Here is a 288,358-nt window from a genome sequence, read left to right as displayed (position 1 = left end):
CAGAGCCAACATTCTTCTAGCATGCAGTTAGGCTGTATTGATGCTCTCTGTTATAAGAGGCAGACAATAAAAGTTGGTTTGACCAGAAGAGTGGATTTACTGGTTCAGGGTAACTAGAATATAAGAAGGCTCTAGAACATATATTTCAGGTCCAGCTGGGGGCACTGGGGCAATGGTCTGCCTCTCCAACCCCATCCTGTGACTTCACCCTTAATTCCTCTCCCATCTGTCAGCTCAGCTTTCCTCACATTAACTGTATTTTCCAAACAAGCTCAACTGGGAGCAAAGATAGATTCCAGCAGGTCCAGCCAATGTTGTCTTGAGAGGCCCTTGCCCACTTCACCTGCCTTGAACCAAGGATCACAGGGGTCAAGGAAATGGGTTCTCCTCGCAGATTCCTCTGTTGAAACCCTCTATGTAGTGGTATTATGAGGTAGGCGGTCATGAGGGTAGACCACTAAGGAATGAGGTCAGTGCCCTTATAAAAGAAGCCCCTGAGAGCTTTCTTACTTTATTTTGGCAGTGCGAGAACAGAAAGAACTGGCTGTGAACCAGAAAGCATCCCTCACCAGATGCTGAAACTCCCAAAACTGTTAGAACTAAATTTCTGTTGTTTATAAGCCATTTAGTCCGTGGTATTCCCTTATAGCAGTCCAAACAGACTATGACAACGCTCCTCACCCTACACTTAGAATCAGAAGAGAGATTAAGTGCAAGAACCAAAATCCAAATGTCAGACTTAGAGGGAAGAGCAGAAAAATTATAGCAGGGGTGTGATTTAGGCCCACCCTGGGAATACAGTGTGCCAGTTAAGCTCTCCACCCGATGCCATGCTCCCCCTGCTCAATAGTGCGCCTTGCCATAGTGAGCCTTCTCACTATAATGCACCTATCTACAGGCAGAGGGGCGATAATGGAGCTGAGCACCACGTGCCTTCTCCCAAACTCGCCTATCATGTGATTCACCTCTCCATCTACCTTACCACAGGTTCTTACTCCATCTCCTGGGGAATAGAGAGAAAGAAAAGAGATCCCAGGTACATACCTGTTAGAATAGCTAAAAGCAAAACCTGACAACCTCCATGCACTGGTAGCTCACACCTGCAATGTAGCTACTCAGAAGGCTGAGATCTGAGCACCATGGTTCAAAGCCAGCCTGGAAGGAAAGTCTGTGAGACTCTTCTCTCCAACTAACCACAAAAGCCAGAAATGGAATTGTGGTTCAAATGGTAGAGCACTAGCCTTGAGCACAAAAGCTCAAAGACAGCATCGAGGCCCCTGAGTTCAAGTTTCAGGACCAGTACTAAAAACAAAACAAAAACAAACAAAGGAAAAAAAGGCAGCCAAGTACTAAAGAGGACATGAAGAGAATGGAAGTTTCATCCGTTGCTGCTAGGAATGCAAAATACTACAGTAACACTAGAACACTGATTATTTTCTTTCTTTCTTTCTCTCTTTCTTTCTTTCTCTCTTTCTTTCTGTCTCTTTCTTTCTTTCTTTCTTTCCTTCTTTCTTTCTTCTTTTGTTCATTCTGTCTGTCCAGCAGTCTTTCTGTTTCTTTTTCTTTCTTTCTTTCTTTCTTTTTTTTTTGGCAGTTCTCAGATTTGAACTCTGGCACTTGTTAGGTGGCAGGCACCTTATACCAGTAAGCCACACTTCTAACCCTCTCCCACTTAAAAAAAGAAAATAAGATTTTTGTCCAGACCAGTATCTGAACTATGAGATACCTGCTTTAGGCTTTCTGACAACTAGGCTAACAGGTATGTACCACACAGCTTCTTCTGTTCAGATGGAATCTTGATTTTTCTGTGCTTTCCCTTACCCTCCATCCTGGAACCATGGTACTGTTGACCTTAGCTTCCCATGAAACTGGTATGACACTGGCCTCAAAATACAGTCTTCCCACTGGGTGGTGATGGCTCACACCTGTAATCCTAGCTACTAAAGAGGCTGAGATTTGAGGCTTGCAGTTCAAAGCCAGCTCAAAGCCAGCCTCAGGAGGAAAGTCTGTGAGACCCTCTTTTTTTTTTTATTATCAGTAGTGGGGTTTGAACTCTGGGCCTGGGCGCTGTCCCTCAGCTTTTCAGCTCTAGGCTAGCACTCTACCACTTGAGCCACCGTGCCACTTCTGGTTTTCTGGTGGCTTACTGGAGATGAGTCTCATGGACTTTCCTGCTTGATCTGGCTTTTGACTGCGATTCTCAGAATTCAGCCACCTCAGTAGCTAGGATTACAGACATGAGCCACTGGCGCCTACCTTCTGTGAGACTCTGATCTCCAATTAACCACCTAAAAACAGAAAGCGGAGCTGTGGCTCAAAGTGCTACAGTGCTTGCCTTAAGAGAAAAAAAAAAAAAAAAAGCTCAGGGAGAATGCCTAGGCTCTGAGTTCAAGCCCTAGGGCTGACCAAAAAAAAAAAAATCTTCCCAATCTCATTCTCCCAAGTAGATAGGATTATAGGCATGAGGCAAGAGGCACTGGCTGCCTTCAGAAGTTGTTTCTTATGAAGTTATATGAAGTTAAAAACACGTTCACTATCTGACCCAGGAATCTCCTAAATATTTGCCTAAGAGAATGAAAACCTATGTCCACATGAAGAATTGTATGTAAATATTCCTGTAAATTTTGTTCATATATTCATAGTCCCAAACTGGGAAACATCCAAATATTGCATAAACTGGTGGACGTTCTATTTGTTTTTTGTCCCAGAACTGGGGTTTGAACTTAAGAGCTTTCACTAGCTTAGTTTTTTGTTTTTTGTTTCTTTTTTTATTAATAAGTTTTTTATAGTGAAAAATACCATACAGCGGGGTTACAATTACATGAGCAAGGTAATGAGTACATTTCTTACCAAGCATTGTTGCCTCCTCCTTTGTTTTTCCCTTTTTATCCCTGCCCTCCCATCTCCACGACTAAACTCCCCCCCACCCCTCGAGTATGTTGTAAAGTTCATTTTTCGACATAGCATCTTGTACATTTCCTTGTGACAATGGTTCCACCTGTATCCCTATTTAAACAATTTGTTTTCTTCCCCTCCCCAAATTATACCAACATCAAATACAGTGAAAACAGGGGTTATACTGTGGGGGAGGGACATAAAAAGCAACAAAAAAAAAAAATCACCTTATAAATATGTCAAAAATAATAACAAGAAAGAAAAAAACATTTGAATCCTTATCTTGGGTTCATTTCGCCTAACATCAACTTATCTGACTTTTTCTGCTTGTCTCAGACACATACTAGTTATTACAGATAAGGAAAACCATGAGACCTATGTTTCTTTCGGCCTGGCTTACTTCACTTAATATAATTTTTCCAAGTCTTTCCATTTCCTAACAAATGGGGCAATGTCATTCTTTCTGATGGAGGCATAGAATTCCATTGTGTATATAGACCACATTTTCTTGATCCATTCATCTACTGAGGGGCATCTGGGTTGGTTCCATATCTTAGCTATGGTAAATAATGCTGCAATAAACATAGTTGTGCTGATAGCTTCAGTATGGTCTTGTTTGTGATCATTTGGGTAAATGCCCAAAAGTGGGATTGCTAGGTCATAGGGGAGCTCTATGTGGAATCTTTTGAGGAACCTCCATACTACTTTCCAAGTGGTTGAACAAGTTTACAGTCCCACCAACAATGCAGTAGGGTTCCCTTCTGTCTACATCCCCTCCAGTATCTGTTGTTTAATTAGAGTTCTTGATTATAGCCATTCTAACTGGGGTGAGGTGGTATCTTGGTGTTGTTTTGATTTGCATTTCTTTTATGGCTAGAGAGGTTGAGCATTTTATTCATGTGTCTATTGGCCAACTTTCTTTCCTCTTCAGAGAAGTTTCTCTGTAAGTCTTTAGCCCACTTATTTATTAGGCAGTTGTTTCTTTGAGGATTTGTTGTTGTGGGATTTAATTTTTTGAGTTCCAGGTATATTTTAGATATGAGACCCTTGTCTGTTGTATGGCTAGTGAATATCTTCTCCCAATCCGTGAGCTTTCTATTGATCTTGCTAGTTATGTCCTTTGTCATGCAGAAGCTCTGCAACTTCATGCAATCCCATTTGTCAAACTTTTCTTTGATTTGTTGTGTTTCTGGGTCTCTATTAAGAAAATTTTTACCAGTGCCAAGGAGACCTAAGGTTTCTCCTATTCTGTCCTGTAATGTTTTAAGGGTACCTGTTTTGACTCTGAGGTTTTTGATCCATTTGGAGTTGATTCTGGTGCAGAGTGATATATAAGGACCTCATTCTTCAGGGAAATACAACAGGCAATCCAAAAATTCATATGGAACAATAAAAGACCCTAAATAGCAAAAACCATCCTTAACAGAAAGAACAGTGCTGGAAGAATATCAATACCAAATTTCAAATTCTACTACAAAGCCATAGTAATCAAAACAGCTTGGTTCTGGCACAAGAACAGACCTCAGGACCAATGGAATAAAATTGAAAACCCAGAAATGAACCCACAGATGCTAGCCATCTAATCTTCAATAAGGGAGCTAAAAAAATAGAATGGAAGAAAGACAGCCTCTTCAGTAAATGGTACTGGCAAAATTGGTTAATCACTTGTTTGTTTGTTTCTTATCAAAACTGCAACCCTGCCACTTAAGCCACACCTCCTCTGGATTTTTATTATCTAATTGAAGATAAGATAAACTTTGAGCCTCAGTCCACAGGTCTCAGCCTCCTGAGTAGCTATGGTTATAGATGTGAGCCACCAGCACCTGGCTTTGGTAGATTTCAAATCGTTTTCAGATTCCACATGATGAAATATTTCTAGCAATTGAAAGGAACATTACTAATATAATAGTGTGGATGAATAATAAAATTATTGTTCCACATGATAGAAGCTATTCTCAAGTTTACATACAAATAATGCTGTTCATATTCTGGAAATTACAGAATTATAGAAACAAAAATCAGATCAGCGACTATAAGAGCTGGAAATGGGAGGGAGTTTAAATTCAAAAAGAAAGAAGCAACTTTCTCTTTTTTTTTATTGTGAAAATACCTTACAGAGGGGTTACAATTACATTGGCAAGCTAATGAGTACATTTCTTTTTTTTTTTTGGTCCAGTCGTGGGGCTTGAACTCTGGGCCTGGGCACTGTCCCTCAGCTCTTCAGCTCAAGGCTAGCGCTCTACCACTTGAGCCACAGCGCCACTTCCGGCTTTTTTCTTTTTGCTTATGTGGTGCTGAGGAATCGAACCCAGGGCCTCGAGCATGCAAGGCAAGCGCTCTACCACTGAGCCACCTTCCCAGCCCCAATGAGTACATTTCTTATCAAGCATTTTTGCCTCCTCCTTTGTTTTCCCTTCCCATCCCCCCACCTCCCCCTTGACAAACTTGTAAAGTTCGTTTTTCGACATAACGACTTGCACATCTCATTGTTGCAATGGGTCCACCTGTATCCCTATTTAAACAATTTGTTCTTTCCCTTCCCCTCCACAAATTATACCAATATCAGATACAGTGAAAACAGGGGTTATACCATGGTGGGGAGGGACATACAAAGCAACAAAGAAATCATCTTATAAATATGTTAGAAACAATCGCGAAAAAGAAAAAAAAAACATTTGAATCCTTATCTTGGGGTACATTTTGCCTAACATCAATTTATCTGACCATTTCTGCTTGTCTCAGACATATACTAGTAATTGCAAATAAAGGATATCATGGGACCTATGTTTCTTTCGGCCTGGCTTACTTCACTTAATATAATTTTTTCCAAGTCTTTCCATTTCCTAACAAATGGGACAATGTCATTCTTTCTGATGGAGGCATAGAATTCCATTGTGTATATAGACCACATTTTCTTTTATTTCTTTTTTTTTTTAATTTTTTTTTATTTTATTTGTGAACATACTGTACAGAGGGGTTACAATTACATAGGCAGGATAATGCGTACATTTCTTACCAAGCATTGCAGCCTCCTCCTTTGTTTACCCTTCTCATCCCTTCCCAGCCTCCCCCCTCCCCCCCCAATCCCAATCCTTCTCCTCCCCCCCCTTGCCCCCCCCTCCCCCCGCACTGACCTTGTAAAGCTCGTTTTGGACATGACAACTTGTACTTCTCATTGTTGCAACAGGTCCACCTGTATCCTTATACGACTTGTTTTTCCCCATCTCCTCCACAAGTTATACTGACATCAAATATAGTGAAATCAGGGGTTATACTGTTGGGGAGGGACATACAAAGCAACAAAGAAATAATCTTATAAATGCGTTAGAAACAAATGCATGAAAGAAAAAAACATTAAAATACATATCTAAGGGTTCATTTTCCTAACATCACATTATCTGACCTTTTCCGTTTGACTCATACATATACTAGATATTGCAAATAAGGGAAACCATGGGGCCTATGTTTCTTTGGGCCTGGCTTACTACACTTAATATAATTTTTTCCAAGTTTTTCCATTTCCTAACAAATGGGGCAATGTCATTTTTTCTGATGGAGGCATAGAATTCCATTGTGTATATATATACCACATTTTCTTGATCCATTCATCTACTGAGGGGCATCTGGGTTGGTTCCATATCTTAGCTATGGTAAATAATGCTGCAATAAACATAGTTGTGCTGATAGCTTCAGTATGGTCTTGTTTGTGATCATTTGGGTAAATGCCCAAAAGTGGGATTGCTAGGTCATAGGGGAGCTCTATGTGGAGTCTTTTGAGGAACTTCCATACTACTTTCCAAAGTGGTTGAACACGTTTACACTCCCACCAACAATGCAGGAGGGTTCCCTTCTGTCCACATCCCCTCCAGCATCTGTTGTTATTAGAGTTCTTGATTATAGCCATTCTAACTAGAGTGAGGTCTGAAACCAACAATTTAATGAGACATCTGGACCACCTTGAAAAAGAGCAGCAAGATAAACCCCAATCCAGTAGACAGAAAGAAATCATTAAAATTAAATCAGAATTAAATGAATTAGAATCCAAAAAAAAATGGAAAGAATCAACAAAACAAAGAGTTGGTTCTTCGAAAAAATTAACAAAATTGACAGACCCTTAGCAAATTTTATCAGAAAAAGAAGAGAACACATCCAAATAAATAAACTCAGAGATGAGAATGGAAACATCACCACGGAAACAACCAAGATTCAGAACATTATAAGGGAATACTTCTCAAAACTTTATTCTAATAAGTTTGAGAACTTGGCAGAAATGAACCTTTTCCTAGCAAATATCGACATGCCGAAACTAAACCAAGATGAGTTAAACTATCTTAATAGGCTCATATCAAGCATTGAAATAGAAACAGCAATAAAAGACCTTCCATCCAAGAAAAGCCCCAGGACCAGATGGATTTATAGCGGAATTCTACAAGGCCTTCAAAGCAGAACTCACACCAATACTCCTCCAACTCTTCAATGAAATTGAAAGAGAAAGTTCACTACCGAACTCATTCTATGACGCCATCATAACCCTCATCCAAAAACCAGGCAGGAACTCATCAAAGAATGAGAACTATAGACCCATTTTTTTGATGAACATTGATGCAAAACTTCTCAACAAAAGTTTGGCCAATCGACTTCAACAATTCATCCAAAAAATCATACACCACAATCAAACAGGATTCATTTCAGGGATACAAAGCTGATTCAATATACGCAAATCAATTAATATAACTCATCACATCAACAAGAGCAAGGATAAGAACCACATGGTTATCTCAATAGATGCAGAAAAGGCATTTGATCCAACACCCCTTTATGATAAAGGTTCTGGAAAAATTAGAAATCCAAGGAACATTTCTCAATACAATAAAGGCTGTCCATGACAAACCTACAGCCAGCATTATACTTAATGGTGAAAAACAGAAGCAACTTTCTTGTGACACAGTATTCACTAGTTTATTAATAATAGTGTTTATCTGACTATGTACATTGGTTAAAATCCATAGGATTGTATATCTGAAAAGACCATTGGTTTTGATAAATTAAATTTCAACCCATGTATCAGATGTTTATGCATGTGATTCTAACTACTCAGGAAGCTGACACATAGAGATTCACAGTTCTATTTTTTGTTTGTTTGCTTTGTTTTGTTTTGTTTTTTGGTCGGTTGTGGGGCTTGAACTCTGGGCTTGGGCACTGTCCCTGCACTCTTCAGCTCAAGGTGAGCGCTCTACCACTTGAGCCACAGTGCCACTTCCAGTTTTCTAGTGTTTTTTATTGGAGATAAGAGTCTCATGGACTTTCCTGCCCAGGTTGGCTTTGAACTGTGATCCTCAGATCTCAGCCTTCTGAGTAGCTAGGATTACAGGCTTGAGCCACCGGCGCCCAGCAGGCTCACAGCTCTAAGCCAGCCTAGACAGAAAAATCCATGAGATTCCTCTCCATTAACTACCAAAAAGCCATACTAGAGGTGTGGCTCAAGTGATAGAGCATCAGCCAAGCAAGCAAGCAGAGCAAGTCAAGCAGAGCAAACCCACAAAGCTTGAGACCCTGAATTCAAATCCCAGTAGCATCCAGAAAAAAAGGAAGAAAGAAGGGAACAAAAGAAGGAAGGAAGGAAGGAAGGAAGGAAGGAAGGAAGGAAGGAAGGAAGGAAGGAAGGAAAGCCTCCAACAAATCCAAACTAAAACAACAACACCACAAGCAAGCATCTTATGAGAGTGCAATAATTCTCCACCTCTATGAGCATTCTGGAGGGCAGATGCAACAAAGTGCTAAGCCTACTCCAGAGCTGATCCAGTAAGTCTGGGTGAAGCAGGAGAACCTGCATTTCTGGTACTTTCCCAAGGGCTATCAATACCTTCCACATTCTGAGAAACACTTCCCTATTGGGATAAAAAAAAAAATTCTTCACAAAGAAATAAGAACCAGTGAGAAGGAACAACAGATGAGTATTACTCTGACTAGACATGTGAGCCTGCCCCAAAGTAAGTGGTGGATTGTTGAGCGAGGCCAGACTTCTTGAGAAATCCCAAACGTAGGGGAGGTTTCCAAAAAGAAAAAATGGTCCTTTTTCCAAAGTGTGAAGGTCAGAAGATATGTAGCTATATTACATGAGCTTTTCCAGAGAAACAAATAATAGGATGGATATATGTGTATGCATGTGTGTATATGTGTCTGTGTGCACACATGCACATGTGTGGAGAGAGAGAAAGTTACTATATGGAACTTATGTGATTATTGAAGCTGAGAAATACAAAACCTGTGATTGTCAAGCTGGAGATCGAGGAAAGCCAGTGATACAGTTTCAGTCTGAGTCCAAAGACCTGAGACCCCAGAAAGCCAATGGAACAAGTTCTACTCCAGGTCCCAATTGGAAGGCAAGAGAAGACCAGTATCTCACTATACCCCCAGCAGAGAAAGAAGATTCTCCATTACTCAGTCTTTTCTTCTATTAAGGTCACTAATAGATTAGAATATGCCTACACATATTAGGGAGGACACACTATTAACCCAACCTATTCTTTCAAATGTTTTTTCTATCTAGAAGCATCCTCACAGAGACACTCAGAAATAATTTTTGACCAAAGATCTGGGCACCTTGTGGCCCAGTGAACTTAACATGTAAAACATCATTAACTGAATCTAAAAACCGTAACTGTGGAGGAGAACCAGAAAAGCCAAAGAAAGTGTCCCACCCAAAATACAGGTGGGGTGGGGGGTCATAGACTGAAACCCAGATACACCAAGATTTAGCAGCTTGGAGAGCATAATAAGCTTGGAAAGACCAGATTTCAAAGGGTGTTCATTGATGGTAGAACCAGATTGCAAAGGGATAGTCACATAAAATAAGAGAGGTAAGTGCAAGATTTCCATAACTCACTCAGTAAAGAGCAGAAGACACATGTGGCGGAATTGGTCTCAAAGGATGGAGTCACAGGGTTGCATTTCTTTTTAATATGGGAAGTACCTAGCTGAAGATAGCTATAGGTAGATCACAAGAGAATAAAAATATGGGAGAAAGAGTAGTTTCAGAACAAGGTCCTTAAGAAGGTAGACAAGGCAGGTAAGGATGGAGACCCCAAGAATAGAAGTAGTGAAGCAGCTGCAAAGAAGGGCAAGTTAGGTATGTGTAGAAATGAAAATGGGGTATAGACATAGACACATTTGTGAGTTTAGTGGGGGAGAATTAGAATGTGCTCCCATCTGACAGCTTCTATTTGTTCTGGGAGAAGGTGACAGGTCAATTAAGGAAGCACCAAGACATTGGCCCTGTGAAGTCAATCTCTGGAATCAGAGTTCAAACTTGCTGCTGAGCAATAGACAAGATTTTCCAGTGCTTAATTAATATCTATGAAAGGAGGATGCTTATTAGTATATTTTTCAAAATGCCATAGTGCCTAAAGTCACCTGAGAAACACGTAAGTGGTCAGTGAGTGTTTACTCACTGAGAGAAGAATATAGGGGTGAGGAGAAGATCTGAAATGGAGACTGTTAATCAGAGAACCGTTAATGGCTCACAGCTATTAAAGTTTCACTCTGCCACAGGAAATTGAACCTTTGTCAATCCAGCTGGCTGTGAGTCTAAACAATCTGGAAGATGTCACCAACAATCCTCTTCAAACCCTAACAAGAAAATTCACCCTGTGTGCAAAATTATGGGAGACCCTTCACACTTGAGAGGGATTCACAAGTCCTAGGTTCTATGAGCTAGCATCAGCTTTGGGATTCTGAGCAATTTACAGGCAAGATGATTAGTAAGGTCACCTTCAAAGTTAGGTCAAGACTCAACAAGTTGGCATCTTAGAGTCTCAGAAGTGAGTCACTTGCCTAAAGTTGGCACCTTCAAATAGATCAATTATGTAAGATGCTCTGGATAAGGATATAGATTTAGGTAACTTTGAAAAACAAAAGATGACACTCCCTTGGATTACCAGCTCCTGGCCAGGACTATGGGTAAGACAATACTTCCTTCCCATATGTTAGGGAAAAAGAGCTTTTTGTTTGTTTGTTTGTTTCCCTCCAAAGCAGCATATCTTTCATTCTGTATACCAGGGCTGTGATTGGGTTTCCAAAGAAATGTTTTTCTCCTTGAATTCTTTGGACATGAGTAGTTGTGTGCCCAATTTGATCACAGGAGAAGCAGAATAACTCCAGTTTCTTTGTTCCTTCCTTAATAGAAGACACAGTGTCTGTCTTTTCCTCTATGACAAGGCAGTGGTCCTACCTACTTTATCAGTTTTAGAGTGAATATGCTCCTTACATGTTAACATCTCAGAAATGGAGACGTGGGTTAATATCCAGTATACACAGGGAACTCAAGAAACTAATCCCTCCCAAACCCAACAAACCAATTACTAAAGAGAGATTTCTCAGAAGAAGAGATCAAAATGGCAAAAAAACATGTGAGGAAATGTTCGCCATCCCTGGTTGTAAAGGAAATGCAAATAAAGACAACCCTGAGATACCACCTTACCCCAGTCAGAATGGCCCACATCCTCAAGTCAGACAATGACAAATACTGGAGGGGATGCAGGGAAAGAGGAACCCTATTACACTGCTGGTGGGAATGTGCACTTATACAACCACTTTGGAAAACAGTCTAGAGGGTCCTCAGAAAGCTAAATATTGACTTCCCCTATGACACAGCCATACCGCTTCTGGGCATCGACCCTGAACAACAGGAACCAGGATATCACATATATGGCATATATGTGCACATCAGAAGGAAACTAGGAGGAGGACACAGAACTAGAGGGAATCAGGGAAAAACATACAACAGTGGGACCCATCAGCTGCACTAGACATTGATCAAAACGAACTAAGCAACTCAATGGCAGTGATGGGAGGGAGGGAATGAGTGGGAAAGAGGGAACAGCTGATGCTATGCAAAAGGAAAGGAATGTACATATCACCGATGTGGAAGAAATAACTGTATTGTCAAAGCTCATAGACTCATTAACTTTATAGACCACAATAGACAATTTGCCCCATGAAAGTTAGAATGTGTTTGTGACTTTAACTAAGCATCACTATCCCACAATATTGTGAAATTTGTGAAACTACGTAATCACTTAATCACAATAAATAATTTGCAAAAAGAAAAAGAAATGGAGTTGCACTTTAGAACATTGTATAACAAACAGTTCAACTGGCCTGTCCATCTTATAATCAATGTCTTTGTTTTGATGATCTGCAGAAACTGTTGTTCAGTGACTATTTTGGTACAAGTACTTTACTTGTAAAGTGTTTTCTATCGTTTTGACCACAATCTTATATATTTGATATGACATCTCTTAGTAAAGCTGAACATAAAGTTTGAATTAATGAAATGAGCTGTTGAAGTCCACATAGTAAGTAGTAGAATGAAATGGTGCAAAGCCATGCTGAAATGTTCCCACTGAATCAAAATCACCAACAAAATATATCCATGGGCAATACTGCTCTGGTTGGAAAATGTTCCCCCAAAAGTATGTATTGGACTAGGCCAGGCAGGAAAGTCCTGTGAGACTCTTATCTCCAATTAACCACCCAGAAGTAGAGCTATAGCTCAAGTGGTAGAGTTTTAACCTTGAGCAAAACAGTTCATGGACAATGCCTAGGCCCTGAGTTCAAGCCCCAGGATCAGCATCCCCTAAAATAAAAAGGTTATGTGTTGGAAATGTGGTGCCCAATGTAGCAGGGGTTTTGAATGAACCTATGGAAAGTAACTGAATGTTCACCCATTCGTGGATTAACTGGTTGATAAATTATCACATGATTGCCTTTGTGATCAAAGGGAGCTCTCTCTAGCATATCTCTGTCCAGCCATATGGTGCCCTTGCCATGCTATGTTCATCAAGAAGGCCTTCAAAGGGTGCCAGTGCCATGTTCCGATACTTTCCAGCCTCCAGAATCATGAGCTTAATAAACCTTCATTTTTAATATATTTCTGAGTGTATATTACTCAGTTCTAGCAACAGAAAATAGAGGGGGGAATTAACAAAAGAGGAATGAACAGGTACACAGGAGAATCATCACTTGAACTCTCTTACTATGCTGTGTAGACATATAAAGACAGGTCTACGCAGAGGAATTTCAAAAACAGTTCTATGGTTGCTATGAAGCCTTGGCCTGTAAATACATCCTCAATAGCAACAGTGGCTCTGCTGATTGAGGATTCACCCAGAACAGAAACTGTGCCAAACGTTTCACCACACTGTCTCATTTGTTGTCTCCATAACACAAAAAGAGTAGATATCATTTTCCTCCTTAGAAACTGTTGCTTAGAGTGCTTAGATTCTTAGAGTACTTAACACAACACATCTAGCAAGCATGGGAACTGGGATCTAGAGCTGTCCAATCTTTTCCCCATGTGGCTCAACTAACAAGGGAGATGATAGGTCTTCTTCCAATGCCCTCTTTCTAGGAGGTCATGGTACTGTTTCCACAAATAACACAGCAGTGATCTGTATACTGTGCTTTGTGGTCATGACCTATGATGAGGTGTTTCAAAGTGATCTGGATGTGTCAACTAAAATAAAAAATAAATATCAAAAAATAAGCAAATGAAGCCATGTCTGTCAAAAAAAAACTTTGAAATGATTGGCCATTTGACAGGAAAATTAATCTCTCCCAATAAACACATTGTTATTTTTATATCTGTTCTCTTATTTTATGACTATTGCTAACTTAACTGTTTGACAGGGAAATATACCTATTTGTATTTTGGGTTTTATGATGAACATTTTTTAAAGAAAGCGATTTGGTTCTTTTTAAGATCCTCAAAAATTAAACATAGGGCAAGTGATTCATGTCTGTAATCCTCACTACTCCAGAGGCTGGGATCTGAGGATTAGGATTTGTAGCCAGGCCAGGTAGAAAAGTCTGTGAGACTCTTATTTCAAATTAACCACCAAAAAAGCTATCAAGCTATAGCTCAAGTAGTAGAGTGCCAGCCCCAACCAAAACAAAGGGACATCACCCAAGTCCTGAGTTCAAGCCAGTAAACATAGGAGTAAACATAGGATCTAGAGGTGTAGTTCATCAATAGAACTCCTGCCTTCTAAGCACTGGTCCTGAGTTCAAATCTTAGCACCTCAAAAAAAAACTAGTAAAGATGGAATGATCACATGAACCAGCATCTCCACACACTCAAAAGAACTAAAAGCGAAGAATCAGAGACTCACATGCTAACATTCACAACAACGTTACATACAACAGCCAAAAGACAGACACCATACAGATGTCCATCAAGAGATAAACAGATTAACAAAATGTGGCACATACATATACCAGAATGTTGCTAAGCCCGTGAAAGGAATGAGAGTCTCCAACATGATACAACATAGCAAAACCTAAAGGCATTATGTCAAGTGAAACAAGCCAGTCAAAAAAGGCACTGATCATTCCATTTGTATAAGGCACCTAGTTGAGGTATGCAGAGTAGAGGTCTTTACAAGTTTGAGGAAGATAGAATGAAGAGTTCCTGCTTAATGGCTATAAAGTTTCTATTTGAACTGATGAAAAAGTTCTGGATGTGGATGGAGATCAATACTGTGAGTGTAGTTAATGCCATTGAGCTGTACACAACTTTGCGCGCGCGTGTGTGTGTGTGTGTGTGTGTGTGTGTGTGTGTGTGTGTGTGTGTGTGTGTGTGTGTGTTGGCACTGGGGCTTGAACTCAGGACTTGGGAACTGTCCCTTAGCTTTTTTGCTCAAAGCTGTTGTTCTATCACTTGAGCCATAGTTCCACTTATGATTTTTTTTTTTTAGTGATTAATTGGATATGAGTTTCACACATTGGGCTGAATTCAAACCATGATCCTCAGATCTCAGCTTTCTGAGTAGCTAGGATAATAGATGGCACCCAGAAGACTCATAGAAACTTTTATGGCATGGATATTTCACCAAAATTTTTAAAAAATTTTCAGAGAGAAACTGTACTACTAAAAAGGAACACTGTTGAAACCCACCTTAATGTAGAAGTGAGGAATTGGGTTCTAGAAGTACATGCTGGGGAAAACAGGAGAGGACAAGAGGGGAAAACTGTATATTCGAAGAAGGAAAGCTGTGGAAAAAAGCAGAGGACAAGAGTTCTGTAGACAATCCTGGGCACACACCCAGTGCATCTCAAAGCAGATGGCAAGTTTGGTCTTGACAGCAAGATATGGCCAAGGGATTCCATGTCATTGAGAAATACGCCATCCATCTCAGGACTCTGGGGAATTACTTTAAAAAAAAAAAAAAGAAAGGAAAGAAAACCCCCACACTAACTCTATCAAATAATACCTCATCCTTCCTTAAACCTAAATAAACATCTGTGCATCCTCCTTTTAATTGCAGTAAGGAAATCGTTGACTAATGAAGTCATTCATTGGCCTTCAGGTGACATTGGTGTGACCTAAAATGTTTATTCACATCAGAATCTAGTCCAGTGTTGTGCTGCTCATGATAAATGCATGCTGACGGGCAGTTCGTGAATGGCAGGTGGCATTCTCCAGGTGGGCTTTTTCTCCTCCCGGCAACCCCCACCCCCAAGGTGGGACAGCAAGCCACCAGAAGAGCCAGCTCACAAGTGTCATGCTTGCCTGGTGTTGAAGCCAGCAGCACTCTGATCAGAGGCTTTCCTACTGTTTTTTGAAGAAGAAAAAGGAATAAAATACTACGTGTAGAAGAATCATCCTGTCTCTTGTGGTGTGGGTGTTGTGGGCAGATACCAAGGGAGATCAGATGTGCATGTGTCATCTTGGTATTGTCGTGGAGACTGCAGAAAAGTCTGCATGGTTTCAAGATGCATCAGAAAAGCAAACAAAGGAAAGTATTCTCTGAAAAAGTAGCAAAAGCCCCAACTCAGAATCAGAGGTAGATCTCATTTAATAACTCCAAGCTATTTCCGTCAGCCAGTCAACCAGTGCAATTCTAAGATCCAGCCAACCACCTCAGGCAATCAGGGACTTTTACATACTCTGTGCAGGCAGGTGGCGGCTAAGGGCTAGGCAGGCCATGGCTGTGGAAGTTCACTTGCCATCTGCATGTTCTGCGTGTGTGTGTGCGCGCACACGTGTGCCAGTCCTGAGGCTTGAATTCAGGGTCTGGACACTGAATCTTCGTTTTTTCACTCAAGGCTAGCACTGTACCCTTTGAGCCACAGCTCCACTTATGACTTTTCCTGGGTGGGGGTTGAGTTTAATTGGAGATAAATGAGTCTCATGGACTTTTCCATTTAGGCTGGCTTCCCACCTCGTATCTCAGATCTCGACCTCATGAGTCTCTAGGTTACAGGTAAGTGCCACCAATACCTCCGTGGTAGCTGCTTCTTAATCCAAAATTTAAAAAGTGGAATAAGTGGTTCCTAAGGGTGTATCCATGCAATGTCTTCATTTTGTTCCTGTCACTTAATTGTAAGGATAATAGAGCGTGTAACAATAAAATTCATGAAATAGAAACTTCTGGGTTTTTTCAGTGCTAGGGATCAAACCTACGGTCTTACTATGCTAAGCAACTGTTCTATCACTGAACTACAAACCCAGCCCTACAAATAAATTTAATGACCCTAATTTCACTACAACAGAAATGGTTTAGCTATTTAAATGTTTCTAATCTTGCAGAATAAATGAGAGTTTACTAGGTCTAAAAGGTATAGCAATACTTTAGCTGATTTTTCTTTTCAGAGAATATATTAATGAATTTGGGTCTTTTCAAGTTTAGATTCTTTTTTTCTTTTTTGTAGGTCATGGAGCTTGAACTTGGGGCCTAGGCACTGTCCTTGAGCTTTTGTGCTCAAGACTAAAACTCTATCACTTTGAACCACAGCTCTACTTCTGGTTTTTTGGTGGTTGGAGATAAGAGTTTCACAGACTTTTCTGCCCTGTCTGGCTTTGAACTGCAGTCCTCAGATCTCAACCGCTTGAATAGTTTAGGATTACAGACTTGAGTCACCAGCATCTGGCTAAATTTAGGTGTTTTTGTTTGTTTGTTTGTTTGTTTGTCAGTTGTGGAGCTTGAACTCTGGGCTGGGTGCTGTCCCTCAGCTCTTCAGCTCAAGGTGAGCACTCTACCACTTGAGCCACAGCACCACTTCTGGTTTTCTAGTGATTTATTGGAGATAAGAGTCTCAGGGACTTTCCTGCCCAGGCTGGCTTTGAACCGTGATCCTCAGATCTCAGCCTCCTGAGTAGCTAGGATTACAGACGCGAGCCACCGGCGACCAGCTTAAATTTAGGTTATTATACTTCAATAATTGATCATCTTTGAGGACCTCTTTATGTAATGATGATTCTTGGTCTGTATTAAAGGTATATTTGTGCTGTGGATCTGTTAAACTCCAACACCAGTACCTCAGATTCTGAATCTGGAGCTAGGATCTTTAAAAAGGAGAAGGAGGAGGAGGAGGAGGATTCTGAATCTGGAGCTAGGATCTTTAAAAATGAGAAGGAGGAGGAGGAGGAGGAGGAGGAGGAGGAAGAAGAGGAGGAAGAAGAGGAAGAAGAAGAGGAGGAAGGAGGAAGAAGAGGAGGAAGAAGAGGAGGAAGAAGAAGAGGAAGAGGAGGAAGAGGAAGAGGAAGAGGAAGAGGAAGAGGAAGAAGAAGAAGAAGAAGAAGAAGAAGAAGAAGAAGAAGAAGAAGAAGAAGAAGAAGAAGAAGAAGAAGAAGAAGAAGAAGAAGAAGAAGAAGAAGAAGAAGAAGAAGAAGAAGAAGAAGAAGAAGAAGAAGAAAGAAGAAGAAGAAGAAGAAAGAAGAAGAAGAAGAAGAAGTGATTAAGCCAAGCGCTGATTACAGGTTCAAGCCTGTAACCCTAGAAACTCAGGAGACTGAGATCTGAGGACAGTTTGAGGACAGCATCAGCAGGAAAGTCTGTGAGATTTTTATCTCCTATTAACCACCAAAAAACTGGAAGCAGAGTTGTGGCTCAAGTGGTAGAGTGCTATCCTTAAGCACAAAAGCTCAGGGACAGTGCCCAGGCCCTGAGTTCAAGCTCCGGTCTGGCACAAAAAATAAAAAATATATAGTTAATGATTAAATTAAGGTATAAATGAAATCCTTATGGTGGCTTCAATCCAGTATGGCTGATAAACTCCCAAGAAGAGAAACCTGAAACATAGACCCAGAAACTAAACCATGTGAAAACACAGAAGATGATGGTCTTCTGCACGACAAAGGGAGGCCTTAGAAAATTCAACCCTACTGACACCTTGATCTTGAACTTCCAGCCTTCAGAACTAGAAGAAAAGTAATTTCTGTCATTTAAGCCATCCAGTATGTGGGACTTCTTTATGGTAGGTAAGTCTAGCAAACTAATGCAGTAAAATAGGATCATCTTTCTTGGTAAACTGCACTAACCACACTAGTCAATCATTGACCACCACAACATGTTGTGACCAAGGCTTTCCATACCATAATACCCAGTAAAACCCACACACTCAACTCACAAGCTGTTTCAATGGGTACAGACCTATTAAATTGAATGTGTTTTGCAGCCATTTTTGCCTTTTGATCCTGTACCAGAACTAGGGTCTCATAAAGTAACCACATCCTCTACCTTCAGCTACTGCTCCCTTCCTGTCCCCAGCCACACTCACCTAGCTGCTGTGAGAAAGAGCATGGAACACTGGCTGCCTCTGGCCTGACCTGCCCCTTGAGAGCTTCTGAAAAGATCTAGCTAACCATCTATTTGCTCTTCTAAAACAGAGATAAGAACCACCCCCTCCCACTCAGCTCCACACACCACAGTTTCTCATAGATTTTGTGAGGAAGCCATTGCCAGGGATCAGACCCAGCTCATTTCTACACCTCTACCCATTACTGCCTAGTAGTGCTATTGTTCTACTGTTTGCTTTTTATTTTGTTTTGTTTCTGTGCCAGTCTTAGGTCTTGAATTCAGGGCCTGGATACTGTCCCTGTGCTTTTTGTGTTCTATCACTGAGTCACAGCTTCATTTCTGGCTTTTTAGTAGTTAATTGGAGGTAAGAGTCTTACAGCCATTTCTTCCCAGGCTTTTCTTCAAACAGTGATCCTCAGATCTCAGCCTCCTGAGTAGCTGGGATTACAGGCATGAGCCACTGGCACCTTGCTACTGTTTGCTTTTGGATAGAGAGCACCAACTTCCCTGTAAGCCAGAGATGCAAAGTGGCAGGTCCTCAGAAGCTCCAGTATGTCGTGGCCAGTGTGACAAAGAATCAATCAGGTTACAAGACACTCTGTTGTGAGTTGGCATAACCAAGAACCACTAAGAGTGGAAAAGGTAAATAATGTACCTTCATCTGTACTTTTTTTTTAGTTTTTGCTCAATGTCTGGGAAGCTAGCCCTGATTATACTGTTTAGAAATATCAACATGAACATGTTAGATTGAAACCCCTTTGTACAACTACTTAAAATAATAAAATACATAAATAAAATAAACATATCAATACTAGGCATTTTGAAGAATGCAGATGAAGGAACATTAATCAACCACAAGAGCAAGCTGCACTAAGGAACTCGTGCAAACTGTGCAGCCCAGTACCAGGGATAACCTCTAAGGAGTGGAAAGTAACAGTAAACATTAGACCAAGGATGCACTGACAAACATCTGCACATGCACAACACAAGGACTTCTGGTCTACCCACAGCATCAGGCACCTAGCACACTGCCAAAAGGCCCAGCACCTCTAATGGGCATCAGCAACTGACTGCAGTGTTTACAACCTACTTTCTTCTTTTGCCTCAGCCACATTGTTCTTCCCTGTTCTCCTGGGAACCCCCCATGACCATGGTCACCTCTTTTCACTCTCTATGTTAGCACTTACTTTGCATTGTCTCCACCAGGGAGAGTTCTGCCCAGCTGGTTTTGCCCATTGGCACTACCTCTACCTTCCTAGAGAGTGCAATACAGACTTCCCACAGCTCTCACTTCCAGGCCAGAACTGACCCAAGGAAGTGAGAACAGGAAAAATTGCCAGTCTAAGTCGCCAGACTTAGGACTTAGGAGAATGTTCATTATATTAATTTAGAGATATGCCTCTGAGTGTGTGTGTGTGTGCATACACACACATGCACACTAGTACTAAGTCTTACAGCTGGTGCTCTACCAATTGAGCCACACCATTGCTTCCTTACTCAGAGACTTCATTAACAAGACCAAGGGCCTTTTCAGCTTATTCCTGATGATACTGTAAAATCCTAATGACCTCATTGGACAGATGATTTCTTTGCCTTAAGATTCTTGCTCATTATCATCTCTTCTGGGAAGCCTCCCCTGATTGCACTGTCTAAAAATAGCAACACTAACATGTTGAATTAAAACCCCTTTTTATAACTACTTAAAAATAATATATATAGCCGGGCGCTAGTGGCTCACGCCTGTAATCCTAGCTACTCAGGAGGCTGAGATCTGAGGATCGCGGTTCAAAGCCAGCCCGGGCAGGAGAGACCGTGAGACTCTTATCTCAAATAAACCACCAGAAAACCGGAAGTGGCGCTGTAGCTCAAGTGGTAGAGCGTTCACCTTGAGCTGAAGAGCTGAGGGACAGCACCCAGGCCCAGAGTTCAAGCACCACGACTGACAAAAAAAAAAAAAAAAAATATATATATATATATATATATATAAATAAAATATCAATATCAACACTTACTGCTGCTTGGATATATCCCACCCACCATTCTGTTTTGATTTGTTTTAATCTCAGTATTTAACTAGTCTTCTGCTTACCATTTTACTCACTCATCTTACCGTCTGTCTCCCAGAATAAAATATAGATAAACATAATTATACAGTCATCTCTCAGTGTCCTCAGTGGTTGGCTACAGGACCCCCTAGGGATAACAAAATTTGAGGATACTTAAGTCTGTTATTTAAGGTGGTAGAGTATTTCCATATAATCTACACATGACACAACCTCTTAAATACTTTAAATTGTCTCTATACTACATGTACATTTCTAGTGCAATGTAAATACTTTGTAGATAGTCATTATACAATAGTGCTTTGTTTGAACTCAGGGCTTCACACTTGCTAGGAAGGCACTCTACCCCTAGAATCATAACTCCAACCCTATTTGCTGTAGATGATTTTTAGATAGGGTCTGACATTTTGCCCTGGCTGATCTGGCCCTTGACCTTCCTATGTTTCTCAGGTAACTGGAATTATAGGCATAGAAGCTCTCATAGCCGCGTGCCTGTGGCTCACGTCTGTAATCCTAGCTACTCAGGAGGCTGAGATCTGAGGATCGAGGTTCAAAGGCAGCCCGGGCAGGAAAGTCTGTGAAACTCTTATCTCCGATAAAACCTCAGAAAACCGAAAGTGGTGGCGCTGTAGCTCAAGTGGTAGAGCGCTAGCCTTGAGCTGAAGAGCTGAGGGACAGCGCTCAGGCCCAGAGTTCAAGCCCCAAGAACGACAAAAAGAAAAGAAAAGAAGCTCTCATAACATATTGCATTGTTTAGGGAATAATGACAAAAAATCTGTGTGTATTCAATATAAATACAGCATTTTTTCCATCCACAATTAGTTGAATCCACATAAAATAAATAAACCGAGGGCCAGGATCACATCTGCTTTGCTTAAGGCTGCATGCCTTAGAACAGTGCCTAGCAGGTAGTAGAGGCTTACACAGATTTGTTAAATGAATGCATGAATACAAAGCTGAATCTCAAGGATGAACTTAGTAGAACAAGCTAATAAAAGCAGAACCAAGCTAAGTACAGGTTCACACCTGTAATTGCAGGCTCACACCTGTAATTCTAGCAATTCAGGAGGCTGAAATTTGAGATTCAAAGCCACGCCAGTCAAGAAAGTCTATGAGACTCTTATCTCCAATTAGCCAGCAAAAAAAAAAAAAGCCAGAAGTAGAGCTGTAGATCAAGTGGTAGAGTGCTAGCCTTGAACAAAAGGTCACAGAGAAAGCACCCAGACTCTAAGTTCAAGGCCCAGGACCACCACAGAAAACATACAGAACAACTACTGAACTCACATTTTACAATACACAGTCTTCCCCCAGCACCACCAGCCTTCCCCTCTTGGCAGGAAAGAAAAAACTGCTATATCAGCTGGCATCCTAGACAGACCACCAAATACAATTAGGTGCACAAGGACCCAAAGGAGAACAAACACAAGCTGTTTGCGTCTTCCTTGAGAAAGGCTAGGAAAGCAAAGGCAAGTGGAAGGACCCAGGAGAAAACAGAAATGACAGCTGATTCCAGGCTGGTGAATGAAGAAAAACATAAGAACATGAGGCTATATGAAAATAGGAACAGAGCACTGGGGCACAGGCGTCTACTCCATCCCCAGGGGCTTTCTTTAGCAGCAGATGGAGGAAGGGGAAGATTTGTATAGCTTCCTGCCAAGTCAGGAAGGGAGAGAGAACCTCCACCATCTAAGAGAGTAAACTTCCTAACAGCCTGGGAGACCTTCAACAGTTGTGTAGGGTAGGGTTAGGAAGGGTTTCAATGAGGAGAGAAGGGATGTGAGGGAGAAGGGATCCTACCCCAGGATGGAGAAGTGAGAGCAAGAGCCCCGACTGGTCAGGCAGAATGTCAGAAGTAACTCAGCAGCTCTCTGGAACAAAAGCCACCACATGTGGCGCCAGGACCCTCCAACAAGGAGAGGTTACACTGTGTTTCAGTGATACTCATTCCCAGAAACTGTTGTTGATATCTCCTTTTCCAATACTAGTAATTATAGGAAGGGAGGGAATATTGTCCCAAATAGCTTCTCTCAGGGTATAAACCCAAGAGCCTTAGAGAAGATGTGACTGGCTCACTACAACACTGTGTGTAGAGCACATGGGCAGCCAAGATGGCGCTGGGAGAGAGTAGAGTGGGCTGAGCCCAATTGACCTTCCAATCAGTGCCTAACCAGCCCGTGAAGGCTCAGGTGCATGATAGGGTGTGACCTTGACAGTGATTGGTTCCTCTTCCTCCCTTGCCATGCCACCAGCCCTTTTTGGCTTTAAAAAGGGCTGCTCTCTGTTAATAAACAAGTTTTCTACCTGCTGGATCTGGCTCCCCGCTGTGTCTGATTGTCTCCCTGGCTGAGGGAGGCTAGGGAATGGGCGAGCACAGCACTTACCTTTCCTCAGACCCCGTCCGTCTTTCGTGGGACCGACCAAGACCCAACAACTGTGCACTGTACTCATAAACTAGCATGTTGAAGTGGAACCCCTTTGTACAACTACTTAAATAAAAGATAAAGTGATAAAATAAACACCACTGTGAGTTTGCACTGTTGTGGGCATGGCCCCCTCCTACACCCAAAACCCTGCCACTGCCAGGTGCCTATAATCCTACCTACTCAGGAGGCTGAGATCTGAGGATCCATTGTTCAAACCCAACCCCAGCAGGAAAGTCCATGAGACTCTCCTCTCCAATTAACCACCAAAAGCCAGAAGTGGAGCTGTGTTGTAAATGGTAGAGTATCTACTACCTTAAAAGCTAAGGATCATTATCCAGGCCCAGAGTTCAAGCCCTAATAGCAGTGTGCTACACACACACACACACACACACACACACACTCAAAACCTGACACTGAGGCTCACAGCTCCTTCCTTGTCAGAAAGTGCCTTGTTAGGTAAATACTCCTGTGGAGTTACTGGAGTACCTGACAATAAACTGAAAATAATAACCTGAAGTTCAGAGATGGTGACCAGGTGATACCCCAAACCACCTAGATCCAGAAGCTGCCAGGCACCTGACTGGGTTCCCCCTGAGAGAGGTAAGCACTCTACCACTGAGCTACAGCCCCAGCTCCAGGCATAGCTTTTACTGAGAGAGACACTGGACTCCTCTCTAGCTGATATGATCAGAAGGGAGGCTGGACTTCCTGGAAGCATCTAGTCCTCTTGGCCTAACCACTGAATTAAAGGTCATCAATATAAGTGAAATGACAGGATGACTGCTTTAGACTCTCCAGCAAACCAGTCAAGTTGGGGGGTGGAGGGGAGGATGAAGAAAACATAAGGAAGGAAATGTTATACAAATGGAGGCTGGGACAGGGTTGCACAGGGATTTATTACACCAGCGGGCCTCAAAGTGTCCCTGCCAGACTAGCAGCAGCACGTGGGAATTCTAACACGTTGCAAGTTCTCAAGTTAGGGCCTACCCCAAATAAAATAAATACAACTAAAAAAAAAAAATCAAAATAAACCATAGGCTGGGGCAATTCCAGAGTCCCAGGCACCCCGAAGTTTGAGGCCTACTGAAAAAAAAAATCACTTTCAATTCTTCTGTGTATCTGCTGGTGGAGTTCCATAATAAAAGGTTAAAAAAATCCATCCTGGTAGGCATTCCTGTTGTTGAGTTGTTTATTTCTTACATCATTTGTCTTCAATTGCTCTTTAACTATTGTTTTGATCTTTTCCTGGAACTAGAACAAAAAGCCAGGAAGCAGAAGCCACCAACACTCTCCATGCAGTTTATAAATGTAAACTTCCTGTCAGAGTCACCCTGACCCCGGCTCCTTACCCCTCATACCTGAAAACTGTGCCTGCCAGCCCTCTCTTCCCCCCCTCCCCACCCCTCGGGAGCCGCTCCGGGTGTCCCCGGCTAGGCGGGTCACAACGCTGCCCTCCCTCCAGGCCTCCTCGGGGTGCGCTCAGCGCACGCCGCTCCCCAGGTCTCCCCCAAAGCCAGTGAGAAACATCCTTCCACTCCCACCGACTTTCCAAAACTGCAGCCAACGAAATGTGGGTCCCCTGATCGTCTCCTCCTGTCCAGAAGTTCTTGAGAAAGAATACGAGAAAGGCAAGGAGGAGAGTCGGTGGTCAAGTCACCGGCCGTCCCCTCCAGATGCCATCATCTCTTTAGGGTAAAAGTCGTGGGTGCAAATACGAGACTTGGGGAGAACTAGGCGGCCGTGGGAGGGGAAGGGTTAAGAGGCTGGGAGGCTGGGGCACCTCCCCTGTATCCAGTGCCCCGTCGTCGTCCTCCCCCCCCCCCCCACCTCCCGTGCGTCAGTCCCACTTGTGTGCTGTAAAACAATCCCTTTGTTTCCTCTTTAAGACATTAGCCTCGGGGGCCATTATAGGAAAGAAAGGTAGCCAGGCTCTTTTATCTGCAAGAATCCATTAAGCGTGGCCTCGGTGCAGCAGGCCGCTCGTTTATGGGCAGCATCTCCAGGGGGCCCCAGGGAGGGAGGGGCTCCTCCCAAGAGAGGACCCCGACGCACCTGTATCCCGTCTCCCCACTTCCCCCTCGGCAACTGGAATGGGGGATGGGGTGTAGAGAATAAGAGCCCCAACCCAAACAAGAGCTTAAAATAGCTCTGCTGCTGTGGTGTGGAGGGTCTTCCCAAAGCCACCCCTCTCCTCCGTTTCACGTCTTCCTGCCCTAGCAGCCACCTCTTCCTGCACACCCAAGAAGGAGGGGCAGACTTAGGGTAGAGAAAGGGGAAATGACCCTCCTCCCCTTCGGTTTCCTCCGTTTTACACTCCACTCTGCACGTCCCCCACCCCCACACACCCCGCGGGCTCCGCGTGGTATCCGGGCAGAAGAGGGATGCGCGATTGCGCCGGGTCGACACTAGACGATGCGCACACGTGTGGCGCTGGGTCCGAGGGCGCACGATCACAACGTTCCTTCCCACGCACTGTGGTGCTGCGGGACAGCCGGGAGTCTTGCGCCCGCCCCAGGGGACCCGAAGAGAGCTTTTTACCTTTCTTGGAAAGCTGTGATGCAAAATGCTGTCAGAAAAAGCACTAAGGCACTGGAGGTTTCGTGTGTCTCATCAGAGAGTAATCTAACACCTATTAATTATTCATATCTTCCCCAAGAACCAGACGCCCCAAATGCCCACTCGGCCTTTGCGCTCCGCCTTCTCCAGCCGCCCATTCCAAACAACAAACGCCACCGACAGGCCCAAGGCACAGGCACCAGAAACAGCGGCTTTGAGTTCTGTTCTTTGAGGGCAGAGGCTGGGGGAGGGGAAAGCGAATGGCGCCTGGACCGGGCCTGGGGAGGGCCAGTGTCAGACACGCACGAAGCTTAGGAAGACTGAGTCCCTTTTCCCAACTGCCAACGCTTCCAATTGTTAAGAGGTGTCAGCGAGAACAAGGAAACAAAACAAAACTCGTTAAATTGTGTTGAATCCTGGCCAAACATCGAATATTGGATCTGTGTCTCCCGCTTGAAATCTCTGTGGAATGACCTTCTTTGGATCTTCTCTCGCTCTTTCACCATGAATATAAATATTTTCTCCACTTACCATATGTTACCCAAGCACTGCCACAGACCCCACCGCCACTGCCCTGCTGAGCTCCTTGCAAAAGGAGAGCCGCCCCCCTCTCAGCCGGGAGGGCAGGGGGAGGAGGGAGCAATGTTGTTTAAGGGACAATGTCACTTTCCTCTTCATCAAGATTCTTTGTCAATTGCTGGGGAAATAATTGACCTCAAGCTACTTCAGTCACAACCAATAGAAAAATGGAACGATGATGTGTCCAGCTGTTAAGGGGAGGCAGGCTAGCAGACTGGGGAACAAAGGTGGTAGGGATCAGAGCTGACATGAAAAATATGTAAAGCTTCATGTGAGAATTCTTGGGGAAAGGAAGAATCCCCCCCCCCCAAAAAATAAAATAAAACCAACACTCGAATTGTATTAATTTGTCCTATCTCCAAGCTTCGGTTCCTGAATGTATTCCTTTGGATAGTTTAAAAGAGAAATCCCAAACCAGGAACTACATAGCTGCCATGTTTTGGGGTTTCTGACCCTTTCCTTAACTTAAACAATGGTACTTTCTGCCAACATTTTCTGTTCAATTCACAGCCAGAATCCTTCAGTCCTTGCCTGATTCAGGGTCCCTGGGAATGATTAGAGTTTAATGATTATTGGGGGAGGGGGAGCAGTGGGAGTAAAAAGAAGAGAGAAATGGGGGGGGCACTAGGTGCAAAAGGGGTCACCAGAACAAAGCCAGGATGACATCCAGCCATTCCCTTTCCTGGTTCCCTCGGAGAGATGATGGTTAAGAGTGATTTGTTAAAACAAATCTCATATTTCAGACCGCAAGATGTCTCATTTATGAGGCTGATCCTGTTCAAGGTTGGACCAATCAGGCAAAAATCAATAAGGACATTTGATGCCACCAATGTGGTAACAAGCAAGAACACTATCAAACAGCAGCTCCACCAGGCCGGAGAAGCAAGCTCTTAGCCTTAACTATGTAGTCTGGGGAACAGAAAAGAAGATTGGGGCATGGGAAGGGGGTGGAATCTAGGATCTAGGGGCTTCAATGTCACACATATTCTCCTTTAGTGTATGTACAACAAGGCAGGCACAGTGGATGTAAGTGCTGATGAACAGCAAGGTCCCTGACTTCTTTGGGCTTCTCATTGAAGGACAATAGGCAAAGAGTAGTATCAACATGGCATTAACTTCTGTCTCCTGGGAGAATAGCTCTTGGGATTCACAAATGTTATTTTTCAACAGCCTCTATCTTCTCTATAGAGTCTGATCCTAGAAAGAAAGCTCATTGGTACACAGAAAAGCAATGATACAGATAACAGTAGAAATTTCTCCAACTGCATAATGTATTTTTCTTTGAATATTTTAGAATTTGTGGGCACTCTTACAAGGACCTCAGATAAATGAGATTGTATCCTTTAGAAATGCATATGTTGAAATCTTATCCCTCAAGGTGATGGCATTAGGAGGTTTGGACTTGGGAAGTATTTATGCCAGAAGAGACTCATTAGGATTAGGATATCGGTCATGAAGCCTGGAAGCGATCTCCCATCCCTTCTATATGTGATGATGCCACTAGAAGGCTACATCTATGAATTCTTATGCAGGGCCTCCACAAACACCAAGGCTACAGTATTCTGTTCTGGTTGTTTGAATGCATGAAAGACATTGAGAATACTTCCAAATTTCTCAAACTCTCAGCTCTCTCCTGTCCAAGGTTCAGTCAAGCCAGGTCACAATCAGGTAGCCACTTGGCTTCATTCAGAATGGCTTAACTCTAGCTGGTGGAGTGGCTTTTATTTAAAGAAAGAAATTCTCTTTTTTTTTTTTTTTTTTTTCGTAAGAAAGCAATTCTTGCTGAAGGAATTCTCTAATTTCAATCATGATTTGGAGCCCTTCATCCCTGTTTAATTTGAAGCTAGAGACATTTTTACTCCTTGAAAAAGAAGCTCTGGACTAGTTTCCTTCTAGCTGGACCTAGAACTTTTCTTCTAAATTTCAAAGATCACTGTGCTTATTAAACTTTCTCTACTACCTCATCACCCCAAGTTAGTCCAAGGGATCTAGTAAATGGATTTGCACTGAATATTCCATTTCTCCATGTTCTATGTCTCTGCCTGTCTGTCTGTCTCTCTTTCTCTCTCTGTGCCAGTACTGGGGTATGAATTCCATCTCTTGCTTGGCTCTCTGCCACTTGAGCCATAGCTCTACTTCTGGCTTTTTGTTAAGTTCATTGGAGACGACTGTCTCATAGACTTTCTTTCCCAGGCTGGCTTTGAATCAAGACCTTCAGATCTCAGCTTTCTGATTAGTTAGGATTACAGGTATGAGCCAACAATGCCTAGCTCCATGTTGTCTTTCTTTCTTGCTTGCTTGCTTGCTTCTTTCTTTCTTTTTATTCTTCTTTTTTTTTTCTCCCCCCAGTCATGGAGCTTGAATTCATGGTCTGGCCACTGTCCCTGAGCTTTTTCACTCAAGGCTAGTGCTCTACCACTTTAAGCCACAGCACCATTTCCAATATTCTGGTGGTTAATTGGAAATAAGAGTCTCACAGACTTTTCTCCCTGGGCTGGCTTCACACCATGTGATGGTCAGATCTCAGCCTCCCGAGCAGCTAAGATTACAGGCATGAGCCACTGGCGCCCTCCATATTCTCTTTAGTCTTCTTTGTGAACCCCCTGACACTTGCAAGGTGAGTACACTTACCTCCAAAGTATGGTGAAATCTGGGGCTGTGGTAATTAGTAAGGCAACTTGGGCTCACGAGGATGGACTCCATGGCTTACCTTCATGAGCTGATATTAAGCCTATCTGAGCACTGCATGCCATTGTTCTTGCCTGTAACACATCTATAATTTGGTAGATATCAATTTTTTTAAATACATGAACACTGTCATGGCCTCCACAAGTTCTAGACACAAGGCAGGAAATTAGGGTAACACATCAATCTATATGAAAACCAAATATTTTGGGGGTTTTTTGTTTTTGTTTTGTCGGTCGTAGGTCTTGAACTCTGGGCCTGAAAGTTGCCTCTAAGCTCTTCAGCTCAAGGCTAGCTCTACCATTTCAGGCACAGTGCCACTTCTGGTTTTCTGGTGGTTAATTGCTGATGAGAGTCTCATGGAGTTTGCTGCCCTGGTGGCTTTGAACCACAATCCTCAAATCTTAGTCTCCTGAGAAGCTAGGATTACAGGCATGAGTCACCAGTGCTCAGCTGAAAAACCAAATGTTTTTAAAGCACGTATCATTCATTCTGAAAATAATTTAGATTTGAATATCTTCTAATGCTACATGTTTGCTGTGCATAAGTGATTATTCTATTTTGGTGTAATAATACAAATGCTTAGGTAAACAAGCTAAAAAATAAAAACTAAAATGGATTATGTGTCTATCTGTAGACAGAAGTATTATTAGTGTATGGTTTTTCCTTTATCTCAACTTTCCAAAATGCTATTGAGTGGTTACAACTGCTTTTTAATGGAATAACACATGATCATCCCATACACATGTGTTAATGTTCATCTGTATGAATCACTACCGAAAGAAGTGACTTATGTATATTTCCTGCTCCTTGAGAAAACAGTGACTTGAGCAAGCAGAAAGGAGAAGTAACAAGAGAAAAGGAGCAGTCACTGCGTGCTTCCTACCATCTGTCAGGCATTTCACAGAGTTATCTCATCTAATTCTCTCTCCTGCTAAAGCAGATATTGCCACTGATTTTTACAGAGCAAGAAACTGAAGCTCTGAGAGCACAGTTATATTTAAATAACCCAAGATTTCACTGCTGAAGGGGCATTCACACTCAGTTTAGAGTGCCCAGTCACTTTCCTCCAGCTCTACAAAAGCCAGGGTAAGAGTAGCACCAAGGGCTTAATAGACTAGACAAGTAAATATCAGCATGCTGTCCTAGCAACTGTGTTGTACTGAACAACTTCCCTATCACATTTGCCTCACATGCACACACACACACACACACACACACACACACACACACACACCTGTCACAGATCCATGGATTAGCAGAGAATGTACTACAAAATGGGGAGAACAAGTTTTTCCATGTAGTCCAGAAGAGTTGCTCCACTCCTTGGAGCTTCCTTGTGAGCAACACTCTCATAAAATCCTCTGTATTCAAACAGAGTTCACTTGGGTGAATTTCTTTTTTTACCAACAAAGATTGCAGACTGCAAGAAAAATAGGTAAAACTCATGGGAATCACCTTTCTTAAATCTGTACCTTGCTTTGCCATGATGATCAAGGTTTCAAACTCATGTCCACATGGATTTTCTCAGGAAACTCAAACTCAACATGTGGAAAAGAAACTCTTAGATGCAGCCACGGTACCCACTGAACACTATGTTAAAAATGAACTACACAACTTGTGGGCAGAGATAGGAGGGAAAAACTAGGAGACAGTAGGGGAAGGGGTGACATTGTCCAAAAAGAAATGTACTCTTATTAGTGAAGTAAGCCAGGCCCAAAGGAACATAGGTCCCATGGTTTCCCTTATTTGCAATACCTAGTATATGTCTGAGTCAAGCAGAAACGGTCAGATAAGTTGATGTTAGGCAAAATGAACCCCAAGATAAAGAACTCAAATATTTTTCTTTCTTGCTATTGTTTCTAACACATTTATAAGATGATTTCTTTGTTGCTTTGTATGTCCCTCCCCCACGGTATAACCCCTGTTTTCACTGTATTTGATGTTGGTATAATTTGTGGAGGGGAAGGGAAAAAACAAATTGTTTAAATAGGGATACAGGTGGACCCATTGCAACAATGAGATGTACAAGACATTATGTCAAAAACGAACTTTATAACTTTGGCATGGCAGGGCGGTGCTGGAGGCGCTGGGGGCCGGGGGAGATGGGAAGGGATGGGAAGGAGAAACAAAGGAGCAAAGGAGGAGGCAATGATGCTTGATAAGAAATGTACTCATTACCTTGCTCATGTAATTGTAACGCCTCTGTATGGTATTTTCACAATTAAAAAAAAAGTGTACTCTTTACTTACGTACCGGTAACTCTTCTACACACTACCCTTATAATAACAATTTATCTTTTTTTAAATATAACCAACATGAAAAAGGATAGGGGTCTGGCACTAGTGGGAGAGTACCTGCCTAGCAAGAAAATGGCCCTAAATTCAAACCCAAACAGTACCCTCAAAAAAGTAATTTGATTTGAAATATTTTTTCCTTGAAAATGTTTTGAATAAAGTATTCTTATTCTTTGTGGCAAAAACAGGAGGAAAAAATATCCCTAATTAAATACTCTGGAAAAGTCTTAACCATAAATTATTTTCTCAGAAGTGGCGCTATGGCTCAGTGGTAGAGTGCTCGCCTTGAGCTGAAGAGCTGAGGGACAGCGCCCAGGCCCAGAGTTCAAGGCCCACGACTAACAAAAAACAAACAAACAAAAAACTCAGAGCTATACATAAATTATTTTCTCAGATGCACAACAGTTAGTTTCAGAGATGGGAGTGACGGCATGGTGTTTATTCACAGAGAAAGACAGACAAAAAAAGCCAATAAATAAACAGACTCATTATCTCTTTGAAACTCCTGAGCATAAATGGTGTTTAGTGAATTGTTTGTTGAAGTAATTTCCTGCTGTGTCTTACAATAAAAATATTTTACTCATTTTCAAAAGAAAGAAAGAAAGAAAGGAAGGAAGGAAGGAAGAAAGAAAGAAAGAAATCCTTCCCTTCCATGCTTTACCACCCCATGCTTTCAGACTCACCAAGTATCACTAATTCCCTCCCAGTTGCTTAGATCAGAAATACAGAGAGTGTCTTCTTTCCTCTCTTCATCACCTCTACATCCAACTTATCACAAGTCCTGTCAAATACTCCACCAGCCCATCTACTTCTCTGCCTCTCCCTTGGCCTCCTGTAGCTGGGCCCATCACCTCCCTTCTTGTCTCACCTCCTCACTGACTTTCCTGCCTCAATTTTGCTCCTCTTCAATAGCCAAATGGAGCCTCTCATACTCAAATCTGATTGGTACACATGTACAAGTGTGCACACACACACACACACACACACACAAGCAACAGCAGCATTTAAAATCTTCTCATGGCTTTCCTTTGCCTTTTAGGGTAAAATCAAAACCCATGTACCTGGTCCACAGGCTGCACTCACTGTACTCTCCAGCTCTGTCTCTCTCAGCGTCCTGCTAGTATTCTAACAAAGCTGAACTCTTTCAGTTCTGCAAAAATGTCATGCTTCTGCGCCAAACGACATCTGTGCCCTCAGCAGGTCCTCTTCCTCCACCTGGCTGACTCTTCCTCTTTTCCCTTGTGTTAGCTTAGATTTTTTTTTTTTTTTGTCGGTCGTGGGGCTTGAACTCTGGGCCTGGGCACTGTCCCTCAGCTCTTAGTGCTCTACCGCTTGAGCTACAGCGCCACTTCCGGTTTTCTGGTGGTTTATTGGAGATAGGAGTCTCACAGTCTCTCCTGCCCGGGCTGGCTTTGAACCGCGATCCTCAGATCTCAGCCTCCTGAGTAGCTAGGATTACAGGCATGAGCCACCAGCACCCGGCTTTAGCTTAGATTTTTGACCCGCCTTAAAGCCTTATCTGATCTCCCAAACTTCAGGTTAAGTGTCCCTAATATGCAGCTCTGAACTTCTGTTCAGACCTGCCACAGCACCTGCACATTTTCACTGTAATTAGTTGTTCTATTAACTATCTCCCTTAGTTGACAACAAACTCCAGGCAGGCAGGTTATTGCTCAATTACATCCCTAGAGCTGAGCTCACGATGCATGCTTAGGACACACTGAAGGAATGAGTCGATTCCGAAACCACACTGGTGCTCTTGTGTTCATCACAGCACAGACATGTTAGTGAAGCAGTTCTTCTACTCATTTCCATTATAGCTTACACACATCAAAGATCTGGAACAACTCTGAAAGAAAATGAGAGATACAGCTAAACAACAACAATAATTTACATTCTTACTATTATTATCTGTGCAGTTGAAGTTTCCCCTTCCTTAACACATCCCATTCAGTAGTTTCTACTCTTACTACTATTGACTCGTCTCATATTTAGGATCAGGCCTTGCCAAGATCCTCCTAAGTAGGCCTTTGTCAAACTCCCTTGTCTTAACATTAAGCATATGGTGGAGCAGGGTTCCGGTGGCTCACACCTATAATCCTGGCTACTCAGAAGGCTGAGATCTGAGGATTGTGGTTCAAAGCCAGCCTGGGCAGAAAAGTCTGTGAGACTTTTTTTTTTTGGTCAGTCATGGGGTTTGAACTCTAGCCTGAGCACTGTCCCTCAGCTCTTCAGCTCAAGACTGGCGCTTTACCACTTGAGCCACAGCACCACTTCTGGCTTTTTCTGCTTATGTAGTACTGAGGAATTGAACCCAGGGCCTCATGCGTGTGAAGCAAGTACTCTACCACTGAGCCACCTTCCCAGTCCCAAGTAGAATTTTTATGTCAGTTATAGTGCTTAAACTCTGGGCCTGGGCTCTGTCCCTCAGCTCTTCAGCTCAAGGCAAGTGCTCTACCACTTGAGCCACAGTGCTTCTTCCATCCATGAGACTCTTATCTTCAATTAACCACCAAAAAATCCAAAGTGGAGCTGTGGCTCAAGTGGTAGCTCAATAGCCTGGAGCAAAATAAAACTCGGGGACAGTACCCCTGAGTTCAAGCCCTCCAAGACAGCGCAATAAAAATAAATAAATAAAAGGAGAAAGACTACAGTGTGAGTCAACAATTGGGCAGACAGGAACTCTCCTGGGGAGATCAAGAAGAGCAAAAAAAGATGGAAGTAAAACTTCAAGAAGAAATTGGAGAAGACAGAGGGGCCACCCAGAATATGAATGCAGATGGAGAGGAGAAGTCAGGAAGGTTAGGAAAGCCAAGGAAGGAGTTCAGAAAGAAGCTGGTGTGTGAGAGCCAGTGCTGATTCCCATGCTGGACAACATATGTTTGGGCCCTTACCTAGCACAATGAACATCTCCAGGAACTCCTCAGTGATCTCACCTAATTCTCATAGTGGCTCTAGGGCACAGGTGCCATTGTATCCTCATTGTACAGACAAGCTGTGGAGGCCCAGAGAAACCAGGTAAATTGTCAGGATTCTACAGCCAGTCCACAGCAGAGCTAGGCTCCATTCCACTGTCTCAGAACCCAGACTTGGATTTGGGGGAACCAAGGACAGGTAGACTGGGTAGAGTTGTGCAGGAAATTAGTTTTCCGTGACTCTAGACAACTTGATTTTTTTTTTTTAAAGAATCACTAGTTTCTATTGTGGAAGAAAGAAAGGTAAAGTTTTAAAAGATGGGAGACATTGATGCTCTTCTGGGAAGGTAAGGTGAGAAAAGGGAGTTAGAGGTTGTGGGAAAGGTCCTGGCCTTAAGACCTAGGCCTCTGCCCCTGCTCAGCTGCTGTCTTGGCCTGGGCAGAATGAGTAGTGAAGGCTTCTCTGAATCATTTTCTCCTCTCCCTATCAGGAAATGCAGCCTTAAGATTTGTATTCTAGGTGCTTTTCAACAGGACAAGGAGCCATGAAAGCCATCAGTGTCAGATGGAGATCATGACCAACTGCCCAGGGCCACTGTGGAAAAACGTCCCTGGCAACCAGAAAGAAGGCAGAGACCCCAAAAGGAGTAGGATGAGGGCAATCCAGATTCCCCACTGTATTACTCTCTGAGGCAAACAGCTCAGGAGTGTTCACTGCATCCTGTAAAAAGGAAACTATAAGCTGGGCACCAGTGGCTCATACCTGTAATCATAGCTGCTCAGGAGGATGAGGTCTGAGGATCCTAGTTCAAAGCCAGACTAGGCAGTAAAGTCCATGAGACTCCTATCTTCAATTAACCACCCAAAAGCCAGATGTGGAGCTATGACTCAAGTGGTAGAAGGCTAGCCTTGAATATGAAAGCTCAGAGACAGTGCCAGGCCCTAAGTTCAAGCCCTAGCACTGGTACAGAAAGTGAGTAAAAAAGGAAGGGAGGGAGAGAAGGAGAGAGAGAGAGAGACATTAAGCAAATCATAAGAGCACACAAATCTCATTCCCAAACTTGGAAACCTGGGAATAAAGACAGAGGTGTCCTCTCAAAACCCCTCCCAGTCCCTAATTCCTTTTCTTCCTTCTGTCTCAGTATCATTCATCCCTCCACCTCATATTCTACTCAAAGACTAGAAAACCCTTACCCATGAAAAGCCTAGGTTTAAACCCAGGGGTAGTAGCACATATCTATTAATCCCAGTGCTTGGGAGGTAGAGGCAAAAGGATCCAGAGCTTGAGGCCAGTCTGGGCTACATTGTAAGAACTTGTTTTAAAATAAAATGAAGCAAAGCATAAAAACTAGACGAGAAAACTAGAAAAGGGAAAAGAGAATGGCTTTCCTCAGGGACTCACTCAGGCAACATACTGCTTCATGAGAGAGAACAGCAAATCTGCCAACTCACTTCCAAGGTTCTGGGATGGAGGGCAACAAGGATGTTGCGGGAGGGATGTCCAGGCCTCTTGGAAGAAGTATGGAGCAGAACTGGAGGGCTGGGAGTCAGGCCTCTCAACTGTATACATGAAGAGCAGCAAGAAAGGAGGGCACATCAATGAGGAGAGGATTGCTTTTAATGGTCACAAACCTCAACTGAGGACCATTTCGAATAGTAGACAGCCTGTCCCCATCATTCTGCCGCTCCATAGGACAGGCACCTCTACACTTCCCCTCCCCCATTTCCAATTTTTTTTTTCTGGTCCTGGGGCTTGACTCTGAGCCTGAGTATACTGTCCCTGAGCTTTACCACTTGAACTATAGCTCCACTTCCAGCGTTTTGTGGTTAGAAATAAAGGCCTCATCGACTTTCCTGTCCAGGCTAGCTTTGGACCAGAATCCTCAGTCTCAGCCTCTTAAGTAGCTAGGATCACAGGTGTGAGCCATTGGTGCTAGCTCCAACATCGTATTTTGGCCCCTCTAGCCCATAAATACAGCTGGGTTTAAAGTACAAACAAAGGAGATTTGCAAGTGTTGGCATGGGTTCTGGACTATCAGTAATTTTGTTAGCTTCAAGTAGAAGATCCAAGGTGGATACTGGCTGCAGGAAGGGCACAGGAATGTAAATTACAACCCAGGAAAGCACTGAAGAATGAGAAAGTAAAGGAACACTGAGCTTCCCTTGGGTGCCCTCTTCCTCTCAACCCTGACAAAGGACTCATTTCTCTACAAATTGAGCAGCTTCTCCCAGGCTTTGGCCTCCTTAAGTCTCTGCCTGGACTATTCCTTCCACGTGAAAAAACTTCACTGCCTCGTTTGTGTTTGTAAGTCTCAGCCTAAATATCAACTCCTTGGAGAGGCCTTTTCACTGTCTTGTTTTCTTTTCAAAGCAAATATCCCTAATCAACAGTTGTTTATTATATGATTTATTGGATTTGGCACTTCGCTTAATAGTAGAAAATTTGCCTAGCTTGTATGATAAGATCTACAGTTCTATCCCCATCAAGTGTAAATAGACAGACAGACAGACAGACAGACAGACAGACAGATAGATAGATAGATAGATCGATAGATAGATGACTTCTTGCTGGGCACTGGTGGCTGTAATTGTAGCTATTCAGGAATTTGACATGGAGGATCATTGTTGGAAACCAGCCTGGGCAGGAAAGTCTTTGCAACTCTTACCTTCAATTAACCACCAAAAAAGCCAGAAGTGGAGTTATGGCTTAAGTGGTAGAGTGCTAGCTTTGAGCAGAAAAACTCAGGGACATTGCCCAGGCCCTTAGTTCAAGGCACAGGACTGGCACACGCATGCATGCACACATACACGCACACAGGCACACACACACACACACACTTTTTTTTTTAGCTCAGTCCCACTAAAGTCTGAACCCAACAAGAGCGTGGCCATGAGGTATCTCCCTCTCTCCCCTAACCTGGCATGGAGGAAACCACCTAGCTCTTACTGAGGCTGCACAAAGTGTGTCAAATTGAATACACTGAAATGGGAGTGTAAAGGTAGCCAAATGTTTAAAATGCATTGTTGATCAGCCATTAAAATTTAATTACAAATCATTATTTTTGCCCAGCTCTCAAAACAGTCCTTATTGCCCTTCTAATCGGTGCCTTTTTCTTTTCATTTCACAGGATACTACTTTTGGAGTGAGAGCCTGGTGGTTAAAGGAAACGGATGCTTGAAAAAGACAGAATACCACTAAAAACTGTATTAAACACACAGAACAAGGAAAAACTGCAAAGGAGATAAAGGGCATCTGGAGTGGGTGCCTCTTTTGCTGTGAACCTCTCAGAGGTAGAACCCATTCAGCTGCCCCACCCAGTAGGGAAACCTGCCCTAGCCTCCTTTAACCCCTTCCTGGTCCTCACCTCAGGAAATGCTTCCAAAGATCAGAGGAATTCAAGCACTACTTGCTGACTAGAAGAAAACAGCAAAAGGAAGGCGGAAAGAAAAGATTGATTCCATTGCTGCTCCCCCGCCCCCATCCTTTCTTCTCCCAAAGAGCCCTCTGTTCAGAGAATTAAAGGACTCTGATAGCAGATCACAAATTCAGGACAGAAAAGCTCCAGTATGCAGCAGAGGCCGCATTGTGGGTACCCAGACGTTTGGCACTTTTTTACGTATGAACTTTTGGAGACCATTCATATGAAAGACTATTTGTTCCTGGGCAAACACCAGTAAAGAAGCCTTTAGGGTGGGGGGGGGGGAGGAAGGGGGTGGAAGAGTTTTTGTTTTGCATTTTTGCTTTGTAAAAAGGGGGGTGGGTGGGCACAGAGGGACAGAGAGACACTTGCTCAGCTTTTCAGATACAGTTGACTAATTTGTTTACTGTCGCTGGCAATTCGTGTTTATAAGTTCCTGTGTCGCTGTGGTAAAAGCAGTGCTATTTTTAAAAAGCTAAAAAACCCACACAAGCTTCCATATTGAGGGTTCTTGTTCCCCTTCCTGCCTTCCTTGCTCCCCACTTTCATTTTACCCATGCCCACAAATACATAGTGTAAGTAACCAGGAGGCTCTTTTCTTTTGTCTCCCAGAATCTCTTTCAGATTCCCCTCGGAAAGGGCCATCCCTGAACTTGGAAAGCAAACTGGTCAAAGTTCAGTTGAAACTCCGAGGTGTCACACCCTGATTTACTGCCTTTTAGCAAACCCAAACTCCTGGTTTACTCAAATCCACACCCCAGATTTTTGCTTTTCCTTGTTATGCTGGGGCCATTTCTGAAACCAAGCTAGCAAGATGTTGAATAATGTTCTTTTAAAAGAGGGTGTGTCATAACTAGGTCACTAACTGTGTGACTAATCAGGGTTGCCTGTGACCACAGCGACTGTAGCTTCAACTTGACTTGGTCATTTGTAAACCACAAAATGACCTGGCCATCTGCAGAGGCGGTGGGCTCTGGAGCTGGCAGCTCTTCCCAGGCCTGTCCCCGGTTCCCTGGCAGGAGGAAGGGGAACAGCTTTGCTTGGGGGCCTCAGGGCATCTGCAGCTACCTGAATGGAGCTGATCACATCGAAGCTCTTGGTATTCAAGTCTTCTCTGACTTCTGCTGTAGAGACTTATAGCAAACACTTGCAACAGTTGCTAGCAGTGTTAGCAACACTGAGTCCAAAAGAGTAAGTCTAGATTGAATCTCTTTCTAAGAAAAAATAAATAAAAAGAAAGAAAAGTAATAAGAAAGAAAACTTCCTTCAACTGGGTTTGGGCCCTTTGTCCTAACACCAAAACTTAATAAAATTCATAAACATTTTGCTGATCACAACTAAAGCAACAGAAGAAACTTTCAGGACCTTTGTCCAAGAGTCTCTGAAATGGTGAGGTGCTGATAGCTCACTTGTAATCCTATCTACTCAGGAGGCAGGGACCTGAGGATCACAGTTCCAAGTCACTGCTGCCCCCTCCCCCAACCCCAAAACCCTCTCCCCCAGGAAAGTCCAGGAGCCTCTAATCCCCAATTAACCAAGTTGGTAGAGCACTAGCCTTGAGCACAAAACCTCAGGCTGTGAGTTCAAGCCCCAGGACTCCCATGCCCTCCACCCCCACAAAACAAACAAGAAAGTCCTTGTAATGTCCTAAATTAGCACCTAATATAGGCCCCCCCCTCCACCACCAGGGGCCATCTGGTGCAAACAGCTGCCTTTAACCTCTTCCTTTCCAGCCTTCCTTTCAGGCCTAGACAATCAGGCTAAACAATCACTTGGGGACTAAGAGTGTTATTTATAAATAAGGGAAATGAATGGTGACAGTGGGTGGCGGGAAGATCTGCTCTTTTCACCCCTTCAACTGCTCTAAGTTAGCTGGGGGTACCGCTATGGCATAAGCGACCTCTCTCAGTCCAGCCCAGTATACTCGTCTCCCCTCATCAATGCCTCCGGGAACGTCGGCTCCCCGCCCCCCTCCTTACATTGACTCAGCACGGTTAACTGCTGGTGTCTTGGGGACAGAAGGTGTTTTCCCTAAAAGGACAGACTGAAGCAATACAAGGCAGCAGCAGTGTTTGTGAAATACCAAACCGTATTGGTAAAAACAACATCGTCAATTATGGATCCCTCGAGCCGCCTCCGGCCTGTCACTGCTAAGTCTGTCTCCATGGACATCTATGCCCCAAATGGGCAACACAGTTGTCCAGGTCCGGGGTAGGGGGGGGGCTTTGATGTCCCCACCCAGCCAGGCCCCTGATCCCTGCGGGCAGCAGCCCAGCCAGAGCCGTGCGTGTGCTCAGCCCAGAGGGACGTCGTGCCTCAGCCGGCAGAGCAAGCTCGCCATTGTCTCCTGGGACTTCCATGGGAAACACTCCAAGCTGACCGGGGAGCTCAGGTCCCAGCAAGGCCAGACCCAGACAGGGGGACGCGGAAGAGCACTCAGGGAAGGTGCGCTATCCCCGGGCGCGCACCCCGCGGCCTTCTCGCAGCGTGGCGGCCCCGGAGGCAGCAGGCGACATCTGTGCAGGAGCGCGGGGGGGGGGGGGGGGGGCGGGCGGGGCTGTCACACGCAGGACTCCCATCTGGACCCGCTTTCCTCCCGTGCCAGAAGCCAGGAGGGAGAAGTCAAGGTTAAACGCTGCGGCGGGCTGCGGGCCCCTCCGCCCGCGGCCCTCTCGGAGCACCACGCCACGCGCGCCCCACCTTGGCTCTTTGTCTTTCCTCCTGAGCTGATGTGCCGTGACCCCGGGAAGAAGCCCCACCCGGCTTAGAAACTGCAACCCTGGTTTGGGCTCCCTCCTCTACCATCAACCCCACCTCTTGCTTTTTGTTTTGTGTTTGTTGGCACCAAGTCAGCCACCCATAAGGTGGGCAAACCCCTCGGTTCATATTTAAATTTGTTTGTGTGCCAGACTGACTGCTGTTACACCCTTTTAGCTGCTGTAACCAGCACCGTAGAAACAATGAATTGCTAAACCAAAGTTACCAAAAAAAAAAAAAGACTCATCTTGCAGATGTTGTCTGCTGAAGGCGACTCCATTGACAACCAAGTAAAGGATCTTTGTGTGTGTGTGTGTGTGTGTGTGTGTGTGTGTGTGTGTGTGTGTGTGTGTGCGCGCGCGCGCGCGCACGCGCGCGCACGGCGGCGCACGCGCGCATGTGTGCGTGCTTGTGCGCGTGTATGTGTGTGTGTGTGTGTCTGTGTGTGTAGCCAACAGCTTCTCATTTGTTCTTTGCTCATTTGTCTTCAACATGCCTTTTTTTTTTAATGACATAAGTTCAAAGACCATATTAAAAAAAAAAAAATCAGCAAGCTCATCTTGCAAACCCCAGTCCCAGAAATAAATGGAAGAGATGGGGCTTCTCCTCGGGAGTAAGGGAAAGGGAACTCCAGATCTAGCTCAATTGTATGTGACTCAGGCCCGGGAGAAAATTGTGGGTAAAGGAAATGTGGTGGTTGGGGCTGGAGGGGGGGTGAGTGGGAGGGGGCGCTTCCTGGATTTCTGCAGCAGGAAGAAACCACCGGTGGAGGCAGGGCAGTTAGGGGAAGGGCGAGGGAGGGCGGGGGTGGGGGGGAGGGGCCCTGGAAGGGAGGGAGCCGGGCCTCCTTGAGGCGAGGGGAGGGGCGGGCTGTGGATGGTGGGAAGCGGGGCTTTCTTTGTTTTGTTGGTGTGGGCTGGGCTGGGCCTGAGTGTGCGGTCAGCTGCCCATGAGGTAACAGCTGGCACCTGTGTGCGGAAGGCAGCGAGCATTAGCAGCATCATTATTTAGCATTAGAGCATTGCAAAGATAATTAGAAAAGCAGAGGACAGAGGGAATTGAAACCCCAGACCCCTTGGCTTATCAAACTCCCAGGTTACAAGTGTAATTTCAGACAGGATTTGGAGGGCCACTCTCACAGAGCTGCCAGTCTGTGACTTTAAAGAGAACTCCAGGGAGACCTGACAGCTGGAGCCTGGGTTGGAAGGGGGAAGGGGGGGGGTCTCTATTCCAGGTCTCATCCTGGCCCAGGGGTCAAATTAAGGTCATAGATAAGAGGTCAAAGGTCACAGCTCTCACATTTTCTAATATCTAAAGCAGTTTTTTTTTTAACCTGGAATACCAACACCATATTTTTAAAATCTGGAATTAAATGTGTGAAATAACAGGGAGCAGGTAGTTTGACCTTCAACTAACAGCAACAACCCCAGCAGATGATAATTGCTGAGTTCTTTGTGTGTGCCTAACCCTCTAGAGGGATTCTCTCCCTCAATCTTCCTTGTGGTTTTAGGAGGGCAGGGTTATTAGGACCAATTGATGGGAAAAGTGAGGCTTAGAGAGATCTGGGAAAGCAGACACACTCTCCCCCTCACACACTCCTTTTTTTCTTTTTCTTTTTTTCAGTGCTGGGGCTAAAACTTGCCCCCTACCCTCTGCCTGTGCTATTTGCTGTCTTGCTATCTGTGGACCACATCCTCAAGCTTTTTATTGATCTAAAGAAGACTGGGACCTACTGTGCCTCCAATTTCTCACTGGTGACACAGGAATGTGATTCTGCCCTTTGGCCTGATAGTTGAGGAGACTTCCATAAAAGTGTTAAAACCCAAAGCAGTTATCGGCACCTATACTGAGAATGTGTGGTTTTGGCTTTTCTCTACCCTGAAAGACCTTTTCCTAATGTCTGAGAATTAGAGTAAACACACCAGGCTTCCAAACATACATGTCCTCTATATATCCTTCAATTGTTCTCTCTCCTCATTTGGGCCAGAAGTAAATCTCACCAAAGTAAATATAATGGTTTCTGGAAAACCAGTTGTTATCAAGAAGTATCTTCTTTTATAGATGAGTATACTAGTTTAATTAGTGAAAAATCCTAAACAAATTTGAGCCATTAAAATGTTTTCATGTAGCCCGTGCAACTAATTATGTGGACAATAATTTAAAAGAGCTCATATTAGCTTTATGTTTGAGTCCTTCCAAACCCAATAAATTCAATCCCAATCTGATTTTTTTTTTTCTATCATTGCTCTGGCTGAAATGAAAGAGGTATTGCATTTCAGAAGTACCTGTTGAATTGACACTATCAGACCATAATGTTGAACTTAAGTATTATTGTTATTGTAATTACTTTTTTATGTGATAGTACTGGGGTTTGACCTTGGGGCCTGGGTGCTGTCCCTTAGTTTTTTCACTCAAGGCTTGTGCTCTACCACTTGAGCCAGAGCTCCTCTTTCAGCTTTTAGCTGGTTAATCAGAAATAAGTCTCACAGATTTTCCTGGCCTGGATGGCTATGAACCTGGGCAGCCTCCTGAGTAATTAGGATTACAGGTTTGAGCTACCAGAGCCTGACAATATTACTTTTTTATGACTAAAAAAAAAGCACTGATGTAACTTAGCATGTATTAGGAGTTAGGGTTATTTTACACAATGCTAACTATTTATTATTTAATATAAGTTTCTTCTCTAATTCACACAATATCCAGGAAGGTCTTTTTTTTTTTTTGGTCATAGGATTTGAACTTTGGGCCTAGGCGCTGTCCCTCAGCTCTTCAGCTTAAGGCTAGCACTCTACCACTTGAGCCACAGTGCCACTTCTGGTTTTCTGGTGATTAATTGGAGATAAGAGTTTCAGGGACTTTTCTGCTCAGGCTGGCTTTGAACTGAGATCCTCAGATCTCAGCCTCCAGATCCAGAGTAGCTAGGATTACAGGTGTGAGCCACTGGTGCCTGGCTAGGGAAGTTCTTTTAAAAGACTAAATGAGGTCAGGTGTTAGCCATGGATAAAGTCTTCTAATGGCTTTCCATGGTACTCAGGAAAATTTCATCTGCTTCCCTTGGGCTACAAGCCAGCACCTATATCTACAGCACCTATCTGTACCTGTATCTCATCCATTAACTCCACCAGCTCACATCACTGTTACTCTTAATATTTTGGATGGTGTGTATCATCACCTGCTTGAGCTGGTTCACCTTTAAATATTTATTTATTTATTTATTTTTGTTAGTTGTGGGGCTTGAGCTCAGTGCCTGAGTGCTGTCTCTGAGCTCTTTTGCTCAAGGCTAGTGCTCTATCTCCTGGAGCCACTGCTCTACTTTGAGCTTTTGAGTGGTTAATTGGAGATAAGAGTCTCACAGGGACCTTTCTGCCTGGGCTGGCTTTGAACTGTGATCCTCAGATCTCAGCCTCCTGAATAGCTAGGAGTATGGGTGTGAGCCACCAGAGCCTGGTTTGGTTCACCTTTAAACATATTTGTACCTCAGAGCCTTCACACGTGTTTTCCCCACCCTCCAACAGCTTTCCTTCCATCCTTCAATTCAATATCTTTTTCTCAAGAAGACCTCCCTTTTCACCCTAGTCTTTTCCTTAGCACTGAAAATCATGTAAAATTGCCTGATTTTTTTAAAACATTGCTTAGTTGTTCATTTTCCTCCCTGTGCTGTAACAGGGATGAGGCCGCGACATGCCTTCACTGTGGATTCCTGCTGTAACTTCAATACCTGACACTTCAGGGCCATGCCATAATATTTGTTAAATTATGAAATAAGAAGACACCCTTGGAGTTAGATGACATTTTATCCTACTCTCATATCTGAGGAAACTGAGGCATAGGTTATACAACTATATATATAACAACAACGGGCTTGTGACTATCTCCGCCACTACCATTGATTGGGACTAAAAACAAAAAAAACGAAAACTGAAAACTAAAAGCAAACACATAAGATCACTAAGAAATAATCAAATCAAATCAAATGCTAAAGATGGCTGAAGAAGTGGCTCGGTGGTTTAGTACTTGCCTAGCATGTGTGAAATGGCTTTAATCCCTAGCAATACCACACACACACACACACACACACACACACACACACACACACACACACACACACACACACACACACACACTGCAGACAATGAGCTTATCTTATAAATGATTTCAAATTATATCAAGTATTATGTCAAAGCCAGGCGCTGGCGGCTCGTGCCTATACTCCTAGCTACTTAGGAGGCTGAGATCTGAGGATCACAGTTCAAAGCCAGTCCAGGCAATTAATCATCAGAAAACTGGAAGTGGTGTAGTGGCTCAAGTGGTAGAGTACTTGCCTTGAGCTGAAGAGTTCAGGGACAGTGCCTAGGCCCAGAGGTCAAGCCCCAGGACCAGCAAAAAAAAATTATTATGTCAAATACATCATCAGAGACTGACATATCAACTCACACACCTAGTCCAGTTATACCTGTTAATATCTGCTATCACTTCAGATTGTGATTCGGTGCTGTGACTTCAGTTCTGATTTATTTATTTATTTATTTTAGTTTCAAAGAACTTGAGCATCGAAACTATTATTTTCAACTAGCCTAGGCAGGAGCATTCTATCCATCCAATCATGTCTGCTGTCATCTACGAAATGGACAGAACATGTTTTCATGGTACAAGAGTAGGAGACAGACCTAGTTATGACCCGAGTGACTTGCTAGCTACTTTCTAAATCTTTGTATAACTTACAAGCAGCCCTTGCCCAAGGGGAAGGCAAAATTTAAATGTAAAAGGAGGGGTTGTTTATATGCTTAAGCTGCTATAGTGCCTTAAAAAAAATCCGTTTCACCAGACAGTGTGCCAATGACTTTTTCATCATGGGATACACGTCATGGGTCTTATTTTTGTGCAGCTTGCATGGTTAATAAGGACCTGTAGGTCCTTATAGGGGAAACAGTCAGAGTTTTTAGTAAGCCTCAAGACTAGCTTCCTCCAGAGAATTAAATTCATTTCCTTCCGGCAGGAGCCAGAGATGCTCTGTAGAAAAATACAGGAATTGATTCACAAGCACAAAAACCAACAACCCCAGAGTATGGGGGTGGGAGAAGGATTTTCCTGAAATATATGAGTGGCCCTGGTTTCACATGACACTATGTATGGTTTATACCTCACATACCACAGGATGCTGAAAATTGTCATTTCCTGGCCCTCCAATGGTGGTTTTCCAATGAGGAGAGCATTCTGACTAGCCAACATACAAATGTTGCTTTTATTTTTACTTTGAGTCTTCTTGCTACTGAAAGAAAGCAGACTTTCATTGGTGGAGGGAAGATGAGAAGGTGCACTGCAGAGAACAACTTTAAACTAGCTGGTCTTGGTATCTCTGTGTATTATGAGAATTTTGATGAACAAAACCTTCCCACACAGCTTGGCCTTGACATGAGTTTACAGCGCATGGCTTAGAATGGAAGCGAGACAGCCCCTCCCTCTTATATATATACTTAAAGGTCTTTTAAGTATATAAAGGTCTTTTAAGTATAAATATTCAGAGAACATTGATATTTTTTTGGAACTTTACAATGTACAAACTTCATTGTGACAATCCATAAGAATTATACATATGTTTCTGTCCCTTTTTTATTTTTGGTACACAATTATATTTTCAGTAGTTTGCTTAGTTTTTGGTGATTTGAAGCATACGCACATGCGCACAGATGGTTGTTGGGGGGAGACCTCAATGTGATGTTTATTTGCCACTATACAAGGTGGGTGTTCGGTCAGCACAGAAGGCAAAGCTGTCCTTCACTTTGCTTTGGTATCATGGCTATAACAATCATTTATTTTCTTTCATAGGGTTGTTAAAATTGTCCATTCTTGGATACCAGCAAGGGCCACTCAGACCTTTAAGAAACTGTAGGAGATGCTCCCTGTGACATGAAGGCCCACAGTGCCTGAGATGGAATCAACCGTCTGCAGGAATGATAGACTCTAAATCTCATCAGTGAATATATGACTTAAAAGAACTTGAGAACCCCAGACCCACAGGGTAATGAGCATACTTTACCTGGAAAACAAGATACCTGTCACCCCTTGACACCTGGCTGATCACAGTGAGTGAATAAAGTAAAACAATATTAAGAAAGGGTAGCTCCTTCCAGAACTGAAATAGTATGAGGACTTTAGAAAACTTAGACTCAGAGATTATCATACACACACATTCTCTCTCTCTCTCTCTCCCTCCCTCTCTTCCTCCCCCCACCTCTCTCTCTCTCTCTCTCCCTCCCTCTCTTCCTCCCCCCACCTCTCTCTCTTTCTCTCTCTCTCTCTCTCTCCCCCCCACTCCTGTTTCCTCCCCCCTCTCTACTATGGTTAGGGCAAGTGGACAAAGGGATAAAATTATTCTGTACTTTGGCTGTGCCTTCTGAGACTGGAGATGGAATTTGGCTGCTGTTATTTTGTGCTATATGAATGGGCTGGGCTCATGATTCTCAAGTCCATGTCTTGTGGTTTTGGTTAAGCAAGAGGCAGTCAGTCCTAAGCCAGACACCTCCAGGCACCTTAACAACTCATTTCTTGCCTGAGAAGCCCAGAAGGAGACTCAGGTCTCACTTCCTTTGGGAGACCAGCTTGACCAGCCAAGCAACCCCTGGGACATGTCCAGATTCTCTCTAACTGAAATCAGCTGACCAACAAGCAAACTGAAACAAAACCCCAGCACATAGAAGCCCATAATTCCATTATTTCTGCATAACACCCCATTCCCGAGTCTAACATCAGCACTGGATTTTTAAAATATGACTCATAACTTCCAAAAAGTCAGTCATTTTTCAATACTACTTGGAAACAGACACATCTAAGTCAAACTTTCAGAGAAATTCTCCTCACAGAATAAATGTTTGGGGAAGAGTCTTCCTGAATGGACACAAGTATTTCTAGTAGAGCAAGAATCTGGAATATATTCTAACACAATGAAAGGCAACATCATGCTTATAGTTAAGAAGGATATCTAACTGGGAAAAAGATAGCCCCTTGGAGTGAGGATGAAGCAATGCATGATTGAATAGGTGCTGCTCAGAAAGTCCCCCCTGCTTTCTAGTGGTGATACTTGTTTTTCAGTGCTAGGCGGAAAGCCACACATGATATGGCCAAATGACCCGGGGACTCAGATTTGCAGGGAACATCTGGTATGCCTAGCCTGGTCCTTGCCTCAATGTCTTCTTCATCAGCATTGAGTTACTCAGGTGATCCTTCAATTTACCTGAAGCCATTAGACGAATAATGTATAAACCTAGAAGAATTGAGCTCATAACGTGATAAGTAACCAAACTCTGCGAGCCTATTAGAGTAGAAAATTGGAAAGGTTGCAGCCAATTATTAATAACACACATGAACATGAGATGTATAGAGATCGCTTGGACTAGAGGGGACAAATCACCCCTGGAGAAATACTCAGAGCAGAGGATGATAGCCTGGCAGCACAGAGGACAAATCGTGTCAGGAAAGTTGTTAGCTGTGGTACAAGTATCTCAAAGGAGTGAGTTAACACAAAACCAAGTTTGTTTTGTTTTGACATTTAGAAAAACAACTCTCTCATATACAAAGGAAACTTTTCATTTTGAGTTTGAGTTCATCAGTTCAGAAAGGAAAGAAAAAAATAAAATGGTTATCTCATCTAAACTACCTACAAGTTTTGATTTTATGAAAATGAAATCTTTGTACTTCCATTGACAAGGGTCTAGGCTGACAGAGGCAGTGTCACACACCTGTAGTCAAAGCAGCAGAGAGGCTGAGGCAAGAGGATCTCAACCTGGGTTGCATAACAAGACCCTGTCTCAAAGGAAGAGTGCCAAAACTTAGGCAAGACAGCCCAGGGCACAAGGTGGAGAATTTAAGGAGGTCTTCATTCTCAGTCCTCTGCTGGGGGACAATTGACACCTGGCTGTAATGGCTTCATTAATCCCATGCTAGACTTAGTAATGAAGATGGGGAGGGAAGAAGGCAGAATATAGATAAAATGGAGAATCTTATTAATTAAAAACAGTTAAAGAACAATCAGGCAGAAGTTTATGTTATGTCTTAGAATTTAAATGGCAAAGCTCCTAAATCTTATTCCAATTACACTAAGGTAGTCAGGCTCTATTGCATGGCCCTTGTAAGGATGGGCTCTTAGAAACCTTTAGAAGCCTCTCTCCATCCACACTTCCATCTGTGGTTAATGAGGCTGTTTCTTGCTACTATTGAAATCCTTCTGCCACACTCTGCACTCCCTGGACGTGTGGAAGAGTTTAGAAATGTCTTTTTCTTCTTTTAACCTTGAACATGCTAGGCAAATACTTAAGCTATTCCTTCAGCCTGAACAATACCTTCTTTAACTTTTATTTTCCCAAAATATCTGTGGTCACCTTTTAATGTTGTGTGTGTGTGTGTGTGTGTGTGTGTGTGTGTGTGTGTGTGTGAACTTTTATGCTCAAGGCTAACACTCTACCACTTACACCACTGCTCCACTTTTAGCTTTTTTGGCAGTTAACTGAAGAGTCCCACGAACTTTCCTGCCGGAGCTGGCTTTGAACCTTGATCTTCAGATCTCAACCCCATGAGTACCCAGTGCCCGGCTAATCTTTAACAATACTTACTAAGAGAAATAAGCTTGAGCCAGGCACCGGTGGCTCACAACTGTAATGCTAGCTACTCAGGAGGCTGAGATCTGAGGATCACTGTTCACAGCCAGCCCGGGCAGGAAAGTCCGTGAGACTCTTATCTGCAATAAACCACTAGAAAACCGGAAGTGGTACTGTGGCTCAAGCAGTAGAGCACTTGCCTTGAACACAAGAGCGCAGGGATAGCGCCCAAGCCCAGAGTTCAAGCCCCACGACCGACCAAAAAAAAAAAAAGAAAGAAAGAAAGAAGAAAGAAGCTTGCAATTTGGTCATCTCTTTGCAAGTAATAGCTATCATTGTAAGTATATGATGCACTCCATTATCATCATGTAGTCACAGCTCAGACTCTCAAGCAATATCACAAGTTTTCAAAATCACCGTTAAACTTGCCTTAGGAAGCTGTTGCATGGCAAGACGTTCTCCAAAGCCCATCACCTCCAAGTTCTCCACACTGCTGGGCAGATCATGGCTTCAGCGGCAAAACACCAGCCAGGGTGGCTTGTTACACAGGGATCGTGCAAAACCACCTCTTTAGATGCCAAGGGCACTTGTGTGTCAGAGATCTGAGACTTCCTGAGGGAGTGCTAGACTTCTGCTTTCCATATTTACCTTCTTAGGGTATGATATTTTTGTGAGTAGCATCCAAATACCAACTAAGTATAATCAGCCAAAAAGCAGGTAAATCCATCTGGAAAGTAATGTCTGTGTGGAAAACTAAAGCAAGCATTTGCCAACAGCAATTGTTACAGCAATCCCCTCCCCCCAAAAAATGGTTCTTTACTACTTCCAGTGTGAGAGTTAAGTAATTGAAAGGTTTGGTTTTTCAAGAAAAACTGTGTGCTAGTCAATGATAAAGCCACTTCCGGTCTGACCACAACAAACCTTATAAAGCGAGCATTTGTGGGAGCTCTGCCCTGGGAAAAGATGCAGCTAAAATCCCCACCATCACAACACAAAGGAAGTGAGGTATTGAGTCCTGAATGTGCTGCAGAAGCACCTTAAGAAAGCAATTCAGTTAGAACCTACTCTGCATTGACTTCAAATGAGATGAAAACTTGCTATGACGGAAACTATAAGAACAACTTAGAAAACTAGACACCACAGATGGGTGGGCAGTGTGAGGGGTGAAGAGGAATGTGGAAGAAAGAGTGGAAGTTGCTGAAGGCAACTGAATCCACATCTGGCATCTGGGAGACTGAAGGAGGAGGGGCAGGGATTGGAGCCAGGACACATTCAGGACAGATCCAAAATACACTACCAAAGGCATACGACCCTATTATCTACTAGTTCTAGATCTCCTGCTGCCTCAAAATGACAGCAGACTATTATAATGCTTCAAGATCTGTGTGAGGCTGGGCACCGATGGCTCATGCCTTGTAATCCTAGCTACTTAGAAAACTGAGATTTGAGGATGGTGGTTTAAAGCCAGCTAGCGCAGAAGAGTCCATGAGACTCTTATCTCTAACCACCAGAAAGCTGGAAGTGGCACTGTGGGTCAAAGTGGTAGAGCACTAGTCTTGAGCAAAAAATCTCACAGACAGTGACTAGTTCCTGAGTTCAAGCCCCACGTCTTTTCTTTCTCTCTTTCACACACACACACACACACACACACACACACACACACACACACACACACACACAAGATCTGTGTTAGATAAATGTGGATTCAAATTCTGACCTTGTCAGCTGGTAGTTATATGTTCCAGAGGGAATTGTTTTGTTCTTTTTGACTCAACTTTTCAAGTGAAGGTGATACTAATGCTACCTATCTCAGAGACTAGACATGGGGCTTTTGAGAATGGTTGGTTGTGTCTGGCCAATGGAAGGCATTCAGGAATATGACCTGCAACTGGAATACTCCTCCCATCTTTCCTAAACATACAGTGCCCAGGAGAACTTCTGTGTGCATAGAGTATTGATAGGGCCATCCGCCTTGGGCATCCATCCCAAAACTGCATAAAATGCACAGGTGTCACATTGATCTTGTAGCTGTTTATAGTCAGCAGAAATTAATTCACTACTAGATTTGCTGGTTAACGTAGGCCTCAGGAAGACCTTGAGCAAAAGATGAAAGACGCATTCAGTGTCAGTAAGTGAATTTGAATTTTCACCAAAGTAGAATCTGATTCAAATGAAGTAGCCTGAGATGTAGCATTTCTTGCAATGGCCTGCCTTAGTTATCAGGCAGAGGTTGGGAGTCTTCATTTTCTCCTGGAAAGGTAGTAAGAAATAAGCTTTTCTAAGGACCCTAAATTTATACTAGAAAGAAAACATTGGGGTTATCTCTGTATCAGGCTTCATTATACACAAACATATAAATATAGTTGCTTGTCTTTGTGATTTCACATTTCTATTAAAGGATGGGTTTTCCCCATGGTGGCCCCATTTATTCTTGTTCTAAAAGAATAAAGAGATATGCTTTGATGATAAGAATATCACACATTACTTTGCTACTGAATACTTGATTAACTGTGGTTTGCCATACTGTGGCTTTGCACCAGCAATTTAGATTCATGAAGTCATCTACTCATCTTTTGGAAAGTAAACTAGTTAAGGGAGTAGGTGCTGGTAATATTCATTGCCTTTTTTAAACAACTCATATTTTTTCATTCTATTATAGTCATAATTAATTTTGTGGCTCAGGTACACAGAGAGATTTAAAGCAGTGTTTATAAAGTGAATTAGCCTCTCCTTCATCTTATTTAGACTTCTCATTGTGAATATACTGGGACTGTAATGGAGAGGCAATTTATGAGAAAGCTCTCCTGTGTCCTTGATTCTAGATCCTCTAGAGGATTTATTATTTCAGTTCTGCTCTTCCTTTGGGGACAAAAGACAGACTGAGTGGCTCTAAGACAACAAATTTGACACTTTATTATCTATACTTGCATCTATATTATCTATATTATTATATAATATACATGCATATATGTTAATCACATATGTAATATATATATATATATATATATATATATATATATATATATATATATATATTTGAAGCTAGAGATGTAGCTGGAGGGTCAAGCACCTGCACAAATTCTGGGTTTAATCCCTAGCAAGCAAATAAGAATTGTTCTTGTTCTTGCAGGCTCATGTTTTGGATGTTGTAGTGAGTCTCCATGGTGGGGTGTGGCCAGAGGTATACAGGTTCAGTGTGAATGGGGTTAAAAACAACATCATCCTGGTTCAACATGTGTGAGGTCACTGGGGGTAGTATAGTCTGGAGTGGGGCCAGGGAAAACTGTGTCCAGTTCTGTTTCTGCCTCTATCTTTTCCTCAGTCCTGGAAAAGAAATCACATATTCTCCATGCTTTCAGACTTTCTCAGCAGTTAAGTTTGAAGGGGTTTGGGAGAGACAAGCTCTAAGGACTAAGGTCTTCCAGCTATAAAATCCCATGCTTCTAGATACTAATTATAAAATATTCACTTGGCCCTTTCTTATATCAACTTGTCTTTGGGGTTTAAATAGTAAGAATCATATTTATTCATGTTTAAAATTATGCCCTTTTGTCTACAGGGAGCTGCTACAGCTCAAGTCTTGAATGCTCTCCTAGGGTCTGGTATTTCAAGGCTTGGTCACTATGATAGAGTTATTGGAAGAACAGTTAAACTTTGGAAAGTGGGGCCTACTGGGATGTCTTTAAGTCATTGGGGTCATGCCCTTCAAAGACATTATGGATTCTAGCCTCTTCTCTGTCCCTTGCTTCCTGGTCGTGTGGTGAGCAGTTTTGCTCTACTACATGCTCCCACCATAATATGCTGCCTGCCTCACCTCAGATTTAAAACAATGGAATCAACCAATCGTGGACTGGAGCCTCTGAAGTTATGAGCCAAAATATACCTTTTCTCTTGCTAAGTTTATTGTCTCAGGTATTTTGTTATAATAACAAAAAGCTGACTAACAAAGAAGTCATACCACAATCAACAGATAGTTACTTGAGCTGTACTGTCCAATATGGTAGCCAACAGTCCCATATGGCTTTATCTACTTAAACTTGTTCTGCCATTATCCTAGCCACATTCCAAGTGACACAGGCCAAGTGGAGCTAGTAGCAACTATACAGGACAGCATGGATATAAAATATTTCTATCATTCCAGAAGTATTAAGACATACCAAGGAGAACATTTCTGACTGATTAAAATACAGCCAGTAAAACATAAGAGCATTCAGTTTGTTATAACATGCCTAATTTATTGCCAGTATTAATTGGTGGTCCTTCCCAAGAGTATTTGGGATTCTCAAATCAATCCTGTCCACCATTAGAGCCATGTTTTACTTCTCATCCTCAAAAGTTCTTACCACTGACATAAACTGAGTTAGCAGGACTCTGTCTGGAGACTTTCCACATATAACGCCATCTCTTTCTGAAGTTTCATATCTTTTCTTTCTTGCATATAAGCCTCTACTGGTTTTCCTTGAGGATGAACAGCTAACCTAGCTTTCAGACCTCACAATCGGTTTCCACCCTCCCTTTCTCAGTTTGGTTTACCCTACTAACTTTGCAAGTTTTTTTGTGTGTTGTTTTTTGTTTTTTTTTGGCCGGTCATGGGGCCTAAACTCTGGGCTTGGGTGCTGTCCCTCACCTCTTCACCTCAAGGCTAGTGCTCTACCACTCAAGCCATAGCACCACTTCTGGCTGAAGAATCGAACCCAGGGCCTCATGCATGGAAGGCAAGCACTCTAACCACTGAGCCACCTTCCCAGCCCTTACCCTACTAACTTTGAGCTACTTGAAATTTTCCAATATGCCATCCAGTTTAAGTCATTTTACACTCTGGAATTCTCTCCCTCCCTTCCTCCCCTCAGTCAAATGCCTCACTTTTCCTAAATGAGTGCCTACTTAGCCTTCAAGATCCAGTGCAAGTCTCATTTTTTCTATAATTCTTCTATAACAATCCCAGTTAGAATAAATGATTCCCTCCTCTGTGCTGTCATAGCCTTTGTTAATACTGCTGTTAAGCATATTTTGCATTAGCCCCTAGTTATTTAGATGATGCTTTGCGAAACTTTGTTGTACTGTGTATTTATAAAACGTTTGGACTACCTGTGCTATGGTTTGAATATGGGTTTCTCGAGTCCTTGTGTTGAAAGCTTGGTTTCAGCGTATTGCTTTTAAGAGGTAGTGGGACCTTTAAGAGGAAGGGCTCAATGGAAAGTGATTAGGTCACTGAAGACACTGCTCTGGAGAAAATTAATGGACTTCTCAGGGGACTGTTGGTATTTCTCCAGAGAAAGTTGCTATAAAAACCAAGCCTGGTCACTCGCTAGGATTTGGGTTCCCATCACACAAGGGGGGGGGGAACCACAGGAAACTCTCTCTGGGATAATGACAGTAGGATTGACTCACCAGTGCCTGTTCTTGTGCCTCATGACTTAGGCTATGACGTATCATGTGGGGATCTTCACTGGACAAATTCTGCGGTGTAATTTGGGGGTGTTATTCCTTGGGTTTTCTTTTTTCACCATCCTAGAAATTCTCTGAAATTTGTGGTATCTTTTTCAAAGCATTTCTTTTCTGCCTAAAAATCAAACACGGTAAGTTTCTGATGCTAGTAAGTAAGAATGCTTACAGATGGAGAAATTGGAACCAGCAGTAGTTATAAGAAACAGACTTCATGGTAATGAGGGAAATATGGGATTGGTTATCAGGCCTAGATGGGAGGAATAAAATGCAGGTCTTACAGCAAAGTGGCAAAATTGTTCATCATGAGCCATTGTCCTGAGTGCTCCTTCACGCTTTCTGAGCACCAGAGAGCCCCTGCCAAAACCAGGAGGAAGGTCTAAATGTGAGGCGGAGGTTTTTTAGAAGTAGATCACTTAAAGAAAACTCTAATACATGAATTCTTGTCTTAAAGCTTGTCATTAAACTTGGGACCCGTAAGAACCCTTATTGATTGCTGCCATAGGCCCAAGGCAATCAAAATCCAAACTCCAAATTAGATCCTACAAGCCAATGAATTCACAGTCTTACTGGATCTCGTATGTAAATGCAGGGCATTGATTAGGAAATAAGAAAAGCCTACAAGTTGGAATAGGAATTTAGAAAAATCTCATGGAATCTGAGTAGTAGGATCTTCTGACTCCCTGAAGTCTTCTCTACAAGCCATGGAAGTTTACCTTCCATTCTCTACAAGGCCACTGCTGTCTTGAGAATTCTTTCTCTCATTTGCTTCATCTAAGGAAAGCTCATCTGGCACACCCCACACTCACAACATTCTTAGGCCTCTAATTAGCTATAACTAGAGTTAGGTTCCAGAATGTAGAAAAGGCTTGCACACCAAATAAATACTTTGTTTTAGCACAAGTCTGACCAATACATATGGAGAGATAAGTGGCTTTCTGAAGAGATACCACCAGTTCAGGAACTAAACTCCACTGTAAATTGAGGTAAATTTATCTGATACAGACAAAATTTCTAGAAATTTTGAATTTGGCCATCTGGGAACAGTATTAGTTGTTTATTTATTTTGTTGACTAAAATCTGTCTTCATTGATAGTTCCTGCTGAATGAGTTTGAAATGCCAGACATTAGTTGATAAATTGTAATTGAACAAAGACTTGGGAGTTGGAGGGAGAGGAATGCTGGGAGCAGATTTGTCATGGGTGAGTAAATGACACACATTCCTTTTTTTTTTTTTTAATTTTTTTTTTTTGGTCCGGTTGTGGGGCCTGAACTCTGGGCCTGAGCGCTGTCCCTCAGCTCTTCAGCTCAAGGCTAGCGCTCTACCACTTGAGTCACAGCGCCACTTCCGGCTTTTTTCTTTTTTGCTTAAGTGGTGCTGAGGAATCGAACCCAGGGCCTCATGCATGCAAGGCAAGTGCTCTACCAGTGAGCTACCGTCCCAGCCCCATGACACACATTCTTTAAAACCTTATCTTGTCTTTAGGTGAGCTCCAGGAAAACATTCCCTTTACCTAAGCATTGGGAAATGCATAGATTAGCTGAGGGCCGATTTTCCTTAAATATTATTTAATTATTTTTAAAAACTGAATAACAGTTGCCCTTTTCTGAAGGGTAGATTGCTTGGTACTTTCAGCAATCTCTAAATCTTGGCTACAAGAATACCAGCACAGTCCTCTTGTCAGAGGGGGACTTTGGAGAGTGAGGAAAGAAGTCAACTTTTGTTAGTCTTGTCCTAATAGATTCAGTGGAATCCCAGCCCCTCCTTGAGTGTCAACTCAACAGAGTTGAATCCCCACTCTGTCTTCCCCTTAAAACTGTAGTAAAAACTGCTATGCTAGAAGAGTTAAGTGGAAATCCCTGAAGCACACTCTTTCTGGAAAAATAGTTAATTAAAAAAAAAACAACATCTATTTTATATGTTCTCTGGGGGAATTGTAGAGATAAGTTCTTTTTCTGAAGGGTTCAAAGATGTGTTAGCTAACAAGACTTAGCCAAAACTGACTAAGGATGCTCATTGATCAAGGAATTGGGACCCGAAATGGCCATAGGCATGTATTCAGTTATCAATTTTCCCAGCACTGGCTGTCATGATATTTCCCCTAAGTATTTCAGTCAGATAGATCAGACCTTTCAAATGAATTATAACATGGCAAATACTTAGAGTCACTTTGGGACATCTGTATGATAAACTCAATAACACACACTTCTTAGATGAGTACAGCTCCAAAATGTCCCTAGTTACATTTTTCTCTTGTTCAAAAAGGATGTGAAAGTGGCTTGGGAAAAAATTGTCTAAATTATATAGAAGGACCTAGATTTGAGGGCTGGGAAGGTGGCTCAGTGGTAGAGTGCTTGTCTTGCATGCTTGAGGCCCTGGGTTCGATTCCTCAGCACCACATAAGCAAAAAAGAAAAAAAGCCGGAAGTGGCGCTGTGACTCAAGTGGTAGAGTGCTAGCCTTGAGCTGAAGAGCTGAGAGACAGCACCCAGGCCCAGAGTTCAGGCCCCATGACCAGACCCCCCCCCCCAAAAAAAAGAGCCTAGATTTGAGTAATTCACTGACAATATTAAGCAAATAATGTGCAGATAAGGGAGAGAGCTTTAGTAATCCTCAGAATGTTGAAAGAGAAAGAACTGCTTTGTATATACTACTGTGACTTTAGATATTTTATCATTGATTCAGATTAAAGCTTTCCAATTTTTATTCCTTTAAATTTTAAAGTGTTGAACTAAATAAAGTATTCTAAAGAGAAAGGTCCAGCAAGAGGATACATTTAATCATGTTTAATAATTACATCCTTGGGCTGGGAAGGTGGCTCAGTGGTAGAGTGCTTGCCTTGCATGCCTGAGGCGCTGGGTTTTATTCCTCAGCACCACATAGCAAAAAGAAAAAAGCCGGAAGTGGCGCTGTGGCTCAAGTGGTAGAGCGCTAGCCTTGAGCTGAAGAGCTGAGGGACAGCGCTCAGGCCCAGAGTTCAGGCCCCATGACTGGACCCCCCCACCAAAAAAAAAAGAAAAGAAAAAAAAAAGAAATTACATCCTTATAAATTACAATCTTCTCTTTTCACCTTTATTATAGGTGTACTGAAGTGACATATTTGTTAGTAACCATTACAGACATTTCAAGTGTTATATTTAACAAGAAAAGTAGGAATATTTTGAATGAAGGACTCTCCAACTAGGTAATAAAGTTTTTGTATGATTCTGGGAAATATATTTACTATATTACTATGTATTTACTATAAAGCTGGCATAAGATAAAAATATTAAATATTATTTTAAAACTAAATGAAATATTCTGTAATAAGTCATAATAAACATGTAACGAATAAACAATAAAAGTACTAAAATATTACTATTGAAAATAAAAATAGCCGGGTGCTGGTGGCTCACGCCTGTAATCCTAGCTACTCAGGAGGCTGAGATCTGAGGATCGCAGTTCAAAGCCAGCCCGGGCAGGAGAGACCGTGAGACTCCTATCTCCAATATACCACCAGAAAACCGGAAGTGGCGCTGTAGCTCAAGTGGTAGAGTGCTCGCCTTGAGCTGAAGAGCTGAGGGACAGCACCCAGGCCCAGAGTTCAAGCCCCACGACCAACAAAAAAAAAAAAAAAAAGAAAATAAAAATAGTTCCAGGCTGGGAAGTTGACTCAGTGGTAGAGTGCTTGCCTCGAATACATGAGGCCCTGGGTTTGATTCCTCAGCACCACATAAACAGAAAAAGCCGGACGTGGGTGCTGTGGCTCAAGTGGTAGAGCGCTAGCCTAGTGCTGAAGAGCTGAGGGACAGTGCCTAAGCCCAGAGTTCAAACCCGAAGACTGACAAAAAAACAAACAAACAAAAACATAGTTCCAATAAAATTGGCATGACCTGTAGGAAATTTGATTATGTACCTAGAAATAAAATAGAATCAACAACAAACAATTAGAAGTAATCAAATTTATCAAGTGGTGGCACTTGCAGGCATGAGGTCCCAAGTACTAATTGCCAGCTACAAAAGAGTTTAGCAACTTTGTCAGTGTGATCAGATCAGTCTACTAAAATAACAGTCATGTCAGAGAATACCAACAAGAAATTAAAAAGAAGAACCTTAATTCACAGTGGCAACAAAATCAATGAGCTGACCTAGAATCCTACAGTCTTCTGTGGAGAAACCAAAAGGAGATCAATATAGATGTTCGGAAAAATAGGAGATATTTCATGCTCTTAGATGGACATGTACTTAATAGTTTAAGTATGTCGTGTTTGTAAATGAATCCATAGTTCTATTGCAATCATAATCATGATAAGAAATCAAATTTTTGAGTAACACAAACATATTGCCAAGCATCTAGAAGAATACAACACCTAAATCCATCTTGCAGTTAATAAACAGGATTTCCCACTTATAAACTGTAGTACCACAAGCTATAGTAACAGTGGCTATGATGATGATGGAATATTGGTTCAAGAATGGAAAGCTAGTGGAGGATTACCACACCCAGAGGAACTTAACAGACCCTACAAACCCACATGGAAAGGACAGACATTTTAGTAGCTAGTTATGGGAAACCCTATTATTCTACTGGAGAAAATAACATTGTATCTTTATGTACAGTAATAGAACTTACATGGTTGGCATCAAACAGATAAAAACCCATATGTGAAAGATAGAACTATCAAGTAAAATAAAAACAAAACACCTAAGATCAAACCTTTCTTTCTGTGGTGCTCAGGTTTGAACTTGGGCCTCACACATGCTTATAAATTCTCCACCAATTGTGCTATATCCAGCCAAGATCTTTCTTTTCTTTCTCCCTTTCTTCCTTCCTTTGTTCTTTCCTTCCTTCCTTCTTGCCTTCCTCCCTTCCTTCCTTCCTTTCCTTCCTTCCTTTTCTTTTTTCTTTCTTCTTTTTGTTAATTTTTATTTTTGTTAGTACTAGAGCTTGAAGTCAGGGCCTAGATAGCTTTTCTGTTAAAGGTTGGCACTCTACCACTACAGCCACAGCTTTAGTTTTGGCTTTTTGGTGGTTAATTGATGCTAAGAGTCTCATGGATGTCCCTGTCTAGGCTGGATTCAAACTGAGATCCTGGGTAATATTGTTGATACAGAAATGTACTCTTTATCTGACTTATATAACTGTAACACCTCTGTACATCACCTTTATAATAACAATTTAATTTTTTTAAAAACCTGATCTTCAGAGCATAGCCTTCTGAGTAATTTAGGATTACAGGTATGAGAGAGCCACTGGTACCTGGCAATAATTTCTTCACTATAAAATTTTTTTCCAACTAGGAAAATAAACCTATTGATGACACTGATGGTGATAATTTTGTCCTCAAGGGTGACAAGTTACATCTTATCACTTTTGGAAGTTGACTTGGGGCTTACATCTGTGCCGCACCTCTGAAAATCTTGTTAAGACATTTGGCTAGCAGCAAAAATTCTGCACTTCAGTATGAACATGGTTAACTCAGTGCTCAGAAAGACTCCATCACCTCATCCTTGTAGGCCCATTGCACAGATGACTGAGTTCTTTAAGCTTCATTTTCATATATACAGCTTATAATTATTCGCTGTTATTTCCCTTTAAATAAAGCCAACAGTAACCAGAAAAGTATGCTTAGCAGAGAGGATTCCCAGCATAAGGCATCATTTATTTTTACTTTATTGTAGATGTGGGCTTGGGGAGGGGGAGAAAATAATTAAATGTGTGCACTTCCTTATAACATGCTATCTCCACTAACTGAACTTATAACCTGACATAAATACATTGCATACTGTAACCTGTTTCTCCTGATTATTAACCTTGAGTGTGGCAACCTATAAATCATCTCCGAAACAGCTGGCGCTCAGCATTGGCCCAAAGGTACATGATTACGATCGTTTTATGTATATCTTGGTATGCAGACATGAAAAATTCATTGAAGAGGTTGGTATTGTAAGACTTATTGTAATGAATTTTCTCAAAAACATAGATCATGCTTAAAATAGGTGTCTGCTTATTATAATGCAGCCATTTATATCTTCCGAAATTACCTTGCCTATAGCTCAGCCATTTTCTTAAAGTCAAACATGATGGTACCTGAACAGATTTACTGCATCATTTTGAACTGCTTGGAAGTAGAAATTTGAAGGATTTTTTTTTTTTGGTAGTTTATTGGAGAACAAGAGTCTCTTGGACTCTTCTATCCAAGTTGGTTTTGAACTACAATCCTCAGATCTCAGCCTCCTGAGTAGCTAGGATTAATAGGGATAAGCCACCAGTGCCTGGTATTTTTATTTTTGTTTTTGCTTTTGTTTTCACTCTGCAAGGGAATCATTTGGAAAGACACTGCTACACTCCTTAAAGACATATTTTCCAATTATGAACACATAGGGAGATACCCCCAAATATATGCTTCTTAGAACTCATCAAGTTGGGTCACCACTCCCTACAAAATTTAGTTTGTTCTATTTATTAAAAAAATAAAATTATAGAGGAGAAGGATCCATAAATGTCACTACAATCTCCACTGGACAAATGAAGCAGCTAGGGGAAGTTGGTGGCTTTCTTTCTCAAAAATCACACATCTAAAAAGGAGATAGTCCTAGATTTGGACCCATGTCTTAGGTTGGTAACCAGAAAATGACTTTGGTGTGCTTCTTAGGTACAGGTCAGTGTGAACTCCCTGATGGGTGTGGCCTGGTAAAATCCACAATGGCTCATAAAATAGTCTTACAGACATGACAGTCATGATTCATGAAAGTCTTATAAAATCATTATCCCCAACCCATCAGCATCTGACTGTGTGTGTATGTGTAAGGACACACACTGAAAGGAAAGCAGGGCTTGCAATTGGATGAATAGGATTCAACCCAACTCCATGGAGTCCTTGCTCCCCACAGCATCATGTTGCTTTTTAGTTCACTTGTGGTTTCTTACTTTTTCCCCTTCCGATGTGGTTGGCCAGACTTGTACACTGTAATAGAGATATGAATTCATCAAAGACACCGTTTATTAGTCTGCCATAACAAAGTACCCCAGATTGTGTGGCTGAAACAGTAAGAATGTCTCCCTCACAGTTCTCAGACTGAGATGATATGGAGCTCTTCTGAGGTTACTGCAGTCAGTTTTTGTCCTCTCCTTGCTTCCTTACACTGTCTTCCCTCACCTCAGAGTCCTAATCCCTTCTTGTAAGTTCGAGGAGATTGGATTAAGGTCCACCTTCAAGACCTTATTTTACCTAATCGCCTTTTTGTGTGTGGGGGTGCTAGGGCTTGAAGTCAGGGCCTGAGTGCTGTCCCTTAGCTAGCTCAAGGCTGGCATTCTACCACTTGACCCACCGGTCTATTTCTATCATATTTTTTTTGAGTTTCATCAAAATTTATTAAATCATTGCATAGAATTATCAAATAAAATCCTTTTGTACAATTAATATTCATTATAAAATCCATAACTATTTACCATGGGAAAGCTTTCCTTTTTCTATTCTATTCTTTTCTTTTCTCTTCTCTTCTTTCTCCCTTCCTTCCTCCCTCCCTCCCTTCTACATTCCTCTAAAACCAAGGGTCTTAAATGTAGATATTGAAACAAAGGAGTATACTTGGGTAAAATTATCAAAAGCCTTATTATTTAATAGCTGTTCATAATGGAAATAAGATAGTAAATGGAATTGCTAGAAATAATGACCAAATCCTTCTGATTACAGACCTTTTCTAAAAGAAAAGTATTATCAAATATCATAAAAAAGACTAACCTCATATGTAAATAAGAGATCCTAACTTCCACCTTTTTGGTGATTAATTGGACATAATTGGACATTAATTGGACTTTCCTTCCCAGGCTGGCTTGGAACCTCCATCCTCAGTTCTCAGCTTCCCAAGTAGCTAGGCTTACAAGCTTGAGCCACTGGTGCCCAACCCTAATTGTCTTTTTAGAGACCTTCATTTCAAATATAGTCACTTTCTGATCACTAGGAGGTAGGACTTAGCACATGAACCAGGTTAGGCCAGGCAGCTTTTTGCTCACAAAGCACAGTGTACCTTTTTCTGGTGGAAAACCAAAACACCTGATCAGCAACAACTAGGCTTTATCTCTATAGGTGTTTACACTTTTCCTTCTTTACCAGGTGGGAGCTGTTAAAACTAGCAAGTTTTTTCACTGAGCTCCTTCAACTAAGCTTTGGGAAGGAGAGGCGGTGACCAACAGGAAACCTCTGGGCCCAGCCTGTCCTCTGTGGTCCAGAGCCTCACCCATAGCCCACCAATGCTCAGCACAACCTCAGCCTGTGCTGTGTTCCTAGAGTTGCTGCTGCAACCTGGTGTCCTGGCATTTAGGAACCAACAGCCTGGCAACAAATAAGAGGTTGGGATTTGGATGTAAAAAGGCAGGAATTCTGATTTCCCAACCGGTAGGCAGTTTCACAGAAAGCACAGCCCCTTGTTTTCCTCCTGCAGAGAGAACATAGAGGATGACACTCTTGGCCCATTTTTAGTTTGCTTTGGTTGTCATATTGAAGGGCGAGTCAGAACAAGTGCACAGCCCTGAGCATGCCAGGGGTGGGACCTGGGCGCTGCTGCCACCTGGCAGGGACAGGCACACCCTGGGCTATCAGGAACTGGTATTAGCTTAGGTTGCAGGGATATTGTGGGTTTCGTGACCGGTTTCCAGAAGCCAGCTTGGGTGGAAAGAACTCCTGTTTTCCAGCTTTGTGTGAGAAGGGAGGGTATTAGCCCAAATGAGAGAAATAATTCATTCCACCAAAAACAAATGCACACTCACACAAGCCCTGTGCAGATACAATGGGCCAGCCTTCCCAGTGGTACCGATGCCACCACCAAGCAGGATGGCGAGCACAATAGTGCACATTGTGTGGATGCTGCATCAGTCTGCTAAGGAACTCCAAGCATGACCTCACTCAGTCTTCAGACAAGGGCTGCAAGCTGCTGCAGCTGGCCCCACATTGGGCAGGGGGTGTGGTAACCGACCATTGTCACACAAGGGAGGGAAAGACCCCTGCACAGGATGTGCTAGGGGCCACAGAGCCAGGCATGTCTTCCTCTTCAGAGACTGGCCTACCACCATTTTCCATTCCTGCAGCTAGGCGTTGAAGGCAGTTCTTAATCACTTCCATACCTGACTTCCTTACGACCCTCTCAGAGAGGTCTTGCAGACCCTTTGAGGATCAGATAAAATATAAACAATCCCCCTCCCTCCCCAGCTAGAAAAATACAGACATAATATGTGTCCAAGTCCAAGGGATTTGGGTGACTCTCACCCACCTCCTACAAGGCCCTCTGTGAACGTGGGGTAAGGAGCCAGCTTTGAAAGAGGGATTCTCAATGTGCAGACAACTGAGTTCTATAGGGTGATTATGCATCAGCTTATTTATTTTAGTCAAGGCTGATGCTCTACCACTTGAGCTATGTCTCCAAGTCTAATACTGATTTTGATGTAGTACAAAGAAGAGAAAATATCAGAGTATTTTAGAGGGAATGAGAATATAATCTGTCAAGGGTTTATCATGTTCAACGGTCCGATGTCAATTGTATCACCCACTAGGGTTTGAGGACCTACCTTGTAGAAACCTCAGGCCCAGCCCTGCTTCTCTGCTTCAGGCTCAAGTCGGTGCTGCTTTTTCAGCTGAGAGCTGCCTGTTTCAGGTCCAGCCTCAGCCCCATTCTTTGGGGGCATTTCTTACTGGCCAGAATATTTCTGTCCTGCTTTCTGAATGGTTTTCGTTTTTGCATTAAAACAACTTTGGAACTCATCAAATGATGATGGTTTTGAAATTGTCATTTGTTGAATGCTAAATGTGAAGAATTTTGTATTCTCATTATTTCTAAGCCTAATACAATACTGCATCGACAGCATGATTTTTTTTAATGTACACATGAAAAAGATGGGGCTCAGAAATGAACCAAAGCACCTGCTCTCTCTGTGTGTGGTAGGAGTTACAGGATTGGTGTCACAATTTGGTAGGAAGACCATATGTGGTTTAGAGTTCAAAGACTTGCCTGCAAGATTCCACTAAGTCAATGGTTCACCTTGATTACTGGACCTAAATTCCTTCAATCTCTAAAGTTACAACTAACTCACTAATTTCAAAGTTGCAAGCATCAATGCAGACAATTCATGCCCGGTGCTGTGAAATTCATAGTGTAGGCAAGTATGTTTGATTTGACTTAATCACCTCAGCCATGTGCTAAATTCCTGCAGAGTAAGGACCTGACTACATTCTTCTTCCAGTTACACATTACAATCAGTTTGCCAACTGATTGCCAAAAAAGGACAAAAATGATGTCTGTGGTTTCATTTTTGTCTAGCACAGCTTTGAAGAAAAGTTTTCTTAGTACACAAAAATACCCAAGCTAGTCATTCTTCAGAGGCTTATTGTAGGAAGGGCCAAAGCAAAAAACTAAAAGTAACAAGTTAATCCATCATACCAGGAAACTAGAACATGTGTCACAGTGGGATGAGGTGGTGAAAATAAAGGGTGAGGGTCAGACCAATGGAGAGAGAAAGGCTGGGCAAATGCAGTCATACCATTACATATAGATAGATAGACAGATCGATGGATTGATAGATAGATTTAGCTCAGTGGAAGAGTACTTGAGTACTTACTTGGCAAGTGCAAGGTCCAGAGTTCAGTCCTCAGCTCTGCCTGCCCCCCCCTGCAAAAAAAAAAATTAAGAAAATGGGTGGGGTTGGGAGAAATAGAGGAAAACAATGGAAAGGGTAACATTGATCAAGATGCAATATACTCATAAACTCCTTGTACAACTAAAGATAACTTAAAAAAACCAAAGAATAAAAGAAGTTAATCCATCAAGCCATCAAGCAAGAGAGTCCAAGTCTAGAAAGAAACCATCATTTGGCAGAGTACTTGCTCTCAGGCCATTACTGTCATCAGGTTTTGGTTTTTATTTCTGGTCCTGGGTCTTGAATTCAAGGCCCTGGAGCTTTTTTGTTCGAGGCTAGTGCTCTACCACTTGAGGCACACTTCCATTCCTGGCTATTTTTGGTGGTTAATTGGAGATAAAAGTCTCACAGACTTTCCTGCCTGGGCTGGCTTTGAAGTGTGATCCTCAGATCGCAGCTTCCTGAGTTGCTAGGATTATAGGCATGAGCCACCGGTGCCCGGCATGGTCATCAATTTTTGATCTCTTTCAGAGATGTGCTTAACACATGAGATGTTGATGTGTGGGTCATTTCTAAATTTTGTGGAGTCATCCCAGTAATGCAGAAGCCTAGATTACCTTTCCTTAAAGCAATTTGAATGAGATCAGGTGCACAGAGCTAAAATGACAAACAGCCAAGGACAACTGATCAAACTACAGGCCCTCTCTTCAGGTCTCTGGGCACACAGTACCTTCTAAATTATTCAACACATTTAGCACAACTGACAATCAGCTGGCTAAGATCAACAGCTATTGAAACAGTACATTTGCCTACATCTTCAAGTTCTGGTGGATTTCAATGCCTTCTTGAGGGCAGGGCCAGGCATCATGAGCTGTATCATCTATGAAGATAAATGTGCCCCTTCCCCCACACTAATTTTAAATCTGTAGGGATGTGTCTACCCTCACCAGGCATTGCAATTAACCCTGCTCCATAAGTACTTTCCATCTTCACATCTTAACACAGTTTCATGCCTTTTCGGTAAGATTGTAAACCACTTTGGATAGGCCTTATAAGTATTTTGGTCCTTCAATCATCTGAGCTCCAAGTGACCCTTAAGGCTTCTTTTCTTACACCATCATAACAAGTACTCAGGTTCTGTAGAAATGATCCCCAGCAATAGACATACGTACAATTGATATCTGGGTGCTCCTTATGGATAGACACTTTTTGTTTGGAATGGAAAGGGATATCCTTGAGCTTTAGCTCTAGTCCCCCTGTCAATACCCTGTATTCTCATGACCCATGGAATTCTTCTCCCAAAGTGTTCTGAGGATAGAGGGGTGAGCCAAGAGCCTTGCATGATCCTATTACTATTTGATGTTACAAACACACAGGTTCTGTACGAGACAGTTGTTTTCATCTTTACATTTTCACATTGAGAGTGAGAAGGAAGGAAAGATATTTCAATGATTTTATGTAACCCTTCAGGCTGAGTCAGTCCAGCGGCTCCTCAAAAGCTAGCCATGGCTGAGAGAGCAGAAACGGGGAACCAAGAAACAGGCAGCTTCATCTGGGAGAAACAATGCATCCACAGCCAGACACAATGGCTGCTCTCATTTTCCAGGAGCTCACAGTAATGTGCAAAGAACCGAGGATATGCCTTACAGGGCCCCTGAGCCAGCGGAGAGTATTAGCACAGCAGCTACAGATATGCAAATCTATTGTGAGAGCAGAAATGGACCAGAAAAGTCCTGTGATTGGGGAGCAAGGAAGGCACTGTGTACCATTCAGGGGGCTAGATTCCATCCTTGCTGGAGCCAGAGGTTCATGCCCTCCAGTATTTTGTCATCTCAACTTCTTCCAGGTTTTGTCACCTCAACTTCAAGTGGGGGCTGCCTTTAAGGGCATTCAGGTAAGAGATAGCCATGGAGTTCTTCACTACCTCAAAATCCATGGGAATGTGTTTCAATAACGTGAAAGAATATTGAAAAGATTGCAGATGTTTATTATTAAAAAGAATGGATGTTAAGCATACCTGTGGTAATGGTTAAAACCATGTGTGTAATCTTGAATATCTTTCAGTCATCATTAGTCACTCCTGTCTTGTAGCACAAAATTCTGAAACTTCTGGTGTATTCTTTAGATTTTACCATCAGTGGTAACTAAAAGGACATTGTAGCTTGATCTGTGTAGTGGTTTTGGTATTTTAAGAGTTAACGCCAGTGATAACCAATAGCCCATAGCTACCCACTGTTCCCATTAGGAAAATCTAAATTTCAGTTCTGGCCACCATGTGTGTGTTACTGCTTGGCTTTGGGCAAGGAGCCCTGACCCTAGGTAAAGGGGCAGTGGCAACACATGTCTAATTCATTGGGGTGTGGTTGGATTAGCTCACAGGTGCCTATTAACCATCAAAAATGATGAATTCTACAATGATGTTTCCAGAGAAACATGGTGAAACATATTGCACAGGTGAAGTTTTCCATTCTCAAATGCCATGCGCATTCACCTATTAAATGTACAGCATGCTTAGGTTTCAGTCACCCAGCCCACATGGAAGTAGAAGTTTCTAGAACCGAGGCTGACAGTTATGGATGGTTTCAGGTCGCAAAGTGTAGGAACAGGCATTGCAGTATCTGGCTCCTGTCACCGTATAGAAATGCTCTCTTTCATAGTTTTGCAATTGAACTTTGAGATCAAAAGGTAGAGGCAGGGAAGATGATGGAGGAAGCAAAGGAAGCCACTGAGAGTGATTTCTAATCCTGCCTTGGCACTTCTAGGTGTTGTACATTAGAAATCTATTTTGTTGTCCTTTAGCCATAAGTCAAAGTTTGTCAGGACAAAAGAAGACCTGGTGAGAGAGGAAGGGATGCTATTATGGAAACACTCTGGACACATGGATACCGAACTCTGCTATCTTTTGCTCAAGTGATGAAAATCTCAATTTTTTTTTTTTTTTTGTAGCAAGGCTCACTGCAAGAATAAATCATATTAAAGGAAAATATGTTAGGTATAAAAATATTTAACTTGTTCTTCCATTTCATTTAAATTATATAGTAAACATTTGATTACAGATATCAAAACTTAAATCCAACTCTACATTGGAAGATCCCAAATGATCCAATTGATCCAGAAGAGCTGGGTCTTCATGGTGCTAGATAAAAAAGACTTAGTCTAAAACATCTGAAAAATAACAATCTTCACTTTTAGCAGAAAGTTCTCAGTCTGGGTGACCTCTACCAAAAAAAAAAAAAAAAAAAAGAAAAAGAAATTACAGTGACAAAATACTTTACACCAAAGGAGTCTTACATAAGATGAAATTCTAGTAGGTAATATATATATGTATATATATATATGCCAGATAGTTTAAGATGTATATAAAATTGTAAATTTTACCTGTGCTAATACATAAAAAGGCTTATTAGTCATGTTAAGATCTATTCTTTTACATGCTTGTCAGTAGAAATCACTGTTTTGCCTCTTAAATTTTTTAGATGGCTCTAAAGAAAGACATTTGTTATAAGCATTTTTGTACAATAGACTTCTATTTTAACCACATCTATCAGAAATAATTTCTAAAATCTCATTCTAAAGGCAATACCAAAGTAACTTTCATTTAATTGAAAAATCTTATTTCTACTATCTTTGTAACATTAATCAAAGCATCAAAGTAAATAAAAGCGTGCTAGACATTTTTATCTGTTGGTTTTACTGCTGAGTATACTTTAGTAGTAGTCATCTTAAATAACTAATTTGAATTATTCACTGAATAAAGTGAAGACCCTCCCTCTAAAATATTCCCCAATCCATCTGTTGGCTCTGCATTTTCAATACCACCTACTACCTACTACCTAGATCCAAGGAGGCATTCTCCCAGCTGGAATTCTTCCCTTTTATAGGCACTGATTTTGTACTGTTGCCATATTGGTCTTAAAAACATAAGCATGATATCCAGCATACAACCTTCCAATGACTTTCTCTAGTGTCGAGGATAAAAGCAAACCTCCCCCCAGGGTATCCAGGCCCTACATGTCCTGGTGTCTGCTTCCCAACTTCGATGTACTTCTATTCACATTGCCTAGAAAAACATTCTCCAGCAGATCTCCATCTGCCCACTGCTCATCACTCCGGTGTAAATGCAATTGTCCCTCCTCAGAGACTACCTTTCTTCATCTCCATATCACATTTGTCTTCTTCATTTTGTCAAAATGTATTTGCAATCTATCAAACATCTTTTCCTAATATTCATTAACACAGTAGTTAAGAGCCTGGGCTTTGGGTTTGTTAGTTATGTGACTTAGGTGGATTAAGCTTATCTTTATAAAGACTTCATGTTCACACAAGAAAAATACATGTGAAGCAAAATAAATGTAAACTGGAATGAACTGAGAGTTAAGTTTATCTTAACAAGAGTCCACATCATTCCCACCTCTAATGCAATTGGCTTTCTCTTAATTCCCAGCCTCAAACTTAGATCTAGTTAGGAAAGGGTATTGGGGAAAATGTAAAAATACAGAAACATTAACCATTTCAGATCATGCCTACACCATGATTTTCTTCCAGAGATCCAAGAATGCCCTATTTCAGGAGGACAAGGGCAGGCTCTGAAGTCAGGCTGCTTGGGTTCAGACCTTGCTCCTACAGTGATGTTCACTAGTTCCTTGTAATCCCCACACCTCAGAACAGCACTTAGATCACCACACTGGTAGCAATGGCAGCCCTGGCACCTGGGTGCTTCTTTTACACTGCACACACATTCAACACAGGTTAAGACCAGACTGAACTGAAAAATATGTCATACTTGGGTAAACATAATCTAGACTCAGTAAGTCATTCATTGAAAGAAGAGAATATCACCTTTTTCAAAGTGGAAATCTGAATGGCTTGAAAGCCATGTCAACACATGAATAGCACAGAATGCAGTGGGTGTGAAATCAGTTCCTACTGGCTAGCAATGGGTGCCTTTGCTGTGCAGTTCACCATGGCTCTTCATATTTGATACTAACAGGGGCAGAGTCATTTTGCATTCTCTACTCACAGAGCTTACAGGAAAATTTCCAATAAATAAAGAATTTTAGGAAAAGACCCTTTAATAATGCATTTTATTAAACAGATTCTTCCTACGAAAGTCTTTCAGTTACTTAAATATTTAAATTTCCCAAGTTTTGTGCAGTTCTAGTTTCATTTTCCATGTTCAAAGAATTGCATTTCAGGACATTCTAAGGCACTTCCTTCCAATGCACACTTCAGCAAACTTTCAAAAGATAACAAGATCTACATGAGGTGGAGGCTCAAAGTGGTTCCTTTCACAATCATAATGGGCATATTTCATCCTGGGATATAAATTAGTCGAACCTCATTGTCTGAAAGTTTTACATTATAACATGTCCGATAGCATGTTGGGAGAGGGGATGGCCTGTGTGTGCTGGGGGAGAATGGAGAGGGAAGCCAAGGCCACAAAACTTTATCTACATCTCCTTTTATTTTTTATTTTTTTTAAAGCTGGACTGAAATGTGGCTTTGTGTTTTGTTCAGGTGACACAGAAAGGTGAAGTAGATGGCTTGGCACTCTCACTTGGTTTATTTTGCAGACTGGCACTCTAAAACTTGAGCCATGTCTGCACTTCTGGCTTTTTGCTACAAATCAGTCTGCCCTGACTGGCTTTGAACTGCAATCCTCAGATCTCAGCCTCTTGAATATCTAGGATTATAGGCATGGGCCACCAAGCACTTACCTAGATCCTAATTCATGTTTTATTCCAAATGCCAAAGATGACTAAGAGATCTACAGTCAGGAGCTTTAGACTGTATGCATTGGGTGAGGGAGTGTATATGTGTGCATGTGCGTGTGCATATGTGTGTGGTGTGTGCTTAAGTGGGTCCATTTGAGTTCCACATAGGTTTTTCCACACACTGGTTTTGGGCATCAAACTCTGGTCTTCATGACATCAGAGCACCTTTCTGTCCCTTTTTGACATTATAGCATTGTGTTTTCTACCCATTATTCAAGGATAAATGACCTAGATATCGTGCCTATTAGAGTCTCATTTTTCTTTTGCCCTTTTGTTCTTCAGTGTACTACATTATCACATGCCGCACACATTTTAAGTATTCCTAGTCTCAGATGCCCTTTTGGAGAGTAATAGCTTTTTGTGTGCTTTTCTGTTGCGACATCCAGCATAGAAATATGCCAAGGTAGTTCAAGGTTTCTTTTCCTGACTAGTCTTGAAGACAGTTTAGTGTATTACTAAGAGCTAATCTAGTATGAGTATATATCAAGAAACTGTTCAAAAGCCAAAATGCTGTATCTGCATCTATTGCGAATACAAAAAAATAGAGTGAACACCAGTTCCCCTACACACTACATTCTATAATTACATGTCTGCATATCATGGGTCACTTTTATTAAAAGCATCATTACTACAGTTGGCAGCAATTTACATTTTATCTTACATGATAGCAGTTTTCAAAGAAAAAAAATAAAAGGACATCACAACAAAGAGAAACAATACATTTACAAAGTCATGTCTGTAAACTTCAAGGCTAGTTTAGAGCTGAGGTAATGCTGTTTTAGCTTTGTGGCTAAAGTAACAAAGTCCTTTAATTTAAAAAAGGTACCTGATTCTTACTTCTTTCTCTTTATTTCTTCTTCTATTTATTTTGTTTATACCAGTGCATTACAAGACCACGAGACAATGGAACTGCAGTTCTGTCTGGCAAGAACCCTCCCAGTAGGTTAATTTTTCCAAAGGGACCCTTCACATTCAACAGCTGCCTTCTTATTGCTGCGTCTCTGGACAGAGACGTTCACACTAACGTGGAGATTGTCAGAGTGTATGGATGTGTGTATATGCACAAGTGTGGGAACCCCCATACAGTGAAAAAGGGGAACGAATGAGCAAGTATGATATGTATGGTAAAATTCATCTTGACCTTCACAGCAAAAAAAATTAAACGTTAAAATTAAAAAATTAAATATATAACTTCATACTTCCTTTGAGTAGCGCTTCCTTCCATTAGTGCCACTCAGTTACAAATTGCTCTTTATTATAATACCAATGGTACCAAAAGAAAATAAAAAAAGCAGAGCATTATGTAAGTTCCTTAAAAAGACATGATCACCTCTCAAATTTCATCTCTCCTAGGGATAATAAATAATGCACTGCACAATACTTAATGACCAAGATACCTTTTGACACACCTGTATAACATGACTTGGACTTTTTTTTTTCCTTTTTCTTTTTGCTACACTATGTTACAGAACAGCTTATAAAACTAGGTATGAACATTAACTGTGAGTGTAAACAGTAGGACTACCACTTGTCAAAAGTCTTGAACACTTTAACTGGAACTGGAACTGGTTATTCATCATGTTCATTGTTTTCTATGTCATCCCCCCCATCCAGTGAGTCTAGCTCTTCGCCCTGCACGGTCTCATCTTCTAAGATGGAGGACTCTGCAGTCTTGTCCAGGCTCTCCTCGGCATCACTGCTGTCGAGGTTCCCTCCATCTTTACAGGGGCCACCCTCGGCCTTGTCAGCAGCCTTTTCTTCAGTGGAGCCCACGGCATTCTGGAGTCCGGCCAATGCTGGGAACCCAGGCAGCGTCAATCCCCCAAGTCCTGGAGGTAGAAACATGGATGGGTAGAAGAGGCCTGGGGCCATGGTGGACAGGAGGAAAGGGTTGAAGGCTAGTGGGTTGGAGGGCAATCCAGCCGGGGCAGTAGCAGCACCAACAGATCCATTCACAGAGTCAGTAGCTGAAACAGCATCTGTGCTTTTCTCAGAGTCTTTGTTCTCGTCCTCATTCTCGTTTCCTTTCTCTTCCACTTTTGAAGTGCCGTCTTCTGGTTCTCCTTGACTAGAAGCAGTAGTGGTGTTTCCAGTAGCAGCTGAGAGGGGGTTGTTCAGCAGCCCGCCCAGTCCAAACACGTTGGGCAGGCCTGCCATTCCTGGCAGCATCAGGGGCAGCACGGCAGCAGGGTTCTTAGCGTCGCCTCCGGCAGTGGCAGCTGTTGCCAGTCCTGGAGGGAAGCCCATGAGGCCTGCCAGCTGGAGAGATTGGAGGTTCTGGAGATTCTGAAGGCTTGTCAGGTCCATTCCAGCAAATAGGCTGTTCACCAACAGAGGGTTGATCCCTGAAGTGGAGGCCACCGCCGCAGCCGCCGCGGCTGCTCGAGCAATTTCACTCTTGGGCCTTCTTCCTCTCCTGCTTGCTCCTTCTCCCCGCACCACAGGTCCAGTGAGAAGACGGTCAAACATTGACTCAGGAACAAATCCCTAGAGTACAGGAAGAGGCAGATAATGGATATACAGGCTGTAGAAGAAGACATTTTAACATAGCCTTTGTGATAACCTGGAAATTAACATTCTCAATAGAAATACACCACTAATTACTGCCATTCTAAAAGCTTAGTGTTGAAACTTAGGAAACCAAAAGTTCTGTTTTTTTAAATCATTATATTAACCTTGCTGAATGGCAGAAAAAAAAGTTCAAGGTTACTCCATGATTGAGGTAAATGTCAAAACAGCTGCATCCATGACTAACTTAAGAAGTAATATATCAAAAAGCAGCTGTGACTGGTAATCAGCACGTAATATATACATATACTAAACCACCACACTACACATATTAAGTGCATCTAATTTTCATTTATCAATTAAATAGCTTTCAATTTAAAAAAGATTTATATGGTAGAAAAATGACAAAACAGTATAATGAAAGAGCTATATAATAAACATAGAATAGTTTACATAGTTTGTATTTTTTGGATAGTTCAAATGTAAGCAAAATAGAAAAAGGTAACTGGAAAATATAAAAAATTCAATTAAAATTACATTTCAGTATGTATTATAAAGAAATATAAAGTTACGCTTACGCCAACACCTGTACACAAATGTTGAGAGCAGCTCTACTCATCATCTCAAACATATGTAAACAACGCAAGAGGGCCTTCACAGGTAAAGACCCATAGGTGATGGCATATGGAAGCACTGAGCCCTGGGCAGCCAGGGAAAGGAACTAGCTGTGGAGCTGCATTTCCTGTGGAAGAATTCTGACATGATGAGTAAAAGGAGTTGTCTTAGAAGGTTACATATTTCATAACCTTCTTGAAAAGACAAAAATCTAGGATGTCTCTAATTGGGATAGGGATGGTAAGAAAGGCCAACAAAGAAAATGGAGGAGGGGGAGGAGGGAGTCTGAGCTGGAGAAGGGTTATGGAACTCTATTCTGATGACAGTGTCAGTTCATAAAACTATGTGTTGGCTGGGCATTGGTGGCTCATGCCTGTAGTCCTAGCTACACAGGAGGCTGAGATCTGAGGATCACAGTTCAAAGCCAGCCCGGGCAGGAAAGTCCCTGAGACTCTTATATCCAATAAACCACCAGAAAACTGAAAGAGGCACTGTGGCTCAAGTGGTAGAGCACTTGCCTTGAGCTGAAGCGCTGAGGGACAGCACCCAGGCCCAGAGTGTCCAAGCCCCCGCAACCACCACCACCACCACCACCACCACCACCACCACCACCAAACCCTATGTGTTATGACTGATAGAAGTATACACTGAAAGGACTCAACTTTATTGTACAACTGCAAGAAAAACAATCAGCATTTCAATAAAAACAATAAGCATTAATAAATTTGTCAATTTAAAAAGAAATTAACATTGGGAAAAAATGTGGGTAGAATTGCTATTATTTTCATTTTAAAATAACAGTTAATAACATTAATGATCTCAAGCAGAAGAGATTCCATCCCACAGATGAGCTGTGAAACAAGCTTACCTGGAGTAAGTGCACATCAAGACTGTATTTTTGTACAATCCTTTTAAATTAGAGCTGACAAATTAATTCACTTCAAATTAATGATGTATTGATGTAAGAAATGATGTATTAATGATGTATGAAATGATGTATTATGTCAATTCTTTTAAGCTAAGAATAATTCACAACTGAATAATTCATGGCCAACAGAAAATAAAAACTCAGGCAAACAGTTGTGCATGGATACCTCTCTTGACAAAAACTGTACTTACAGACTGCTTAACTATATCAGTCCAGTCTGGGGCAACTGCAAATTCAGGATTTTCTTCCAGCCACCTGGGTAGATCCTTCATAGGAGGTGCCATAGCTCCACCCATCTGGGAAGAAGCATTAAATGAATGAGTAAAAATAAAACAAAAACAAAGAAATGCCTCGTCTTGGACAGGGACCAGTGGTTCACATCATAATTACAGAATGAGTCAAAATAAAGCAAACACCCCCGGCCCCCCAATCTTGGACAGGTACCAGTGGTTCAATCTGTCATTACAGCTACTTAGAGAAAGAAAGCAGGAGAATTGAGGTTTAAGGACCACCAAGGCAAAAAGGAAGAGGGAAAAGAAAAAGCAAGACCCCATCTCAATCACGTTTGTTAGCCTAGTTACACAGAAGGTATAAATATGAGAATCACTGTCTAGGCTGATCCAGGTAAAAACTTTAGTCCCTACTAAAACAAACAGGTTGAGGCATGGTTCAAGTGCACCTGTCTAGCAAGTCTATAGGCTATGATTTAAAACTCTCAGTACCATCAAAACAACAAAAACCTCAATGCAAAATAAAAACCAGTCTTCCAGTTTTTGCTTCCTACTCCCTTATTTTGCTTTCCTTTCCCATCTTTATATACACACATACATATATTCTCTTAAGACACAGGATTCTTTTTTCTTTTGGCAATGGTAGAATAAAACACTTTTTCCTGGTTACGGTAAGAAATCCCACAGTATCAAGTCCCTTTTCCAACAACTACTTACCTTCTTCCCATTTCGCTTATTAACAACAGGCACTCTTTCTTCTCCTGTCAAAGTGTTTATATCCAATTTATTAGGATTTCGACATCTATGTCGTTTCTGTTTCGGTTTCTGAAACGAGGAAAACAGCACATCTGCATTCTTCTGCAGAAGAAAAAACAAAATGGTCAAGTTACTTTCAATTATTAAAAGGCTTCAAGAATCATTTTGAAATAATGGAAACCCCATTCTTCTTTGAAAGATTCCCAACTCTAGTCCACCAAAGGAAACAACAAATATAGTAGTCGATAATTTGCACATATTCAAGAACCACATTTTGCCAGGTGCCACCAGCTCATACCTAGCCACACAAGAGGATGAGGATAACAACTCAAGGCCAGCCCAGGGCAGAAAAGTCTGAGAAAGTCCATTTCACAAATAATGAACAAAAAGCCAGGCTTTTTTGATTAAGTGGTAGAGCACCAGCTGAACTACCAAGTGCAAAGCCTAGAGTTCAAACCCTAGTACTGGCACAAAACAAAATAAAACAAAGACAACTACAACAACCCCAAAACAACATAAAAACAAACAAACAAACAAAAAAACCTCTACTCAGTAGGCAGAGGCAGGAAAAAAGTGAGGTTTGAGGCCAGCCTGGAACACATAGCTTGGAAAACAAAATTTTATTTATATATATTTACACACACACACACACACACACACACACAATTTCTTCAAATGTTTAGCCTAGCCATGGTATTTTTTTTTGGGGGGGGTCACTGGTTATGGGGCCTGAACTCTGGGCCTGGGCGCTGTCCCTCAGCTCTTCAGCTCAAGGCTAGCACTCTACCACTTGAGCCACAGTGCCACTTCTGGCTTTTTCTGCTTATATGGTGCTGAGGAATTGAACCCAGTGCCTCATGCATGCAAGGCAAGCATTCTACCACTGAGCCACCTTCCCAGTCCCATGGTATGTTTTTAAAAGAACATTTTCTTTTCTTTTCTTTTTTATCATGAGGCTTGAACTCAGGGCCTGGGTACTGTACCTTAAGCTTTTTGCTCAAGGCTAGCACTCTACCACTTTTGAGCCACAGCACTATTTCTGGTTTTCTGGTGGTTAATTGGAGATAAGATATCACCCCATTTGTTAGGAAATGGAAAGACTTGGAAAGAATTATATTAAGTGAAGTAAGCCAGGCCTAAAGAAATATAGGTCCTATGGTTTCTGTTATTTGCAATAACTAATATATGTCTAGGACAAGCAGAAAAGCTGAAAAGCTATGTACATATGACCATATAAGATGATGTGAAGCGAAATGAACCCCAAGATAGGGGTTACTGTTGTTTTTAATGTATTTATAATGTATGATGTGATTTTTTTTCCATTTGGTATGTTCTTCCCCCAAGGTAACCCCTGTTTTTACTGTATTTGATTTTGGTGCCCTGTATCTTGTATATACATTTTTCTAATTTGGGGAGGGGAAGGGAAAAAACAAAATGCTTAAATAGGAATACAGGCTGACCCATTGTAACAATGAGATGTACAAGACACTATGTTGAAAACGAACTTTACAACTTTAGGTGTGGGAGGGGGGTTGGGGAGGAAAGGGAGGGTAGGGGATAAACAAAGGAGGGGGTAACAATGCTCAATAAGAAATGTACTCATTACCTTACTCATGTAACTGTAACTCCTCTGTATAGTACCTTTACAATTAAAAAAAAAATATATATATATATATATACATATGTAAAAGTGTTTCATGGACCTTCCTGCCTTGGATGGTTTCAAACCACAACCTTCAGATCTCAGCTTCTTGAGTAGCTAGGATTACAGGTGTGAGCCAGTGGCACCCAGCTTAAAAGAACATTTTCTAATAGTAATTTTACTCCTAAATATTACTTCTATGTTCACTAAAGTTAGTATCTATGAAATAAAATTGTGCCCATGAGGAGAGGTAACCAAATAATGTTCATTAAAGTTTAAAAATATCAGTCACATAAATATAGAAAACTGATTTGTTTTGCTAGTTAGCAAGTAATATGTGAACAATTATCTGGAGACACTGTCTAATATTTAATATAAGGATTAAGGGTTAGTAGCTTCAAAAAAAAAAGTAGTTAATCAGAACTCTGCACAGCAGTTCACATCTGTTATCCTACCCACATAAGAGGTGTAAATAATAGGACAGCAGTCTGACGCTGGCCTGGACACAGAATTATGGCTATATTGAAGTATTACTAAAGGAAATTGGTTGAGTTCAAAGCCCAGAAATGCAAAAACAAAAAACACAAAAAAACCCCACTAAAAAACAAAACAAAACAAAAAAACATTCAGCCAAATTAACTGATTCAATCTCTAGCGGAAATAGCTTTATAGGATTCTGTACTGGTAGGGCTTTGTCTGGCTAGTCCAGTAATACTGAGATCACCTAGAAAACCAAATTCTTTTAAAGTAGAAATCTTCAAGTAACTGTAAGGCTGACCTTCAGGAGAGTAGACTGACAGCTAGCTACTTTTATGTAGAAGATACAACAGAAACCAGGAAAATGTTAGGGATCAGGAAACATTGAAAGAACAGCTGTCAGGGAGTTTCCTGGTCAGACAGGAATAAAATACATGAGCCCAGAGAGGGTTCTGCCAATTCTAAACTCAGTAATACTTACTGGTACATAACTTGGCATATCAACAGTGTAAGTAGGATGCAGCTTCAGCCATTCAACCAAGTCCTTGTTTTTAGGTGCATCTTCTCCCACCAGCCTTGTTCCATCTTCAAGATTTACAACAGGAATCCGAGTGTCTGGGTCCAGTTGTCCAGGAGAAGGAATGTTTCTTATTGGTGGGGTTTCTATTTCTTCTTCAAATGCTTTGGTCACCTCAGCATCCTCCTGCAGGAAGTTGACAATGGTTTGAATTCTCAGTCCAAGAATATCTGGACAATCAATGTCCTATCTCAAGAAAATTCTGTCACATCCTAATAAATCTTTTATACAAAAGAGGGGGGAAAACCCTCAAAAATAGCTGGTTTTGGAGTAGCTATTAAATTAGATTGTTCTTTTACACCATTTTTTTTTTTTTTTACAACGCAGAATTAGTAATTAGACAAAAAATTCAAAGTCAAGGTTACTAGGCCTACACCAAGGGGGTTATGTGGTCTAAGCTTGATGTACATACAAGGCAACTCAATCCCTCTTGGGGGATCATTTATAATGTTCCAAAAGCTAGTTTATAAGTAACTTATTGGTACAATTTTGAGGGCATAACAATGCTTATATTAAAGTCTATGTGGCAATAGCAGAAAAGTCTCTGAGACTCTTTATTTCCAGTGAGAAGGTGTGGCTCAAGGTCTCAAGAAGAGGGGGCAGGGTTGAGGAAAAAGCCAAGCAAAGAGTACAAGGCCCTGAGTTCAAGCCCTGATACCAGTGCACACACAGACAAACAGACACACAGACACACAGACACAGACACAGACACACACAGACACATCCTAAAGCCAATATTCCACCACGATTCAGTCATTAAACTCTTTAAACTCCAGTCTTTAAAATCTATTCTTTAAGTTTCCAGACACTTCCACTGTGTCCTTGCATCTTTCCAGATTTAGTCCCAGTCCTCAACACAGCCTCCAAACTGTTTATAGGGGGCTGAATTTTCTAAAATGCAGTTCTTTTTGCCTAGTTCAACATGTCAGTCCTCTGCTTAATTCATAACTAGATTTCTATTGCAAGCAGAATGAGTTATGCAGCATCTCTACAATTTGCATCGTGCCTTATTTCTGAATACTTATCAGATGAGGCTGCCTCCCTACTACATTCTGCAGAAAACTATCACCAGATGTGATAGCTTCTCTTTTGTCTCTCTGTTCCAACATCATCTTCAAAAACAACCAAAGGTGTGACTATTTCCAGGAAGTTTCTTCAATTCTCTTACCCCCGCCTCCCACTGCCCCCATATTCTCCATTTTTCCCTTCCTTTGGGCTCACATTGTACTGTAGCCAGGCCTTATTCATAGTACACATATACAATAATGACATGTCATTAAAATTTATTATTCCTTACACAAAAATACTTGGAACCAGAAGTCTCTCAGATTTTACATTTTTCTGAATTTTGAATTATTTGAGTATCTTACATAGTAAGATAGGATGGGAATTGGATTCAATTCTAAACGTGAAATTCATTTATACCTCTACAATTTTTTGATGCATATATTTGGTCAGATGTGGTTTTTCTAATTGCAGTGTCATGTTGGCACTTAAAAATTTCAGTGGCTCACATCTATAATTCTAGCTACCCAGAAGACTGAGATTTGAGAATTGAGGTTTGAAGCCAGCCCAGGCAGGAAAGTCAGTGAGACTCTTATCATCAATTAACCACCCAAAAACTAGAAGTGGAGCTGTTGCTCAAGTTGTAGAGTACTAGCTTTGAATGCAAAAGCTCAGGGACAGTACCTAGGCCCTGAGTCTAAGCCCCAGAATTGGCACTGAAAAGAAGAAAGAAGGACAGAGGGAAAGAAAGAAAGAAGGAAAGAAGAAGGAAGGAAAGAAAAAGAAAAATGAAAGAAAAGGAAAAAGAAGGAGAGAAGAGGAAAGAAAATGAATAAAAGAAAGTTTCAGATTCTAGACTACCTTGGACTTTTGAGTTAAGGACAATCAACCTGTGCTTTTCGGTCATCTCATCCCGAATACTGAGCTCTCTAGTGAGAGTGCTGTTGTTCCAGGCCTTGTCTTTGAATTCCAGTGCCTGGCACTGAAAACAAGGCCAGCTTCCATGATGGTGCTGGAGGCCACCTTAACTCTTTGTTAAGCACTCTTTCCATCAGTTAAGAGAGAGGACTTAAGACTTCAGGATGCGCCCTGTTCCACACGGATGGTATTTACACCATCTCACAGTTCACTTTATCTGGACATCAGAATTTTCCTTTTTATTTACTTAGATACACATCAACTTCTACAACACAAATCAGAAATCCTTAAAATTCCAATGTTTTCAGAGTTATCTTTTATAAAGCCTGAAACACACACCTTCTGGGTTGAGGAACTGGCTCAAGAGAGTGTTTGTATACTAAGCATGAAGCTCTGGGTTTTATTCCAGTACCAGCACCACCAAAAAAAAAATCTTTAATGTGGGTTTCCTAAAGCTTGAGTCTTGGCCTGGGCTTGTTAAATGTAACTTTAGAAAGATACCAGGAAACTCTTGGTGATGGCATAGATAAGTGAAATGAAAGAATCAGCCTCAAATTGAATTGAGGGTGCGTTCTTGCAACAGGAAAATAGCACCGAGGTGGTGTTATTTATTGCTAACACTTGATCCACCTACAAATGTGTTTCATGACACAAATACTAAACAATTTGCTGATGTTTACAGAGAAAAAAAATTAGCTAACAAAAACCTAGGAGATTGATAATCTCAGTGCTGCAGACAGCAAAGCTTAACACTCATTATACAGCTCTGCTTGGTGGCCAGGCCTTTGGAAGTACATTCTAAGTTAAGGAAAACATGTTTAGGTCATAGCTGACACATTACAAAGGGTATCAGATTCTAAAAATAACCCTACAACCAACAACTATAACTATTTTTATGACTTGTGCATTACTAATCAGCTTTGAAAGGTTAACTTTTAATCAGCTGGATGCTTATGTTTTACACACTACCAAGGCGGGAAGATACTGCACTGAATGCTATGCTGTCATTTCTTATTCATGCCCTTTCCTGCCTTCTTTAAGTGCCACGCTTTCTCTGGGCTAAGAAATAAGGAACACACAACAATAGGGATAGAATAAGGAGAAATGTGTTGAACTATCTCCCTTAAATTCCAAATTGAAGTGTGTTCCTATCTGTCCTCTGCCCACGGAAAGTTTCATGATGTTCCAGCTCATGCAGCTCCATCCACGCAGGTGTCAAAGGAGAGGTGTGAGCTCTAGAATAACCGTAAGGACACACTACGTGTCCTAGAATTCTTTGGGGGTAAAACACTGTCATCAGTGCCCGAGAAGCCACATTTTCTGGACAGCCAAGGTTATGGCAAACTGGGAAAAAGAATTATCTAATAATATTGAACTCATTCCTTTGAACAATCATAGGGAAAAACCCATTGGCCTACATTTCATTCAAGCCTAAACTAGTAATGATGCAGGTTCGGTTTTTAAGACAACCAATTATTAAGGTTTTTCACATGTGAGCACAAACCTTCAGTCTGAAAATAAACATCTGTACTAATCTAATCAATGTCAAGCCCAAAACATCAATATTTTTAAGAGGAGAAGCTTTTCCACTTCAAGAATTCAGAGATAACAATTCCAGGCTCAGAAAGACTTGTTTTTTGTTTCAGGCTATCGTTCCCAAAACAATCAATACATCAGAACTTGGGAAGAATAAATCCTCAAGCTATACTTGGGTTCAGGCTGAGTAATCTGTATTAGGATCAAGACAATTTTCCAGCTCAGAACCATGACACAGTGTTCATTTAATTCTGTTTCTCTGGTGAAAGAAGCTAGTTTTGTATTACGTTGCTGAGAGGAACACGGCCCCATGTCCTCACTGGTGAGGGGACCTTGACTTCTGGCAAGGGCATATGCAGGAAAAGTGAGTTTTCTAACTTACTGCACTCAACGATGTCCGTTTGTGGCTCATGAAAAGCAGATCAAGGCCCTCCACGTTTTTCCTCCTGCCCCGCCGCCTCTTCATGGGAGGCTCTCCATCTACCAGGGAGCCATTAAGCAGATGCCTTGTGGGTGTGCGGGAAAGGCCTGCTTGGAGCAGTTCCATTTGAGTCTTAAAGGCATCTGATACTGGTGTCGAGACATTAGGCAAGATAAACTTTGAAGTAAGAGATGAAAAATTTGAGGTAGAACTTGTTGCCTCTCGTGAGGCCTTTGATAAATCTACAACTTTTTCTTGTCCATTTTCTGAGACCACCTGAGACTCTCGCAGCTGGGCAACCATCTCCATGAGATTTCGCCTCTTGGCAGCTCTTTCGGCCTCGATTTCAATTTTTCTCCTCCTTCGCCGCCGCTGGCGAGGGATGGAGAGGTTGAGGGCATCTTCCTATTAAAAAAGTCCAACAAAATAGTTGCAATGAGACAAAGTGTATCTGCTACAGGGGCTGGAATTAGAAACAAGGAATAAGAAGCTTAAGGAAATACACATTTACAAACGGTGACTACAGCTGGGGAAATAGCGACCATCTTACTTATACATAGAATAGCACTGTGAGGCAGGAGGACGGCTTGAGTCTAAGAGTTTGAGATCTACTTGGCAACACAGTGAGACCTCATCTCAAAACAAACAAAGCAAGTTGGACTCGTGAAACACAAACTTCCAAACTGAGATAAGACATAGAAGGCTTTCCTTTAAGTTGGAAAACAAACTGCTCTGACTCACCTTTGACAGCTGAGGAGAAGTGGTAATGTCCTCACCCCCACTAATGCTGGGCTGGCCAACCACAGAGAGCTCAGCGAAGCTCCTCCTCTGCAGAGAACTGTCCACAGCAGTGGGTGTGTGGCCAGGGATGAGGCCCTGAAAATCAAACATCTGGCGCCTATTTACTGGCCATTTGCCTTTCAGCACTGCTTCACAGATGTTGTCTAATCGGTTTATCATTACTCTATCCTGAGGGGAGAAGAAAAGTCACATGAAATTGTAACAAAGACCTGGTTAAAATTATTACACAAATATACCCATCAAGATGCTAAAGAGCACAAAAAGGCTTAAAAAGTCAGTTGGTGGGTAGTGTGGAGAAAAAGAGTGGTCGGGAAAGGAAAACAAAGTAAACAATAAATAAATAAAACTCATCGAAATTACGTTCCAACTATGAACAATGAACATGTGAAAAGTAACTCTCATTCAGGCTCTACTGGTTCAGAAGCATTGGCGAATGTCAGCAGACAACAATGGAGAGAGAGCCTGCGCTTAGCATCTCCACGCTTGGGCCCTCAGATCCACAGGCTGCAGTGCAACATGTCCCAGGAAGGGGGACATCATTAGCGTCACTATTAATAAAGTTCAGCATTATGAAGTGGGCACCGGCCTAGGAACACCTAATGAATGTCAATTTGCATTCCCTACCTATTATCGCTCCAAATTTCATTGAAGCGTGCACATTAAAAATTTCTAATTACAGCTCTTAGACCAAGTTTCCATAGATTAGAAGTGTCTGCTACTATAAACCTTTGGCTGATTTGTGAAACTCCTTCTATTCTCAATAAAGATTAGCATAACAGGGAAATTGAAGGGTGGTGGTGATGGGGGTCCTCTCTTTAGTAAAAAAATGTAACTTTCTTTCTTAAGCAACACTAACACAGTTAAGACTGGCCTAGAATGAGTAGACTGAAGACTGATTTTGTGTTGCTTGTTTTAAACCAGTCAGCCTTGTTATGGTGATTGTGATGATGATTACTTCCCCATCCTGAAAAATAGATTCAAATGACACAGGGTCTTATTAAAAAGAGATTTTCATTTGCTTTGGTTCTAGATAACTACTTTTGGAATGAGATCACGATGCACTGAAGTAAACAGGTCAAGAGCCCACCCTCTGTCATGTTGAAAAGGTAGCAGATTTTCAAATATGTGAACTTCTCTTAAATCCAAAAATCTTGCTTTAGATTTAAAAAAAAGAATAAAATTTAAACACACACTGTAAAAGTCCCCACATTTTGTTTTGTAAAGGATGAGTCCACTGAAATAATCCACAGATTCTACTGGACAACTTGTAACTGACCTAAAAAGCCCAAGGAGTCCAATATAAATAGTATTATTTATTAGTTTTTCTGATTTCTTATCCTATTACAAAAATATTCCTGCTTTTTTTTCTTTTCTTTTTTTCCTGGCTACTCTTTTAGAACATAAAAACAACTCTATAGCCTTCATACATTGTGCCAATGTATACTTTAAGACTATTTGAAATATCAGTCATACATGGTGGCTCAAGCACATAATCCTTGCTACTTGATATGTAGAAACTGGGGAACCAAGGCTGGAGGCCAGCCCAGGCTTAAGAGCTCACCAGACTCAACCCATGTCTGGGCTCAATGGTTTTCTAGTTATTCCCAGCAACTAAGAGAAGTACAAATAGAGATGGGAGCTCAGGTTGGCCCAAGCATAAAGGGAAACTACCTTGAAAATCACTGAGGAAAAAGGGGAAGGAGGCATGGTTCAGGTGTGCTGACACTTTACCAGCTAGTGCAGAACCCTAAGTTCTACTCTCAGTTCCACAAAACACCATCTCCCTCAACGTGAAAAAAATCAAGCTAGAAAAATTCTCTCCCACACACATACTTGTTCAAAACAAAAAGTACAAACCCCACTAACCTTAGGCCAAAATGAGAAGGCAAATGTTCTTTCGTGAAGGAGCTGTGCTACTGAGGGGTCTCCATCCTCCATGTAGAATCCATCTCGAGTTTCATCCCTAGCAGTGCTCATAGAAGCATTGCTTTCTTCATCGAAATTCTTTCCTCTAGAGACAGCTCCTGCTGAGAAGTAAGTTAATGTGCATTATTCACAACCCGAATATCACTGAAATTGAAGTTCAGAAAGGACACCACTAACAAGATGAATACCAATCAGCTCCATTGTATCAAGCACCTACTATGTAGCTAGAATGGTGTTTTTTTTTTTTCTTTTTTTAAACAAATGTTTGTTGTCTAAAACTTGGAGTGGCCCTTTAGTGTAGAGGGCATGGTTTCTACCTTACACATGAAGAAATAGAGGCTGACAGAGGTTCCATCTGGCATCGTGCAAGTAAATCTTAGAGGAGGCTGAGGACCAATCATGTCTCTGACACAAGAGCCTCTGTTCTCTGACACAGGACAAAGGCTAAGGTTTCAGCTGATATCGAAGCTTCTACTATAGCAGGGCAGTACAATGTGGAGCCTTATTTCTACTATGTGCCAATTACAGCCATCTGTGACTTAGAAAGAGAATGGGTTATTTTCAGATTCTACTCTTACCCTTTACTTCTAAAATAAAGTAAATTAAGCACCACTTGCTTTAAAATAATTAATAGTATCTACTCAGGGAACAACTTCTCTCATATCCATTTTTATACATTTCTGTCACATGGTTCCTCCCTCCCCCAGTTTTATTTAGGGTTTGAACTTGGGCCCTTGACCTTGCCAGGCTGACATCCTAATGCTTGACTCCTAACACAGGACTCCAATCCTGCTTGTCTCACTTTATGCGCAGGCTGGCTAGCCTTTAACTGAGATCCTCCAAATTTCAGACTCTTGAGTAGCTAGAATTACAGGCAGGTGCCAATAGCACATAGAATTTTTAATATACCTGACTAGGAAGCTAACCTCTGTCCTTAAACCAGAAGTTATTAATGTGTATGTATAGTACTTCTTAAGAGTTAGAAATACCATGTTTGGGGGCTGGGAAGGTGGCTCAGTGGTAGAGTGCTTGTCTTGCATGCATGAGGCCCTGGGTTTGATTCCTCAGCACCACATAAGCAGATAAAGCCGGAAGTGGTGCTGTGGCTCAAGTGGTAGAGTGCTCGCCTTGAGCTGAAGAGCTGAGGGACAGTGCCTAGGCCCGGAGTTCAGGTCCCATGACCAAAAAAAAAAAAAAAAGAAATACCATGTTTGCATGTGATAAAGGACAAAAGCACATATAATCATAACTAGAATGTCCCTTTACAGAATAAAATGGACACTAATTTAAAAAAAAAAGATCTAGAGTTCAAGGTCAGCCCAAGGAAAAATAAACTATTTCACAAACAAGGGCTGGGAGGTGTATGAAGCTCAGGTGGGAGACCGGTTGCCTAGTAAGTGTGAAGTCCTGGGTTCAATCCCAAGAACTGCAAAGAAAAGGACACAAGAGTAGCAGGCGCTTATGGCTCAGCACAACAGTACATCCCTTAGTGAGTCACTGGGAATCAGGAGAGTCCGAGTCCAGGTGGCCGGGTCTTACCTTCAGGCTGGGATGACTCCTCGGACTTATCATCATCCTCTAACTTCTCTTCCTCATCTTCTTCTGAGCCTTTCTCTGAGACGGATTTAGACCCTGGCTCTGCACTGCCATCTGTCCCTTTCAGCTCACTCTTCACAGAGCTGGCCTCAGCCTCACATTCCTGCTTGCTGTCCTTGGCCCCAGCATCGGCTTCTTCTTCCTCTTCTTTCCCCTCGGACCGCTCTTTGGCCATTGAGTTTTCAGACTCCTCTGCTTTGCCTTCACCTTGTTCTGGTACCTTCTCATCGTGACTGTGAGCGGATGAGATGACTGGAGGAATCTGCCCAAAGCCTACAGCCAATGGGTTCAAGGAGGAGAGACTACTTGCCCCTCGGTTTTGAGCAAAGTTCTTATGTGCATCCAAGAAGGACAGCTCGGGGTCATTGAGGATGTGGTAGTCTGTCCGGCTGACCCCATGCTTCGCAGCACCCACCAGCAGGTCCCGGTCATGCCGTCCACACTCCCACCACTCAGGAAGATCCAGGCTGGGCTGGCAGAGCTTCAGCCTCTCTCCTAGCTGTGGGTGATGCAGAACCTGCTCGCGGATCTTCCGCAGCAGCTCAATTCGGTACAGAGTTCTAGAGGCCCGTTCCTCTGTGATAGGCTCAATCATGGAGGCGAGGTCAGGTGGATCTGTAAATGGAAGCACTTGCATTAACTTGAGAAACTTTCCTATGCTTTCTCACTTCTCACCAACTTGGCCAACTAATACAAAATGTTGTTAGTTAATGTACCTACCATCATCTGGCTTGGCAGGCATTCGACAGACTCGCCTGCACATGGCCACAAAGCAGCTGAAGTACTTCTCCAAACTCTCATCAGACTTTTTGTCAAGCCTGGCAAAGGCTCGGAACTGGTTCCAGTCAAATTGCTGTTTCACAGGGTCAAAAATAACCCCAAAGGTGGATACCACTCGGTAAAAATCAGCCTCTTCTCTTCTCGTCCACCTATGAGAAAGAAGAGCTGGGCTTACATCACACTCGAGGATAAAGGCATATATGGTTCATTCTTTCATTTCCTCTTCCCCTCAGAAAAACACTTATTTGAGTTGGGAAGACAAGGTCACTGTGATCCAGCGAGCCTTTCTCTGCTGGCCACTATCTTTGTCATGACTGCTGTTTCTGTGGGCAGAGAAACGCAGACAGGAGTGAACTGTAAGGGGTGCCGAGTGACTCTTGAGGAAACTCACTTTTGCCGCTTCTCAGATATAATAGCTTCCCTTTCCGCCTCCAGCGCTCTCACTTCCTCCCGGGGCCGCCGTCTCCGCCGGTCAGTCTTCATTAGGGCCTCTTGCCTCATTTGTTGCCTTTTATAGCTGCGCTGATAGGCAGTAATGAGCCGGCGCAGACGCGTAGTCAGGGTTGAAGTGGTAGGCCAGTAAAGTTGGCCTAACTCAGCACTACTCTCACTGTGCTTGCCTGGGGAAGTGGGAGAAATATTTTTGAAATGTGTCGCTGCAATTTTGCAATACACAGGATTTTCCAACAAAACAAGATGACTCATTAGCATCCAAATGACAGTGTGGGAAAGGGCATAGCAGTGCCCTAGTTTTAAAAATATACGTAAGGAATAAAAATATTTGTATGAAACTCAAAGACTTTTTAAAAAATTCTTTAGGGGAAAGAAAATTCATTTATCAGTTGTACATAAACATATTTTATGCATGAACTCTAAGGGTCTCTCCTATAAGGTACTTATAATAAGAATAATCTTGAACATAACAAGTAATCACATAATCTAATGATGTTACATTAGGTAGAGGGTCAATATGCTAAACAAATTGGCAATATTTCAAACAACAAATGCCTGTAAGGGAGGTGGGTATAACAGAACATCTTAAAGATGTTTAAAATTTTCATTAGTGTGAGTATAAAAAGACCTCGAAAGAGTTCTATCAAAGAAATTCAATGTAATAAAAACTCAACGCTAAGAATTAAGGTTATTCACAAGAGATGGATGAGTGAGACAGGAACCTTTTAAGACAACACTATCACATATGGAGGTACAAGGCCCCACCACAGGGTCCAGGTCTGTGGGCACACAATCTCTCTGCTCTAAGAGCTCCTCTGGCGCCTCACCTGGGGCATGAATCTCCATGGGCTCTTCCTTATCCTCTGGAGGAGAATTGGCAAATTCCTTGAGCAAAACCATAAACACATATTAATTTGAATTTCAATTTTCTGTATCTTTTTTCTTTTAAAGAAAAAAGCCATTATCTATAAAGGTTAACAAATCTTATAAAGACGCACTATATTTTAGTGTTGCTATAAAAGCCAACATACACAAGTTCTTACATCTATTTCATCCTTGAACGGTGTTCTGGTTGGTTTATATTCTGGGTCTTCATCTTCTCTATCAAATTCTCCACTGTGTTAAAAACAAAACAGAGTTTATATCACACTGGTAAGTGGAGTGGGTGGGAAAGAGTAAAAATTTGCCTAATACTACTTTTAATTCAGGGTTTGACATCAAAAGCAATGCTTATCAGTATTTACTACATACAGCCCTGGTGGATTGGGGATGGGATGACACTTGGAAAAGACAAACAAGTTTTAGACTTTTTTAGATAGTGTACTTTGTTCAAACAATCATTATGCTATACAAATAGAACATCCTGGTAAACACTGATTAAGTTCAAATGAAGCACAATATAGAGAGTAGTGCACTGTAAGAACTGAACCCTGCCAATAGATGTGATACTGACATGAAGTTTATTAAAATTTTAAAATGTCCTTCTTACCCATCACCGCCATCTGCTAGCATGTCTGTTCCTCTTTGCTCGGCAGCTATGGCCTTGGCATCGGGCATACCAACTCGTTCCAGAAAGCACAGTGCAGGGTCAGCTCTCATGGAATTGTACTTCTCATAGCCTGTGCCATGCCCAGCCGCCCACGGAGCACACACAAAGAAACAAAGAAAGGTCCATCACTGTAAAAGTCACAGCACTGCCACAAACACACAAGTTTGTTTTTCAGAAAAGATGATTGCCTTTGTAGAGCTAAACACACCTTATTTTAGTAGGATGTTGTCTAGAATTCTAGGAAAGTTTTTTGGGGGTCAAGGTACACTTCAGGGACAATACCAGAGTTACCAAAAATACAAATAGAACAATTGTAGGATGCCTGGGAGAATTTTCTGACCCTATTTTTCCCAAGATCTAATTTTGCTTGACATTTAAAAGGCTTCATAATGTTCCTTTATGACCTCTGCAGTGGCACTCCAAGTCTACCCTCATCCTTCCCGAACAGCTTCAGTCCTACTGGAACTCGCATGGCTGACTGAAAAATCCCCGTATACGTAAGGCCAGCGAACCTGTCTTATTAGGTTTAGGATGATGCATGTCAGTAAGATGACACTGTTCCCTCTATGGTTTTCAAACTGCAATTTGCTTTTTGACTGCCCAAGTTGACTAGATGGAAAATGGCAGATCCCAACAGTGCACTGCGGGAAAATGATTCTGAGGCAGCTCACAAAACACGGCTGCAAGTACATAGGCAGAACAGCACAATTCAATTAGGATGTGTACTACAACACACTGCTCCTAACTGCTGTAGAGCCGCAAGCCAAACTGTAATCATGAAAGGTTTTATAAGCCATCATTCTCCCCCTTAGTCAGGCTGGGCTGCTGAGAATACCTCCACGACCTCCAGAGGATTGGGATTATAATCAGGAATCGCTCACTGTATATATCATGCCAGTTCTGCATCCCCAGCCTTTCAAAGTTAACAAGGCTGCATCCCACTCGGGGGAGCGGCAAGTCCTCAGCACTGACATTTGTGAAATATTGCTTGGAACAAAGCCCAGGAGGCACTTGTACAGATTAATAGCAGAGGTTAAGCCCACCGTCCACTCTGACACCGGCTGGCAGAGTTAGTGAGGAAAGCCGGCTGGAAGCAAAGTTTAGGGAGAGCTATAGCACAACTTGACTATTACTGAAACAAATATGTTTTGGGTTCTATTTACAGCCAAGAAAGAAATGTTTTCTTCTCAAATACTCAACAAACATTCAAAAACAGCATCTGATATTTACAGTTCATATTAGATTTTTAGTACAGAAAAACGGTAGATGCCAAGAGTCCTTTGGAACTATTCTCATTAATATTATGACTTTGGAAAAGAGTATGCAAGGAGTTCTAAATAAAGACAAAGCCATACAGTTGAGATGCATTCAAACAGAAACATCACTTACCATGTTTGAACACTCCAATTAAGAGGGATTTATCTGCTTCCTTATCCCACCAATCTGTAGGAACTTCAGCATGGAAAGGTTCAGGGATCCAAACATCTGCTTCACTAGAAAGACAGTTGTTGAAACAATATGTAAAAGAAATACTAGTATTAAAAAGGTATTCTAATTCCCAGTAGTGAACACTGTAAATGAATTCCCATTCCCCCTTCCCCATAATAAATATCTAAGCATGGTGGGGAGGAGCCAGAAAGGTGAGAGAGAGGGCCCAGTTGGGCCACCTTCCACCATGGCTAGAAATGAACTTTATCATGTAGCATCCCATTTAAAGGCCACCTCAAAACACCAACGATCTAGATAATGCTTTTTTATATACGTGAACACAAACAGCCTTTTACTGATTCTCATCACATCCCCAAGCTTCGAGGACAAACATATGCATTCAAGATGCAAAGGAGGAGGTGGGCTACTAATAGGTTATGAGGTTTCTGAAACATAGCCATGATGTTTTCTGACTACCTAGATTACCTCAGGGAGGTACAGAACAAATGTGCATTCGCACCAACCTTGAGTCAGCACCCTCTAGGATCTTATCTGCTTGGTCTCCTATCACTTCTTGTCTTAGGTAGTACAGCATGCGGACACGCAGCAGGACCCTGGAGAGGAAGACAGAGGGGGGAAAAGTTCTTAACTTCAGGACTGTTTGCCAACAGTGGCTTTTGGCAGCTGCTGCTGTTCATCCATCATCCTGCCAAGGCTGATTAGCCATGCTGTATGGTAGGCTTGAAGCGTGACAGATGGTGGCACATAATCACCTCTGTGTGGTGCTTTCTGCTGGCTTCCAACAGGCCTGCCTGGCAACGGCTCACGCTGCAGAGAGAGGGCCTGAGCTCAGCCCAGCCCAGGCGCACTTCATTTAGTTCTACCTAGTGCAGCTTGTGAAGTTTAGACACGTACCCTACCACTGCCTCTGAAGTATTGAAGCAAGTTTGTAAACAACTGAGCAGATGGCTTTCAGTAACTGTTCTGCTTCATTATCTCATAAAATTTCCTCAGCTGCTGCCTTAATACCATTTTTGGAAGCACATCAGAAGTTGTAGGAATAAACGAGATATAAAATCTGGTTTTACTACCTTACAATAAACCCTCAATATGGAATGTCAGGTTTTTCAGATTATACAACTTTGCTTCCGATAAAGGAAGATGGTGGTGGGGTGGGTGAAGTGGGAGGTGGGCCCCTCACTCATCTCAGGGAATATTAAGCATTTCTACCCCCTTTCGTTTCTATTACCTAGGAATCTATGTTGTCACTTGGAAAATAGTAATAAAACATTACAAGGTTAAAATGTGTCCACCTCATTAACAGTCATTTCCAAGAAATCCAGCTTTTAAACCTATCTAGGAACCAGATTATCTAGGAATCAGATTTTCAATCCTGCTTGGATTTCCTCAATGACTAAACTATCATTCTTTCAATGGAATCCACCCAATCTATTCCCAAGGTCTCTATCTACTTTGAATCCAGCAGCCCCTGCTAAACAGCCACTGATGTGCACTCAGGGTTATAGCTGATGACTACCATTTTGGCGTGGGTCAATTATACCAGCACTATTTTCCTAGCCAAATAATCCCATCACTTTGTTGACACTTCACAACCAACGTTATTATGTTTATAACACGTACTCATCCCATCTTCACACAACTGTATTATAAAGTAGGACAAGTTATGATTCCCCTTTTACAAAAGTGGACACTATCCATAATGGAAGTTATAAATCTGAGGTCACAGGGTCTCACCTTGGAGTGTTAACCTGGTCTTTTAATTCCGTCTCATAATGTCTTTAGGACACAACTATAACAGAATGTCCTTAGAGGCTGTCCTGACCAGACATAAATAGAACAGATATTCTTCCACATGCTTTCTTTCCTCCCTATCCAAGTCTACTCATGGCCAACACAATCTCTAGATGGGTTCGATGTGAAAATGAAAATAATCATTTCAGAGAATACCTTTTTATTTTTTAAGTTTTTTTTCCTTTTGTTAACTCATGGGATTTAAATGTGACTGTGCCAAACTGAACCAACAAAGGAAAAGCAACACTTTGTTTTTCCTCTGGCTAGAGAAGAATTTGTAAGCCAACTCTAACGTCTAGAAGAAGCCCAGTGAGGGTAGTTCATCTACCCTCCACCTACGATGGATTCCTTCCTATTCTCAGAGAACTAGATACACAGGCAGGCAGCCAAATAATTCCTCTTCCTTTTGGCAGAAGACAACAGATTTCGGCTTTGGGAGCAGTTTCAGTTATATGGAGACTTTCATGAACTAACTGTGAATGTTGCATTTCTTCTCTAGGGAAAAATTCAAATCAATGCCACTGGCAAATAGAATGTCCCTTGGGGAATATACTATGTCAGCTAGCCACAGAGAGGAGAAAGGATGGCTAGGAGGCAGCCGCTGATCACAAGGTACTCTCTGTGAGGCAGGCAGATGTGACTGCTAAGGAACCCTCAGGCCTTATCCATATTCCTTCCACTATCCCATTAGTGACTGTTTTCTGGATCACCTCCCAGCCCAGTACCATGCAGGCACTCAATTGCTTTGTTTCTCACCACCTTAAGAGTTTCAGAGAAGTGGCTGTTCATTTTCTAGGATGTTCCTCAATTGTCTCATGTTCTACCTTAACATCAACACCTTCTAGCTTTAGATCTGATGTAATCTCAAGGCATGGTCATCTGAGAAAGGACAATGGGACCAACCATTCCATCTAAGAAATAAGCTGGAAGGCAAAAACTGTCTCCTAAAACTGAATGGAAAGGTAGCAGAACTCTAGTGGCTTCTCATACACTACCTAACTAGGAAAGACAGCGAATGGAAGTCTGTAACTCATAGTGCAACTTGAATGGAAAACTACCACCACCACCACACTAATATCCAAGAAAAGGACCTGTTGTTCCCACACTAAACCAGTTGACTTTTGTTTGAATCTGGAATTTAGAAAGCTACGGACCAAAGTTGACATAAACCACAATGACACAGAAGTTTCCTAACAGCTACAAGTGGGGTAGCATTTTAGGAAGAAGAATTATGCCACAACAATAATGAGTTTCTAAAACAACAAAGCGTTTGAAGGCATAGTTATAAAAACCCTTGAGAGCTTTATAAGAGCTCCTAGGAGGAGGTGTGATGAACAGAAAACCATGGTGACCAACAAGAGAGCTTCCCACATCTGTTCTATCCTATACTGGATGAAAGACCTTAGGTAAGTTACTCAGCTTGAGACTTGAGCTTTCCTTGTCCGTTATGAGGGGATAAAAAGAGTACTTCTGTGGACACAGTGATACTACTTGGGAGGCTGAGATAGGATGATCATTTGAGCCCAAGAATTTAAAGCCATCCTGGGCAATAGAGCAAAACATTGTTGGAAAGAAGAAGGGAAGGAAGGGAGGGAAGAAGGAAGGGTCTAGCTCACTAGCAGAATACTTATCTACCAACATACAACCCTGAGTTTCATCTCTAGCATTGACAAATAGATAAAATTTAAAATGAAATAAATAGCGCTTTTTATCTCAAACAGCTCAAATTGATAATCTATATAAAGCACTTGGCATGCTGCCCATATTGTGTGCTTAGGTTGTTGTCATAATGTTTTAAAAGCTAAACACATATTTATTTTTATCCTGCTTCATCCAACTGAGATCTTACTGCCAACCTCTATTTTACTCACAAGGAGAGTAAATCTGGGAGAAGCTGAGTAACTTTTGCAAGGTCACATCAAGCGGAGGCACGGTTGAGCTGTTCAGTAACATGGCTGTTTGTACTACTAATAACGAAAATGCATTTTGAAACTAAGAAAACAAATCAATGCATGTAGATGTTAGCTTAATATGTACATAGTTAATAAATTTAGCTTCAATCCTCAACTCTTTATGATTTCTGGAAATAAAGGTAAAAACATGATCCAGGCTCATGGGACCCAGAAATGTGCTATGATTAGAGTAAAAATACTATTTCCCCAACCCCTACCCTCTTCCACTGGAAGCAGGTGGTTAAAGGCAGAATCTTATAAAACTAACCATAATTCCCTGTCACATACTGGCTAAACATCAGTCATGTGCAATTTCCACAGCAGCATTATTCAGGATAGATGAAGAGGGATTAAAAAGTTTGACACAATGGAATAGTACTTAACTGTCAAAAGGAATCAAATTCGACAATATGTATGTACTTTAAAAACACTACGCTTAATGAAATAAGCTGGACACAGGAAGCTAAATACTGGGTGGTCCCACTTACAAGTTCCTTACAATGGACAAGTTAAGTAGGCTGGTGGTTGCCAGGGTCAGGGCCAGGGCACAGACAGGGAAGGACAAATTAATGATAACAGAGTCCTATGGGGAATGAATGATAAAGGTTTGGGAATAGATATTGGTGATGAATATTCAGTGTATGTGATTAATATCAAATGTGATTAATGCCATCAAATTGCTCACTTACAAATGGTTAAAAGTGTGCATATTACACAGTCTCACCACTTAAAAGATAATCACAGAAGTATGTACTCCTGTGACTTGGCAGTATCTATCTAGTTACATTCAGGGCTTCCAACTTGCTAGGGAGGCATTTTAACCACTTGAACCATGACTCCAGCCCTTTGTTGTTTAGTAATTTTTCAGGTAAGTCTTAGGTTTTTCCCAGGGCCAGCCTTGGACCTGGGCCTCTTGAGTGGCTGGGATGACAGGCACATACCACCACTCCTATATTGTTTCCCCTGGACTGGCGTGGAACCACAATCATCTTGAGCAGCTTGGATTACAAGTGTGAGCCATCATGTACAGCCTAATACTAGTCCTGGCCAAGGTTACACTTATATTGACCCCTACAGACATACTTGTTGCAATGGTGCTTCAGGTGCTTCTTGTAGCTGTCCTCTTGGAACAGGGTATCTGGGTTGCAGCTGGTCAGCCAGTCAGCATCTTGCACCACTGGCTGTGTACTCTGGGCTTTCACCTTTTTCCCCTTCCTTCCCCTTGGCACTGGGGCTGACAGACCTAGAAGAACCACTGTCATTATCACTGGAGCCTTTTATACTTTACATCACAGAGTCGAGGGGCAGATAACAAGAGGGATGGTAAGGGACAGGATAGGGACTTATAGGGTTCATTGTAGCGTCTCTTCATCAGAGCATACTGTCAGACTTTCCAGCAACTGTCTGAGACTCAAGTAACAAAGAGCCAGAAGTAGACCTACCAGAATGATTGACCAAGGCTCGAGTTTGTCCATCAGCCGTGGGTGTGATCAGATCCCAGATGAAGCTTTTGATGTTCTCATCTCCTTTGTAATGATTCAGACAGTACACAAGAATGGTTCTGCAGATAGTCTCTACATCTTGCTCAGTGAGTTGACGTTTGTAGCGTCCATGTGATAGGATGTCTGTCCACCGACCCCAGCTGGAAAGTAAATAGCCAGTATGGAGCCTCTAATTGTAGATATAGAGTTTACCTTAACAATCAGGTATCAATGATGAAACATTTGACTCAAAACTAGCAAGGTTTTATATCAGGTGACAAAAAAGCAATCCAGAGTGCAAGAGTTACATATATCTCACAGAGTGGGCCATAAGTTTCCTTCTAAGTGTAAGAGTTGGACGGATATTGCCCACATGACTAGGATGGCTTTCCTGGGCAGATGAAGTCTGGAAACTATATTCTGCTTCCTTCTGCTGAGGTTTACATGTTTTAGTGCTGACCAGCCACCTGACATAGAAGATGATGCAAAATATTTGTGATTACTCCAAATCAAAGATGCAATACCAAGAGTTCTGGCTCTGTCATCCTCCTTGAAGGGATTGCCCAAACTTGGTGGAGAACTGAAAAGCTTTGAAGAGTTTTCTTTTGCACTGGGAGTGACAGACATGAACAAGAACTCACAGGAAAGATGTTCAGTCAGTTCTTGGGTCCTCACATAGAAAGGGTGGGAGAAAGGACTATGAATAAAGGCAAAGACATAAATGCAGCTGACCCTGACCAGCCATTTCATGTCACAAGCTCAGGCTGTAGTGCTGTGCCATTTCAGCTTGGGCATGTCGAGTACAACCACACAATGAAGATAAGGGGAGGGGGACAGAGGAGCAGGAATGGAGCCACAAGGCCTCAAAAGGGCAGTGCTCATGGTGCACATAGTCCCTCACTGGTGACAATTGAGAGCTTAGCTTGGCAGGTCTTGGCCTCTCCTGAAGCAAGAAGCCAACCCTGCCTTTAACACCTTAGCCTGGTCTCTTCCTAATCCCAGGTGCTCTTATCTCCTGAGAGTTTCTTTCAATTCCTCAACCAAGGCTGGCCCTTACCTCTGAGTCTATGGACATCCTCCTCTCTCCTCTCCACAAAAGCTCCCTTATACACTGGCAGATTCTTTGCCTATCCAGCCATATACTACACATAATACTTCCTGTGGAATTTATTCTTTTACTTCTCCTAGACCCAGAAGTCAGAGGCTGACATAAAAGCTGTGTCTTGTAGGTGACATGAAAGATTCTATGATGTCCCACTAGCCGAGTACTTCTCTGTCCTTACTATCCTCACATCTGGCTATTTCTGCTTGCAGACCTGCCTGCCTTTCTGGTGTTAAGGGTATCTTAGCCCAGTGCTCAGCACATAGTACTTGTTCAATTCACAATGATGATTGTGGGAAAAAGGGAGGACTTGCCTGCAAGATGGTATGTTTTGAGCATCTTTCTTAGATTACAAATTACAATGCGTTCCCGTCTTAAGGTTTTCAACCTAAGGTTACCAGTCACTGGCTGAAGCAATGAAACAGGTGCAAAGAGCAAAAGGGATTCTGCCCACAGAGAGCAGGCAGGGGAGAATGTCCAGCTTGCACAAACAATAAGCAGTGTTGTCAGACGTTCTGAGACATAGGATGGACTTCGGCTGATTTTCGTGTATTCCACAAGTGTTACTCAGCACTCACTGTGTCCACTGGCACAGCTCCATGCACAGATGATACAAGAAAGAGCCCCATCCTCAAGAAACTGCTAAGTGGGAGTTCAGCAAGAGAAGCAGATGATTTAAAAATCATGAAACAAGGGGCTGGGAAGGTGGCTCAGTGGTGGAGTGCTTGCCTTGCATGCATGAGGCCCTGGGTTCGATTCCTCAGCACCACATAAGCAAAAAGAAAAAAGCTGGAAGTGGTGCTGTGGCTCAAGTGGTAGAGCGCTAGCCTTGAGCTGAAGAGCTGAGGGACAGCGCCCAGGACCAGAGTTCAGGCCCCACGGCCGGACCCCAAAAAAAAAAAAAAAATCATGAAACAACACTGTGTGTGCCACAGGAAGCACAGGCCAGGGGGTGAAGGTGAAGCCTGTGTAGGGCGAGCCCAGAGAGCAGATGTGAAGCTGATTGGTTCTGCGTGTTGGGAACTGTGTGTGTGTTAGGGAGGAGATGACATAGGCTTGGAAGTCAATAGAGACAAAGCATTCTCTCCAAACAGGCCTTAGACTGCCCATGAGAAAGAACAAAAAAGACAGACAAGGAAGGGCCAGCTAGAGAAGTCTGCGTGTCACACAAACACATTTGTCTCTGTTCGGCATTGATGGGGATCCTCTGGAAGAAAGTGTCACAGGCAGGACACCATCACATCAGCAGAAAGACTGCTTTGGTGGCAGTTGCTATTATTTTAATGGAATTTGCCTATGGTCCCACAATCTGTGAGAGAACTCTCATCTACTGATTCAGATATTTTCTAAACACTCTGCCATTCAAAGTACTGTGTGGAAAGCCACAGCAATTTAGAGATGAATTAGACACAGAGTCATCCTCTTGGAAGCCTGTAGACCAGCAGGAGAAATAATATCACAAAGTTCAAAGGACACTCGTGTTTCAGATGAGTTGAAAGAGTTTACTAAGAGATTATCTTTGGTAATATTTTTATTGCAGAAAAAGATCAGCTATATAAAAATAGCTGCAAAGTTTATGTCAAGGTAAAGTAGGGAAAATTTTTTGTTTGGAATTTGTTCCCAGTTAGTGATAATCTACAAGTAAACTTAGATCCACCACAGCTCCTTAGCATACCCAGTATGTCCACATGGTGACTTCTCCACATCCGGGAGAATTTGAATTTGCCTTCCTCTAACCAAAGGACCCCCAGGGTGCAGAGCTACCAGAAAATTATTTGCGTGGTAGTCACACAGATCCAAACAAACACACGATAAAATTCCACTTCACACGGTTAATTCCACCTTACCCATAGACCAGCAGATTCTTCTCTACTCGGAAACACTCGCTCCGGGCATAGCCCTGTGACTTATCCTGGGGACGCCGTGGCTTGACGCAAGGCTTTTCCTCAGAATCACTTTCCAAGTCTGAAAACTCCATTAGCTCGTCCTCTTTCACTGCACTGTATAGCCTGGTCTGCTTTCTTACTCGTGGAGTGTCAATAACCAGATTGTTCTAACAAAAGAACACATGCATGTGAAACTTCGGGAGGATGGCCTGAGTGTGTGAGACAGGTGACTGTCTAACAGAATTTGTCACTTACCCTCCCATTTAAGGCATCAATGTCCAATTCAGCCTTCTTTGCCCACTTTTGCCAGAAATTTGGATCATCCAAAGAAATATCTGTCCTATTTCCAGATGCAACAAAACTGGCCTAGAGGAGAAAAATTATGCATTATTTTAACACGTTTTTCTCAGAGTAAGAATGCAAAGTGACCCCTGTTTATATATCCACTCAGATCTGTGTACTTCTCCACTGGGCCATATGGAAGGGTGGACAAGAGTGAGATAAAAGATTGTTTCTCAGAAAGGTAACTGTTCAGAGATTAAAACAGACCAAGACACAGAGGTGAACACGGCAATATGATGATAGGTAACAGGTACATATAGATGCAAACAGTATACAGAGAAGGGGCCCCTAACTAAGTCAGGTAGGCCGCTGCTGGAAGCTGAGAAGGCTCCTCCGGAATATAATGCTTGCAGCATATTTTATAACACTCATAAAATAGAAAAGCACAGGGAAACACTCACTGCAGAGTATGTGCAAAGGCACAAGAGAAGAAAGGGGATTGCATTTTCAGGAAGAGCAGCCAAAGGGCAAGCTGGTAAAGGCAAAAGACAGGGCAAGCCGGGCCTTGCATGTGTGGTTAGTAGAGTCTGAACTCATCCTGAGGGAGTCATGAGCTATTTCAAAATAGAAGTCATCTCAAGGTGGACATGATCGGGTCCACAGTCACCTTAAGAGAGGTCATATGAAATGTCTTGGAGCAAAGAGACAGGCCACTGAAGTACTTTTTTTTTTTTTTTTTTGAAGTACTTCAGATTGAAAATAAGAGAATGTAAACATGAAGAAAAGGAAACAGCCTAGAATGACATTATTTAAAAGGAAAAATTCATGGAGATGAAACTTGGATAAGGTGTGAAAGGGGAGGAAGCCAGAAAAGCCTCAGGATCCAACTCTGGCACTTAATGTTGATAGTCAGGTCAACTGACAGGTCCAACTGAGGGTGTGTGTGCGTGCGTGCGTGCGTGCGTGTGTGTGCGTGTGTGTGTGTGTGTGTGTATACAGTGGAGAATGTGATGAGGAGCTTAGCCTTGTGAATAATGAATTTATAGTACTTATAGAGCAAGCAAAAAACCTGAAGAGAGGCTGAAAGATAGGAGGAAGGCAGCTTTGGGTACCAGAACCCAGGAAAGAGCTCTTGCAGACTGGAGCAGCCAGGACAACAAGATATTCACAGCACATACCATGAACAAAACTTACAAGCGCATAAACATCGGAAAAAAAAAAAAGCAAAAACTACAAAACTCATAAAAGAATATAAAGGAGTAAGTCCTTGTGTTCTTGGGCTAGAGAAAAAAAAAAAAAAAAACACTGAAAGCCCAAGGGATAAAACAAAAATGGTAGGGCAAATATCATTAAAGGTATATACTTTTTCTGTCTGATGGCACTGAGGCTTAACTATGACCTCGTGCTTGCCAGGCAAGTATTCTGCTACTTGAGCCATTCCCCAGTTCTTTTGTGATCACACACTGAAATCCTGGTACCTCCACTTCTACTTTCCTCATGGCTAGAATTAAAGATGTGCAGCACCATGCCCAGCTTATCTGTTGAAATGGAGATCTTGGAAACTTTTGCCTGGGTTGGCCCCAAACTGTGATCCTTCCCATCTCTATCTCCACAGCAGCAGAAACTATAAGTATGAGCCACCATTCCTGACCCTGTAATCATATTATCTAATAGAGGAAAAAAATCCCCAAGTTTCATAAAGAACCCTTAAACTCAATTAAAAAAAGACTAATAACTAAACAGGGATTTGAATAGGTATTTCTCCAGAGATGATATACATCTGGCCAACAAGTACATGAAAAGATGCTCAAATGCCATCAGTGAAATGCAAATAAAGCCAAGTGGTACTACTACACACTCACTGGATGGCTTGACTCAAAAGTCAGATAATAAAAAGTATGGTGAAGATATGGACAAAACCAAGCCCTAAATTACATGGCCAGTGGAGAGGGAATATAGTAGAATCACTTTAGAAAAGTCTGATAGCTTCTTAAAAAATTAAACATGAAAAAAGTTGCAAACTTAGCCTTCACCTAAGAAAAGAAAAAACATGTGCACACAAAACCCAGTATATATGAGTTCATAATAATCTTAGTCATAATAACCCAACAGGAGCCCAGATTTCATTACCAAGCAATGAATAGATAAATAATGCTCATTATCAACTGGTAAGGGTCTTATAGTATAGCCTTACAATGGAACATTGTTCAGCAATGAAAGGAAACAAATTAATGATACAATCTGTAAAGAACAAATGACTTATAAATCTATATTTCTCTATAGAAAGTACATCACTGGTTTCCAGGGACTGAAGTGAGGGAAGTACTGGAAGAAATATAAAGACTAATGGCTAATGAAACATGAAGGTCTATCTGGGTACATCCAGGTCTATCTAGGAACATTCTAAACTTAAAATTGTGCTGATGGTTGAAGAAGCCTATATGTAATATGAAAAGGTATTAAATTACATAAACAAGTGAGTAAGTTGTTGGTCCTGGGGCCTGAACATGGGCCTGGGCGCTGTCCCTCAGCTCTTAAGCTCAAGGGAAGCACTCTACCACTTCCAACTTTTTCCCCTTATGTGGTGCTGAGGAATCGAACCCAGGGCCTCATGCATGTAAGGCAAGTGCTCTACCACTGAGCCACCTTTCTAACCCCTGGTAAGTAAATTTTAATAAAGCGTTGAACATAAACATGTAGAATGGGCCTCAGTGTAGACAGCTGGAACAAAATGTAGAGCCTCTGAGAAGAGGCTCTCAGATGGAAGGTCAGGGATTCAGAGAGTGGTTCAGATTGGGGTGGGGGAAGTGGGAGCTGAAACAGGCAGTGGATACATCTGGAGTAGAATATGCTAGTGTGGATTAGTCATGAAAAAAAGAGTTATGGGGTTGTAGTAGAGGGGAAGACTTGAAAGATCAAAGACTTGAAGACAGGATAGGACTGACTTAATGATTCTTATAGGCTGTTTTAGGAATCAGGGTCTGAGGACAGAAGAGGATGATGACAGAAAACTATTTCAGAAGTAGAATAGATGGGGTGATCACAGGTGAAGGGTGGATGGATCACAGGTGAACCAGAGGTGCCTGACACACCTAAGAGAACCCAGTGTATAAACAATATATGGCCAAGGGCTCTCCTAGGAGTTAATAATTCAAAGCAAATGCTAGGCATGCATTTTGTGAGCAGCTTTCCAAGGTGATCTTCATGAACTCTACAATGGCTCTTCGAGAACTCTACCAAACTGTGTAGAAAACCCTAGTGTCAGGTGGGAGATGGGAGGGAGAAGTTGGAGATGAAAGGGATGGTAGGGGAAAAATAAAGGTGGGTGTAACAATGCTCGATAGTAAATGGACTCATTACTTTGCTCAAGGAACTGTAACCCCTCTGTACAGTATCTTTACAATAAAAAATGTATATTAAAAAAAAAAGAAAACCCTAGTGTCTTCAATGGACTCTCACCTTAGCAAATGTGGATCCCTTTCCTTCAGACTCAATGGTAATAGTATGAGTCCTCCGTAGGAGAATCTGGTCAATATCTTCTTCACAGAACTTAGATCCTTCATCCTCCTCATCCATGAGTGCACCATAAGCCCCCTTTCGTAGAAGATCCTCTATTTCTTTCTTGGAAAGCTGTTGTACCTGTTTTAGAGAAACCTTTTAAACATTCAACATAATTTAGAATTGAGAGACTACATTTTTCATTTTTTTTAGAGGACTGACATAAAACAAAGGAAAATACGACCAATATTCATAAACAGCTACAATGTCAGATGCTGCTTCATTTCCTATTAGCTATATAGAGGAAGAGCCATAATAAATGAATGGTTTGGACAAGCATCGTTTTACCCCATTAGTAGCATTTTCTCTTCCACTCATAGATTGCAGCACAGCTTTATCCAGACCAAGCTTCAAACTAGCCTTGTCAAACATTTCCCTTTCATAGGAATTTCTTGTAATCAGCCTGTAGATTTTCACAGATTTACTTTGTCCTATCCTATGACATCTAGCCTGAGCCTAAAAAAGAAAGAAAGAGAGAAAATTAATGGCTACTGCACGGAATTAATGATTGTGTCCCTTTTAAATCCCTATGTTCAAAGGCTGATCCCAGTGTGATGGGTGTAGAATTGGGGACTCTGGCAGTCTGTTACAGAGCTCAATCTGACAATTGCTCCCAAAGAAAGACAAGGCTTACCTGTCATTTATAAAACCTTAGGCTCAAATAATTACAGGCATTGTTTATAAAGGAACGAACAAACTAAGAGATTTCATCTTGTATTATTTACCCATGTTATTAATAAACTGATTGCTAGGTTATTTGCTCCAATTTACTGGTTTGATTGGGATTCTCTGTCATAGAATAAAAAAGGCATGAGGAAGATTTCCTTGTATGTTTTACCTGGAGATCATTTTGGGGGTTCCAGTCTGAATCAAAGATGATGCAGGTATCAGCAGCAGTAAGATTAATGCCTAAACCTCCTGCCCTTGTACATAGGAGGAAGACAAACCTATCAGAATCAGGTTTGGAGAATCTGTCAATAGCTGCCTGGCGGAGGTTCCCTCTTACTCGGCCATCAATCCTTTCATATGGGTACCTAAAAAAAGAGACACTAAGCAAGGAGGCCTGACAAACAGCTATAAGATGTTTGTTCCCTTTTTATTTTAAAGTTAACACTTCCCTTGGAAGGTATTAATAGAACAATATGATTAACAGAAATAATTTCAGATCAGTTTTTTTCTAAGTACTTCACACATTTGGCTGAATGCTCAAAGATTAAATTTTATTTTACTTCCTCTTCAGTAAAATAGTGAAACTGTAAAAAAATAGCTGACCCTTCCAATAAGATAACAAACAATTTAATTTAAAGTAAGAAGTCTTTTCCTCCATGAAATGATTGCAATGTGGAAAACTGCCCACAAAGGCATGTGCTGGCCTCACATATGTGGTCCTCACATAAAATAACTACATACAACTAAAAAAGGAGATGTGACATTTTTTTTTCTATTCCATGTCTGTTATTATAAATGTAACTTGTAGGTGAACCACTCAGAGCCTAAGCAGGGCCTTTTGCCCCCCCCCCCCCCCCCCCCGCCTCCCCGCTTCTTGTTTTGCTACTGTGCTATGGTGGCCTCACCGTCTCTGAATGAGGTAGTCTTCCAGAATGTCCAAGCAGCGCACCATCTGGGAAAAGATAAGCACCCTGTGGCCACCAGCCTTCAGTTTTGGCAACAGCTTGTCAATCAGCACTAGCTTGCCAGCAGCCTGGATCATTGCCTGGAGCTGAAAATCTGGAGACTCTGCATTGTGTGTTTCTTTAAACTCTTCCAAAATTTTCTCTTCAGCACCTGCAGAGATTGGACAGCATAATGTGAATACTGTAAAAGGTTTTTTTATTACTAAAAACAATGAATCTGCTTTCAAAACCCACTGCAAATTGTAGGAACCAAATGCTGCACTCTTGTTTATGGACAAGAATCTATCCACTAACTCAAAGTTGGGTCTACACAAAATCATGGCTGTATAAAATGGATCAAAGTTTTAAGCACCACACATTGAGCCAGTTAGGGAGAAAACTACATTTTCAACAAACAAATGTTTGTCGCCTCTAAAACTAAATTTCAACAACAGACTGTCAAGCCAGAAGTAGCAGAAACAAGCCAAGGGCCAGATACCTACGGAAAAATTGGAACCCAGCTTGCTAAAGAAATGAACTGTTTACTTGCTGAATATAAATACAAACAACAAAATCTGTCCTCAAACTCAGAATCAAGAGGAGTCAAGTCCTAACAATTAAAGTGCAAGGGAGGTAATTTGTGTATCAATATCATCAGAAGGGAGGTTCATTTTCTTTACAGTTTCTTTTTTTTTTGGGGGGGGGGTGGAACTCAAATACATATCTTTTCTTACAATCTTTAAATCTTCCATATGTACCCTTACCTAATAATTTTCTAAACTTCCATCTTGAATTATCCAACCGTTAAAAGCAAAAAATGAAAACAGTCTATTCCTCCTTTCCTCACAATTCCATGCGGATTTGTACTTGTTCAAGATTTGAGAGAAGCCTCTTACATTAGAGGGAAGACTCTAAAATGGAGCATTCCTAAAAAACAAAGCCCCTACACTTCCTCCCTACTGCCCAGGTGAGTTAACCGGAATGCTCGGACACTGGTCTCAGCACCTCGGTCTCCTGGGCTCAGGGCAGAGTAGTGCTCAGCCCTCCACCTTCCACTCTGTGGAGGACGTGCTTACCTGTCCTTTAGAAAACACAACAAACTCCTATACCTAATGGATCATTTCTCAGCCTAGAATTCTATCAAAAACTTTGTATCCTACTACTGGCTTTAAATAGGTGAACTAGTAATATACAAAATGGGGATACAGAAACTTCACAGGATATTTAACCACATAGCCATTCAGATGGTACTTCTGCAAGGAACACAAGATATAAGAAAGGTTCAAGTTAAGTTCCATTGTAAGAGAGCTTATAAGATGTGCCTTATGACACAGACATATATAGAAATGAGGTTTGTTAGTTCTGAATCAAAGAATTCACTGAGGACAGAGTTTTAAAGTCACTTAAGGTTGTTACTGAGTACCAGACAATAAAGCACACTACTCCGCTTTTCGAAGAATACTGGAAGAACTGCTTAATCGTCCTCCTCTACATGAATCAAAACCTAATATTCAGAATACTTCCAAGCATTGGAAAACAGCAAGGATTTTAAAAAGAAAAGGTAAAGTATACGAGTATTTGTTTAGAGCATTAGCAAGAATATTGTTGAATAAAGCAGAATGTTTATCAAAACATGAAATTTAGAAACTCGGGTTCAAGATGCAGGAGATGGCCCTCAAGAGACTATCTTTAAGGTCCTATATAACATTTGATTGTACTGAGAGTAGGTACTTTTGTATAGCAGATCCTGCCAACTTAGTAACAGATTTTACCCATATGATATTAAGGCAATCATTTTTTGACCACGTGAGGATTATAATCCATAATCAAAATAAAGTGTATTTTAGTAGCTTAAAACAAAGAATATTTCATTTCTCAAAAATGAGATATTCATTTTTGACAAACATGAGATGTTTATATTTGATATAAAACATGGTTGGATCACTTCAGCAAAAATTCTTGCAAAAATATAAATAGTTCAGTCAAATTAGTAGAAAAATCTATTTTCAATGCTATCAATAGTTTCTCATAAATAGTAAAAAAGAAAAATATATTCTTTCTTACCTGATGACATAGCTGAATTGATCAATTCATATATATATATATATACATATATAAAATGTATTATGGATAAGCTATATAATATGTAAAAATGTTATTATAAATAATATGCAGAACATGTAATATATTATATAACTGGGCACCAGTGACTCGTGCCTGTAATTCTAGCTACTCAGGAGGCTAAGATCTGAGGATAACAGTTTAAAGCCAACCTGGGCAGGAAAGTCTATATTATATTTATATATATGTGTATATATATATATATATTCATATATATACACACACAAATATATCTTCATATACATACAATGCATATACGTTCACATATATACAGTCTCACACACAGAACATGACAATAACAGTGGGCAGTGGAATGTTTTGAGGGATGGGGAGGGGAGAGAGAAAAACAATGATGGAGTACAGTAATATTAAATACAGTGTGTCTATATCAAGACAGCTTAAGAAAATTCACTGAAAGCCATTGAATGGAAGGGCAGGGCAACAAGAAAAAAGAGCAATAGAGGGTGTTAATCTGATTAAAGGACAATATAGGTATATGTGAAATACACTTGTGAAACCCTTTTGTATAATTAATATACACAAAAAATGAATTACAGGAACATAAAACAGGTTTTTTTTTTTGAGAATGAGTACCAATAAGAATGGGAGGATGAATGTTGAGGATGAATATGACCTAAACACTCTATATGCATGTATAAAAACAGAAAAAATAAAGCAGAAAAAAAGGAATAGTAAGAAAGAAAAAAGGCATTCTTTCTGACCTCTTGAAATATGCTGAACTAATCAATTCAGCTCTTTGTTAAAATTCACTAATAGCCAGCTTATACTAATGCTTATTTAAAATATCAGCAAATGTATGTCCTTTATGATCCTCTTAAGATTATATTTGTTATGATGACAAAGGAAAAGAGGTAGGGGAACTGTTGAGGAGGAAAGCAATTTCTAATTTCTGGAGTTAAAAGCTAATTTTTCAAACTTTCTAACTAATGATTTACACTGATGTAAGATTTGTAGACGTAAGAAAATTAATTGGAAATGGGTATGATAACCCAAATGCTTAGCTAAAGTACAGTTAACACATTTGACAGTGTGTGTTAACTTGAAATAGGGTGTGCTCACTTCCAGTCTGAAGTCTGTGCACATCAACAAACATCAGAACAGTGACTGCAATGTCAACTAACTGTATTAGCCATGAACAAATGATAAAATGTTTTGTTTTTAAAGATTCCTTGAAAAATAAAGCTACTATTTTTTTCTTGAAAACACATTCCATCAGGCAAGCCTTGTTTCTACTCTTTTGCTCACCATTGTTCTACATTTTATCTATCCCCAATAACAACCAGTGACTTTAGCAAGAAAACAAGCAAAAAACAACAACAACAACAATCAATACTCACTGAGATCATGGGATGCTAAACATTGTTCTAAACATTTAAATAAAAATACTAAGCTGCACTGAGTGCTGGTGGCTCATGCCTGTAATCCTAGCTACTCAGGAGGCTGAGATCTGACGATCACAGTTCAAAGCCATTCCGGGCAGGAAGGTCCATGAGACTTTTATCTCCAATAAATCACTAGAAAACTGGAAGTGGCACTGTGGCTCAAGCAGTAGCCCACTCGCCTTGAGCTGAAGAGCTGAGGGATAGCACCCAAACCCAGAGTTCAAGCCCCACGACCAAAAAAAACCAACCTGCATTAAAGTCTTTGCTTTATATACTTTGCATTCTATCATAACACCTAAATATTTTTATACTGTTGTGATTAAATTATGGATTTCAACTACTGCATGGAGTTGCTTTTGTTTATTTATTTATTTACAATTGCAGATAGGTTGTGCTCTATAAGAATTGAAGTTACAACCAGCACATTTCAATTTAATTTCTAAAATTAAATACTTCCTTATAAATGTTTGATAATCATCATGTGCAGAGAAAGCTCTGGGACAGGAAACAACATCCAGATTATGGATGAGACTGAACAGCACTGGCCCTGTAGCAATCTTTGTGAAGCACAAGGCCTACCCTAAGTTATCTGGGCAGATGTGTGTATATTGATTTTTTTTTTTAAGAAGTACTAGGGGTTTGTAATCAGATACTTTCTGGCAGAGCTTCCATCCCTTTTATCATGGGTTATTTTGACATAGAGTCATGCATTATATGTGGGCATGAACCTGGACCACAATCTGCCTATTTTATACTTTAAACCTTTAGAGAGGCATATACCTCTATTTGCAGCTTTTTCCCTTATAGAAATATACAGCTCTATACACCACTTTTTCCATTAAGATGAAGTTTTACAGACGTTTCTGTCCAGGCTGGTTTGGAATTAAAATTTTCCCAATTTCCATCTCCCATGTGACTGGGATGATTAGGGCACACCACCATGCCCAGTCACTGGAGTCTCAACTATTGGTTGAGAAGGGGTCAAGCTGACCTTGAACCTCCTCATTTCAGCTTTCCAAATAGTTAGGATTATAGACATGAGCCACTGTGCCCAATTCAAGAATTTTTTTTTTGGGGGGTGTCAGTCATGGGCTTGAACTCTGGGCCTGGGTACTGTCCCTCAGCTCTTCAGCTCAAGGCTAGCATTCTCCCACTTGAGCCACAGTGCTACTTCCAGTTTCCTGGTGGTTTATTGGAGATAAAGAGTCTCACGGGCTCACTTTGAACCGTGATCCTCAGATCTCAGCCTCCTGAGTAGCTAGGATTACAGGCATGAGCCACCAGCACCCGGCCATCTCAACTTTATTTTTAAACTACAATCTCCCACAAAACAAAAGCACAGGGGTATCTACTTATACCTCCTAACCATAAGGACAGGAGAGCTGACCTCATGGTGTGACCAATTACAACAAATGCCATAGATGGCAAGCCTCAGGGTCCAGAGAAACAAAAAAGCTATACAGAATGACACCAAATAGACTTATCAGCTGTGTTTTGGGGAAAACAATAGACAATGTTCAACCCTGGGTTGGCTCTCACCATGGCTGAGCCTCTCCTTAAATGCACTTCCTGCTGCCAGGTCCCAAGCCCTTTAGGGGCTATATCCTTTTCTCTTCTTTCTCATTGGAGGCTATTATTATTTTCTCTTTATCAGCTATTAAATGCAAAAATGGGTGTGGGTACTCAGTGTGTCTTCTACTTATTGCAGTATCTGTCCTAGCCCAAACTTATCATCAGGCTGGTTGACAGCAGACTGGTCTTACAGCTCTTATACAGGTTGGTATATTAAACATATAATTATCATACATGATACTGTCTCTAGAAGACAAAGCTGAACATACTCTTTAATAAAAACAAAATTCATTGATGTTACAGAATGACTCAGCTCTGATCTTATTTTCCAGACACATAGCATTTTTGTCTTATAGACTTGTAGAACCACAGTGGTTGATAGGCATACACTGTGAGGGGAAGAAAGGTAAGGCGTTCTTATAATTGTACGCAAGCACACAATTAGCCTGCCACTACTTTTCTTTAATCCACATTATCTGCTGCCCAGACCACAGCCATAGATCCTAAGCTCGGCTTTCTGTTTACTAGTCTGTCCCTGCTCTTGCTCTGCTTGCTATTACATAGGCTACACCTCCAGCTTGGCTTTTTGCTCATTATCTTGGAGATGAGAGTCACATGAACTTTCCTGCCCAGGCTGGCTTCCACCTCTACAACATGAGCCACTGGCTTCCAGTCCTCCCATCCTTTTAATAGGATGTTGCCTAATCATCTAGAGCCCCTCTTCTGATAGCTGCTTAACTTAAGCATTGGCCATGTCTTTCTACCTCCAGACCAGAGCCAAAGTGCCCCAGGCTAGCAACTGAGGCCTAGAGGGAGAGTCTAGAGTACATGGTCCCACAAGTACCCATACATGGTGATACTTTGGGTGAGTTCTCCCTTTGTTTTCAGATTTCCCTCTGCTTATATTATATATTATATATAATATATTCTTCCTCAAATTCTGCTTGGCAAAATCCTTCCTATCCCTGAAGGCTTGCCTCACAAACCATCTCCTCTAAAAGACCTTTTTCATCTCACATCCTTGATACCCTGTAACCTCTGAGGGGTTTCATCCCACAGGTGTGCACTATTCCTCATAACAAGTGAGACATAGGACACTATGGATTCAATTAAAAAAACAAAACAAAACAGGAAGGCCCATGAAGTCTCAATCAGAAACAAACAACAAACTATGCCCAAAGCTTTCAGATCATCTCTCATTCTCCTGAGAATGTGCTGAAGGCCTCTAGACAGTAAGGAATCTCATAGGAATTAGAGGCTTGAGGCTACCAGCAGCTGCTGCCCCATGCCAGCTATCCTCTGCAGTGCCTCCCATTTACATATTCGCACACACACTCCAAGAAAGCCTTAGCTGGAGCTAATCTGTCCTTTGTTGATTGCCTTACTGATGGTGTCTAGCTACTGAGTACAAACGCTATTACTTGAAAGGAAACAGGCAAGGAGAGACTGCGCTTTCAGGATTGCAAGGGCACTAGTTAGTCACCACGGCAACCACAGAAGGAGGTGTCCACGTGAGTGGACAGGGAAGTCATGACTGCACACCATAAAATCTCTCAGTCTTAGGGCAGAAAGGAATTTTTGGAGCTTGTTTCATCATTTAATAAATCCACAAGTGGGCAGGCTTACCATTGATTAGGTATGGATGATTGCAGCATTTTCGTAGTTCCATCATAGTGTTTAAAAGGTTAGGTACGTTAGCTTGTCCACCACCTTTGGAAAGAAATGTAAAATTCTTCTCAAGGATGGCTCGGTAATATTTCTTCTGAATGTTTGTTAGCTCAACTTCAATAATAGTTTCTTCTTTGGGGGCCAAGTTCTTTTCTACATCCTCTTTGAGACGTCTCAACATCATCGGCTTTAGAATAGCCTGAAGTTTTTGCACCTAAAAAAGGACCTTAGGTAAATACTAGTATCATCGTTTGTTTGCATTAAAATGTAACCGAACGTGAAAATTAGGATTATCTTATTTTTAAACATTTTTTTCCATTTTTCAAAACCCAGTAAGGGTATAAAGGAGCTAATCTTTCAACTGTCATAAGGGAAGAAAATACAGGAAGTCTGGCTGATTCTATGACAAATGGACAATATCACTTACCTAGGAGTCTTGAATAAGCAGAAGGGTTGAAGAGTACATAGCAAGAAAAAAACAGCTCATTTATTAGTTTTCCCTTCTATTTGTCTTAGGCCACAGGGATGATGAGGAAGAGGGGGAAAAAGAACAATGTGACAGAGTGCTAGGTTATATTCTCTTCCTTTACAAAAAGCTAAAAAGATGAGTGGGAGTCATCTAGAAGTTAGTTGGTATACACATAATACCTATGTATATTATATATACTATATACATTCTGTATATAGAATCTATATAGGATATATATCAATTGATATATATTGATATATTTCACTAATAAATTCCACTGATAACCACAACATATACTTTTATTCTAGAAAAGCAAAACAAAACACACTTTACTCTGAGCTAAACCCAGAGGTTTTAGACAGTAAGTTGGATAGAAGGCACACAAAACCCAAAATTACAAGCTTTATCTCCATATTTATTTCAAATATGGCACATGAAACATAGGAATATCCTCTTAACTCTTATAGTGTATAAACAAGTTGTTTTCACACGGAGACTCTCATTTATGTCTCAGAGAAACCCTGCTTCTAAAATGAAATAAGAAGGCTTGTAAAAGTAAGCAACTAGGCACGGTGATGCACACTTATAATCCTAGCTACCCAGGAGATGGAGGCAGAAGGATTGTGGTCTGAGGCCAGCTCTGGCAAAAGTGAGTATAAGATCCCCTATCCCTTGCCAGGCGCTGGTGGCTCACACCTGTAATCCTAGCTCTCAAGAAGTTGAGACCTGAGGATCGAGGTTCAAAGCCAGCCCGGGCAGGAAAGTCCATGAGATTCTTATCTCCAATTAGGCACCAGAAAACAAGAAGTGGCTCTGTGACTCAAGTGGCAGAGCATTCTTCTTGAGCTGAAGAGCTGAGGGACAGCACCCAGGCTCAGAGTTCAAGCCCTACAACCAACAACAACAAAAAGATCTCCCATCCCCATCTAAAAAACAAACTAAAAGAACAAGGGGATTTGGGAATGCAGCTCAAAACTGGTGGAACACTTGCCAAAGACTTACAAGGAAAGTAAACAATGTGTTCAGGGACACAGGGTTTAGCTCAAAACTCCTGTAGGCAAACAGCTCTAAAACTTCAGTGACTTCTTATATTGTTCATGGAAGTTTTCACAGCAGAGCCACCAACTCCGATAGCATAGAAATCTCTGAAAATTAGCCTGATGCAGGTAGCTCATACCTATAATCCTAGCATCTCAGGAGGCTAAGATCTGAGTATAATGGTTCAAAAGCCAGCTTGGGCAGGAAACTCTGTGTGACTTTTATCTCCAATTAACCACCAGAACACCTGAAGTGATACTGTGGCTTAAAGTGGTAGCTAGTCTTGAGCAAAAGAGCTCAGAGGCAGCACCTAGGCCCCAAGTTCAAGTGCAATGACCGACATACACACATACACACAGACACCAGCTCTGAAAATTATGTCACTAGCTATGTAATGCGTGAACAAAACTCAATAGCCCTTTGTGAGGGCAAACAGCTAAGAAAATCACTGAAATGATGAATTAGTTCAACAGAATACATGGAGCTCTGTTAGCTAGGTAGGAAAAAAATGTGAGATACAATCTACATTTTAAAATAATTCAATTATTAATGCTTTGCAACTTCATGAGTTAATTGTTCATTTTGTGACTGAAAAACAAAGTAGACGTGAGAAGTACCTGCTCTTCTGTTTTTAGATCACCAAATTCTTGCATAAAGGTGGTTTCTGAAGGGAAGCGACTTGGTTCCAAGAAATGAAGCAAACTAAAGAGCTCCTCCACAGTGTTCTGTAGCGGGGTTCCCGTCAGCAGCACTTTGTGTTCCTACAGTAATAAGGAAAGTGTGTGACCACACTATAGAGCAAAACCAGTTTAAGACTATTTTCTCTGTATGACCATTTACTTTTTTCTACTTGTGTTCATGGTGGCAGCTCAGCATTCACATCTTACATGATATAGAAATTAAACATTTAGACAGATAAAAGAAAAATAAGGTCCACACTTCAGACAGACACGTGGAGGGTCCTCTCTTAAACTCTGTAGACAACTTAAATGCATCCTGCATCTTGTTTCTTCCAGAGGTTATTAAACCATTATTTTAGTATGATGGTTCTCTAAGTCACTTAAGTTTCAATGCTTCTTTTCCACTAAAGCTTTTTAATTATTTATTTATTCTTTGGGGGCTGTCTTCCTCACGTCCCCCACCCCCCCAATTCCTGGACATAAAAAGCTCACCACTGTCTTTTTGCTCTCTACATCAACATGTCTCTCATCTTACTGTTTCCTGCATGACTCATTTCAGACAAAAGAAGTGCTTTTAAATGTAATAGCATATGAAACACCATTTTGTTCTGTACAAATTTCCAAAGGCAAAGTGATCAGAATTTGATTTTAAATGTCACAAATCTATTTTTTAAAAAATCAGATATTATGCTGGGCTTGCCGGTGTCAAACTTATAATCCCAGTACTTGGGAAGCCTGACTCAGGAAGATTTCAAACTCAAGGCCAGCCTGCTTGAGAACTTGTCTCACAATAACAACAACAAAGGAAATAGAGGTCTAGTTCAAGTGGTAAACCACCAGCCTTGAGCACAAAAGCCAGGCAAGAGTGAAAGGCTTGTGTTCAAGCCCCAGCACAGGCACCAAAAATAAATAAATAAAACCAAACAGAAACAAAAACAAAGTACAAAAAACAAAATCACATGGTTCTATCTTTTTCTCTTTGAACTGTGTTCCAATATTTCTTCAATTAAGTCTCCCTATTTATGAGCGTTTTCTCCAGTTGTACCTCGTCCTTTTATTTATATATACGCAACAAAGAGGAACTGTTTTAAAATGACCAGACTTTTATACTTCAGTCAATTCATTTGTAATCATTTGCATATCACCCAACATGTTTAGTTATAGATATAGATTCTATGGAGAGCACAACTACTGTAATTCTTTAGAAATACTAGGTAAAAGCCCAACAAAATCAGTATGAGGAAATAGGTACATGCAAGAGGAAGTATGGGGGGAACCAAGGAGTGAAGGATAAATAGAGGGGGGAAAAGAGGGAAAAGTCAAGAATTCATTGGATATACCATAAAATTAAGAAAAAGGAAGTGGTGTGTCAAGGGGGTGGTGAGAATGGTGAAGAGAGTGACACTGAACTAGATGCACTAGATTCATAAACTGCTTGTTATATAGCAACTCCTTTATACAAATACTCACAGATAATAACAAAAAATGACCAGGAGCTTTATGATGATCATTATTATTACTTTATTTGGCTATTAGGTATATGACACAATGAATACAACTATTTTAGAAAGTGACTATGGTTTACAGTATTTGAAGAGAAATATTTTGACTTAACTTGAAAGCTGACAAAATCTAGTTGCCAAACAGGCTATATGCTCAGCAAATACTAGTGAAATGATGTAAGTAAGAACACATAATTGGCTGGGCAGAGTGACTCATGCCTATAATCTCAGCACTGAGGAGGATGAGGCAGAATGATTGTGTATTCAAGGCTAGCTAAACTACAAAGTGAGTTCAAGGTTAGCTTGAACTAAACAATGAGGTACTGACCCAGCCCAATAAAAAACAAAGACTCACTAATTTTTAAATGACTACCACGTCTTATCTGTGGATGAAACTCTCAGGACAGTGAGATAAAACAGTTCAGTGTTTTTCTTTCCTTTTTTCTCTTGATAGATAGAAGTTGGAGGGATGATCTAGTCTTCACTGATTAATGAATGCTAAGAAGTTTGCAAATCAACTAAGTTCTTCTACTATATAAACACTAATGAATTACGTGGACTGTAGTAGTTTGCACATGATTATTGGAAGGCCCAAGTCTTCATGGCTATCCAAGGATTTTTTTCCTTTTTTATTGCCAGTCTTGGGGCTTGAATTCAGAGCCTGGACACTGCCCCTAAGCTTCTTTTACTCAAGGGTAGTACTCTTACCACTTAAGGCTTTTTCTGCTTATGTGGTACTGAGGAATTGAACCCAGGGGTTCGTGCATGCTAAGGAAGCACTCTACCACTAAGCTACCTTCCCAGCCCCCACAATTTTTTTTTTTTTTGGTCGGTCATGGGCCTTGAACTCTGGGCCTGAGCGCTGTCCTTCAGCTCTTCAGCTCAAGGCTAGTACTCTACTACTTGTGCTACAGTGCCACTTCCGGTTTTCTGATGGTTTATTGGGGATAAGAGTTTCACGGACTTTACTACCCAGGCTGGCTTTGAACCGAGATCCTCAGATCTCAGCCTCTGGAGTAGCTAGGATTACAGGCGTGAGCCACTGGTGCCTAGTCCCCCACAAATTTTTAAAAAGCACCATCAGATTCAGAAAAAGGGCAGTAGAAAAGCAGTACTGATAATGCTTCCCAATTTTCTCATACCCTGACTTCAGCCTTTAACACTTAATACTTCAAAAGTTGAAACTATTTTTGGTATCAGTCCTGGAGCTTGAACTCATGGTCTGGGCACGGTCTCTGAGCTTCTTTGGTTCAAGGCTAGCGCTTTACCACTTGAGCTACAGCTTTACCTCTGGCGTTTTTGGTGTTTAATTGGAGATAAGAGTCTCATGGACTTTCTTGCCAAGGTTGGCTTCAAACGTCAATCCTCAGATCTTAGCTTCCTGAGCCACTGGCCTCTGGTTATGTTTAAGATTTTTTAACTGATTAATTTTCAAGATAAAGTTATTTTTTGAAAAAGGAAAGGAAATCCCAACACAGGCTTCTGAGCATTATTATATCCAAGCCTTAATTCCAGCAACTATACATTTTCCCTACAATACCTTTAGCTTTGATGGAGCGGTAAGCATTCAGGTTTATTTCAGCAGATTCTTTAGTTTATGAGGGACTTTCTTACATTGACAGCAGGGACAACATAATTAACAAAGAATTACTACAATCTGTATGACACCCACTCTTCGTCAATAAGAGACAAAGGGGTGAGGTGGCTTTGCTTTCACACACTTCTATGGAGATGTCACCTCCTGTCCTGCCTATATATTTATTATCTTCACAAACATTTCCTGTCTCAGGAGATGGGAAAAAACTTAGATGTCTTCCTATTTTGAGAATCAACTTGGCGATCATATTCATCAAATACATTTTCATCCTAACTCAGTCTAACACAAGTAACAGAAGATTCCTAGAAGCTGTACTCTAGTTGAATATAGCTATTTAGTATTTTAACTGTGACTTACTTTAGGATCTAAGCACAGAATTGACAAGTACTTATGTTCTAATGATGCTTACATATGAATTTAACCACTAGGTAAAAAGTTACTCAGAACTGCATGAATATAAATATATTCTGGCTCTGAACAATAATGTCTTCTACTTCATAAATAAAGCTTTTTGCTGAGATAAAGATTTTTTTGGGTGATACTGGGATATGATCTCAGGGCCTCACATGTGCTATGCAAGTGCTCTACCATTTGAGTCACAGGGTAGATCTTATCTATGTGCCACCATGCCCATTTTTTTGTTGAGATAAAGTCTTGCTAACTTGTTACCAAGGATGGCCTCAGTCATCCCAATCTCTGCTTGAGTAGTTGGAATTACAAGCAAGAAACAAGAGACAAAGATTGTTATTTATTTTTTCCCTTGTTGGCATGATAGTCTGAATTCAGGCCTCATGCTTTTTTGATTTGCTTGTTTGACTGCCATTCTACAACTTGATCTATTCCTCAGCCAGGTTTTGCATTTTTGGATGGACTGTTGTGGACTTCTCTGCCTAGACTGAATTTGAACTACCAAATCTCCACCTTCTAAGTAGCTAATATTTGAAGTATGAGTCACTGACACCTGGCTAAAGACATACTGTGCCAGTACTGGGCTTGAACTTAGGGATGGGGCACTGCCCTGAGCTTCTTTTTTGCTCAGGGTTAGTGCTCTGTCACTTGGGCCACAGCTCCACTTCTGGCTTTCTGTGGTTAATTGGAGAAAAGAGTCTTTTCCTGCCCTGGCTGGCTTCAAACTGCGCTCCTCGGATCTCAGACTCTTGAGTAGCTAGGATTACAGGTGGGTGCCTGGCTAAAGACAATCATTAGAAAAAACAAAGTATTTATTCATTTGTTAATGGAAGCTTCCCAGTTCGTTAAAAATGAGTTACAAGGAGGTTGGGAGCGTAGCTCAATGGTAGAGCCAATGAGCAAGCTTCAGGTGCTGAGTCTGAGTCCTAGTCTTAACAACAACAACAGAAAAGTTATAGGAATTCTAGGTACTTGGACTAGCCAATAGGGCAACCTGAGAGGCAGCCTTCTCTGTTTACTCCGCTGAGACACACAAATAGTTTCCATATATGTTATCTGCAAGTTAGTTTAAGGAATGTTGATATGCAACAGAAAAATTATTCATAAAATGAATTCTAACTCATTGATAAAATGTTAAAGTAATTCCATAAATATCGAAATGACAGGTGGGTTATGATAGTTAAACCAATTTGTTCTAAATTGTTTTATAGTAAGGATCCACATGTTATTGATAAAAGAAATGATAAGTTAGACACATTGCTGTTTACATTTTAGGAAAACAGTCATACTATTGTCCCTTAGTAGATCACCAGAAAGGCGGATTCCAACTTCAAAACAGTAACTAGATATTTTATGACTTTGAGTCTTTACCTGCAAATACAGGTTTACTTCAATGTAATGCTAACACATCACTCAGAGAGATCAAAGAAGCTCACATTGTTTTGTGGATTGGTCACCTAAAATAGTAAACTTTTATAAAAGATATGGGACAATATGAATTATAAGTCATTATAGAGATGGGAAATTCTATCCTAAACAGGGTAACTAAGACTTCTTCCTTTAAGCAAAAAATAGACTGTGCCTATTTGTTAATTCAGAAATGAGTTTGTTAGTAGTCCAGTCCTCTTAGGAATAGAAGCAACTACTCAAAGAAGCTGGGGAAGAAAGCTTTAGGTGTTCTTTTCAATAGTGCCTGTTGCCTGTCCTTAACCATACAAAATATGTCTTCCTATCTCCAACTCTAACAAATGATCCTACTAATCTACAGATGTTGAACATTAGAGATTTAAAAAACCTTTTCTAAAAACTATTTGACATGAGTTAAATCACCCAAGATATCCTACATGAAAATAACTTTTCTTTCAAATGGTATGTTAAAAATGAAAAACAAGTTGTATAGTTCTTTTTCAGCATGTATAGTGTGTGCCACTGCTGCATTTGTTCACCCTTGTCCCACCACTTCTGTTCCCTCCCTGCAAAGACAGATAAATGAACATATAAGACAAAAGGAAGGAAAAAAAAAGCAACAAAAAAACTTTTATGGGTGGGGATGGAAGGGAAAAACTGGGAAAGAGTGAGGGAAAGATTGATGTTGTTAAAAATGAAATGTACTCTTTATCTGACTTATGTAACTGTAACCTCTCTGTATATCAACTTTATAATAACAAAGAAAAATGCAGAAAGGGGAAAAAAGGATACTTTGAACCTATAAGTGTGTGTATATATATATATATATATATATATATATATATATATATATATATATATATAAAACATCATTTTAGTGGCTAAGGAAAAATAAAGGTATTTTCAGATGGAAAGAAAAGGAAAAACAAATGGTTACAACACTTATTGAGTGAAAAGAAGCTTAAGAATGACAGACCACGTAGCAGTTTCCAGTACAGTATCATGAATGCTGCAGTAGAACACAACAAAGCAACCAAATTCTACCATTTCTACAATATATTATCTTATGATACTATTTGAAAAACATGTACAAATGAAATCAAGGAAATCAAACTGTCTCTGTGTAAGGTGAAAACAAAGTTGGGGATGTTTGTGTTACGGTGTAAAACTCCAGATAATTTGAGGTCTTGTAATATCTTGTACTTTTGAGAACTTGCACCTACAGGTCTGAGTCACACCTGTGGGATGAAAACTACATGCCTTGGTCCATAACTGGACAGTCATCACTGAGGTAAAGCTCAGCCCCACAATTAAATCTATAAACAAAAGAGTGAAGCAAATACCTGAAATTCCCCTCAGGGAAAAATATGGTGACTATACTTTGCTGCAAAATGACTGTTTAAAAGTAAGAACATACAGCATAAATTAAGAAGGCATCAGCAACTTTTGAGTAACTGAAAGTTCAGAAAACTGAATCACAATTTTGGGCAGGCTTTGTGTATGCCCTTCATGGACACCAATCACCTTCAGAGCAGTACAACTACCAAGTCAGTAAGGATCCTTATGCAGATTCAGTGGAATCACTAGTATGATCACTGACCAAGTCCATCATCTTGAGACCTTCCAACAGCTTGCAGTTTCTATTCTTCAGTCTGTGGGCTTCATCAATAACCACACAGCGCCAGGGAATATTCCGCAGCTCAGGACAATCAGTCAAAATCATCTCAAATGTCGTGATGATGGCATGAAACTTATAGGACCCCTTTATCACTCGACCCTAGAAGAACAACTCAGAATTATTAAGCACTAGAGATTATATTAATTATGTTGATGATGAAGATATAGTATAAAATATATCAATTTATCCTTCTTAGGGAATCCCTTTCTTTTTTTCAATAACATATTCTGTATAACAGTTAATTTGGAGGCTTTAGGCCATTATGGCAAAACAGCTGTACAATAAATATTTCATTTTTAAAAGAAATTAAAAAATTGCTAATAAAATCTTGGATTCAAATTCCTTATAAATTACATACAGTATTTAGAAATTATTTTTCTTTCTTATTTTATTCTTTAAAAACTTCCTATAAAACATTAAAACACTTGAAATAAAAAAGTTAACTTAAGATATAACTTAGAATTTTATCAAATCTAAAGATAAACTAAAAATATCGGTTTCAATAGTTTTCCCTTTATATAACCATAGGTCAGAATTTAAGCTTATAAAAACCAAACATACACATAAAACAAACATTTCCAATTAACTGTTAGCCATTTACTAGTTATAGCTTAAAATCTTTAACATATTACCCTTTTTATTGTGTCATTTACCATGTTTCACTGTCAATATCATAATTGAATACAAGTAACTAAAATCAAGAAAAAACAGTAACAATTGGTAGCACAAGCCAAAGTATAAAGCCTTTACCTTGGAGATCTGTTTTTCCCAAAGCCTAGTATTTTTCACCTCTAGTAAAAGTACAAAAAAAAAAAAAATTCTCTCTACTCATACTTAGTACCACCTGTTTATTTGGTTATTACTGTAAATGTATACAAAAACTGCATTACATTAAATTATATTGTGATTACCCAAGGTAAAAACAGATTGTATTCTTTCAATGAAACAGAATAACAAATGGTATTTTTTAAAAAAGAGCAGTATCCATAGATGCAGAAAGACAATATTAATTAGCCAAGAAATTTCAAGCAATTTTCCCAATATGCAAAGTCTGGACCTGAAACATTTACATTTTTAACACCTTAAAATACATTTACTGAATACAAGGGGTAGGACTCAGGAAGTTTTACCTGGGGATCTTTGAAGTACATTTCATACAACTGAATGGTCCGACGACTAGCTTGACTCCCATGATACACAACCACATTCAACTCTGTCCAGGTACGGAATTCCCTTTCCCAGTTGGGGATTGTGGACAATGGGGCAATCACTAAAAAAGGGCCATGGATTCCTTTCAAATATATCTCATAGAGAAATGTAATGGACTGGATAGTTTTTCCCAAACCCATTTCATCTGCTAAAATGCAGTTTCGCCTGTGAGGAAAAATAAAGAGGAAAGTTTAATAAGTATAGACATTAGATATCACTGTCTTCTCACAAAATTAAACTCTCTTAATCCTCAGATCCATATGCTTTCTTATATTAAAAAAATATATACCTTTTTTTTTTTTTTTTTGGTGACCATCCTGGGGCTTGGACCCAGGGCCTGAGATTCTGTGCTCAAATCTAACACTATATCACTTAAACCTGCAGACTTTTCTGCACAGGCTGGCTTTGAACTGGAATCACCAGACTTGTCTCTTGAGTAATTAGGACCACAGGCACGGGCCGTGGGTTCCCAGCTAACAAAAATACATTTTTTTTTGGGGGGGGGGGTCCAGTCGTGGGGCCTGTACTCTGGGCCTGGGCGCTGTCCCTCAGCTCTTCAGCTCAAGGCTAGCACTCTACCACTTGAGCCACAGCGCCACTTCCGGATTTTTTCTTTTTGCTTATGTGGTGCTGAGGAATTGAACCCAGGGCTTCATACATGCAAGGCAAGTGCTCTACCACTGAGCCACCTTCCCAACCCAAAGTTTTGTTTTTTCGGTTGGTCATGGGGCTTGAACTCTGGACTTTGGCGCTGTCCCTGCACTCTTCAGCTCAAGGCAAGCACTCTACCGTTTGAGCTACAGCACCACTTCCCAAAAATACATTTTCAAACAGAACTTTCTAAGAAAGAAAAACTATTTCTACATACTTTAGACCATCTCTATTAATCTGTTGAATAAGTAAACATTAAGCATATTTCAAATACTTTTATTATGTTTCAGATTAATATTTTAAATAAAAATAAAGGAAAAGAGCTACAGTTCTTCTTTAAAAGTAAAGAAAAATATTTTACATACATGTTGTACCAATTGAAAAGTAGCCAGTTTACTCCCTCCAACTGGTATTCCCTGAGTTTGTTATTGTTTTTATACTCCCTGGAACTCTCCGATTTCTTCCAATCATCAGCAGGAGGTCGCTCCTGTTTCGAGTATGGTAAATCCCATTAGTGGTTTTTCAAAGATCATACTACTATGTTATTTTCAAATTAAATTGTCTACAGTGAGCCAATTCTTACCACACGCTCTGTTTCTGGTTCCCTGGACATGAGTTTCTCAAACTCTTCGATTTTCGCTTGATCTATGTCCTGACTCAGCTCCCATGTGCTGTCTTCATAAGGAAGTGAGCACCACTTCACCAGATAGTGAGTCACAGGCTGGCCAGGTGAAAATAAACCAGGATTCAATTTATTTAATAAACACTACATATTAAGGAAAACCATATGCTATATTTACCAGTAGATAAATGAAAGCATCAATAAGACTATGTTGGTAAACATTTTAAAACCGTATTATGTGTCATTAGTAGAACAAATTAAAAATTTTACCTATATCATTCATTGGTAATTTTCAAGCCAGGAAGCATAAGGAATAGCTGATGAATAACAAGCTAAATGTGGGCTTCATTTTTATCTGTGCAAATCATTCATCATGTATATGACTTAGATTTATAAAGCAAATCATCTTAGCATATTTACATGTTTACATAATTTGCTAATGTAATCATCTTAGCATATTTATGTTTGCATAATTGGCTAATTTCTTAAAGAATTAAAACTACACAAATTTATTAGAATATCTGCCCTTTCCTTAAAGAGATACTTGCATCCAATCATTAAAATAATGCACTTGAGCTCTAGAAGATTGGAGGGGAAAGTATTTGAGAAAAGGATTAGGCTTTTTGGCCTTCATTTTAAGACCAAAGTACAACGACTTGGTTATCGTATTAAAACTACCTACCTAAACATTATAAATATTCCACGAAACAATTTTTAAAAGTAAAACTAAGAACTAGCAAAGTAAAGATGTTACAGATACCATGGAATTAAAATTCCATGTTTGAAATATCATAGAATTTCACCACAAAAATTTTAAAATAAAATGAGAGTTCTTTGCAGAGTCTCCCTAGTTAATCAAACCCTAAACACTTCAATATAAAATTCAATTTGCATGAATCAATAATGAGTGATAGAGCTAATAGTATGTAGACATATTGTTACCAAGACACGTGTTTGGGGTTGTCATAGATGTTATTTTTATTTCTTACAATCTCATAAGTTCTTATCATAAAGAGATAAATTTTCTTTTATTCACTGGTACTGCATTAAATAAAGTTTATCAGTTTAATTAAGAGGACCCCAAACAAATTAAACTCTATTCTGCTACAAAAGTACTCTCGATTACACATGGGAACAGTTTGCTACAGGATAGATACAAACTGAAATGTACTGAGGTCTTTATTAATCATATTCTAGAACTGTGAAAATGTCAATGTAAATTGATTGTTATTTTAGAACTCAGACTAATCATAAAAATATTTAACACTTTTATTAAGTAAAGCAATCAACCACTAGGTTTCAGTTAAACTTAGACAAGTAATTATCATGATCCAGGATTTTGACCAGGACCAGGTATAGGCTTCTCTCATCTCTGCAAACACATATGAGCTGCCTGAACCACGGCTTTGGAATATAAATGATCTCCTGTTACCTCTCCCCGGTCATCTGTGCTACGTGCGAAGTCCATTATCCGGTCAATCTCCACATAATCTGGATTAAAAAGCTCATCTTCAATCTGTACCAAAGGGGGCAGGGAAAGAAAAGGTTAAAACATTTATTTATTTCCTGAATGAAAATGCCAAGCAATAATTCATTTTTCATCACACAGTAATATCTTGGGTCACAGCAATACAAAATTTTTATTTGGTAAATTCTATTATATTAACTGAAATGCTACAATTTAGCAAAACCATTCCCCATGAGGAAAGCAGACTTCTCAGACTTTGTTAACTGGGTCTTTTAATTACTGTGTGAAACCTTTTACTGTGAGAGAATGTTTAAGAATATTTTAAATGAAGTGTGAAATTACAATTCACTAATGAGCAATCCGAAAGGCTTATGGCATGCAATGCATTTAGCATTCTTGAAAGTACAGTTTCCAATAAAGGATCAGAGCAATGCATCATAAGTACTACTGAAGTCTCATAACTATTTGGGTTGTTATGCTATATAGATCATTTGCAGAATGCTACTCAAGAGCTACAAACACTGAAACCATTTCATATCTTCACCAATCAATATTAGTATCTCATTCAGAATAAGTCTTGTCACTAATCTTAAATGTTAGGATGACTTACTTGCACTGAATACTAAGTGTTTGGGTAAAAGCTTAGAATTTAAAAAATGAGACCTAAATAACTGAGTTACTTAACTAAGATTTGTAAATATTTACGAAAATAAAGTAAAACTACTTGTTTACAATATTGTCTCATATAAAAGAATAGAATATGTCTCTAGAAGAAGTTGCAGACTAAGCCATATTTTGAAAAGTTTCAGTCAGCCTGAGTCAGAAATTTAAAAAAAAAAACAGCCAAAAAAAATCAATGTATGTTGTTATAGATTAACTTAATCATACCACTGTGTTAAAAATGTTTTAAAAGGCATATTAGAAATCACTTAAGACACTATTTTTATCCCACGAACCTCAGGTTAAAAAGACAAGCTATCAGTTACAGGGTGTTGAAGAACCCATTCTGTGTGTTACTGTGACCACTTAAACGCCCAGTTTGGGTAATGTGAATTATGAATCAGCAAACAAAAAGCAGAAATACAAAAATGATTCAGCCAGATGCTGGTGGTTCACGCATGTAATCCTAGCTATTCTGGAGGCTGTGATCTGATGATTGCAGTCTGAAGCAGACCAGTGCAGGAAAATCTGTGACTCCCACCTTCACTTAACAACCCGAAAAGCCAGAAGTGGAGCTATGAATCAGGAAGTGATAGCCTTGAGCAAAGATGGACAGCTCCCAAGCCCTGAGTTCAAGCCCCCAGATAGTATTAAAAACCAACAAACAAAAAAACTCAAATACAACTCAACTACCTCTGGCCTTTCTACAGATGTGGAAAACACCAAATGTTTCGTTAATTTAAAATGTCAATATAGGAATGCACTGGCTTTGCAAAAGCTTCTATATAAACAATATGCATTTATTATTCACATACAACATTAACGCTAAAATTTTCTACAAATCAGATTTGGATGGCAAGACTTTTTTTTAACGATAACTTATTCTTAGAACTGTCATGTTTATTGTTAAAAAGAATTAAATTTACTTTATTCCCCCTACATTTTTCCCACTGAGTAAATCTATGCCACCATGCTTGTGATAAAATTTCCAGACTAAGTGATCTTTTCGAATAACACTTTAGGGGCAGGAGACATATAAGGTGTAACAGAGAAATGAAAGGAACCCTGAGTGAAATCTCTACAGTAGCAAAGCCATGAACACTGAAGCCACAATAAATACACAGTACATGCATAAAGGTTGCGGGGGGTGGGGGTGGGGGATGGTATATATTTATCTTCTCATAATTCATTCAGAATAGAACCTAAGATTTCTAAATGCCAATTTTCTTGGAAGATAATGTTTTTCAACCTTGGTTAAAAAACAGTTGGCACAGATAACAGGTTCAGACCGACAGGCTGTATAGTAAGGGCCAGATAAAATTCTCTAAAGAGCATTAGACTACAGGAAACCAAGCCCAAATTAATAAACAGCACCAGGATTTAAGGATGGGGGAAAGCTACACTGTGCTTTTCGTCTTCCCCCCGATCCCCATCTGAGACCACAGAAAAGGTCAACAGAACATAGGGTATCCCTTTCTAAAAGGAATCTAATGATTTCAACTTACCTGATATGGAAAAACTTAACTTTATTTTCATTATAAAGTTATGAGAAATAGAATCTCTTAGTTTATTATTTTCCAAAAGATCATCCTTTCAAAGAAAAAAATCATCTTCCTATTCTCCTAGATCTAAGATCTGAATCATAAGTAAGTTAACTCATTCCACTCAGTTCCACTGAGAAGGCTGGGTGTTCAGGGTAGCAGAGCTGATGTTCCTATGACTCCCGCAAACCTAGGCAAACACACTGTATACCAGCTTCCATCCCTGTTCAGTTTCTGTGGCACAAGATCAGTGGACTCTTTCAGAGTCACTTGACTAAAACAAAAAAATTTGCCACCTAGGTCTTCCCCCTCCCCCCCCCACCCCCCCCCCGCATCCCGCCAAAAAAAGTTAAACTTCTATATCCTAGAACTTGTATCTTATACTTACTGTAGAATTTTTCAACCTTTTAGGCTGCTAAATCTCCATGGAGCATTTGTCTACTTACTTTTTTCATTTATTATCTGCACTTTCAATGCAAGTGTTTAATCATACCATCACTATTTCCACATAGTATCCTAAGGACCAGTATTTTTGAGACAAAGAAACAGGAAGAATGAGAAATTTCCTGTTTACAAAATTTTTAGCAATACTTAGTTACCAATATGCAAGTAACAGCATCAAATAAATTGTTGTAATTTTTTGTAGCAACTTACCAAACTAAAATTCAAACTCCAGAGTAAAATTTAATAAACATTTTCAAAAATTAATCAGGTATTTCATACCTCTGAAAGGAACTTGTTTTGGCCCTGTTTTGACTTAAATCGTTTAATCTTTTGCTGAATTCTCTTATCTTTTTCCAGATCTTCTACAGATGCCCATTGACAATGAAGATAAGAGCTGAAAGAATAAAATCACATCCTTGAAATATGTAGAAAATAATTATTTTAGCAAGTCTTACTATTTTTTAAAAAAGAAACAACTAAAAATATCATTGTCACTACTGAACAGCATTCAATATAAGAACTATTGTTTGAAAGTAGGTGAAAAATCAATAGTGAGGCTTAGAGGTATCAATAGTGGGCCTCAGATGGTAGGGCACCTGCCAATGAGTGTAAAGAGTTAGCAAGTTCCAAGTCCCGGTCTTGAATGAAAAAAAAAAAAATCTTCAGTAGTGCCTAAAGTTTGCTTCAGTCTTTTGCTTTCACCTACTACACACTAAGGAAAAAATAAAAATAAAAACAGAAAATAGCCTAACATGCACCTGTATTGAGAGAATTAACATAGTGAAAATGACAATACTGCCCAAAGCAATTTACAAATTCAATGCAATACCCATCAAAATCCCAACAACATTCTCTAATAAGACAGAGAAAGTAATTCAAAAATTCATATGGAATAACAAAAAACCCTGAAGAGCAAGAGCAATCCTTAGCAGGCAAAATGGTGTTAGAGCATTAACAATACCAAACTTCAAATTTTATTACAAAGCCATACTAATGAAAACAGCTCGGTACTGACATAAGAATAGGCCTGAGACCAATGGAACAGAAGACCCAGAAATGAACTAACAGTCCTATAGCCATCTAATATTTGATAAGGGAGCCAAAAACATAGGCTGGAAGAAAGAAAGCCTCTCTAACAAATGGTGCTGGGCAAAACTGGATATCCAATTTGCAGAAAACTGCAACTAGATCCTCATATATTGCCTTGTACCAGGATCACTTCAAAATGGATCAAAGACCTCAATATAAGAATAGGTAAGAATAGAAACCATGAGACTTGGGTGGGGGGGCAGGGGGAGGCTGGGAAGGGATGGGAAGGGGAAACAAAGGAGGAGGCTGCAATGCTTGATAAGAAATGCACTCATTATCTTGCCCATGTAATTGTAACCCCTCTGTACAGTATGTTCACAAAAAATAAAAATAAAAAAATATATATTAAAAAAAAAAAAAGAAACCATGAGACTAATTACAAAAAGAAGCAGGAGAAACATTTGGGCTCCTGGGCACAGGTTAAACCTTTCTAAGTAAAAACTCTAGAAATAGAACAAACCAAAGAAAGACTTGTTAAATGGGATTACATCAAACTTAAAACATTTCTGCATGGTACAGGACACAGCTAACAAGCACACAGAATGGGAGATTTTTTACCAGCTATACATCAAATAAGGGTCTAATATCCAGAATATACTTGGAACTCAAAAAATTAAATCCTCAATGAAACAATGACCCATTAATAAATGAGCTAGTGACTTTGAGAGACTTCTCACAATAAGTGAAAATGACCAATAGACACCTAAAGAAACACTCAACATCTCTGGCCATAAAGAAAATGCAAATAAAACACACACACACACACACACACACACACACACACACACACACACACACACACACACACACACACACACACACACACACACACACACACACACACACACACACACACACACACACACACACACACACACACAGAATTTCACTTCACCCCAGTCAGATTGGCCATCACCAAGAAAACAAACAACAGCAAATGCTGGCAGGGATGTGGCCAAAAGGGAACTCTTACTACACTGTTGGTGAGAACATAAACTTGTTCAACCACTCTGGAAGGCAGTATGGAGCCTCCTCAAAAAACTAAACATAGAATTACCCTATGACCCAGCAATATACCACTCCTGGCATTTATCCAATAGAACACAAATGTGTTTGCAGTAAAGCCACTAGTAAAACCATGTTCACTGTAGTACTAATCACCATAGCCAAGATATGGAATCAGCCCAGATGCTCCTCAATGGACGAATGGATCAAGAAAATGTGGTATATGTACACATGGAACTTTACTTATCTATTAGAAAGAATGATATTGTTCTATTTGTAAGGAAATGGAAAGACTTGGAAAAAATATATTAAGTGAAGTAAGTCAGACCCAGAGAAATGAAAGTTGCATGTTTCTTTCATTTGTGGTAGAATATAGATAAATCTAGAAGTAAACTTATTGGGATGGTCCATAAACAAATGGTTACAAATGAGTTAAGAAATATAACAGATTCTAAGAAGAGCCCAAGTAGTATAATCTTTTTGGAAAGACTAGGTCAAAGCCCAAAAAATTCAACACCAGAAAATGGGCACATCCAAGAAGGGGAGGGGAGTCAAAGGGAGAGTGGTAAGACAAATGAATTATCGAAGGGGTTGAAGGATGCAGTCAAGAATTCATTGCAGGGCCTGGGAAGGTAGCTCAGTGATAGAGCGCTTGCCTTGTATGCATGAGGCCCTGGGTTCAATTCCTCAGCACTACAGACGCAGAAAAAGCCAGAAGTGGCGCTGTGGTTCAAGTGCTAGAGTGTTAGTCTTGAGCTGAAGAGCTGAGGGACAGCACCCAGGCCCAGAGTTCAGGCTCCCATGACTGACCAAAAAAAAAAAAAAAAAAAAAGAATTCATTGCATATACTAGGAAATTAAGAGAAGGGAAGGGGCGAGTTGAAAGGGTGTAAGATTTTGAAGGAGGTGACACTAATCAAGACAAGACTCACTGTATTCATAAAATGCTTTGTAATATGGCACCTCCCTTGTACAACTACTTAAAAGATTTGGGGGAAAAAAGCAAACAGAAAATGAACTAATAAGGCCTAACAAGCAGTTTTCATAAGTGAATGAGTACTTCTGTATACAATAATTGGCACTACAAGGATGGTCTTAATTATAAATTTATGTTCTTAGCCTTTAATTACTGAGAAATAAAATGTTTTTGTCAAGTTAAAAAAATTTATTTTTTTAAAGCAGTTTCTTTGGAAATGAGAGGTGGATTAAGTCCTTGATTCATATAAGGCCTAGCACACCATCACCCAAAAGTAATGTTAGCCTAATCCTTCCCTACCAATAGGAAAGGACCACAATGCAATCCGAGCTGGCCCATAAATCCAGTTTCTGTATTTCTGGCTTGTGTTCTTCCAGGAGCTTGCAACAATGTTCCCTGTGAATTTTTACTAGAATTCCCTTCTGAACATCCATCTTTCACTGAGATATACTTAGCTCCTTCATGTTCATCATCCTCTGCTCTGAATATATCTTTGCCTACACTTGAACAGGACTCAACCCTGTCTTTTCCTGACACTAAACAAGATGTTTTATAGCATCCCTGGCATTGTTCTCTTTGATATTTTAATACTCTTTTGTGGAGGGTGGGGCAGGCAAACGAATAAAACAAGTATTTTATTGTGTGCCTGCTATATGCTACATATTGTTTCAGGTACTTGGGATACATAAGAGAAAGAAAGAAGCCCTGTCCTCATGGAGCTTAAAGTCTGTCCTTTATTACATTTCCGCTTGGGTAAGTCACCATACTTCTCTGCACCTATCATCCACTCATGGGGGAATGAACAGGCAGGGCTTGGACATGAACACTAACTGGTGCACTTCATATGCCCCCAGCCCATCATGCAGACAACAGAGAAAACAAAGTGGATTTTTAATAATGAATTGCATGGGGAGAGGGAATAGGGAGCTCTGTCACACTGGTTGGGGTGCAGCGAAGCCTGCTATACAAACAACTGTTGCACTCCTGCTGCTTGGTGACGCAGCCTTTTTGGTAGCTGCCAGTGCCTTCTTCCTTGGATATCTCAACAAGTGTTTTGGAAGAAGTCTCACCTTGCAGCTTGGCTAAGATGTATTTAAAACCCTAAATACTCTCAATCACATTGTTTTTGAACCATGAAAGATGAAATTCCTGGACAGCTTTGGAAACACCAAATAAGCTCAAGAAGATGCAGGTTTTTTGGAGGATTTTGGTCCAGCTGTTGCAAGAGTTCACAAAGTAAACATATCATTCCTCTACCACCACCAATGGGGTATGGTTGATGTTCCAGATGATGGTGGTCACGATTTGATTCTGTGGGTCCACAATAAAGTCCTCCAGGATGTACATCGAGTGAGCAATGTTGACAAGAAACAGTCGCTCTGCCTATTGGGAGTCTCTGGGACGGAAGCTTCTAGTCAAGTGTGCCCTCTCAGTGTATTACATCTTTTGTCCAGACATGTTTATGACAGGAATTCAGGTGCCCTTGCAAGAAGTCAGTGAACACTTGGTCCCAGGAACTTCAGGGCATGCCCTGGCCCAGGAAATACTTCATCATTATCCCTCCTGGGGTAGTGTCCAGCATCTGGGCAGTGACAGGGTAGCAGATCCTTTCTTCCCCAGTAGTATGAGGGGGATGGGGAATGACTCAAAGTCTCCACATGCCTGCCAGGCTCCCCGGCTCATTTACCATCTTATCACATTCAAGTGACCACTTCTACCATTACACTGGATTGTACCATCTGATATTTTAATATTCGTTTATGCTATAACTCTCTCCCTGCCCCCTAAACCTCAAGTGTTTACTTTCTCTTTCTGATGATGATATTAAAAAGAGATGAGACGATGCCATGCATGGTGCACATGCCAGCAAGTCCCAGCACATGAGAGGCTAGACAGGAGGATGGCAAGTTCAAGGTCAGGCTTGGCTACACAGCAAGATTCTGTCTCAGAAAACTATGAACTAGATATGTAGTTCAGCGATAGAACTCTGCCAAATATGTACAAAACTCTGTATTCAACCTCTAGAAGTAGCTCCTCAACCAAGGTAAGAAAAATACGGGTGAGGGGAAGAGAAATAGAGAGGGGAAGAGAAAGGGAGGGAGGAGGAGGGGAGGGGAAGAGAGACTGGATAAACACTTAAATATACACTTTGTTCACAATCAAGGTACTACTACTTAGAAAATATACATCTACTACAAAATCTTTTTAAAATGATTAATATGGTTATAATGCTAAGTACCATGTAATTGATTTTATGATATGCCTCATACACATTTTCAAAGGCAGGGTTGATTTAATCCCTCTATAATTAAGAAGAAAAAGATTTTAAGTGTAAGTACTTATATAAATATGCATTGACATAATCCTATACACATGCACATATATTTACAAAGCAGATTAGATGAATATGCATCAAAATGTTAATGATCATTTCTAAGTAGTAAGATTTTAAGTACTTTATTTTCTATTTTCTACTTGTCTCAGTTTCCATTAAATAAGCAAATTAGAAACAAAATTAACAGAGTTAACATGGTCAAGTCTCCTGATTATTTGAGCACTGAAAGCATGTGTTTAGTTAATATTCTTGCCTTGGAAGAGACAAATGTGTATATGCAAAACACCATCACCTGCCCTGAGCACAAGCACTTGTTCAAGTGAGTCGGCCTCTGCTCTATCTACCTTCTGCAAACTGGGCTGAAATTTTCAGTTAGAAAAGTAGTTTGTTTTTTTTTTTCCTACTTTTCTTCTTCCTCATTTGTGGTATTGGGGTTTGAACCAAAGACCTCATGCATGCTAGATAAGCATTCTTCCACTTCAGAAAATTCTAGCTTTATACTTTCTCTACTTTCTACATCCCAATGATATTCCATTCTGAATGCTTAATAAAAAGAAGAAGGAAAAGGAAGAGATTCAAAGACTGGTTGCTATATCTTAGTAAACAATTAAGGCCCCAAAAGAAGAATTCTTCCTGACAGACTAGGCAGCACTAAAACTACAAGGAAGTTATGAAGAAGTAAACTATATGAACTATTAAATAATCTAAATTAGGCCCTATAAATTATATAGCTTATGGTCACTTTGGAAAATGAAAGCTCATTTTTAAATACAGTTTTTCCTTAGAAACAAGTATATAATAAAATTTATTAAGCCGGGCGCCGGTGGCTCACGCCTGTAATCCTAGCTACTCAGGAGGCTGAGATTGAGGATCGCGGTTCAAAGCCAGCCTGGGCAGGAAAGTCTGTGAAACTCTTATCTCCAATAAACCACCAGAAAACCAGAAGTGGTGCTGTAGCTCAAGTGATAGAGCGCTACCCTTGAGCTGAAGAGCTGAGGGACAGTGCCCAGGCCCAGAGTTCAAACCCTACGACCAACAAAAACAAAACAAAACAAAAAACCATTTATTATATAAATGTAATGTTGCTATATATAGTACAAACCAAGAAAAGAAAAAAACAAAATCATACTCCAGCATATTAGTGAAAATTCTAAATATTTTAAAATATTAAGAGAGTAATACATGGGGCCAGAGGCCTTACACATACCACATTTGCGTGGTATGTGTAAGGCCCAGAATTCAATCTCTATTACCATTTGAAAGAAGAGGAGAGGAAAAGAGAGGAAAGGAGGGAAGGGGAAGGGAGTGAAAAGGGGAGAGGGGTGAGGGGAGAGGGGAGGGAGAGAGGAACTCTAGGAATTCAAAGTTGGTTCAACATTAGGAAATAATGAATTGATTGTTATTTCATTAATACAATTAAATTTATAGATACTTTAGTCTTAATGCTAAGTCTTTTAAAATACAGAAGAAACAGACAAGACATGGGCATTCACTATCTCATTAATTATTCAACAATGTATCTGAGGTATGATTAACCAATACATTAGATAAGTCAGAATAGTAAGAGATACTTAACAAAAAATTCATAATGTATCAAATTTATATATAAAAGGTTTTAAGCTCTCTCAAAAGATTACACAGAAGTTGAGCTAACTGGAAATATAGCCTTATTTTTGTAGAGTGTAACTCGATATCCTAAATAAATTTGTAAATTTAAAACAACATTAATAAAAAATACAAAGAAGCATTTTTGTGGAATCACATAAGACATATCATATAAACACAAATGTGTGAAATACTACATGTGAAAACATGAAGGAGGGCTGGGAAGGTGGCTCAGTGGTAGCGTGCTTGCCTTGCATGCATGAGGCCCTGTGTTGGATCGATTCCTCAGCACTATAAAAAGAAAAAGCCAGAAGTGGTGTTATGGCTCAAGTGGTAAAATACTAGCCTTGAGCTGAAGAGCTGAGGGACAGTGCCCAGGCCCAGAACCAACACACACACACACACACACACACACACACACACACACACACACACACACACACACCCCAGAAAGAAAGAAGGAAGGAAGGAAGGAAGGAAGGAAGGAAGGAAGGAAGGAAGGAAGGAAGGAAGGAAGGAAGGAAGGGAGGGAAAGAAAACATGAAGGAGAAAATTACTAAAGGAAAATAGATATGTTAAACATTAAAATACAATATACAGACTAAATATGGTCCTAGCTTATAAAGGGTCAAATGAACAAAAAGTACAGGTATTCATCTAAATATATACGATTTTAGTACATGACAACTAGATCTCAAATCACTGTGGAAAAGATACTTTTAAATTATGGTGTTAGAACAATGTCTTCATAACTACATTTTTAGTCAATGAAACATCATATATAAAGACTGCAGTACTACAATACTACAATGGAACTGAATAATCTCTGACTAGTGAGATAGCTGTTGTAAGCCAACTGCAATACATTACTTATATGTATGTTGTAACATTGCTGGAAACATACTTATTGCACTGGCAGTGACACAAAAGTGTACCACATACATTTTGTAGAGTATATACTTCTTGGTAATGAAAATAACAACCATGTTACTGGTTATGCATTTAGGATGCTATCCCTCTTGTCATTATTTAAAGTATATGTCTACTTATGAAAAGTTTGTATTAAGCTTGTTATGTAAGTTTATATTATGAACTTGTTATATGTTTATATTAAGCCATGGAGACAGGCTCAGATATCTCATCTTCATTGTTTTCTTGATTACACCAATGGAACCATGTTCAGTGATTGGCCTTGACCATCTCAGTTTATATAAGCACATGCTAGATAATCACACAATGAGGAAATTAAGTAATAATGTGTTTCTCAGAATGTAATCCTTGTTAAGTGATGCATGACTATATTTGGAGAAGAACAAAATCAGAGCCATGCTTTATACCATACACAAGAAAAAACACTAAACAGATCACGTACCTAAACAGAGAAAATGAAATCATGAAAGCACTACAAAAAACAAAAAACAAAACCTACAGGCCAACTGTTTCCTTAACTTTGATATAGGAAAGGACTTTCTAGTTATGGCTCAAAAGCCAGACCCAGGGTCAGGTATATAGTAGTGCATGCCTGAAATCATAGCTCCTTGGGAAGTGGACATAGGAGGATCAAGATGCCAAGACAGCTCAGACAAAATGTTAGCAAGCTCTTATCTCAAAAACAAATGGGCTGTGGAGGCATACTCCTGCGGTTCCAGCAACCTGGGAGGTAAAAGAAGATTACGGCTCAAGCCTAGCCTAGGAAAAGCACAGATTCTACCAGATAAAAACAAAAGGAGAGGGGTGTGGTTCAAGTAGTACACCATTAGCTTAGGAAGCAAAGTTCCTAGGATCAATCTCCACTGCTTGGGAAAGGGAGATACAGAAGGAAGAGAAACAAGATCCAATAAAACACTAATAAATCTAAACACATAAGAATTTTTTTTTTTTTGTCAGTTCCAAAACTCTGGGCCTGAGCACTGTCCCTCAGCTCTTCAGCTCAAGGGTAGCACTCTACCACTTGAGCTACAGCACCACTTCTGGTTTTCTGGTAGTTTATTGGAGATAAGAGTTTCACGGACTTTCCTGCCCGGACTGGCTTTGAACCACGATACTCAGATCTCAGCCTCCTGAGTAGCTAGGATTACAGGCGTGAGCCACCGGCGCCGGGCTTAAACACATAAGAATTTTAACCACTATGAAATTAAAAGACAGTTAACCAAGGCAAAATAATTCCAGTATATAACTGGCATAAGGAGTTAACATCCCCTATACGTAAAGAATTAGCAAAGACCAAAGGAAGCAAGACAGAAAAATAGGCAAGACATACGCAGACAAGTGATAAACTAAACAGGTTCACTGAGTGTTCTACATTGCTGATAGGAATACAAGCTAACACAATCCTCATAGAAACAGGTCTGGTAGCATCTTTCAAAATTACATGTATGTTTGCCTTTTGAGCTAACAATCACTCTGCTAGAAATCCTTGAAGTTATTTCTCCAGCAATTTGAAATTGTATAGTCTTACATGGGAATTCTTATCACAGCATTATTTATCTTTATAAAATACCAGACACCATTTACATACATATCAATTTGTTGTGCAGCCATGCAATAATGAGAGGGCCACAGTGTAACAAAGGAGAACCCCTGTGAACTGATGGGGTCATTTCCAGAAGAGTTGTCAATTTTTTTTAAAGTTTGAAAAGTCTAAATGTATTGATAGCTTATAATCTTTTAGTAATATACACACACATACAACACATGTACATACACATGTACACACAGACATAGAAAAGGTAAACTTAGTATTAATGAGATAAATAGGAATAGGATAAACACTTCTCTGAGTAAGCTTTTGCATACCGTTCTGACTTCTGAATTATGTTAAATGTTCCAACAAACTTAAAAAAAAAGAAAGATCAACAAGTAGACAGCTAACATAACATGCCAATAGAAAAAAGAAACTAATAACCAAACTTTATGTCCAAAATATAATGGAATTGGGCAGAGGTACAACCTAAGAACCAAAACAAATTCTGAAGAGAGTATTTAATCTATATGTCCTCAAACTGCACACTGCTAAAACTCCAAATACAGACTACTCTTTTATTTTATTTTATTTTTTTTGGGGGGGGGGGGGGGATGTTCAGTCATGGGCCTGAACTCTGGGCCTGGGCGCTGTCCCTCAGCTCTTCAGCTCAAGGCTAGCGCTCTACCACTTGAGCCACAGCACCACTTCCGGCTTTTTTCTTTATGCTTATGTGGTGCTGAGGAATCAAACCCAGGGCCTTAAGCATGCAAGGCAAGCACTCTACCACTGAGCCATCTTCCCAACCCATACAGGCTACTTTTTAACAGAAGTATGAACTATTAAATAATTCTGAAATCATATGCTGCATTTTTTAAGGACTGGAAAGAAAACAAATATAAATAGTAAGAGCTAAGTTTCTCATGGTAAAAGAAGAAAATTATTAAACATAGTTTAAGAGAAAAGACAGAATGTATGTACCCTGTGGTGGTTCTGGATAGTGCTGGACTTTATCAATTTAAGGCACCATTTTTGTTATAGGTAGGTAGATATATCTATACATATACATGTAAACATATGGTGAGCAGGTAAGCACAAGTGTTCAGGTTATCTGTGAATGTATATACAGGTTGCATACTGTCCTAATAATGCCTAGAGAAACAATAACTCCGTAGTAGCAACGAACACACTCAAAGCCTAAATCTTGGTTTCTAAAATGTCCTCTCCAATAAAACACCAGCACTCCTTGGAAAACTAAATCATTCTATAGCTGCAATGGGGAAGTTACAGGATGAATCGGGAACATACTCTGTTGCCAGTACTCAAAGGAAGAGGGGGTCAAGACAGAAAAGCCAGCTCGAAAGAATTCCCTCTGGCCAAAACTGGAAAGATGTGAGAAAGTAAACAATACTCCAAAAGAAAATAATTACAATCTGTTCAATAAAACAAGAATCTTCAAGCAGGGCAGCAGTAAGTCACACCTGTAATCCTAGCTACTCAGGAGGCAGAGACATGGGAATCATGATTGAAACCTTCCATGGCAAGAAAGTCCACTGAGATTCTTTTTCGGGGGTGGGAGGGGGGCTGGGGGAGGGGGGCTGGGGGGGAGGGTCTGGTCGTGGGGCCTGAATTTCTGGGCCTGGGCGCTGTCCCTCAGCTCTTCAATTCAAGGCTAGCACTCTACCACTTGAACCACAGCTCCACTTCTGGCTTTTTTCTTTTTGCTTATGTGGTGCTGAGGAATCCAACCTCAGGCATGCAAGGCAAGCACTCTACCACTGAGCCAACATGCAGGCCCTGAGTTCAAGGCCCAGGACCTCTACACACACACACACACACACACACACACACACACACACACACACACACACACACACACACACACACACACACACACACACACACACACACACACACACACACACACACACACACACACACACACACACACACACACACACACACACCAAAAAGACTTGAAGTAGTAGACTTGAAGTAGAAGCAGGAAAAAAAGGTCTTTCTTAGAGTAGAAACTCAATTTATCGATCCAGGAGTAATGATGAAATTATTTAGAAATCATGATCATATTTAATAGTGTCAAAGTGTCATTCCAGAAGACACATATTAATTTTTAAAAACAAGATTTTTTTCTACTGTTTTTGCAGATTTCCTATAAACTGTATTAAAATAAACTAACAAAACTGTTTCACAGAAATTTTAATTTCTCTTGGCTCTCCATAATATTGGACAGGAAAGCCAGTTTTTAAAACTCCATTTGCTGCATCTCATGTGACTGACAGGAGAATGGGTACTTCCCAACCTAGCAGTGATGCATGGTCAGGAAGCTAGCCCATTTCTTCAGTTGTTAACAGGCTCCCATGGACTGAGACACTTCAAGACCCAGTGCCACACATTGATTTGGGAGACTTGCACTTGACCATTGATAGTTGAGCTTCCTCATTCATACTTTGATTTGGTACATCTACAAGTGAACTATCCCTATCTGGTTTACCTAGAATACCTTCTTATGTACCCTCACCTCTCTTTTTATGGATTCAGCCACAGAAAGTTATGACACATATAATTTCCATATGTGTAAACTCATCAAGCTCAGAGGACAAAATGATGACATGGCTAATATTTACTGAGTGATTTTTATTGCCAGACTCTAGGTTTCACAGAATTCTCATGATAAAACTGACAAAGACATCTTTATCTTTTGACTTGGTGAAGAGTTTTGCTTTTAACTTCTATAGAAGTTCATCTGTTGACTAACAGAGAATGACAGAAAATCATGGCATCTCATGCCCACATTTCCTAGGACAAAGTAAATTTTCTTAAGCTACTTTTAAGGTAGTCTACAAAATGATCTCTTGAAAAACTAAAGTACTGCTGGGTGCTGATGGTGCACACCTGTAATCCTAGTTACCCAGGAGGCTGAGATGTGAGGATTGTGGTTTGAAGCCAGCCCAGGGAAGAAAAGTCCCTGTGAGACTCTTATCTCCAGTAATCCATTCAAAAACCAGAAGTGGCACTGTGGCTCAAGTAGTAGAGTGCTAGCCTTGAGCACAGAGGGTTGGGGATAGTACCCAGGCCCTGAGTTCAAGCCCAGAACCAGAAAATAAATAAATAAAGCATTTGTTGATATGGTGCTCTGATTCTTTTGTTTAAAAACAGTAAAGCAAACGAAATGTTTATGATCTCAGTGACTTATCTTATCCTTGTTCAGTCTTCTTCAGCAGGGTAACTACTAATTCTAATCTGCTGGTTCATCAGAATGTGTTTAGATCAGATGCACTGCCTACACCTGCAGCTCATATCGATGACAATAACCCACAGTGCTTTATCATTCAGATGTTTTTTTGGGGGGATGGTGGTAAGGAAAAATGAAGGATGGTACAAGTGGGGCATTACTTGAATTTGAACTCAGGGCACTATAATTGCTAGGCAGGCACTCTACCATTTGAGCCACACTCACAGGCCTGATGATGATGATTGTATTATTTTTCCCATAGAGTCTCTTGTTTTGCCTGGGGCTAGTCTTTAGGACTCCTATGTAGCTGGGGCTACAGATGTGAACCACCATATACCTGGCTTGTTGAAGGAAGGGTCTTGTAAATTTTTGCCCAGCCTGACCAGGAACTGTGACTTTTCAATCTCTAGTTCCCATATAGCTGGGATTACAGGTACAACCGATACACCAGACCCTCCAGTAAGATTTTTAAAGTTACACAATATAAATCCACTAAACAAATATCAGAAACAAATCCATATAAAGCCACAGCTCACTGCATCTTAAAGCCTGAGTGATGCCATGATTCTCTACAGCCTTCGTCTGATGGAAAAGTTCTCATCTCAAGTGCCTGGCATTCCGCAAACAGATGAAGGGAGAAGAAACAGCCCTGGAGAGTAAAATTAATTCTCGGAGGATAGGAAATTTTTTACTTACTTCTGTATTATTATAGAAATTCTTATTCTGCCTAAGGAGAACTTCTTGATAACATAAGTCAATATTTATACCAATTACACATTCCCTCTCCCCGCAAAATGCATAAAAGTTAACAAAAGTTAATAGGAAACAGCTTAAAATACTAAACTCTACCAAAGTTTTCTAATTTACATTTTAAAAAGTTCTTAGTACTATAAAAATACAGCTCCCCACCCCTGTAAAAAATTTTACTTACAAGTTTTTGTATTTCACATAAAATTCCTCAACTTCTACCTCCTCTCCAGATTCCTTCTGCAACAAAAGAAAAATTCAGGTACACACTTAAAACCATGTACTTCAATATTTCCAAAGCAATTGTCTGCTCCCATAGGAAAAAGAAACATCCCAAGAAGAGCAGCACAGGGCCTCTGTGGAAAAAAGATGGTTAGGCTGTGAGCTGCAGGAGGCCTGTGGATAAAGACTGACGTGCTCAGGCCCATGCATGTGTGTACTCGATGTGCTCCAGCTTCTGAGACATGAATCACTTTAACTCCTCCCTAACCACATGCAGCTTCATTCACAACAACCTGACCCCAAATCTGGCTTTCTGCCAAACCCACAGTGTTAAGTAGACGCCAAGTGTACCATTTTCTCAGGCAGCAGCCAATTAGCAACTGCTCTCCTGAATGCCATATGTATTATTTTTGGCTGCCTCATGGCAACTTTACATTGTGAGCTTTGTAATGTTTTAAAATATTTAAAAGACATTTATTTCTCCATATAGTTAATAACTCTAAACAAGAAATCATATAAAACTAAATCATGTTCTTATGCTGTAATTTCAGTGGATGACTATTCATAGTTTTAGTTTTACTCAATGGCACAATTAAAATCTCTCAGACAAGATGTCTCACATACATAGCAGCCAAATAAAATTAACACTTCAAATGCTACATTTAGGTAAGGTTAAAGTTACAATGCATATCAGCCAAATGAATCGTTCAGTGGTAAGACTATCCTTAACATCTCCTTTGTACCTTCTCTACTACATGTGGAAGATAACATTTATGTGATATTTTAGACATCTCTTTCTCTTTTGGTTATAGGCTATTAAGCAAGTCATACTATATATTTTTTTTTCTGAAGAACATCAAATCAATATAAACACCCCTTACAGATGTTTCAAGACTGCTTTTATACTCATACAAGAGCCCCCAAGTCTGTCATGGGGCCATACATGAGTGCTACATTGCTTCATACATAGATGCTTCAAAGAAAATTAAGGCAAGCAGGAGCATGGCAAAGAGCAAATAAAAAAACCAAAGACTTCCAACTGGCACAGACCTTTCAAAAGTACTCTGATTTCCCTCAATCTATAATCTTCAAGCTATTACAAAAGAAGGCCAACAGACACTTATCCTCTATTGTCACTGCTTTTAATTTTGGTACCCTAAGTCTTGTATATACATTTATCTGATTTGGAGACGGGATGAGGAATCACAAAATGGTGAGACAAAAGACAAAAGGTGAGCCAATGCAACAGCATACCCACAAGACGTTGTGTTGCAATGAACTTTGCAACTTGGGGGAAGGAGGGAAAGTGGGATAAAATGAGGAAGGAGTAACAGTTTGTCAAGAAATGTATTCATTACCTTACTTATGTAACTGTAACCCCTCTGTACATCATCTTTATAATAACATAAAATTTTAAAAATAGGAACAGTACAAAAAAAGTATTTCTATCATTAAACCTAAATTTTAAACACATTTTTTACACCTATTTGCAGATCACCAATAAGAAGTATGGACAGTCAGGAACAGATCAATACATGGTCTGACCTGCTTGTGTCCTAATGGACATAAGAAAGGTCCAAAGTACATAGAAGCTTTGGGGGTGGGGCGGGGGTCATGGGGCTTGCACTCTGGGCCTGAGCACTGAGCTCTTCAGTTCAAAGTGAGCTCTACCACTCGAGCCACAGTGCTACTTCTGGTTTTCTGGTGGTTAATTGAAGCCCAGGCTAGCTTTGAACAGCAATCCTCAGATCTCAGCCTCCTGAGTAAGCTAGGATTGCAGGAGTGAGGCACCGGTGACTGGTTCATAGAAGCTTTTTAATGGTACCAGTTCAGGAGCTTGAACTCGAGGTCTGGGCACTGTCCCTGAGCCTTTCTTTGCTCAAGTCTACCTCTTGAGCCATGACTTCACTTTCACCATTTTGCTGGTTAATTGGAGGAAGGAGGCTCATAGAATTTCTTGTCTGGGTTAGCCCTGAACTGCAATCCTCAAGTTTCACCCTCCTAAATAGCTAGAATTACAGGCATGAACCACGTATGCCTGGCTACAGAAGCTTTTAAAGTTTCTGTATGCAGAACACAACCCATGTTAAAAGACTTAGTTATCCAAAATGTAACAAACAAACAACAGCTTCATTCCTCCAAGAGCCAACTATATAACCTGGAATTCATTTATAAAAGTTACAATCAATTCAAATGACAATCCATACGAGGCTCACCCTACATTTCCCCATTCTATTCCCATTTAAAAATGTTTTCTTTATACAAAGGCAAAGACAAGGTAATAGACAACCACACAAAACTGCAAGATTAGATCTTTAGTGCTTCGCATAGCTAGCAGAACATTCAAACTGAAAATGAATCTGAAGTATCTGAACTTTTACTCTTCTAATAGAAGCTATGTTTTTCCATTCTGAGTTTTTCAAAATGATGCACCTTTTAGATGGTGTTAAGACAACAATTATTTCTATGCTCTACTACTTCTTCTGATTTCCTTCTTTGTTATCTTTCTTCCATATTGTCCTTTTTCATTTAGTTCTAAACATCCTCACTGTTCCAGAATTCTTTTATTTTTTACTCATTATTGTAAAAGTGATGAACAGGGGGGTTATATTTACATAAGTAATGAATACATTTCTTTTTAAACATTGATACCCCATTCCTCATTTTCTCCCATTTACACCTCCCTACTTCTCTCTTCCCCAGTTGTATAGTTCATTTCCAACATAGTATTAAATGAGTATCACTGTTACATTAGATCATCTTTTATCCTGTTGTTTCTGTGATTTCCTTTCCCTTCCAAAGACCAGGTAATCATATACAAGACAAAGGCTAAAGAAAACTAAAACAGAAAAAAAATAGAAATAGCTGCATACAGAATCTAGTAAGAACCTCTAGTTTCTAATTTTTGGAGTTCATGTTGATACACTTCATTATATATGGTCCTATGCACTTAGCTATTGGGCTATTGAGATCTCCTGTTAGGAATATCATAGACATATTCTAGTTATTACAAATAAGGGAAACTATGAAACCTACTTTTTGGGGGTCTGGCTTACTTTGCTTAATATAAATATTTCCAGGTCTTTCCATTTCCTTACAAATAGAGCAATGCCATTCTTTCTGACAGAAGTATAGACCTCCATTGTGTATATATTCTACATTTTCTTCATCCATGCATCTACTGAGAGACATCTGGGTTGGTTCCATATCTTAGCTATGGTAAAAAATGCTGCAATGAACATGGTTGTGTTGGTAACTTTAGTGTGGCCTTGTCTGTGATCATTTGGGTAAATGCCCAGGAGTGGGATTGCAGGGTCATTGGGGAGCTTTATGTTTAGTCTTTTGAGGAACCTCCATACTGTTTTCCAGAGTGGTGGAACAAGTTTACACTCCCATCAACAGTGTAGTAGTGTTCCCTTTTGGTTACATCCCTGCCAGCATCTATTGTTATTAGAGTTCTTGATAATGGCCATTCTAACTGAGATAAGGTGGAATCTCAATGTTGTTTTGATTTGCATTTCTTTTATGCCAGAGATGTTGAGCATTTCTTCATGTATCTATTAGCTATCTTATTTTCTTTCAGACAAGTCTCCCTTTAAATCTTTAGCCCACTTGTTAATGGTTTTTTTTCTTTGGGGATTTGTTTGGGGAGATTTCATATTTTGAGCTCTAAGTATATTTTAAATATAAGGCCTTTGTCTGTTGTATGGCTAGTTAAGATCTTCTCCCAGTCTGTGGGCTTTCTATTTATCTTGCTAGCTATGTCCTTTGCCATACAAAAGCTCTGTAGTTTCATGCAATCCCATTTATCCGACCATTCTTTGATTTGTTGTGTTTCTGGGTCTTTATTAAGAAAATTTTGACCATGGAGTCAAGTGGCACAATCGGTTAGTGCGCGGTACTTATAAGAAAGTTTTGACCTGTGCCAAGGAGGCCTAGCGTTTCCCCTATTTCTTCCTGTAATATTTTCAGGGTTTCTGCTTTTACCTTGAAGTCTTTCATCCGTCTGGAATTGATTTTGGTACAGGGTGATATATAAGGATTTAACTTCCGTTTTCTACATGTGTTTAGCCAATTCTTCAACATGTGTTGAAGAGTTTGTCTTTCATCCTGTTTTATTTTAGCTCCTTTACCACAGATTAGGTGGCCATAAGTCTGTGGGTTCAACTTCCAGGTCTTCAGTTCTAGTCCAATGATCCTCAGACTTTTTCTGGTGCCAGTACCATGCTGTTTTTATTACTAGGGCTTTGTAGTAGAGTTTGAAGTCTGGTATTGATACTCTTCCAGCACTGTTCTTCCTGCTAAGGACTGTCCCAGAATTCTAAGTGGCACATACACACAAAAAAATCTCCCAACAGCTGAGATAGCTTTCATCCTATTTCAACTCTGTTCCCAGAAAACTCTGACTCATAACTCTCTGTCCCTAACTCTTATTATACCCATGTTTGTCATGATCAGCTCTCCTCGGGGAACCTGCTGTGAAAATCCTAAAGAAAGGGTCTAGAGGTGTCTAGAAGAACAGACTATGTTTTAAAACCTCACTCAGAAGTGGTGCAAAATTGTCTCCTGTATTTTTTGAATATAATACTATATTTGGTTAACTAACTATGATATAAGATAATCATCTTTTTTGCTGTAGAACTACAGAGCTGTTTTTAACCTTTTTCTCTCATCGTGCTGTCTGCTTTTGCTTTATTGATAGTAAAATAATGAAAATAATTGTTGAGACTTTATGAACCCTCTGAAGAATCAAGTATTCATTAAATGGCATAGACATTCGGATAAACCTTCAACACCCCACAGTGCCTTATTTTCAGAAAGCATTTTACAATATATATACCCAATGATAATAGTTAAAACACTAAGTTACATACATCCACAAATTTATATCTTGGACAGTTGCCATTAAATCTGAGATTTCTTTCAGTAGTTTCATTTGTTTTTTCACTAGACTACAAAACTAGGAGAAGATTTCTTTTCACTAGACTCCAAAACTAGACTAGGGATATCTTTATAATTCATATGAAATGTAAACTTCCAAACATTTTAAGTCACATTTGTCCCACTACTCATGTGCACCAGAACTCTTGATCAGGCAATAAATTGACTGGTCCATTCACATGACTAATGACAATCCTATACTTTGAAATGGTTCCTTTCCTAAGTATTCTATTACTAACTTCAGTAGTCTCATGGACATACAAAGCTAAATCACATTGAAAAAAAAAGAAAGAAAATGATTGTTAAGTAACACACAAAAGAATGAAACACAAAAGAATGAAAAACACCTCAATCACAATTTATTTGGGGAGAAAATAAGTGTGATGTGATAATAAATAGAATAAGAAGTTTTGCCTAAACTTGTACTTTTTTTAAACTGCTGTATTCAACTGAGGAGAATTGAGACACATAATCTTTGGGTTTAAAATAAATTCTTAAAAGAGAAAATGAAGAATCTTAAAAAATACACTTAGAAGTTGTCTGTAAACAATTTCTAACCTGATCCAAAAAGGATTTGAATTGCTCTCTAAAGATAGATGGCTCAGCTAGGCTCTGTGGCTCATACCTGTAATCCTAGCTATTCAAGAGAGTGAGATGTGAAGATCAAGGTTCAAAGCCAGCCTGGGCAGGAAAGTTTGTGAGACTCTTAGCTCCAATTAGTCACTGAAAAAGCAGGAAGTGGAGCTAAGGATCCAATGATAGAGTGCAGCCTTGAACAAAAGGAACCCAGGGGATTGCCCAGGCCCAGAATTCAAGCACCAGGCCTGGCAAAAAAAAAAAAAAAGATGGCTCATAGCAGCAAGGGTTAAGACTAAACTAAATCTAGAAACTAGAAAAGAAAAGAAGTAACTTTTATGTGATCCAAATATCAATTCTCACATATATATTTGTGCCTTAAAATTCAATATACATTCCAACTATAGTCCTTCTACTGGGTCTCATGTACACTAACTTGGATTTAGAACAATACATAAATATCTGAACCATCCCCACTAAACTAGAAGTGGTGAATTAGTAGGGCCCTGCTAGGAGGTTTTGTTGTTGCTGCTGTTGTGCAGGGATTAAACTCTGGGCCTGGATGCTATCCTTGAGCTTTTGTGCTCAAAACTAGCACTCTACCTACTATTTGAGCCACACCTCCACTTCTGATTGTTTTGATGCTTAATTGGAGATAAGAGTCTTACAGACTTTCCTTTTCAAAATGGCTTCAAACTTTCAAAGTGTTACCCTCGGATCTCAGCCTCCTGAGTAGCTAGGATTGCAGGCATGAGCCATAAGTCATCAGGCTCAGAGGAGTTTGAAACAATGTCACCACTTAGGTACAGCACAAATGCCCATTGATTTGAAAACCACTGAAGTCCAACTGTGTGTTAGTACCTACTAGACAGGCTCAGAGAACTTATAGCCAGTTTCTGCTGTCCTGCCAGGGAGTGGGGAGAAACACCTTCTCCACAGCTAGTTCTTAAATTATTCATGGTAAAATGAAACAGACCAGCAGGCATAGCTAGAATCCACAGGAAAAAGAAATCTCAAATTTCCCTTTGTTTCTGTTTTCAATACTTTCCACCAGTGTTTTTAAAGCTGATTAAAAAAAAATGTTTTGGGAATATTAGCAGTTGACTAAGTACCAATTCATGTTTAGTATCTTCTACTGGACTTTTATTGCCCTTTAAGAAATACTAGGTAATACACAACAATTCTATGAGCAACACTCCTCTTCTTCTAAGCCATACCACAAGGCACATAACCCTTTCCAGAGTAAAGGTTCCACTATGTCTCAGTATTCTCAAATTCATAAAATCAATCAATATTCTACCTTCATATATAGAGTGATTTTTAATGTCTTAAGATAAATCAGATCATCAGTAAATGGTAATAATACTCATTCCTGAAACACTGGCACCTGTCTAGGAAGGAGGTAAAAGGGGGTAGAAAGCCTTAGAGTAGGCAAAACAGAAAGAAAAACCAATGTCCTACATAATGTGTAGTCTGAGTAGCTCTGAATAACAGAACTAATTATAATATGCAACCCCCAAACCTGCTGAGCATTCTGGCTGAAGTACTATCAATTGAACGAAAATTAGTATATCCCATCCAAACGACATGCTATTTACTCAAACAAGTCATTTCAATTCAGTGAAGAGGATTATTCTTTAAAGCATGTCAAGTATTTAAATTTTACCTTATATCTACAATTCACAAATTAATGGTTCTAGAGCTATTAGAATGATAAAAATAAAACCTATCTAATGAATTAAATAGTACTCATTTCTGCTTAGACAGGTGGGAAATTTGGCTGAGATTTTTATTATGTAATCATCAGGGCAAATATCTTCACATTCAAAATCAACAGATAACCATCTATACACCTACCTCCACACTGAATTTCAAACTACATTGACCTGTTGCTCCCAATTATTTTCACAGAGACTTGGATGTATAAACTGGTAAAAATCCATACCTTGTATCATACAATTATATGGAACAAAGTCACACCATTTACTGTTGATTCAACGACATTTTCAAGAATTATTTGAATAACGAAAGTTTCCTATTTGATAACCCTGAGATCTCACTTTCAGTCCCCTAATTCCTCAGTTCCTCATTTCTCACACAGGGAAATTATGTTTTATATAATTTGACACTGATTTCATGTTAAAACAAATAGTCATGCACTGTTGGCTCATGCCTATAATCCCAGCTACTCTCAGGTTGCTGAGATCTGAGAATCACAGTTAGAATCCAGTGTAGAATGGAAAGTCCTAGAATCCAGCGTAGAATGGAAAGTCCATGAGACTCTTATCTCCAATTAACCACCCAAAATTTAGAAAAAGAGCTGTGGCTCAAGTAGTGGAGCACTAACCTTAAGCACAAAAGTCACAGAATCCAGTGTGTGTGTACATGTACACATTTACATACACATATACACATACAAATACACAAACAACAAGCTGTACTTCCATGTACTTCCCCTCACTTTGAAAGCCCATTTAAAACAAACAAAAAAACTGCGAGCATGATTGATTCAAGGGGAGAAAAAAACATACATATGCAAAGAGACTACTTTCTAGATATATTTTTATTCAAAAAGGCAATGTCATTTTCCCAAACTGGACAAGAAGGCAGTTAATTGGGATGAAAAGAATTTTCACAGCAAAAAGAAAACACAGAATCAGTCACTCTAATTCTCCACTCAATGATGTGGCTATATGGCTACCAACAGGTATACATGGCTAACGTGTGCAGAACATGAACTTTGAAAAGTAAATCATACTCTCTTCAAAATTATACTGATAACTGCCCTATATATTCCACCTTTGTGTGGGAAATACAGATATTTTAACTGTATATAAAAATGTTAGAAAATATATGAGAAAACATTTACTTGCCCAAATAATAAACCTTTTCCTTTCAAAGACAGATAAGAGGTAAATGCATGACTTTGATCTTTGTGCAAATTTTTGTGAAAAAGGTAGCCTGTAACTCTGAAACTTCTATATATTTCTTTGGTGACTCCTCAGTTCCTTGTCACCTCCAAATGAAATAATAAAGAACCATACATTTTAATTTCATTGCTTAATATATTTTAACTTCATTTGGGATCAAATATCCCCCAAATATATATTAGATTAGCAAATGGGACTAGAAATGTCACAATGTTTTGCAAAAATGGAATCTTAAAAAGGAAATTACAATACAACAATCCTAAAAGAGTCACACATACACAACAAATTTTATCATTCCAAGTGGTGCTCACCTGCTTTTTCACTGACCGACTGCTCATAATCTTTTCTACCACTGGGCCTTCTGCATCAACAGATTCCTGAAGAAAAAAATAAATAAAGTGATGTATATCTATTCAATAGAAAACATCTGACCTTATACGACATAAGCAAACAATTATTCCCCTTTGCCACTACCTCCATACCCTCTAAATCACTAGGTACAAAGTCAATGACTAAAACACTAAAAGTTCATTCTACAGAAAAGCAAGAGGAAGAGCAGTGCTTCTGACTTCATAATTATGTGGTTAATTACGTACACTAGCATGGGTCCATCAAGCCAGAGAGCATTCAAAAATTACAGCTGCTAAGAGAAAATATTCTCTGCATGATAGCAGTAAAAAAAAAATATAACTTTCCTTCAGCTATACCCATGGGGTAAATATACTCATCACTTTGTTATTGTAGGCAGCGTTTATCTATGGAGGTCACATCAAACATTACACAACAATTTAACATAGCACAAATTACCAAATAAAACACAAAGCTGCATTTAATGTACTTTTTCAATGGGTTACCAGTTTGTTAACCAAAGTACAGTAATAGTTAGAAAAGAGCATTATTAAAAATCTTCATGATAATCAATCCTACATTACTACCCTTATTTTATACAAACTATTTTATCCATCATTTACATTGCATGGAGAATAAAGTGTGCCCTGCTGTGTACTACAAGGCAGTAATTTCATAAAGGGGTTCTTATGGTGCCAAACAGCAGGAGATGAGCTTGAGTGGTTTATTAAAGTCCCAGAAGCTACAGTACTGAATTCTCAGAGGTAAATTCAGCTGCCTCATATTCTAGCACTGACTCTTCCTCAGCACAGACCATTAATTCTCCAAAATTGTGTCAAATTACATATCACAGGCTTATATAAAAATAAATTTCAGTGAACAGGGCTTTTTAAAAGATACTTCTAAACAACTAATTTCCCTTAGCACATTAGCCAACATTAGATGAACGTCCCCTGTTGAAAGTCCAATGCTGCCATTGAATGATCCAGGGCTAGCTATAAAATTTCCAGACTATCTTTTAAAAATGTCTGTGAGAACTGGGCATAGGGTAGCTCACACCTGTAATCCTAGCTACTCAAGAGACTGAAATCTAAGTATCACAGTTTGAAGCCAGCCCAGGCCAGAAAGCCTGTGAGACTCTTAACTACCAAAAAAGGCAGAAGTAGACCTGTGACTACTTATACTCTACTTCTGTGGTACAGTGTTAGCTTTGAGCAAAAAAGCTCAGGGACAGCACCCAGTCCCTGAGTTCAAGCCCAGGAATGGCACAAAAATTATTTAAAAAAAAAAAGTCCCTGTGAATTACTCTGGATCAAGCTGCTGACCTGCTGCTCAGACTGTGAGGTATTAGAGGGTGAGTCTCTTCCAGCAGCATCTGCATCATCTGCCTCCTCATCAGAAATCTTGAACTCCAAGTCTTCAGTGTACCGCTTTCTCTTCACCTGCCTGCTGGATCGTCTCTTCTAAAACAACACAAAGTGGGTTTTACAAAGCAATTTTTGAGGCTCTGAAACATGATGCAGAATGGTAAGATATATTTTAATCTCAAAGAATACATGAAATTTCTGGAAATAGAGTGCAAAGATCATTGTGGCAAGTACATAATGAAAACAGTTGTGGATCCTGGGATGACTATCACTCTGTCATTCCCAGTTATGTGCCCTTCCACAGGAAAATGTATGCAGCAACAAGCCACGGAGCCAGAGTATCCATCAGAAATGACAGAATACTAGAACTAGCCAATGAATCTATAGAGGTTCATTATACTCTTCTACTTCTATGTGGCAGCATATTTTTCACATAAAAAGTAAAAAAAGGTGGGTGGATTAGAAAATAATTTGCAAATTATAAGGTTCTACACAAATATTGGTACATTATTTTCTAAGGCACTGAAAGATATTTCAGAAGATACTCACAGAAAGACATTTCATTTAAAAGTTGTTGCAATTTAATTTGGTCCTAAAAGAAATGGGCTAATTTTTTTTGAAGGGCTGACAAAATTCATAATGAATAAAAAATATTTTAATTTTTTAACATCGTAACTTTTACTTTGCTGGTTAAAATGTAAAAGATTGGTAATATTGGGTATCAGTAGGGCTATTGGCAAAATGTGCATTTTTATAATCCTGTGGTGGTCAAAATATAACCAGTAATGCCTTCTGTTGGACAACGTGGTCATTTATATCAATATTTAAAACATATCAGCTCCTTAACCCAGCAGTTGCACTTCATAAGCTACCCATAATATTTGGGGAATATGTGTAAAAAATGTAAGATAAAAAAAGACAGAGACGATAAAAAGAAGAGAAAGAAGGGAAAGGAAGGTAATGAAGAAGAAGGGAGGGAGAAAAAAAGTGGGGAGAGGAAAAGAGACAAGTTAAATTGTTTGATTCTATTTAAGACAAAAAGAAGTTTAGGCATTTAGATGTATAGACTGTTAATACACACATATAGATAAAAAGAAGCATGCCTTGTCTACTATTCTATGCTTCACCAAGCATTTGCTTAAAAAAAAAAAAAGACATGAGCATGCTTTCAGCAACAGAAAAAAATAATTGAAAAGATACACGAATTACTGACAGGTATTAATTCTGGAGAAAAGAGTGAACAGAGCAGAGCAGGGCTTGCATTTTATTTTGGTCTTAAACATTTTGAAAATTTCTGAAGATATTAAGTGTTGAAAGATAAAATTCACAAGGAAATAAGAAAGAACAGAGAAAAGTATCATTTTATACAAATCTTTTTAAGAATTATGAGGGAGGGGATAAAATGTCTGACAAGAAATGTACTCACTACCTATTGTATGTATGCAACCCAGTTGTATATCACCTTGACAATAAAATTAAATTTAAAAAAGAATTATGAAATAAATTTTATAGCTGGTCAGTGAGGCAGAGAGAGGATATCTCAGGATAGTACCAACACAATCCCACCAGTTTCTCCTAATGGGTGATACTTGATGGGTACATATTTATGCATATATGTATTTATTCATTTATCGGCATGAGTCCTGGAGCTAGACCTCAGGGCCTGGTACTGTTCCTAAGCTTTTTATACCCAAGGATAGGACTCTACCACTTAAGCCACAGCTCAACTTCCAGCTTTTAGTACTTAACTGGAAATAAGAGACTCATAGACTTTGCTGCCTAGACTGTCTTTGAACCTCAATTCTCAGATCTCAGCCTCCTGAGTAGCTAGTATTACAGGAGTGAGTCACTGACACTTGGATAATATTTGATGGATTTTTAACCTTTGTACACTCCAGTCTGAGGAACAGATACAAATTCCATATAAATGTCAAATAAGATTGTTCAAGATTGGAAGCACCCAGTCCTACAAATTCATGGCAGCGGAGGGATAGGGTACCTTTCTGACACAAAACTATTTGGGACTAATGTTTTATTAGCAGATTTCCTAGTGGTCTCAACCAGAGGGAGTAGTGATACAGGCCAGAGGTTTCTCCACATTCCTCCTCTCCAAGACAGGTGGTACAGAAACCCGTGGGAGGTTGTACCATCTGGACCCTTTCCTATGTCAAAGGAGTCAGTTTTACCTTGTGAGCCCTAGGACTGAATGTTCCTGTTTGAACTTTCCCTGATTCTTGTATGGGCTTAAATGAGTTCCTTAAATGTGGACCTCAGTTTCCTGTTCTATAGAATGGGGTTAATGATAGTACTACCCTCATACAAATAATGTGATGATCACTTAAGGGAATTCATTCAAAGCATTGTGTATTGCAATTAATAGGATTAGAGTCATCATTAATCAGCTCCAGTTTTCCAAAGAAAAATGGCCCAGTTATCTTGCACAGCTTCCCTTCTCTTTCCAAAGCTGACCTACTTACTCCTGCTTCCAGGCCTACTTTACCATCCCTCACATCTGGACGGCCAATTTCTTTAAAACCTAAAGGGCTATTATGAAGAACAATGTTTTAATTTTGTGAAATTTAGCCCAATATTTGTATTCCATCTAATGTATCAATTTAAATTAAAATGGATTAATTTATATTTCCATCTTTATGCCATTACCGTAGGAGGGACGTGCTACTAATGATCCATCTGTGATGTTTTATCAGGCTTCCATGCTTGAGGCCACAATGTCAAAGTATTCTTCCACCATAAGTAACGAGACAGGGTCTGGACACAGTCTAAGACAAATTCACTTTACATTAAACCCCATTCCATTATTAAAGAAATGTTCCAGTACAATAAAATGGGGTCTTATTTAAAAAAAAAAAAACAACCCTATGTATTAGTGAATGACTTTTGTCATCTGTGTTTCTTGTCTTAAATCAACTTTGTGATATAACTTTGTGCAATGCTGATGGGGTTGGTAGTAGGTACAAGGTCATATCACAAATGTTAAAAATATAAAGCTTAAATTTGATTGCCCAAAATTTTTTAAGTATTTCATGGTTTCTTTCCTTTGTATATAATTATTAAAAATCATTTGAGCATCAAAATTCCTTTTAAAAATTTTCCAATATAAAGTTATTCATTATATACTGTTTAAATCATGAGGTAGAATATTATTCAAAAGAATTCTGTGGATCTAAATTCAATGTTAGAATTGCATTTAAACCACAAGCCAGAAATTGTGAGGTGACACTGAAATAATAAATCAGCTTTTTAAAACTTGGTTTGTTTTGTAAAAGATACTTTGAGTTAAACTAGGTGTACAGAACGGAAGATTGAAATGTGTCTCCATGATCTATCTCCTTGGTGTAGTACCTTGTAAACAGTTTTGAGTTACTTAAAATTATACATCTTTTGTGTTTGGAAACTAATTACAAAATTGAAAGATTTTTGCTCTAAGCCCTTCATGAATGTATTACAGGAAGAAACATAACAAACAAGCAGTCAGTATCACTTCCTGCACCAAAGATGACGGGAAATCACAAACTTCAAAATCATCTCTCTTTGTATGGCTCTTCATGTTAGCTACAAAGCCCAGAACACTCACACACTAGTCAATCAGAAAGCAAGCAAAGTTTAACAAATTATTACTTTTCTGTAACTGACATGCAGAAGATAAAGGGGGGAAGCCCTAATATTTCATAAAGTCCATTTGAATCTGACTTAACAAATAGACTTTTTAAAACCAGTTAGTCTTGTAAAAGACTAACAGCATTTCCTATTATTGCCATAAGTCTTACTTTACGCAAATACAAATTAGGAGAAACATTCTTGAGCATAAAATAAAACCCAAAATCATTAAAAGACTTCAATTTCAGATTCCTTAAATAATTACAAAAGATACCTACTTGCTTTCCTAGAATTTTTTTCACTGACATATGATGAAAAGAAATTATTTAATTAACACATACTGTAGAAAAACAAGCAATCATTCACATTCTCTCTCCATTTTTCCCCATCTCAGGTCCTGAGCTTAGGTCATTGTGTGAAGTTACAGATGTCAAGGAGCTGTACTCAAAACAAATCCCAAAACAAATCTGCAGCTCTTTAGACTAAAGATACATAGTGCTGGCTGCCTATTCTAGTGGGATGCCTCAGAAACCACTCCCTCAGACGTCATCCTCACAAGTTACACTCCCAGCCACCCCCAGTGGACCAGATTGGCCTCTTTCCAGAGAATCTAACAAGGAAATCATGTTTAACTGTCACATGTAAGAATCTTTCTCAGTCCAATCAGTGAAGACAGCATGCCTTTCAAACCGGGAACCTGTATTTATAAAGCACGTTTCAGGGCTAATTCTTCAACTTATTCCTGTAAAATTCTCTAAAATGCAGAAGAATCTAATGCTAGAAAACTCTGCACAGTTGGTAGAAATTTTACTTTGCATGACTACATCTCCTTATCTATCAGAAGTCAAAAAACACTAAGACAAGTTATGTATTGTTCTGTTTTTGGCTTTTTGTTTGCTTGTTTATTTTTGTTGGTCCTGGGGCTTGATCTCAGGACCTGGGCACTTACCCTGAGGTTTTTTTGTTCAAGGCTAGTGCTCTACTACTTTGACAGCCAGCTCTACTTCTGGATTTTTAGGTGGCTTTGAACTTCAAATTCTCAGCTCTCAGCCTCCTGAGTAGTTAGGATTTCAGGTATGAACTACCAACTCCTATATATTGGTGTTTTGTTTTGTTGTCGGTTGTGGGGCCTGAGTGCTGTCCCTCAGCTCTTCAGCTCAAGGCTAGTCTTCACCACTTCAGCCACAGGCCACTTCTGGCTTTTTCTGCTTAAGTGGGGTTGAGGAATCAAACCAAGGGTTTCATGCATGCAAAGCAAACACTCTACCACTGAGCCACCTTCCCAGCCCCATATTTTGGTTTTATAATCTGAAAAATCAAAGTTGCCAAGCAACCAAATTTCGGAAGAATTGAAAAATGTGAATGAAGCTTTAAATGAACCAATACAGTATATTAACAGTGTTAAACCAAACATGTAAAACATGGAGATACAAATTTATAAAAACAAAAATGGTTCTTTTCCTTTCTTAATTATGAAATAAAAGATGGCAAAACCATCTCTAGTTAGGAACTTAATTCCAGGTTGGTTTCCCCCAGCTCTCATCATGAAGGATATAATGTTCCAGGTGAAAGTAAGGACAGTCTCACAAGTATCTCTATAACAAAGCTGGAGGAGGTCTAGTGTGCTTTACATATGTGGCTAACGTTACCATGCTACACATCCAAAGCTCAGGAATAGAATAATGGCATTACCTGAACACCTGGGTCTTCATCTTCTTCAGGAGCAGGAGATGGTGGGGGTGTTTTGTCCAAGTCTGAATTTTCAGAACCTTCTGTTTTTCCCTTGTTGACCTTTTTCTTCAAAGCACTTGCATCTGAATCAGGTTTCTTATTACTAGAATTCAAGGTATACCACTTAGTGTTCAGTTCTTAATGTGGTTTTTTACATTTCCCAAAATTTCTATTTCCCATATTAATAGTCCTAGATTGTCTATGACAATGGATAAGTCCAGGTGTGCTGGACTTATAATTCAATGGTCAAAAAAATTTAAGTTTCTAGCTCAAATTCATATGGATGACCTTTAGTAAATTTCTGGCCTAAATTATAATAAAAGGGTATGCAAAACCTCTAATGCCACACATAGTACATTTGTTTAAAACCACTACCAACCCACAAAACCATGCAAAATCAAACTAAGAAGTAATATTACTCTAAGTTTCAAAGGTATTGTACAAAGCCCTTTTAAAAAGATGTCCAAGAAAAAAAATAATATAATGATCCATAACATTATATCTCTTGGGATAGTTTCACATACTTCCAATGAAGTCTTTTAAAAAACACACACGCAAAAACCTGTAGTGCTAAGTGCCCCATTCTGTACTTATCCAATTGCATTTTTATCATACTTAGAATCATTTAATTTAAAAAAACAATTCCAGAAATATATAATTTTACTTAATGTTTGTTTTTAGTTAAAAATAAGTGGATATATTTTCTTTTGGAGTATTGTCACAATCTCTTATCCCCAAACAGTCCTGGAGAGTGAACCTAGCACTCTGTACTTTCTAGGTAAGCACTTTACCACTAGGCTACATCTCAAGCTCCACAATTAGCTTTTCCTCCCATTCACTGCCCCCCAAAAAGCTAGGTCTCTGAAATACAAATAGCAAATCAACCCCACTAATTAAAGCATATTTTTTCCAAGTATTTTGCTGACAAACATTAACAGGATTTGAATGATCCATTAAGACAAAAGGCATAAATGCACTGTAACAACAACAACAAAATTTTTTAAAACTTTATCAGCACCTTTAGAACCTTGGCTTGACATTCTGTTAGAATGTGCACTTGTGTTACCCAAGACTTTTTAACATCAATTACCATTTGCTATATGACTCTGAAAATATTTCAAGTATAGAAACCATTATTTTTCTAGTTCTAGGGAGCCTCAACTCTAATTCTCACAGTAAAATACATATTAAAATATTAAATTTACTTATTGAAGTTTGTAAATTCCCAGAAAAATACCATAGCCAATGGAATGAACTAAACATCATGTTTTCTAGCCTTAGCTACTACAAAGAGGGCACGCCACCTATATGCTTTTATTTAAGTAAAACATGTATCACATTAAGTATATCAAAAGTATTGCTAATATAAAAATGTTCTAACACACAGTAATCTTTGACCATCTTAAATTATTTTAAATGTTCAGTTCATTTTCATTTTGTTTCATTAACATTTTAACTTATTGGTCACATCAGGAAGTAACTTAAAACAATTCATTATTACAGCAAACAGCAGTTAGGTTTCAAGAGTTCGTTTTATTTTTATATAGAAAGAAAGCAATGTCTTTAAAACATTAAGTCACCAAGAGACCTACAGAAAGCATAATATTTTTTAAATTAAAAAAAATCCATACAACAGTTCCTTATCCAACTGTCCTAGTGTTTACGCTACACATGGACAGAAGTCTCCCCTACTATGAGGCTCCATTTCCAGCATTTATTTCCGCTCTAACTGCCACAAATTATACAATACTACAGCTGAACACTGGGCCTCTTTCCTTTCATCTGCACGCCAAGAGCAATCAGATTACCCTGGTAACCAGCGGTCACATGACCAGCACCTGCTCTTTTGGCTGGATGCCACTGACTAAAGCCATCTGCTTCCCTCAATCAGCTTTCAAACATTCTCAACACCTGCGCTGCAGTGTTTTGTGGTTTCTTTTATCAAATCAGTGCAAAACTGCTTCCAAAACTTTACATATTTCTCAAATTTGTTTAAATCAGAGGTAGGCCTGTCAAAGAGTTGAACCACTGCCAGGTAAAGTGAGCTGGCAGCTAGTGCTTTCCACGGTGACCTCTCTCTACCAGAGCGAAGTACATGGTTCAATTTAGTGGGGTTGTAGGCCTGCATGCAACTGTCCTTCAGGAGTAAAGACTCACTGTCTGGAATCAGACCAGAGCCCAGGTCTAAGGAAACATCTATTTGCTGGAAGAGAGAAGTGCTAATGATTTTCCATCTGCTCTTCCCAAGAATGAACTGTACGGAATCTCCAAGATGGCTGAAAGTCAGACAGGACCTCTCCAAATGCTTAGACAAAAAGCTGTAGCCAAGGAAGCACCCCAGATCTGATTACTGAAAGATTGCAAACTCATTAGACCTTGTTCTATAAATGTTCAAAGACAGCTAACAGTTCCACATATCAATATACAAATCAAACACTCTAAGAGTCAAAAAAGGCTACAAAATCTTCAGTGTCCACTCAGATTGTACAGTCCAGGAAAAAAAAACCTGAATTATTGACATTAAATTGCCTGTTACTATTTTGCAATAAGCTAATTTGTACTATCAACTAAGTATTCGTATTTAAATTATTCTGCCCACAAGAAGCTAAAGTCAAGTGTTGAGTTTGTTTTTAATTTTAATAGAAGAAGGTATTATAGAATAGTGGATGAGCACATATGTCAATCAGACTTCGGATCAAATTCCAACTGTCACTTAAGATCTGTGACCCTGGATAAATAATTTACATCTCCTGTGCCTGTTTCTTCAGATACAAAGTGAGGTAAATCATATCTTCCACCAAGATTCGTTATAAAGTTTAAACAACATAATGGGGGGAAAAAGTCATGGAAGAAAGACAGGTAGCACTGGGCATAGATGGTTAAATTCCACACACCTGGAAGACAAGCGACCCCTATTCTCTGGCCTTGGCTCAGCCCCACTAGACCAAATCAACTACAGGGTGTTACAGAGAAGACTCCACTTGCATTGAGGGTTATGGTTAGTTCATCTAAGCAATATAAAAAGAAGGGGGAAAAAAATCAATGAATGATACTGCTAATTACAAGCTTAAAAAAAAAAAAACCCCAAGGAAAACAGACCCATACCATATTCCTCCCTATTCCCAGAACTGCTGCTGTCATTCCCACCCAACTAGGGCAACAGTCACTGCCGCATCTCCCCATCATCCAAGCTGTGGGACAGAAGGACAGAACTTACATTTAGAGTCATTATTAAAGTCTGTAGGATTCAAAACTAGTCTTTTAAAAAACACAGCAATACATAAACTCCTCTTCCATATTATGTCAAAAGCTTGAAGATATAAAGAGCAAGTTCTTTCAAGTTGTTAGTAAGAAATATCCCTTAAATCAACACTATAATATTGAGGAGGAGGAGGCCACTGACAGGCTTAGCACAGATACTGCACCTCAGATCTCCAACAGCACAAAGATGTCTACTATGGGCTAAGCCACAGATGGCTATTACATGACAACCCTAAAGTGCAATCACAAGAGAAGCAGGCAAATATAGCCCATAAGAAACCATGTCTAGGGGCTGGGAAGGTGGCTTAGTGGTAGAGCACTTGCTTTGCATGCCTGAGGCCATGGGTTCGATTCCTCAGCACCACATAAGCAAAAAGAAAAAAGCCGGAAGTGGCACTGTGGCTCAAGGGGTAGAGCACTAGACTTGACCTGAAGAGCTGAGGACATGCCCAGACCCAGAGTTCAGGCCCCACGACCGGACCCAAAAAAAAAAAAAAAAAAAACCATGTCTATCCTCCCACCCCCACCCCCCTCTCTCTCTCTCTTGGTCAGTTGTGGGGCTTGATCTCTGGGCCTGGGCACTATCCCTCAGCTCTTCAGCTCAAGTCTAGTGCTCTACCACTTTGAGCCACAGCACCACTTCTGGTTTTCTGGAGGTTAATTGGAGATAAAAGTCTCAGACTTTCCCACCTGGACTGGCTTTGAACTGCAATCCTTAAATTTCAGCCTCCTAGGCTAGGATTACAGCCATGAGCCTTTAGTACCCAGCTTCTCTTCTGAACTTGCTCTGCCTCCTATATTACCTAGTTCAGAATAATGATGCCAGAACATCACTTCGAAATCCATCTCCACAAGGATCCATAGTGACCAGCTGAGATGTGGATCCAGTACTTATACATAAGTACTTATACATATCCAATATCCTATACGTAATGTCTGAGATTCTAAGTACTGCTAATACAGGGCTTCAGTAGTATTTACAACTGTCAATATACCAGGCCCTTTACTTCCTTATTTTCCAGGCATATAAAACTTGTTCCCACTTTTGTTCCAAGCTGCTCATCTGGGCATTAGCTTGCCCATCACTCATTCTAAGCAGTACTTTCTGACCACCAGTCTGGACTGGGTATGATTTCACTGTTCTTCCTACATGCCATGCCACATGATGTCGCTATACAAAGAACATGTAAAATACACAAAATTCATCGTGTTTAAAATGTATTAAAATTGAAGTAGTGTGAATATGTGTCTTTTGTCAGCTGCCTGATAGGCTCAAAAGAGTACCTGGAGCCTAAGTCTTTGTATTCTTTGTATTCCTGGTGCCTGCTCGGATGAGCTAAGGCTTAGATGAATTAATTATAAAGGTTAGCTTATCTAGTTACTTAAAAGAAACAACAGTAAGTACACTATATAGTTCTTACTACATAGTGGACACTATTCTAAGTGCTTTTTCTCACTAATTTGTTAAAACACAAAAAGCTAGCTATGATGGTTCAGTCTGAGGCAGGAAAGTCATGAGTTCAAGGCAACATAGAACCTAAGCTACCTAATGAGTTCTAGGACAGCCTGAGTCTAGAAGTGAAGGCCTAAGCTCAAAAATCAAACAACAATAACAACAACAACAAACACACACACACACACACACACACACAGCATCTATCTTTATGGTGAACCATCTGTGAAACAATAAAACGGGGCCAAAATATTCACAGACTAGAGGGAAACAAAAACGTAAGCAGGTTTTCAAAACCAATAGAAAGGATTACCATGTACATATTTCATCTCCTAATGTATAAATGTCCTTCTTTTCCTAATTCTTATCTCCCATCAATAGTGATATGATCAAAATACAGAACCCCCTACTCATGCAGCTAGAGGCTGAGATGCAGAGCCACCTACTTCTCATGGTAGAAAGGAATATTCCTAGGGATGCTGCTACAAAGTTTGGAGGGTCATTGTTCTCCAGTCTTAGGTTTCACATTTCATTGGGAGGGTGAAGTGACACTGGTGGGTAAAGTGAAGAGCTCAGAGGCCATAGCTCAGAGACCAAGCACCACATTCTCTGAGTGCCCCAATGTCATCACAACATACATCATCATTGTGAAGAGCATTCTTAACAGCAACCCATTAGAACACAAACTCTGGGTTCAAAGAGTTATACTTACCACAAGGAGGGGCATTATAAGGACTCTACCATTATAGAAGAATTCCTATTCAGCCTAAGATGGTGAGAGGTCATACAGATGGGCTGGGTGCTCTTCACTGAAGACAGGAAAGGATAGTTTCATCCACACTAAAATACAATATAGATGACTAGTTCTTTCTGTCACATACAGGCTTTCTAAATAAAGCTTTATCCAAAGGGCCAGAACTTATTATAAAACCACGGAGCTGACTTTATTTGCTACAAAACACAATGTAGTTAAACACTGATCTGTGTTAGCCTCTAAGGACCTTCATCCTCAGTAAGATAGAAAATTTGAAAGGAATCATATTATGAAACCAAGTTTAATGAAGAGACTATGGTCAGTCAATAATGGCTAGACAATGTAGTTTCCAATCTAGTCGCCACTTTAGATGGAATATGTTAATGAAGATCCTTTTTTTTTTTAAATCACATTGGAGAAAGTCAACCCAAAGGCTTAGGTAAGGAAGATTAATCTGGTTCATTTTCAGAAATGCAAGCTTCTCTACAATTTCACGCTCTCATCTTTTAGGAGAAGGGCAAAAATTATTGAGGCATATTTTTTTACTTCAAATATTAAGGCTTTGGAATAAAGAAGTGAACCCAGTAGATACAAAGAAAGAGAGACACTTGTGGCATAGGATGCCATGTAGGATGTTACACAGAATACCTGTAACTACTGCAACTCTGAGTTATGATAACGAAATGCACAAACAGCTGTTAAGGTCATCGGTTCAATGCCATTGAACTGCTCTTAACTACAGTACAGATTCCCTCTAAGACCTACCTATTAGGCAAGACTAGTCCCACCCTTCTTTTCTCTAGACAGGATCTCACAGCTCAGCCTGAGGTAGAACACACTATTTAGCCTAGGCCAATCTTAAACTCTCAATCTTCCTGCATGCTAAGATTCAGGCATGTACCATTACACCTGACCAGTGAGCTTTTACTTTTTTGGTCAGACCTGGGGTTTGAACTCAGGGCTTGGGTGCTGTCCCTGAGCTCTTCTGCTCAAAAGTGGTAGAGCACTAGCTCTACCTCAGATCTTAGGCTCCTGAGTAGCTAGGATTACACGCATGAGCCACCCATGTCCAGCTCAGTAAGCTTTTTATACAATGAAAAGTAAAAAATAAAAATAGCAAACCAAAATAGAATAAGCACAAGAAAGTTTAGAAGACAAGACACTATGTTGCATATGATCTTTACAACTTGGGGAGGGGTGAAAAGTGAGGAGAAGTAAGCAAGAGATAATGAGGGAGGGGATAACAGTGTTGAAAAAGAAATGAATTCAAAACCTTACTTACATTAACTGTAACTGCCCTGTTTATCACCCTTACAATAATTTTTAAAAAATAAAAAAGACTAATGCAGCATAAAATTCGTAAAAACACAAAGTAAAATTAACCAAACATAATATAATAAAAATTTTAAATAAAATCTTATGACTAAACTAGAATGTTATAATTACAGGCAATAGAACAAATTGAGGAAAGTAGCAAAATGAATACTGAGTGAAAGATAATAAGTCCAAAGATAAACATCTTCACACCAAGACAACTAGTACTCCTCCACTTAAAGTCCAGGAATGCCCAGCTCACTGTCCAACACCTGCCCCTAAGCAAATAAGCAAAATGCTTATATCCATCTTTGTTCTTAGTTGTCCAGCCTAATGCCCACAGACTTTGCTTCAAGCAGATGTCATCACTCTAACTCCTAAACTCTAATCCTAGCTACTCAGGGTTGAGAACACAGGATCCTGATTCAAAGCCAGCCTGGGCAGGAAAGTCTGAGACTCTTATCTCCAATTAACCACCAATGAGCCAGAAATGATAGAGTGCTTCTGTCTCATGTCTGTAATGCTAGCTCCTTAGGAGGCTGAGATCTGAGGACTGATGTTCAAAGCCAGACCAAGCAGAAATGTGTATGAGACTCTTATCTCCATCTAAACACCAAAAAAGCCAGAAGTGGAGCTGTGGTTCTAGTGGTAAAGCACTAGCTTTGAGCAAAATAAGCTAAGGGTACTCAGGCCCTGAGTTCAAGCACTTTTCTCTCTCTCTCTCTCTCTCTCTCTCTCTCTCTCTCTCTCTCTCTCTCTCCTCTCTCTCTCTCTCTCTCTCTCTCTCTCTCTCTCTCTCTCTCTCTCTCTCTCTCTCTCTCTCTCTCTCCAGAAAGCAGTATGGTGGTTCCTCAAAAGATTAAACCTAGAGCTTCCCTATGACCCAGCAATTCCACTCCTGAGCATTTATCCAAGACCACACTAAAACTACCAGAACAACCATATTCACTGTAGCACTGTTTAATATACAAAGATATGGAATCAACCCAGATGCCCCTCAGTAGACAAATAGATCAAGAAAATGTAGTATATATACACAACGTAAGTCTATGCTTCAATCAGGAAAAGTGATATAGCACCCTTCATAAGGCAATGGAAGGACTTGGAAAAAAATTATATTAACAAGGTAAGCCAAGCCTAAAGAAACACAGGTTCCATGTTTTCCCTCATTTGTGGTAACTAGAATGTGCCTATAAATCTACAAGTAAACATACTGGATGGTAAAAGACAAAAAAAAAATTACACTTAGACATGATAAATTATACAGAACTCTAAATATTCGCACATTAAGACGAAAGGAGGATATTCTCAGGAAAGGATCACAAAGGCTCAATAAGTATGTGCATATGATCATATAAAATGGTGTTTACTGAAATGAATTCCAAGAAATGGAAACAAGAAGTTTTTTGTTATTTTGATTTTACGTTTTTGTTTGTTTTCTCCTTTGCTGCTGTTTTTTATTTCTGTACCTTATGTCATGTATGTAATTTTATTTGTTTGGGGGAGGGTAAGGGAAAGCACAGAAATAATGAGACAAAGGGTGAACGAATTCAGCAGAAATACTCAGTAGCCAGTATGTTGAAAATGAACTATACAACTTGTGGGAGAGTGGAGTCAGGAGGGAAAACTAGGAGAAAGCAAGGAATAGGTGACACTGTTCAAAAAGAAATGTACACATTACCTGACCTATGTAACCATAATCTCTTTATACATCACCTTTATAATAACAAAAAAAACTTCTCTCTACTTTTCTGTTTGAGAGATACCTTGTAAAAGAAAGTAAATTATATTTTATTAAGAACAAATGTATGATTTTAATGACAAATTATTAAATCAAGTTCTATGAAAATCACTAATGAAACAAAATATTAAGACAAGTTACTTAAACTCTCACTTTTAAAATTTAAAAATAAAGTTCTAACTTAGTACACTAGCTGTATTAAACTTTTAGGAAAAGAATACAAAAGAAAAATCAAGAAAGAGCATGAAGTCTAACTTGCTTTCATTCACAATGTTCATTTCAAATTCAACACTTTGTGTCATTGAAGGTTACAAACAAAGCTGCACCAAGTGGCACTCATGGGACTGGAGCTAGAGCGGGAACGTGTCTGCCTGAAAAAGGACTCTAGTTTTGGTTTGACCTTTTGTGGTATCTATCAGGTCTCTGAAACCTTTCCTGGTGAATATTTTTCCTAATCTGTACCAGCACTGGGTATTTTATATTTTCCAATAATATCAGAACCCTTCAGGGTTCCACATTTTTTAAGGACTTTTTGTTTGTTTGTTTAGTGCAATACAGGCACATAAACAGGCCTGAGAGCAAAGGAACAGAATTGAAGACTTAGGAATGATCCAACCTAATCTTTGATAAGGGAGCCAAAATCATCAGATGGAAGAAAGACAGCTTCTTTGACAAATGGTGCTGGCAGTATTGACTATACATATGTAGAAAACTGAAATTAGATCCTTATATATTACCCTGCACCAAAATCAACTCCACATGGATCAAAGACCTTGAGGTAAGAGCAAATACCCTGAAATTATTACAGGAAGGGATAGGGGATACACCAGGGCTGCTTGGTACAGGTTGAAACTTCCTAAATAAAAATCCAAAAACACAACAAATCAAGGAAAGGCTGAATAAATGGGATCACATTAAACTACAGAGCTTCACTAGCTATACAACAGATAAGGGCCTCATATCTAAAATATACCCAGAGCCTAAAAAATTAAAGCCCCCAACAACAAATCCTCAAAGAAACAACCACCCCATTAACAAATAGGCTAAAGAATTAAAAAGAGAGTTCTCTAGAGATGAAATAAGAATGGCTAATAGACACATGAAGAAACATCCAACATCTCTGGCCATAAAAGAAATGCAAATCAAAACTACATTGAGATTCCACCCCACCCCAGTTAGAATGGCCATTATCAAGAAAACAAATAATAAGAGCTGCTGGCAGGGATGTAGTCAAAAGGTAACACTACTACACTGTTGGTGGGAATATAAACTGCTCAACCACTCTGGAAAGCAATATAGAGGTTCCTCAGAAGACTTATCATAGTGCTCCCCCATGACCCAGCAAGCACACTTCTAGGCATTTATCCAAATGAGCACAAACAAGGCCACACTAAAGCTACCAGCACAACCATGTTCATTGCAGCATTATTTACCATATCTAAGATATGGAACCAACCCAGATGCCTTTCAGTAGATGAATGGACCAAGAAAATGTGGTATATATACACAATTCTATGCTGCCATCAGAAAGAATGACATCACTTCCTTCAGAAGGAGATGGAAAGACTTGGAAAAAAAATCATTAAGTTAAGTAAGCCAGACCCAAAGAAACATAGGCTCCATCATTTCTCTCATTTGTAATAGTATATATCTAGAATAGTCTTAGCAGAGGATAAAAACAGCTCAATAGCTATGCACATATAGCCATATAAAATGATGCTAATAGAAATTAAATCCAAGAAATGGGAATCAGGGTTTTTTATTTTCTGTTTTTTGTTTTTATGGATTATGTGAAGTAATTTCCTTTTTCATTCTGTTTCGGTTTCTTTTGGTTTATCCCCTGTTGTCATTTTTTTGATTTTGGTACCCTGTATCTTGTATATCTGATTGGAGAAGGGAAGGGAAATAACAAAATGATGAGTTGAAGGACAAAGGGTGAACCAATGCAACAGTAATACTCACAAGACACTATGTTGGAAATGAAGTTTACAACTTGGGGGTAGGGTAATCGGGAGGAAAGTGGGAGAAAATGAGGGAGGGGTTAACATTTCAACAACAAATGTACTCATTACCTTACTTATGCAACTGTAATCCCTCTGTATATCACTTTTACAATTAAGTTAAATTAAAATTTTAAAAGTGGGCTGGCAATGTGGCTTAGTGGTACAGTGCTTGCCTAGCATGCGTGAACCCCTAGATATAAACACATAAACACAAAAGGCCAGAAGTAGTGCTGTGGCTCAAGTGGTAGAGTGCTAGCCTATAGCAAAAGAAGCTCAGGGACAGTGACCAGGCCCTGAGTTCAAGCCCCAGGACTGGCAAAAAGTAATAATAATTATAATAAAATTAAAATTTTAAAGTGCAGTACAAAGTTCTCCAGAAAGAAGCAACTTGATTTTTAACATCAATATAGTCTAAAGAAAAGATAAGTTTTATGGATTGAATTAAGATCTTCCAGAGGAACTTGGAAATTAAATCAGTGCAGTTAGCTAATGTTATCTGATCACTGAGGCTCAACATAGACATTTACCACTCTGCTTACTTGACCCTCTCTGGAACTATAATGTAACACCATAGGAAGCAGTGGCCACATCCATAATCTAACTACTTAGGCTGAAATCTCGAGGACTATAGTTTCAAGCCAGAAAAGTGTGTGAGATTCCATCTCCAACTGACCAGCAAAATGACAGACTAGAGGTATGGGTCAAGTGGTAGAGTACCAGCCATGAGCAAGAATGGTCAAAATACGTGTGTGTATGTATGTATGTTTGAACTGACACAAAATTGGTGCCTTTTAGGTATCTTACTCTGTAATCCTAGCTACTCAGGAGGCTGGGATCTGACCATGGCAGTTCAATGCCACCCCAGTAAAGTCCATGAGATTCATCTCCAATTAACTAGCCAAAAGCCAGATATGGAGGTATGGGTCAAATGGTAGTGAACAAAACAGCCAAGCAAGAGTATGAGGCCTTGAATTCAAGCCCAGTACCAAGATACACTTGCAGGCATGCATGTATGCACACGTGTGTGCGCATACACACACAATGCCTTTCAATTGCTGCTTGCCTTTCAACTACTACTTACTACAGAATACTGTTCCAAGTCTCAAACTGTAAGGCACTCACTAAGTTTTACTTATGGAAAGCATTCTTAAAACTTGAAGAAGAAAAGAGGCAACTTCAGCAGTCACAACCCCACTATGGTGGATTCAAAATTGTAATTATCTTCTTGCATCGATCTGCCATTGTAGTTAATATCACGGAGAAATGCTACCACCCACATGTCAATGGGGTGCTGTAGATAGGAAGAGAAATAGGCAGACCAATTAGTCAAACTACAAAGAAGAGAGTACCATCAAAGCAAGAAAAGTCAAACTTCTGTGAATGATACTGTTCCTATCAAATTCTGGACCACACACAAAATTAGCATTCTAATGAAGGTTTAAGGATGTTGTCCTTCTAGTAAAGAACAGTCTTATTTCCTTAATTCACACTATTTCTCTATTTAGTATTTTAAAGCTAAACCACAGACTTTTAAAGGTGGCTGAAGTAAGAGATGACTCCTGCTTGGTTCAATGGCTTGGCACAAATATCAAATGATTTAAGGGACACTTTGTTTAAGCAGACCACAACTAGCAAAAAGTTCTTTATGTTATCAGGAAATAAACTTTGCATGTGTACACAATTTTATATTTTTTCCAAAACATTCTCACATAATACTTTTAATCTTAAATCAGCTTATTATTTCTTCTGATCTTTATTTCTCTACATCACAATCACATGTAATCTGGCAAAATAGGCTACACCTTAAAATTCCACTTAGGAGAGGTTTCAGAAGGATGTGTCTTCAGGAAAATTTCCCTCTAACATCCCATGACTACTCATGGCCTCCACCTTTCCCAACTTTCATTTTGTGGGTACAGTGCGAGCTGAAAGCAAGTTCTCAATCACCCCCTGCCGACATAGACAAAGTGGCAGAAGACCACTGCTTTGAAGCCCGCTGTAGTTTAAGGATGGACAGATGTATATTCCTAGCAGGCCCAGTGTGGTCCCTTCCAGAATTAAGCAGACTGCATGAGTGAGCAGAACTTTCTTCCAAAGGTCAGTGGTGCTAGGCAATCTCTTCCTCAGGGATATGAACTAAACTACATGCTGCCAAAGATAACAGAGCCTGTACTCAAAGTAGCTGTTGACTCTCCAACCTTGCTTGTTCTCTTGATTTAAAATGAGTTGGAAAAGAAGGGCATAAAGGGGCCTCTCAAGGACAACAAAAGGCCCTAAATGAGTTGTCCTTAAAGAAAGGACTGGGAATTTAAATCATCCTTTCCTTTCTTGGTTATAGGAAAATCAAACTTTGAGACAAGCAGGATGTGGGCAGCTGGCCCATCCTTAACCTGAAGCTTCAACTTAATGAACCAGAGACCAGAGAGGCTAGGTTCACAGGCTCAGACACATGACACTCATGGACACTTTCACTTCCTTTTTCTACCCAATACCGAAAGCACTTAAAAGTCCACTTTGGAACTACACATTTTAAAATATATCTCCTCTTCTACAGGCATCATTGTCAAAACAGTCAATATTTATCCCTCCAATTGTCCGATAGCACAAATAACAAGAATAGAAGAGTAAGAAGAGAGAGAGAAAAAAGGAAAACTATGGGTTAATGTACTAAGTATGTTGCTGGTAGGAAAATACCTGAATATCTAGGGTTGTTGTTTTGTTTCTGTCGGTACTAGAGCTTGAGCTTGGGACCTGAGCACTCTTTGAGCTTTTTTGTTCAAGGCTAGCTCTCTACCACATTGAGCCATTGCTCCTCTTCTGGTTTTCTGATGGTTAACTGGAGATAAGAGTCTCACAGATTTTTCCTACCTGTCTTCAAACTATGATCCTCAGATCTCACTCAGCCTCCTGAGTAGCTAGGATTACAATGAGCCACCAGCATCCAGCTTTTTTTTTTTTTTTTGCGGGGGTGGGGTGGAGGAGGTACTTATTACCAAGCCTGGCTTAATGGTTTTTGTGTTTAACTCTAATTTCTATCAAGAAATTTTGCATATACTAGAGCACACTATAAAATATGTATTAATTTATCAAAATGTATCACTGTTAGGCTTTCACACTAAACATAAATATTTCTTTTTTTTCTTTTTTTTTTGCCAGTCATGGTACCTGAACTCTGGGCCTGGGCATTGACCCTCAGCTCTTCAGCTCAAGGCTAGCACCCTACCACTTGAGCCACAGCACCACTTCCAGCTTCTTCTGCTTATGTGATGCTGAGGAATTGAACCCAGGGCCTCATGCATGCAAGGCAAGCACTCTACCACTGAGCCACCTTCCCAGCCCATATTTCTTAAGTAAATAACCCTTCATTGTAAAAACAAAATGAGAAAATAGTACTTGAAAATAAGTTCCTTAGAAAAAAAACTTCTACATAAACTATTACTGTTAATGGCAATCACAGTGAAACACGCCTTTCAGGTTTTTGCCACAAAATAAGAGTAGTGTATCCATTCCCCAATTGACAATAAAAATGATATCTTCACACAACTGAATTTTTTTTTTGCTTTGTACTAAATTAAACACTAGGGATAGAGAACAGAATAAGGAACAAAATGTATTCCTAGAAACTGCATCTGCAGCAAATCATATTGCTTCATTTAACTTCAATAGTCAAGTCATAGTCTTTGGCCAAATATATCTCTCTCTGTGCATTCAAGGAATAGCTAAATGGACCACTAAATCCTTCAAGAGGCATTTGGTGGAAGCTCTTCTTCCAAATTCTCTCATTCCACAGGGTGCATGCATGTACAACAGAAATGCCAAAAACAAGAATGCAAATCCTCATATTTCAGTTGCAAGGATCCTTGCATATGCAAAGAGACATCCTCTCTGCAGGCGCTGTTGGCTCAGGCCTGTAATCCTAGCTACTCAGGAGGCTGAGATCTGAGGATCACGGTTCAAAGCCAGCCCAGGCAGGAAAGTCCATGAGACTCTTATCTCCAATAAACCACTAGAAAACCAGATGTGGCACTGTGGCTCAAGCAGTAGAGCACTTGTCTTAAGAGCTGAAGAGCATAAGGACAGCGTCCAAGCCCAGAGTTCAAGCCCCATGACTGACAAAAAAAGAAAAAAGAGAGGAGAAAAGGATAATAACAGTTTTATTACAAAAGAGGAATGTAGCCTGTTTTCTTCAATTTACTGGATTTTAAATGCTCTTTTCTGAGATGCTAAATAATTTTTTATGTCCCACTACTGTTCTATATACCATATCCAGGGCAAATTCTTTTAAGTTCTCTTGCATAGGAAAGACAAATGAAACTGTTTTCTGGTGGTTAGGGGAAAAAAAGTCCTGTTCTGAGAATGGTCAAATTTTTAAGCTTTTGCCACTTTACAGAACCAGGTGGGCTGCAGGGAGAAAAAGAAACCAGGGGTCAAAGCATGGGAAGAAAGCCAGCCCCTTGACAATAGCCATTCTCTCTCCCTTATTACCTAAAGTATGTGAATGGTGCAGACCAGCTGACCCAGCTCCCTCCCTGCCAGTGACACAATGCAGAGAGCCAGACCACCAGCAGGTCACTTCTTCACCGCCTACTCAAAGGACAGCAAAGGACAGTGTGCTGTTTGTAGAACCGCAACACTGATGTGGCATACAGGGCTGCAGAGGAAAGATGCAAGCATTACTAGGGCTAAATTTTTATTTCTCTTCTGTTTATTCCCTCTGTTTCAGCCCTCTGTAGGAAAATTATTTTCTGTATAAACAAATTCATCAAGTTAACTTATTCAAGGATGGAAATAACTGGTATCACATAACATTTTGCAAAACAAAATTGCCACTGTTGTATTCTAGTGCTTAAAAGCAAACTGCTACGGCAATTCAACCCCAGCACTAACATAACCCAAACCCCCTATTACCTTCATCACTGCATATTCAATTTACATAATTATTCTGCTATGCTGTTCAGAATTTACATGTAGTAGTATGCGTTCTGGTTATCCTTGATTCAGCAATGCTATTTCCTTGTAGATGTAGCAGAACAAGGAGACTACAACTGAACTCATCCAATCAATAGAAATAGAACAAAGTGTTTTGATAAAATAATGGTTTGGTTGTTAATTAACTTAAAATGTAAATTTAATTGTCATATGTTTGAACAGCCAACCTTAAAAGACCACTACCAACAGGAAAGACCTTTCACAACACAGTCACTGAGGTTGGCAGGGCCAACAGAGGTAGAACTCACAGCCTCAGCGCCTCCCACAAAACCCAACATGGCTTTCTAAGTTTCTAAGACATATAATATCAGCTCCCTTTCACTTGTTCATCTTCAAATTTATTGGAAGTATTTCAATCAAATATTTTCAGGCTCCATGTGATAAAGACTGTTGCCTACAAAACACTGACTGGGACTACTAGTCAAAGCAACAGAGGGAAGGGAAGAACTTAACTAGGCTCTCTTCCTGGAAGAAAATATATCCTCTCCTTCTTCCTATCAGAAGTGTGAGACTGTGCTGCAATGTATACAGCATTCTAATAGTTAACTCACAGATCTCAACAGGAGGTAAGGATACTCATGTAAGTTTTAAAACAGGGCCAGTCTGATATACAAGAGTTTGAAAGAGTAAATATACTTGGAAATTTATGACAGTATCTCACAAAGAGTGTTTTTCATCAATTTCTACCATTAGGTGAAAAATTCAAAAGATCACAATGAAAACTGAAGCCAGAAACATCTTAACACTAAAATGAATATTAATGATATATGTTCTGAATTCCAGAATACTTTTAAGAGAAAAACATTATTTTTCAAACCTCACTTTAATTTCTTTTTCCTTGGAAGAAATAAGCACACACTTCTTCCTGCCAAAAGCGTAATACTCAGATTTTGGTAATCACAATTTTTCAAACCACCTCATAATCATAAAATCAGACTGAAATTCTGTCTTCATTATTTAGCAATATATTCCTAACATTTAAAATAGTACCTGCAGATAATAAGCACCTACTAAAACATTTCCTCATAAAGAAGTTGGCTTTATATAATAAAATGCTCATAAGGAGAAAAAATGGACATCAGACAATAAAGCATAAAAGATGCAAAAAGTAAATATAAAGTTTTCAGGAAGTTTAAATTACTGAAAATAAGGGCTGGGAAGGTGGCTCAGTGGTAGAGTGCTTGCCTTGCCTGCATGAGGCCCTGGGTTCGATTCCTCAGCACCACATAAGCAGAAAAAAAAAAGCCGGAAGTGGCGCTGTGGCTCAAGTGGTAGAGTGCTAGCCTTGAGCTGAAGGGCTGAGGGACAGTGCCCAGGACCAGAGTTCAGGCCCCACGACCGGACCAAAAAAAAATTACTGAAAATAATTCAGTTGTTTGGGCACCAGACAAGATATTCACAGGAAAGGTTAAAATGTGCTTGTGACATTAAGTATCACAATCTCACAATACTGTGAAATTTGTGAAATTTATGTAACAACTTAACCTCAATAAAAAAATAATTAAAAAAATGATATTCACAGGAAAATGACTGTCCTGTTGACATATCATAAAACAATGTATGGAGTTATTTAGATATTTCTAGCCAGAAAACTGCTAGAAAGCAACACATCCTTTCATTTTGTGGTAGTATCTTTCCCATAAGAGACATAATCTTCTCTACTGTATTTGTGTGCCTGTGTGTGTGTGCACATTGCAGCCTACAAGTCAACGTTTTACAGGACAGCAGTCTCAAAGTGTTCAAGATCACTATAGAATGGAGCCTATGTGTACATGAATGTGTGTGCATGTGTTTACACATGCATGTGGTGGCAGAGGGTGGGGCATGTTTCCTAATAGAGTTTGTAAAGAGGCTTAGATTAACAAAGTCTGACCGTACTTCCATCTGGAAACTATATTTTCTAACATGAGCCATATTCTGAAAAATAGATTCAGATGTTTGGAACAGGTTCAGAACAGTTGTTAGAAATGTTCAGTACAAATGAAAAGAATTAGTCTTCAATGTCTTCTCCTCTCAGATTTTCTTACTGAATAAATATGCCTTCTGGGGGGTCAGAAAGTTGGTTGGGGACTATCCAGTAAAGTAGACTCTTTTCTAGAACCTAGAATTCATACTGTTTTGAGAGCATATCTAATGGATGACTGCTATTTGATTTCTCTCATGCTACCCAACAGGACTTCAACCTGCCCTTGGAAGGCTTAGCCTGCCAAGTAGAGAGAATTAATTCTCTTGTTTCAAAATCTGAGAAATAGGGTTCAAGTATCTTGCTTTCTTCTTCTATACTCTTTCTTTTCCACTTCTGCACAGCCACTGAAGATGAGGCTATGGGATTATGCTTCCAAATAACTGCTGCTAACCTGATTCCATTTGCTAAATAACAGACTTTCACAAAAATAGGAAAACTGATTTTTAAATAATTTTATCCAGTAATGTTTCTAAATCAACAGTTCACAGTGACAATACTAAATTTTAAAATGCATAATAAAAAAACCTAAACTTTCCAGCCTAAATATCAGAGAGAGAAATTCAACAATAATGAAGGACATAAACATGCCTTCGGCCCACCCTGCCCTGCGGCTTCATAGACCATCATTGCTACAGGCACAGGTTCACTATCAGTTTTTTGTGATGGTTCCTGCCCACAGCCTACCTTGACTTTTTGCTGGATTTGGGTTTTGGCGTGGCAGTTTTTGCTTTCTTTTCCTTTGGCTCTTTGGGAATCTTAGGGGTTTTGGGGGTCTTGGGTTCCTTGGGCTCTTTTTTCTCCTTAGGTTCTTTCGGTTCCTTCGGATCTTTTTTTGCCTTCGGCCTTTTCTTTTTCTTTTTTTCTTCTTGAGACCCATCCAATGTGTTCCTATTTAGTTCTTGGTTATCAACCCCACCAGGGAAGTCATCTTTACCAAAACTTTTACTGGGATCCTCTGCAATAATGTGGTTGTTTTTCTTTTTCTTCTTCTTTTGCTGTGGCTGCTGTTCTACTGATGGCAGGTAATCATCGCTCTTCACTAGCTGAGCATTCGGTCCACTAACCTGAGTCATATCCGGCACTGGTTTCTCTAGAAAGGGCTCCGATGGAGAATGCTAAGAGACACAAATAGGAATTGAAATCAGTTTATCATTCTTTACAGTAAAGAAAGGAACTGAAAGTTGGTGGCTGATGTTTCTGAAAGTTAATTCTATACTCAAGGAATCAGATATTTTACCTCCTATACAGTTGTAAAATCTACCATTTTCTCTCATCCAAAAAATGTTCAAGCTTCTAAATAAGAATGTTTAAAAATTTCAATGTAATAATACAGAAAAAAATCAGCAATGAAAGAAAATCTATCACTGAGCTAGATATTGTTCTTTTTTTTTTAAACAGGCTATATGGCAAATGGTGGATGACAAGAAAAAGCAAACACAAAGAATACATCAAGGTAGAGTTCTTTTCCCTGTGTGGTTGTGTGAATGTAAATTAACAGTACACCACTTAGCCATTTTTAAAAAGAGTAACTATATACAACATTGCAGGATTCTGGTGACGTGAAGTAGGAAGAAAATGTTAAGTGCAACACATACATTATATACAGTAAAAGTTTATGTCTGGTTTAAATGACATTACAATGTCAAATTAAAAGCATGTATCAAACAATGATTTTGCATTGATTACTTTTCTTATACTGGTATGAAATGAGTAATCTTTTTCTTACGTTCTTAACCTTTACATTTTGAAATTTCACAAATTACTTCAATAGTTCATTTGTTATGCATTATATTTGATATTCACTAGGAACAGTCCAAGAGAGTGCTTTACAACAGAAGAAAACACTGACAAATGGGACAGCATCTTGTCAGCTGAAATAAGAATAAGTGACCCGGATATGTAGCAACCTCACAGCCCATGACCCAAACCAGGGAGGAGTTGGATTATTGTCCATATGGCCAATTATGATATCTAACAAATCTGTATTTTTTTTTCATATTCTTCTCCTGGCACATAATACCTGCAAGATGAACAATCTTACTGTGTGTGGCAGGCCTGGGCTTCACATACATAGTACGATTGAGTCCCAGTCCCAGCCCAACTAACAATATAAGATGGTCTTACTTATAGTTGAAGACATGACATTTTATACTTAGTCCAAGGATACACAAATGACGACAGAACTGAGTCTGATGTCAAAGTCAATATACTACACAATGTACAAAAGGAGCAGGGAAGGCAACAGTGTTCAGGTCTACACCCAGAGAACGAAGACTAATGGAACATAAACTAAGTCTTGACATGGGAAAGAGAAAAATTAAATCAAGCATTTGAATAGACATCATATAACTCAGGATCCAATATAACTCATATTCATGGAACATTTACCCAATGCCATGTATTGAGGTTTTGTGCCAATTTACTTGAATTTCACAACAAAAATATGAAAACCTGCATGGCACTGGTGGCTCACATCTGTAATCAGGAGGCTGAGACCTGAAGAAACTTGGTTCAAAGCCAGTCCAGGAAGAAAATTCCACAAGACTCTACCCCTAATTAGCCAGGAAAATGCCAGACCAGAGGTATGGCTCATGTGTTACAGCACTAATTGTGAGCAAGAGCCAAACAAGAGCAGGAGACCTTAAGTTCAAACCCCAATGTTGTCCCTACCAAAAAACAAACAAAACAAACCCAACAATAAACAAAAAACAAAAGTTATCCATATCTTTTAGAAAGGAGTAACAGGTCCCAGCAGGAGATCTGAATCTAAGTTACCTAAATCCAGTACTCTTTGACTCTCACCATCTCTTTTTGGGAGGGGGCGGGGGTTGGCTGTGGGGCTGGTTTTCTGATGGCTTACTGGAGATAAGAGCCTCATGGTCTTTTGTGCCCTGGCTGGCTTTGAACTGTGATCCTCAGTTCTCTGCCTCCTGAGTAGCTAGGATTACAGGTGTGAGCCATTGGTACCCGGCTTCCCCATCTTTTCTTAAAAGCTCATACACAAATATCTTTCTAGGAAAGCTCAAGAAGCTTCATTCCATTTCCAAAAATGTGATCCCCAAACTATTGAAAATAGTTATACCACTCCTGACAAAACTTGCTATGGCTACTGTGGAAACCTATGTTCAATTCTCTAGCTTCAAAGACAGGGGGGGAAAAAAAAACAGAACAAAAAAACATACAACTCCCCCAGAACTCCACTATTAGCTACTTATCTAGGGTAACCACTTCACTCACATGGGATTTGGTTCATCTACAAAGTGAGTAGTTTAGGTTAGTTTTTTTTTTTTTTGGAATCCGGTCGTGGGCCTGAACTCTGGGCCTGGGTGCTGTCCTTCAGCTCTTCAGCTCAAGGCTAGCACTCTACCACTTGAGCCACAGTGCCACTTGCAGCTTTTTCTGCATATGTGGTGCGGAGGAATCGAACCCAGGGCCTCATGCATGCAAGGCAAGCGCTCTACCACTGAGCCACCTTCCCAGCCCCGAGTTTAGGTTAGTTTTCAAAGTCTATTCCAAACTGTTATGGAGGAATGTGGATATAGCTCAGAAGTAGCTCTAGCCTACCGTGTGTGAAGACCTGGGATTGATCCCCAATACCACAAAGACACTAACAAAAAACTTCATCTTATATTAAAAATCTTAAAATACATATTTCCCTTTTAAGGTCACAGAAGAGAATGATGAATCTGAAAGTGTTGTAAGAGAAGCCAAGAAATAAGTTCGAGGAGAAACACTCAAACATAAATCTTACATAAATGGCTTACATACAGTGACAATACAGCTAATCACAAATGGAAGAGCTAACTCATGCCCTCTATTTCCCCTCATAAATGTTCCAAAACCAAAATGAAGGTACCATCCAAATTATCTTTACCTAAGCACTAATGAAATCTAACTTAAACTGTTTTCTTATATTTAAATAGCTTAAAGTTTATTTAACACATTTCATTTACTAATGTAATTGAAAAGAGAAAACATTTGGGGAAGGGCAAAGGACATAGAAATCAACCTGTTTGAAAGAAAAAGTTGTTCTTTGAAAGAAAAGTCTTTAACAATGATTAAAACTTAGAACTAAAAGTTAATATCGGATCTGGTTCCTTTCTTTAATCTGCATAGAATCGACTCCAGTAACAAAACGCCATTATCAAATAAGAGATTTCCTGATCTACAGTTATAAATTAGAAAAGGGAAGCATACAACATAAAAAGACTGAAAATTTGCATACCTACTTCAGCATACAAATCATTTTAGATGTGTGTTTTAGAAATAAATGATGACACAAATTAGTAACCTAGTAAAAATTTTAATCTTCCATAGAAAAGAAAAAATAAGCATTAAATATAAAAAAGTATTAATCTTGTTTGATACTCGACAGAATTATGTTTTGGTACTATCTGAAAGAGGGTGAAAAAGGTGCTCAGAAACATTATAGTGTTTACTAGACCTACATCTCCTTAAATCTTTTAGAGAAAAGCTGTTTTTGTAAACATTTAACAAAGAACAGATGGCCTGCCTTAATCATGTGGGGAAAAAAACCTGGAGCTTCTAGTAATACCCTGACAAAGTCTCCCAGCCCAGCCATCCCCCGTCACCCCCACCAGATGCGTGGTACAGTCTTCTCTAATGCTATTTAATTTTACAGCGGACATTTTCCCATCAATTCCCACTGCCTGACAGGTAATCAATGCCATTAACATCTGATATTACCATAGAGGGCATTCCTAAAACCTCTCATTTATTAAAGTAAATGTGGAGAATGTTAGATACCTGCGGTATATTCAAACATATCCTACAGGACTTTCTGCATGGTATATTTTCTATCCTAACTCCACATATTTTTTGGAATATGAAGGAATACATGGAAACTGTGCCATGAACTTTTGGAACTTCAGAAACGTAACGGATATTTAAGCAATAAAAACAAATGAACCAGATGTGTGTATTTTGTCAAAATAAAATTACATATGCTACTTGTGTTTATCTGTAAGTCCACTCTTCATAGTATATCCATTAGAAAATGTTATCCTATATGAAACAGCATTCGAGTTTAACCAAAGGTAAGTTGAGGTAGTTGGAGAGCAATCTCTCAGCTACACTGTGTGTGTGAGCATGCGCGCGCGCACACGCACACACGCACGCAATCCACATGCTGTTGCTGGGATCTGTGCTGGCCTTGAGCTTCTTTTGCTCAAGGCTAGAAGTCTATCACCTGAGCTCCCCATGCAGCTTTTTGGTAGTTTACTGGAGGTGAGAGTTTCAATCTTTCCTGCCCAGGCTGGCTTCGAACCTCTATTCCAGATTTCAGCCTTCTGAGTAGCTATGATTACAAGTATGAGCCACTGGTGCCCAGGATTTTCTCAGCTACTTTTAAGCTAACCTCACCCCCACCCCCACCCCCATCCCCGCCCCCGCCCCCAAATGTTGAGGAGTATCACAGGAGAGAAAGAAAAGATGTGGAAAAAGAGACTTCCATTTATCTCGTGTGCTTCTCTTCCATGATTCAGCATTTTCTGGTTTTAAAAAAAAATCTTACCACATATTGCCTAACAGTACTCCTGAAGTCTAAGTTGATTAGCAATATTGAGTAGCAGGAATAAGCTATCTAATACTAACTGTGTAAAATGCTGCCCACATACAATATCTAAAAACACAGCATTTTGTAATACAGGACACCTTTGCATGCACATTTTATTCCAAACATGTATTAACAGATTTATTTACATAAAAGAAGTAAAAAAATTCAAATAATGCTTTATAAAAAGAAAGGGCTACTACTAAGTAAACCAAAGTGCTGTGGTACTTCCGGAAATATGTGCCTTCTTGAAAATTCAGCTAAAGAAGGGCAATAATGAGGAGTCATGTAAGTTCTCAGAGAAAATAAAATCTTGGCAAAAAAGTGGCCAGCCAGTGAATACTACAGAAATACAAGCATGAAACATACCCAATTATGGTATAATGTCTTTTCTTTTTCGGCACTGGGGATCGAACCCAGGATGCTGCACTTGCTAGGCATGCTTTGCCACTGAGCTACATCACAGTCCTAAATGGCTTTTAAAGATAGCTATGTGCATTAGATCATATAAATGATGCTTATTGAAATGATCTCCAAGAAACAGAAGCAAGAGGTTTTTATTATACCGTTTGCGGCTCTTCCCTTCTGTGGCTACTTTTTTTATCTGCATCCTTTGTTTTGTACATACGTTTATCTGATTTGAGGGGAAAGGGAAGCACAGAAATGGTGGGACAGTGAAACCCACTAGACACAATGTTGAAAATGAACTTTACAACTTTGTGAGGAGGAGAGGGGAAAACCTGGGAGGAAATGAGGGAGAAGATGACACTATTCAAAAGGAAGTGTACTCGTTACCTGACTAATGTAACTGTAACCCCACTGTACATCATCTTTATAATAAAATATACTTTTAAAAGCCACAAATTCTTAATTACAGAAGAGTAAAGTGTACTATTTGGTATATTTAAAGTCACACTTGTAATCCTAACTACTCAGGAGGCTGAGATCTGAGGATTTAGGTTCAAAGGTAGCCCCAGCAGGAAAGGCCATGAGAATCTTATCACCAATAAACCACTCAGAAAACCGGAAGTGGCACAGTGGCTCCAGTGGTATAAGGCTTGTCTGAGCTGAAGAGCTGAGGGACAGTGTTCATGCCTAGATTTCAAGCTCCATGACTGACCCCCCCCCCCCACCCCCCAAAAAAGTTTTAGAAACATACTAAGTGTTGAACCAAGGACCTCATACATGCTAGGCAAGTGCTCTATCACTTGGGCCATCCCCTCGGCCTTTTCATTTTACATTTTCCTTCTGAGATAGAGTCTCAGTAACTTTTCTTGGCCTCAAACTCATGATCCTCCTATCTCTGCCTCCTGAGTAGTTGGGAAGACAGGTATAAAGTACCACATCCAATCTATTACTGACATTCAAGATGAGCAAATATTTGTTTGAATGGTCAACTGAAACATCTTGTAAAGTTTGATTCTTTAATAAAAAATAACAAACACAAAAATATTCTAAAGTGGGCTAGGAAGGTGGCTCAGTGGTAGAGCGCTTGCCTTGCATGTATGAGGCCCTGGGTTTGATACCTCAGTACCACATAAGCAGAAAAAATGCCAGAAGTGGCGCTGTGGCTCAAGTGGTAGAGCTCTAGCCTTGAGCTGAAGAGCTGAGGGACAACGCCCAGGCCCAGAGTTTAGGCCCCACGACTGGACCCCCCCCCAAAAAAAAAAGAAAAAAAAATTCTAAAGTATATCAAAGGATTAGATTTTCTGCTTGGCTAAATTTAATGTAAATGGAGTCACAGCCCCAAGTTACAGCCTTGTTTAAAAAACAACAACAAAAAAAAAAAACAGGTAAGGTTAATTGAGCTCTTTCTTATCAATTTCCAGGAAAAATTTTTTGTTGAATGGATATGCCTGTGAACAGAAAGCACAAATGAACAGTATCAGGCTGACAGTCCTCAAATTACTCAAATTAGTCCTATGAAATAAGGTAAAGTTCACGATATTCAAAGGTGTCATTTAAAAAGAGGACTCAGGTCATCTAAGCTCACACACACACAGAGCTGTGATGAGAGAGGAAATACTGCAGAGAGGATGTATAAGATACAGACTGAGCACCCCGAACTCAAAAATCTAAAGTCAAAAACTGACCCCACCATGACACTGCCAGAAGAAAATCTGACACCACGAAACTATTTCATGCAAAAAGTTATTTAAAACATTATATAGGGCTGGGAATTTGGCTTAGTGGTAGAGTGCTTGCCTAGCATGCATGAAGCCCTGGGTTCGATTCCTGAGTACCACATAACAGAAAAAGCCAGAAGTGGCGGTATGGCTCAAGTGGTAGGGTACTAGCTTTGACCACAGAGAGGCTCAGGGACAGAACCCAGGCCTTTAGATCAAGCTCCAGCCACCCCCCCCCCAAAAAAAAACAGAAATAAAATATAAAATGACTTTTATCCATATATACAGTATAAGTGGAACATGAATTTTGTGTTTAGTCTTGGGTCCCAACTCCAAGACATCTCACTGTGTATAAGCAAATGTTTAAATTGAGGAGGAAAATCTGAAATCTTAACACTTCTCCACCCAAACATTTTGGTGTAGTTTTTTTTTTAATTTATTGTAAAGGTGATGAATGGGGAGAGGGGATTACAGTTACAAAGGTAAAGTTATGAGTACCTTTCTTTCTAAACCCTTTCTAAACCTCTTCCCTCATTTTCTCCCGCTTACTACTCCCCCACCCCTCTACCCTCTCAAGTTGTAAAGTTCATTTGCAACACGGTGTCTAGTGAGTATCATGGCTGCATTAGTTAATACTTTGTCCTGCTGTTTCTGTGACTCCCTTTCCCTTCTATGGATCAGATAAGCTTATATACAAGACAAAGGCTAGAGAAAACTAAATTAGCAGAAAGAAAAAAATAAAAATAACTGTGTACAGGATATAAAAAGAACCTCTTGTTTCCAATTCTTGGAGTTCTTTTTTTTTTTTTGGTTGGCCGTGGGGCTTGAACTCTGGGCCTGGGCCCTGTCCCTCAGCTCTTCAGCTCAAGGCGAGCACTCTACCACTTGAGCCACAGCACCACTTCCGGCTTTCTAGTGGTTTACTGGAGATAAGAGTTTCACATACTTTCCTGCCTGGGCTGGGTTTTGAACCACGATCCTCAGATCTCAGCCTCCTAAGTAGCTAGGATTACAGGGGTGAGCCACCGACACCCGACTTAGAGCTCATTTTTATATGCTTCATTATATTTAGCCTTATGCACTTAGTGATTGGGCTATTGTGATACCCTGCTAAGAATATCATAAACATATACTAGGTATTACAAATAAGGGAATCCAAGCAACCTATACTTCTGGGCCTGGCCTGCTTCACTTAATATAATTTTTTCCAGATCTTTCCATTTCCTTACGAAATGGGGCAATGTCATTTTTTCTGATGGAGGCATAGAACTCCACTGTGTATATATTACACATTTTCTTGATCCATTCATCTACTGAGGGGCATGTGGGTTGTGGAACTAAGAATTTTGATAAGGGGTCCTCAACCTATAGTATATTGTGCACCATGTCCTAAAGGTATAACAATGATAACCCCTTTTTATTCCAGTAATATTCTGAATGAAAATCTTCAAAATATACTTCAGAATATTCTTTTTAAAATTAATTTTACGTATTTCTTTTTGTTTTTGTGGTACCAAAGAATCGAACTTGGGGCCTCACACATATTAGGCAAGCACTCTACCACTAAGCCATAATCCCAGCCCTTCTTAGAATATTCTAATATAGCCCCAAACCAGGAAAAATCTGTTACTTTTTCAGGGACAGAGTTGTACATAAGTGTATGTTATATACATACATACATACATGTGTTTTTTATCTCCTGGTGATAGTTATCAAAGATTCTAAAAGAAGTATATGACTGAACAAATATATTTTATGTAAAATGCAATGAAAGAACCATTGAATTAGGAGTTTCTCATGTTAAATTTAAGTCACAGGTACAAATAAAATAGGATATTAGCATAATCAGGTAAAGATAACTTGTATAGTTACAGACATAGTCTAGAAAATTACTATAACATAACGCAATAGTGTATGTTAGTGCTTACTTCAGGCTAATTTTTATTTTTAAGATTTTTTTATTATTATCATTAAGTTCTTGTACCAAGGAGTTGCCATTTAACAAAGCAGTTTATAAATATATTATATCTTAATCAACATTCCCACCCATCCCTCCTCTCTACCCCCCTCCTCTCCTCACTCTTCTTAATTTTGTAGACTTCTACCTCTCTTCTCCTCTTCATTTGTCTACCCCTTTTCCCCTGACCCTATCCCATCCCTTTCAAGTACCCGCTTCCTGGTGTCTTATTTTGCTGAACTTTGATTTTGTCTTTCTAAGGAATTACACTATTTGAGATCTTCCTTGAATCTACTGCTAATATATTTGTATACACTTACATACCACCTAATATATTTATTGTTAGTTGATAAGCTAAATCTATTTTCTACATGTTTTACTCATCCATTAGAGTGATATAGTGCCATTTGTAAAGAAATGGAAAGTCCTAGAAAAAAATTATGTTAGGTCAGGCCCAGAGAGGCAAAGGATTCAATTAGACTTGAATTTTTAATTATTGCTAAAACATTTACTTTAAAAATCATCTGAAGGCATTTGTTAGCCTTGGACATTTTGCTCATGTTTTTTTAAGTTACTTTATGATAAAAGTGCCATACAAACAAAAATCTTAAACAAAAATCTTAAACAGCTACAAGTTACACAAGCATCTTATATTTCATCTAAACCATGAACACATTCTGAATTAAATAGAACCAAAATAGTGAAAACAGTAGTCAAGCAGCCATGTTAAATTTCATGTGAAATATAGATTACTGAACATCTTATACATATGCAGAGTACTCTCAAATAGCATTTGTTTTGTTTTGTTTTGTTTTGTGCCAGTCCTGGGGATTGAACTCAAGGCCTGAGCATTGGCACCTGAGCTTCTTTTGCTCAAGACTAGCACTCTATCACTTCAGCCACAGTTCCACTACCACATCCTTCTTTAATAGTTTACTGGACATAAGTCTCATGAACTTTCCTGCCTAGGCTAGCATCAAACCACGATCTTCAGATCTCAACCTCTTGAGTAGTCAGGATTACAGGCATGAACCACCGCACATGGCTTTAAAACAACATTTTTAAGATGTAAAACATTAAATTGTGACATACCAGTCAGCTGGTATATCACAGCAGGAAAACACCACTGCCAAGTTCTCTTTTCTTTACCTTGTTTGCTTGTATTTTCTAGTACAGAGTTTTGAACTCAGGGCCTTGGGCTTGATGGGCTTAGTTTCTCGGCTACTGGCTAACCCCTTGAACTAAACCTTCAGCCTTGCTGTTTGCTCGTTAATTTGGATACAGCGTCTCATGGACTTTTCTGCCCAGGCTGGGTTAAAACTGTCATCTATTAGATCTCAGCATCCTGAGTAGCAAGTATTATAGGCATGAGCCACAAATGCCTGGCTTGCTACAAAGCTCTGCTGAAGGTTTGAGAAACTCTTAACTAGAGCAGAGAGGATCCCTACCTGCCGGCAGCAAGGTTAAGGTCTTTGTACTGCTGCTGTTGTCTCCCTTCCTGCTCTCCTTCCCACAAACTAACACCACACATATATACACACATACCTGGAGCTAGATGCCAGGTCCTCCTGGGCCAATGGGAAGAGGAAGCTGAGGGCACATCCTGGTTTTAAGATAGAGACAGGCTAGGTCACGGTATCCAGAAGTCCTTGAGCCATTCAGCACATCACCCTGTTCTTTTAACTATTTGCTGTATGGGTTAACCATGATGCAAACTTAACTAAGCAATCTCTCCTATTTAGTATTTAGTATATAGCCCACTTAGGTGTTACTACTTTATAAAAGGAAAACCGAAGCTTTAAGATTACCTTAATCAAAGTTATATGGCCAGAAAAATGACAAAACTGGAATTCTAACATAGGAGACAGAACTATAACACCCAATCATTTTACCCAGCCTCCCCTACAAAGCTCTGAAATATGGGTGAGCACCCATGGTGGTGACGCTCAGCTAGAAAGATGGCTATAGAGCATTCCAATCCATAGCACAAACTTAGAGTATTGTTCTCCAAACCATACCTATCTTAGTTCTTAGCTCTAAGATCCTAACTCTGAGCTACAGACTGTGTTGGATTTTAATACAAAATAGGAATTTTTGTCTCAAAATAGAAAAAAAAAGGGGGGGGGGGGGAGAACTGGAGGTTAATCATAAACAAAAGGTCTTGCACATCACTAACTTTCTGCCAAAAGTTTAAAATGTAGGTCAGTATTGGTATTCTGATTGTGCTTCACAGCTTACACAATTCATCATGACTCTCAAAGTCTCTATTTAACGGAGTATAGCTCAGTTCAGTCACTACCATAACCAACTTAGTCCCAAGGACTGCTTCAAGTCTTTAAGGGCCAGAAAAAGATAGACCCACTCCTGCCCTATCCTGAAAACTCTCCCAAACCAGCCAAACTCTCAAAGACTGTACTAAATCTTTAGGGGTCAGGTTTTAAGCAGTTCCAGGGACGACTACAAGTCTTTAAGGGCCAGAAAATGATAGGTCCACTCCTACTATGTCTTGAAAATGCTCTCCAGCCAGGCACTGGTGGCTCATACCTATAATCCTAACTATCTAGGAGGCTGAGATCTAAGGAGCTTGGGCAGCAAAGCCCATGAGACTCGCATCTCCCATTAACTACCCCAAAACTGAAAGTGAGCCTGTAGCTCAAAAGTGGTAGAGAGCTGTCCTTGAGCACAAAGAGGCTAAAGATCAGCATCCAGGCCCAGATTTCAAGCACCAGGACCAGTGAAAAAGAAAAAAAGAAAAGGCTCCCCAAACCAGTTTATATGCATCTTTATACAATCTAATGTATTTTGAGGGTGGCAATTCTTTTCTCTAGCTTCATAACAGATCAATTGTTCTTACTTATCAAAAGTACCCAATACAGATGGGCACTGGTGGCTCACGCTTGTAACCCTAGCTACTCAGGAGGCTGAGATCTGAGGATTGTGGTTCAAAGCCAGCCTGGGCAGAAAAGTCCCTAAGACTCTTATCTCCAATAAACCACTCAGAAAAACAGAACTGGTGCAGTGGCTCAAGTGGTAGAAAGCTAGCCTTGAAAGAGTTGAGGGACAGTGTTCAGACCCAGAATTCAAGCCCCATGACCCACAAAAAAAAAAAAAAAGTACCCAATACAATCATACATAGGCTTGCACTAAGGGACTACAGAGTTAAAGACATCCTGTTTGTCAGACACTCTACGGGATAGAGGTAAAACTAATGCTAATTGAACAGTTTTTGATTTGTCTTCATAGCTCCATAAATACTTAGAAAAATTAACTTAGTTGTTTATATGAGATTTAAATGGTGTTTTCACATGTGTTGGTTTTCCAAAACTGGTATATATATATAGGAAACCAAACTTTTTACTATTGAATCTCCTCTCCTACTTTAGATAGAAGGAAGAGAAATGCAGAGAGTCCAACAGAACTATCACTACATTGCCAAATAAGGAAAAAAACAAACAATTTTGGCATACTTCAACGCCTATAGAAGGAATGGTGAATATCCCAAGTCTCCTGGGTCACAAGAACGGGCCTCTGGTGACAGCAGGAACCTTTCCTACAAGAGCTGCAACATGGACACTAAGGTGCCTCAAGCTTATCAATAGCAAGCTAAAATACGAGCCATTGTAAGAATCTAAATTATTCAAGTTTTTGCCCAGTTCTGAATTTCTAAGCTCCTTAGGTAGTTCATCTTTTATTGGACACTGCTTGCTAGCTAATAGCAACAATGAAAAAGATAACATGTTCAGGGGGCTTCAAGAACTAAGTGATCTCTCCCTTCTCTTTCTTTCTTTTCTTCACCAACTGGCATCTAGTGTACTTTCCTTTAGGGGTTTATTAACTATCCATGAATGAGAATCTACACAAAGCAGGTCCTGCTCACCACAAGGGTCAAACTCACATATTAAAAAGAACTTAAGTTTTTTACTGAACATACTTAACATGGTATTTTGCTATCACTTTTACAGTCAACTGCAAGCATGTTCTTTAAACTGAAAAGGTGAAATGCAGAGTTTTTGGCTTTGGGAAAGCAATGTATACTGTGTTTGGATCTATTACTTTAAAAGGAAGGTCAATATTAAAAATAACTATTTTTGTGAATTTAAAAAGGCAACTTTCAAAGCCTGATACAAGGTGTAACTGTTAAGAGTTATGGGTATTGTTAACTGAACAATCCCAGTGGGTTGTACAAAACTGGCAGTAGAACCTTTTTTGAAGGGGGGGGGGGGGGGGGGAACCAATGTATAAGGTGTTCAATGATAAAGTTAATTTATATACTTTAGGCAAGTTCTCTAGGATTCAGAGACTGACACTCTACCAAATTTAGTCTGCAACAAATGCTTAATGATAGACTACTTCAGTCCTATAAAAACTTACATCTCGTGAGAGGCAGAATTCTAAAATGGCTCCATTATCTCCTATAAGTGTGAAGGACCTGTGACTTAAAGCCAAGAGAATTTGGCACAGGTGACAGGATTTCACAGGTCTGATCAAGATGCCCAAATCACTAGTCTGGGGTTACTCAAAAAAACATTTATCCAGGCAGGTGTTGCTTCACTGGGGGATGCTTAAAAGAAGGCAGAAGACTATTTCTATTAATGGCTTTGAATAAGTCAGTAATCACAGCAAGGAAGGTACCAGGAGTAAGAACTACAGGCAATCTTCTGGAGCTGCGTGTGAGCCTGGGTGATAGCCAGCAATAACAGGAACTGGCCCATCATACAGCCCAGGAAGCAAACTTTGCTGCCAACCTGCATGGAACTGGAAGTGAATCTCTTCCCAGTAAAGACTCCATGTGAAAATTCAGTTTGATGACACCTGACTGCAGCTCAAAAAGGCTCTGAGCAGTGGATCCAGCTGAACCATGCCCAAAGCCCTGATCTACCAAAACTCTGATGGAAGAAACAGATATGGCTTTAAGCCTCCAAGTTTGTAGTAACATGATACATACACTAAATACTTGACTATCTTCTTAACTCTAATCTGATTTTTTTGTGCTTCCACAAACAAGACTGCCACTGCCTTCCATCTATAAAAATACTGCTGCTGCTTATGCTGCTGGACCACTGGACAACCCTTGTGAACCTGAATCCATTTTACAAATGGGAAAAACTGAGACACTCAAAGGATTAAAATTTGATAAAATTACAAACGTGTGTGTGTGTGTGTGTGTGTGTGTGTGTGCGCGCGTGCGTGTGTGTGTGTGTGTGTGTGTGTGTGTGTGTGTGTGTGTGTGCATGCAAGCTTGTAATAAGAGGTGGCAGGATTCAAACCAGGCAAGCTTTCTGCAAGGCCAGGTTTTCAAACACTGTGTCAAACACCTAATCACTATTATTCAAACAATCCTGCTGGGTTCACCAAAGAGGAGGAAGAACATGGCTAGGAAGTACACAGTATCAACTGGACAAAGGCACCTCACACAGGAAGAACCCAGTGACAACAAGCTAGACAGCAAGAACTAGAGCACACAATGTTATCTAACACTTAAATTGGCACAGCAAAAAAAAAAACTAATTTCAAGTAAAAAAAAAAAAAGTCTACGAAACTGCACAATAAGCAGTAAGAAAGACTCCTAATACTTATTTTTAAAGGTTTATTGTGTATTAGGAAGTCAGTTTACCACTTAAAAAGAACTATGTCCCCAGGACTCCTTCCAGCTGGAGTTACACACAAAACAGAAGATACCAAAGCAATTAAGTATTTTATAAACACTGCTGAGGGGTCAAAAATAGGGTGGTTCATTCACTGACTAATAACGCAGTAATAAACAAACAGCAATGTTATACAACTGAGAAAATTATTATAATTGAATCTACACAGCTGGGCAAGAAAGCCTGGCTATGTATATTAGCTCACAAATGTTTTGTGGGGGTAGGCTTTATAGTTTAAAATTGTCTGCAGTTGAGTCTCTTTTTCAGATTTTCTCTTATCTGAATACAATTCCACAACTATAACACCAGGATAGAGGAATCTAGCAAAATGCTCCATCAAGTCTTAGATATTTTTACAACAGAAATGTGTGTACAAAGGGGCAGGCAGTTCATCTTTGCTGAGATATATTCATTTCTGCTCTGCAGACTTGTCCACATGTGTGTGCAGCAGTATGAATGAGTGACACACATGCTAACACAATGAAGAACTTCTCAGATTTACTTGCTTTACACATTTTAATATTTAGTCCTTGTGTTCTTGGTTTGTCCTCCACACCTTGAATTTTCTCTCCTGCAAATCTTGTATTTTTGTCTATAAGCATCCAGCAGAAGACAGAGAAACATCTCCATTTACCATACTCAAATCTAAATAAGTGGGTCCCCAAAGGAGTAGAAATGCAATTTATGTATGTCCCCTGAATCACTGGTATCATTGGAGTAGAATCAGAGAACCACTATTTTCTTGGGTTCAAGATACAACTTTGAAAGCCAAGCACCAGTGGCTCAAACCTATAATCCTAGCTACTCAGGAGGCTGAGATCTAAGAACTGAGATTTGAATCAGCCCAGGCAGCAAAGTCTGAAACTCTTATCTCCAATTAAGCACCCAAATGCTGGCGTGCACCTGTGGCACAAGTGCCACTCAGATATGAGTGAAAAAAATTAAGCAAGAGTGCAAGGCACTGCATGCAGTTTAAGCCCCAGTACTGATAAAAAGAAAAGAAAGAGAAAGAGAGAAGATGGAGGAAGGAAGGAAGGGAGGGAGGGAGGGAGGGAGGGGAGGGAGAGGGGGGAGGGGAGGGGAGGGAGGGAGGGAGGGAAAGGAAAGGAAGAAGGGCAGGCAGGTGAGCAGGCTTGGCATGTTGATAAGAGCCAAATACTGCATGTTTTCATGTGTTAGTCTGACTAAATTATAATACCACGTATGTACAAAATATGGTGACACTCCTTTGAACAATTTAATATAAACTAGAAAAAAAGAATGACAGGAAAGCAAAACAGGATCCATTAGGAGGCAGGTACCAGTGAAGGGGAATCAGGTTCACAAAGAAAGCGAATGAGGATAAATATGGTCGACAGCACTTCATTTGTATATATGAATATAGAAGAATGAAACCTGTTGAAATTGTTTTAGGAAGTAGGGAGGGATGATGAGGGAGAGGGACAGGAGGGATGAGATTGATTAGGCTGTACTAGACACATGAATGGAAATGTTGTTAGGAAATATCCCTTGAACAACTAAGATATGCTAACAAAGGGGAGGGGAGAGGGAAGGGAAAGGGGTACAGGAAGGGAGGAGAGGAGAGGGAAGAGGGGAGGGGAGAGGAGGAGCTTGAGAAAATGTTTCTATAGTCCCACCAATTAAATGTAGATAAAATGCAAGACAAATCTAAAATAAGGTTCTTTGTGGGAGATGGTCTAACTAGTTGCCACTGTATTACAACTGGAAGTTCTTCTTAATTAAATGAGTAACTGAACAATTCGTGATCTATGTCATGTTCCCATCTGCATAAAATCTAACTAACTTCAAACTTAAATGGCTGATTAGCTAACTATAAGGGCAGAGGTACACATGTATCTTCAACAGGCGCACATTTTACATCAATGATATCTATTTTTATGAGATAAAAGTGCTAAAGCTTTAATGGTGGCAATTAAAACAGCCAAGAGTTTGAGTAGCTCGATGGCTGAGTCACAGACCTTTTACCTATAATGGGGTCCATTATATCTCTGAACTCAGTTTGAGGGAGTAGAAGAGAAACAGATTTTTAAATACCATTATAAAACAGCAGTACTCTGTGAACTACACTGCTGGAGTTTAAATGCTATGTGATTTAGCCTGGTCTTAGCACTGGCATCTTTTCAGCATCCTTCTTTAGAGTATATAGATACTTTGGATGATTTGAAAATATTTGAACACTGAGTGTACTTGAAAAGATGTTATTACTTAGGGATATGTATTTGTGTAATTTGTTCTATATTAACTTGCTTATAATTTAAAAAGAAAGCTTGTTTTGAAAAAATATTACCTACGGTAACTAAAGGAACAATATATTCATTCCTGCAAATATCTTTATTCCCATTTAAAATACAATTTAGAAGAATGAATAGGAAGAATGTGGTTGTTCACATTAAAAGGAAGTGTTTTAAAGGTTACTACTGAACTCTAAACAAAGGAACTGTAAACAAAGGAGGGGAGAGTGTTTACTTGACAGTTTAACAACACTCAGAATTGTTTTAAGTTTTCTAGCTCCCTCATTTAATATCTACTTAACACTAATCAATTCTCTAATTCAAGGATCTAAAGATTTTCTACTTAATTTTTGTTATGGCAAATCCAGAAACGTATAAACAGATAGTATATGGGGAACTTCTCCTCGGGCTTTCCTGTCTGTGACCCATACTCTCATCCCTCGGGACAGATGGCACACAGGATACTACATGCAGATGGATTCACCTCTAACTAGCAAGAGCCAGACTCACAGGGATGAGAGGTAGGTCTGAGCAGGCATGTCCCAGATGGCCAGAATGGCACCAAGGCCTCCTATGTTGCTGGAGGTTGGCATTAGACAGATAGTGTTAGACTCCTAGTTGGAGATATTCCTTTTAGACAAGTTGTTCTAAGAATAGGAGAATGAGCTCAGAAGATTTAATGTGAAGTTTGGCTTTTGAACATACCAAGTTAAGGTTAAAAAAAAAAAAAAACCCTCAACACTCAAGGTGTGTAAAGCCCCTCATCTCAGATGAAAGGGGAGGAGCTAAACTCTAAAGTCTTTCCTAATCTGAGACCCTCTAAGGGTCTCTGCTATCAACCCGACTCCAGTAACATGTCTAGGAGATGAAGTATTTGTAAGGGGCAAGGGGAATGAAGATAATTTCCAAGGGGAACATTTTTTTTTTGAGATAGAAACAAAAGATAAATTGATTTGAAAGCCTATAATAGAAATATTAAATAAGATAATGCAGAATTAAAAATGTAAATGAAATCTCCAAATACAATTTATTTTTCCTGTTAACCACCAGAACACTCAGCAATGCACAATTTCATCCCACATGTGCCTCTATGAGTTTTGCTCACAGTAACATTATTAATATCTGCTCAATATAATGTTATATTTATTAAGCAGTTCATTTTGCACAAAGTATTCATCGTTGTTTATTTTGTTAAATGGTGAAGTCTTACACCCACAACAAGTAAACCAGAGGGAGGAGGAGAAAGAAAAAGTCTCTGCAGCCTTGTGGGGAAAGAGGTGCCTGAGGATGGGGAAAAGCATACAGGGCACCCTAACTCCTCACAGCACAAGAGCCAGGACTCCAGTGTTGAATATGTACCACCAGGCTGCCCTGCGCCTTAAAGACCAAACACAGCCAAAGCAAAGTCTGCTTCAATCACCCCAACCCATAGCACCCTACAGTAATTTGTTAAAGCAGCTGCTTTTTAAAAGAAGTCTGCCTCAGGGAATAATTTAAATAGCTATCTCTCCCAAATTGATCTACCAGCCTACTTTTTAATTTGCCTCTTGCCTGACCAGTTCTCAGCTACCTAACCTTCTACCCCAACCTCTTAGACTGTGTCAAGTATTTGTGGAACCCCTCTTTAATAGATCTTCCTATACTCTCAGCCTGCTCCTCAGCCCCTTTTATACAGTACATGAAAACAAGGACACGGGATGATCCATTTGCAACACTGCAACAATGATACCCCCAAAACAGTATATTGGAAATAAACTTTACAACTTTCAGGGTGGGGGGGAGTGAGGGAGGAGGGAGAGGGAGGGATAGTGGGAGAACAACAAGGGAAGGGGTAACAATGCTGGACAAGAAATGTACTCACTGCCTTACTCATGCAACTGTAACCCCTCTGTACAGCACCTTTACAATAAAATAAAATTTTAAAGAAACAACAGTACATTTACTTCTTCACTTCGTCTCCTCTACTCCAGGCACATACTCTGGCCATGCTAATATTTCACAACAATGACTCTTATTAAGTTGTCCCCAAAAGTCTCCTAGCCCTTCATCTCACCTGACTTCATCTCCTATCTCCTTCAATAATACATTCAGAATCATCTCAAAGAGATCAATTTAAATATAAACTGGGTATCATTGTTTTGGGGTTGTTGTTGTTGTTGTTGTTGTTGGGTTTTTTGGTGCTCCTGCAACTTGAACTCGGGGCTTGGGCATGGTCCCTGAGCTTTTGTGTTCAAGGCTAGCTAGCACTCTACCACTTCTAGTTTTTTGGTGACTCACTGGAGATAAGAGTTTCATGGACTTTGCTGCCAAAGCTGGCTTTGAATTACAATCCTCAGATCTCAGCCTCTTGAGTAGCTAGGATTACAGGTGTGAGCCAGTGGTACCCCACATTGCCTATGATTTTAAATGTACAATCTACTGTGGAATCCTTGCCAACTGCACTTAACTGTTGACTGGGTTCTGCCTATGCTGACTTGCCAGCCTGTGGCCTGCTTTTCCACCTATGCCCTCATCATGCCCAACCATAGGCACAAAAGACACTTTGCTTTTTCCTAATTTAGAGGTTAATAACATACCATTCCTCCTGTCTTGAATACCTTCTCCCACATTCTCCTCCTCAAACTTCAAAATTCTACTTCAACATAATTTCCTCCTGAGGCCTTCCTTGGTCTCTGCAGCTAGAGACTGATGCCCTTACAAGGACAAGTAACACTTATCATGTTGCTTGACTAGTCATCTGGACTCTGAGGCCTAAAGGACAGCAGAGTGCAGCATGACAGATGGATACCTCCAGCACCCAAAGCAGGGACTGACACACATATATGCTTGAGTTGGTGGCTGGAATATCAAAATCTTACCGTGCCTTCAAATGTGAGCATCAATTCACATCTCCACCCTCACTCTGTGCCTGGCAGCTGCTCACATACTCTCTACTCTTACAAAGGGCATTTGCATGTGCCCACATTCATTTACACCGTACAGCAGCTGCACACCCAGTCAGCAAAGGATCCCAGGCTCTGAGGTCACTTCCTCATCTGCTGAAGGCATTTCCTGAAAGGCCCAGGTATGTCACCTCCTATGGTGAGAGGTTCCCCAGGATGGGAGATCACTTCCTTAGCCACTACGGTCCCACCTTCCACCTTCGCCTTCCGCCTTTCCCCATGTAATCCAGCTGAACAGGAACCCCCTTCTCTTTTTATCTTCTTCCTTCCCTTGGTCTCCATGTACCTCCATCTTGTGTAGGGCCACAGTTTACTCTCCCCCCCCCCCCAATAAACTCTTTTCTGCCTGAACTATGTGGTTTCTTTTCTGGTGAACCTTACACAAGTGAAGATAACTTTTCTGATGGAAAGCACAGTGTTCTGTGCCACACTATGTATAAATTGCTTTTTGACCACCCCTTTTACCTAGCTGAGACATGGCCTTCATTTTGGCCTTGCAAATAGTGAGGTTGCATATCTACTTCTATACGGGTCTTCGTTTGTTCTCTCTTTATTGCAGTTACAACACTACATTGAAGTATGCAAAGAGAATAGCACATTGTAAATACACGATGATGCTGACAGATGAGTAAATGAACAAATAGAATGAACAATGGATGAATAGGGTCGATTTCATCTTAATGAGTGAGTCCACAGGCAACACAGGCAGCTACTCTACCAGGCTCCCTGCTCTAAATGAATTACAAAAACTGTGCACAATTTCATCTTCAAAAATAAAAACCTTTTCTCGTGATATTAAATTATAACAATCATACTTTCTTTAAATTAAAAACATGGCTTGCGACTGATTACAACATACATATTATAGAATAAATTTGGGGTGTAGCCCAGTAGTGGAGCCCATCTGAGTTTAATCCCAAATACTATCAGAAAAAAGAGGGGAAGGCCAAATGACTTACCTAAAACATTTTAGTAATTTCAGATGGAAGGGTAAGGCATTTGATAATTATGACCTACATCTTCTTTTCCTATACAGCCCATCTCCTGGTAAGGCTGGGGAATGACAGCCCAAAACAGAGCCCTTTAGCAGAGCAAGGCAGGAACAGGATGGGACACACAGTCCTAAGGGGCTGTGATGGGCTTACAGAGTTTCAATTCAACCTTACAGGCCTTACGACCATAAAGCCCCCTAAGTCCAACTGTCCCACCTAAACCCCAAACATAAGGCATCAGCTTACCTCCACTCTTCCTGAAAACTAAACTTGTATTCTCCTGAATTCCTCTAAGGAACTATGAGGGCACAACTTGCCCAGCAAGCACACCAGAAACACAATCCTCATCACGTCCAAGTTCAAGCTGCAACTCTCTCTCTACCCACATAGCCACTGTTCCCACTCAAGACTTATTACCTCACAACTGTTGTCTACTCCATGATGTCCCTGGAGCAGAGCTCTTGGAAAGTGACCAGTTCAAATGAGAAGTGCTACAAGTGTGAAATCACACCAGATCCCAAAGACTTACAGAATCGAAAAAGATAAAAGATCTTGTCAGCAGAAAAGAGAAAACATCAATGTTAATATTTATGTTAAAATACTTCCGGTATAGGGGCTGGGAAGTTGACTCAGTGGTAGAGTGCTTGCCTCGCATGCATGAGGCCCTGAGTTCGATTTCTCAGCCCCACCTAAGCAGAAAAAAGCTGGAAGTGGCGCTGTGGCTCAAGTGGTAGAGTGCTATCCTTGAGCTGAAGAGTTGAAGGAGAGCTCTTTGGGTAAATTTTAATTACATAAAATAGAGTAAGAGTTAATTTTGCCAGTTTATCTTTGTGCTTTTAAAATGGTAAGTGAACTATTTTGCATGCCTATTGGGCTCACATCTTATTCCAACTAGACAGCACAGGCCAAGACAACTCTCAGCTTCTTTGCCAACCTCAGCTCCAGTTGCATCCTTTCTAGCCACCCTCTTTCAAATCCACCATACACTGCTGCCCTATGACCTTGACTCTAGTTCACTCTCTAACAACAGTACAGCTCAGCCCATCTGTATAACCCCATTTTTTTCCTTTTTGAAACTACATTTCTCTTCCAATCTATTCCTCAGCGAAGAATAGCGGGAGCCTGATATACTCCAAACACACAGCCTCCCAGATGCCTTTCAAAGACACCACACAACCCACCTTCAGGATCTTTACCCAAGCTATTCTTTCCCAGAAGTTTGCATAGCTTGTTCCCTTACGTTATTCAGGTTTTCTGCTCCCTGTCATCTTTCAAGGAAGCTTTTCTAATCAACTTACCCAAATTACCACCATCCAAATTTCTCTCTTTTTGCCTTTGTTTTCATGGTTCCTGTCACTTACTGGCTATTACCCACATGCACACACATTTATTTTGTTGGTTGTCTCCCTCACTAAAATGTTAGTTCTATGATCACTGCTATACCCTGAACAGTTCTAGGCACAAAATAGGGAGTTAATAAATACTTTGAGTATTGTTGGGTTAATAAATATAAATAGATAAGTATCTAAACCAAAGCAATCTATTCTATCATGTTTGGTAGGCCAGTACTCTACCACTTGAGCCATGCCTCTGTCCCTTTTTGCTTTGATGAGATCATCTCACTTTCTGCCCAGGGCAGCTGTACTGTGATCCTCCTATTTATATTTCCTGCTGGGAGGAGAGATGCATACCACCACATCCAGTCTTTTCTGTTAAGACAGAATCTTACAAATATTTTGCCTGGGCTAACCTCAAACTGTGTTACTCCTAATCTAGAAGTGTTATCAACCATACTTGGCTTACTTTTCTATCTGTCCTAGGCATGTCAGAAACTCACTACGTAACCCACACTGTCTTTGACCCCTGATCAAAAGGCTCCACCTCCACCTTTCTAATGCTGGGATTACAGGCATGCATCACCATACCCAGCAAACTGCCAATTGTTAAAGGATTTTCCGAGATGCCAGTAGTGACAGAAACAGAGGCAATGTTTTTCTTAAAAATATTTTGCATATTAATATATATTACTACCTGAGAGTGGGTGCCAGGAGGAGGGAGGAAAGTGAATGGGGAGGGTGTCTGAGGGTGAACGTGGTTGAAATACTTTCCATACATGTATGAAAATAGAACAATAAAACCAGCTTAAACTGTTAAGAAGAGGTGAGGAGCCAGGCGCCAGTGGCTCACGCCTGTAATCCTAGCTACTCAGGAGGCTGAGATCTGAGGGTCTCAATTCAAAGCCAGAGATTCAAAGATTCTTATCTCTAATAAATCACCAGAAAACTGGAAGTGGCACTGTGGCTCAAGTGGTAGAGCGCTCACCTTGATCTGAAGAGCTGAGGGACAGCACCCAGGTCAAGTCCCACAACCGACAAAAAAGAAGAAGAAGAAGAGGTGAGGAGTAGAGAGATCAAGGCTGAAGAGTACAGTGCATGCAGGTACAGAAATGTCACAATGAACATTCTACCGCACCCCCATAAAACTAATTTATGCTAATAAAACTTTTTTTTTTTTTTTTTTTTTTTTTTTTTTTTTTTTTTGGGTCCGGTCGTGGGGCCTGAACTCTGGGCCTGGGCGCTGTCCCTCAGCTCTTCAGCTCAAGGCTAGCACTCTACCACTTGAGCCACAGCGCCACTTCCGGCTTTTTGCTTTTTGCTTATATGGTGCTGAGGAATCGAACCCAGGGCCTCATGCACGCAAGGCAAGCACTCTACCACTGGGCCACCTTCCCAGCCCCCTAATAAAACTTTTTTTAAAAAAAAATTCTAACTGTGGGCTGGGAAGGTGGCTCAGTAGTACAGTGCTAGCCTTGCATGCCTGAGGTCCAGGGTTCAATTCCTCAGCACCACATAAACAGAAAAGGCTGGCAGTGGCACTGTGGCTCAAGTAGTAGAGCACTAGCCTTGAGTTGAAGAGCAGAGCTACAGCAGCCAGGCCCAGAGTTCAAGCCCCATGCCCCCCCCCCAAAAAAAAAGAAAGAAAGAAAGAAAAGAAAAAGAAATCTAACTTTAAGGTCTGCCCCAGGCGATGCAGGACCAGTGTATATGCCTCCCTAGTTTCCACAGTATCTGTGTTACCTAGGTAACTGGCACACCTGGAAGCAGTCACTTCCTCCTCCTGCTAAGTCACATCCTGGGCCACCCCTGGTCACACCTTCCATCTGACCATAGGAGGGTCCCAGGCCCTGAGGTCACATCTGGATCCAGTGTGGCCATCCCTTTCCCCCCACCTCGACACACTTCTTCCCTTCCCTGTAAGTCTTGGTGGGGGTGGGGATGGGGGTGGAAGGTGTCACCCCTTCGGCCATGCACTTTTCTACCATGCATGGCTTCTCCACCATGCACAGCAGGGTGGGGCAGCAATTCGGTAAATAAACTTCTCTTCCTGCCTGAACACCCATGGTGTTCCCTTCATCCACTACCTAATGAAACTCCAATTGTGGACGTTTAGTATAGTTATCTAAGCCTATCAACAATTATTGGAATAGATACTAAAAACATTTCTCCTTTATACAATTATATATCTGTGCAAGGGCTAATTACCTTCACATGTTTCAGCCAATACAATACATTGAAACAATAGATACAGAATCCAGCTGGCTTCTAATATGCTGTACATCAGTTACTAGTAAAACTATAAAATAATAACCTCTCCTCTCTAGGTTTATGTGGGAACAATAGTCATTTTTATTTATAAAACTTAACACTTATGTTAGCAAATTAACTTCTAAACAATAAATTCCCTAGATTTTATTTTATTTTGTCTGTTGTGGGGCTTGAACTCTGGGCCTGGGCGCTGTCCTTCAGCTCTTTAGCTCAAGGCTAGTGCTCTACCACTTGAGCCACAGCATTACTTCCAGTTTCCTAGTGGTTTATTGGAGATAAGTCTCATGGACTTTTCTGCCAGGGCTGGTTTTGAACTTGATCCTCAGATCTCAGCCTCCTGAATAGCTACGATTATAGGCATAAGCCACTGGGGCGCCCAACTAGATTTAATTTTTGATGAGGTAAATAAAGCTATTATAAACCAAACCTCTTTAGGCTTCTCAACATTTAAGATCATAAGGATTCTGAAACAAAAAACATCTGAGAGCTATCACTTTAAACAAAACACAATTGTAAACAGATGAGCAGTTATCTATCGCTAGTATTATTCATATATTCAGTAATGTGGAGGAACAGCACCCAGTCTCAGTAGCAGGAAAGTGTTATTGTTTGTACTTGAGCCTTATTTTATCTCCTAGGACCGTCCCAGTAACTGCGTAAGTCAAGAGAATAGTTCAAAATACATGCCTATCACAGATAACTCTATCTTTGGTATCTAGTCTCTAAAGATGCACAATTAAGTAAACACAGTAACTTAACCTATTCAAATTTCTGGGTCTGGTTTCTACCGATTCATCTTTTTTCTTTTTTCTTTTTTTTTTTGGTCGGTCGTGGGGCTTGAACTCTGAGCTTGGGCGCTGTCCCTCTGCTCTTCAGCTCAAGGTGAGCGCTCTACTGCTTGAGCCACAGCGCCACTTCCCGATTCATCTTATTGAATGTGCTAACCAACCACCCTCCTCAACAATCCATGGAAATATCAACATGGGCAATAGGTAGTAAAAGGTGTTCTGAGAATTTTTTAAGGCTCAAATTGTCTTGGCTATGCTCTACAGCACTCCTTCTGGCCTTTGACACACATAAAAAATATCTAAGGAGCTTCTTTCGAAACATTGGCCTCGGGGTTCATTCCAACATTATGCAACTTTGTTTAGAAAACATGGTTGAGTAAACAGAAAAGCCAATATTAAAGTCTTAATGGATCATCCTCTTTGGTCTTCACACCAGGATAAGTGAACCCCTAGAGAACATCAAAGAATTTCTATAGGACACAGCTACTTCAAGAGGCCACCTAAGTCTTCTCACTGGCTTTCTGGTGTTTCTCTGTGTCTTTTCCTTTGGCTGTTCTTTCCTTCCCATGTCTTTACATATCCCCTATCTTATTATGGTGCATTGACCTGGAGTGTAAAAACCTATTTTTCACCGTCTTCTTAAGGAGGAGTCTCTTGGCAGCCAATAGAGTTGCAGTAAGAAATATCCAAGCCAGCAGTGCCTGACTTCACCCAGACAATACTGTTTTACTGAGAGGCTGTCATTTAGACAAACTCATGTTAATGTAGTAACTCAAACAGGAAAAATAAAATCAGAATTTTTTTTAACTATTCTTTCAAAATCCTTTTAGGGGCCGTAAAGTTTAAAGACTGCTGCTCTATCAATTATGACTATAGGATTATGCTAACAGAGATGAGGGCAAATATTAGGCAAATGTACCTATTTAAGTTGAAACTGGTTAACATTAAATAAAATTTTAATCTAATAATATTTTAAATATTTTAAATTTAAAAATCAATTTCTCAGTTTTTCTACTTGTGCTTCCTAACCACAGGTAGCTACAGACTATGGCACTGGACAGTTCAGAAAACATTTCCACCATCTCCGAAAATTTCACTGGACAAGGCAGCTGTGGAATTTTGATATAATAAAGCACTCAATCCCTTCCCAAGGGAAATTCTTGGTTTCTCTGCAGTCATTTTTATGACCTCAATGTCAAAAAAAAAAAAAAGTAAAAAAAAAAAAAAAGGGGGGGACATTTCCATCCAGATGAAACACACAGGAGCTCAACTTTTATAACATAATGATTATTGCTATCTGGTTTCCAAAAAGGCTCATTTCTACATCAATAAGATACAAAATTAGTATTTTAGACTTTTTTTTTTAATTGGGGTTTCCATAATAAAATTAAGAATTTTTAACTGGGCATTTCAGTAGCATGTGATATAATCACAAAAAATTTGATTGATAACATTAAAAATTGAGATCCTATGCATGACTTAATTAACTGACCACAATATAATACCCAAGATGTACAATGCTTACCTTACCTCAAGTATTTTCAATGTTTTCTAAAATGCATGTGACCAGAACATTTTGCAAATAACTTCATACCAAAACCTGTATACTTTAAAATGCTAGACTGTTTTTAACAACTGGCTCAAACACAACAAAAGTTGTGTGTGGATATCTGTATCCTATCACGATGCATCAGGGCCCAAAGACAATGGGTACTTACAGTGTTATAAATAATACTAGAAGCACACAGCTTACAATGGATACCTGGATAAATACATACATACTCCCTTTTTTAGATTTTATTATGTTCTATATTTTATTTTCTGAAAATTTAAATAACCAGTCATACTTGGGATAGCAGTCATTAGACACATGTGGATACTTAAATTAAAATTAAATAAAATTATAGTTTTAGTTCCTCAGTCTCCCTAGTCCCATATTTCAAGGACTCAATGGTCATGAGTGACTAGCAGCTACCATCCTTGACAAAGTAAATAGTTTATCATTAATGGGAAGCTCCTGGACAGGACTAGGTTACAGACTTTCAACAAAAGAGAAAGAAAGAGAGAGAGAGAGAGAGAGAGAGAGAGAAGGAGGGAGAGAAAGAGAGAGAGGAGGAAGAGAGGAAGGAAGGGGGAAGGGAGGAAGGGAGGGAGGAAGAAAGGGAAAGAGGGAAGGAAGGAAGGAAGGAAGGAAGGAAGGAAGGAAGGAAGGAAGGAAGGAAGGAAGGAAGGAAGGAAGGAAGGAGGGAAGGAATCATTATTAGCATAATATTAAAATACAAGGCAAACTCCTAGAAAGCCAACTTTGGAAATACAGTATTTCTTTACAAATTTCAGTAGTTGATATATTTTAAAGATGGTTAATATATTTTAAAGATAGTTAGAATATTTCAAATGTTTCCTAAAGTTTGAATTCAAGTAGTTGACAACCTGACTGCACTCTATAATATGTTCATGACATGAAAATACACACATAAATACGCATATCATGTACATCTACAGTTCAATATAGCAACACATAAAAATATAATACACAACATTTCAGATATATTATGTTTTGTAGATACCAGAAAATAGTTTTCATTTACTTTATTCAAATCTAAAGACACTACAAAATTGTTTGAAATATTTTAAAGCTATAGCAGAAGAAGTTTTAAAAAAGATACACAAATGGGCTTTCTCCTTTTTATTTTGATTAGAGCAAAGACTTAACTGTACTCTCTTCTGATGAACTACTGGTTTACAGACAAGTCTAACACAAGTCTCTCCAAGCTCTACAACAACTAGCTTGAGGTAGTATATATATGAGTAAGCTGGGCACCGTTGGCTCATGCCTGTAATCCTAGCTACTCAGGAGGCTGAGAACTGAGGATCACGGTTCAAAGCCAGCCTGGACAGAAAAGTCCATGAGACTCTAATCTCCAATAAACCACTCAGAAAACCAGAAGTGGCACTGTGGCTCAAGTGGTAGAGCACTAGCCTTGAGCTGAAGAGCTGAGAGATAGCATTCAGGCCCAGAGTTCAAGCCCCATGACAGACCAAAAATAAATAAATAAATAAATGTGAATCAATTTATTGCCGTTAAAAAAATGCCGCTATACTAAGCCACAACTGCAATGATTATCTCCTTTTATGCCTGTCTCACCTAAAAACAGATGTAATAGCTGTTTAAGGGGGAAAGGGTTAGGGAAAGGATTAGGATAAAGACACATTTTAAAAAATGGTATGGTCCTCCAACAATCACTGAATTCAAAACAGTACAATCAATGCCACTCCCCGGGGACACACTCATTAACCAAATGTGAAACATCATCTTAGAGTTTGGAGACTGCACAGGACAGTGGTGATAACAACAAAGGGGTGATATGGATCAACTGGATTTCAGGTCAGTATCTGTAAGTTTAAATTTTTCGTTAACAAAGCAAAGACAGTAAGTACTATTGAACTATATTATATGTACACCTACCTATATACTGACTTACATATAGTTAGTTCAGTGGGCTAACTTCTTTGACACTGGAGGGAATACCAGCAAACCTCCTTAGTAGCACCAAACAGAATGTCAATTTAACTTGACATCTAAGGCTTCTAAAAACTAAGTGATGGGTTTTACCTTAAGTTAAATTAAGAAGAAATGAAATGAGAAAGCAGTTGCTGTTTTACATACAGTATCACATTTCCTAAAGACTCAATTGAAAAGAAATACATTAATGCAACAGTTCATTTCTTCCTCCCATAAAAACATAATCATGTGCCTTATAGAAAAATCTGGGGGGAGGGGGGAGGAATTATCTGGGGACCACAGTTCAAAGTCAGCCCAGGCAACAAAGTCCATGAGACTTTTATCTCAAATAAGCTACCCCCAAAAAGCCAGAAGTAGAGCTCTGGTTCAATTGGTAGAACACTGGCCTTAAGCAAAAGCAGCTCAGGGCCAACACCCTGAGTTCAAGCCCCAGGACTGGCAAAAAAAAAAAAGCTTTGATAAAGTTCTGTTACACAAAATACAATAATAATCTTTCCACCTTATGGTATAGGGCACAAAAAAGAAGCTTATTTCAACTACCACTGGAGCAGCAGTTATAATAAAAGTATTTAACATTTATTGGGCACTTACCACATGCCACACGCTGTGCTAAAAACTTTACAGCCATTATCTCATTTAATTCTCATAATAATCCTGTGCAATTGGTACAGTTATTGTCCTCAGGAAATGAAGGTTTAAAGAAATTAAGTGCCTACTCAAGAATGACTTCACAAAGCCCACTGTCTTGACAGTTCCTGTGCTTCTACCCTCAACAGCAACCTATTCCAAGAATACGGGGGTCAAAGTGTGAGATGCCACAGGAAACACTACATGAAAGAATAAACTGACACCCCTTCCCATTAATTTATTCTTGGAATTAAGCATGTAATACTTTTAACATGAAATACGACTCTAGCCTCTTATATGGTTCAAGACTTAAATACGAAAAGCATACAACCAAACTTATGACTCATTTTCATTTTATGAATAATCTGCAACCAGTTTTTTTTGTTTTCTGTTTCTCTTCACCAACATTTCTATTATTTATGAATGGATATTGGTTTCTTAAGGCATTAAGCTTGACTCTAGGATAAATCTTTTCCAGACTTTGAAAGTTCATTCACTGTACTAAATCTTCTACCATCTACATAATTTCAAAGAAAGAGGGATACTTTTAGCACAGTGGCTCAGATCTGTATTCCTAGCTACTCAGGAAGATTATAGTTTGAGGCCAACCTGGACAAAAATTCACAAGACCCTATTCTCAACCAATAAAAAATGCTGGGTATAGTGGTACACATCTGTCATCCCAGCTACATGGAAGCATAAATAGGAGGACTGCCATAGGAGGACTCCTGTGAGTAAATGAGACTCTATTTAAAAAGATAACTAAAGCAAAAAGGGTTAAGGGGAATGGCTAAAGTGGTAAACAATGCCTGCCTAGCCCCAAGTTCAAGGGCCAGTACTCTCAATAAAGGAAGGGAGGGAAGGAAAAAGAGGGAGGGAGAATAGACTTCTGAATCAAGCTAGGTAAGACACTACACAAGAACTGCCATGGATAGCATCTTATCCAGTAGAAGGATGACTGTGCTTCTGTAACATGTCTCACTGTTTGGGTGAAATGTGTATGCACATACTGCGGTTTGAACTTGGGCCTTGAATTTGGTAGGCAAGTACTCTACCACATAAGCTACAACCTCAGCTCTTTAGTTGAGTATGAAAAATTTTACTGGTTTTTGTAGAGATCTTCATTATGTAGGCCAAGAAGTCCTCTCAAAGTTATGATTCTTCATCCTCACCTTTGCAAATTCCCTGTCCTCACCTCTAGAGTACCAGGATCATATAAGCATACAATCTGAGTCAGACCCCCGTACTAGCAAAATAAATAAGTCTCACCAAGAATCATAATCTGTGCTTGCTTCAGCAGCACAAAGCTGAAATGATACAAAGAGGAGCATGGCCCCTGTACAAGAACAACACAAAAATTTATGCACTCCATGGTTAAAAACAAACAAAATCTAAACACTGAATTTCCTAGAGAAGAGTTTTAAATCTGTCTTATTGTTAGGTACAACTTTTGAAAAGGGTATGGGAATGGTTTCAGTAAAAGAAGATCTAAACTCTATCATTCCTTGTCTAGTGATTACCAAGGATAAGGATTCAACATCTCAGCCTCTTATACTGGCAGGAGGCCAGGGTATTTCCTAGTCCACCAAATGGGTTAAGGTAAGATCTAATGCTGATGCTGCAAGCCCCCGAAGCCAGCCTTGCAGGAGGCAGGAGAGATATAAATTCAGTTAAACACTTGTAGTTCAGAAACTCTCAAGGTTTCCCAAGAATCCTGGTTGTCTTCTTCAACAGTCTTACTTGTCCTTCCCTAACATTTTCTAATTTTCCATGCCCTCTTCCCAAACAAATAAAATGGGAAAGCTCTTGGGATTAATATTACTTTCTTTTATCTTAAAGAAAGTGTTTTTGCTTTCACACAGTTGAGATTAAATGTCTTAAGATTCTCCTGAAACTCAAGAGTATCAAATTATTCACAATTAAACACAGAAAGCAGTGAGGAACAGGTCAAACACACATTAAAAGCAGATCAGAAGTAGGCTTTTCATTAAGGAACATCAAAAATACATGTTTCCTCAAATAACTGCCTGGATGACTATTTAATATTCAAACATTAAAATAAGGGGTAAGGGAACACCTTGCACCATTATGGGCTATCACTCTCAGTATCCTGGAAACTGCCAAGAAAAGAGCAGCCAGATGACAAGTTCCTGAATCTATGTTGACTTTTTCTTGGCATTTGGCCAGCTTCCTTTAAATTCTCCACAACCCCCAGCTCTAATGCCATGCCCTATTCCTAGGAAGTTTTCTCATGCTCTGTACACTGTGTATTAGGTACAAAAGTAGGTGGCCCCTGACATCCCTCCCTCCACCACCATCTTACTCTCAGGCGCACTTTCACTTACTACAGTTTTACAAGGCAAAAACGTAAGCTCAAGTTTGCTACAGATTCCCTTCAGGATAAATGTAAGGGGAAAAAGCAGTGTTAGGCAGAAAAGGAAAACTGAGGACCATTTCTGCTGATCTACAGATTCACAATTGTAACTATGAGCATGAAGAGTGACATTAAGGCATCACAGAAGATTTGTGACAACATTTTTCCCTAATTGTCCTCCCATTCACTTCCCAAGTCAACTGTGTCCAGTAGTTCCAGACTACTTTTCCAAATGACTGCAGAAAACAAAAAGGAAAAGGGAAAGGTCATATTAGCAAAAAACAAGACTTCCCCTTCTCTTTGAAGAAACTAAAGAACCAATTCCTGGGGCTGGGAAGGTGGCTCAGTGGTAGAGCGCTTGCTTTGCATGCTTGAAGCCCTGGGTTCGATTCCTCAGCACCACATAAGCAAAAAGAAAAAAAAGCTAGAAGTGGCACTGTGGCTCAAGTGGTAGAGTGTTAGCCTTGAGCTGAAATGCTGAGGGACAGCGCCCAGGCCCAGAGTTCAGGCCCCACGACCGGATCCAAAAAAAGAAAAAAAGAAAGAAAAAAAGAAAGAAAGAAAGAAAGAACCAATTCCTTAAAGAAACAATCACTGCTATTACATTTATTCCTCAATTTTCTGTAAGTGCTAAAAGAACTCACATACTATTTCAAACTAAAATTTTGAAATTGGCCATGACTCACCATTCAGAGAAACATGCTACTTTTTCCTATAAGAATATCATCATTTGATCAGCCTTCTAGGAAACCCAAACAAATGAAACTTTTAGATGCTACCTTTCATGAACTGATACTAATGTCTCTTTCCCACAAACACTCCTCGAAATCTATGGTTATTGATACTTTCAAATACTATTTTTCCACCCTTAATGGGGATAGGTGACCCCTGTCTTGGAGGATGAATTCCATAAGACTAAACAATTATATAATTACATAAGCAAAGTTATCTATGTAAAAAATTAATTATTGGTCTATAATTATTTTTTAGGCAACTGAATTCAGGTACTCAACTATTTGAGCCACCCTACCAGATTCCCCCTTTTTGGTGCCAGTACTAGGGCTTGAACTCAGAGCCTCATGTTCTGCTTAGCTTTTTGCTCAGGCTGGTACTCTACCACTGAGCCTTACCACCACTTCTGATTTTTTGGTCAGTTTCTCAAAGTTGTCTGTCTGGTCTGGCTTTAAACTTCAAACTGTGATTCTCCAATCACAGTCTCCTGAGTAGCTAGGATTACAGGTATGAATCAACAGTGCCCAGTCCCACCTCCTACTTTTTTTTTTTTTTTGGTTGGTCATAGAGCTTGAACTCTGGGACTAGGCACTATCCCTCAGCTCTTCAGCCCAAGGCTAGCACCTTACCACTTGAGCTACAGTGCCACTTCTGGTTTCCTGGTGGTTTATTGGAGATAAAAGTCTCGGATTTTGGGGCTGGGAAGATGGCTCAGTGGTAGAGCGCTTGCCTTGCAGCCTGAGGCCCTGGGTTCAATTCCCCAGCACCACATAAGCAAAAAGAAAAAAAGCCGGAAGTGGTGCTGTGGCTCAAGTGGGTAGAGCACTAGCCTTGAGCTGAAGAGCTGAGGGATAGCACCCAGGCCCCACGACTGGACCCCCCCCCCCCAAAAGAAGAAGAAAGAAAAGTCTCAGATTTTCCTGCCTGGGCTGGGCTTGAATCATGGTCCTCAGATCTCAGCCTCCTAAACTGCTAGGACTATAGGCATGAGTCACCACCACCAGACCCACCTCCTACTTTTTAATGTTGGTTATTTTTTGAGATAGGGACTCACTTCATGCCTGGGACAACCTGGACTGCAAATCTCCTATTTATGTTACACCCATGTTGCTGGGTTAACAGTCAGATCACTGTGCCCAGCCAATTGTTGAAATGATGTCCAGCAAACTTTTTGATGGCAGGCTGGCTTTGAATTGTGATTCCACCAGTAGCGAGGATTTCAGGCTTGAGCTACCATGACTGACTGTGACGGGCTCTTTTTAAAAATTTGATCCAATTAATATGGAAAGGATCTGATAATACTGTTCTGTTTAATATGGCAAACACTAACTGCTTATGTGACTACTGAGTGCCTGAAATATTGCTCAGTCCAATTGTGTAAAATACACATCAGCTTTTGAAGATAGCTCAGTGGCAGAGTGCTTGCCTTGCATGCATGAGGCCCTAGGTTTGATTCCTCAGCACCACATAAATAGAAAAAGCTGTGGCTCAAGTGGTAGAGCACTAGCCTTGAGCTGAAGAGCTGAGGTACAGTGCCCAGGCCCAGAAGTTCAGCCCCCATGACTGACAAAAAAAGGAAAAAAGAAAAAAGAAAGAAAGAAATAGATTGGAGTCAGGCACGCCGGTGGCTCAAGCCTGTAATCCTAGATACTCAGGAGGTTGAGATCTGAGGATCGCGGTTCAAAGCCAGTCCCAGCAGGAAAGTCCGTAAGACTCTTACCTCCAATAAACCACAAGAAAACCAGAAGTGGTGCTGTGGCTCAAGTGGTAGAGTGCTAGCCTTGAGCTGAAGAGCTGAGGGACAGTGCCCAGGCCCAGAGTTCAAGCCCAATGACCGACCAAAAAAAAAAAAAAAGAAAGAAAAGAAAAGAAAGGAAGAAAAGAAAAGAGAAGAAAATAGGTGTTGTTCCTTGCAGCACCTAGCAGAGGACTAATTTTCAGCTTAGAAAAAGAACTAAAACTAATTATAACTTTTTTTGGGTGGGGGGAGTCGGTCGTGGGGCTTGAACTCTGGGCCTCGGCGCTGTCCATCTCTTCAACTCAAGGCTAGCGCACTACCACTTGAGCCACAGCAGCACCACTTCCAGCCTTTTCTGCTCGCGTGGTGCTGAGGAATCAAACCCAGGGCCTCATGCATGCGAGGCAGGCACTCTGAGCCACCTTCCCAGCCCCTAATTATAACACTTTTGAGAGTCACTGAGATAATACATTTTTACAAAAGAACAATCATTGAAGAGCTCATCCATGGGGCAAAGGAGAGATAAGGCAAAGTTTTCCTCTTTCAAACTCTATACTTGGCACTTTCTATTTTAACACACAAATTCCAAGAGAAAACATAGGGAGGTTGCTTATGATGCCATACACTATAGAAACTGAGGTAGTCAGAAGAAATATTTGAGAGCTTTCATGAAAGACTCAAAGCTGTGACAAGCAACCAAACAGTAGATGAGGCAATGGAAGGAAGGAAGGTACTGGCTTTACCAATATTAATGAAGAGACAACCCAGCCACCAGCCCATAGGAAAAACTGCCTTAGTTCTGCATGCAGCAGAGGTCCACCTGCTCTAATGAGGTCTATCTGAACACCTGTTCTCTGAAAGCTTGCAAGCATGCCTTCATGTCACTTACATAGAAAGCTAAGTTTTCTTTAGAGATGCTTTATTTTTTCATCTTCTACAGACCTTTTAAAGGGTATAAAAAGTAATGTCAAAGGTAGTACTAATAGAAACAGCTACTCTCCATTAACAAGTCTCCCCCCTCCATTTCTGATCACAACTTCCATACATGATGTTTGAGATAGTGCATGACCAACTTTTTCCACAGATTTACTTAATAGTTGTCTATTATTCTGCCCATTTGTATAACTCTGCATTTACAGAGTAAACAGAGCGTCAGTAGTTACCACAAAAAGGTTTTCCTAAAAATGTTTACATAATATGTATATCTATATATAGATATAGAGATAGAGATAGGGATATAATTTAGATATTCATAAGATGTTACAGAGAGATAAGACTGAAAAAAAACTATACCACTGAGGCTTTTAGATTTGTTTTCTTAATCTTATAGAGAAAAAATGGCACAGGAAAACTATTGTCCGTTACCTGAATCTTAACTTCTATTCTCCCTTCATAATGACTATATTTCAAATTAAGGGACACAAATAAATATATCCCAAAAACATTTATCCTAAGAGCGCAATGTTGCAGACTATTAAAAATCCCACCAGACGTCTCCATGTTAGAGTAACCCACATACAACCCGGAACACCTTTGTGAAACTCAAATACTTGCCTATAACCTGAAGGACAATCTATATATCCATTCTTTGTTCTGGCAAACTCTTAAAATTAACAAAATGCTACTCTTGTTTCCCTTTTAAGCTGTTCTCATACATACCCCAGGGGAAGCCAGGGACATGAGCTAGGACTATGCAAACTTCCTCTCCAACATCTCAGCCCCACATTCCAATATAGGAGAGCTACTTGGGTCTCCCTCATCTCTATACTTACTGTTTCCTAAGCCTAGTTTAACTCTCCCTGCCCTTTCTCTGAACTTGGACTGATCCCCCACAGGATATCACTTTTCCCCCAAAAAAGCCCCATAGGCCCCAGTTACCACTCAATGGGTAACACCTTAAGACTTCAGCCACCCACAGATGGATGGCTGGGGGTCTATGGTACACATCTCATAGTACATTCCCATTTGTACTTCTTTCCCTACAGAAAGACTGTTCTCTCTCCCTCAGTGCCTCAATATTTGATAAACGTTCCCCGATACCAAGAACACAGCCCAAAACAATGTTTGACATTGAAATAAGTGAGACTATTTTTCAAATCTGACAGCAAGCACTTTTGAATACATGCTACAAGATAATGTCTTGATTTGGAAAACCTAAAAGATGTTATTGCTAATCTCACTATACTTCCAACCAGGAAGGTGTATATAAACCTTCTCTTTAGAGATAACACAAGTGAGCCTCAAAGGCCAAGGAACCTATCCAATGTTAAGGTGGAGGGGGGAAGGGGGAAGGATTACTTGTACTTCCATCAGCATCTAAGCCCCCAAAGCCTGTACTCTCCTTCTTCAAATCCTAGCTCTAAATTCATGTGCTGAGGACTCTGCAGGGTCCATGGTGTCACAGCTACTTTGCTATAACACCCTGAGAAGTCATTTGTCTTCTCACTCTCCATCATCACTTTGAATAAACAGTGAACTTCTCCAGAGGTTCCTAACTTGCACACAGACCATATTTTTGGGTGGGAGGCTGGTAATGGAAATTCAACCCAGGCCTTTACACTTGCTAAGTACATGCTCCACCACTTGTCTAAACTTCCAGGCTCTAAAATTATTTTTAAACGATTAATAAAACAGCATTTTTATTTCCTTTAATTTAAATTTCTCAGACATCTGACACTAATACATACAGTCCATATATATAAACAAGTTTTTTGGAGTCCCAATAAATTTTGGGAATGTGCAGAGATCTAAAATCAAAAGGCTTGAGAACCACTGTCTTAATTTGCTAATGAAAAAAAGATATAATCTAGAGTTAGAAAAATAAGCTATAATGAAGCCATAGCTTTCCCTGTAATTCTTACCAAATAATCAGATTCTAGAGCTTCCACTAGAGAATATGTCCAAAAACAAAAATGCAGTTTTCCATGTACTAATTCAATGAATCTTTTCGTTATAATATTTTTCTGTATTAATTTCTCAATATAAACAGTTCTAGAGATATCTAAATATGTTTAAATGTTATGTAATTTAGAAAGTACCCAATCAGAGCTCATGAAATATTTAAAGAGTATAACTTTTTTCTAAAAGATCAAAAAAACTCAATAGGGCACTATGAATGTGTTAATTCTGTTAGTAAATTATTTCAATCTAATCTAATAGTCTCCCTATTACCCAGCATAATTTTTTTGGGGGGGGGTTCGGTCATGGGGCCTAAACTCTGGGCCTGGGCTCTGTCCCTCAGCTCTTCAGCTCAAGGCTAGAGCTCTATCACTTGAGCCACAGCGCCACTTCTGGCTTTTTTATTTTTGCTTATGTGGTGCTGAGGAATCGAACCCAGGGCCTCATGCATGCAAGGCAAGCACTCTACCACTGAGCCATCTTCCCAGCCCCACCCAGCATAATTTTGAACTACAATTCTACCATATATTAAATGCAAAATAAGCCTGGTATAGTGCCTCATACATTCAATACTAAATACCTGGGAGGCAAAGATCAGGAAGATCAAAAAAGCTGGAGGCCAGAATAGGCAAAAAAAAAAAAAAAAAAAAGTAGATAAGATCCCATCTCAACCAATAAGATGGACAGATTGGTGTACGTCTGTCACCCAAGCTACACAGGGATCGTAAGTAGAAGGATCACTGTGGAAGCCACTCAGGCATTAATCTAGATCCTATCTGAAAAATAAGCAAAAAAGGCTGAAGGCATGCTTCAAATGGTAGCACCTGCCAAATTCTGAGCTCACTAAATGGGGTGGGAGAGGAAGGAAACAAAGATTTAGTCATTTTAAAACAAAATATAATTAGATAGAAATATTTGCCAGGGTCCAGTAGGTAGAGAGAGATTTTAGGATTATATGATTATGCAATTATTTTGCATTATCCAAATCATTATCTTCCTCACCTGGCAATATAGGCTAAATTGGGGGAGAGAAAAGTATTAGTTGCACAAATCAAATTCCGTATTTTGTAATTAATATTTAACCTATTTATTAAAAAATAAAATTTTACATAGTATCTACATTGTACAATAACAATGATAAAACAAGGTTTTGAGCTGCAGGAGATTAGAAAATAAAAGCTACAGAATTAACATACAGAAGTAACATACCATCCCACTTAATCTCAACATGCACTGGGATGGCTATCATTGTTCCTGTTCAATCACTTGCCCAAGATCACTAAGCTACAGTGAGGGAACAGGTCTTCAAATAGTTTCTTGATGTTAAAGTCTATACTTTTCCCCAGAATTTATGTCTCCCCAGTATTCTTTTTTTTTTTTTTGGGGGGGAGGGGGGAATGTCCAGTCATGGGGCCTGACCTCTGGGCCTGGGCGCTGTCCCTCAGCTCTTCAGCTCAAGGCTAGCGCTCTACCACTTGAGCCACAGCGCCACTTCCAGCTTTTTTCGTTTTGCTTATGTGGTACTGAGGAATAGAACCCAGGGCCTCATGCATGCAAGGCAAGCACTCTACCACTGATCCACCTTCCCAGACCCCCATTATTATTTTCAAAACTGAGTGCTTCAATGTCTGAAGAGGATACAAAGTTAAACACAAACAAGAAAGCAAACACTGCCTGGCACAGGTGTTTCACAGCTGTAATCCTAGCTATACACTAGGAGGCTGAGAGCAGCACGGTAACAGTTTGAGGCCATCCTGAGCTGAAAAGTTCTTTAGAACCTATTTTTAAAACCAGCAAAAAACAGGACTGGAAGCATGGCTTACGTAGTAGAGCACAAGCATGAAGCTCTGAGTTCAAACCCTACTAACAACAAAAATAATTAAGAAAAATAATTAAGAAGGCAAATACCATAAACAAAAAATGACAAACAAGACTGCATTTATAACAGAAACACTGCAAACGTCTTTGTCTACATCCCTTCAGAGTTACAACATTGTCTCTAAAGGGACACTGGAACAGAGGCTAGCACACTGAAGGTTCTCCCTTTCTCTAGCTCAGGACACCGGGCCTTCCAGTGCTCAGTGCTCAGTGCCAGAGTACAATACATCCTCAGAAATGTCCGGGGAGGTGTCTGTGCCCCTGTAACTCAGAGGGCAGCAATTCTCACCCAGGCATCTGACTACAACCATTTCCTGGATGTCTCCTGCGGACTGCTTGAAAGTCTATAACATCACCACTGTAAAAAGATTCCTTCTTAGCAAAAACTTTTCCAGGGAGCAAGAGTACTGTACTCTCTGCAAGCAGCTCGTTCTCTTTCCTGTGGTACTGGGCTGTCCTTGATTTCAGAGCTCTTCTCATAATCACCAAATACGCCTGAACACTGAGAGCAGCTTCAGGTCCATCCCTAAGCTTCACTCCCTCAGCCTAAATTCCAAGGGAGATGTTAAAGTGGCTTTGTTTCCTGGACAGTGGCTTTGTTTCCAGCTGCCCTTGTTCAGGAAACCACTCAAACAAACCACCAAAATGAAATTCTCACCAAGATCGCTTCCTCAGGGTGAGTCCCAGTCAAATTTCAAGCATTCTCACCCACTGGTATCTCCTTTCTCAGGATACTTGTCACATAATTATGCATGGTCTTTTATGCTATATCTTCACAAAAAGATCATGTTTTCCCAAATTGATATAAGTTCATCAAAAACAAGCACTATGCTTTATAGCTCCAAAACCTACCGTGCTCTCCAAAATAGCTTTAATCAATTCTGCAATATATTTGGGAGGGGGAAACAGGGACTCAGAATATCTGCACATATGGATGTTAGTATCTTTTCTACAGGTCAAGGATATAATCACCAAAATTTATAGCAAACTGATGTCGTTGTGAATGCTAGGGTTTAAAACACATTTATTATCTTATAAATTGTAAAAGATAATTTTTAAAACTCTGTTTTCAAAACAGGAAGACGACTACTTCGGTGCTAAGTATCCATATCTCTTTGAGACTGAACCATCACTTACTGTGAGGTCCTACAGTCACAATTTAAATTCATATTGACACTCAAGTTGGTAAAATAAATATTACACAAATAAAAATTTTATAGTTTCCTTCCTAAGGAAAAAAAATTCATAAAAGATGGAGGAGTCTACTACAAATATATAAAACTTTGCTGGAAATCAAGTTTCAGTGTGTTCCTTAAAAGAGAAAAGGGAAGTAAAAATGAGCAAAGAAGAAAGAGAAGAAAACAAAAACATTCATTTGGTGAGTATCCACTGTCCAGTTCCCTGCTGGCAGGGACCTAGTCTCAGTTAACAATACATCTACATCCTTGGCATATAATGGAGTGGAGGGATGGAAGGAGGGAAGGGAGGAAGGGAAGGAAGGGAAGGAAGGAAAGGTGAGTAAATAAAGGGAGCAACAAAAGGGAAAAAAGAGTTTCTGAGAAAGCTTACAAGATAAAATTAAAGTGTTCATAATGAAACAGCTTTTCACAAGGTTTAAAGGAAAATCAGGCTAAATTTGACTGTCATACAGGAAGGCTCTGTGGCCCCCTTACCTGATGCACAGGCACTTTCTGCGGGGTGTTCTGGGGTGATGGGTGGAGCTGTGCCCAAGGCTGGTGATGGGGGTGTGGAGGTGAAGACTGGTGATGCAAACCCGGGTGGGCCTGCAGTGGAGCACAGGTTGGCAACTGCTGAAAAGACGGCTGCTGGCCAGGATGTTGTTGGCCAGGCATCAGTCGTTCCTGGATTGCTTGTGGATCTGCAAGGCCAACACCAGGACAACCATTTGGTCTCATGTGCCCTGTCAACTCCCTTGGTGCTGAGGACATGCCCATAAATGGACGAGACTGCTGCATGTTTCTAGGGCCCATATTCCTCTGTCCAATTCCCATGGCACCAGGGGGCTGGTGAGATGGCTGAGGGTGGGGCATATTTGGATAACTGCCAACATCCATTGGTATCCCAGCACTTCCAGGCCTGACTTGTGGAGGAGGCGTGCCTGCTGGATTACTCATTGCTTTCATGGGTGACATGGGAGGTGGAGAGGCGTAAGTTCCCTGAGGCTGTGAAGGATGCATAGTTTGTGTGTTCATTTGGTTAAGTGAGCCACTGGGGTGGATGGGCTGCTGGTGCATTAGTCCTTGACCACTGCTTGATGGGAATCCTACAGCACTGGGGTATCTTGGTACGGACTGATTCATTGGGGTATTATTTGTAAGGCCTAAATTTTGATTCATCCCTGTATTGTTAACTAATCCCTGATTTAGGTTACTGTAAGGATATCGAGAATACTGCCCTGAGTTGTTTATAGTAGGAGAGGGGACTGTCTGGCTCCGAGAGCTAAAGGTAAGTGTTTGTGGCCTAACAGCCCCTTGTTGAGGAGGATTCGGGGAGAATCTGGGACTGTGGGCAACAGATTCTCCATGGAGAGCAGTAGGGGGGTGGTGATGGAACTGTTGCACCGAGTGACGCAAGGAGGGGGCCATGCTGGGACTCTGTTGGGGCACGTGGGACAAGTGGCCAGGTCCTGAGGTGGCAATGAAAGGATTTCCTTGATTGAGGCCCTCTTGACCTTGGGAAAACTGGCTCATCCTCTGCTGTGGCTGACCATGCTGCTGCATGGAAAAATCCCCACGTGCCATATAGCTGCCCATCTGCTGCATGTGCTGAGGGTGGCCCTGTGCTGGTGGCCCCGATGGAGCTGGCTGTGGTGGCTGTGGCTGCTGTTGCTGGTAGGGAGCTCGTATCTGGTCTGGTACCTGAACAGCCCGGGGCCCCCACATGGAGCCACTGTCCACAAAAGATTGACCGTGCCTTTCATTCTGCATGCCGGGGTAGACTCCCATCTGACCACCACTGCCACCATGGGGCACCTGGGGAACAGGGGGGGTGTGATACTGTGAGTGTGGAGATGCCAGTCCATTCCCAGGGGCACTGCCCATCATTCTGTTAGGCTGATCCATCAGATGCATCTTCTGTTCATACTGATTATAGTGATCAAAATGGGTCAACTTGGTTTGATTTTGATTTGTGGAAGGATGATGAAGGGATGGCTGCAAAGAGGCAAAGCCCTGGTCTATTGGCATCTGCTGACCCATGGGATTTACTGGGTTTTCGGGGTATCCACATTCTCCAAGACCTTCAAGGCCTTCGCTGAAGATATTCCCATCCTCGCCAAAAAGACTCATCATTCCTGGATCTGCCATCTTCCAATACGCGGCTCTTCCAAACCACAGCTTGGGAGCTTGTCTGTGCTTCACTTCACTGAGGTGTGTGTCCTCGAAGCCTATAATCCTTAACTAATCTTCTTCATGTCATTCCATATTTCCTTAATTCTCTTGGATCCTGCAGTGTCAGGCAAAGTCTGGATGTAGGTCCTAGAAGGGGAGAATGGTAGGGAGAGAAAAAAGGAAGAAAATAAAGTATTAGGAACAAATGATAAATCTGGCAGTATTTTATGCATTTGATTTGGTTTCCATCAATAATACTAATCTAGCCCCCTTGCTGAGCTGTATTTTATAAATCTAGTTCACTTTAAGAGAAACTCATTAGCTTCTACTAGAAGCAGTATTATGATCGGTTACTTAGAAAGCAAGCAAAACACTAACCTTAACCTTAAATTAATCCATTCACTACACTTCCTAGCATTCCATTCTTGGATGGAACAGAACAAAAGAACACAACATGAAGCAGCAGCAGCTGCCACAGCAGGCAAACAGATGTATGAATATAGCCAAGCAGCCCATCTGCTGAACTAAAGCCCTGGAAATGCTCTGGTTACCAACAGCCGCCCTTAACCTTATTCCCCTGAGCAGTGTAATCAGATGAGCAGCAGCAGCACTGGGGACTGTGAAAAGCTCAACTTAAATTGACTAGAGGATTATACAAATACCAAAATCAGTCATTTCGTACAAATTAGATATTTACAGCCCACATATAACTGTGTAATAGCAACAGAGGCATCTAACAAGAAAGCGCTCATAATGATGCTGAAAAGCAAGCTCGAGGACAGTATAATAAATTCATAATTTCATTATGCTTAATGGCAGGAATATACAAGATTCAGAAAGAGACTACAAGAAAAGCATTCATTCTCCAAGAGGACCAATTTCATTCATGGCTCTGGGCCACAACATTCCTGTTCTGTGTTGATGGCAGAAGGGCCCAACTACCAGCCTCATTATTCACCAAAAGGCATGCATGCTGGGCTCTGGTGATTGACCAGGTCCTGACCTGACCTGGAAGGACACTTGGTAGAGGACTTATTCTTGTTAGAAGAACAAGAATGGTTCCTAGAACTAGTGAAAACATGAAGTTATTTTAACAAAATAAAGTTCAAACTATCCATGCAGGTCTAACCACCACCTAAAGCCTGTGTAGGACAAGGCAGGCAGAGCAGGAGGGAAGAGAGGTGGGCAGGCCCAGTCAGCATCCTAAATGCTTGTGATTGGAGCACACCCTACACACTACAGCTAAACATTTTAAACAAACTCTTCCTAACAGAGTAGGTGTCAGCTTAGAATGACCAATTTAAAGAATGTTTCCACAATCAAAACAGGAAGTGTTTTTGCTGAGTGCTAATTGAATCAACAACCAAATAAAGAACTCGTTCACATAAGAAAAATGCCTGAAATCTTAAACATCTGTGGAATTTAATTCATTTTTTCTCTTTTATTAGTATTGTGTGATACTGTCCTAGTTGAAAAAAAAATACTGTACCTTATAGATGAGTTTTCAAAGTGACGCTATGAACAATCTCCAGCATAAATTCTACTGACACACTTCTGTAAGGATATGGGAAAGGAAAAGTGGATCGACCAATTCTGCTGAGGGCTTCCAGGGAAGGCAGATTAAATATTCCATTTCTACTTACTGTATTCTAACATATTCCTAACAAGGGGAGAATCTGCTTACAGAAAATGTAAACAGCATTCTTGCTCACTGTCAGGACTACAGACATAACACCTGAAAGGGTCTCCAGGTCTGTAGTCTTCAGGTGACAGCTGTCAGGTAAAGCCAAAGGTCACCTCATTCCTCCACTAACTGCCAAGAATTTTCTGATCTACTTTCTCCATATACAGAGGTCATCAGACAGGCAAGAATCACGAAAGCTGTTTTGCTAAAAACATACTGCTTTCCTGTACAACAATCCAAAATAAAGAGAAGCAGAAATCTCCACTGCCAAATACAACAAATATTTATAAATTGAATTTATGCTTAAAAAGCTTAAGCAGTCAGTCTTCATTTACTCAAGGTTCACTCTAACTTTCAAGAAAATAAATACTAGAATGCACTTGATAATAGCTTCAATCAGCCATGCAGACTACCCCCACTAACCACTTACCAAATAACCTTTCACATTAGGTTAAGGAAAGAAATGTCTACTTATATGTCCTGAAAGACCTTACTTTATAGGAAAATGGCTTAATTCTCTTGGATCCACCAAATGCCATGGGAGGAACTGCCACTGTCTCAAAGTGGCTCCAAGCCTGCTCCAGGAGAAAAGGAGCACAGAGGAAGCAGATGGCTTTGGCCTCCTGGTACCCCACTCCTGTAGGCCCACTGGGTCCCAGGGCAGAAAAAAAAAAAAAACAACTAGAAGCAGCAGCAGGAACATCATCAGCGTAAGGCTCTACAGAAGTTGAGAAAGGCATTGTTGTCACAGGACTAGGAAGACACAGACAGTCCTCACTCCAAATATCTGACACTTGCCTTTGCTCCTCCTCCTTTCAGTTTTTAACTCATTCCCTGTCAAAGTCCATTCTCAGGGGCATGGAAAAATGCTCATGTGGCATGTACCAAGTAAGCATGTCCCTCCCAAAAGTGTGACCACACTCGGACCCTAGAAGTTCAAAGACTTGGCTTTTGCAGCCTGTTCTCAGCCATGGCTCACACCAGGCCACCACTGCCTTCCTGACCCTCTAGATCTGACTGCCAGCAGTACTTCTAGTAGCTGCAGTTCATATTTCTGATTTGAGCTGATCAAATTAAATAATTTTAGGCATTTTTTATTTAATCAAAGCCATCTAAATACCTAGTTTCCCATGTTACAACTGCAACATATGAGTTTTCTTTCCATAACTTATTTATTTAAAGCCCGGTACTGGTGGCTCATGCCTGTAACCCTAGCTACTCAGGAGACTGAGATCTGACTATTAAGGTTCAAAGCCAGCCAAGGTAGGAAAGTCTGTAAGACTCTTACATCTCCAGTTAACCACCAGAAAACCAGAAGAAGAGCTACAGCTCAAAGTGGTAGATTGCTGGCCTTGAGCAGAGCTCAGGAACAGCACCCAGGCCCTGAGTTCAAGCCCCATGACCAACAACAGGATATTTATTGAAAACTGTATTTTGAAACTTCTCCCCCCACATTCAGTGTCTACATTTTTGATTCCTAGATGAAGCACCATTCAATGTACAGTTTTACATTTACTTGTAGGTACATTTAAAAGTAGCCAAAAAGTACACATTATAATTTCCATTTCACCCAATGTATGAAGAATGACATGTGAACTAAAGAACAGTAACAAGGCAGATGTGTCTGGGGCACAGTAAGTACGTAGACCCATTAACAATACAGAGACACCATGAAACCAACTAACTGCACATATTGCCAAGTTGGTAAATATTATGGAGACATTTTAATTTTTGCTCAACAAAGACTGAAGTTGTCTTCAAATCTTATGCAAAATATACTAATGACAATTATCCCAAGTGAAAGCAACAAATGGATTAAAAAAAAAAGGGTAAGGCAGTAAAAGGCCAATGTTGGTTAAGGGTAAGTCAATAAAACAATGTTTCTGTCACCCAAAAGAGTTTATTTTTAAAAATATAATCTCCTATACAAGTAAATGATGACAATAAAAAATAAATATAACCATCTGTAATTTTTTCAGTTATACAATATAAAACTTTTAGGAGTCAAACACATATGAGAACCAAATTGGAAAGATGAGTAAATTTTATTGGGATTAAAAATAGACAAATGCAGCTGGGTACTGGTGGCTCACTACTCAGGAGGCTGAGATTAAGAAACTTGATTCAAAGCCCAGACAGGAAAATTCTATGAGTACAGTTTAATTCTGACCTTCTAATACTTAAAACCATTCCTAACCACTCTGCTAGTCTCAAAGCACTTGTGCAGCTGAGCTTTAATTTCATTTCATGTCACAAGTGTAGACTGGAAAGCTACTAAGGAGATAAATTCAAAACACCTTTCAAATATAAACTATTTCCTATCGCTCAGCCACTTTTCTCCAATTCCATAAGCAAATGCCATCTCAAGCAAACTTTCATATTTAGCCAATATATGGCAAGTATGGAGTCATAGGATATTTGCTATTGCATGCTGAAGACCATTGTGCTGCTATACAGCTTGACTTTAGGTTTTCTTCAAAATCCTTCTCACTCACTTCCAAAAACCCTGAGACATAGAAGATAATTGTAGAAAGGATTCTGCACTGAAAACTTGAGCATGTGTCAGAATTTCCATGGGACTATCTAGCAAGTAGGAAAACAGTACATCACTACCACCTTCAGCACAATCCATCAAGAGACCTCTCAATCACCAAGGTAACAAGTCATATCAAGACATGGAAGGGATCCATTGCTGATAGTGGACACACTAAAGACAAAGGGCTCACACTGCTAAGTTCCATTCATACTGAAAGTCCTTTCACAGCCAGGTTATAAATCTTGCAGACAGCAAGCAATCTCTCAGTTCCAAACAAGCATCCAACATCCAATTGAGAAAGGGCAAGGAGAAAGAACTGACAAGTACTCCAATCAGGAAACACCTCCAAGTTACCAAAATCAGAACATCAGTTCATCACAAGTAAGTTCCAGATCTGCCTCCTAGAACTAATGATAACCTTCCAGAACCCTTTGGCCCAAGCCACACTTTCTCCCTCATTAGTGCTGTGTGCTTCTGTAGTGCAGACACTGTGGTGGTGAGCCTAATCCAGCAGCCTCTAGCCACATGTTGCCATTTAATTTTATTGAAACAAAATGGGATCTAAATTCCAGGTTCTTGGTCTCCCAAGCCACATTTCAGGCCTCAATAGCTGTGTGTTGTTGGTAACTACTTATTAGCACATACAAGGAATGTCTCCATCATTACAAACAAATCTATGGGGCTGGGAAAGTGGCTCAGAGCACTTGCCTTGCATGCATGAGGCCCTGGGTTCGATTCCTCAGCACCACATAAGCAAAAAGAAAAAAACCGGAAGTGGCTCTGTGGCTCAAGTGGTAGAGCGCTAGCCTTGAGCTGAAGAGCTGAGGGACAGTGCCCAGGCCCAGAGTTCTGGCTCCACGACCGGAACCCCCCCCCCCCCCCGCAAAAAAACAACAAATCTATGGACAGCTATTAAAATTATATGATATACACATTTACAGAATGCATAGTGTTATATATTTCTTCTTAGGTCATTTTTGTAGAAATAGTCCATACTGGGGTGGGGGAGGGGGGTGGGAGAGATGGGAGGGCAGGGATGGTAAGGGGAAACAAAGAAGGAGGCAATAATGTTTGATAAGAAATGTACTCACTACCTTGCTCATGTAATTGTAACCCTTCTGTACGGTATTTTCACAATAAAAAAAACTTACTAATAAAAAATTCAATTGTACTGTTATACACAAAAACAGCTGAATCAATATGTAAGTTGTGATTGTGTTCTTTAAATAAAACTTTATTTTTAAAAAAAGAAATAGTCCATATTAAATAGTAGGAATCCACTTCCATTAAAACTACTTCTTCCATTAAGAGATTAGTATTCTTTTTAATTTCCCTATTATCCCTTGTGATGAAAATATAATATTCTTTCCAAATAGCATACTTTATGCTTCCAACCTGTAAGTTTTCTCCTCTTTCAATATAGATTTCTATTTCATAATATATACCAATAGATGGGCACAGCGGCATCAGCCTCACATCCCAGTTACAAGGAAAGCTAAGAACCAGGAACTACAGGATTCTGTAGTTCCCACCAGCTATGGTGAAAAAATTCACAAGATCCCATCTCAAGAAAAATAAGGCACAGTGGTATGTACTTGTTGATCTACTATGGTGGGAAGCACAAAATAGAAGGATTCTAGTCTAGGCAAATGTAAAAAAAAAAAAAAAAAATGAGACTCTATTTGAAAACAGAGCAATAAGGGAAGGAGCTCAAGCGGTAGAGGACCTGCCTAGCAAGAACAAAGCCCTAAGTTTAAACCCTAGTTCCACCAAAACAGTTAAAAACTAATCAATTAATAAAAATAAATAAAACTGATTTAGGGATGTACCTTAGCTTATTAGCAAGTGAGACCTGTTCTTGCCCTTCCCATACCTATAATAATAACTAAACTATAAAAAGGAATGGATTTTACAGTGTAGATTTTCCTTCTTAACACTACATCACCTCTGGTTTTGTGCTACTGATTAAAGAGGACACACTTTTAGCAGGGAAAACTATAATCTAGATTGATATTGTGCACTGCCACTATGCTTTATGTCCGCATTCAAATAGTAGTAGTATGTCCATCCTCCCTTCAACCTAGCCAAATGGGAAGTAACCCACAATTCTTCCTGCCATTGTTCCTTTGAGAAGTACTGAATGAGTGTCTGTTCTGAGGAAGTAAGGCATTTAACAGACACTTGATATAAAACATTGAGCAAAATAGATGCTATCTCATCCTCCTGCGGTTATTTACTAGCAAATAAATGATCCTCACTCATTAAGTATATTCACCCTGTTACCCAACCTGCTTATTCTGACTCCTAAAAATCTCACAGGTCTGCCTCCTCTTCCCCACTCATTTTATCCCAGATGGGAGTCAGGTCTTCATTGCTGATGAAACAAGACTGCACCATGCCTTACCCCTAGTAAGTCCTTACAGGACTTCCTTCCACACTTTTCAGGACACAGGCCAAACGCACCAATGAGGCTGAGGTACTTTGTAGTCACATCTCCATGAACCCCTCCATTCTCAATTTCCACAGACTCCTTTCCTCTGTCTAACACCACCCTGGTGTTCACTTCATACCTGTGCCTGTTCTGCCTCCTTCCCCTCACTCTGCAACTTGGCCCTTTTTTTTGGTCTCAGTTCTCCTGACACTGCCTATCTGGAGATGATTCCTATCCCCAGGCCTCTCAACACAACAGGCAAGAGCTACAAAATCACCAGGCGCACTTACACGCTTCTTCCCCTGCCTTTCTCCCTGAGACCAGAGCCTTGCCATTAGAACTGGGGTGGGATCCTGGGACAATACCACAGGTGGCTAAGAATAGCAGAATCTCAGATCTCCAGCTCTTTTTCTACATGGTCCCTTGCATGTGGAAGTTGGGAAGTTCTGCCCTCAGGCCAGAACATCTCACACTTGTCTCAAAGAACTAAAATGAACTCTCGGCTTTTGTGACTGACAAATAAACAATACTGTTTTCATCCAAATGATGAGTATCTCTTAATGACAATGATTTGTCTATAATCATTTTAAAAAAGCAGACATTTAAAGATCCTTTATTTTCTAATAATACGTCCATTTTTGCAAAGCAAAAAAATTTCAGTTACCATCAATATCTATGTTACACAACATACTATTTCACAGCTTTCTTGCAGAAATCTTTCAGTTATTTCTACATAACTTTGAGGAGTTTTGATATTTTGAATTGCATTTCAGATGAAGATTTTCCCTACATTTGTGCTGGGGCTGGTGTTTCAAGGAAATTACTGAAACAGCTAGCAATATTATCTGCAGGACAAACTTTTTTTGACATAGTAAAAGAGGCATTGCCCCACATACAAGCTTTGCCACTGAAGCACAAGAACAGTGGAAATTATGTCCTTCAGAGAAACGTCTTTATTCTTTGCAATTCAGCCTTCAAATTCCACTCGCTTAAGCTAGCTGCTCAAAGACTAAGCCCACTGAGAAAGCAGCCAATCCAGACAGGGCTGAACTACTGTCCACAGATTCTCCAGCACAGTATTCATCCCATGTGCAACTTAACATGACCTCATGATAGATGGGCACACATTGTAATAACACGAGGAGCACTTCTGTATGCATAGCAGAAGAGAAATGAGGACCAACAGGCATTGATCTCTATGCTTATATATGCCATGCCCAATACATACCTATTTATGCCAATTCTGTATACAGATAAAGTGTGTGCATATAAAACTTGTCCATTCTACAACTTCTTTATGTTATCTTAAATCTGAATTTAATACATGAGATTTGAAAAAGCAAATAAAGAGACAGGTTCATTCTGTAAATGGAAAAAATTTAAGAAATTAAGAGATGTACTTCAACCCACCTGGCAGACCTTTATAGTACAAACTAATGGAAGACTAACAGAGGCTTTATAAACTTTTCTAATCACCAGCATTCATGTTAATATGGAAAGTATCCTGGAATATTTTAAATAAAACTAATTTGGTACCTAAAGGCCAATAACTTGATGTTTTTTAGCTTCATTTTTAAAAAGAAAGAAAAGAAAAACACGTTAGAAAATGCTTTGCCACTCATTTTAGACTTCTTTACAGACACAGATACAGATATACAGATCAGATAGGCGTGCGCGCACACACACGCAAACACACACACACACACACACACAAGTGAGAGGAAAATGCAAGTAAGGAGCTACCCCAAGGCAACCCTCTACCAGGGGACCCAAGAGGAACAAGGACACAAGGCTAAGGGGCTGAAAAACAGCTCTTTTAGGAGCCATGTCCCCGGTGTACATTCTGCAGTTGGCACAAGCTATCTGATCTGGCTATTTCTTCTGTCTATAATTTCTATTAAAATTAATCACTAAGGAGATTCTAAAGATCTCCTCAACCTGCCTGGATATGCATTGTTATGTTGACTGCTAATGTGATGGCAATCTTCAATCTACTATTCTTGTGTATTTCTCTTTTGCAGGAACTATGGCATAGAACAGACATCTGGCATCCATAAGTCCTAGATAGCCCTCCAGCCTGCTTTGTGACCCCTGTCCTTGGTGTCCTGTGACACTTGCCTATCTTTGTGTGCAAGTTTATTCATGACAGATAAGGCTCCCTTTGCATCACATATATGTACTCTAGCAAAAAGAACAGACTAATTATTTTCAACTGAAAAAAGGAATATTAAATCACTAGTTCAAATAAATTATGTTTGGCAAATAAGAATTAAGGTTGGGAGATATTTATTATATATGTGGGATTATATATGTATTATATAAGAATTTCATACCTATGCTTCATAATCATTTGAACATTTAACATAGTTAGAAAATTTTTATCTATACCCATATTTGCCACAAATACAAATACATTCTACAATGTCACCATAACCAAAACTGCCAATTTCATGCAGCTAAACACACCGGATGTTCTCTCTTGGCCAAATAAATGTTTTCATTCACATTAGCATATGATAAAAGACAGACTTTCATCCACAAACTCCCTAAATTTAACTTTTGTTTTCTTATGCCTACAGTGAAGTCTCAGCCCTAAGCTGGCCTCTCTCCTAATTCCACATCAATCATCCAGGTTTCCTTCTGCAAAGCATGTGTGCTCCAGGGAAAGCTAACTTCATGAAACAGCTTTCATAATATTCTAAATGAATTAAGTCATAAGCTAAATCTGATTTTACAAACTACAATATATCCTCTGTGTGTGTGTGTGTGTGTGTGTGTGAGAGAGAGAGAGAGAGAGAGAGAGAGAAACACTCATACTTCCACCAATCCTGAGGCTTGAACACAGGGCTCAGCACTGTCCCTGAACAGTTGCTCAAGGCTAATATTACCCCTTGATCACAGCTTCACTTCTGGCTTTGTGGTAGGTAACTGGAGACAAGAGTCAGCAACTTTCCTGCCCACACTGGCTTTTACCTACAGTCCTCAGATCTCAGCCTCGTGAGTAGCTAGAATTACAGGAGTAAGCTACCAGTGTCAGGATTACCACAGTCTTCTAAACAAATCCTCTTAATTTAGTTGTACCACCATGCTACTTACTCTGTACCATTACAAGTGGCTATAATGTCAGGACTCATCTCATGTATTCTCCTAAAAACCAGCTGACAAATTCTAACTTTAAATACTTTATATGAGTGTGTGACATTAATGATCTCAGGATGTTATTCTACTACACGGGTAGATTTATATTTCAGTTTGACAAGATCATAATGCCTACTGTGGCATTTATATTATTAATTAATATTTAAATATATCTCAAGTTGGCAAATAAGAGACTACAAGAAGTAGCAAAGATAAGAGGACCTCAGTTTGATGCCAGCCCTGCCAAAAAGTGAGCAAAACCTCTTTTCAACAAACAAGTCAGTGTGATGGTATACTCCTAAGATTCCAGCTATGTACAAGGCATAGTAAGTGCAAAAATTACAGTCCAATGCCAGCTTAAGACCCCATCTAAAAATTCAAAATAAAAAGGGCAGGGAGCTCAGGAGCTCACGCCTGTAATCCTAGCTACTAAGGAGGCTGAGATCTCAGGATCGAAGTTCAAAGCCAGCCCAGGCAGGAAAGTCCATGAGATTCTTATCTCTAATAAACTACTCAGAAAAAGCCAGAAGTGGCGCTGTAGCTTACTAGCCTTGAGAAAAAGACACTCACAGACGGTACCCAGGCCATTAGTTCAAGCCCCAGGACGGCTGGACACACACACATACACACACACACACACACACACACACACACACACACACACGCGCGCGCGTGCACACACACGCACGCTCGCACGCACGCGGCTGAGGAATAGGTCTCAAGTGGAGAATGCCTACTTAGCAAGTGCAAGGTCTTGAATTCAAACCTTGGTGACACCACTACTACCATGCCCCCTCCCCCCAAAAAATACATTAAAAAAAAAAATCAGTCAGTCATTATTGTAATCCTAGCTACTTGGGAGGCTCAGGTTAAAAGGATCATGGTTTCAGGCCAGACTAGAGATACATGTGAAAGAGCTTATCAACCAACTGCTGCGAACAGTGGTATGTGTCTACCACGCCACCTACATGGGAGATCCAGAGGATGAAGACTGTGCTTCTAGGCAAGCTCCGGTAGAAAAGTACAGGAGATTCCATCTCAACAAAGAAGCTAGGTATGGTTGTGTATGCCTGCCATCCTAACTACAGTGGGATAATCAGCTAGGCACCAATGCTCTTGCCTATAATCCTAACTACTCAAAAGGCTGAGATTCAAAAATTTCAGTTCCATGCTAGCTCAGGCAAAAAAGCCCATGAGACTCTGATCACCAGGAGGAGGAAAAGGAGGAGAAAGAAAAGGAAGTAGAAGAGGAGGAGGAGAAAGAGGAAGAGGAGGAGGAGAAAGGGAAGAAAGGAAGGAAAGAAGGAAGGGAGGGAGGGAGGGAAGGGAGGGAGGGAGGGAGGGAGGGAGGGAGGGAGGGAGGGAGGGAGGAAGGAAAGAAGGAAGGAAGGAAGGAAGGAAGGAAGGAAGGAAGGAAGGAAGGAAGGAAGGAAGGAAGGAAGGAAGGAAGGAAAGAAGGAAGAAAGGATAACAAGAAGCAGAAGCAGCAGTAGCAGCAGCCACCACCATCTCAAGTGGAAGCTTTGGTTCAAGTGGTAGAGTGCTAGCCTTGAGCGGGGAAAAAAAAAGTTCAGAGACAATGGCCATGCCCTGAGTTCAAGCCCCCAAACCAGCACACACACTCACACTCACAGAGAGCGAGCCAGTGAAAAAGAAAGAAAGAGAAGAAAAAAGAAAAAAAGGAGAATCACAGTGTCCAGCCACAGTCCAGGTACAGGCAAGAAGTAAGCCTCGATCTCAAAAACTATCAGTGCACAGCCAGCTACTAGTGGCCCACTCCCTTAATCCTAGCTATTCAGGAGGCTGAGATCTGAGGTTTGAAGTTTGAAACTAGCTTGGGCAAGAAAGCCCATGGGACTCAATTAACCATCACAAAGCCAGAAGTAGAGCTATGGCTCAAATGGTAGAATGCCAGCCCTGAGTGAAAAATGCTAAGGGACAGTGCCTAGACTCTGAGTTCAAGCCTCAGAAGGCACTGTGGAGACACACACACACACACACATATACACACACACACACACACACACAGTCAATGGGGGGGGGGGGGAGGTTCAAGATTCAGCTCCATGATGAATGCTAGCCAAGCAAAATGAGGCCTGGTTTGAGGGAGAGGGAAGGAAGGAGAGGGGGAGAAAGAGGGAGAGGGAGAGGGAGAGGGAGAGGGAGAGGGAGAGGGAGAGGGAGAGGGAGAGGGAGAGGGAGAGGGAGAGGGAGAGGGAGAAGGAGAAGGAGAAGGAGAGGGAGAATTGAACATTGACTCGGTCTTAAAACACAGAGTTTACTAAGGCTTCAGATTGCTACTCTCACTCGTTTTTGTGATATCAACAAGTTTAAATACAAAAATTTTCTCAGTTTTGAAGATTCTATGTATAAATTACAGTATCCTAGAAAAGAGAGTACTTCTGCTTTGAATCTTCAAGAAAAGAGCAGTCACTGTTCTGACAGACTATACATATGAATCTTCTATTTTTGTTGTGTACTCAGGTGTGAGTGCCTACCTACTTAGGCTCCGTCTGGAGCACATTCAGCTCCCAATGTTCCAGCGCTAAACTCTGCCACCTAATGCAGCAAGACAGCTCCTGGTAAGAATGCTTAAATACCACTCTGGACTCAAAATTATCTAGAGCATCACTATCCACATAACTGTTACTGGATGCACACAAACTGAATAGTATATGTTGACCTATCAAAAATGTGGGCTATTGCAAAATGAATGTAAAATTCATTAATTTTACTTTTAACGGAATCCTTTTCATTTGTCTTCTGATGTCACCTTTAAAGGTTAGGCTGTGAGTGTAGGCTACATTTTCATATCTCCTTCAATACAAACCATCTCAATGTCCCATTACAGCTCCATAAATGTGCTCAGAGTCCCCACCAAGGAAAGCCCTGCATGTTGTGCCTATCTATCATTCTGCACTCTCACTGCCAGACCCAGTGCCTAGGAAGCACTGGAATGCTTCCATGGATGGAATTTACCATCATATAATATTGCACCTCCTCTTCCAGCCCCAAAATAAGGAAGAGGCAATAGCTGCTCTGGCACCTTAAGACTTTATTCACAAAGGAGAAGAGAGAAGCTTGGACTGGGGAGAAGAATGAAAACTTCTTCCATCTCTCCACTAATGGCAAGGCACTAATAGCCCAATACATCACATTCAAGTCACCTTTCTGACCTGCTCTGTCCTTCAGGGCAATGTGGCCTGGAGCATTTCCCATCAATAGTGCCAAAGAATCCAGCCATCTCCTTCCTGCTTTACCTTCTAACTACATTCTGACATACTCAAGAAAGACAAGAACTGATCTACTTATCACCTGTAACATTTCAATAGTTTTCCTCCAGAAAGTCCAAAGTTTTCTACAACTGTTTCCTCAATAATCTCAATCTCTACTCATCTTTACTGTTAATACTCTAGTATCAACTATCACTGGAAAAGCTATAATGTTATTTGATCACAGAGTATACCGCATTCCTTCATTTCATAGCTTGTGTTTCTGATATAATCCAATATAAAACAAAGTAAATATGCAAATAGCTAGTTCTTGGTAAATCAAAATACTTCTTTAGTAACATGATTTTTTTGTACTGTTAGTATCCTTAGGTCTTCCTAAGGTCTGTGTTCCTGAGTTAGTTTTCTTGTGAATTATCTGACCATCAAATACTATCAATTATTTTGTCATTCTTGAACTTCGAGTAGTGGTTTGATAAAGCTAAGAGCAGAATTACCCAAGTCCCTCTGGGCAGCCCAGTACAATAGCCTTTAGAATTATGTGGCTGGTTACATTTAAATCAATTAAAACTAAATAAATGTTTAAAACTTCAGTTAACCTGTCACATTAGCTGTATGCAAGGGTTTAGCTGGTGGCTCATGACTGTAATCCTACCTACTTGAGACAGAGATCAGAGGATCCTGGTTCAAGGCAGCTTGGGGAAAAAGAAGTTCTCAAAACAATGTCTGGGAGCAGTGGCACACACCTACTATCCCAGCTATGGAAGAAGCATAATGGCTGATTGCAGTGTCTGTCCACCTTCTCAGCCCCAACTTGGGAAAGCATAAGTAGGAGGATCAAAGCCCAGCTCCACGCTTAGAGAAAATGAATCAGCTAGTGCAAAAGTTGATGGGAGGTATGTTCAAGTAGCAGACTGCCTGCCTAGCAAGCATGATGCCCTGAGTTCAATCCCCCCAACAAAGTGGCTACTGTTACCAAACTGGGAGAAGCAAATATAAAACTTTTGCATCCTGACAGAAAACTCACAGACAGGAGCTGTTAGTACAGCTCAGTGGTAGATACTCAGCATATGCCAAAGCCCCTGGGTTAAATCTATGGTAACAAAAAGAAAATGTGCAAATTGCTAGCATAGAAGCTGCCCAAGCTGCACTAAGCACCAAGAGCAAGAATGAGCAAAGGACTCTCTGAGGCCAACAAGAGCCAAACATACTCAGGGATCTGCAAACATTTCAGGGTGGCTTCAGTGGAAGCTCGTAAAGGTCCTATAATCCACTCTGAAGCCATGATCAAAACTCTAAGCTATGCTTTTTTAACTTACAGTTACTAAAATGGGGAACACATATTGAGAGAGGGAGGAACTGTCCAAATCCTGGGCTTTCCCAAGGGTCTGGGGAATGGCAGGTGTGTACAAAGGGGAGATGGACATGTTTGAGAAACACAAACCATGTGACCTGGCCTCTGAAGGAAGAATGCCTAGGGTTCTGGTTTGGGTGAGTGAGCAGATGGTTAATGCCACTCACTGAAATATGAGGAAAGGAGACAAGATTTTTCTGGAATGGGTCAGACAGGACTCCTTTAGAGAAATTATAATACAAAAGTGAGGAATTCAAGAGAAAAGGCTAGGAGGGAGGGACAAGAAAGGAGGGCAGTCTTGGAATAGAGTTCTGCCACAGAACGTGTATTGAATAACCAGAGAAAAGAAAAAGGACACAATCCTGAAGAACACCGACAACACTTGACAGATAAGAAAAGGGTCAGCCTACAAGATGGAAGCAAGGCTCAAGGGAAAACCTTGGGAAGGAAATGCTCAGATAATTCAAATAATAAAGAGAAGCAGAGATGTGTACATCAGACTCCCCAAGGAGGGTATTAGTGACAGTGATGAAGAGTGACTATGAAGTTGTAATGGCAGAAGTTAGTACTAAGGTAAAGAGTGGAGAGACAATGGAGATCGCTCCCAAAGTTTGGCTGAAATTAGCAGAAAGCCGAAGGAAGACTAGTCTTCAACTATTCAGCATGGGAAACATGATGGGGCCTTGAGAAACTCAAGGAACAGAATGCCTGCCTAGCCAGCACCAGGCCAGTTCAAACCCCAGTACTGCCAAATGGGAAGGATGGAAGAGGGGTAGAGCAAGACTCCACTCCAATCCAAGCTATGTAACTCTTGCCAAGGTCCTTGTCCTCTCTGTGCCTCAGAATAAATGTACACTAGTGATAGTATTTATTCAGATAGGTATTAGAAGAATGAAGTGCATTCATATTTGTAAAGTACTTAGAATAATGCCAACCAATTAGTAGGCACTGGAAGACCTATTGCATACAAGTATACAAATATACAAAGTATACAAATAAGTATACAAAGTATATACCTAAGCATAGGCAATTATAGCCAGCTAGAGGAGTAAGAAAAGGTACAAAAAGATGGAGATCAAACAAGGAAACGAGAGGAAAGACCCAGGGCAAGAAGATGAGCAGAAAAGTGAGCGCCAACTATTGGTCTGGTGAACTAACTGAAGAGGTAGTTGTCATGAGGTCTGTTATACAGAGGGAATAAACAGAACAAACTGCCATTGAACATTCAAAACCCAGTGAAGGTTTGGAACTCACTCTTAAGTGATTCAACCTGAACTAGGCACTAACTTTGCTCATCTGTAAAGTACGGTTAATCCTGGCTACCTCTAATTCTGGAGGACTAAATCAGATTATGTATATAAAGCACTTAACACAGTGCTTAATTAGCACTCAGTTCAGATGATTAAACACTTCCTGCTTTGTTCTGAAAATGTTAAATATGCAAAATATGTTAACCAAGCAATGGCTGATCCAGTTACAGTCTCTCTGCTTCTTGGTTTCCTACTGCAAAGTGGAGAGATGGAAAGTCTACCACTCTCTAAGATTTGCCTCTCTAGTTTTGTAATTTAGAATGCATGGTTCTCCTAGTCTTTTTTTTTTTAATAAGGTTATATATTTTGCTTTATTGTAAAAATACTGTACAGAGGGGTTACAGTTACATGAGTAAGGTAAGGAATACATTTCCTATCGAGCATTGTTACCCCCTCCTTTGTTTATCCCCTACTATCCCTTCCTTCCCCACCTCCCCAACTCCACCCTCCCCGCCCCCCCCACCCAAGTTGTAAAGTTCGTTTTCAATATAGTGTCTTGTTCGGTCCTCCTCTCTGAAATTCATACTTGGGGAAGGTGTACATAATAGAGGTTGAACTCATAGCCTCATGCTCCCTAGACAGGCACTCTACTGTTTGAGCCATACTCCCAGCCCTTTATAGTTTTAGTTATATTTCAGATCTTGTCCCAGGGCCAGCCTTTAACTAAAACATTCCTACTTATACTTTCTATGTAGCTGGGATTATAAACACACACCACATGCCATTTACTTGTTGAGATAATGTATCTCACTAACTTGTTGCCCAGAGTGGCCTCAAATTGCAATCAATCCCAGTCTCTATCTACCAGTGAAACCACAAGTATACATGGACAACAATTAATAAATAAAAATTTCAAGAAGCACAGCAAATTGATTAAAAAGTGACTACAAAAGTATTCTGAATACATAAGTTGTGTTAAAGCTTCAATTTTAAATGTAAGATTACTTTCAAAACTATTAATAATGGTAAAGTAGCTACTCCTTACAGGTAAATTAGCCCCAAGTTTTACTAGCAAAGTGGTGTACTTCTAATATCAAGTCGCAATTCCTTTGAACAGTCATCAGAGGAAATCTCTACAACATCACTCCTAAAGAATGGTAAATTAAGTACTGGAGTACCTGCTGGCACCAACCCTGGGAAAAGAATTCACAAACCTCATAAGACAGAAGAGTGAGCTGATGTATTCCCTCAGAAGAGTAAAAGCTAAATAGCTCTGACAGCACATAACTCCCTCCACAGTCACTGACAATAGACTCGCAAACCATGCAATGGCAATCTTCCCATTAAAACAACATGCGAAGGGTTCCTAAACTCTAATGTAAGAACCAGAGCCTAAGTAAACGCTAGCCATTTCCCATTTATTTGTGAAATAACGTCTTGGGCAATAACCTCCGTATCTTTCTTTTCCAGTAACAAAATAGGTTAACATCAACTGTATCCACCAGGGATACTTATGTGTAAGTTCACAACAAAAATCATGAATAGTAAAACCCATACAAAAGTTCTATTCTCCACTATGATTAATTAGTCTTGATAGTCTACTTTGGGATGCTACTTTCTCAGAATTCATTGTGATATTAGAGATATCTCTTATCAGGAAAAGGTGAGAAATTCCATCCTGAAGCTACCCTTAGCATTGGCTTTCACAATTATACAAACCTTCCAGAGAAGTCTCAAAACATTCCTTTAGAACATTTCTACAAGTGGAAATGTTACAATGAAACACCCCTTGAACAACAAATATATGATAATAAAAATATCAATTAAATTTTAAAGCAAAAAAAAAAATACTCCCATCCCAAAAGACCCCATTATCAATGTTTCCATCTCAGCATATCTGGAATACAGAGTGCTACTTCTGCAGTTTTCATCTGCAGGGATTGAGACTTGATGCTCACAACCTATGTACTCCTTAAGAGCAGTTCCTGCCCATTTTTATCCTCAGTAGTATCACTGTAACTAAGATAAAGCAGTCTATGAACATGTTTATTGAAGGAATAAAAGAAAATACATCATTTGTTTCAGCAAATAATCCAGGAAAACTGTAGTATCTAACTCCTGATATTAAAAGGCAAATTGGAAACATTTCATTTCCAAATTTGCATGTCTTATCCTTTGTTTCTGGACTAGTCCCAAGAATCATCTGCCCTCAATTCTGTATAGCTAATAAAACTGGGCCCACCCTATTCCACAAGTCTATGATTTAGCACTAATATTTTTTCAACTTTAGCCTTTATTACAGTTGCCAAAAGTTTGTAAACATTCAAAATTATTTATAAAATCACTACCTCAAGGACTAATATTGTCCAATCTGTGACCTCTTCAACACTTCAGGAGTTTAAAAGAGTCATTGACAAACATGAAAAAGAAGTTACCATGGCTGAGAGAAAATGGCGAAATGGAGAGAACCTAAAAACTGAGGAAAAGCTAGTGGTAAAACTGTGAACATTTTACCTCAGGCAAATTAAAAAAAGCTCGTTAAATGTCAAGCTTCCCTATCTCCAAAAATCAGTATTCCATCACTTCTACCAAACGGCTACTTGAAAGTCTTTCATGTCATGGTCACAGTGGCCATTAACAGAACTCTTGGCACAGTCAGTAAATGGGAACTATTCTTCCCTTGTCTTTTACCAACCTTACTCTTATTCCCCATTAACATACTGTGTGTCATACTAGATAGAATCTGACCATTTGTGAGACTCAAATGTACTCTTAGGGTGCATTAAGAATTAAATACATGCCAGGCACTGGTGACTCAAACCTGTAATCCTAGCTACTCAGGAGGCTGAGATCTGAAGATAATGGTTCGAAGCCAGCCCAGACAAGAAAGCCAGTGAGACCCTTATTTCCAATTAACTGCCCAAAAACTGGAAGTGGAGCTGTGGCTCAAAGTGCTAGAGCATCAATCTTGAGCAAAAAAATGGCTCAGAGACAGTGACCAGGTCCTGATTTCAAGCCCCACAATCAAAAGGGGAAAAAAAAAAAAAGAATCAAATGCACACCTGTATTCCTAGCTACTCAGGAGGTGGAGATCTGAGGGTAACAATTTGAAGCCAGCTGGGGCAAGAAAGTTTGTGAGACTTATCTCCAATTAACCACCAAAAAGCTGAAAGTAGAGCTGTGTCTCAGGTGGTAGAGTGACACAGTCTTGAGCAAAAAGCTAAAGGACAACTCCAAGGTCTAGAGCTGAACATCCAAGTACTAAAAGAAAAAAGAAAGAAAAGGAAGGAAGAGAAGGGAAGGGAAAGAAGGGGAGGGAAAGGGGAGGAGAGGGGAGGGAAGAGGAGGGGAGGGGAGGGGAGAGAAGGGAAGGGGAGGGAAGGGAAGGGGAGGGGAGGGGAGGGAAGGGAAGGGGAGGGGAGGGGAGGGGAGGGGAGGGGAGGGGAGGGGAGGGGAGGGGAGGGGAGGGGAGGGGAGGGGAGGGGAGGGGAGGGGAGGGGAGGGGAGGGGAGGGGAGGGAAGGGAAGGGAAGGGAAGGGAAGGGAAGGGAAGGGAAGGGAAGGGAAGGGAAGGGAAGGGAAGGGAAGAAGAATCAAATACAACAAAAAGTTGGTTGGGGATGGGGGGGGGAGAGGATGATAAACCCCAACTAATTTGACCAAAAGGAAAAAGAGACTAATTATTAAAATTAGAAATAATAAAGGCAATATCACAACAAGTAACTAAGAAATCCAAAGGATCAACAGGCAATATTTTTAAAATCTCTACTCAAACTGAAAACTAGAGAAAAAATGAATAAATTTCAACATATAGTCACCATATCAAAATTGAATCAAGAGGATATAAAGCACTTAAATATATTTATAGCAGCAATGAGATTGAAACTGTAATATTCACCCAATGAACACCACCCCCGGACCAGCAGGGTTCAATGACAAATCCCATCGGACTTTAAAGAATTAACACTAATACTCTTAAAAGTTTTTTATAACATATAAAGGGAAACTATACTAAACTCATTCTACAAAAATAAATATTATACTCATTCCAAAAACAGCAGCACACTAAAAAACTGACAATGGACCAATTTCTTTTGATAAATGCTGAGGCAAAAATTCACAATATAATTCTTACAAACTCAACAACACATTAAGAAGATCATATACATTATCAAGTTCGTTTCTTTCTAGGGATGCAAGAATGGTTCAACATACATAAATCAACAAACATAAGATATCACATGAAGAGGACCAAGAACAAATCATAAGATCCACTAATTGACACAGAAATGCTCTGGACAAAATCAAAATCCTTTTATGATAGAAGCTCAGAAGAAACTACAAATAAAAAAAGCGAGGTGGGGGTGTTAGTGGCTCACACCCATAATCCTAGCCACTCAGGAGGCTAAGATCTGAGGATCATGGCTTGCATCCAGTCCAGGCAGGAAAATCCATGAGACTCTTATCTCCAATTAACCAGAAAAAAAAAGAACCTGAATTTAATAAAAGCTATATATGATAAACCTACAGCCAGCATTATATTAAATCAAGAAAAACTGAAATAATTTCTCCTAAAGTCAGGAACAAGACAAGGGTGTTTACGTTCTCCATTCTTACTCAATATTGTACTAGAATTATTTTGACCGAGAACAACAAGGCAGAAGAAAGAAATAAAAAGGATCCGAATAGACGAAGAAGTCAAATTATTCTTATTTGTGTATGATAAAATCCTATACTTAACAGACCCTATAGACTCTGATAAATGCTTTTGGAAATGTAACAGAATATAAAATCAACACATAAAAATCAGTAGCTTTTCTATATGACAATAGTGAATAATCTGAAAAAAAAATTAGGAAAACAATAACCTCAAAAACAATGAATTTCCAAAGTACTAACTCAGGAAGTAAAAGACCTTTACAATGAAAACTAAAAAACACTGAAGACAGACAGTGAAGACATCAGAAAATGGGAAGGCCTCCCATTCTTATCAACTGGCAGAATCAATATTGTGAAAATGGCCATACCGACAAAAACATTCAACAGAACCAATGCTTTTCTCAAACTCCTAATGTCATTCTTCACAGCAACATGAAAATTAATCTGAAAAATTCATATGGACTCATAAAAGACCCCAACAGCAAAAAGAATTTTGAGTAAAAAGAGCAACATTGACATTATCATTCAGGTCTGTCTTTTACTACACATGTACCAGAAATTTGTTGTAATAAAGAATGTAAACTAGACCTCAAATTATACTACAGAGCAATGGTAACACAAATAGTGTTGGTACTGGCACAAAATAGATTCCAAAAAAAAAACCTGAACCGAATAGAAAATCTAATAATAAAACCACACAGCTACAATGATCTAATTTTTTACAAAGGAGCCAAAAACATACATTGGAGAAAAGACAGCCTCTTCAACAGATGGTGCTGTGAAAACTGGGTATTCACTTGCAGGAAATTGAAACTCTACCCCTCTCTTACCCTGCTCAAAAATCAACTCTAAATGGACCAAAGAATACAAAGACCTGAAACTTCCAGAATATACAAAGAGCTTAAAAAACTGAAAAGAAAAAGAATAAGTAATCTGATTAATAAAAGGGCAAATGAACTGGACAGACAGTTCTTTAAAGAAATATAAATGGCTAATAGTACATGAAGAAATGTCCAAATTTGGGGGGAGGGAAGGGAAAGTAGGAAAAAAAATAAAAGAAGGGGGGTAACAATGTTCAACAAGAAATGTACTTATTACCTTACTCATGTAACTGTAACCCCTCTCTCTGCACAGCATCTTTACAATAAAATAAAATTTTAAAAAAGAGAAAGAAATGTTCAAATTCCAAGTCATAAAGTCAAAGCTACACTAATACTACATTTCACTCAAGTCAGAATAGCAATCTTCAAGAAAATAACATACACTGGCAAGTATGTGGTGGGGGGAGGAACATATCATTATTAATAGTTGGCTGAAACCTCATACACTGTTGGTTGGATGTAAACTAGTGCAAATACTAAGGAAATCAGCATGGAGGGTCTTTAAAAAAAAGAAAGAAACTGGGTGCTAGTGGCTCACACCTATAATCCTAACTGCTCAGAAACCTGAAATCTGAGGATCTCAATGTGAAGACAGCCAGGAAAGATAAGTCTGTGACTCATTTATTCCGATTAATCAGCAAAAAGCTGGAAATGGAGCTGTGGCTCAAGTGGTAGAGCACCAGTCTTGAGTGAATAAGCTAAGAGTTAGTGTGCAGGCCATGAGTTCAACCTACAGTATTAACATGTGTGCACAGCATACACACACACACACACACACACACACACACACACACACACACACACACACACACACACCTTATGACTAAGCCATACAAATATTGGGTATATATACAAAAGAGTCTTAAGTTAATACACAATAAAGATGCCTAGAGCACTATTCACAACAGCCAACCAGTGGAATCAGTTGAGTTGCCAACCAACATATGAATGGATAAAGAAAGTACACATACATACACACACACATACACACACACACACACACACACACAAAATGGAATAATACACAGTCGTACAGAAAAGTAAAATCATGTCATTTGTAGGAAAATGGATGGAACTGGTGCTAGAAATTACAATGTTGAGTGAGATAAGACAAGTTCAAATAGCTAAATATCACTCCGGTACTGGTACCTTATGCCTATACTTCTCCCTACTCAGGGAGCTAAGGTCTAAAGATTGTGATTTGAAGCAGACAAATCTAAAAGATACTCTATCTCCAATTAATGACCTAAAAGCCAAAACTAGAGATGTGGTTCAAGTGGCAGAGTGCCAACCCTGACTGAGAATAAGTCTATCAAAAGCACAGGGCCCCTGATTTCAAGCCCCAGTACCTGCACAAAAACAACACCAAATAGCATGCTATCGATTATGTGGAAGCCAGACAAGTCCTATATATAACTTTAAACACACATACATATACATAGGACATGATTCTAACTGATATGTAGGAAGGAGGAAACAAAAAAGATGGAAAGTGTCTAACTTTGAAATCCAATATAACTAAGTATGAAGATTAGCATGTCAAATGGAACCTCAATGAATGCTGCTGATCAATAGGAGATTGAGAATGTGGGAGAAGAAAAAGTAATAAAGTTATTCCTTGCAAAATATGATATACACATATAATGTAAAGAAAGGAAGAGAGGGAGAGAATGAAAGAAAAAGGGAGGGGTGAGGGAGGGAAGAGGGGAAGGGAAAGAGAGAGGGAAGGGAACAGGCTAAGATGGTGGGTGTGCACCAGTAGGGGAGGGTTAACAAAGAGGGTGAATGAAGACTAATATGGTCCAGGTAGCCTCTCAGCATGTAGTACATAGGACAATGAAACCTGCTGACATTGTTTCAAGAAGGGGGAGTGGAATGGAGAGGGTGAGAAGAGGCAATTAAGTTGCTCAGGATACACTGACAAACTATGTCCCAATAAAACTCCTATTATACAACTAATGTATCCTAACTTCAAATAAAGAAAAGAATCTTTTTCAAAAGGATGAAACACTAGGGCTAATGTGTAGGTCAAAGGTAAAGCATATGCCTTGCTTCAATCTCATCACCAAACAACAGAAGAGCAAACTTTCCCTTCCAAAAACTCACAGTCAGAGGAAGGAAGCCTGCTGTCTTGGGAGGCTAAGCCAGGGCTGGCCAGAAATGATATAATGGGAAGGCTGCAGAGCAAACCCCCACTGAACCACTGTCCTGGACTGTAAAGGGAATCCTGTTTATGCTTCTTGAGTCTGTGAATCATAGTAAAAAATTGCTAAGAGCTAAGTCATGAGTATAGTAGAAGGTAAATGCTGTGCTCAAGGTCACCCAGGCAGTCCCAGATAGAAGGATAAGAGCCTTGCCCTGATGCCTGAGAATGGTGCTTGCTCCAAACAGTGCTGAATCCTGCAGTAATAAACACCTAAATGGCTGAAGAGTAGGCCTACATGGTTCATAGTTTGGCAACAGGGTGCTCTTAGTCTAGAGAACTCTATTTATATAGAATTGGAAAAAGGTTAACAGATATTTTAGGCTATCTAATTTTAAAAGTGTCTCCAAACACAGAATCTGTAGCAAGTTTAGATTCCAAATAAGGTGACATTTTAACAACATTCTAACTGTTGGCATTGTTGCTGAATGTAGTAGTCACCTTCAAGGTGACTACGCTGAAAGAAGTAACATTCATTTACATAACTTCCGGTTTCTAAGTCAACCGCGCTATGAATATGTTTCCTTTTAACATGCAGAGTGTCCACTTCCCCTGAGTAGCCCTTCCATACAGGAGATGTGCCCTCCAATGTAACTTGCAGTCTTCTGCAAGTTAACTCAGAAACCAATCAGTTCAAAGCAGATTGAGAAGTTTAAATTGTGTAACTGGAAGTGCAACCTTTCTTCAAAAAACACCATTTTCTCTGGGAAGAAAAGTGACTGACAAACCACAGTTATGCAGACTTGCATATTTGGCAGGAGTTTCAAAATGAACAAAATAATCTGTCACTTCAAGGAAAACAATTGACAGTTTTGTTTGCCAATGATAAAATTTGAGCATTCAAGTGAAAAATCAGAATTTCAGTAAATGTGTATATACTGCCATGAGCTTAACAGTTTCTAATCGGTTTTTAATATAGTATAATGAAATCAGTATTTTAAAAGTTTATGCAATTCACTGAATCAGAATTTTCTAAACAATTAGTGAAGGATGCAACAAAACTATGACTGGATTTCACTGTATTTGATGTCGGTATAATTTGTGGAGGGGAAGGGGAAAAACAAATCGTTTAAATAGGGATACAGATGGACCCATTGCAACAATGAGATGTACAAGTCGTTATGTGGAAAACAAACTTTACAACTTTGGTGCGGGTGGGGGGGGGGGATTGGGTGGGGGGCAGGGAGGATGGGAAGGGATGGGAAAGGGAAACAAAGGAGGAGACTACAATGCTTGATAAGCAATGTACTCATTACCTTGCCCATGTAATTGTAACCCCTCTGTGCAGTATTTTCACAATAAAAAAAAAATCTATTCATTGTGCAAAGAAGACTAGTGAATTTTAGTGTGAGCAAAACAAAAACCCTGATACTGGTAGAACTCGTTACCTAAGGTGAAATGAATGCTGTGCTGGTGACAACCACCAGTGGCTAGAGGAGTCGTCCCTGCGTATTTCTGCTATGAATCTCACCCAATAGAGCCCCTCCAGCTGAGCTCTTCCGACTAGTTATTTCCCATCCTGTACAGCTTCTGGGCTTTGATACCTATTCCAGGAGTGGGAATACAGCCATACTCACACTGCCCCAGTCATGACCTCTCCCTATGAACCCCAGTGCACAGCACAGCACAGCACCTGCCTCCCACAGGCTTCCCTGGACCCATCCCACATTTGACAGTTAAATTTGTCCCCAAGTTCTAGCCCAAAGCACCCTGAAAGCCAGATACAGAGATTTTGGAATGAAAGTGTTACCCTTCACTGTTGTTGTTGCTGTTGTTTTTATTTGGGGGGGAGGGGGGAAAGGAAGCCACATATTTCTCAGGAGAGAAACAACAAGACCTATCTTCTAGGGAATGATGACTGTGATTACAGAGTGATGTTTCTCAAGTCTTTCTAGAATCCTATCTGTGCCACACAGAGCATAGCAGAGCTCCTCCACAAACTCTGACCACCTCCTCTGAAGCATCTGGGCTCTCAGTGATGTGGAAACCAACACCTCAGACAGAAAAGTGCTTTTGTAAATGAAATAATTGTTTGTCTGATCAATGGTTTAACTGTCTAACAACTACCTAACACCCACCATATTCTAGCTAAAAAAAAAAAAAAGAAACTTCCTTAAAATGTCCACACAAGCTTCTATAGCAACTTAACTTCGTAAGTTTTCTTTTTTTCAGTGATACACATTAAAGCATTTTTTAAAGAAAATAACAGGCACAGAACGCAAGGAAGGAGATGAGTATAAGTCCATGGTTCAGTGAAAGGTACATGGAATCTATTTGCTTTTCTGTCCACTTTTCCAAGGTGCCACTAGTTGGTTATCTGAAGCATCTCAGAGTCCTCAAACGTTACATAATTTCTTCTTTGGCTCAACTACTTTTCCCTATAAACAATGTATTGCTAAGAATGAAACTAAATATCAATCACCATCAGAGATTAAGCTGTAGTAATTCAATAACAATTCAAAAAAGAAAACTGTACTCTTAAATCAAGTTTCAGAATGAAGCATTCATAATTATTTCTTTAAAAGTCCTATCTTCTTTCTATCAAAATGATTATGGTTAAACAATCATATGGCATTTGCAGCTTTCTAAAGCTACTGTTGATATGTGTTAAACATTTCCAAAGAACTTCCATGTGCCACTATGTCACATACTTTATAGCTCCAACATCTATACATAAAAAATGTTCATCAAATGTGGTGTACCAACTTACAGAAGCATTGGCTTTCAAGGTTGAAAAACAGCTCAAGGTTTTCTAGTTTTCATTCTTAGGTTAATTAATACAGGTAATCTGTGAAGATAATTAGTACAGATAATCTATGAAGATTTAACGGGTAACTAACTTAATGCTATATGCTACATACCCCAGAAAAATCAGCAAATGTTGAGACTAGCAAAAGTTTCCTCAGATCCCAATGAGAGGATTACTAGCACTTCCTAATCTCACTCTAGAAAATTATCACTTTAGGAAATAACACTCATATTTCTATATCATGCTACAGCTTCTATAGGCTACAAAGAAATTCTGCATTCAACATCTTTCAAATGGAATGCTTTACCATACTGTGTTCAGGTGTAAGAGTTTCCTCACAATTAGCATAAAAAATAAACCATTTCTACTGCTCACTCAACATTCAAAGTCAAAGTCATCAAATAACGAAAGATTTCATTATCACCGTGAACTGACAGAGACCAATATTAATTATTATTTGAATTAACCTCTGAGCCACAGTTTTCATCAGTACTCAGAAAAGACACGGACAATTTCTAATTACATGCCACCCTCATTATAAGTCGCTAAGCTGCCAAGCTACATCTGATGAGACTGCCATACTCTGTCTTGAAAGGGATCTGCACTCCATCATAAGCTTCTCATCTCATATGGGAGAAGGTGGAACACAGTAGACCTCAGACTCTCCCACAGGGTTACCTTTTGTTTCTTCTTGTAAAGTTCTAGCAAGGGACTGAACTTAACTCTATCAATAAAAATCCCTAAACAGTTATTTGATGGGTAAACTCTAAAGTTGCACAGTCTCAGACTTTCTTTTAATATAGCTCTGCTTGTCCGTAAGACTCAGAAGTGCCAGTCAGTGAAGAACTATAGGGATCTCTGGGTCATATACCATGTTCGTCAAATGTCTGTTTTACCCAGTATTAACGTAGCCTATGATGTGACAAGGAAAAGAATACAACAGTAGAGAGGGCTACAAATTGAAAAATGTCGTCCTTCTCCCACTGACAACCCTAGTCTTATGTTCCAAAGACAACCCTCACAGCAGTTTTCTGAGCATCCCTTCTTGCTACCAGAGCTCACAAATATGCCTGTCCACACACATCATGTGTTTCATGGAGGAGTCTAAAAGATAGACGTCGCAGCCCTGTCAACTTCTCAGCTGAAGTATTCCTCAGTCAAGTTCACTTGACCTCTTATGACCACACCACCGTCTTAAAACACACAGTTCTATTCTGCTTAAAATGCAGGTTTTATAAATCTGAGAGGTTTCAGCCTAACCATCCATGACATAAACACTCACACTGAAAATACAGCAAGATTAATGACTTAGATATGGCATTAAATGATCTCTAGAATTATGCCAAAAGGCAGTGAAAAGGAGATAAAAATTCTGTGTTCTCAACAGCAGAAGAAACCCTGGGTTTCTGAATATTGGTATGAATTCTTTTTTTTGGGGGGGGGGGGTGGTGGGGGTGGGGGTCCGGTCGTGAGGCCTGAACTCTGGGCCTGGGCGCTGTCCCTCAGCTCTTCAGCTCAAGGCTAGCACTCTACCACTTGAGCCACAGCGCCACTTCCGGCTTTTTTTTTTTCTTTTTGCTTATGTGGTGCTGAGGAATCGAACCCAGGGCCTCATGCATGCAAGGCAAGCGCTCTACCACTGAGCCACCATCCCAGCCCTTTTTTCCCTTTTTTTTCCCCTCTTTTTTTCTTTCTTTCTTTCTATTTTTGGCCAGTCCTGAGAGTCTTGAACTCTGGGCCTGGCTGCTACCTCTGAGCTCCTTTTGCTCTACCACTTTAGGCTTTTTCTGTGATTTAACTGAAGATAATAGTTTCACAGACTTTCCTGCCCCAGCTGGCTTTGAACTGCAAACCTCAGATCTCAGCCTCCTGAGTAGCTAGGATTATAGATGTGAGCCACTGTCACCCAGCTCTAAATTAATTTTTAATCCAACAAAACCAGTATTAATATAACTGATACACTTAGAAAGGAAGGCTGTTCATACTGTACACAAGGCAAAGGGACAGAGCTGAGGGCATAATCGGCATGAATCATGCCTTATAAACAGCAGCCATGGTTGCTGTCCTCTGCTGTTTATTTCCAGTATGAAAGCCACTTGGAATCACCAGAAGGAAGAACACAGCCTTTGGAACTAATACCACTAGCAAGGCAAAGAAAAATGGCCACAGTGCAAAAGGCTACATAAGAACTACGATGGAACTAAAGAACATTGCTTTGTATGTCTCTCCCCCATGGTATAACCCCTGCTTTTACTGTATTTGATGTCGGTATAATTTGGGGAGGGGAAGGGAAAAAACAAATCGTTTAACTAAGGATACAGGTGGACACATCGCAACAATGAGCTGTACAAGTCATTATGTCGAAAAACAAACTTTAACAACTTTGGTGGGGGGGGGGGGGAGTTTAGGGAGATGGAAATGAGAAGAGATGGGAAGGGGAAACAAAGAAGGAGGCAACAATGCATGATAAGAAATGTACTCATTACCTTGACCATGTAATTGTAACCCCTCTGTATGGTATTTTCACAATTAAAAGAAAAAAGAAAAAAAAAAGAACATGAATTTTGAGATCTAAAATTTCTCTAAAGGAGTCCTCCATTTATGAGCAGAAAAGAAAACCTTTTACCTTCTTTTATATACAAAAGAACTAGCAGTAAGAGAATTATTTCCTCCAAACTGTGGTAATTTTTTGTATTCACTCTAAGAACTGCTACCATAAACAGTATTACTAAGGTTAATAAAATCAAAATTATTCTCAGCAACTTTATTTATGAACCTATCTTAAATAACCACTAGCAACAAATTCTAAAGTCATGAATGTATGCAAAGTATTACTATAACATACATTTTAAATTCTTTATAAAGTAACGCTTCAAATGTCAATTTTCATAGTCAGGCATAGTAGGTGGTGCATGCCTCGTAATTGCTACTACTTAGGATTGTCTAAAACCAGGAACTAAGAATGGGCAACATTTTCAAAGAAGGAAGGAAAGAAGGGATTGGGGGGGGGGGGGGTTCTTTTATTACTTTATAACTAAGAATGAATATATTCTACATATTTACAGTATACATCATGTTCACTTGACACACGGTGAAATGGTTACTGCAGTCAAGGAATTTAACATGTCTATTATCTTTCACAATTATTTTCTAAGAGAAAAATAAAGTACATTCTATTAAAAAGGAAAAAATAAAGTACTAAGGCTTCCTTTCATCACAAAATACATTTTTAATTTTTATTTTAAAAAGACTTAAATGTACACAGAATGTATCAGACACTGGGTTCGGTACTGGGCATAAAAAGTAAACAAGAAATACTTGATGAACTCAAAGCAGACAGAAAAACAAGAAAAGTAACAATGGTACAATGTGATTTAGTATTGGAGTAATTTAGTTGCAAGATAACAACTTCTACCTCGGAATTTTTTATTTCATTCTCAATAAAATCAAGCCAGGTAATCCTAGCTATTCAGGAGACTGACATCTGAGGATCACTGTTCAAAGCCAGCCCAAGCAGAAAAGTCTATGAGTAGTGGAGCTGTGGCGCAAGTGGCAGAGCACTACCCTTGAATGAAAGAAGCCTAGGACTATATCCAGGCTGAGTTCAAGCAGTAGGAGCTGTGTGTGCGCACATATGTGTGTGCGCACATACACGCACGCACGCGCGCGCGCACACACACACACACACACACACACTGTGTTTACCGCATGTTGTGGGAACACAAAAATAAAATGAGTAAGTTTTGGTGATTCTTACACTGTATTGACCTTCCTCTAACTTAGCTGGATTCCAATTGTGCACGTGTGTGTGCACATGCACACACAAAATTTCCCTCTTATTTAAAAGAATCTACCATTTTATCAAGTTAATTGAAATATTAAATGCTCTACAAAACACCATGGTTACTTAATAAAATTCCAACTATTTTAGAAATTAGACTTTAACCGTGAATAGGAAAATACTAAACAAAATACCAAAACATGGGCTGGGAAGGTGGCTCAGTGGTAGAGCACTTGCCTTGCATGCCTGAAGCCCTGGGTTCGATTCCTCAGCACCACATAAGCAAAAAGAAAAAAAAGCCGGAAGTGGTGCTGTGGCTAGAGCGCTAGCCTTGAGCTGAAGAGCTGGCCCAAGCCCAAGAATTCAGGCCCCAGGACCGGACCCAAAAAAAAAAACCCAAAACATACCTAGATGCCTTCGTAAGTTTATAGTCAGCTGCAGTGGAGTATGCTTATAACCCCAAGTAGTTTGGAGGCAACAGGAGGTCACACAGGTAAAGTTAATGAGACCTTATCTCAAACACAAAATACAAATAAAAGGACTGGGAGCATGCTCAAGTGATAAGAGCCCTTGCCTAGTATGCTAAGAGGCCCTGGATGGTAAACCCCAATACCATGAAAGAAAAAGAGAGCTAGAGAGTAAGAAAACACTAATGCAAAAGAAGAAGGAAGCCAGTATTAGTAAGGACACAGTGATGAGATCATTAGAAAAATGGGGAGAGAAAGGGATCAGTCAAGACCACAAGGGAACACCAAGCCTGGAGAGAAGACCCTGCCTTTGATTTACCTTCACACCTCTCATTAAATGGAAAGTCGGGGGGGGGGGGGTGGAATGTGCCCCCCACAGCTAGAAAGACAGCATAAGGAAAGGAAGTTGCCTTTGGTTAAAGAATCATAAATAGCTTAGCAACAGAAGTAGCATTTGAAACTGAACCAAAGAAAGGCAGAATTTTGACCAGCAAAGTTGGGTTTGGGTAGACAAAACGGTGAACAGAAGCATGAAGGAGGGAAACAACTGTGTTAGGGACCATGATAATCAATTAGGCCTGACTGTGGGATTTTTTTATTATTGTTATTATCCTGAAGTAGTCGCACAATGGGCTTTCAATCCAACATGTCAATTTATGAGTCCAATGTATCTTGATCAGTGTCACCCCTTTCATCATTCTCCCCTATCTTTCCCAACCTTGCCCAGTCCCATTTTCACGTATGTACAGTGAATAGTATAACCTATTTCCCCACCCTTCCTCTCTCCATTTGTCTGCATTCCCTCCCTCCTTGACCTCCTCCAATCCCAACAACATGCATAGCAACTTCCTAATAATACTCATATTGTTAAACTGTAAGTTAGTTGTCTGAAGGAGTTACAACATTGCAATCCTCCTCTGTGTATACCTGAATATAAGATATATTTAAAGAAAAATAGATACTATGGATAGAAATTTAGCTCAGCAAGAAGAATGGAAGGACGAGGTGCCAGGTAAATGCAGTCAATTTGGTTTTCCAGGGGAAAACACAAAGTTTGTGTACAGAGTAAGTGTGAAGTGGTAAGATATGAGCATATACTGACTAATCAGAATTCTACAATGTCTTTACGTGGTCCAACATAGATTGGTAGACACTGAAGGGTGGGTAGCCTGAAAAGAGAAAATTAACAAAACTTGTTAAGCTTCCAGAAATGGAAGATTGCAAGAAAAGAGAGTCAAAGATGAGTGACTGGGAGAACAGCTGCAGAGGGCTAGGTGTGATGATAACACCCCATATTTTTCAAACAAAGCTCTGCATTGTCCTTTTCAATGTAAGAATAAACACAGGTTCATTCAGTAAGTCCTCCTTGGGAACTTTCACATCTCCTCTATTTCACCCTTTTCTTAACAATACTGTGTTGCTTTCCTCATATGTTCTCCCTCCACGCTATCTCCAGCCACCATGCATGCTTTATATACCAGACAAAAGGTGATTCCTCCAGGAACACTTCCAACACTGACTCACTCTCACATAAGGTGAACAATGCTTGAATGCACTACACACAGTACTTGATTAAAAATTGTACTTATCTAAATGATGGGTGGATCACCTATTAATAACTACTCAGCCCTGGTAATCAGTTCATGATCATGATTTTAATTCCTCAAAGTAGATTCTTCTAGAACAGTAACATAAACTTTTTTCATTAATCAATAGGAGAAGTATTTATCACATCGAGAGACCTATTTAAGTTGTCTGCTTGGGGAACAAATGAATGGTGTAAGACTACAACAGCAAATGACAATGCTCAAATCTAGCAGAAATGAAAGTCACTCAAGAAAAAGAGCTATCAACTGTTCGCAATAGCTAGGATATGGAAACAACCTAGATGCCCCACCACAGATGAATGGATCCAAAAATTGTGGTATCTATACACAATGGAATATTATGCAGCCATTAGAAATGACAAAATAATGGCATTTGCAGGGAAATGGATGGAGCTAGAAGGAATCATGTTGAGCGAGGTAAGCCAAGAACGAAGAGACAAACGGTACATGGTCTCCCTGATAAGTGGATGCTAAATCCAAAAGGTTAGGTAATACGACAAAACTAACAGGACTTAAGAAACAAAGAACTCCCACTCATCTGGTTGAACCACTACTAAATATCCCCATGCTGCTGATCACAAATATGGTATATAACGTGTGAACACTGTTATATATTACAGACTGTGATAGACAATTTGCTCCAGGAAAGTTAGAATGAACTTGTGACTTTGAAATTATGTAATCACTTAATCACAATCAAAAAAAAAAAAAAAAGAACCTCGGGGAAGGGAGGGAGGGAGGGGATGGTAGGGGGAAAACAATGGAGGGGGTAACAATGTTCAAGAGGAAGTGTACTCATTACCTCACTCATGTAACTGTAACCCTCTGTATAGTATCTTTACAATAAAAAAAAAAGAAAAGAAAAAAAAAAGAAAAAGAGCTATCAATGGAGGCAGATGGCTGGGTATAGAGACACATTTTAATTGAAATCACTATAAATTCAGTTTTATCAGTATTTGCCTATTTCAGCTTCTGTGGATGTAGAAATAAACAAATTCCAAGACCACAGAAGACAGTATCAAGATTTTCCTTGTTAACTTTTATGACATTTTTTTTTTTTTAATCTCAAACTGAAAACTCCTATACCAAATCTTAGGGTCAATATATAAATTTAAAGATCTTTGTAAACTAGTAATTTTAAAGTAAATCTAAGGTAAAGTTGAAGGAACTTTGTATGTATGTGTGTATGTGTGTTTTATAAGCTGGTGAAAGTTACTATTTTTAAAATAGCTGTATGAAAGAGTTACAACTTCATAAGTCAGGTTATGAGTATAATGCTTCTTGGTCAGTGTCATCCTCTTTTTTTAATGTTTTTATTATGAAAATACTGTACAGAGGGGTCACAATCACATGAGCAAGGTAATGAGTACATTTCTTATCAAGCATTGTTGCCTCCTTCTTTGTTTTTTCTCTATCATCCCTTCCCTCCCATCTCCACAACTACTTCTCCTCAACCCGCACCCTCACCCCGCCTAAATTGTAAAGTATGTTTTTCAACATAGCGTAAACATAGTGTCTTGTACATCTCATTGTTGCAATGGGTCAACCTGTAATCCCTATTTAAACAATTTGTTGTTTTTTTTATTTTTAATTTTTTATTGTGAAAATATCATACTCAGGGGTTACAATTACATGAGCAAGGTAATGAGTACATTTCTTATCAAGCATTGTTGCCTCCTGTTTCCCCTTACCATCCCTTCCCAACTCCACCCGGCCCCCCGCCACCCCCGCACCAAAGTTGTAAAGTTCATTTTTCAACATAACGTCTTGTACATCTCATTGTTGCAATGGGTCCACCTGTATCCCTATTTAAACAATTTGTTTTTTCCCTTCCCCTCCACAAATTATACCAACATCAAATACACTGAAAACAAGGGATATACCGTGGGGGAGGGACATACAAAGCAACAACGAAATCAGCTTATAAATATGTTAGAAACAATTGCATGAAAGAAAAAAAAACACTTGAATACTTATCTTGGGGTTCATTTTGCTTAACATCATCTTATATGACCTTTTCTGCTAGACTCAGACATATACTACTTATTGCAAATAAGGGAAACCATGGGACCTATGTTTCTTTGGGCCTGGTTTACTTCACTTAATATAATTTTTTCCAAGCCTTTCCATTTCCTAACAAATGGGGCAATATCATTCTTTCTTATGGAGGCATAGAATTCCATTGTCTATATATACCACATTTTCTTGATCCATTCATCTACTGAGGGGCAGCTGGGTGGGTTCCATATCTATGGTAAATAAATGCTGCAATAAATATACTTGTGCTGGTAGCTTTAGTATGGTCTTGTTTTTGATCATTTGGGTAAATGCCCAAAAGTGGGATTGCTGGGTCATAGGGGAGCTCTATGTGGAGTCTTTTGAGGAACCTCCATACTGCTTTCCAAAGTGGTTGAACAAGTTTACACTCCCACTAACAATGTAGTAGGGTTCCCTTCTGGCCACATCCCCTTCACCATCTGTTGTTACTAGAATTCTTCATTATAGCCATTCTAACTGGGATGAGGTAGAATCTCAATGTTGTTTCGATTTGCATTTCTTTTATGACTAGAGAGGTTGAGCATTTCTTCATGTGTCTATTGGCCAATCTTCTTTCCTCTTCAGAGAAGTTTCTCTTTAAGTCTTTAACCCACTTGTTTATTGGGCAGTTGTTTCTTTGAGGATTTGTTGTTGGGGGATTTAATTTTTTGAGTTCTAGGCATATTTTAGATATGAGAACTTTGTCCACTGTATGGCTAGTGAAGATCTTCTCCCAGTCATGGGCTTTCTATTGTTCTTGCTAGCTATGTCCTTTGCCATGCAGAAGCTCTGAAATTTCATGCAATCCCTTTTATCCAACCTTTCTTTTGGCCTGTGCCAAGGAGACCTAGGGTTTCTCCTATTCCATCCTGTAATGTTTTCAGAGTGTCTGCTTTGACTCTGAAGTCTTTGATCCATTTGGAGTTGATTCTGGTGCAGGGTGATATATAAGGAGCTAGCTTTAATTTTCTACAAGTGGTTAACCAATTTTTCCAGCACCATTTACTGAAGAGGCTGTCTTTATTCTATTCTTTTTTTTTAGCTCCCTTAACAAAGATTAGGTAGCTATAGGTCTGTGGGTTCATTTCTAGGTTTTTATTTCTATTCCATTGGTCCTGAGTTCTGTTCTCGTGCCAGTAGTGGCTTTGTAGTAGAGTTTGAAATTTGGTATTGATATCCCTCTAGCAGTGTTCTTTCTGTTAAGGATCATTTTTGCTATTCGGGGTCTTTCATTGTTCCTTATGAATTTTTGGATTGCCTCTTCTATTTCCTTGAAGAATGAGGTTGGAATATTGATAGGTTCTGCATTGAATTTGTAGATAGCCTTGGGAAGTATTGCCATTTTCACGATGTTGATCTTCCCAATCTAGGAGCATGGGAGGTTTTGCCACTTTCTAAGTTCTGTTTTGATTTCCTTTTTCAGGTTTTTATAGTTTTCATCATCGAGGTCCTTTACTTCTTTTGTTAAGTTAATTCCTAGGTATTTTATTTTTTGTGGGGCTATTACAAAAGAATTGATTTCCTGATTTCAGCTACGCTCTTTTTATTGCTGGCATACAGAAAAGCCATTGATTTTTGAGGGTAAATTTTATACCCTGCTACTTTGCCAAAGTTTTGAATCAGCTTGAGTGATTTGGGAGTGGAGTGCATGGGATTTTTTTCTTTTGGGGGTCCAGTTGTGGGGCCTAAAACTCTGGGCCTGGATGCTGTCGCTCAGCTCTTCAGCTCAAGGCTAGCACTCTACCACTTGAGCCACAGCACCACTTCCAGCTATTTTTTTTGCTTATGTGGTGCTGAGGAATCGAACCCAGGGCCTCATGCATGCAAGGCAAGTGCTCTACCACTGAGTCACCTTCCCAGCCCCCATGGGATTCTTTAAATACAAGATCATGTCATCTGCAAAGAGGGAGAGTTTTACTTCATCTTTCCCTATTTGGATCCCCTTATGTTTGCATCTTGTCTTATTGCTGTAGCTAGGCATTCTAATACTAGATTGAAGAGCAGTGGAGAGAGTGGACATCCTTGCCTCGTTCCTGACTTTAGTAGAAATGGCTTTAGTTTTTCACCATTGAGTATAATGCTGGCTGTAGGTTTGTCATATACAGCCTTTATTATATTAAGGAATGTTCCCATGGATTCCTAGTTTTTCCAGAGCCTTCATCAAAAGGGGTGTTGGGGGGCTGGGAAGGTGGCTCAGTGGTAGAGCACTTGCCTTGCATGCCTGAGGCCCTGGGTTCGATTCCTCAGCACCACATAAGCAAAAAGAAAAAAGCCAGAAGTGGTGCTGTGGCTCAAGTGGTAGAGCGCTAGCCTTGAGCTGAAGAGCTGAGGGACAGCGCCCAGGCCCAGAGTTCAGGCCCCACAACCGGACCAAAAAAAAAAAAAAAACAAACATAAAGGGGTGTTGGATCTTGTCAAATGCTTTTTCTTCTGCATCTATTGAGATAACCATGTGGTTCTTATCCTTGCTCTTGTTGATGTGATGAATTATATTAATTGATTTGCCTATATTGAACCAGCTTTGCATCCCTGAAATGAATCCTGTTTGATTATGGTCTATGACTTTTTGGATGAATTGTTTTGGTCGAAAAGTCGACTGGCCAAAATTTTGTTGAGAAGTTTTGCATTGATGTTCATCAAAGAAATGGGTCTATAGTTCTCTTTCTTTGAGTCCCTGCCTGGTTTTGGAATGAGAGTTATGATGGCTTCCATAGAAAGAGTTCGGTAGTGAACTTTCTCTTTCAATTTCATTGAAGAGTTGAAGGAGTATTGGTGTGAGCTCTGCTTTGAAGGCCTTCCAGAATTCTGCTGTAAATCCATCCAGTCCTGGGCTTTTCTTAGATGGGAGGTTTTTCATTTCAATGATTGATATGGGCCTGTTAAGTTGGTTTAACTCATCTTGGTTTAGTTTTGGCATGTGGATATTTGCTAGGAAACCGTCCATTTCTTCCAGGTTCTCAAACTTATTAGCGTAAAGATTTCAGAAATATTCCTTTATAATGTTCTGAATCTTGGTTGTTTTTGTGGTGATGTTTCCATTCTCATCTCTGAGTTTGTTTATTTGGGTGTGCTCTCTTCTTTTTCTGATAAGATTTGCTAAAGGTCTGTCAATTTTGTTAATTTTTTCAAAGAATCAACTCTGTTTTGTTGATTCTTTCTATGGTGTTTTTTTATTCTAATTCATTTAATTCTGATTTAATTTTAATGATTTCTTTCCGTCTACTGGTTTGGGGTTTAGCTTGCTGCTCTTTTTCAAGGTGGTTCAGATGTCTCATTAAATTGTTGGTTTCAAATCTCTCCAATTTGTTGATGTAGGAACTCAGAGCTATAAATTTGCCTCTGAGTACTGCCTTTGCTGTGTCCCAGAGGAGATGGTAATTTGTGTGTTCATTTTTGTTGAATATCATGAACATTTGAATTTCCTTCCTAATCTTGTCTATGACCCACTGGTGACTGTTCAGTCTCCATGTGTTACAGGGCTTTCTTTGGTGGCTTTTGGTTTTGAGTTCTAATTTTACTCCCTTGTCTGAGAGAATGCAGGGCATAACTTCAGTGTTTCTGAATTTGGACATTTGCTTTGTGACCTAAAATATGGTCTATTTTGGAAAATGTTCCGTGTGCTACTGAGAAAAACGTGTATTCTGGTGATGCTGGGTGAAATATTTGGTAGATATCGGTTAAATCTAGTTGATGTGTGCAATTGTTTAGATCTGTGGTTTCTCTGTTGAGTTTTTGCCAAGTTGATCTATCTAGTGGGGATAGTGGTGTGTTAAAGTCCCCAACAATTAATGTCTTTGGATCTATGTGAGATTTGAGGGAAAGTGGTGTTTCTTGGATGAATTTGGGTGCTCCGTTGTTTCATTCCCTTTCTTTTCCCCAAGAAATTATTTTTATTAACTATATGTAAAACAGTAGTAAAGCACAAACAGTAGTAAAGCACAAAAATATTCTCTAATATTATTGTTACTTTATCAAAAATGTCAAACTATTAAATACTAGAAGAATGTGACACACAAAATCTTTCCTAACTTGCTATTTTCCCCACCTCATGTCCTCGGCCACGCCCAGTATATTTTCCAGAGGGCAGCTTGGAGCCCCCCCAGCTCCACCCACACCTGAGCTCCTCCCTTCGGTAGAGTTCCCACCAGGATAGCTGACTACTCCCACTCTCCACGCAGACCTACCTAACCACGCAGAGTACTTCCCATCTCCAGCCCAGAGTTATAAGCTATCACATGGATAAGGGCTGACGCCATACTTGTCCCTCTCCTGTAGGCAAGATGGCCCCAACTAATAAACCTGTTTATAACAACCCTTCTTCTCCTGTACCTGCCTGCCCTCGCATGGTCCCTTAGGATGGCTGGGATGGATTCTTACATTAACTTCTTCCAAAAAGTTAACAACTTGTGCAATTGTAATGAATGGTTCAACCAACTCCAAATTCAAAGTTTAACCAATTTTAAAATATTTTGCATGGGCCTAATGAAAAGCTCAATAGTAATCAGAAAATTAGCTGTTATTGCTCAAAAACTGGATAAATTACATAATCACCATAGTGTAAAAGGTATATATGTCCAGAGTCTCCACATTGCTCAGAATTGCCCTGCAAAGGCTTCCTTTTAAAGAGAGGGGGGGGGGGAGACAGACAGACAGACAGACAGATAGGGCTGGGAATGTGGCTTAGTGCTAGGATGTTTATCTAGCATGCATAAAGCCCTAGGTTCAATTTCTCAGTACCACATAAACAGAAAAAGCCAGCAGTGGTGTTGTGGCTCAAATGGTAGAGTGCTAACCTTGAGCAAAAGAAGCTCAGGGACAGTGCCGAGGCTCTGAGTTCAAGCTCCAGAACAGAAAAGAAAGAAGAAAGAGAAGAAGAGAAGAAGAGAGAGGGAGGAGGGAAGGGAAAGGGAAAAGGGGAATGGGAAGGGGAAACAGAGAAAGGGAAAGAGAAAGGGGAAAGGGAAGGAGAAGGGGGAAAAGGGAAAGGGAAAGGAGACAGTAGGTTGGTTGGTTGATTATCCAGGTGCTAGTGGTTGGCATGGGAAAGTTTGTGAGACTCTTATTTCTAATCAACCTCAAATAAATAAATAAATAAATGCAGATGTACAGAAATGGAACTGTGGCCCAATTGGTCTTGAGTAAAAAAAGATCAGGAACAGCATCCACACCTGAAGTTTCGGAATTATCCTTTCAGGACTCTGGGAGGGGAATGGCACTTCACTGTGGGGAGTAGTGAGTCCTAGAATCAGTATGCTTTTCTACCTACTATATGTATGGCCTTGGGGAATCCTAAGTTTCTTCTATAAAACAGCATTTTTTCCATATGTGCCAATATGTGCTGAAGTGCTTGGTAAGAAATAAAGTACACACAAATGTGATTCACTTTATAATACTGATTAATTAGGGGTTAAAGAGCCTTTATTACAAGAAGCTTCTCTGTCTGTACCTGTTTCTGTCTGTCTGTCTCTCCCTTTCTCTCTCTTTCTACAGGTATTACCCTTACCTTTGTACTTTATTTCTCAATCTTAAAGAGTAAATGGCACGGATTTGTCCAAAGCCCAAGCACCAAACCATTAACACAATTCTGTCATTTTTATTCTATGAGGTGTATTTATAGATATCTTATAAATAAAATCAGTCACAATGAAGAATTAGAGAGGAATATTTTACATAAATCACATTCACAACACTTTATAGTCTACACATGATAAAAGAAAAATAGACCATGATAATGACAATTTGCCTTATGAAGGTTAGAATGTGCTTGTGACCTTAACTATCACGATCTCACAATACTGTGATATTTGTGAAATTCATGTAATCACTTAAACACAATAAAAAAATTATAAAAAACAAAAAAGTAGTCTTTGGGGTTTTTTTGGGTCCAGTTGTGGGGCCTGAACTCTGGGCCAGGGCGCTGTCCCTCAGCTCTTCAGCTCAAGGCTAGCACTCTACCACTTGAGCCATAGCACCACTTCCGGCTTTTTTTTTCCTGCTTATGTGGTGCTGAGGAATCGAACCCAGGGCCTCATGTATGCAAGGCAAGCACTCTACCACTAAGCCACCTTCCCAGCCCAGTAATGTTATCTTATAGACTGAAATTTCATATTTCCCTATAGGGATGTAACTCAATGGTAGTTCTTGGCCCAGTATGCAAAAGGCTTTGGATTTAATCCCCAGCACAAAAGAGGAGGAGGAGGAGGAGCAGGAAGAGGAAGATCAAGAAGAGTAAGAAGAACAAGAAGAAAAGGAGGAGGAAGAAGCAGTGGAAACATAGAAGGAAGACAGGAAAGCCAGGAGAAAAGGAGGGAGGGAAGGAAGGAATTGTATTTAGTCCCAAGTAAGAAGTCTAACTTTTCAGTGAGTCCAATTTTTTAGTGAAACCCAACAACTAAGTAACTACCAAACTAGTGCTGTGAAAGAATACATATACTTGTTTGCACATACATGTCTCTTTATCTTTAATTTATAATCTAGTTGAAGGGGTAAGACATGTCGCTTTGTAGTCACATGGACAATAGGAGTTCTCTCATAGGCAAGTATGGGAGTTCCTAATATCACACTTACTTTCAAGTCTGTTCACCCATTCCTTCCATCAATATTCTTCCAGGCTAAGGCCCATTCCCCCAATTTTGAATCCTACATTTCTCTCACTTTCAAGACTCTTCAGTGTCCTTGCCATATAGTCCTTTATAACCCACCTCTCAAATGAATCTTTCTCATTTGATTTTATGCATTCACAACTGACACTTGATTTAAAGAAGAAAAAGAAGAAGACGAAGAAGAAGAAGAAGAAGAGGAGGAGGAGGAGGAGGAAGAGGAGCATGATTATCCATCCTCCTACCTCTACCTTCCAAGTTGCTGGGATGCTATGGAAGAACCACCACACCTGTCTTACCCAGCATATACTATTATTACAAACATATTTTTATTCATTAAAACTTTACTACAATCACACAGGGTACATTATTTGATTAATATCCATCTGGCACACTTGTCTTCAACACCTGATATACATTTGTTCACTTCTGTCTCCCCACTACTAAGCATGGTACCCAGCCCACAGATTTTCCTAATTATTCTTTGGATCAATAAACATGACATAGTGTTTTATTCTCAATGTCTTAGCAAAGGTAAAATAAAAAAAAAAAAAAAAACATCTGGTAGAGTAAGACAGCCCTGAGGACATTTTTTTTTTTTGGTCGGTCGTGGGGCTTGAACTCTGGGCCTGGGTGCTGTCCCTCAGCTCTTCAGCTCAAGGCGAGCGCTCTACCACTTGAGCTACAGTGCTACTTCCAGTTTTCTGGTGGTTTATTGAAGATAGGAGTCTCACCGTCTCTCCTGCCCGGGCTGGCTTTGAACTGCGATCCTCAGATCTCAGCCTTCTGAGTAGCTAGGATTACAGGCGTGAGCCACCAGCGCCCGGCTCCTGAGGACATTTTTAAAGGGGAAAGATTTTATTAATGAGTTTGTCTTTGGGGACAGCATAGAAGAAGGGGGAGGGGAAGTCTAAGAATGGGCTCATGGTTAAAGGGAAGCTGGACCATGCTTCAAGGGTGAGAACAGGGACAGAAGTGGTGGGTCTTGAAAGATGAAGGAAAAGTTTTGTGTTGTAATGCAGGAGCTGAAACACAGGCAAATTGAGGTTCATTTGGAAGAATAAAGTCAGATACAAGAAGAGATAAGAATTATGAGCTGCTTCTGAGAAGATTAACAAAACAGCAGCCTGAGCTTGATAACTGGGTAAAGTGAGGAGGCTGAGATCAGAAACAGCTGCCTAATGACAATGGCCTGACAGCTTTACCAAAATGAGGACGATGAAGACCCTTGTTCTGATTATACTCATAGACAGTAATGTAACTAAACACAGGAGAGTTCTGAGGTCCCAGTTATTTAAGTACTCTGTGGACTTGTGTTTGTTCTCAGAACCACCATCACTGGTGGAGAATGGGGCACAGATCATTATCACAATTTACAGAGCTGTGGCCAAATAGAACTTCAAGAACTTACTCCAAAAATGTTTCAAAGTTTGAATACTAAAATGAAGAAAATCAAATATCCATCTGTCTTTTTCTTTTCTTCTTTTGATTGCTACCCTTAATACTACCTTAATCAGGGGCTGGGAAGGTGGCTCAGTTGTAGAGTGCTTGCCTTGCATGCATGAGGCCCTGGGTTGGATTCCTCAGTACCACATAAGCAGAAAAAAACTGGAAGTGGCGCTGTGGCTCAAGTGGTAGAGCACTAGCCTTGAGCTGAAGAGCTGAAGGAGAGCACCCAGGCCCAGAGGTCAAGCCCCAAGACCAACAAAAAACAAACAAACAAACAAAAAACACTACCTTAATTGATGAGGACGAAAAGGTAACTAACAAATTTGACCATGCTCTCCCTAAGGAATAGGACCAACCATTGACCAAAGGCACTTTATGGAAGCAAGAAGAGGCACATACATGTAGATAATGTATTATGTAATGGACAATACCCATTTTACAATGTAAAGTTAGAGAAAAAAAATGTGGTGATTTATAAACCTTGTGCTACCAAGCTACATATTTAAAAATTGTGACCATTGTAAATTTTGTCAGGTGTAAAAAAAAAAAAAAACAGCAAGACATAAAGACAGAAAGAAACAGAGATGCCAGGTGCCGATGGCTCATGCCTGTAATCCTAGCTACTCAGGAGGCTGAGGTCTGAGGATCACGGTTCAAAGCCAACCCGGGCAGAAAAGTCAGTGAGACTCTTATCTCCAATAAGCCACTCAAAAACCAGAAGTGGTGCTGTGGCTCAAGCGGTAGAGCGCTTGCCTTGAGCTGAAGAGCACAGGGACAGCGTCCAAGCCCAGAGCTCAAGCCCCACAACCGACAAAAAAAAAAAAGAAAGAGACAGAGATGCACATCACTGGTAAAGATAGTAAGATGGCTGCTGTGATGGTTCCATACCTTGCTGGAAGTGATTCCATGCTGCCTGGCCATGAGACTTGCTTAGGTCAGAGAGACTATAGCACTAGGGCTGCCCTCCCATCTGCCACAATATCCATAAACTGGGGCATTCTGCTCAAACAGAAGACCCACAAACCAGAAGCATACACACACATGCACATACACAACCCCACTAACCACAGCCAGTAGAGTGAGGTCATCAACTGCCAGGTGACCCCAATGCTGGAGGGAGCCCAGTTGAGACAAGTCCAAAATGCCACCACTGAGCTAAATAGATGGCTTCTGTTTAAAGCTACTAAAGTTCAGGATTTTTTGTTACACAGCAACAGGTAACTGACAAGACCCACTAGGAAACTGGAGGCCAGTAGGAATACAAGCAGCCGTTCCCTCGTCACTTTCACATTATGTACACCAACAACTGAAAAAGTCTAGCAGAGAAAGCACTAGTGTCAAGTTTTGTTTTCAAGGGCACAATCAATCACAATTTCCACCTTCTCATGAGCTCACTGCTAGAGGGGCTTACTAAAACTCACAACACTAAATGGATTCCCGTTGTTTTATGAAGTTGTAATAGGTTAAAAGGAAATCAAAACAAGGACAAGACAGAATAGGTAACAAAATATAACCACTTACACGTTGGAAATCTAGTCAAAGAAGAAACATAAACTATCAAAAGAAAATCCTGAATTTCCTAGATCATATACCCACTATGTATTAAAAAAAAAAAAAAAAACTGGCATTAAAGTAGAAGGAAAAAAGAAATCTAGCTGGGCGCTGGGTGGCTCACACCTGTAATCCTAGCTACTCAGGAGGCTGAGATCTGAGGACTGCAGTTTGAAGCCAGCCAGGGCAGGAAAGTCTGTGAAACTCTTATCTCCAATAAATCACCAGAAAACCAGAAGTAGAGCTGTGGCTCAAGTGGTAGAGCACTCACCTTGAGCTGAAGAGCTGAGGGACAGCACCTAGCCCCAGAGTTCAAGCCCCACGACCGACAAAAAAAAAAAAAAAAAGAAAGAGAGAAAGAAAAAGAAATCTACACTGCTCACCAAGGTCAGGGCACCGTGCTAAGTGCAAAACACACAGGCATGTACATACGCATGCATACATATCCACCATCTCAAACAATCCTTAAAACTACCCCTGTTTGGGTGCTGGTGATTCACACCTGTAATCCTAGCTACTCAGGAGGCTGAAATCAAGGTTCAAAGCCAGCCAGGAAGGGATGGGTAGGGAGAGGGGGAGAAGAAGGAAGAAGGGGAGAGTGAATACAAGAGAGGAGAAAGGAGAATGAGAGGGAGAGGGAAAGGGAGAGGCATACAATCAATCTTTGGACATCTCACATGTGTTCTCTCACAAATGGAGTAACTAACCTGGTCACTGCTCCTTATTATCAAGATGTATTCATTATGACTTCTTTAAAACTTTGCCTAACATCTGCCAACCTGGATGAGCTCCTGCTGCACATCTGATACCATCTTAGGATATTCTAAATCACCTCAAGTTTTTGTCCAGGGATTCAATTCACTTTCCACTGGATTACTGTACAGCCCATTCATATTTCTCGCAAACCTCACTGGGCTCAAGCACTGACATAATGCACACAAACATGCTGCCCTGGACTATAAATCCAACCTACCACTTCTGAAAAGCATTGTGCTCTCAGCCAATGACAAGCTGTGCCCTCACCCTCATGTTATCATTTCATTTTACTTGGAACATCTGCATAAGGCACTGGTCTTGTCCTCAGAATTTAAGTACTGTTCCCAAGGTCACATGGGAGGTGAGCTGTCTAAATTAAAAGCAGATTCCAGCTCCAGGGCCCATACTCTGAACTGTTAGGTTATACTGCCTCCGTGTCACCTCACTAGCAGACAGAGCTGGGACCATATGATTGGCTAAACAGGTACCTGGCCAGCACCCAATTATTCCACCAACTATTCAGTCACTTGATGTGGCATTATCTCATCATGTTAAGGTAAACAAGTAATCTCCTAATTCTATGGTGATGATTCCTCTAGATATGATGTTGGATAGAGACATAAAAGGAACCTTGGGAGGCTGGGAAGGTGGCTGAGTGGTAGAGTGCTTGCCTTGCATGCATGAGGCCCTCGGTTGGATTCCTCAGCACCACATAAGCAAAAAAGCCAGAAGTGGAGCTGTGGCTCAAGTAGCAGAGCACTAGCCTTGAGGGACAATGCCCAAGCCCAGAGTTCAGGCCCCACAACTGACAAAAAAAAAAAGGAACCTTGGTTTTCATGAGGTCTGCTAAGGTCAATAATTAACTGACATGTTCCATGGCCTACACTCCTAAAGATGTAGACAGATTTCTAAAATAGTGAAAATCTACAAATGTCCCAGGCACAACTTGTACAAGTGAAAAGCTGCCAATATGTTTATAAAAAGCCTAGGATAAGCAAATATCCATATTAATTCAATACTGTCTCATTCCCTCTGAGCTTTTTTTTAATAAGTATTTTTTAATTGTGAAAATAGCATACAGAGGGGTTACAATTACATGAGCAAGGTAATGAGTACATTTCTTATCTAGCATTGTTGCCTCCTCCTTTGTTTCCCCCTCTGAGCTTTTAAAATGTGGTTTGGAATTTAAAATATTTCCATAGGAAAAATCTGAAACTATTGAACAACAACAGGACTTCCTCTAACTCTATGTAACTGAAAAGTACAGTGTAAAGGATAGTCTTTCAAGTCAATGAACACAGAATAGGAAAAATGAACTATAAGGTGTGTGTGTGTGTGTGTGTGTGCGATCTTACCTTATATCTTATTCTAATCTCTAGTGTTGGCCTCCTCAACACTAGAGAGAAGCCGTGAGGGCCTGGGGTGAGGGAAGATAGAAAACTTACAGTATATTCCATAGCAGGGGAGAGTAGGGCCAGAGAATAGACAATCTAAGATATACAAATTTTTTTTTAAAAAATCTTTATTCCCATTTCCTGTGTGATCAGGAAAAAAAAAGTTTCACTCTCCTTTTTTTCTAATTCTCCCTACTTTTACCACGTTCTAATAAATAAATAAACTGTTGCTTAAAAAAAAAAAAACTGAGGGCTGGGAATGTGGCTGAGCAGTAAAGTGCTTGCCTAGCATGCATAGAAACAGAAAAGGCTGGAGTGGCACTGTGGCTCAAGTGGTAGAGTGCTAGCCTTGAGCAAAAGAAGCACAGGGACAGTGCCCATGACCTTTGTTCAAGCCCAAGGACTGGCCAAAATAAAACAAAATAAACCTGAAATGTATTAAAACAGATGCCTTTAGGTTAAACTTGAAACATTAATTTTTAAGAAATCAAGATTGACAATTTCAAACCTTCTCAGTTTATTTATAGCTTGTGACTTTGGAAGGATAGCCAGACACTAGTGGCTCACAAATAAAATAAACCTGAAATGTATTAAAACAGAATGCCTTTAGGTTAAACTTGAAACATTAATTTTTAAGAAATCAAGATTGACAATTTCAAATCTTCTCAATTTATTTATAGTTTGTCATATACTCGCTTGTGACATTAAAAGTACAGCTAGACATTAGTGGCTCATACCTGTAATCTTAAAGTACTCAGGAGGCTGTGATCTGAGGATCATTGTTCAAAGCCAGCCCAGTCTGGAAAGTTCATGAGGTGCTTATCTCTAATAAGCTACCAAAAAGCTGGAAGTGAAGCTGTAGGAGATGGTAGGGCACTAGTCTTGAGCCAAAAAAGCTCAAAGACAATGCCCAGGCCCTGAGCTCAAGCTCTAAGACCCACACCAAAAATAAATAAGTAAATAATTGGCTATATCATTTAAAATATGAATAGAAGTCTTAAAGGAAAACTGAGAAGCTTTTGTCATGTTTTATAAAGCACTGCTCCTACACATTCTAATTTACATATACCCTATGTTGAAAATACCTCATAGCTAATCACAGGTCAAGGGGAAATCCGGACACTTTTGACCAGGACTTCCTGCCTAATGTCCTACTAGTGGTTGTTACAAATATATTCAATTTTGTTACTTCAAAAACATTAATGTCTTATTGCCTTTAAGTTGTACTCAGCTTAATATCTACTATCTTGATGTAAAAGCTCCACAGTCATATATAGACACCAAAACACTGCAAATCCTTTCAAATCTCACTTTCAAGCCCTCTTCATTGGAAAGACAACACAGCTATAACAATATCAATAACAAGTATGTTTAATTGATACTTGGTATATGCCAAGTGCTAGGGAAGATATTGGTAAGCCTGTTTATAAACATGAAAATAAGTACATAATTCCTTACCCAAGATCCAAAGGTATACAGCACTGTAACTAAGCTTTGAACACAGACAGTCTGACTTCAGATCTATTGCTTCTAATCTTCATGCAGTACTTCCCCTCCCAACTTTTCATAATACACTTGAGAAATCTTTAAATTTTAAACTGATATTTTATCGGAGATTTTCCTCTGAGGCTGGTGAAAAATCTCTTACATGCTTATAATACTCATACCTCTGAGATGCAAGACTATCTTATAGTCTTCTGTTCAACTCAACACTGAACTGGGCCAAAGTCACTCAAATAACATAGGATGCAAAAAAAAAAAAAAAATGAGGGGGCCTTGCTTTGTATCCCTAAATAATTAGATTTTAAACTTCTTATAAACAGTAACCATTCATTCTCCTAATTTTGCCTATGTACAATGCAGGCACTAGTCTTATGCTAAAGCTAAGGATCTAAACTCAAACACTTGATTATCACCAAGTCCTGATTGGTTAGTGTACTTCACTGTTCAGTGTGAGTTTTAATATGTTTTGGCATCACCTCTTATGGAACAGTCTTGGTGACACTGTTTTATGGTACCCAATACATTGACAGCCATCTGGCAGGTTAATACTATAAAAAGTTGTCCACTGTTTGCATTAGGTCCACTAGTGCAGCCGGTCTATGTTGGAATACATGCTTTACCAATCCATATATGCTGCACTCCATGTGTGCTATGCAGAACATGGTAAGAGGTGGTAGCAGGTGTGGTTAAAGTGAGACCCACTTTTGCTAAAGAATACAGGCTTAAGTTCCATTCTAATTTCAGATACATCCCATTGAGTTTTCTTTCCTGTCCAATGAGCAGAACTGCAAAATTAAGCGATTGTGAAGTGAGGGAATTATTTTATTCATTACTATAGTTATCTATTTAAAACGTTTTTTCATGTTTTAATATCTGATAGCAAATACAACTAATATTCTCTTATATTTAATAAAACACAAAAATAAAATGTAGTTGCTTATACTCTAGATTCCATGGTTTTCAAATTTTAGGTTGTCCTTAGCCCATTTATTGACAATTAACTTAGGAGACAATATTAAAAACTTGTCTTTTTCTCCCCTTTTTTTAACCTTCCTATTTGCCAAAGAAGATAAAATAAAGTTTGTGATTTTAAGTAAGAATCACTATTCCACAATGCTGTGAAATGTGAAATGTATGTAATCATCTAATATCAATTTTTAAAAAAGAAAAAAGTAAATTAAGATAACTAAGAACTTTGGAGTTATTTTAAGTGCAAAGCTGTTGCCCTCCTTTGAAAAAAATAATAATAGTAAAATAATAATAGTATTGCCTGAAAGCTTCTCTGGGCCATGTGCTACCCAAATGTGTCTCTTCTATGAGAAAGACACAATTCTAAGGTGAAAGAGTTCCAGATGCCAAAGCCTTCCTACTAACCTACATCAACTCAAGCCAAGACACAATAAGCCTTTTAACTGAAGCCCAGAAGTCTCAAGGGGTTTTTTTCCACCTCCCAAATATCAAAATCATGCTCACATATTTAAACAATTAGGCAAGATGTACAAATGCTAGCACTAAATCGTCTGAAGTCTAAGGGCTAAATGTACAGTTTTGTATTGACCAAATTAATCTATCATCTATATAATTTCTTAAAACATTATTTGTTTTCTTTGAAAACTAAATGGGGAGGAAGCATCTTCTTTTAAATTCAGCTTACTATAAAACAAAATTTCTTTGGACAAAAAAGATAATCTATTACCAAGTGATCTAGGAAAAGTCCTACAAAGCAAAAGTTAGAAGTATCTGTCCCAGGGGGCACCGGTGGCTCATGCCTGTAATCCTAACTACTCAGGAATCTGAGATCTGAGGATTATGATTCAAAGCCAGCCTGGGCAAGGAAAGTCAGTGAGACTCTTATCTCCAAAAAACCACCAGAAAACCAGAAGCGGAATGGTGGTTCAAGGGGTAGAGCAGTCTCTTTGAGCTGAAGAGCTCAGGGACAGTGCCCCGGCCCAGAGTTCAAGCCCTACCACCAACACACAAAAAAAGAAAAAAAAGAAGTATCTCTCTCAGATATATAGTTGGTTAAAATTATCTGTTTTAAAATTCCTGTGTAGACTGGTACCAGTGGTTCACACTTATAATCCTGACTACTCAGAATGCTGAGATCTAAGGAATGCAGTTCAAAGCCAGTCTGGCCAAAAAAAAACAAAAACAAAAACAAACTAACAACAACAAAAAAAAAAACATGAAACTCTTATCACCAATTAACCACAATGCTGAGATCTAAGGAATGCAGTTCAAAGCCAGTCTGGCCAAAAAAAAAAAAAAAAACTAACAACAACAACAACAACAAAAAAAAAATCCATGAAACTCTTATCACCAATTAACCACCAAAAGCTGGGATCAGGGCTATGGCTCAAGTGGTAGAGTGCTAAAATTAAGCAAAAAAGTTCCAAGGGCAGCACTCAGGCCCTTAGTTCAATCCCCAGGATCAACATACACATACACATACACACACACACACACACACACACACACACACACACACACACACCTCTCTAGTGAATATATATATAGTATATACAGTTTATTGTACTATTAAAAGTTCACTGTATTATTTTAATGTGTTTAAAGTTTTGTCTATGCCAAAAAAATTAGTAAAAAAAAAAAAAATAAGTACTTCCATACTATTAGATAACTTTCTTAGATTTTACAATGTCTCCATATTTGGAAAACATAAAAAAAGAATCACAGCTGCCCAACAACAGATTAATAAGACATATACATATATATATGTGTATACATGTATACACTAGAATATTACACAGCCACAATAAAAATGAAGTCATGTAATTTGCAGGAAGATGAATGCAATTTGAAGCTATCATATTGAGTGAGACAAGCTAAGTTCAAAACACAAAATACTTCCAAGCTACAGTAGATCATAATCTGCAATCCAAGCTATTCAATGAAAATTTCACAAGACTCTTATCTACAAGTAACCAGCAAAAACCCAAAAGTGGAGCTGTGGCTCAAGTGGTAGAGTGCCAACTTTGAGTGAAAAAGTTAAAGGACAGCATCCTGTACTGGCACAAAACAAACAACAACAAAAATAATGTTTTCACTCATTTGTGGCAGAAGCTATATACTTAAAAGACATGCATATACATACACATTCATGTACATATAGACATATCCATAATTACTCTAACAGAATACAAATCAAACTAAAGAATTATTAAGGAGCATGGGAAAAGGAAAAGAAGTTGTGTTTGTATATACATACATATATGTACATGTGCATATGTATATGTGTACACACATATGTGTGTATATTTATGTACACATGTGTACATGTGTGCGTGTGAATATAAATATGATGTATATGTACACACATATATAAAGAGGGTATGTATGTATGTATGTATATATAAAAACTCAATGAAAGCTCTCAATAGGGAAAGAAATAACATCTGTCAGTGAGTGGGTGTTACCGAGAGGGTATTAGGCTAACAAGGAGGATGAAGGAGGTTGAATACAATGGAAATTGATTATTTGCAATTATGAAAATAAAACAATGAAACCTGTTGACTTTGTTTCAGGAAGGGTGAAAGAGGAACAGGCAGAATGAAAAGTAACGGGGGGAGGGGAGTGAGATTGATGGAATGCAATGTAAATACCTGTGGAAATGTGACAATGAAAAACCCCCATATAACTAATGTAAGCTAATAAAAATAAAATGCAAACCACCTGTAAGCTGGGCACTGGGTAGATACTCAGGAGGCTGAGATATGAGAATCACAGTTCAAAGCCAACCCGGGGAGGAAAGTCCATGAGACTCATCTCCAGTTAACCTCCAGAAAACCAGGAGTGGAGCTATGGCTCAAAATAGTAGAACTTGAGCACTGAAAAACTAAAAATAAATGAAAAACCACCTGCAATCTAACATTGAGTGCCAATAATGCAACAATGATTATTTCAGTTTTGTTATTGCATGAATCCACATTGCCATTACAATGAGAAATTGAGACCACCAGGCTCTGGTGGCTCTTGTGAGTAATCCTACCTATTTGGGAGGCTGAGTTCACGAGGTTCAGACTTCCAGATCAGCCTAGAAATGTCCACAAGACTCATCACAGTAGAAGAAGCTGAGCGTGGTAGAGCACACTGTCATCTCAGCTATGGTAGGAGGCAGAAAATAGGATCTTGCCACACATATATCTGAGCAGAAAGACCCTATTTCTACATAACCAGTACCAAAAATAAAAATAAAAAGTGGTAATGGTTTGGCTCAGGGATACAATGCACACCTCCAAGTTAAGTTCAAACCCCAGCAGGGAAGAGGGGAAAGGATAAAGGGAGAAAAAGGAGAGAGGGAGAGAGGGGGAAAGAGGGAAAGAGACAGGTGGGGGGGAAGAGAAGGTGAGGGGAGAGAGAGGGAGGGAAGAAGGGAGGGAGGAAGGAAGATAAAGAAAGGAAAGAAAAAGAAAAGAAACTGAAGCTTAGCTGAATTACTATGACTTATCTTTGATCATCAGAGCTAATACTTGTCTAAGTCATAGCTAGTAAGTGGTTGGGTAGGGATTCAAATCAGATCTCATTACCTTTGGAATCAGCTTTTAACTAAGTGAAACTGCCAATCCCTAAATTAACATTTTTAGGGGGAAGGATAATACCAGGGATTGAATCTAGGGCCTTGTGCATACTAGGCAAGTGCTCCCCCTTGTCCCTGAGCTTTAAGCCATTTTGTAAAGTGATTCATCTTTTCCTATTCTCTTAAGTACTGTTGTTTTTTTTTTAACGCATGATCTGTAATGTCTCCATGATATTCTAACATAATTTAACAGCTATTCTCCATCTTTCATTGTCAGAACAAAACACTCCAACTTCTTACTTGTAACAGCTGATAGCCTATTGACTGTTTTGACTGTTCTCTGTGATAGAGGACTAACACATGCTAATTAATCACCATTTATAAAGATCCTTATAAATACTGTCTTTCCAAAATGTTTGTTCTTTTTAAACCTCAGGCAACAATGAGGGTAAAGGTCTTGTAGTCCAGCTGTATGAAGAATATTTTTTAACCTTCACAATTTGGTAAGAGGGAGGAGGGAAGTTGCTGCATTTTAATATATGTTCTTGTATTACTCCCATAATTTGCCAGCACTTCTATTAATAATTAAATTTTCCTCCTATACATTGCTTACTGATGCCCCCTCTGCTTTCCCATTGAGCTGCAACTCGTCTGGGCTGCGTTCTCTCACAAAACATGTTGACAAGTCATTCTTCATTCCAAACCAGGCCAGGTCCCCAGAGTGACTGGTTATTCCTCCAAAACAAGCCTACCTCGTGGCCAGGTTCTGGTGGCTCAGGCCAGTAATCCTGGCTACTCAGGAGGCTGAGTTCTGCCTCACCAAAACTCCACTACCTCCTGGCTGTGCTATTTCAACAGCCTCTGACTTTTTGCCTCTAGTCTCTCTTCTACTGCAATCTATCACATGTTGCCAAACTTAACCTTTCATCTCCATTTCCATCACGTAACCTTATAAGTCAGGATCTCACCCAGCCTGAACTTCCAATTCCACCATAGCCTAACCTCTCCCTACCTATACACCATGTTGTCCATATCCCCTGCCAACCCCGTTCCTCCCATTCCTCCCCTTCCTCCCTCAGCCCTGGGAAGATGATTACCTGAACTGAAAGCTGAAAGGAGGAAGACGCAGGTTCATCTCCAGAGGGCCACAGCTATTGTCAAGCTATCTTCTGGGAGAGAGTACTGGGTACCAAAGGTCCCTCCTTACCAAAGGATAGATGGCTTTTCCATGATTCTGTTCACACTGTTGTTCAAGTCAAACCATCCTAATCATTTCCCCCTGCTACTACCACACACTCCCATACTTTAATACTTGGTTTACACTCTGTGCAGTAGTGTTCCACGTGGTCCTGTATTCATCTGTACATCTGAGCTAGCAGTGACATTTTAGTATCACCCAGACATCAGCATACCTTTAATAGTGAAGTTACATCAAAAAGATAGAACATCCTAAAAGGCTGCACAGTGTAATTCTTATGTTCATAAAAATAATAAAGTAACTTCTCACAAGGGGGACCCATGCTTCTAAAAATTAGTGTGTGTGTGTGTGTGTGTGTGTGTGTGTGTGTGCGTGTGTGTGTGTGTGTGCGTGCGCACGCATGCCCACGCACACACACGCATGCACACACACACGTTCGCTCTTGTTGGAACATGAACTCAGGGCCTGGGCACTGTCCCTGATCTTATTGCTCAAGGCTAGCACTCAATCTCTTGAGCCACAGCAGCTCTTCTGGCTTTTTGGTGGTTAATTGGAGGTAAGTGTCTCAAGGACTTCCCTGCCCAGGCTGGTTTTGAACTACCATCCTCAGATCTCAGCCTCTGCAGTAGTGACCAACTCCAAAAAGATTCTGTTATAAGCCTCACACAGAAACTTTCCTTTGTTCCTTAGAGATGGAAGGTCTGAAATCACTGAATTCTCTTCTTTGCATTTCATTAAAGTCTTTCTTATGCAACAACAAAATCAAGACACTATAAAAGTGTAAACTTAGATGAATTTGGATAGGCCCAATCCTGAAATTCTGCTCAAAAGGCAGGCATCTGTCCTGATGTAGGTTATCAGTGATCAAATGGCCCACCTCTGCAACACAGTTCCTTAGCAAGCCTACTTCAGCACACAGCTCCTTCCCAGAACTTCAGGTGTGAACCAATAGTTTTCCCTGTGACACAGTGTCATAATATGGACACTATTGTGGTAACCTGCCATAGCACTGGATTAACCCACAGTCTCCCACAAATATTTAATGATAACAATGTTCTAATTGATGCCAGGAATGTGGTAATAGGGCCACAATAACTCGTCTCCTCTTCCCCACCCACATGCTGAACCCAGCCAGGAGAGGATAAAGCAACAGCTGGCACCTGTCACTAAGGAGGCCATTTCCATTTCACATAACCTAAGATGGGAGGCCTCACCCAAGGAGGCCGCCCCACAAGCCCTGCCCTGAGGAGCAGAGCTGGAAACAGCCCCCTCTCTGTGGTCCTGCAGGAGGCTGAGCAGCAGAAGCTTGGGCCCTGCAGAGGAACTCCACAGTGGTACGGTATGTTTGACAAGTTCCAGGCAAGAAAACTCCCTCCTTGGATGAGAAGAATGGAAGCAAAGGTGGTTCCCTCAAATACAGGTCAACACCGGTTCCTGTCTGTTCAGGTACCAGTAGTGGTGTCAGCCTATGCTGGAACAGCTGCTCAGTGTCAGGGGACACCAGGATGGCAGCACTCAGTATGTGGCAATCTTCTCAGCCCAACAGCTGCCTGCTAGACAGCCAGGATGGGGAGCACAGTTTCCAGGAGAGGTCCGGGTATATTACATACTCTTGGAAATAACACACAACAGTTACTGCTATTCAAGTCTATTCTCATTGGATACCATATAATACAACCACAGTGACCCATGAAACATGATTTTAATTACTCTGTGGCAGAAATGAAATAAAACTGAACAAATAAGATGCAAAGCAATCTCATTTCCATTTCCATTCTTGAAAACTCTGGTTTCAGCCAGGTTCCGTGGCTCAAGCCTATAATCCTGACTACTCAAGAGGCTGAGATCCAGATGATCAAGGTTTGGAGCCAGCCCGGAAAGAAAAGTATATTAAATTCATTTCCAACATAACCAATAAATGCAGGGTTAGGGGCATAGCTCAAATGATAGGGCACCAGCCTACCAAGCAAGCCTACCAAGTGTGAGGCTCTGAGTTCTAGAAGCTCTGAGTTCTCTAGGTTCTAGAGGGAAAAAAAAATCACTTTTTTTGTTTTTTTTTGTTTTTTGTCGGTCGTGGGGCTTGAACTCTGGGCTTGGGCACAATCCCTCAGCTCTTCAGCTCAAGGCAAGCACTCTACCACTTGAGCCACAGTGCCACTTCTGGCTTTCTAGTGGTATTGGAGATAAGAGTCTCACGGACTTCCCTGCCCAGGCTGGCTTTGAACTTTGATCCTCAGATCTCAGCCTCCTGAGTATCTAGGATTACAGGCGTGAACCACCAGCGCCCGGCATGACTATGGTTGTGAACCTTGGTTTTTTTTGTTTTTTTTTTTTTTGTTTGGGGGGGGTGGTTGTGGGGCTTTTGTTTTTGTTTTTGTTTGTCTAAAACCAGGGCTCAAATTCTCTGTGATACTTGCTTTCGCTCATTGGCTGGATCTTTACCACCTCAGTCATACCTCCAACTCCAGGTTTTGAACCCTTAACCCCATTGTCTACCTTTCCATTGTATATTAATTGATGTGCCAAAGAATAGCTACAATTGACCCACATACATAGAGTAACATTACCTGTAACTTTTCAAAGTGTGTTGTAAGAATTATCTTTTCTAGCTGGGTGCCAGTAGCTCACACCTGTAATTCTAGCTACTCAGGAGGCTGAGATCTGCGAATCATGGTTCAGAGCCAGCCTGGGCAAGAAAGTCTGTGAGACTCTTATCTCCAATTAACCACCAGAAAACCAGAAGTGGTGCTGTGGCTCAAGTGGCAGAGCATTAGCCTTACACTGAAGAGCTGAGGAACAGCACCCAGGCCCAGAGTTCAAGCCCCACGACTGACCAAAAAAAAAAAAGAATTATTATTTTCTAAATCTTTTATATTTCTAAAACATTTTCATTTTATACCATTGTTCTGAACTTATGGCATCTTAAAATCCTTAGTATATGGAAATGCATAGATAAAATTCCACACTCTTGGCTACCCATGGAAATTTTAATTCAATAAACTGACTGTGGCTGAAGACTTCATTTTTATTAAGACATGCACTAGCAAATTTAATATAAGGATATGACTTCCTGCTTTGGTACCCTGAATAAGAAGACCAATTTTAGCTGGGCACCAGTGGCTCACATCTATAATCCTAGCTACTCAGGAGGCTGAGATCTAAGGATTGAAGTTCAAAGACATCCCAGGCAGACTAATCTAAGAAACTCTTATCTTCGACTAATCAGCACCAAAAAAAGAAAACAGCTATATGTGGAGGTATGGCTCAAGTTGTAGAGAGCCAGCCATGAGCAAAAGAACCAAGAGCTAGAAGCCCAGAATTCAAGTCCCAACGGATTAGTTTCAACAGACAGCCTACACACAATCAATCTCTCTCCTTTTTTGGACAATACTGTGTTTGAACTCTAGGTCTCACACCTACTAGGCTGGCACTCTACCACTTGAGGCATACCTCCAAGCCCTTCTTTATGTTGTTCTTTGGTTTTCTTGTCAGTCTTGGGGCTTAAACTCTGGACCTGGATGCTGTCCCTCAGCTCTTCAGCTCAAGGCGAGCACTCTACCATTTGAGCCACAGTGCCACTTCTGGTTTTCTGAGTGGTTTATTGGAGATAAAGAGTCTCATGGCCTTTCCTGCCTGGGCTGGCTTTGAACCGTGATCCTCAGAGCTCAGCCTCCTGAGTAGCTAAGATTAAAGGCATGAGCCACTAGCGATAGCTCATTGTTGGATATTCTGAAGATGGAGAGTAGCAAGCTTTTCTGCCCAGGCTGTCCTCAAACTGTGATGCCCCAGATCTCAGACTTCTGATTAACAAGGGTTACTGGCTGAAGTCACCCTGCTCAGCTACAAGCACTCTTTTGAAGAACATCATTTTATACAGGTTTGCCTACTCAAGCTATTAGTATTAGTGTAAGTATTATGTAATGATCCATAAAAGATAACGAATGCCAATGGTTGAGCATTTCCAGTTGGAAAATCCTGAGATGCGTAGAATGACCAGCAGCTTTCAACCATCAACCACTCTGCCAGTAACAAGTCTGAGTCTCTTGAGTTGCTCCCTGGACTGTCTATTCACCTTTCTTTCACCACACTGACAGAGACAACAGACCATAGCTAACATGCAAATATCCCTGATGTAAAACTGTAGTATGGCCTGCCAGACAGCAATTCAACTATTTGTCATCACCTGTGTGCTCAACAATTTCAGGAAATTAACTTATTTTTTCCAACTGTCCAATCTGACAGCATGTAAGACAGATTTTCCTTTTCTTGCTGGACCCTAGCACCTAAATGGTATAGATCTTGGCATCCCAGAATGACCAGTGTTCCTTATAAATGAGGCTTGTTTCATACACCAGTTAGTTTTTCAGTAAATGGGAAAATGGATGGCTTTAACGATTTGGGAGGTGAAAAATATAACTGAAAAACACGCAAATGAGGCAAAGTTAAATTTTTAAGTGTATGGAAAATAAAACTAATGTTTTAAGTAGAAGCTCAATGTACTGAAGTCATCAATGATTATTCAATTGTGAAAGAAAAACAGGTATGTGTACAAAATCCAGAAACATCATGATAGAACTTGATATTTTATCACTTTGGGGTAAAAAAAGGAAAACCACTGGCAAGAAACTGACACCCACACCCATAACATGTATGTCTACTGACTCATACACTGGAATTCTATCTATACCTACTAGTACAGTCATATATCATTTAATGACAGAGATGTTTACTAAAGACTGCTTCATCATTTGATGTTATCATTGTGCAACAGCCTAGAGTATCCCTACTGAAGGAAGGCTATGACATCACTAGGAAATAAACTCTTGAGACCACCATACATGCAGCCATTCACTGACAGAATATTGTCAGATGACAATATGGCACATGACAATACGGCACATGGCTGTCTGATTTATTATTCGAAATTATGGCTTGCTGTCTTGTGTGTTAGCAGAAGCAGTTTGCAAGTATTTCAAGGAGCCTGTATACTGACAAAGTTAAAGGGAAGAAAAGAGAGCTGTAACTGGGAGACTAAGTATCATCCAGGGCAACTCTAATCTTATGCAGGAAGAAAAGATGCTACAAGCAAATCATGTCTTAGAAAAATCCCGAGGAGATACTTTGAGAAACTGATTTTGCAGTAGGTTAAATACTTTTTAATGTGAGGCTGTGTCTTGGAATGATCAATGGAAAAAGAGTTGGCACACTAGTAAGTTTTGCAATGAGCATGTGTCTTTTTAGGTTAAAAGTGTTTGCGACTGATAAGATACAGCATCTGAGGAAAGGGGGCCTCGTGGACTATAATCCGTTAATAGACAACCTTCAGCCTCTCAATTTCTCTCCAGGAGCTGTCCTAGAAAGCACAGGTTTGTAAGATCTCAATCTAGGTTCTTGCTACCTAAGAACTACATTATTTTAATGGAACCACTCAAAGCAATTTCTACAGAGCAGTTAATGCTACAAGCTTTTTAATACATCTGTCCTGATTTAAGTCAACTGCACCATTAAAAGTTGTGATGCTAGGCAAATTCATTAAACAATGTCTAAAACTTCATTTTATCAATGGTAGAATAGCAATTATCATTCCTACCTCAGCATTTTGACTAATCCTGCTTCAAGATTCAGTGAAAACAGTCTGTGTAAACAGCTTAGCAAAATGCTAACTCGAACAAAGTCCAATTTCCATAAACTCCAACTATTCAAATCAATCCCTTCATGTCTTTATTCTCTTTTAAAATATTTTTATTTCGATGGGCTGGGAAGGTGGCTCAGTGGTAGAGCGCTTGCCTTGCATGCATGAGGCCCTGGGTTCGATTCCTCAGCACCACATAAGCAAAAAGAAAAAAGCCGGAAGTGGCGCTGTGGCTCAAGTGGTAGAGCGCTAGCCTTGAGCTGAAGAGCTGAGGGACAGCGCCCAGGCCCAGAGTTCAGGCCCCACAACTGGACCCAAAAAAAAAAATATTTTTATTTTGATACAGTAAAGATGGAAGAATAGCACAAATATATATGTATATTGCAACCTTAAGTCGCTTTTAAATGAAAAATAAGATGGAAAATTGTGCTCCACCTCTTCAGCTGCTGATGTATCTTTGGAGCACAGAGGGATTCTCAGGAAGTTACCCCACTATCTTCTCTTTCTTTCCTGAGGATGGAAACCTTCTCTCCCTCTAGCTGCTACTCCGATGCTAAACTTACTTTAGGATTACCCCCAGCTTGTCTCTTCCTTCCAGTTAACAGAAGCTGAGAAATGAGGCTGACTCAAGTATCCTGAGACTTGAGGACCTGGAGTTCTCACAGATCTTGAGACTATACTGTGGTCTCTGCTGGATTCAAAAACTGACTGAATATGCCTGTACCACTGATCTATTTCCTGCTACTGGCAGAATTGCAAGTTTGGGGGAAAGGAAGAATAATGAATTCTCTAGAAATCAGCCATAACTCAAGTCCAGAGAATAACTTTACTGATAGAGCAGAACTTCTCCATCATTGTCATTTTAAGGACCAATGACATCTAAGTCACCTCTGTTATCAAAAACAGAATAAACAGCATCTGTCCATCCTACTGGGCAAATATACGTGTAAATATTATGTTTCAAATGTTTAGCACTGAGGAAAACAGAACTGCAGAAAATCACCATGTATTCTTGTTCAGTCATAATTCAGAATGACAGTTTGGGAAACTTTTAAATTAATATCAAAATCAAGACACATGGTTTGATAGGTTCGATGATTAAAAGTCAGCTAATAAAAATAGTAACTCCTCAATAAATATGTCATATGCTCTACCAAATCCTTCCAGTACACTGTCACACTTAATCTTCACCATATCCTTGGGTAGATGGGTTGTATTATCACCATTTTTGTGATACATCTCCTGGTCTTGCTGATCTAAGAGCTGAAATTCTCACCCCCACAAGCCCAACTGTTCTCTTCAGCCCCATAGAAGAGGAAGGTCTTAGGGATAAAAGACACAGACACTGTCATTTTAAATGCCAAGATATCCCAAGAAATCCACAAACACAGGAAGCATAAATAGTGGCAATGTGGACAGAAGTAAAAACTTGGGTTGATAGGATGCAGCAGAAAGTATGCTATATGATTACTATGTGTTGCTGTATTTTTAAACTATCTTTGCTTACTTGATATAAACTTCAAGCTGGTTTGGGAGGCAACATCGGCAAAGGGGTTACACATGAAGATTCTAGAGTCTAGCCATCTGGATTCAAATTTCTCAACTACCTATTCGTAGTGTTCAGTAATTTAACTTCTAATTCTTCTGTCTCTTCATCAATAAAATGGAAATAACAATACCCATTAAGACAGCATATTAAAAATGGCTAGGGTGAGCATTAATGGCAGAGCCCATGTTTAGCATGTATGTGGCCCTAGTTTCAACCCCCATCACTAAAACAAAGCAAAACAAAAAGCACTCAACATAATACCTAGCTCAACATTGTAATTATAAAAATCAGGGTTTAGTTTGGTTTGGTTTGGTTGTTTTTTGGTGCCAAAATAGAGGCTTGAATTCTGAACTTGGGTATTGTCCCTTAGCTTTTTCAATCAAGTATGGTGCTCAGCCACACGTCCACTTCTGAACTTTTGGTGGCTAAATAGAGAGTAAAGAGTAACACAGGCTTTTCTTCCTGGGCTGACTTTAAACCTTGATCCTCAGATCTAACTCTTCTACTAAGTAACTAAAATTACAGGCATGAGCTACCCACACCCAGATATTACCAATATATTTAAAGTTGCTTTGTTTATTCTTCATTACCCAAACACACTTTTTTGAGGGAGGGTGCTGTCCCTTAATTTAATCAAGATTTTGAAATTCTCAGGATGAGTATAGGAGATGTTTCTGACAAAAATTATCAAACTAAAACATAAAATATACTTCCTACTCCATGAAAAAAAGTTATCAAACCTGAATTTGGTCAAAGCAAAATTTCAAGCGCAACTACAAACAAGGTCAAGTGCCCAAGAATATAGAGACTTCCAAGAAAGTACACTCTAAGCATCTAGAGTTAACAGTTTTGGTACCATGCCAGGCCCACCTGTAAATAAAGTAATTGCAAAGTCACACACTTTAAAATACATCACAATCTAAAGCACAGTTTTCACTATGTTCAAGCTGACTTTATTATTCATTTAGTGCACTGGCAGACACTGTCTTGGAAACTTAAGCATACTTATAATTCTTCAAAGGACTTCTTACTATTTACATGTCCAGTATTATGTTAAAGATGTCTAATGGTTTTGAGGTATGTTGAAATATTATGTACATCCATAATTATGTTTTCTATCTCAACAGAACAGATTTCTAAAATGTTTATGCTTCTTTCAAAAAGATGAACAGAGAATAAAGTATACTCTCTAAAGCAGGGGTGGGAAAATGCTTTTCTGCCAAGAGCCATTTGGATACTTATAATTTCAAAGCCATACAAAATTACCAATAAAGGAAGATGGCCATGAGCAGCCAAGAGATTCAATGGAGAAGCATACCTATCTATCCCATCATGATTTTATGGACTTTATGTGGCCTGCAGAATTTCCCATCCATATTCTGCAAGGTCAGAGTAGTCCCCCAAATCTGTAGAACCATGAGGAAAGTCCATTACCAGGGTTTTACACACTGCTTATTAGCAGCATCCTGTGTGGAAATCTGTGACTATTTTCACCTGAGGAACCTGGGAGAGTAGTTACCCTATCAATTCTAAGACTTGTCTATTTCCCACCTTTCACTACACAGAAACTGGTAATGGAAGCACGGGTTACTTGCAGTATTAATGAAATAAATACCTGGTGAAAAATTCCAATCTACCACACGACTTCCTCTGCTGAAGTCAGAAGAGGACACGGGTCCTCTTTTTTAAACAACTCTTTTATGCCTCCGCTAGAAAACAACACAGAGCCAAGGGCCATTGCCCATACCTGTAATCTTAGCTACTCAGGAGAGGCTGAGATATGAGGATCACGGTTTGAAGCCAGCCCAGACAGGAAATCCCATAAGACTCTTCAACTCCGATTAATTATCAAAAAGCCAGAAGTGGGGCTTTGATCCAAATGGCAGTGTCCTGGGCAAAGAAGTTCAGGGATACCACCCAGGCCCTGAGTTCAATCCCCAGGATAGGCACAGGAAAGGAAAGGAAGGGGAAGGGAGGAAAACTACATCACAAAATCTACAAGCACTTTTCTACTTAGCACTTGGCACCTCTCAGGTAAAAATGATGCCACAAACCCTAAGAACACACTGCTGAGCCAGGTGTGTGGTGTATCTGCAATTCCAGTACTGGGGAAGCTGAAGCTCCAGGCTAGCCTGGGCTACATAGTGAGACCATGCTAAGTGAAGGAAAAATTTTTGTACACGAATCATCTCCATACAACCAATGTTGTCTCCCAAATCATCAATAAAGACACAGCACTGCCCATCTGGAAAAGACAAGGAATCTGGTGGACCTGACAAAGTCACAACGTCCAGAAAGGCCTAGGAAACACATATGTTGGCACCAAGAGTACCACTGAAACAGAGCCCTAACTAAACCTCCTGAATCCCAGAAGGACATCTTTATGAAAACCAAGAATAAAATACAATCCCAACCAAAAAACCACTACATAAGCTGACAAAAACAAACCTACAAGCACTTTCTTCAAAAAACTCATTTCTAGCCAGACTCTGGCGGCTCATGACTATAATCCTAGCTACTCAGGAGGCTGAGATCTGAGGATTTTGGTTCAAAGCCAGCCTGGGCAGGAAAATCTGTTGAGATTCTTATCTCCAATAAACCACCAGAAAACCAGAAGTGGCGCTGTGGCTCAAGTGGTAGAGCGCTAGCCTTGGGCTGAAGAGCTGAGGGACAGCACCTAGGCAGAGTTCAGGCCCCACAACAGACAAAAAAAAAAAACTAATTTCTGCCAAGCACTTAAAAAAAAATCAACATCAATAAAAATCTGTTTCAAGGATAATGCTCAGAAAATTTATAATGTTTCCTAAAATATTAAACTCTACAGCTCAGAAGCTTTGCTGGATGTGTCAATCTCATTTGCCACCAGTAGTCATGCCATATAATCTACTTTTCATAATAAACAAAGTAGTTTTTTAAAAGAATGTACATATTAAATGGACTAATATATCTCTAAAAATGAAGGCAGTATCTTGACCAAGGCTGTTATTTCCTCCACAACTGTTTAAATACTATATTCATTTCTACCACACCTATGGAGAACTGCAACTATCTAACACAATTAACCCCCTCTCTGTGAGAAGACCAGTCCTACCAGCATGGCATCCACCAGTAATCTCCTCCCCCCACCCACCCCCTCAGCCCCCCAGCCCAAGGACCTGGTTGGGGATGAATATGTAACTAGTACAGAAAGCAGCCTGCAAAGAAGACAACACAAAAGAATAAATGTGCACTTCTGATTACCACAGGTTTCCCTGCTATGTCTATGGTGAGAGAACTACTACAAAGTGCTACACTGTAGCCAAGTAACTATGGTTCCCTCCCCTTTCCCATTTCCCTAAGCAAACCATACACTCCCTGGTGGGCTCACCATACAGTAACATTTGGGGGATAAAACCAGAAAATTATTTTTGGAAAACTGGAAATGCCACTAGCAATATAATAGGATCTATAACAATGTTATCATGATCCATTATCAGTATCAACAACTCTCAATCCTGTTCTAAGGACTCATGATCTTCTTCCTCAAATGTGATCCTTGTCAGGGGCCCTATGTTTCCATGAATAGCATCACTAGCCAGCCAAGCAGCAGACAATGTACTAGAAATCCATATCCTAGAGACTTTTCCACCCATCCTCAGAATTCCGATCATGAAACTCCTAAGTAGTTCTTAAATTGGCCATTTCTTGTGCCATCCCCTCCATCTCTACAAACATCAATCTAGTCAAAATATTTTATATTCCTTCATTCCATTCATCACAACAAAAGTAGGCAAAATATTGTCCACAGCCACCAACTCATCTTCAAAACACTTATCACGCCAAAATTGCTCAATTATAAGCTCCTCCATGGCTCCTACTGCTTTCTTCAAAACTCCAAATTGTATAGAATCCTACCCAAGCTGATACTGCCTGCTGCTTGAGTTTCATCTTGAAGCTCTGTGAAGACCACAAACATGAAGCCTTCCCCAGGTCAGTTGGCAGTGCCTGAAATGCCCGCTTTCTTCTGCTGTGGTGCTAAAACCACTTCCTAGGGGGTTATAACTTCTACACAACTAGTTGAAGCTCAAAATCATAAGCTCTCACTCTTCCTAGTATTTACTGTACAGCACTCATAATCTTGTAGCAGTTTGTTGTTGTTCTGTTTGTAGGCCTAGCAAGTCTTCTCAAGTCACCATTGCATTCCCAATTTGTATCACTGCATCTTTCAGGTGCAGGTACTCAACAAATAACTGAAACAGGAAAATTAATGAGAGTCCAGATTCATTAGCCAGGAGATCCAAGCCTGCCTGCCACCTACACAGATAGTGTGGGGCTCAAAGGGCCACTTAAAGAAGTGTCTGCTTCCACATCAGCATAAGTAGACAAGTCTGAGAACCAATCAGCCTTTTCCACCAAGTCATATTTCTTCATTAGTGATCTACGTTCTTATTTTTAAACAGATATTCTTGGCTGAGGATATGGCTCAAGTGGTAAGTACACACCTATCAAATCTGAGGCTCTGATATCAAACCCCAGTACCATCAAAATATAAAAGAATACCTTTAATTTTCCAAGTAAAAACAAACAGATCCCCTACAAAACACTTCTGTGAGAAAACTGTCATGTTTACAGAGGCCTAACATTACTTACAATGTACAGGAATCTAATCATGGTAATGAATACATAGTTCTAAACTGAAAACAGTAAAGAGAAATGAACTATTGGAAAAATTATTTCTGTATTTTTCTAGACAATGGTGGGGGGGACATCAAACACAATAGAGGTAAATAAATTATAATTGGCTTAAAAACTGGATTTTCATATGCTGAGACTGTAAAGCCAAAATGTACTTTTTAACCCTACTCTCTCCCAAAGCTAGTGCAGCAATTCAACAAAGATAAATCAAATCCAGTATTTCTTCTGCATGGCACCATGTTAGACACCAGGAAGACTACTGTGACTAAGGTGAACTCTGCAATAACCTAGCTGCTTTAACTTAACCTCCACTTTCTTAATCTGTAAAGTAAGAAAGTTCAACTGGCTCTAAGGTACTCAGGTTCTAAATATCTAAAGACTCTATAATGATTATAAAAATAAATTTTTATTTTACAATATCATGACGATTTCTGAATTGCCTACTTATTATCTTTATCACACCAGTGTGACCTCATGTAAAATTTTAATATACTGGTTAAAATAAAACGGAAGGATAATCATAGTGTTTTTAATTACCATCCAACGGTACAATTTAGATATCCTTCATAACCTGAAGGATACCCAAACTGAAACAAATCATTCCATATTTTGTAAAAATGTGTTCGTTTACTTGCAATTGCCTTTATTAACATCATTTGTCATCTTTGAATGTCAAAATATTTTAGAAGACTAGCAAAATTTACTCAAGAAAGAATAGGTTATCTCCCAAACTAAGAAAATACAATGACTTTAAAAACCTGTTAGGATAGAATGCTTAGCTCTGATTTGAATTACACACACACACACACACACACACACACACACACACACACACACACACACAGGGTAGTTCTGTGAAAATACAGAAATGTGTCTTATGAATAAGACAATTTAAAGTTGCTGAATCATTATGTCCCTGACATCATTCCTATATCACCCAAAATGTTTCTTCCCTATCTGTTCAGTGAATTTACCTTGTTTTACATGCAGGAATCATTTGAATTCTGATAGTGAATCACATTCTTAAGAAGATACAGTTTAAGAGCCATTTTTTGTAGTCACACACACTGCTCTCAGCCTTAACGTTTTATTCCTACAGTGCCTTTATTTATAGAAGATGTTTTTGAGATGGCCATAGTGTCTGCCATTAAACCCAAAAGGCAGTATTTCAGATAATGAAGGATGAAAGATAACTGCCTCCAAAGTTCATCTAGCATAGCAGTCAGATGCAAGTACCTGACTGACAGAAGAAGGTTCTTTCCTACTAGATAGATGATAAACCCCTTGAGGGAAAGGACTACCCCTTACTGCTTACAAGTGGAATGCTTTCCAAGGTTTGCCAATGAAAATGAACTAAATGATGGTGAATAGATGGCTAGTAAATTTCCCAGTGTGTGTAAAATGTCATAATCTTTGCTTTGAAAGCACAACCAACACTAAACTTGTCACTCATATTGCCCTATGGATTACAAGGCAGATACACAAATGAAAGTATTCTTATTCTTATGACCTAACTGCTTAAAAACAACAGCATTTAATTACTTATTTTGCTTGTGTGTGAAGCAATTCTAAGTTTCTTTGATATTTAGTATCAGAAAGGTACTTCTCATATTATTCACTTTACCTCAATAACAAAAGACTCATTATGGAAAAAGTTCTGGAAATGTTCTTGTAAGTGAAAGTGATTAAAACCAACACCAAGTCCAGGTGAATCCATGAAACTACTATTTTAAAACCTAAGTTCTTGGTTGTATAATTTTAAATTTTACTTCTATATTTTCAACTTGAGCAAAAAGTATGTCCTTTTTCTTCTCTCATAGAGTAAATTGATGCTTGAGTTTTAAATTATCACCTACATAACTATTCTACATTTCTCTTCCACATAGAAGCAATTTTTAAGTAATTCCATTAAGGCAGTATACATAGGGTTTAGAATTCACATGCCAGCTTTTTTACTATTAAATAATACATTTATCTAGAACCATATGAATCTTGAAGGCATAAAGGATAGAATTCTTCAAACTTCAGTTTGGTGACTTGCACTGAAGGAGAAATAGAAAATATCAAAAGACTATAATAAAAACCCCAGCTCCAGAAAATAATTTTAATTTCTAGCGTTGTGCTCAGGAAATTCACCTGTTACAAACCTCATCAAAAAAAAAAAAATCCCTTAATCAGATTACCAAGAAATAAAAAAATAAAAAGAGAATGCTGTATTTCCACCACTGGACAGGATTTTTTTAAATCAGCTCCTGAATTATCCTGTAAGCCCCTTTCATTTCCAAACTCTCACTTTACTTTGCAACTTTTTTCCTTACAATACAGTTTTTCAAGGAAAATAAACTTTTCCTGAGCACAGTAGAAGACTTAAAATGTCTCCTACTTATCACCTAGAAAGGCAAACCGAGTCCTACTCCATGCCCCAAGCATCTAGCTTTCAGCCTCTTTATTATCATCGTCAATGAATGGGCCCCAGTCAAATGAAAGCTGCCATTTTAGGGTAAAGACTAGAGGGTTTCTGTTGTGCAACAGCAAGACAAAAACACTGCGGACAGATGTACGCTGGGGGCTGGGGAAAGGATTCAACTTCATAAAATCACCCAAGTTATTTATGAAATAGGAATCACCAATACTTGAACATTACTGCAATCTAAATGTAATTATAACCGGGATAAATCAGACACCCATGCTGCTAAGATCACAGTCACTAAGATTTTCTTTCCTCATGGTTAGAATGGATCTGTGAGGAAATAAAAAGAGGTATTTTGTTCTACTGATTACTGATGAGTACTCTCACCCCCCCCCCCGCCCCACTTCTGAAAGAGAATGGGGGTTGGGGGGAATAGCACTCAACCTTAGAAAGGCAGTACTCACTGTAAAGAAAGCTTAAATTAATTTTTTTTTTGAAAATAAAAATCCGGGCCTTTACATGATCTTTTAAAAATAAATTAAGGAATTTAATGTATTCCAGAAATCGAGCGCTGAGAATAGACACAGTTTAAGTAAGTTATTTAAATCGATTGCTAGATAATATACAATGGGAAACTAAAAAGTGTACTTAGCAAGTGGAGAGCTGGATAGTGTAATTCTAGCAATTCAAAAGGAAACTCTCCATGTGGGTTGCTACTTTTCTTTTGTCCATTGTCTGTTCAGAAGAGGGAGGAAAAAAAAAAAACTAGTTTAAAACCAAGGCGTGAACAGTCTCTAAAAGTGACCTCCGGGAAAACCTTCCTACCCTAGCCCGAGCACTCCCCGCGCCGCCCGCTCCACGGGGGCGCTCACAAAGCGGGCGACCGGCCGGGAGTTTGGGGTGCGCTCCCACGGCGCGGGGCTACTCGAGGCAGAGCCATCCGGAGAAAGGCGGCTCGGTAATGATGGCTGCTCGGGGCCGACGGCTCCTTCCCCGGAGCCTCCTGACCAGCTCCCCGCCCCCCCCCCAACTACTCTCGCCTGAGTCGGTCGCCCCCGCCACCTCCGCGCTCGCCCAGCGCTGCGGCGCCCGCCCCGCACAGCAGCCCACCCGGTGCCGGCGCCCCGGCCCGAGCACCCGCGTCCCCGGCGAGCCCAGTCCCTGGTGCGAACCAAACAAACAACGCGTCCCCCGCCGCCCTCCTTCCTCTCCCCGCTGACCGCTTGGCCTCCAGCCACCTCCGCCGTTCACGCTCCGAGCCGCGGCTCTCTGCGGGGACAGAGCGCACCCAGGCCAACTCGGGGGCCACCTAGTGAACCCCCTCCCCGCCCCGCGCGGCGCACTGACCCCCGGCAGGCGTGGGGGTGGGGGATGCGGAGCCCTCGAGTTGCGTTCGGGGGTTAAAGTCGCTATTATGCTGCCGTCGCCGCCGCCGCCACCGGCCCGGCCAGCTCGGCAAGGTGGGGTCCCCTCCACGCCGCGCCTCCTCGCGCTCGTCCCGGCCCGGCTCCCTTTCTTCTCCTCCTCGCGCACTTGGGAAGCACCAGGGAGCCCCCGAGAGCCCCCCGGCTACAGCCTCCCAACTCCGCTCCCGCGGTTGGCACCGGCTGGGCTCGGGACACCCCCCCCCCCCGCGCCCCGCGCCGCGTGTTCGCGCCGCCCCCGCCCCACGCGGCACCCCGCGCACTTTCCCCACCACCGACCCACCTCGCCCGGTGGCCGTCCCCGCGCGGGCTGGCGCCACCGCGCCCGGGAGGGACGCACTTTGTTCGCGCCGGTGCGGCCGCCGCTCCCGGCGAGCGCGGCGTGGTCGGTCCGGAGCGGGGGGCGGGGGCGGGAGACAGGGGTCGCCGCCGTCCCCGAGCCGCAGCCGCCACCGCTCAGCCGCCCCGCGCCCGCGCGCCCATCGCCCGCTCGCACTTGAGTTGGAGCCCAACTTTTCCTCCTTCCCTTTTCTCTCGAATGGAGCCGGCAACTCGTGCTCGGCGGCGGCGGGAGGAAACGCGCTCGCGCTCCCCCGCGCGCAGACACGCTCCCTCCTGTCCCCCGTCCCCCCCCAACGCCGGCAGCACAACAAAAAGCCATTTACATGCGAGGAAGTGACCCTCGGCCGCCCCGCGCGCCCCCGTCGCCGCCGGTCCCGCGGACGCAGGCAAAAGTTGGGGCGCCGGGCGGCGCTCGGGGCGCGGGTTCGGGCCCCGCGGGCGGCGGCACCGGCGACACCGCGCGGGCGGCCCGGCGCTCCGGCGGCGGCCCCGACCCCCGCCCGCCTTCGGCCCTCGCCCCGCACACGCCCAACTCCTCGCTCCCAACTCCTCGCGCGGCCCCGGCCCCGGCCCGGAGCGATTTCCTGCCGCCGCCGCCCCTCCCGGGGGCGCCGGGTGAACTCTCGCCAGACGCTCACCGGCTCGGTCGCTCGGGCTCCTCCGCTGTCTGGAAGCCGAGGGGAAAACAAAACGCAGAGCGGGCTCCGGAGTTGGCTCGGCGGCCGCGGCCAGGGGGCAGAATCCACGGGTGCGGAGTTAGCCGGGGGTTGAACGGGGCTCTGGCGAGTTTCAGGGTCTCCGGGTCCCCGGGCCGCCTCCTCCGCGGCGCTCCTTTGTGTAATTTCACTCGATTCAAGTTTAATCCGATAGTTCCCGAGCACGAGCGCGTCCGCACCACCACGGCTCAACCCCCGCGCCGCCGCCGCCGCCGCCGCCGCCGCCGCCGTCGCCGCCGCCGCCGCCGCCGCCGCCGCCGCCGCGGCCCCAGCACGCCAGCGCCTGCGCGCGCCCGGCTCACCGCGCGCGCCCGGGGCTTCGGTGCCGCGCGTACCCGAGGCCGGCTCCCTCCGCGCCGCGCCCGCGCCCGCGCCCGCGCTCGCGCGCCGCCACCTGACGTCAGGCGCGCCTGGCATAATTTATGCAAGAATTCGGCCGGGGTGGCGGAGGCCGAGAGAGAGGCCGAGAGAAAGGGGGCGGCGCGGGGCTGCGGGGCCGCGGGCCGCAGAGGGCGGGCTGGGCGCCACTTCCCGTCCCCGGGCGGGCGCGGGTGCTGCGGGCCGTTCTCCGGGACAGCGAGTGCGCGACCGCTGCGCAGCCTTTTTGCTGGGCTCCTCGGAGCGCTCGGCCCTGGTGCGGCGGCACCCGGGGCGCGGACCGGAGGGGGTGCCACGTTTCCCCCAGCAGCACCTTCCCGGAGTCACGGTGCGCCGCCCCGGGGCAGGAAGCAGGGGCTCCCGGGAGGCAGCGATACCCCGGCCGCAGCCAGGGGCTTCCAACACGGAGGGGTCGGCGGGGGCTGGAGGAGGTGTCTAGATGTCTGGTCTGTAATTATCTTGCAACCCGAAATTGTTTTCCCACAAGAAATTATTTAGAATGGACACATTTCATGTCAGATACATTCGCGCCTGCTTCTCCACGCTGCTTTCGTGCCGCCTCAGTAAAGGACAGCCGGATCCAACACTAAATCAAAAAGTTTATCTAGATGGCGTTGATTTTGTTGAATTTGTTACCATGCCAAAAGCGGGGGGAGGGGAGAGCAATGGTTATGAAACAAACAAAAAAAAAATAGGATGTGTGCCCATTATTAAACGTGTCTGAACTAGATTGCTTTATTCGTTCGTTGGCCAATATGGCATTTGTAGATGATCCTCTCGCTTTAGATATAAGATCTTATTCTATGTCTCTTCCCGGTACAAAATAAATATTCACCCCGGAGTTTTGGGTTTTTAAAGAAATAGCTCTCCAAATACGTACTAAGCAGCTTTTATTTGCAAAATTCCGAGTAGGTATAATTTATAAACCGTCAACAGTAATGAACTTTAAGATTGGTTTATTAGGTTCTAGATTACACTTATGTTTTAAGTCAAGAAGAAACAGTACCGTCCTTTCATTGTCCTGTGGCAAAGCAGAGCGACTTGCTATTACTGGGCTACAAAATAACTGAGAAAATGCAAACTGTGCAGAATATGAAAAAGTTCATTCACTATTTAAGACGGTTACATTACCTGTAGTACTAAGCCTGAAATTGAAACATTTGTGTTTGGACAAAAAAAAAAAAAATGAATCAAAAACTATGTCATTAGGTAAATACTACAACTATTCATTAACTAAATTTGATCATCCTAGATTTACCAAAATGTTTATACACACACACACACACACACACACACACACCATATAGAAGGAAGTTTGGAAAAACTAAAATAAACCTCCTCTTTATAGACTAATTTCACAAACGAGAATCACAATTCTGAGTTTAGTCAGAATTTCCATGAAGTTTGTATCCCTCAATGTAAGCACTTGGTAAATGCTTTGGGGAGTAGAGAGAAAAGTGTGGAAGACAGGACCAGTGTTTAGAAAGAAGTGAGTAGTACCTGACTATATTTGAGTACGTTAAATACTGATATGATATAGACAGACTTATTACTTACCTTTTACAATATATCCTACATTTCAAGCCAATTTGCAACCTTAAAAAAATGACTTAGTGAAAGTATAATATTGCTGTTAACTTGTATCAACAAAAAACATGAAGTGATTATGAGAAGGTCCCTTGTCTATCTAAAACTATATCAGAATATAGAATTATGGTAATATAACAGAAATTGTAAAATAATACAACCAGTATACAATGTAAAAACAGCCCTGCACACTGCCTCTTTGACTTAACTCTCTCTCTCTCTCTCTCTCTCTCTCTCTCTCTCTCTCTCTCTCTCTCTCTCTCTCTCTCTTATCCTGGTCCTTATCCTAAGACATCTTGAAGAAGTAGTCTAAACTTTGCAAAGTTGTCTAGGTGCAGAAGTTGAAGAGCCAGTAGAATTGGAAATGTGCAAGGACAAACTCCTAGGCAGAATTGTCCTTAAGACATAGCTTCC

General features: G+C 40.3%; 1 protein-coding gene and 1 pseudogene across 3 annotated transcripts; both read right to left on the bottom strand.

Moving 5' to 3' along the window:
- Positions 1 to 71,178: 71,178 nt before the first annotated feature.
- On the bottom strand, positions 71,179 to 286,166 carry Chd7 (chromodomain helicase DNA binding protein 7). Of its 3 annotated transcripts, none has more exons than XM_042666031.1 (38): positions 285,902 to 286,166; positions 214,566 to 216,389; positions 173,928 to 174,358; positions 155,724 to 155,865; positions 150,372 to 150,509; positions 149,010 to 149,075; positions 140,214 to 140,269; positions 126,839 to 126,953; positions 123,879 to 123,962; positions 122,408 to 122,545; positions 122,190 to 122,311; positions 121,095 to 121,338; positions 119,887 to 120,063; positions 113,310 to 113,453; positions 111,144 to 111,399; positions 104,383 to 104,593; positions 103,647 to 103,842; positions 103,097 to 103,264; positions 102,710 to 102,889; positions 99,224 to 99,334; positions 98,930 to 99,135; positions 95,942 to 96,141; positions 95,583 to 95,742; positions 91,260 to 91,349; positions 90,697 to 90,800; positions 89,248 to 89,377; positions 88,802 to 88,874; positions 88,586 to 88,643; positions 87,697 to 87,925; positions 87,246 to 87,454; positions 86,469 to 87,140; positions 84,870 to 85,030; positions 82,944 to 83,171; positions 82,164 to 82,607; positions 78,227 to 78,448; positions 75,588 to 75,728; positions 74,832 to 74,936; positions 71,179 to 73,076 (listed from the first exon to the last, which is right to left on the bottom strand). In XM_042666031.1, the coding sequence occupies exons 2-38, from the start codon at positions 216,216 to 216,218 to the stop codon at positions 72,159 to 72,161; spliced, it is 8,982 nt and encodes a 2,993-aa protein (XP_042521965.1). In that variant the 5' UTR covers positions 216,219 to 216,389; positions 285,902 to 286,166; the 3' UTR covers positions 71,179 to 72,158. The 3 variants fall into 3 exon arrangements, with proteins under 3 accessions (XP_042521965.1, XP_042521981.1, XP_042521973.1); XM_042666047.1 differs by having other exon boundaries at positions 75,588 to 75,695; XM_042666039.1 differs by having other exon boundaries at positions 84,870 to 85,027.
- LOC122095504 lies at positions 130,561 to 131,183 on the bottom strand (annotated as a pseudogene).
- Positions 286,167 to 288,358: the final 2,192 nt, after the last annotated feature.

The sequence above is a fragment of the Dipodomys spectabilis genome, unplaced genomic scaffold (genome assembly GCF_019054845.1).
Source record: "Dipodomys spectabilis isolate Male_0828 unplaced genomic scaffold, ASM1905484v1 ptg000015l, whole genome shotgun sequence".
NCBI classification, from domain to species: Eukaryota; Metazoa; Chordata; class Mammalia; order Rodentia; family Heteromyidae; genus Dipodomys; species Dipodomys spectabilis.
Note: the sequence above shows the minus strand (reverse complement) of the source record. Positions and strands in the feature narration are given on the sequence as shown.

Excerpts from the sequence above, each read along its gene's own strand:
- Chd7 (XM_042666031.1), bottom strand. The coding sequence starts at position 216,218 with ATGGCAGATCCAGGAATGATGAGTCTTTTTGGCGAGGATGGGAATATC. Across the intron at positions 150,510-155,723 it reads ATGAAGACCCAGGTGTTCAG|AAGAGACGATCCAGCAGGCA; the intron begins GTAATGCCATTA and ends GTGTTGTTTTAG. Across the intron at positions 88,644-88,801 it reads CGTTCAAGGATGAAATAGAT|GAATTTGCCAATTCTCCTCC; the intron begins GTAAGAACTTGT and ends GTTTTGCTCAAG.